This window comes from Peromyscus californicus, unplaced genomic scaffold (genome assembly GCF_007827085.1).
Source record: "Peromyscus californicus insignis strain IS unplaced genomic scaffold, ASM782708v3 Scaffold_7__1_contigs__length_154581171, whole genome shotgun sequence".
Taxonomy (NCBI): Eukaryota; Metazoa; Chordata; class Mammalia; order Rodentia; family Cricetidae; genus Peromyscus; species Peromyscus californicus.
Window position 1 is genome coordinate 132,231,072 of NW_026294595.1, and position 263,150 is coordinate 132,494,221.

Genomic DNA, 263,150 nt, shown 5'->3' on the forward strand with positions numbered 1-263,150 from the left:
CTGTGCTGGTTGGTGTTTTTAATCTATCTATCTATCTATCTATCTATCTATCTATCTATCTATCTATCTATCTATCTATGGGACAAGTTCTCTCTTTATAATCCTGGCTATCATGGAACTCGCTATGCAGACCAGGTCCTGCTTCTGCCTCCCAAGTGCTGGGATTAAAAGTGTGCACCACCATATCTGGCCCTGCTGGTAGGTTTTTGTCAATTTGACACAAACCTGTACATATCTGAGAAGAGGAACTCATCACTGAAAAAATGTCACCATAAGATTGATCTTTAGGGATGTGAGGGTAATCTGGCTGTGACATCTGTCACCCCATTGATCACCAGTGTAGATTAGGCTGATCTGGCTGGCTAGGTGAGGTGTCCCCTTCCTCCCTCACCATGCCACGTGCATCCCTCCTGAAGCCGCTCACTTGGTCAAAGAGGATGACCTTCCCCAAATAGAGGAGGACTGATCGTCAGTCAAGGGTACACAAGTAGCTGTGCTCCCCTGTTGGAACCTCCAAACAAGCTCTCAAGAATGACCTTTAGGCAAGTGTGTAGGGAATTTTCTTAATTAATAACAGATCTGCAAGGACCACGGCTCACTGTTGGCAGTTTCACTCCAGGGCTGGTGCTCCTGGGTTCTGTAAGAAAGCAGGCTGAGCCAGCCATGGGGAGCAAGCCAGTAGCAGCACTCCCTCATGGCCTCAGCATCAGCTCCTGCCTTCAGGTTCCTGCCTTGAGTTCCTGTTCTGACTTCCCTGGATTTATAAGCTGTAAGATGAAGTAAACTCTTTTTTCCCCAAGTTGCTTTTGATCATGGTGTTTTATCACAGCAACAGAAACCCAACCTAAGACAGGCATTAATCCTATTTGTGTGAGCTCTGCCCCATGATCCTCCTATAGGTATTGCCTAGCCATACTATCTGGGATTTCAAGGCAAGAGTCTGGGAGGACATGAGCATGTAGACCTGCAGAAGTTTCACCACTTTGGTCTGAGATCCAGTTGTACCTGGCTGTGTGATCATGGGCAGATGTCTTAACTATTCAGAGCCTTGGTAGGGGACCAAGGGCTAGAATCAAAAGATGGCTAAACACAGTGCTGGCCTGAATGAGGCCTTGAAACTACAAGTGAAGCTTGGGGTCTCTGAGCATTCGCCCAAGGTCACAGAATCCATCAGCACAGCAGACTCATGCTGTAAACCCGGGAGTGCCTGACTTCAAAGCTGTAAGTGAACACAGGTAGGTGTCTCCTCCCCCTGAATGAGCCCCGTAGAGCCACAGCCAAGGCCAGGGCCCAGAGCTTGGGGCTGGGTTTCTGAAGCTGAATCCTTGCTCTGCTCCTTGATGTTGGCTCAGCCAGCTGTGGCCAGGACTTTGCTGCTTTTCTCTCCTCCCCCGCCTCTTCCTGCCCCTCCTCTCCTGGACAGTATTTCCCTGGGGCTCCCGTTACCAATTTGCAGAGCAAAAGCATGCACAGGCAGTTCAGGGGTGGCATGAGCTCAGCGGCTCTGGTATTGTTTTTAATTCAATATTTTGTCCCTGTGCGCCAGCCTCCTTTATTGGATGAGAACACTGTTATTGGATCCTGCCCTACAGGAGAAAATGCTGGCTTCCCTGGGACATGGCAGCTGGGCTCTTCTAGAGGCTGATGTGTCAAGGCAGGGTGAAAAGACAGCAGAGAGTTCCAGAAAATCTGCTGGCTACAAGCTGTTCTGTGACATGCATAGACATATTAACATATGTATTCTTGGCCTTTCCCCTCGCCTCCCTGCCTGGGTGGATAGAAGCTTGGGCAATGCTTCCCACAGGCCCCTCCCTTTCTCAACATGGCCACTGCATCTCATAGTCCTGCTGATGAGATGTTCTGCCCAGTGGTGCCACCCCGGAGGTCTCTCCAACCTAGACAGCAGCTCTTCTTGCTCCCTGCTCCCTGTCAAGCTCATTGTCTTTATTGCAGACTGGCTTCTTTGGGGTTTCTCTAGGAAGTATAAGATAAAGGTTGGGTATATGGGGTTTGTCTGGAGGTGATCCCAGGAAACTCCTGGAAGTAGGGAGGTGGTAAGACAGGAAAAGGGCTTAATGAGCAGATTATACTTTGGGTACCTGGGGCTGAAGCCACCAGAGGTCTCAGGAGCCAGAGAGCACCTGGCTGTACTTCAGAGTGTCCTGCCTGAGGAAGGAGGGGCTGGGCATTCACATGCCAGGCTGCCAGAGATCCTTATCTGATGGGATGAGTATGCTAATTTTAATACTGAAATGCTAGGATACAGGGACATCAGTATCTCACCTAGCAGACACATCCATTGACTTAAAGCCCTCTGATGGGTTTGTCTCTGTTCTTGGGAATAAAGACTAAATATTTGTCTCCATTCCCCTGGGCCTTAGTGGGCCAGACCTTCCCACCTCTATCTACCTCCTCACTGCATCCCACTCTCCATCACACCCTTGACCTTAGCAGTTCTGGCCTCCTTTCTGCTCTTCAAAGATGCTTTCTCTCAACACAAAGCCTTTGTACATCTGGTCCTGGTCCCCCACCTAAATAATCCCTACATATCCTTTACATCACCAGGCAGCCTGGTGCTACCTCCTAGGCTGGCACAGATTCCCTTTGGTCCATACTCAGAGATCTGGTTTCTTCTTCTGAGTTAGTTGGTATGAATATTTGATTCCTGTCTGTTTTTGCCGCCAGACTCAACCCTAGGGCTTAGCACAAAATATTTTGTTAGGTGAATGAAGAAAGTACGGAGAGACAAGGATTCAGTGGGGTCTTTCTCAGACCCACTGGGACACAGAGTGCAGAGGTGAATTGAGAAATGCAGAGACCAGTGGATTTGTCCAGGAGGAACTCCAGTGAGGGAGAGAACTGAACTGAAATGCAAGAGGGATGGATGGGAGGAGAGGGACTGGGCCAGGGGACTGCAGACAGGTGAGGGAAATAGTTAGGAGTATGTTTAGCATTATGCTTAGTAAGTAGTTTCCTGCTCCTGTGTCACCAATAAGCTTTCAGGGTACAACCTGTGTATACCATCCTTTTTCTATACTCCTTTATCAAGAGTCACCAAAGCAGCCTGTTCCCTGAGGTCCAGACCTGTGTGTGTTCTTTGTGCCCAACGGGATCATGATTTGGTGGGAAGATCACAGGTTGTTGAGCTATATTCCCTTGGGTTTGAATCAGCTCCCCCTAGCTATGTGGCCTTGGGCCAGCCCCTCACCCTCTCTGGGTCTTGGATTCTTCATCTGTATAAAGAGGGTAATCTCCAGGCTTTGTATAGATGTTGGAAGGATCAGAGATCAAACAGAAGCCCAGTGCCTAGTTCATGGTTTAGCTACTGAAGAAATAACACTATTACTGCACAAACATAGCCTGTGGCCTCATATGTCCATGTTGACTGAGCATCTACTCTGTGCCAAGCACATAGACTTTGCTGAGTCTTCTGTGGTCCTGGGTAGGGGACGTGTGAGTAGCTTAGGCTAAGAACTCATGGAGTCCCACTCATTCTTCTTTGTGGCCCATGGAGGGACTACATTTCATAACTGTTCTTGTGCGTAAATGTAGCCATGAGGCTGTATTATAGAACTGGGATGAGAACAGGGGTGAAACACGGGTGAGGCAACTCTCAGTGACCCCTGCTCCACCTACCAACTGGCAGCAAAGGTCCTGGGTCCTCGGGTGACATTGAAGCCAGAAAGTAGAAAGAAACAGAAGCCTGAGTCAGCATATAGAAGACCATCTGTCTAAAACCCTCAAGGGACTGTGGTGAACAAGAAATAAATATCCAAGGGGGCTGGAAGATGGCTCAGTGGGTAAAGTGCCAGCCACACAAGCATGAGGACTCAAGTTATGACACCCAGCACACATCTATAACACTGATGCTAGCACGTAGAGACCAGCAGACCCCTGAAGCCATTGGCCAGCCAGCCTGGCTGAATCATCGAGCTCCAGATTCAGTGGAAGACCCTGTCTCAAAAAACAGTTAAGGAAGACACTGATGCCGACCACTAGCTTCCATGTGCTTGTGTATACACACCCATACAAACACACACACAGTGTACACCCACACAAACATATATACACAATGCACACCCCCACACAGAAATAAATAAATGAATACCAATGCTGTTGTTAATTGCAGCAATTGGACTACTCAGGACCAGCATTTCTCTCCAGGTTCTATAGACCAGGGCTTCTTAAATGTTTTCTACTGGTGACCCCTTTTTGCCTGAGAAATTTTTATGCAACCCCTGGTGCATAGGTATATAAATAAGTTCAAAGTCAAACATTTACTGATGAAAAAATCATAAAGAAATTTATTTGCTAACAATTCTTTGGTGTACATATAATTTTACTACTTATTAAAATGAAAGAAAATTTACATACTAATGAGATTATGTGCGTGTTTATTTTTACATAGAGTTAAATCTTTTCTGCGTACTTCCTACTGCAGGATGTTTTGAGCATCTTCAATATTATTCAGGGCTAATTTTATTTTTAGAAGAATGCAGATTTATTAAGGAAAACTGAGAAAGGGAGCCAGGAAGATGGCCCCACGGTGAAGGAGCTTGCCCCCCAAGTCTGATGATGTGAGTTTGACCCCTGGAACTTGAACATCGGAAGGAGAGAACCAACTCTCAGAGGTTGTCCTCTCACCTCCATGTGCAAGGCATGGCACATGCACGTACCCTCTCCCCCCATAAGGATAAATTAAAAAGTGTAAAAAAAAACCCTTGAAAATAGTGAGAATGAATTCTCGAGTGGGAGGGGCTCCAATAGAGGAATGCCCTTGATTGACAGACATCTTGACTTTATACTCACCAAAGCTGAGAACAGTGCCTCATGTAAATACACAGTACAACATGGCAGGTGAAGGTCTAGAACCACTTCAGAAATTATTGGAAATTCTGTCCTAGTCTCAAGCCAAAATTCATTTAATGGTTTCCTTGTATGAAACTCAAGTCAGGAACTCAAATAGTAATTTTTAAAAACCAAACATTCCAACACAATATAAGCCAAAGATAAACTGATTTGACACTTGTATGATGAGGGATAGTGGTAAGACTATGTAAAAAAAACTTTGTTTTCTGTAATTAAACCATCACATTTATTTTTTATAAAAGCAGACAGGTTTGTATGCATAGTACAAGCGCTGCACTTCACGACACACAGTAGTCTTGAATCTGAGCCAAGGTGTTTCAGGCCTTCAGTGACATGTGTGTGTTCAGAACCAAGGCTGCAGTGAAGTCACATGACACAACACAGATGTATGCTGCCAAAGATATCTGAAATCCATTATGAATTTGTGTTGGAACTAATTTTTGGTCATTGTGCATTCAAATAGTTTTTACTGATGCCAAGGTTTTCATGACTCCCACATCCGTACGGGGTCCTGAACTAGGGTTTACAAAGTTGTTCAGTATAGGTGGAAAAGAGGCTCAGAGAGGTGCAGTGACTCACCCAAGTTTCCACAGCCAGAATGTGGTAGAGCTGAGCATCTGCCTCCAGAGCAGGTGGACACAGGAATGTGGGATTCAGACACATACTTCAGTATGCATGTATGCAGTTATTAGCCTTGACTCTAAGCTTTATACCAAGTGCCCGAGAAAAGCTCAAAGACTACAAAGTTGCCAGGGACAGTGGCAACCCTCCCCAACCTCCTGAAATCAAGATGCACTGTTGTCCTGTACTAGAATGTAAGTTTCTAGAAGATGTATATTTTTAAATGTTCATTGAAAATGTGAGTGAGGTGGCTCAGTGGGTAAATGACACTGGCAGCTGAGGATGATGACTTGAGGTCAATCCCCAGGACTAAGGTGGAGGAAGGAAAAAACTGACTTCTGCAAGTTATCCTCTGACCTCCACATACGTCATGGTCTGTGTTCTTCCAAATAAACAAGCAAACAAGCAAACAAATGCAATGGAAACCTTTCTCTAAGAAGGTTAATATGATCGTATTTCATTGTTTATAAAAAAATAAGAGCATTAAACTCTTTCATTGTGATTGCCCCTGGGCTTGGTGTACTGTGATGTGCCGACCAGGCTACCTCACAGTCCACAGGTCGAGTAGTGGCACTGTTCCCAACTTTCCAGTTGGTGATCAAGAACTCTAAAATTGTCCTGCTTGCAGAACGCAGTGAAACACTGACAGAATAACTCTAAAATGAATAAAACTATGACTTTTATGAACCAAATACTATCTCGTACTAGGTTTTATCATAAAAACTGCCCACAATAGCTGGGTGTGGCAGCACACACCTTTAATCCCAGCACTTGGGAGACAGATGCACATAGATTTCTGTGAGTTCAAAACCAGCTTGGTCGACAAAAGTAAGTTCTAGGCCAGCCAAGGCTAGAGGGTGTCCAAAAGAGAGAAAAAGAAAATACGACTCCAATGTGGGGTGGAGAGAAGGCGCAGCAGTTAAGAGCATTTGTTTCTCTTGCAGAGGGCCTGGGTATGGTTTCCCAGCACCCAAATGGTGGCTCACAATCACCTGTAACTCCCGTCCCAGGAGATCTGAAGCCGTTTTATGACTTTTGAGAATAATACACATGCACACAATGCACATAGATGCATTTAAGCGAAACACTCATGCACATAAAATAAATCTAAAAAAGTAGAAAACGAAAGAAAACAAATGAAGGTAGTACCATCTGCCCATTCTCTCTGCCCACTAACTGGTCCACACCCACCAGTCCTCCACAGCTGGGGTCAGTTTCCAAAACTATTCCACAGATACATTCATTTGAGGTACAGCCAGGTGAGCTGGTTGGCATTAGAGGGAAAAATTCTGGCCGAGTATTTGCTAGTGAGTAGCTGAAATCCAACACGTGGCCTCACAGAGCATGCCAGCAGGACACTAAGCATTTGTTTGTATTATCTTCATTTGTCTTTCCTTTATTCTCCTCCCCACAATTCCCTTTCTCTCATGCTTTCTTTTTAACTTGTGCTCCCTGGCTGTGCTTCAAGTATCTTTGTAAGCCACCTGAAATCCTTTCTGTAACACTGTGGTGGTAGAAATAAAAGCATACAACATAAATATACATATAAAATGTAATAAGTGCTATAAAAACCTATTCCTGAAACACCAACAGTGGTTGTTCATCGTGGAGAGAAATTGATGGTTAGCTGTGTGTTGGGGAGATATAGGCACCCAAAAGGGGACAGATGCATGCAACTTGACAAAGCTCCAGGTCCTGGCTTTCAAGTAGCTTTATGAATATTATGATGGTAAGAATGACTTTTTTATTATTCAGTTAATGATATTTAATATTGGCTCAAGGTAGAAATTGAGAAAGTAAAGCAAGAGGAAGAAAAAAATAAAAGCTGTCTTTACTCCACTACTCAGAGAGACTGCTGTGAACCTTCTCTGTGTAGGACTGGGAGATCTGGGCCTGATCTCAGGACTTGGAGTGTGACAACCTAACGCTATGCCTACTGGGTAACGAGAGAGTGATGATAAAGTGGAGGTTTGCAGGAGAAGAAGAAAAAGAAAGTAGTGAGGAGGAGGAGAGGGAGGGAGGGAAGGAATAAGGGAGCTACAGGAAAGGGAAGAATCTCAGAGGCTTTGTGTGACACTTGGGGGTAGGTGGTAAATGCAGTATCAAGACAGTGTCTGGTGCCTGGTCTGACTCAGGGATACTATATGACTTTCATATGGTGAGATGCTGTGGAGGGAAGAGAGGAGATGTGGGAGTCAAGTGTGCCACCCAGAGAATGACAACCTATACTTCATGCTTCTGCAAGGTGCAGTATGACATTGCTATTGTGAGGATCCAAGCAGATGCCACAGCCCCTCTGGGGACCTGTAGTTATTGGAGTACCTGGGAATAGTGCCCTGGTGACACAATAGAGCAATAGTGATGGTGACAGGGGCCAGCCTTCCCTTCAAGTGCTTTAGCAGGTGACAATAAAGAATTGGAGCAGAGAGTCCCTGGAGGGGACTAAGCAGGTATATACAGGACAGGTGCACACATGGAAACAGTTCAGGTCTCCAGGAGCGCTGTGCTGAGGTTATCGTGCTGGTGCAGGCAAAAGCTTTGAGCCAGGAAATGTTAATTGACATCTGTGCAGCACAATGCACATGCCCAGGATGTCAGCCCTCGACAATATTTTTTCTTTTTTGTACAAGATCCTCCCCCTCAACTACAATATATGTTCCTAGAAGGAAGAGACCTTGTTTTTATACAGAGCTCTATGCTGGAGCTGGAGAGATGGCTCAGTGTGTAAAGCACTTGCCTCGAAAGCATGATGACCTGAATTTGAATCCCCAAAGCCATGTAAAGCCAGGCACGACAGCATACATCTGTAATCCTCGTGCTCTGTGCTGAGATGGGAGGTGGAGACAATAGAATCTCCAGAAGCTCATGGAGCAGCTAGCCTTGTCTGCACAGTAGCAAACAACCAAGAGACTGTGTCAAAGTGGAAGCTGAGCTTGTCCTCTGACCTCCACATGTGAGCCATGGCGTATGCCCGCCCACACTTGCGTGTACGTACATCTCTCCCCAACACAAGCACGCGTGAGCTGCATTCTGAGAGCCACGAGCTGTATCTAGCATTGAGTGGGTTCTTACTAATTACTTGTTGATTATATTATTGATTACTTGTCCTGTTATAGATGAGGAAACTGCAATTTAGGGAGATGGGAAGTAATGTGGCCAGTCTAGCTGTGGGGGAACATTGGCTAGCCCGAGAGCTAAGAGTGTATTGGAAGATGTTTAACAACTGACTCTCTGGAAGAATGAGAGACAGCTGTGATTTGTAGCATGGGTTGATCTTCATGACACAAGTACTCCAGGGTGGGTGTTTCCAGGCTGATGCAAACCTGCTGGAAAATTCTCTGAAAACCAACTCTGGGTTTTTGCGAGGCTGTCTATGGAAACCGACTGAAGCAAGGCATGGCCTAGAACACAATCCTGTTCATGGCCCAAAGGATTTGCTCTCACTGTTACTCTGCCCTACCTCCCTTGAGGTCACAGTCTACACTTGTACGAATGGGAGGGGAAAGACATGCAAATGAACTCTACTGAAAGCAGTTTGCACAGGTCGCCCTTTAAAAAGAGAAACCCAATCAGAAAACATCCCTGTTTAAACCATCTCAACAGCTTCCCAATGTAGACAGCATAAAATCCATTCTGAAATGAAATCAGGTCCATTGTGAAACCTTCTCTACCATGCACTGTTCCAGGCTTTAGGATACGAAGGTGAAGGTGCCATACTCAACCCCAACTTTCAGAGAGTCTGCAGTCCAATTAGTGAGACTGCCAGTAAGTAAAACATCAACCATGCAGCACAAAATGACAGACTGAGATCTGTGAGCAGTAGAGGAAGTGTGAGCAGACAGGAGAGGATTTGGCAGTTTGAGGAACAACAATTTCCCTGTAGTTGGAGGCAGTTATGTGGGTTTGTGTGACACTTGGGGGATAGAGTCTCATGTAATCCCAGAAGACAACCTCCTTAACTCTTCAATAATGGGCAAATTCTTCCCCAGAAACCTTTTTTTTCTTCTTTTGTCTTTTTGTTTTGTTTTGTTTGTTTGTTTTTTGAGGCAGGGTTTCCTCTGTGTAACAGTCCTGGCTGGCTGTCCCGGAACTTGCTTTGTAGACCAGGCTGGCCTTGAACTCATAGAGATCCACCTGCCTCTGCCTCCCAAGTGTTGCGATTAAAGGTGGGTGCTACCACCACCCAGCTCTTTTTCTTTTTTCTTTTAATTAAATTTTTTCATTTATTTTACTTACCAACCAGTTTCCTGTCTCCCCTCTCTTCCCATCCCCCCACACCTCCCGTCTATCCCCCCCATCCATTCCTCCTCCACAGAACCCTCTTCTATAAGAATGTGTGTGTGTGTGTGTGTGTGTGTGTGTGTGTGTGTGTGTGTGTGTGCGTGCACGTGCTTCTGGGTGCTCACGGAGGCCAGAAGAGGGCATCAGATCCTCTAGAAATGGAGTTATAGGCAATTATGAGCTGTCCAGCATGGGTGCTGGGAACTAAACTAGGGTCCTCTGGAGAGCAGTAAATGCTCCTAACCACTGAGTCATCTTTCCAGACCCCTATTAGCTCCTTTAATACCACTTGGGTAGATAGGAGATCATCCAATTGCCATTGGGTCTTATGTAGACAAATACACAGAAGTTCAGAGGAAAATATGATATCAACGGTTTCTCAGCCAACAATAATCTATGGCCATGTGCCATTATGTGAGCCAACACTGTCCAGTGGAAGCATAATGGGAAGCCAAAATGAAAGAGAGAGAGAGAGAGAGAGAGAGAGAGAGAGAGAGAGAGAGAGAGAGGGAGGGAGGGAGGGAGGGAGGGAAGGAGGGAGGGAGGGAGGGAGGGAGGGAGGGAGGGAGGGAGGGGAAAGAAAGAAAGAAAGAAAGAAAGAAAGAACGAAAGAAAGAAAGAAAGAAAGAAAGAAAGAACGAACGAACGAACGAAAGAAAGAAAGAAAGAAAGAAAGAAAGAAAGAAAGAAAGAAAGAAAGAAAGAAAGAAAGAAAGAAAGAAAGAAAAGAAAGAAAAAGAAAAGGTAACTAGTGCAAGTTTTGAAAATCTAGCGTGCATTTGATTCACACTTAACATCTCAGTTAGGACTAGCCACACTTCAGCGCCCAGTAGCCACATGTGACTATCTTATGGGTCAGTGCATTTCTTTATCATATTTCTTTATCTGGAAGCCTTGTAAGGGTAGGTACCATCGGCCCTGCATTTGCCCTATACTTAGAGAACTGCCGCAGCTTTAAGTTCCTTCCCCTAAGAATCCGCCCCCTTTCCCGCCCCTTCAGGATCCAGGCGGAAGCAGCCGTCAAAACGCGGCTCACTTTACGGCCCTACTTCCTTTTACGGCAGTGTGGCGGGCCCGCCGGCCTCGCGCTCTTTTACTCTATTGGTTCTGAGGCCCCTCTCCTGGCGCTTTACGGCAGTGTGGCAGGAAAAGCCTCTGAGCGGCCCGTGGTTCGGGAGTGAGTGGAGGTAACCAAGGGACCCTGTGCTGATTGGGTCTGAAACCATGGACGTGGGCGAACTTTTAAGTTACCAGGTAGGTGAAGTTGTCAGGGCCGGAGGGCCCCTCATCCCCGCCGAGGTCTCAGGGCCGGAGTCCCGTCATCTCCCTTCCTCTCGGTCTTTGGCCCTCACTTCACATGCTACCCAGGGTTCTAGCCCGTCATTGCACTTCATTCCCCGAAGCCCTCGTGGACCCTTCCTGTTCCTTCCTTCTCCAGGCTTGAGCCCTTTGATCTCCCTTTCCCACCTGGCAGCCCGGTTCCCTTCCGCACAGTTTTGGTCTCGTTTCTACCAGTTCATAGGGCTTGAGGCAGTTGTGGAGAGCACTGTTTTTTCCTCGGGGTTGAGCCTCAGTTTCTTTATCAACTGCCGATGTAGCTTTGGATAAGTCTTTCCTCCGTCGCTGAGCCTCAGTTTGTTCATTTATTTATTTAAATCTATAAAATGGATATATGTGAAAGGTCATTTGAAAGCGCAGAAACCTGTGCCCATGTTCCCGCAATTGTTAAAATGTTTGGAAAACGGAGCATGGGATAGGTCGGTAAGAGACGTCTTGACCTCCTTGCTCAGGATACTTGTGGTGAACGGGTGAAGTCACTCAACAGTTACAAGCTGGGATTAATTGAAACTCAAATGTCCAGGCTCCCAACCCAAAGTTTCTACCCTCTTTTGACTGTCTAACGAGGCTCCTTGTGCCCAGCTGGTATTCAGTAGTCTTAGTAGTGTTGGAACCTGTGAACCGTAATTAGTCTGAATTAGAAAGTACTATAATTGTAAATCACACTGGATTTTAAAGACAGTATGAACAAAGTAGTATTTTATATTGATTATATGAGCTTTGATCATTGTTCATATTGATTGAATGATCTTATTTTGGGTAATGGATGAAATAAAATACAATTTAAGCCAACCATACCCACTTGTGTTGACTTTTAAATGTGTAGTTACTAGTGATAGCTCTGCAGTTAAGAGTAGACAATGACATGCTGAGCCTGAGCTGCTGCTGCTGCACACCTTTAATCTCAGTGCCTGAAAGTTGGGAGGCAGAGGCAGGGGAATCACTGTGAGTTCCAGACTAGCCAGGGCTACATAGTGAGACCCTACTCCCCCCAAAATAAGACCTGAATTTGCAGTCTCTTTTTTATTGCTGATTGTTGTAACCTTGGACAAAATACCTCATGGTACCTACCTCATGGTCTGTGAAGCTGTTAAGAAATTGTTAGACCAGTGTTTGTTGTAGGGTAAAGCAGTCCATAAATAGTAATATTGATGGTTATTTCCCTTAGCCAATATATAAAAGACTGGCCCTAGAGATGGAGACTCCAGTAATGAGAAAGAATTTGTAAGCAACCAGGAGATGTGAGGCCATAATATTCTTCTCTCTAAGACAGTATAGCCGGAAGGTGGTGGTGCATGCCTTTAATCCCAGAACTCAGGAGGCAGAGGCAGGAGGATCTCTGAATTCGAGACAGAGTGAGTTCCAGGATAGCCAAGGCTACACAGAGAAAGAAAACCCTGTCTTGTAAAACCAAAAAAGAAAAGACAAGACAGTGTAGTTAATGATGGAACAAGAACAGTTGTGGGCAAGTCTCTGATGAGTGTTTATTTGGGAGTTAGGGGCTAGCTAGTCCAGTCCGTTGACTCAGATCTGGAGTGGTACTGTCAGAAAAGGACCATTCTTTGGTTACAGCGATTTATTGAACATCTACTGTATACAAGGTACTGAGTCCACTGAGCATGTAATGTGGCGTAAATAGGACAAGACTTTTACTTTTTTTTTTTTTTTGGTTTTTTGAGACAGGGTTTCTCTGTGTAGCTTTGCGCCTTTCCTGGAACTCTGTAGACCAGGCTGGCCTCGAACTCACAGAGATCCACCTGGCTCTGCCTCCCAAGTGCTGGGATTAAAGGCGTGCGCCACCACCGCCCGGCGACTTTTACTTTTGTATGAAAGGCAGATCTGGTGGGGAGTCACCAGAGAAAAATTGAGAAAGTAAGCAAGAAGTTCAGATTGCTGGTAGTGGTGTGAAGGGAGTATAGCAGACTCTGCAGTGGAAATGTGAGTATGGTTTGGGGGCGGCCGGACGTACGACTGCTGGACACAGAAAGTGTGGTCCAGATGCATCAAGCTCTTTCATATGTGTAAAGGACACACTGGGTTTCAAAGCTTTATCATGGAAAAATGAAAATGAAGTATCTTAATTTTTATGTAGATTACATTTAATGTATTGGATTAAGGAAAATAGGTTATTAAATTTTGTGCCTACTTCAAAACTTAAACTTATATGTCAAGTTTTGTGTGTGTGTGTGTGTGACTTTTCATTCTATTTCTATTGGACAGCACTGTTGTAAATAACCCCTTCCAGGGCCTCCATAGACTGAGTGGTCAGGGAAGGGGTCCGAGGAACCAGCGTTAGTGCTCTGAAGGTTGAGAAGGAGCCAGTCATATGATAGGGCAGAATGATGAAGGCAGGAGCAGGAGCTATGGGCACAGGCTGCAGGCCCATCAGGTGAGCAGAGAGAAGAGCCATGTGGCCAGAACTTGGTGAGTGAGCAGACAGCAGACGGTGATAAAGCTGGAGGTGGAGGTAGATGACAGCCTTTGTAGGACTTCCTGTGGGCCAGGAGAAAGCCTTTGTGTCTTGAGAGGTGATCCAGATGTCTTCATTCAACCCACTTGTTTTGAATAAGAACTCTGGTCTGATAGACTTAGCTGAAGTCACGGGCCAAGGTGGTGACTGACAGGCCAAGGCAGTGGCCGATGTGTCAACAGAATCTTGGTCTTGTATTTGCTGCTCTGTTCCTGAAGTCACAGGCCAAGGTGGTGACTGACAGGCCAAGGCAGTGGCTAACGTGTCAACAGAATCTTGGTCTTGTATTTGCAGCTCTGTTCCTTTTTAGCAGGTCTACCTCCATTCCTGTCTGTGAAGACAGTGGTGCTTAGAGTCTAGTTTATAATCAATCAAACACTCCCATCCTCCTATAGGAAATCTTGAGGACCAGATGAGCTTGTGGAAGTGAAAGGGCTTAGAAGACAGTGATAGCCTAACATGAAATAATTATTTACCTGCATCCTCACTAAATGCACACAACAGCCCTATGAGGAATTTTCTTTTTTCCTTCTTTTTTTTTTTTTTTTTAAGTCAGGGTCTTATGTAGACCGAGTTGTCCTCAAACTCACTATGTTGTCAGGGATGACCTTGAATTTCTGACCCTCCTGTCCTACCTCCCAAATGCTGGGACTATAGGTGTGCACCACACACCTGGTTTATGGTATGCTGTGGACAGAACCAGGGTTTCTCGAATGCTTGGCAAGCACTCTACTCAACTGAGTGAAGCGCAGTCCTAATTAGTCTTAACAATAAAAACCTAGAGTCAGATATCGAGGGCGAAAGTTGAAAGATCAGAGAAGAGGAGCAGCAGCCACTAGAAACTTCTTACCTCTACAAATCCTCAGACCAAATTGTGGGGGAGGGTCCTCTCTTCACCTACCTTATGGATTAAAGGTGTGAGCCTCCCAAGTGCTGGGATTAAAGGTGTGTGCCACCACTGCCTGGCCTCTATGGTTAACTAGTGGCTAGCTTCACCCTCTGATCTCTAGGCAAGCTTTATTTGTCAGAACATAAACAAAATATCATACAACAACTGAGTTTTCTATCCCTAGCCAAGGAGGAAATCCCCCTCACCCCCACAGAGACTTACTATGTAACCCTGGCTGGCTTGTAGACCAGGCTACCCTCAAACTTACAAAGATCTACCTGCTGCTTGCCTTTGCCTCTGCCTCCGGAGTGCTGTGATTAGAGGCTTGCATGATCACACTCAGCATGAGGAACTGTTTTAATCCCCATGTTATAGTGGAGGAAACTGAGACCTAACTGAAGGTGTCTAGCTAGGCAGTACTCAGGCTGTTCTGTTTCGTAGCCAGAGCTCCTGACCACTGTGCTGGTCTATCTGTCTGTCTGTGTGCCAGAGACAGAACTAAAGTGCTTGCAGACGTGTTGTCAGGTATAATTCTCAGCACATCCTCCAAATGTAGATGGTGTGACTACTTCACGGAATGGGAGACTGAAGTTAGGGAGGTAGGTTCCCAGTCTGTTCAACTCAAATAGCCAGTAAGCAGCAGAGCCAGCACTGAATGCCCAAGCATGTTTTCCATTTTGTTTTAGGTTAGAAAGCTTTCAGTTGGTGTCTTATGCACATGTAGAAGAAAGCATAAATCATAAGCATTGTTGCTCATAGTCAACAGTGGCAAAGCCAACTTCAGCTGAGCACTGGAGCTCCTGTGTGGGAACAGAAGGGAACCAAGCTGTCTGATTGGCACATTCCGTGTTCTGAGACTTGAGGTTTTGTGTTTCTAGCCAGATAGCAGTTGATGCTAAAGCTGGTGCTCAGGGACTGCACATGAAGGCACCCTGGTCTAGAATTCCAAGTTCGGTGCTCAGGGACTGCACATGAAGGCACCCTGGTCTAGAATTCCGTCCCTCACTTCTCATGGGCACTGGTTTGCAGAGTTCTCAGCTCTGCCACTCAAAATTGAGAGCAAATCACTTAATCTCTCTGAGCCTCAGTTTCCTTCTATGCGTAATGAGGGGATTAAGTATGACTCTCTCTGAGGTCCCTAGTAGCTTTAAAATTCAGTGATACTAATTCTTTAGGCCGAGGGCTCCAGAGAGTCCAGTGGATAAGAAAGCCTGGTGTAGTGGAAGAAGTTGGGGCTGGAGACCTGGGAGATCTGGCTGTTAATCCAGCCTTTATCAGCACTTATCTGGGTGACTCAGGACAAGTCACCTTCCCTCTTTGCACATCATTTTTCTTGTCAGTTGTCAAATGAGGAGGTCAGGCTGTACAGCTTCTGGTTCTTTCCATTCCTAAAACTCAGGGTCTAAGGTGAGCAAGAAAAAGTATCATACGGTGGCAAGAAATGTTTATTAAAACTTTAACATTTTTTGCATGCTTATTAAATTTCATATTTGGGGCAAGTCAGTGGGAAGGTTGCAATTTTCTGCTGAGATTGGTTCTTCTAGTAATAGGCAGGAGAGCGCCTCAGTGTATGCCTTATATCCTTGACAGATGTTAACAATTCATTTGAGAAGACAGGAGAATTACAATGTGGACAGGAGGTGGTGGAAAAAGTCTTAAGGAGGGAACCAGTTATGTTCCCAATATGGAAATGTACTTTTTTGATGCCTTCAGGCTTAGACATCTCATCAAGAAGTGTGCCCAGCAGTTGCTCTGCTGAGAAGTTTCTGCCGCATAGGAGCAGATCTGAACTCCAGGGCACTCTCATTAATACTCATTCCACAGATGTCTGGAAAAAGTTCTTACCTCTGAAGTTTTGCAATAAAGAATTCTCATTTAGTTCAGATTGGCTTGGTGGGAATGGCTGGCTTTGCACCACGAGAGAATTCTCTTTGAGGCAGATTGGGGTCAGGGACCCTTGGCTTGGGGGATGTTGCAGACACCCACTCCTCCTTTCATATGCAGGTAATAGCAGCGTTTTCTTGGATTGGAGGGGCTTCTGGCAATCTCTTATTTTGCCCCTCTCCAATTTCTTACTCTTGAAATAAAATTTAATGATAATAAGCTGTCAGTATGAAAGAATTTGAGAAGAAAATATTCATAATCTAATGAATATTTTTTGTTTCCACAGTCATACATATTTTGCATGACTGTAACTATTGTGTATGTACTGTTTCATGTTCTTTTTTAAATTAAACATGTATTTTTTAATATAATTTTCATGTTACTCTTTAACATATGTGGGCTTTTTGTTTGAGTTATAGACCATTTTCCCTTAAGTTATTTCTCTACAATTGGATATTTAGGTAGCATCCAGGTTTTTGTTCTTGGAGGTAATATTATGAGGAGCTTCTTTGTTCATGTGACATTTCCCCCTTCCCACTTGTATTTATAATTACTTCGTGCTATCTCCTGAGCTAAGGGTTGCATGTGTTAAAATCACTGAGACCTGATCCTGGTTCCTGAAGAATTGATAATGTGAGGGGTAAAGTGGGCATTTAAACACCTCACTGTGTGAATATAAGTATCCCAGGACCATAGTTCAAGGAATACTCAGATAACCTTGGAGTGGGGCTGGGTTGGAGGGTGTGGGTTCGGTTTGGTCACTGAAAAAAGGGTGATGTTGGAATCCCAACCCTTGATGGAGGAGTTCTGTGGATGACAGAGGAAGCTGGGAAGAGTCACTTGCCAACTGTTAGGAGCAGGGTTGTGCGATGGGTGTTCAGGGGTTCGGGGAGTGGCCAGAGGAGACAGTACATGTGGAGCCACTCCCTCATTCAGCACTGTGCACTCAAGTTGTACAACTTGTGATTTACGTTTCTGCCATTTATCTAGTAGGCACATAACATGCTAGTTCAAGGTTACTTGAGTGAGTATATTTTTCTGGTACACGTTTGTCATTTGTAGTTCTTGCTACCTGCTTTTCCCCTTCTAAGATAGGAATTGGAGTGTGTAGTTGAGCCTTTTCAGTTGGTTGTTGTTGTTATTGTTGTTGTATGTGTAAGATACATTATTGGCAGCCTGGACACTTATGTTCAGAATGCCTCCTTCATCTTTGTGGCAGCTTGTGTTATGTTCTAACCCTGGGAATATTATTCTGATCATACTGAAGGAGGCTGCATTTTGCATGACAGCTTCGTGCGTTTCCAAGTTAATCTTGTTAGCAAGGTGCCTATAAATAACAGGAAAAGAGCTAGTTCCATTGATGTTCTCGTTTGTTTTATCTCTTGATGTTTTTCTCCCCATCCGTTCATTTCTTCCCACCATAGCTTCCTCATCTGTCTTTCCTCCAGCTCATTCTTCTCACAGACTATCTAGTATGTTCCTGTGCCTCCTGTAAACTCAGGGGACGGGAGCCAGCATCTAGCAGCATGTCTTGACCGTCCTCAGTGCCAAGTAATGGTTGTTCAGGAATGGCATATGTATTGGTTTCCTTATTGCTGAGACCAAATACCTGACAAGGAGCAACCAAAGGGTGGGAAGGTTTGTTTGGGCTCACAGCTTTAGGGATACAATGTGTTACTTTTCTGTTGCTGTGATCGAATACCCTGACAAAAAGCAACTTGGGGAAGAAATGACTTATTTAGGCTCACAGTTCCAGAGGGATGGAGTCCTTCATCGCGGGGAGGGAGGGATGGGAGTGGAAGCATGAGGCTGCCCCTGCAGTCAGGAAGCAGAGAGATCACATTTCATGTGCACATAGGCACACAGGAAGCAGAGAGATTGAACAGGAAGTGAGGACAGGCTATAAACCCTCAATGCCCACCCTCAGTGATGCACTTCCTCCAGCAAGGCTCTACCTTCTAAAGATTTCATAACCTTCCCAAACAGTAGTACCAGCTGGGGATCCAATGTTCAGATCCATGAGCTATGGGGGACATAGCACATCACTGTCATTCCATTGTGGTGTGGGAAAGGCATGGCAGCAGGAATGTGAGGTGGCTGGTCACATTATACCCACAGTCAGAAAGTGGAGAGATGAATGCTGGGGCTTAGCTTGAATTTTCTTTTTCACCCAGTTCTGGACCCCAGCTAGTGGGCTGGTCTTGCTCATATCTGGGTGCGTCTTCCCTCTGGATTAAAATTTTCGGGAAACTCCCTCATAGACACACCTGGAGGTGTGTTTCCATGTTGGTTCTAAAGATTTGTTTATTTGTATTTTGTATGTATGAGTGTTTGCATGCATGTGTGTCTGTGCACTATATGCATGCTTTGTGCAGCCTCAGAGACCAGAAGAGGGCATTAGATTGCCTGGAACCCAGAGTTACAGGTGCTTGTGAACTGCCAAGTGGGTGCTGGAAAGCCTAGGTCCTCTGGAAGAACAAGCACTGAGCCATCTTTCTAGCCCCTCCAGGAAGGCTAGTCAAGGTGTCAATGCAAATGAACCGTCATGGACCTGGACTGAAGGACCCAGCACTGCCCTGAAGTACGTTGTGGGGTTGCCTTCTTTTTGGAAGCTTGGACTCTACCGCCTTGTTTGCTGGCTGGCCTGTGTGCTCTTGTTTTCAGCTTTGAGGCAAACTTGCTACTTCACCTTCTCAATAGTTTTTCTTTTAAATTTTTTTTTAATTAGTTATTTTGTGTATGGCTGTTTTCCCTGCATGTAGGTGCACCCTGTGGGTGCAGTGCCCCCTGTGACCAGAAGAGGGCATCAGATTCCCTGGGATTAGAATTACATACAGTTGTGAGCCTCCATGTGGGTGCTGGGAATCAGATCTGCCGGAAGAGCAACAGTCTTTCACTCCAGTCTCTAATTTACCTCTTAAAAATTAAAAAAAAAAAAAAAAGTGTGTTTGAGTGAGTGTGTGTGTGTGTGTGTGTGTGTGTGTGTGTGTGTGTGTGTGTACTAGTAACTCAAATGTCAGACTTAATTCAGGCGCTGCCAGCTCTCTCACTAATGTTACATGTTTTAGTCCAGTGTTTTGTGTGGGCTCCTGCATTTCATTTAATTGTCATAGTTTCTTAGTTTTCCTGTGTCATTTTGAAGAGTACTGGTTTTGTTTTACTTACTTATTTATTTAGGTTTTTTTGAGACAGGGTTTCTCTGTGTAGCCCTGGCTGTCCTGGAACTCACTCTGTAGACCAGGCTGGCCTCGATCTCAGAGACCCACCTGCCTCTGCCTCCCGAGAGCTGGGATTAAAGGGGTACGCTACCACTGCCTAGAGAAGAGTACTGGTTTTAAAAACCTACACTGTTGAAGAATGCCTATGCCCTCTTCTGCCAGCTATTTCTTGGGCCTCACTGTTGGTATCTTTATTTTTACTAGAGTGTGACTGTAACCCCATTCTTGTCCTTTCAGAAGAACTTATCCATTTTTTTCCTTCAGCTCCTTTATGTGTAGCTACCTGTCAGCCCAGGAGCCCTGATTGACATTTCTTGTGTCTACCGAGCTTCTGGCCAGATGTTCGGCTATCACACAATTCTCTGCTTTCTCCTCTGCCCTCCCATGCCCAACTTTGCATTTTAGTCAGGGCTGCCAACTGTTCAGCTGACTTGAAAGAAGCCTTGGGGCCCTTTCTCAAAGATGAAAGGGCTGGGAGATGAAAGATTCTTTCCCCCGGACCATGCAATCTTGTGAGCCAACTCCCTTCAGTAGCCAATAAAGCATAAGCACGTGAGAGCGACTGACTCACAGGCTGGGTAGGAAGAGGCCCTGTCCCAGTTAAAGAAAGCTGGAGGAGTTTGCTCTCTAGTGGGAGCTCCAAGGGCTTGAGCTCCCAGTGCTGAGTGTCAGTGCTGCCACACAGGTATCAGCAGGATGTGGTGGCCTGCTGAGCCAGACACGCCCACTGATGGGAAAGAGAAGGCCTCCCAGAGGAGGAGGGCCGTGTCTTCAAGAGCCTTCTTTCTAGCCTTCCTGCTCCAACTACTGCTTCCTAGCTATGGCCTTGCATGGCCTTACCACACAGGGGGATTCCTAGCAGGCTTGCTTTGATCATATGGTGCTATTGCCATGTAGATGAGGGTCCATTTCCTCTGTATGCTGACAGAGAATGCTCTTCTCCAGGCATAGAGGTCATACAGCGATGGACCCAGGCCCCCCTACTTAAGAAAGATCTGTTGATGTAGGTCATATTGAACAGCCTTCTTAATTTGGGGGTGAAATCGGGGAACACAGTATCTTCCTGTACTCTCAGTAGGTGTCATTGCTTCAGGTGGAGGACTGAATGTATAAGGTTGAACACAATAGAGACGTTTTCCTACATAAAAATGACTGCATCAGAGAATGCGATAGTTCAAAATAGCTTGTCAGCACTGTGGGAGGAAGAACTGGAAGCCTGTGAAGTGTCTTTAATGTTTAGCATGGCAGATGAATGCAGACTGTGGGTCAGATGGCCTGCATTTGAACCCCAGTCCTGCTGAGTGCTAGCTGTGTGACCTTGGGCCAGTTAATTAACCTCTGTAAGCCTTGGTTTTTATCTTTCACATGGAGATCATCTAACAGTGTCTATCTGGAGCTCACCATCCTTAGAAATATTCTCATGCTACCATTATAATCTTTTTTTTCTTTTTCTTTTTTTTTAAATCCCAGGTCTCAACACATAGCCCTGACTGGCTTGAAACTTTCTATGTAGACCAGGCTGTCCTGGAATTCAGAGATCCCCTGCCTCTGCTTACTGGGTGCTGGGATTAAAGGCATGTGCCACCATGCCTGGCTATCATCTATATATTTTGTAAATTACAGGATTAAATGAGGCAGTGTGGGTGGTATAGTTCCCAGTGAATGGCAGCTGTTGGTTTTTCTTATTGACATTCCAAACAAACATGCTACAGGGAATCAAAAGTTTGTCTTGAATTTTGCAGAGCTGCCTCAATATTCCCAAGATCTTTGGTCCCTTGGAGATTAAGGTTTAGAATTAAATGAAGTGAAATGAGAACAGTTTGTCACCCACACATGCCACACTGCAGCATATTCTCAGTAGGTTAGAGCACAGTCCTATTCTTCCACAGTTAGCAGTCACTGATAGCAAGAATTATGCCTCCAACACGGCCATTTGTTCCCCAGGTCTCCTTCAAGGCACTGAGAAATCACAGTTTCTGCTTAGCAGGTAGCAGGAATCTCACAAATTACCCTTTTCCCTACCCCAGTCATCCCGAGGGAAGTGGGTGGTTTTGATCTGAGTCTGTGTAGCTGGAGAAAACTGGAATTAGGAGATGGAGCCTGGATTCTGAGTCTTCTTTTACTGTCTTCTGAATCAGCCATTGGCTCTGTAGTCTTTTCATCTGAATTGTTCAGAGCCGTTTTCTTTTCCAGAGTGCCTGCTCTGAAGGTGTAAATCTTAGGATCTCAACTCCATTGCAGGTTGGCAAATAAAAACAACTGGTCAACCTTGTCCTGAGGTTAGTGAATGAGCTAGGGAGACTTCCATTTTTGTTGTTATTTGTTTGTTTGTTTTCCCAGACAGTTTCTCTGTGAAGCAGTCCTCCTGGCTGTCCTGTAACTCACTCTGTAGACCAGGCTGGCCTCAAACTCACAGAGATCCTCCTGCCTCTACCTCCCGAGTGCTGGGAATAAAGGCATGCGCCGCCACCACCACCACCCGGCCCCATTTTTGTTTTTTGATGTGTGTATAGCTGGGTGCAGATGTGTGTGCTTTGGTGTATGTGTGGTGGAGCACAGGAGTCAGTGTTGGGTGCCTTCTTCAATCACTCTCCACTTTTTGAGACAAGATCTCACACTGAAGCTTGCCGATTTGGCTTACTGACTGACCAGTGAGCTCCAGAGATCTGTGTCCACCCCCCCAGTGTTGAGATTGTAAGCCACTGTGCCTGGAACTCAGGCTCTCGTGTTTTGTTTTGTTTTGTTGTTGTTTGTTTGTTTGTTTTTTTAGACAGTCTGGCTATGTAGCTCATGTTGGCTGGGAACTCATGATCCTCCTGCTTCAGCTTCCCATATGCTAGGATTACAGGTGTTACTACCATACCCAGCAAAGTATTAGCCTTGTGTGAGGACATCATCTACCTCAGTCCTTGGATTTCTCTTTAGCCTTGCAATGTACAGAGTCACTAGCTGCCCCCAAAAGGATCTGAAACTGAGCAAGATGCCTTGCATTCTAAAAGCAGATATGATTGATTACTCAACAAGTCACTTGATGTCATTCACGTGCTTATTATGTTAATGTCCAGAATTGGGAGGTGATTAGAGTTCTTCCCAGTGGGGATTTTTGTTAGACTTAAACTAACCGTTCCTTTGTATCTGTGCTCTGAGATGTATGTTTGCTCTGGGCTGTTTTCTTTGCAGCTCTGGGTTTACTAGTCTCTCTGTACATGGAGCGTCAGTGGAATCTCAGATTAACAATGAGAGAAACTTTTGAGCATTTTGAGGTCACATAATGGCTCAGTTAGCTGAAACAGGGGTGCAGCTGTTGGTCAGGGGAAAATAGACCTACCAAAGATCCAGCAGAACACTGGAGCTCAGCGATAAAAGGGCGAGAAACAACATTACTATTGATTATGTGGGGTGGCTGCTGAAAGAAGCCCGTAATGAGGTTTAGAAGGTGGAGCAGGTTGTATTGAATTGTACCGACTCCCACTTGCCTGCTGTCTTTGAAGAGTTTGCTGCAGGTTCTTCATAAAGAGATTTCCCAGATTTCAGAGGCCTTAAGTGAGGTGGGAGTGCTGAACAAGGAGAAGCCCAGAGCTTCTCTATTGCATCTGCCTCCTCTTACAAGGCTGGAGCCCTGATGGGAAGTGCCTTGCCTCAGGACCCAACTACTGACTGACAGGATGAGGTCGGAGCAGAGCTTTGTCCATGATCATGCCTCCTGTCCTTTTCCGTCATTTTAATGGAGCTCTCTCTAAACACTCAAAGCATATATGTTCTCACCGTTTCCAGGAGGCTGCACTGTGCACTCAGGGCCATCGTTATAAGTGCATGCTAACTGTGCAGGTTTTCTCCTGGCCTGTGCAGATCTTTGACTGCTGCGTGGTGGCATGGAGGGGGTTTGGGAACTGGTGCCCACTTTTCACAGCCGTTCACCCTTCTCCTTGATGTCTGCTGTCATTCCTTAGTGTTAGTATATAATAGATTTCTATCTAACCTCTGAGGCCTTTTGCTTCTTTCTCTTAATGGTGTCACGGAAAACTGTGCTTGTTGGATGAAGTTTATTATTCGTGGTAGAACTCTTCTACAAGACATTGGGGTCTGTAAGATTCTGGAACTCATTCATGACATGTTTTTGGTTCTTTAGGGCATTTTCTTTTTGCCCACCACTGACATCTTGGGCACTAGAGAATGTCTGATCAATAGGGCTTCCTCTGGCTGCTGGCCTTTTGGAGGGAGTTATTCATTTAGCTCTCTGACTGTTGTGGTTATCTTTTCTTATAAATTATTATTATTTTTTTATGTGTATGAGTGTTTTGCGTACATGTATGTCTGTGTACTCCATGTGTGCCTGGTGTTCCTGGAGGTCAGAAGAGGGCATCAGATCCCCTAGAATTGGAGTTGTGGATAGTTTTGAGCTTCTGTGTGACTGCTAGGAACTGAACCTGGGTCCTCCCTAAATGCTCTTAACCTCTGAGCCATTGCTTAGCCCCAATTGCCTTTTAGTCAGTGCACACATCCAGATTCACACACCCAGAACCCCATGAAAGCTAGATGGAAGCAGACGTCAGAGACCCAGATGCCTGTTCCTGGCTTCTTTGTGCCTTTCTTGTACTGTGGCTGTCTGGTATCCCTCCTCCTCCCCTTTACACTCCTGGGTGCACAGTGCCTTTTTCAGACATGGTCTGCATGTGTGCTCTCTGGTTCCCAGCATCAAGAACTATATATGAGTGGGCCACCTCAGATGTTATATTCTTCTCTGTCTGGACCTTCAAGACCCATGTTTTGGCCACAGCCCATTGGTGGTCACCATGTCCAGGCTACCTTCTGTGAGAGGATGGTTTGGGTAAATCCCACCCTCAGTTCTTCTAGTTCTTAGACAGTCTGCAAGTTCTCCATCTTGGCTCTGTCTCCCTTTGTTATTGTTTCCTAGCCATTTACTAGGGGTTGGCAAGGAGAGAGGGTGCTGTTTCCTGTTGTTCCAGGGCACCATGGCATATGCTCAGAGTCGGGCTGAGAGCCAATCCAGATTTTCAGGGGTTAGGAAGTTTTATGTGGATTAGTGGTCCATATTGAACCTTTGTTCTTTAATTGTTCTACACATTTATTAAATGCCAACTACATGCAAAGTATTACACTAGGCTCTGGTCAAATCCCCTGTCTGTATGGTGCTTACATCCAGTGGGGCGAGACAGAAGAAGTAAATAAGAGTATGCAAACAGACTACTGGACAGAAGATGATTCAAATGTGCTGTGAAGAGAAAACATGGCCAATGTAACTGTAGCACTGATTGTTATTTACTTGAGAAGGTTCTAGAGGGCCTCTTGAGGAGATGGGGTTTCATTTGAGATCTAAATGATGAGAAAGTCAGCCATCTGAAGAACTGTGAGTAGCAGTGTAGGCTGAGGGAGCAACCGACACAGAGGCCTCAAGGTGGGAGCAAGCTTGTCTCGTTTGGTGTGTGTGTGAAATGAGGAGGTCAGCCTGCAGGAGAGAGAAACTCAACACTGTGATTTTCTTCTCAGTGTAGTGGGAAGTCATTAGGGCTCTGAAGCTGTGGAGTGGCACAGTCAGGCTTGGTCGTGGGGCCCTGGAGGGTCTGTCTGGCCAGCGTGACTGTTGAAGGGGTACAGACTTCACCTTTGTGCTGTGAGGCCACAGCTGACGCCATGTTCTCCCTTGGATAATTGCTTTCCCGCCTCTGTTATTTCCCGCACATTTCATCTGTGCTGTGACCTAATCAAGAAGCAGCTCTCTCCTAGTGCCAGGGTTGGCACAGAGAGTGTGGGCAGAGGGCCCTTTATTGAGGAGTAGCCTGGCCTGAGAGAATTGAGGAAGCAGCCCTGGCAGGCCCCAGGACCGTACAGCTGCCCCACAGCACCTGTGCTTTGCAGGAAGCTTTGGAACCGTGAACCCTGCGCTCCTGCAGAACAGCTGCAGATGGCCGGGGCTGCTGATTAAATGTCGCTGCTGATCTGCCCAGATCTGCGGCCCTCCCCTCCAAGCCTGCTTTCACGCTGCAGTGGGTAATTAGGGGCACGGCCATTCCTAGGACTCCCAGCACATCATTTGCAGCTAGCTTAGGGGGAACATTTCAGTTTCTACCAGTTGTGTGACTGCAGTGGGCAGTGTCCACAGATGGCTACTTCTTGTTTTCAAATAAAAAAAACCAAAAACAAACAAACAAAAACCCCAAAGGACCTGTCCCTAAGGAAAGGGAATAACTGCCTGCCTCTGCTGCCTCTGCTGTTCTCCTGTGGGAATTCCGCCATCAGACTTGGCAGGGTTGTTTGGCGGGGACTTCCCTGAGTTAGCACAGAGATCTGAATGGGCAGAGATAATGCAAATTAGGGAAGATATAAGCCTATCTGCAGAGGAGCAGACTTCCTTCTGACCAGAGGTGCTCTTGCTGGCCACCACCCCCGATTCTCCATGCTTCTCAGTCCTGATGACAAGAAGTGAAAAGAGCCAACTTGGTGCTGCCTGAGGTGGGCAGCTCGGCAAGGCGGTGGAGTTTGAGAGGGCCTCAGGCTGCTCGGTTTGCCTGGTGAATGAAGTACGGGAATCTTACCTGGCCAGCTTCTCACTGGGCCTCTCTGCCTCACCCAGCGTAATGAACTGGAGAGCCACAGTTCATGGTTCACCTACATTTTTCTTCTGTTAGATTTCTTCCATCCTCTCAGATCTGGCAAGGACACAGAAGACTCAGAGGGGAAGGAGAGATGGCATCTGCCTCTGGCTGACATGACTTGTGCCATGGTCGCATGGGGATTCCATAATGAAGATTGCAAATCACTTGCCTTCCTCTTGGAGCCTGCCCCATAATTAGAAGATTAAACATTTTGTTTAAATTAGTAATTTCCCCTCCCTCCTCCCAGGGCTTCAAGCTACCCTTCCAGCAGCGTGGAGACCGGTTAGCTGCCTGGCACTGGGCTTTGTGTTGCAGCTCTGATTGTCAGCAGAAGGTTGAGGAAGTCTTATTTTAATTAAAAAAGCGATTTTTTTTTCCTTGCTTCACCTTGTGTGGAGCAGAGGCCCTTCTCCCTGTGTGAACTTGGTGATGGCTGAGTGCAGTGAATGTGACTCTTCTCAGGAGTGTGACACTGAGCCCAGCTGGGATTATAACAGGGCCGGGGTATGTGCAGCTGGGCCTCAGGTCTCGCCTCTGCTGCTGCAGCAGCAGCAGCAGCAGCAGCAGCAGCAGCAGCAGCAGCTTGCCCTTCAGCTGGCAGGTTATCTTTGTGTTTATGGAAGAAGAGGGTCACTTACAAGGATGATGTTTCTAAATTGCAGCAGATGACAAGCAGCTTAAAGAGGAGCACTGATGTCCCCCACCCCAAAACAAAACAGAAGCCTGTGACTTCCATGTTGAAGCCCACTGAGAGCCAGGCTCCGGGCTGTTTGATGTGTGCATGCATCTTATCTCTACTCGAAGATGAGGGAGGAAGGCTCACAGAGCTTCTGCATGAGACACCCAGTGATTAGATGGTCGGACGCTTCCTAGAAGGCGGCTCCCATGAATAAAGGCAGCTTAGAATGAAAGCTTATGTAGAATGGAGAGGCATAGTACCACCGCTTGGCCTGTATTCACTTTCCCTCTGTCACAGGTATCGTTTTTTGCATAGGAATTGCCTGGTTACATATAAATGTCCTTCTCATTGCCTTGAGTTCCTCAAGGGCTGTGGGCAGATCAGAGCCTGCTGTAGGGTAACTGCTCAGTAGATGCCCTTAACTAAAGAAGGGTCGAGTGAGGGTGGGCGGGTAAATGAAGTAGCCATCCATAATTAGTGACTAAATTGGGGGGTCTCTTACGAGTCTTTTCCTCTTGTGGTTTACCATCTCTCCAGTTGCCTTTTTACAGTTCTGCCTCGGTCTCCTTACTGCTGGGATTATAGGTATGCGGTACCATAGGGAGGTGCTAATATCTATGTGTGCCCATGTAGAGGCCAGAGAAAGACATTGGGCATCCTGTGCAATCACTCCCTCTTACTCCTTTGAGATAGTGTCTCCCACTGAATCTGGAGCTAGGCAGATGGCCAGCAAACCCCAGTGATCCTCCTGCCTCTGTCCCTCACAACATTGGTGCTAAAGTACACATGTGACCATAGCTGGCGTTTTCTGTGAGTGCTGACTATTTGAACTCAGGTCGTTACCCACTGAGTTTTTGTTCTGAAATGTTTATTTCACTTATTTATGTGGTGCTAGGGATTGAAGCCAGGGCCTCATATATGCTAGGTAGTCCCTTCACTGTTCTTGCTTCTTCTTTCTTGATGAAGTGTAGATTAAGTTGTGTTTGTGACTGATCTTGGCCTTACTCATAGGAAACTTGCCTTAAATAATAGCAGATGGTCTTCACAAAAGCCCAATTTTGTTCCTCTAGTAACGGGAGAGTTGATTGACATTTCTCTTAAAGACTAGGGCTGCCTCTGACCCTAAAGCAAGAGATCGATTGATTCATTTATTTGCCAGAGATTTACTGTAAGTCCACTGTGGGCCATAATTGCTGTTTTCTCTGCACCCAGCCTTATAGGCAAGAAATGAGACTGCACAAAACAACAAGATTAGTTTTTATTTTGTGTTGATTGGCTCGAGAATATCTATTTCAATTATATATGTATATGTATACATACACATTGTGTGTGTGTGTGTGTGTGTGTGTGTGTGTGTGTGTGTGTGTGTGTGTGTGTTTAATGTTTTGGGTTTGGCTTTTTCACATATTATCTCACAACACTAGGGGGACTTTTTCCCAAGATTTGTGGTGATTTGTCCAAGGTCACCAAAATCTGTTCTCTTCTCCTTGTGTGTCTCCCTATTCATGGACTAGTTTAACATCAATTTCTTGGGAGTTTTGTGTTTCGTACAGGTGTAGGATGCACATGTCTAAATCATTGCTGTCAGCTCATTTTAAGTATAAGGAGCTCCAGGAACAGACGTACAGTAAGCACAGAAGCCAGGTGAGGCAAGTCACTCCTCACTTGGTGTGTCACGATGCCATCAGGTTTTGCCTACTTGACCTGATTGAATCCATCACCACCATTTTCTAGCTCTGGCTTTGGGCAGTTTGCTGAGGTGTCTCCTACAGCCTCACCTCCTTCATTTGGGAGTATTACCTCTAGGAATATTACCTCTCCAGAAGGCGTGTTTGGGATTGGAAAGAAAGTGACCCATTTATGACCCAGAGCAGGCTTGCAGTTAGTGGTTACTGTGAAGTTTGAGTGGTTTGGAAAAAAGCTGTAGGTAGAATTTTCTGGGTTCTTTGGTTCTTGGGATCTCCGTGCCTCTGTTTATTGTTTTTGTTTTTGTGAAATTTAAGACTCAGTGTGGCTCACAATGTAGCTTTGTTTTAAGAGGTGGCTAGCTTCTGTCTTTTCAGACTGTTTGAGGCAGCACGTCTCTGGTGGTGGATGTTTGCTGGAACCCTTGAGTTTCTGAGTAATTCCAGTCTGAGACAAGTGAGTAGAATTGATGTCGGGCTGCCTTAACACAGGTGTTATAAACAAGATTAAGAGGTTGTTGAAAAGATATCAGCGGAGCTCTGGGGCTGGTTTTCTGAAGTCATTCTAAAGTGACAGCTAATGGGTAGTTTGCCTGATGGCTCTCTCTGAGCTGGCTGTAACTGACTGGAGATTCACCCACAGAGGAAACCTGCTTATGAACATTTGCTGTCCTTTATCATGAAGCCAAGCCCCGGAACAGAACCGCTGTCTTTGCGCCGTGCATGTTGCCTTTGTGCTGTTGGATTCCATTTTTTTCTCTTGTTGTTTGCATTTTTTTGTGGGTTTTTTTTTTTTTGAGGCAGTTTTAAATTGGATGTCCTAAACCTGCTAAGGTGGTTCAAAACAGTTGTTTTACTTCACTGTGTATTTTTGGAAGACATTTATGTATCTGTTCCTCAGCCCCAGTGGAATCCTGTCTGTGAGGAATGTGTTGTGCCTATCTTGTCTGCAGGTGCTCCTGTCAGAGGCCGAGGACCTTCAAATGCTCCTGAAGTCAGTAGCTGCTAGGCTCAGGTCACTTTGAAATCTGTTATATAACCTCCCCAAGACAGTGTGGTGGGGGACGAGGCTTGCACAGAGAATTTGCCAGTAGCCAAGGCCACAGGCCCCTCCCACTTGTCTTCCAAGTGGCCAGGTAGCCAGTGCGCTCTTCTTTTCTAGAGAAATGATTTCAGACATTGGATGCCCATCTCTAATCACTCCTTCACCAGCCTTGTCTTTGGTGGGAGTGGAGATACTTCGTTAACTTGAGTAGTTTGTCGACCATCTCTAAAACAGTAAAGCCTCTGAGTTAAGGAGAACAAAGTGCATCTTAGACCACAGCAGACACGAAGCCATCCTTTTTCATTGTGCATGATGGACTCATCAACAGGCATGCATGCAGGCCAGAGCAGTGATCTTTCAGTCAAGCCGAGAGGTAAGCCAGCAGCAGGTGCTGGAGAGCCTGGTGGCAGTCACACTGTGCCTTCAGAGGCTGCCCTCCCTCCCAGCTGCAGTGTGAACCCTGAGGTCAACGGCTGTCAGACTCATGCTTCCTTGAAAGAGTTGGGCTGCCAGTGTGAGAAAGCTAATGGAGAAGTGTTAGCAAAAAAAAAAAAAAAAAAAAAAAAGTGCTTAGATTCTCACTCCTAATCCGCTCTGGAGCATTCATTCTCCCTTCTCATCTGCTGTCCAAGCGTCCTTCCTTCTGCTGTCCTTCTGGAAGGGTGTACACTTTCCCCACAACAGCCCCTTGTGTTTGAAGGAGGAATGCAGCTCTTAGTCTCAGCAGTGATCTTAGAGGCAACTTGAAGATCTCTTTGCCCTACTTTAGTTAATGAATCATCTGTTGCTGGAGGCAATGGTCTGGTGACTGGAGACGTCTGTCAGCTCAATTGCCTGTGACAGGTGTGCCATATACCATTCAGAACCACCGCATGGGCCCGCTCTTGCCAAATGTAGTGTGCCCCCAACCCCTCATCCTCATAAGCATTTGTGTATCTGAGCTGTGGTTTAAAACAGTTAATGGTTTCATGAGTCAAGGTCTTGTTATGTAGCCCAGGCTGGCCGCAGACTTGTGGTCTTCCTGCCTTTGCCTCCCAGGTGCTGAACTTAGAGACGTGCCGTCACACCTCTCTCATAATTTTTCGTAGTTTTCTCATGTCAGTTTGTTAATGTTTAAAACTTCAAGATGGTCTGCTGTAGGAGGTAACCGGAGGCTCAGCATGAGTTCCCCTCCAAGTGATCCCCAAAGAGACAGTTGACACTCCATAGACAGTGTACTCCTAGCTAAGAGGGTGGCAGAAAAACAGCAGAAGGAGCTTTAATTTCGACTAAAACATGATGGCATGGGGCAGACATGATGCAAGTGTGGAGTTGAGGGTCATTTCTGGGGCGGTGACACAGAAGGCACTCTGGAGGCTGTCGGGCTCAAGTCCTTTTTCTGTGCTGTGTCTGAATTTACTCATCTGTAAGTGATAGGGCAGAGCTAATTGTCTGAGTCTTCCTGTGCATGCTCTCTATCACTTGGTACTAAGTGATAAATGTACTAAGTTTGTACACAGTGCAGTTTAGGGTGGTGCCGTGTGACTAAATACAGGAGTATGAAGAAATGGGATCTCTGCTGCAGTCTCCTGAAGGCCAAGGAACTCGGAGGATTTGCATATTTGTATTAATAGTTAGTTAGCAGTCTTGGCAGCCTGGCTGGTTCCTCAGTGCCTCTGCCCTCTCCCATTTAATTATGACATGGCTCTTGGTCTCTGGTCTGATATAGATGTCCACATATAGATAGTACTGTTGTCTCCTATGTCCACATTAGCCACAGAACCAACCAGAAGACTCACTGTCCTCTTTTACTTGTGTTTCTCACAAGATCTCAGGCATCTGGAAGACAGTGCCTTTCTGGGTTTCCTTTGTGTTTTAAACCTTGTGTTTCTAGCATGGGGCTGTGTGCGTGTGTGCAAGTCCTGTGAGTTTGGTGAGGTGGATGTTGGTGTGTGTGTCCTTTCTCTGTCTGTCCATCATGTTCATGACAACCTATGTACTTAACACTCACTTATTTGTTAAATGTAACAATCTTAAAAATATTAGGGGGAAAAAAGCCAGGAGGTGGTGATGCATGCTTTTAATCCCAGCACTCAGAAGGCAGGAGCAGGTGGATCTCTGAGTTCAAGGCCAGCCTGGTTTACAGAGTGAGTTCCAGGACAGCCAAGGCTACACAAAGAAACTCCATCTTGAAAAAAAAGCAAAAAAACAAAACAAAAAGTTAGAAAATAAATCTGAAACAAATTTAAAATATGATCTGTAGAAGTATTCTGATTCCATCCTGTAATCATTGCTGGTATTTGTGCCACTTTTCAAATTTCATCAGCAGGATGGATAAAACTTTTTTTTTTTTTGGTTTCTCTGTGTAGCTTTGCACCTTTCCTGGAACTCACTCTGTAGCCCAGGCTGGCCTCGAACTCACAGACATCTACCTGCCTCTGCCTCCCGAGTGCTGGGATTAAAGACGTGCACCAGCATAAAACATTTTTTTTTTTTAATTTAAAAGAATTGTGGCAAATTGTCATTTTGAAAAGCAGCCAGAGAAGGATGGTTTTCATTTAACTTGTGTAAGGCTCAGATACTGAATGCCAGAATCTCAGAACATAGAGGGCCTGCTGGGGTAGTGGATGGGTGGGGAGCGGGGCTGTTGACAGAATATGGTATTAGGCTCCTTGGACTCTGATGGTGCTTGGACACCTTATCTGTTGTCTTCACCTTAGCGGTATATGTGTGCTAAAGCCAAAACCTGTCTCTAACGAAGATTGTTGGGGTCCAGCTCTTCTATAGTCTCCTCCCAGACCTCCAGAAGATACGCTACCAGCAGCGGATTAATTAATCTGTATACACGAAACTCTTTAGTCCATTCACTTTATTCTTCTAAGTCAAAATCTCTCTACACAGCTTCAATTCTGTTCTCATACTTAGCTCCTCTCTGTCCCTTCCTCTTGTCCTCTCATTGTTCTATCTAAGTTCCTTCCATCTTTGTCCTCCTCCTCTCTCCCCAGTCCAGTTTAAATCCACATACAATTCACAATTCTTTCACCTCGCTGCTTTCTGCTTGGGCAGGGCAAGTCTTCTCGGTAGCTAGGAGGCCTTTGTCATAGCCTGATGCACCTGGTATGTGAAAAAGCCCTTTTGTTCTATTAATTGTTAAAGGGGAAGTCTAGAGATACTATTAAGGCTATGAGAGAAAGGAGGGTTAAGCTTGTATCTAACATCCACCTGACCTTGGCAATTGTCTCCATATGAGTATTTATCTTATATCAGGAGACTAGCAGATGGTCTGGAATGTTTATCTGTCTGCAGTCTGTCCTTGGAATTGAGAAATATCTCAGATAAAATGCTTTTGTCCAGAGATGGCCCTGGCCCTGGATATTTGCTAATGGAAATAATTACAGAATGCAGACATCTGAGTCTAATGCTAATAAGGGAAACAAAAGCCTGGAGAAAAGAAGTCTTGCCTGTGTCATAGTTGGGGGAAGTATCTAAATCCCTCAACTGTATAGGGGAAATAGTGCCCAAAGAATGATCAAATACACTGCTCTAGGAATGGAAAAGCTACAATAGCATACGAGAAATTCATAGCAGGAAACAGCTAATATTCAAAAGCCAGTATCATCCAGACTCATTAAGACTTGGCTTTATCCTCTGGAAAGGCCCTTGGCTTCTTCCAGGTACTAGCTTTTGCTATAGTCAGCTGAATTCCTACTTCATATTTCTGTGACTGCAGCAGGTCTCACTGATTGGGCAGCATGGATCACGTACCTACTTGGAGCAAGTACTGTTGGGTGCTGAGCAGGAGTCAGATCCCAGGGTTCCTACTCTTTAGTTTTGTTGTTGGTTGTTTTTTTCTCATTTGTTTTGGTTTTTGAGCCAGGGTCTTTACTCTCACAGCCCAGGCTGGCCTGAAACTTAAGGTGACCCATCCTCCTGTTCAGTCTCCCAAGTGCTGGTATTACAGATATGTGCTATGTGATGTCTTTCTGTATGCTGTGAATATGTGTTGCTCCATTGGCTGCATTGGAGCCTATGGCAGGGCAGGATGGAGCCAGGCGGGAAAATCCAAGAGAGATAGTGAGAGGAGAAAGGAGAGTGGGGAGAAATGTCAAACTGCCGTCCAAGGAGCAACATGTAATGGGACACAGGTAAAGTCACAGAACACGTGGTGATACATAGATTAATAGTTAATGGGTTGAGTTCAGTTATAAGAGCTAGCAAGAAGCCTGAGCCAATAGGCCATAGAATTTGCAATTAATATTAAGCCTCTGAGTGATTATTTTATAAATGGCTGCGGGACCATGGGGCTGGGTGGGACTGGAGAAACTTCCGGCTACAGACACGTGCCACCATGCTCAGCTGGTTCAATGCTGTTTTTAAAAGTCTGCCCTTCACATGCATCTGCTTAGCTAAAGCACTAAAGTTGGTCATGAAGTTGACTTGTTGAGCTTGAGGCTTCCTAGGTCCCTCAGCTCTTTTCTGAGTGAAGTATTTTGACTCATTTCCCCTGGAAGCCGCTTTATGTGTATTTGCCATTTTGAGCTTAAGCAGATCACTACGTTTGGATCTGCCATTGTAGATCTACCTGCTGTGCTGCACACACACACACACACACACACACACACACACACACACACCCACCTACCTGTCTCCCTCTGTGCTCTTGAGTAAGTTAATGAAAGAGCTTGTTGATCCTAGCTCCACAAATGTTTATTGTAAACCCTTGATCTTATTCAGCAGTAACAGTACCAAAGGACCACACAGCAAGTGCCAGCCTCTCCTGCTAGCTTTTAATGGTCTTCCCTTATCCCCTAAATTACGTGTATAACTATACCATTTTGTCAAATTCAGTTCAGATGTTTCTAAAAATAAATACCATAAGTTCTAGGTTTTCCACATTTCCTTCCCCGGTTTCATTTCATGTTCTGCCCTCCTTAATGATGTCCCCTGGCCCTGCCTAGCAGTTTCCTGCATGAACTTCTTTTATTCCCGTGCACTTTTTTTGCTACCACTACTGCATTAAACAAAGAACTGTTTCCTTATTGTGCGTGTGCTCCAGTGAGCATTGTATAGCCATCTCTGTGGATGTGAGAAGTTCCACAGTGTGTGTGCATGCACTGGAATAGTTGTGGAGAATAGTCTCTTCAGTGTTCTTCGGCATCATTATTTAGCTCTGCCCTCACGATACCCCATGAGCGAGTGCCAGCAGTGTTCCTCTGCATTCTCATCAGCACTTTCACTGCCAGATTTGAGTGTTGTCAATCTCATGTGCCATAGTTAAAGTACGTTTCCTAGTCTCTCATGAAGTTGGGCCACTTTTACATGCAGATTGGCTACTCAGTATTTTTCCTTCTGTGATCATCTGCTTATATTCTGTCTTACTTTATATAATCTTACCATTCTATATCTTCCTAAAGGCAACTCTGAGGTTGCAGAGCAAAGGCAGAATATTTTTATAATGTAGGATTAATATGTCAGGTGATTCACCAGAGCCACGTGACTCTAAGATGATTCACTAGAACCCAGAATGCTCTGATCATTGGTCCTCTGCTGTTTGTACAGTACCGCATTAGGTCTTGCAGATAGTTCTGTTCTGTTGTTATTGCTGAGGGTTGCTGGTGAATATTCCCTGCAGCTCCTAATAGAGTGATGTTGAAGTTCTATTAGCTCAGTAAATACTTGTGGAGTGAATGAATGAGTGATGATGGTTCTGGTGTAGCTGACAAAATATATTCATAATAAGTCTGCTAAAATGGAGATGTTTTACCTTGCAGTGGCTCTACAAGGATCTGCCAATGTTAGTGTTGATAAAGAAACCAAATCAGTATTCAGCTTTCTGATGTAGCTGCAGAATTAATCAGAGAAGATGTCAAAGTAAATCATGGACATTAAAGTGTACTTTGTGTTTCTAGAAAGAAACCTACATAGCTTTTGGAGGGAAGAGGAATATATATTCAGGCTTTAACAAGGAATAAAAGTTTTTTGGGGGGAGGAAAATTAGATTAAGTACAGTCTTCACGACTAGTGATCTGAATCATAAATCATATCTGCCTTGCCTGTCAGCCAATCAGATTGCAGATCATATGGGGAATGTTGGTAACTTTGATTTTTGGCCTTTTTTATTGAAGACTTTACTTTTAATTTTTGAAGTTGGCATACAATGTAATGGATTTCATTATGGCACTTTGTACACATTTGTCACTGTACTGTCCTCTCCCATCCTGTGGCTCCCTCTTGCTTATTGCTTTCCTTCCTTCACACAGTCCGTCCCTCATGCTTTCATGTCACAAGTGTTCTATTACTCTCCCATTGTGTTCTTCCTGTCTGCTTTCCTTCCTTCCTTCCTTCCTTCCTTCCTTCCTTCCTTCCTTCCTTCCTTCCTTCCTCTCTCTCTCTCTCTCTCTCTCTCTCTCTCTCTCTCTCTCTCTCTCTCTCTCTAAGCTAGACTGCATGTGAGAGAAAATGGGGTGTCTAAGTCTGACTAATTTTGTGTAACATAATGATCTCCAATTGCATCCATTGTAGCAAAGGATGTAATTTCATTTTTCTTTATGGTTGAATAAAAGCTCCATTGTGCATATGCGGAACATTTTCTTTATGCAGTCTGTGTTGATAGACATCTAGATTGCTTCCATTTCCTGGCTATTGAGAACAGAGCAGCAGGAAGCATGGGTGTGCAAGTATCTCTGGTAGGATATAGGGACTTCTGGGTAAATACCAGGAGTGGTCTGGCTGGGTCATATGGTAGTTCTAGCTTTAATGTTTCGGGGAGCACTTCCACACTTATCTCCATAATGGCTAAACCAGTTCACATTTTTACTAGCAGTGAATAAGTGTTCTTCTTTTTCCACTTTGTTGCCAACTATTATTGTCATTTGTATGTGACAGCCATTCTGATTGAGGAGGGACGGGATCTCAAAGCAGTTTGATTTCCATTGTTCCTGGTGACTAAGGAAGTTGGATACTTTTCAGGTATTTTCTTGGCCATTTGTAGTTGTTCTTTTGAGACTGGCTGTTCAGTTGATTAGCGTATTCACTGACTGGATAATTTTTTGGTGTCTAGTTTTTGTAGTTCATTATATATTCCATGTAATAACCCCCTGTACCACACGTAGTTAGCAAGCATGTCCTCCATACTGTAAGCTGTCTCTCGCTATGGTGTTTGTTTCCTTGGCCGCACAGAAGCTTTGTAGCTTCTTGTTGTCTCAGTCTTAGTTGTATCCCAAAGGTCAAAACTGAGTCAGTGAGCTCCAGGTGAGCTCCAAGTTCGATGACAGACCCTATCTCAGAAAATAAAGTAGAAAGACACCTGACATTGGCCCCTAGTCTCTAGACATATTCTCACACACACACACACACACACACACACACACACACACACACACACACACACACAATTTGTAGCATCAAATAAAAACAAAACCTGACTCAGTTTTGACTGGCTGGCCGTGTGCTTCAGGAATACATCTTTCTCTGCCCCCAGCACTGGAGTACAGGTGCACACTGACCTTTTTTTTTAAACATGGGTGCTAGGGATCTGAACTTGGATCCTCATGCTTATGTGGCAGGTACTTTACTGACTGAACCATTGCTCAGGCTCCACCTTGCTGTGGGATGGTCTGTATGGCAAATGTGTTGCTCTGATTGGTCAATAATAAATAAATCACTGATTGGCCAGTGGCCAGGCAGGAAGTATAGACGGGACAAGGAGAATAAAGCTGGGAAGTGGAATGCTGAGTGAGAGACACTGCCAGCCGCCACGATGACAAACAGCATGTGAAGATGCCGGTAAGCCACGAGCCACGTGGCAAGGTATAGATTAATGGAAATGGATTAATTTAAGCTGTAAGAACAGTTAGCAAGAAGCCTGCCACGGCCATACAGTTTGTAACCAATATAAGTCTCTGTGTTTACTTGGTCAGGTCTGAGCGGCTGTGGGACTGGCAGGTGACAAAGATTTGTCCTCGATTAATTTATTCCCTTTACTAATGTGTAGTTGCATTACAAATAAAATCTCTCCTGTCCAGTTTTAAGTCTGTCAGTTAGCAAAATAACTACATCAACTTGTCTGCACCTTCTCACTGACAGATTGACCTCTAGCCGCCGACTCTCAGTTGCCGGGCATCTTCACAGTGTAGTGTGTTTCTTGGACCTAGTTTTTAATACAGTCAGTCAGTCTGAGTCTCTTTGTTTATAATTTAAGCTGTTCATATTTAAGGTTGTTATTGAGACATGTTTGTAATTCCTGGGATTTTGTTTGCTTTTCTGGTTGGTATTGGATCCGTGTTCTTTTCTTTCCCCCCATTAGTATTAGGAGTTTGGTGGGTTACTGTCTTGGGCATGTGGATTCCTTCCTAGCTTGTCTGTTCATTTATTCTTATGAAATTCATTCTTCCCTGTGCTTCTGTGATCCAGACTCTGTGATTAGTGTTCTGTTAAGTTTTTTTTTTTTTTTTTTTTTTTTCTACAGTGCTGACTGTTTTCATGAACTACCCTTCATTTGGGTTCTCTTGAAATGTCCTCCCTTTTCTGTCAGGTTTGAAAGAGGCTTGCTGGCTAAAGCATCTTCTTTGGGAGCTGTTTACTTCAGGGCTTGGAATGCATTGCTTCATGCTTTCCTGGCTTTGGGAGTTGCTGATGGGAGATCTGAAGCTATTCTGATGTGTTTTCCTTTGTAGGTAAGTTGGAGTTTTTCTCTTATCACTTTAATGTTTCTTTGTGTTATATTTCTGATAACTTGGTTATGATATGTTAGAGAGATTTTTCTGTGGTTGTGTCCATTTGGAGTTCTAATGCTTCTTTTGGGTGTCCAGTTTTTCCTCTAGATGTGGAATTTTCACTTTAATTTCATATATAGATTCTCCGTATCTGCAGTCTTTGATCTTGCCTCCTTTTTCAGTCACATGGATTGGGTCATGGTTTGATCTCTTGATCATATTTCAAAGCTTTTGGGTGTTGTGCACGTGACTGCTTTTTTCTTTTCCTTGTAGGGGTTTAAATATCGTGTTTCCTTGACCTTGGTGATGCCTCAGATTCTTTCCTCTGCCTGGTCAAGTCTACTGATGTCGTCTTCCACTGTGCTGTTTTAATTTGGTTCATTAGAGGTTTTTATTTTCAACATTTCTGGTTTTTTTCCACTTCAAAATTTCAATTTCTTTACTGAATTTTCCTTCCGTGTTGCTGGCTTTTTCATGCTTATTGCTTATTTTCTCATCCATTTTGCTGACTTTTTCCTGTATACTACCAACTTTCTTCATCAAGACCTGGATTGAATCCATCTGTTTGCTTGTATCCTCTTTGCTTGTATAATTTTGTTAGTAAACTCAACCTTTTGAAATCATCAGCCATCAGCACTGTACCTATTTTAGGGCCTTTGAATTTAATAATTGAAGAGTCATCATTTGGAGGGATCATATTGCCTTGCTGTGTGTGTGTGTGTGTGTGTGTGTGTGTGTGTGTGTGTGTGTGTTTCTGTGGTGCTGATTGCATTTCTGTTGGTTTGGGTCTCTTCTGGTTTTATTTGGGAAGCCTTATTGAGCAGCCTACATTTGAGGGCCCAATCCTGAGTGCCACTCAGTAGGGAGAAAACAGACTGTGACAACAGCAACATCATCAAACCATGCAAGATATGGAAATACACATAAAATGAAGTAGTCTACTACTATGTCACCAATTACCATAAATCACAAAATGAGAAAAGAGACTGTGTCATGAGTTTTAAAATTACTTAGGGTAAATGTGAAATGAATGGGATGAAGCACACAGGGAAGGGGAAAGTAAGGCTGAGTAAATGAAAAGAAAGAGGAAGAGGGATGAAGAGCGTTTTGAAAGGAAAAAGAGTGAGAGATTAGAAAAGGGTCTGGAACAGTGGCTCAGGGCTTAAGAGCACTGACTACTCTTGCAGAAGACCTAGGTTTGGTTCCCAGCACCCACGTGGTGGCTCCCAACCATCTGTAAGTCTAGTTCCAGGGGATCCAGTGCCCTGATCTGTCCTCCTTTGCACATAGTACATATACAGGCAGTTACATTTGAGCATTAAAAAGATGTGAGAGGGGTGGGGATTAAAAATGATAAAAATAGAAAAGTTTCTCAATAATGAGAAAGTTGGAAAGTCAAAATGATAAATGTAGGAAATGAAATAGAAAATAATACACACGTGTATTTTTGTTTGCTTGTTCTAAAGAAAAACCGCAAACCCCAATGTGGTGATTTGAATGAGAACAACCCTCATAGGCTCACATGTTTGAATACTTTGTTCCCAGTTGGTGGAACTGTTTGGGAAGGATTCAGAGATGTGACCTGTAGAAGGAGATGTGTCACTAGGAACAGGCTTTTGGTTTCATGCCATTCCCCGTCTCTCTGTCTGTCTCTTGAGATGTAAACTCTCAGTTGTTCCTGGTGACATGCCTTTGGACTCTCACTCTCTGGAACCATAAGCCCAATTGAACTACTTTCTTTTATAAGTCATGGTGACTTATAGCAATAAAAAAGTAACTAAGACACCCTACAGATAAAATTAAAGTGCTACTATATGTATAGGAGGAATGGAGGGAGGGAGGGAGGTTTGGGGAGTAAAAGCTGAGTATGGGGACAGGAATAGAAAAAAATAACTGCTCAATAGTCAAAGATGTAGAAACAAAGATAAAAGTGTGAAGGGGGAATAAGAAGCATTTTAAAATATGATTAAAAAAAACTGTTCAAAGAGTAACAGGAAAGGGTAGGGAGCATGGGGGTGAGGAAAGAAGGTCTTTCTAGACCTTTAGTGCACAGATTCTCTGGTAATGCATGTGGGGAAGTCTGTTGGACTTTTGGGCACTTGTCTTCCTGGTGACTTATGCTGGTGTTGATCCAGTACTGGACAAGTGTCTGTCCTCTAGAAATGTCTTCACTTGAGTTGCTTCCCTTCTCTGGGTACCAGGGACTACTGCTGACTGTACTTTAGCTGCGTGTGTGCGTCTCCCAAGGCACTGGGGATATTGGAAGCAATCCTGGCCCTGAGATCTGCACAAGCAGAGGCAATCTTCATGCTTTCAAGACCTCCAAAGTATTAATCACTTTGCTGCAAGGATGCAGCTATGTGTGGCCTGCTGGTCGAGTCTTCAGGATCTATCTAGGGCAGTGATGACAGCAGCTCGGTGGCCCCGCCTGCTGAGGTGAGGTTTGTTCTGGCAACCGTGGGTGGGTTAGCCTTCCCTGTGCACTTCACTGCCCGAGCCAGGTGTCCTGTAGCCTGCACTTTTGGCTTGTCAGCGTCTGCCTCCCCCCAGCCCCCCCAATAAGCTCGAAGGCTGTCTCTCATGGAGGGCTGTGGCAAATTAACTTCAGGCTCTCACACTCCTGGGTTGTTCCTTTGTTCTCAGGCTTCCAGGGTAGTACAGTTTCAAACAATAGGTTCTCTTTTAAGATGGTGCCAGGTCCCTGCCCATGAAGTCAGTCAGTCACACAGGGAGGCAGAATGGAATTCCTCTTCACTGTCTGCTAGGGGAACACTGTCTCACTAATCCAGAAATTGGTTTTGAGGCTTGTGAGTTCTGTGTGCTTTTCCCAGAGGTAGTGGGTTTGCCAGGGTCTCCTCAGCAGAGCCACCTGCCTGATCGTAAAGTCTTCTGCTGCCCTCCCCCACCAGAAGCTTCGGTCTGCTCTTTAGTGTGTCGCCTGTCCCTTTCTCCACGCTTTGCAGGTATCCTGCAGCTCCCTTTGCGAATTTCTGAAATGTGTCCTCTTTTCCTCTGCTTGGCGGAGATTCTATTTTTCCTTCTGCTGACCCTTCTCTTTTATCAGGTCACAGGAAGGGGACTTCTAGTCCACCATCTTACCCTGGGTTTTGATGTTTCAGTATTTCCCCGCATTGTGGACATTGGTAAAAACCAGATTGCCCAGTAGTTACTGTTTACTCTGTGCTTTTAGTTATTTATTTTTGATCGAGAATAGCAAGAGGTTCTATTTTATATTTTGGGGTGACCTTCCTGTAGGGCTTGGAGTACCTGTTTCTTCTTTCAGAAATACAGGTAGATGTCCACATCAGTGGTATTGTGGTTAGCATAGCTGCCTTCCAAAAATACAGGTTAGTAGATTGCCACTATTCATTGACAGTTTTTAAGTTTCAACTCTTGTGAATTTACAAAGACAAATTATATATGCACTTAGCTATTTCCTAAAAGTATGGCCTGCCGGCTTGTCTCGCTGGTTTGGCCCTTGGTTTACAGAGGACTGTTTGGAAAGTGGTCTGTTTAGTCATCCCCACAGCCCTTTGGTGGGTGGGATTGTCTGTCTCTGATTGCTTTGATCTCTCATTATGAATTTTGGCTGATGGTAGTTGCAGTGGAAGAGACTGTGAGCCTTTTCAGTTGTGCCTTAAGCAAATTTGCAAGGGAGCCCTGGTGTTAACTTTGGCAGGTTTCATGCCTGCAAATATTGATTGAGCCAGAAGTCCTCACTGTAAAATGTCACCAATGAATGTGCAGCCAGTGCAGGTGGGGGGACTCATTACTGCAGCTCGTCTGCAGCTTCTGGGTCAGGCCACTCACTACCATCTGGTAAGAACGAATGTTTGAAAACTACCTTTTATTCTGACAAAAGGTAATCAGGAGAGGTTAACAGCCGATGATTTCCGAACAGTTCAGATTGGTTAGATCAATCCGTCCCCAGGCTTGGGCTGTGACATCCAAATGTCTAATTATCTCACGGGGTATTAGAACATTTTAAAATGATGAAATCCCAAAGTCTTGGTAGGAGGAATTTAATTATGTGTATGTTCCCCTTTCTCCTCTGTGCTACACACCCGCCTTCCTATTGGAAGCATTTACTCCGAGGAAGAAAAGGCAGCGGGGAAGGACGAGGCAAGCAAATAGGGTTCCTGTCTTCAACTAATGCTTATTTTTAAAGCCCCATATGTGAGAGTCAGGCTAGACTTGTCCTTCAAGGGCAAGGACTGGAGATCAGAGAAGGAGACTGTAAGTCGGAAGGGTTTTCTTCAGGGTGGTAAACTCTGAAGGAGGATCCGAAGATGGGGAAGGTCGGTTAGGTCGGATGGTATGTGGTAAACAGGGGTGTTAGGAAAGTCCTAGCCCGTGTCTGCCCAGAGACATTTTTAAAGAGGATTCAGACTGCAAATAGATTCCTGTTGGGCGACATGGAGGTGCCTAAAGCTCAGACTGACTCTAGTGCCTTGGAAGAACCATGGCAAGGTGTGGACAGGCATTTCCAATAGAGTAGCTATGGAGTAACTATGGAGTCGACTCTTCATTAACAGTTCTCAAAACAGACCAAAGGAAAAATACCGCCGGAGAGATAGTCATTTGCTTGTTCTTATATGTCCTTCCTCTGTCATTGACACCAAAAAGTGCAGCTGGGGGAAGGTTACCTGTCAAATATTTTGGTATTTAAAGGCAATCCTTTTTTCTTCTTTTTTTTGGCTATTTTCCCCCAGTGATAGTGGGGATTGAACTCTACCACTGAGCTACACCTCCCACCCAGTAATCCACATTTTAAAGCCCACTAGTGTTCAGAGTCTCCGTCTACTTCAGCCTTGCTGATTTCGAATCAGGTGTCACAAAGATAAGGAACTCTGTGTGTCTTCTGTGGGCCACACCATGCCCTGTACTGTAGAAACATCACCTTTATGAAGTACATAAACATCAGAAATGTCCGTGAGAGAAGTTATGAATCTCTGTTTATAGTTAAGTTACTATCCAGGACTGTTATATAGAGGGATCAGGGTTTGGGTTTAGGAAAACCTAACTCCAGACCCATTCTCCATTTAGCACTATTAAAACAGGGCTGGGATCACTAGCTCTGGCCATCATTTATTAGAAACCTTTTGTTGATGGCTGCTAGCTACAGCTCTTCTCTCACATGGGGACCAGTCCATGTTCTAGATTCTAATAGCAGCTTTGCCTCCCGTCCAGTGACATCCTCAACATTCTCTTGTCTTATTTCCTATTAGTCTTGGGTGAGAGTGGAAGAGGGAGCCCACTGTGTTGGGAATTAGCCTTGCACTCTTGTTCACCATAGACAAGTTGCTTAAACCCACTGGACTGGAATTCCTGATTAGATATTTCTGTCTTCACTTCTTCTGAGTTCTTCCTGTTGTTTAATACTGCAGAACTTTAATGCTTGGGAAGTTTAAGAACTTCTGAGTTCTTCCTGTCATTTACGACTTGAGCAACAGCATACACACCTTACTGGGTAGATCCTTCTCTGAGTTATCTTTAATACTTGAGCAACAGCATGCACACCTCACTGGGTAGATCCTTCTTTGAGTTATCTTTTGGTTTTTTTTTTTTTTTTTTTTTTTTTTGGTTTTTTGAGACAGGGTTTCTCTGTGTAGCTTTGCACCTTTTCCTGGATCTCGCTCTGTAGACCAGGCTGGCCTCGAACTCACAAAGATCCACCTGCCTCTGCCTCCCGAGTGCTGGGATTAAAGGCGTGTACCACCACCGCCCGGCTTTGAGTTATCTTTAAGACTTGAGCAGTAGCGTGCACACCTCACTGGGTAGATCCTTCTCTGAGTTATCTTTAATATTCGAGCAGTAGCGTGCACACCTCACTGGGTAGATCCTTCTCTGGGTTATCTTTAATACTCGAGCAATAGTGTGCATACCTCACTGGGTAGATCCTTCTCTGGGGTTATCTGAGCTCCTTGTTGCTAGGTGAAGAATTCCTGGTCTATTTCAAGGTCACAGAGGGCTTCTATTTGATATTTTCTAGTTCCCTTATGGAATTAGGTGTGCTTTTCCCCTTTGTCATCGTGAAAGTGTCTTTCATGAATTATCTCCTTAGCCAGGTAACTTGGAATGCTATACTATCTTTAGATACATGCACATACATTTCCACTGTTGTATCCCAGTGCACATGTGCTGTGCATTAATAATTGCACTGTTATGTTTTCATAATTTATCATAATGATACCATTATTGCTTACTATAGAAATTCTTTCCCCACCCCCAACCCCTAAGTCTAATTGAGGTCGAGACAGACTATAAATGTGATAATACAGATTGCATGCTCAGAGGAAATGGAGTGGGTTTCGTAGTGGAGTTTTAATTTAGGCTTCGTTCTGGAGATGTAGCCTCTTCCTATGGTACATTACTTTGAGTCCAATATAACTGCATGTTCCCACAGCCCCTCATTATAGCTGCAGCTTCTCACTGCTTTTTAATTAAAAAAAAAATAGAGAGGGGGAAATGAAACCTAAAGCTTAGGTTGGATATTGTCTGGGTACACAGGGAGTATTGCAGGCAGTTTGCTTACTTAATTTTTTAACTCCTTCAAAGCCTTCGTGATGATGTTTTGATTTCCATTTTCGAGGGTTGGAGTGAAAGAAGATGGAGAAGTACCACTTGTGTGCTTACACATACAGCGAGGTTACTGAAAGGTTAGGCATATGAAGCCTCCGGTAAGCTTTGAGAGAGTTGAGTCCTTTCTGGGTCCTTGGAAGGCCATACTGCCCATGTAGTGGGATGGTGCCAAGTGCTCAGAGAGCCTTTTATGTGACTGGGAGTGAGGCTGGGATCTACATAGAAGGCTGGAGACGCACTTCAAGGCTGGTATTCTGGAACATTAGAAGTCAAGAGTTAATCATTGTCTCCAGGTCTGTGGGCAGCAGAAGCAGAGAAATGACTTTATTAAGAACGGTTGCTTTTGACATTCCTTCATCTTGCGGGATGCCACATGCCTTTCAGAGACCAGAGCAGATTAATCTCAGAGGTGACTGGTAAGAATGGCTAAGCCTCTTGAGATTGGCCGTGTGACATGAGAAGGGTGTTGGTGGCCTGAGCTCTGACCCCTAGCAGGATACTCTCCTTTGGATCAATAGTCCCTGACTCCCTGCAGTGAAATCAGCCTGGCAGCCCTGAGCTTCTTCCCAGGCACAGCTGTGTTTGTGGGTAATCACTTGCTCTCCCAGGGGTGCAGACTGGAGAAATGGAATCAAGAAGTCTACTTCTAGGTGAGGATATGGAGTCTTCCTCATGATTGTTGTGGTTTTCCAGAGCTTTTTAAAAGCCCCTGCTGCATTCATTGTTGCTGGAAATTGGTTCCAGTTAGGCTTCATCAGGGAGCAGTGTGATGGCAGCCTACACATGAAATTGGGCTGGTCTGTATTGAGCTGAGTGTGAGTGTAAGTGTGAACCACATGCCGAGGGCTCAGTATTTTTAAAGAAAGGGTAAACGAGCACTAAAAAAATATTGACTACATATTAAATTGCTGTTTTAGGTATATTATACTAAATAAAATATCTACTAAAATTAATTTTACCTGTTTCTTTTTTTTTTTTTTTTTTTTTTTTTTTTTTTGGTTTTTCGAGACAGGGTTTCTCTGTGTAGCTTTGCGCCTTTCCTGGAACTCACTTGGTAGTCCAGGCTGGCCTCGAACTCACAGAGATCCTCCTGGCTCTGCCTCCCGAGTGCTGGGATTAAAGGTGTGCGCCACCACCGCCCGGCTTTACCTGTTTCTTTTTACTTTAAAAAATGTGGCTATTAAAAAATATTTATGCCAGTGGCTTGCACTGTATTTGATTGTACCCCATCCTGGACAGTGGAATGCTAGCAAGGCAGTGTCTTTCTTGGGTGCGCTCATCTGCCCTTTCCTAGCACAGAGCCACAGACACAGTTGGCACTTAGGAAATAGTTGGTAAGGGGCCAACCCCAGCTCGTAACTTAGAGCACTGAAGTCTTAGGAATGAGTGGAACCTCTATTGAGAATGCTGGCTTTTGAAAAAGAGACAACCAAGGAGTAAAGGGCAAAATTCTTGCCTCTGAGGGAAAATGCTGAAATCAAGCAGCTCAGGATCGCTGTTGCACAGCTTACCTACCCTCAGGAGAGGGAGGTGGCCATGGCTCTTGAGCCAGGCCCAAGAGGAACCGATCCTGTATGTGTGATGTTGAGATAGAGCGGTCAGAAAGGTTCTGGAAGCTTATTTGTACTGGCTGTGCCTCTCCTCATGACCCAGTTTAGGCGGCACCCAGCTGGAAGCCTGAGGCTGCTACTGGGCCACCTGATTATATACAGTGTTTCATGCCTTAGAAGTCTTTTTACCAAGTTTTTGTTGTTATTGTTGTTAATGACTTAGCAAATACCACTTTAATTTAACCAAGGTCTTATGTGACTTCTATCTGTGGGTACATTTAAGTCCCTCAGAACTGTGTCACTGAGAGTTGCATAATCAAGGTAGATGGGCACACTCTCCAGTGTGCCACTTCAGAAGGGATCAGCTTGTCTCTGCAAGTGTTTATTGAGAGCTAGCTGGCACCCTAGGCATCCTGTTCCCTGCTAATGCAACAGAACTGTTAACTACTTCTGGTCCCCAGAGATGTGGTGGATTAAAGTGCTGCCCAAGGAAAGTGCTTTTTCAGTGGATTATTAGAGGTGAGGATGAAACTCCTCCCCTGACCTTTAAAGAAGTAGGTCCTAAAGGGACAAGACCACTGTTGTTTCTAGTCTGCTGCTCTTGATGGTGGCAGCACTTAGCTTCGTCCTGTTAATTGTGGCCCCACCACCTTTTCTCTCCATCCCCAAATCCCCTCTTGTGGAGAACTCTGGAGCTCATGCTTTGACTTGGCTGCGGCAGGCTTGCACTAATCACAATCGCAGCGGGGCTTGTTTTATGAGCCTGAAAGATTTCTGTTCCCAGGAGGCTGAAGTTCCTCACCTGCTGGGGAGCCACAGAGTTCTGTTTGAAGCCTGGTTCCTTGAGGATGAAGCTACCTCCCTCTCCCTTCCCACATAAAAGCATCTTGAGGTCTCTCGCTACTGGCCTGTGGGGACTCCCTCCCCCGTTTAAGGGTAAGAACAATAATGACGATACTGAGTTTTTATACTTAAGGAAATTGGGTGTGTCCCAGTGAAGAATAGCAGGTGGTACTCTACAAACGGAACTGTCGAATTTTTCTGAGCACCATCATCTGCTCAGCTCACGGAATCACCTGGTGTGTAGAACCAGCACAATTCACATGGACAGAGAATGACTCTGCACTCCTGTCGCGGTGCAGCTCAGTGGCAGTCACACGGCAAGATGTGTGATGTGCATGATGAAAGTGTGTCTGTTATTACCAGACACCTTAGCAGGGTGTCGGTGAGCACAGCGTCTTCTTGTGTGGTAGTAACAACCCACATTGCACTATTACGCTATCAGTAGGTGCAGGTGTCATCGGAGAAGAAAAATTCACGAAGGAGCCGATCTCAGTGTCTTGTTGGGGAAGGCAGAATCAAGAGGATTGCCTCAGTGGCCATTTTCTTTGCTTGGCACTGTTGTCCTTTAGAGTGTTTTCCCTTCTAAAGCAGCTTTTTAAAGTGCACCAGGAAAAGGGTTTTAACCCTCATTTGCATTTTAGGAAGCGAAGGCTTAGGGAGGCAGACCATATGCCCAAAGTTGCACTAGTGGCAGGCTGAGCTCGGTGGTGGGAGAGGGCCATTTGGTGTCTGCCATGTTGTTTCTCTTCAGTTTGGAAGCTCCTTTTGGTAGTGTCTGCTTTATTCTAACTTAGAAGGACACAACAGCGAGGGTGGGGGGGCTTCTGTGCCCTGTGTTAGCGAAGGAGTCCGTTAGGAATCAGGAAGCACCAGTTCTGTGGGGTTAAAGGCTCTACTACCTTTTATAGTACTGTACTTCTGGTACACAAAATACAAATAAAATGTTTATTGTTGAAAACTATTTGGGGCTGGAGAGAGGGGAGGCTTAGCTGTTACAAGCATATACTGCTCTTGGAGACGACCTAGTTCAGTCCCTAGCACCCGCTCAGGCAGCTCACAACCTCCTTCAGCTCCAGCTTCTGGGGCTCCTACTCTCTTCCAACCTGTGGGCACTTGCACTCATGTGCACAAACATACATTCAAACACGTAATTAAAAACTAATGAAATATTAAAATGTACGGGTGTGTGTGAGTGTGCTTAGAGGAGTCCTGTTCTGTCACTCTTCCTATTTCTCTGGGTCAAGGACTCTCACTGGTCCTGGAGTTAGGCTGGCAGTGATCCTCTTGTCTGCTCGGTTACAGGTGCCTATACAGCAATGCCCAGCTGTTTCTCATGTGTGCTGGGATCTGAACTCAGATCTCCATGCGTGTACAGCAAGTGAGTCATCTCTTCGGCCCTAAATTTTCTTTTGAATTGACAACTCTGTTTATAGGGCATAATGTATTTTGGTATATTGAAGGGAGCAGGCAAAAGCACCTTGGCCTAAGTACTGCCATTTTGACTTCAGACTTCACTCCGTAGGGTGAAATAAAGTTCAAGTTCTCAAGGCCTAGGGGAGCTGAGAACTCTCCAATGGCTGAGCAACCTCCTCCCTAAACCATAGAAATAGTCGTTATGTATCTTTAGTTCTTTAGAAGCATCGTGGCTATTCCCAACAACAGAAGGAACAAATTAATCTGATTGGTTGGATTGAAAGGCTTGCATTGTATATTGATTGACAATGATGGGACATTCAGGGAAGCCTCTAATCTCTAAATCCTGATTGGTGAAAATTGTAACTATAACTTGGCAGCAAATGTTTGTGAATTTTGTGTTTATAAACCCACTTCTGCTCCTGCTTGGGGCTGTCAGGAGAAACAAGGCTCCCAAGTCCTTGTCCTGCAGCCCTGATCCATCAGTGACCCGCTTATGTGGTGAATTATTAAAATCTTTGGAACCCATAAGTGTTGTCTTTCTCCTTCCTTATGGCATAAAGGGCTAGGTGCAACAATGTTTGCGATATAGAATGCACAGATCTATCTATCACTGTGTACTTTTTGTGGAGAAAATTTAAAGTATTTGAAGGATGCAGGATGTTAGTGTGTGTTGCATGTGCCATTCTGCTTGCCAAATGACTAAAGCTAATTCTTCCAACCATTCCTAACCATTCTTACAGTCACCACTTCTGAGTTCTTTCCTATAAATGAAATCATGTGGCATTTGATGCAGCAGAGATGTCTTTCCGGTTGACCAGTTGTGGTACATGCCCACAGTCATATTGCTAGTGATAGCCTTTCTTCCCCTGGCTGAGTGGTACTCCGGAGAGCACACCCCACATTTCTCCCATCTGCTGCCGGGCACCTTGCTCCTGTCTCGTTGTGAGTAGTGCTACGCTGAGCATCTCAGTGCAGGAACCTCTCTGCAGTACTGCCTTCAGTTCCTTTGGAGACTGCTGGGTCATATGGTGGCCGGTCTAGTCTCAGTTTTCTGAGGAGACTCCACACTCTTTTCCATAATGGCCATGTTAACTCACATGCCCACCAGCAGGGCACTCTCAGGGTTTCCTGTTCTCCACACCTCCTTAGCTGTCCTAACAGACTATACCCCATGGTTTCATTTGTGTTTCCTGATTAATAACTTTGAGACTTTTCCTGCTCCTTTATCTCTTAGCCACTTCTGTATGTTCTCTTGAGTGGCCAACCCTTACCAGGCCTATGGCCATCTGTTCTCCTGTGTAGTAGAATCTGAAGTACAGTAGACTTGGAAGTTATTGATATATCATTCTCTTTCTGAACTTGATAGAAGATGTGTGCTGAGGGGTGGAAGTTGGGGATTGTATCTTGCAAGGCATGTGAGCCTGACTCAGTATCCCCATGTCAAGGTGGCCTTTCCCCTTGTGATTTCTATATACACCGCGAATCTTGTGAAGTGGTACAACCTCATTTAAAAAAAAAAAAAAGCCCATTGGTCATAGTGTATTTGTAAAACCATTAAGGATCTGAAACTTCATAGAGCTAGCCTCACTGTTCTGTGGAAAAGGTAAGCCATGGCACTTTGCTATCAGAATCCTTGGATGCTTCTAGAATGCTTGATGTCTATTCCCCACTCCCCCCACACTTCTGAGACAGGGTTTCTCTGTGTAGCCTTGGCTGACCTGGAACTCATTCTGTACACCAAGCTGGCCTCGAACTCAGAGATCTGCCTGCCTCTGCCTCCTGAATGCTATGATTTAATTTGTGTGCCACCATGCCTGGCTGCCTGATTCTTCTTCTGTTCTAATGTCCTATGTTTCTTTTCTTTTTCTCAGCCCAACAGGGGCACAAAACGACCCCGGGATGATGAAGAGGAGGAACTGAAGACACGTCGCAAGCAGACTGGTCCTCGAGAACGTGGCCGTTATCGTGAGGAGGAGGCTACAGCAGCTGAAGAAACAGATGATGATAAAAAAAGGCTGCTGCAGATTATTGACAGGGATGGCGAGGAAGAAGAGGAAGAGGTAGTGAGCCAGAGCTGGGCAGGAGCCAGCAGAGTGACCCTGACACACCATCTGTGGCTTAACTGGGGACAGGATATTACCCTGAATCTTCTCTGTAAAATGGGGTTAAGAAAAACTGCGTTAGAGTGTTGAGGCAAAGGTTGGGTGGGATAGTAGAGTCTGGAAAAGGATTTACAGAATAAGGAACGTCGTGGGAACAAAGAGGAAGGATGGCTGGTGTTGACAGGAGGAAGCTGGCGAGAGCTTCCTGACCTGTCATTCTGAGGACATGTAGAAGACCCATCATTTTAAAATATAGTCCATAATCCAAAAGAAGTGTCAAATCCTGTCAATCACACAGGTAGAGTAGGGCTTTTAAGAATGAAGTTCAAAGTACTACTAGATTAGCTATTTGGGTCTTGTTGAGGCATGGTGGCTCATGCCTGTAGTCCTAGCTCTCAGAAGCTGAGGTAAGAGGATCACTTGAGCCCAAGAGTTCAAGACCAGCCCTGGCAACATATATAGCAAGACCTTTCTCAGAAAAACAAAGCAACAGTCAATCCTACAACAGTCGAAGGAAGGCTGTTGTACTCAGTCTTGCCCTGTGCCTTTGAATAATCTCCTTTATGCCTCATGTGCCTGGGTTCTTCCCATTAGGTCTAGGTCAGGTGTTTTCTCCTCCAAGAAGCCTGTCCCATCTCCAAGGTGGCCCTGCAGGCCATTTTCAAATTCTCTTCTCACTTGATTCTGTATATAGTCTTCACAGCATGAGTCGTGGTTTGCAATCCTTATTTATCTTACATTTACTTTCCTCCCTTGGCCTCCCATGAAAATGGCCTGGCTCTGTTTTGTTCACAGCTATGTCTCTGGCACTTGGAGCAACATCTAGCTCTTCATAGGCCCTAATAAGTATTTATTGAATGAGTAAATGAATGGAGCAGAGAAGCACAGAAGTAAAATATCAGCGATTAAAACACAATGACCTGACCTTGTGTCTTTTTAAATCCTTAAGTGGTAACGTATATGTGCTTTCACGCTGGCATTTTGTTCAATGTGAATTATGGAAATGGATTCTGAAGAGCCAGCTGTTTTCTAGTTCCCTCAAAGATGGGATGCTAAGTTTGGCTTTTAAAAATGAGGCAGGAGCATGAATCTGAGAAGAAGAAAAAACTTAATTTGTATTCCAAACGGGTCTTTTCTATGTTACGACAATAGCCCCTTCTTCCCCAGGGTGTAGACCAGTGTTGTCTGAGGTTCTGCCCCTAAAATATAGTGGCGTTTGAGGAGTCGATGGGGGAGAGTCATGAGTTCTCAATTGCCTCTCAGAAGGCAGCAGCCTCGAAGGGCTCACACGGTGTGTGGAGCTGACGCTCCCTCTTCCCCCTCTGGCTTCTGCTCAGTCTGTTCACCCTGTAGTTAATTGGAAGGTAGGATTCCTGTGTAGACGATTTGGGGGGACTGGGACAGTGGCTGTCATAGGTAAGTAGTTTCTAGTCTGGGAGACAGAAATGTAATGGGGGAACAGCCTTTCTGTTAAGGGACAGGGACAAAGAGACCACTTTGTAAAACTGACACACAAAAGGCTGAAAATCCAGGAGTTATTTTCTCGCTGCTACCAAAGTCCCGTCTGATGGAAAACAAGTGGTGCTTGCCCTGTGGTCACGTGGCCTTGTAAAATATTATTGTCCTTTTTGTGCTACATCACCAGCATTCATCTTTCTGAAATCTCCCGCTGGTTTCTGACGTTGAGCTATTGGAGATACTGCTGAGGCTGATGACTAAGACTGATAATTCGGTTCCCTGGTATTGGAGAGGAATTGGAGGACGGAGGCCAAACCCTGGAGAGGCTGGGATGCTGGAAATCCCACAAGAACTGCGCTCCCATGAATATAGTTCCCCCAGAGTGGTCAAAATGTTAGTGAGGGGAAAAAAAGCAGCGCCTGTGAGGGAGGCTGGAAAGTGAATTAGCCGTTCCCTAGACAGGGTTCCATTGCGTAAACCCTCTTGGTATGCGGGGTATGTTATGTCTCTTGCTATTAAGAACAGCATCATTATTCATTACTGGAGTTCACCAAACAACTTTATGTACACAGTTTGTTCAGGTCATCTCTGTGACCTTGAAAGATCCAGCAAACATTTTCATTCCAGTCCGCCCTCCCTCTACTCCGCAGATCTTCACTGGGTGCCTGTGATGAGCTAAAGAATCAGGTACTAAAGAATCAGCAGCAAGCAAGGAGGCATGGGCCATCTCCAGGGTGCTGTCTGCCCTGTTGTTGCTTTTTAATTAAAACAAATCTATTTTCTTCATACAGGTGTTTTGTCTCTAGTATAGGTACATATATGGTGCCCTCAGAGGCCAGAAGAGGGCGTTGCATCCCCTGGAACTGGAGTTACAGACAGTTGTGAGCTGCCATGTAGGTGCTGGGAATCAAACCTGGGTCCTCTGGAAGAGCAGCCTGTGATCTGAACTGTGGAGCAGCCTCTCCAGCCACAGTGTCTGCCCTGATTTGAAGTTGGAGCAATTAGCTGGGCCACATCCTTCCAGACTTTCCTTCTGTAGGCCACGTGAAGGGTTAGGGATCTTTTTTTTTTTTTTTTTTTTTTTTTTTTTTTTTTTTTGGTTTTTCGAGACAGGGTTTCTCTGTGTAGCTTTGCGCCTTTCCTGGAACTCGCTTTGGAGACCAGGCTGGCCTCGAACTCACAGAGATCCGCCTGGCTCTGCCTCCCGAGTGCTGGGATTAAAGGCGTGAGCCACCACCGCCCGGCTTTTTTTTTTTTTTTTTTTTTTTTTTTTTTTTTTGGTTTTTCGATACAGGGTTTCTCTGTGTAGCTTTGCGTCTTTTCCTGGAACTCGCTTGGTAGCCCAGGCTGGCCTCGAACTCACAGAGATCCGCCTGGCTCTGCCTCCCGAGTGCTGGGATTAAAGGCGTGCGCCACCACCGCCCGGCCGGGATCTTATTCTAGACACCAAGGGGATGAATTTAGGAAAGACTAATGAGGAGGTGTGAGGTAGACCTGCCAAGGCCTTGAGGAAGTTCTTAGTGAATTTTTGTCGCTATGCAGTTGGTATGGAGGGAGTCGAGGCTCTGAGTCCTAACCAAGCCAGACACTGACTTTGGTTTTTACCATGTTGGGAAAGCCTTCTTGAACTGTAGACCTGGGAGGGGTGGGAGCCCAGCAGAGTGCTTCCAGATCCTGAGGTTGATAAAATCTAAGAAATGTATCATGCTCAAAATGAATGTATAGGTTTCTCCCACTTAAAACCCAATATAGGAAGAACATTGAGATTTCATAATAAAATAATAGCTAGTATTTCTGAGTCCTTACAGAATTATAGGATGATTCAGTGCTTTCCAAAAGGATCTATTTCAAGTTCTCCTAAAAGCAGTTTCTTTATTGCTTTTAGGTGTGAGTTATGACCATTACTATAGAGCGGAGAAGCTGGAAGTTGGGAAAGTGTTAGAGAGGCAGGGTGCCTTGCTACATTAATTTAAACTGGAACGTGAACTGAAGAGACAACATTTCTGAAATTTCTGCATAGGTTGTATGTGTGGGGAAGATAAGTGATTCAGAAGTTAAAAAAAGATTTATGTGTGTGTGCTTGCGTGTGTGTAGGTATAGGTGTTGGTGGAGGCCAGTAAATGGTATCAGATGCCCTGAAGCTAAAATTGCAGGTGGTTGTGTGCCACATGGTGTGGGTGCTGGGAACTGAACTCAGGATCTCTGAAGAATAGGAACTCTTAACCTCTGAGCCTTTACTCATACCCCTCAATATATAATACTCAATTCATTTACTTTTTAAGGTATCTCTGCGGCGTAAGAAGCAAGAGAACTCTGTGGTTCTAGTTTTCTAATGCTTCCTCTGAGCAAGGTTACTAAAAATGCTTTATTGTTTATATTTAATATTTATTCATTTATTTTGAGGCAGGGTCTCCCTAGGTAGCTCTGACCTAGAACTGATTATGTAGACCAGGGCTGGCCTTAGACTTGTGGCAATTCCACTGCCTTTACCTGAGTGTTGGGATTATAGGCATGTGATATCATGTCCAATTATTAACTGGCTGGCCTGTCTGCCTGTCTCTCTCCCTCCCTCCCTCCCTCTTTTATCTTACCATGTCCATGTAGCCAGGGCACCCTCAAACTCATGAGCCTCTTGCCTTAGTGCCACATCTGGCTCAAAGTTAACTAATCCTTGATGCCACACTAGCATTCCAAAGTACCTGTCTGACCGTCCCTCAGTAGCTAAGGAGGACCAGGCACAGAAACGTGAGAATGGGAAGCGGTGTGTGTAGCTCCCCAACTGCCATCCGCCCCTTATGGGCTGTGCAGAAACAGGCACTAGAGCAGCCTTGGCCTATAGACAGGTTTGTGACCTCTGGTGTGAGGAAGAGACTAGAGGTCCCTGGCACTAACTTGGGTTTGATCTTAAGCAAATTCTTCTTAGTTTCTGATTCTTTCTTGCCTGTGCATCAAAGGGACAAGATAAATGGTGACTAAAAGTACCCAGCATCATGGCTTACTCTACATCCACGGTGTGCCTGAGAAACCTTTGCTGGATGAGTTTGTAACTGCCTGAGACAGAGCTTCCTGGTGTAGAGGCAGGATATAGATGTGACATCCAGGATGATTCCCCTCACCACCATTCTGGTTGGGGAGGAAAAGCATGTACCCATGGCAGCAGGTGGACAGAAGAGCCATAGTGAGAGTGATTGGGACTGTGACATCCATGAACACTGAAGCTGTTGTCCTTGTTCCAGGAGGAGCCACTGGATGAAAGCTCAGTGAAGAAGATGATCCTCACATTTGAAAAGCGATCATACAAAAACCAGGAGCTGAGGATCAAGTTTCCTGACAATCCGGAGAAGTAAGGCCCCACTTTGCTGACACCTCTTCTCCTCCGTGGTGGCCTGTTTTCACATTTTTGAATTTGTTGTTTGCTTTGTTAGCTTTTTGTGACTTGATCAGGATCCCAGTGTGGCCCACATGTTTGGGAAGTCCCTGGAAGGACACACAGGACTTGAGTCACTGATGCTAAGGGCTGTGGTTTGTGATGGCGGGAGTCCACAAAGGTATTGGCTAGGAGAAATGTGTATCTACAGTCTAGAGAGATCTGTGTCCAGGCTTCCTGTTGCCCTCCACTGGGGGAGGGCAGACAGACAGCGCTGCATCTTCCGGCAGTGGACTGCACTGGTGTGTTTATATCCTGGGAGGCTGCCTTGAGGACTGGGCAGGTCTGTATTCTCTGACAGCCAGAACCACCACAATTCCAGACTTCCAGAAAACAAGCAGCTGTGGGGTGTTATAGCCTGGTCGAGGAGCACCCTTAGTACTCAGGACCGGCTGCCGGCTCTGAGTCAGCCTTGTAAGCAGGCTTCCTAAAGAGCAGCCCTACTTTGCTAACTTTCTTACATCGTTCTTTCAGTGCCCCCAGGATGCCACCCACAGCTGCCAGGTGAAAGCTTTAGTGTAGAGAAAATGTCCCAACTCTTCTGTGTGAGACAACTAACTGGGTTGTTGGGGGGTTTGAGAACAATGGCCAGCTTGCATCTCCGCACCTGCTTAGATGCTCCTGTTTTTTTTAACTGTGAGATGCCATAGTATGAGATCTGGGAACTTTCAATCTTGAATCCCAATTACAAAGGATTAAAGATTTGTATAGATTTTAGAGTTCTAAATCTGTTTTCTTCCCTGTCTTTCTCCCTTCCCAGATAAATGGTTTAATGAATTTTAATAGGCCCAAAGCCCTGAGGCAATTAAGAGTTGGATGGTAGGATCTTTGCATTCGAGTTTGTAGGTTACTAGGGAGACTGACTATTAATGTGAGGTAGAAGGAAATACACAGGTAGAGATGTAAGCAGAATGCTGTGGGAGCATAGGAAGAGAAGGAGCAAATGCTTTGTTGAGGACCTCACAGGAAAGGTAGTGTTGGGGCTGGGCCTTGAGTTACGCATGCAGCTAGCATAGAGTGAAAAGCAGTACTGTGGAGATGGCTCAGAAGGTAAAGTACTTGCCACATGAATGTGAGGACTTAAGTTTGGAACCTGCGAACTCATGTAAAGCTGGGTGGGTAGCTCCTACATCGAGATGGGGGCAGAGATGGGAGAATCCCTTGACGCTCATGGGCCAGCTAGCCTGGTGTGTACAACAGGGTATAAGAGACCGTCTCAAACAAGAGAGAAGGTAAGGACAGCACTTAAGGTTGTGTTTTGATCTCTGTGTGTGCATCATGGCATGTGTGCCTGCGCACACAGACTCACTTACAGACACACTTAGAGACACATGCACACACACACATGTTCCAGAAGATGAGAAGCAGGGGAGGGAGTGAGAAAACACAAAACCCAGTATGTAGAGGGTAGAGAGTCTTCAAGCAAGCCTGGGAGACGTTGTGACTCAGTATTCTCCTTTCCTGTAGGTGAAGGGACAGGGCAGGGAAAACTCAGCCCTCTCTAACAGCAGCTAGATCACAGCCCAGCTTCTCGGCATTATCTCTGGTGTTGTGCTGACCTCCACCGCACAGAAGTAGTTCACACTGGTGTGTGTGTATGTGTGCATTTGATTACACAATTATCACATAGATGGATGCTGTTGTAAAAAGTAGTTTCAATGCATAAGTAGAATAAGAAATGGAAGTCACTTCACTGTACTAACCCTCCTACTACCCCAGTACCTACAGCTGACCTGGTGACCAGTTCTGTGAAGATCCCTTTAGACTGTTTTCTGTACCCTGTTTTCTACTATACAAAGATTCAGCCAATACAAATTTGAGTTTATATAACAGGAAATGTTTTCCTGTTAGTGTCTGTCTGCCTTTTGTTTTTGGCTGGTATACAGTATTTCATGGTTAGGAAATCCTACAATGTACTTAGTTATTTTTGTATTGATGGACTTTAGGTTATTTTAAGTTTTTACAATTTTATTTTATTTCATGTATATGAGTGTTTTGCCTGCATGTTTGTCTGTGTATCACATGTGTGCCTGGTACCCACGGAGGTTAGAAGAGGGTGTTAGATCCCCTGGGACTGGAATTACAGGTGGTTGTGAACTACCATGTTGGAGCTGGGAATTGAACCTGGGTCCTCTGGAAGAGCAGTCAGTGCTCTTAACTGCTGAACCATCTCTAGCAGTTTAGATCATTTTAAACATTGACTTTTATAAGCAGTGCTGGATAGATTTCCTTGTGTATATATATACCTTTGTGCTTGCATATTTCTATAGGAATTCCTAGACATTGAATGCCCAGACTGAAGGGCATGCAACTGGAATCCTTGAAAACTACTCTGAGCTACTTGTTCTGACCCTTCCTTTTCCCTTCAGCTGCTTCTCCTTCCCCAGTTCTCACGGTAGACATGGCCACTCTTTAAGACCTGTGCTGTTTGCTTTCTTGTTTCTCCATGTTGGGCTCTCGCAGTTGGGTGTAGATTGTGTCTTGTTTGTTCCTGTGGCATTGCTGGGGCGTCTGCTGGGCTGCAGGTGCTCAGTAAACACGAGAGCTCCTGTGCAGTCCTTGGCATCTTACTGTATCCCTATGGTCTGAAAGCCAAGGACCCCTCAGGAGGAAGCTGTGCTGCAGGTTGATAACACTGAAAATGTGAGATCTGATTTGTGCCCTGGAATGGCGGCATTGCCTTTGTGCCCTAGGCAGCCACTGGGCTGCATTGGAGAGTGGTGAAGTCATGGCATCTGTGGCTGCTGGCCTCTCATTAGGTACCACTGCTCTCTTGTGGGGCCATTGATAAGCTGCTTTTCAGAAAGAGGTTTATGTTCTTTAAACAGTGTTTGCCATTCGGGGAAAAAAAGTTTATGTGCTATTTTAGTTTAAATTTTGAACATATAAAAATGGAAATTACCATAAAGAACTTTTTGTTGTGTCAAAAAGCAGTTAGGAAACTCTCTTGTGCTTTAATCCCGAGTTCCTGAATTCTTGCTGGCATGATGTCTTCCATAATTCTCCAGATCAGCGAGGGGCAATTAAGATGGAAATTGCTCCTGTGTATGTGAATGAGACTTTGCAGTTGAGATTTATCTTCCTGTACGTGTGAGTGTCGTTTTGATCACAGCCTCCCCAGGGCTGTTCTTATTTGTCTGGGGTTCAGAGTCAGCCGGCAGACCGCCTTCCACCTGCAGCCGCCTCTTGGTGCTGTCACCTCTGTTCCAAACATCACACTGAGTGTGCCGCTTCTGTAGTAGGCCTTTAGCTCTTTACATTTTCACAGGGACGGAATCGTTTAGTGTAGTGATTCACAGCCTTTTCTTAAGAAATTGTAGCGACCACCAGGACATGCAAGTGTGTAACTTGCCATCAAGATAATGATCTAGGCGTTGGGGAGACAGCTCACTGGGTAAGAGCACTTGTGTGCCAGCACAGGGGCCTGAGTGCTGATTGCTAGCACCCCTGTGAAAGGCCTGCACATGTGCCTGTAGCACCAGCACTTCCGGAGGTGGATCCAGGAGGATCACTGGAGATTGAGGCCCCCAGCCTAGCTCTACAGTTTGTGAGACCGTCAAGGGAATTAGATGGAGAACGACAGATCAGGACACCTGATATGCTCCTCTGGCCTCTGTGTATGCACACAGGTATGAGGTGTGCACAGTAGCACACACACTTGCATACGCCATAGACATCACACACACACACACAACACACACACACACACCCCGGATGATATCCCTTGTTGTGTGGACCTTGGGAAAACTCCATGGTGTGAACTCTGGTGAAAGAAGTGTGAAAAGGGCTGATAGTACCTTAGAGTGAGGAAAATTTTCATCTCTTTCCCCCAGGGAGCTCCCACTGTTTCAGCCACATCAGGGGACCACCCCTTGAGAACAGCTGTTTTAATTGGGTTGGAAGTATCATCTGCAGTGATGGCTGCTAGTATGACTGCATCTAAGACTCGCTCGGTTTTGTAGTCCTGTGTTTTTGAACACTGGGGTCATTGGTTAATATTCACTCTCGTGGTTGAGGGAGAACATCTTGCTTGTCTGAAGCAAATGAGCAAGGGCAGACTAGGAGAACATTTTCTGTCCTGTCAGATGGAGTCCATGACCCCATCTCTGCCTGGTTACTGTTTTAATATGTTGCTCTATTGCTTTCCCATCGCCTCTCACCCGACCCTTCCCCTGGCTGTGAGTCATGTGTTGCTGAAGCTGTGCTGGCTCCCTGAAGACAGCCTTCTGCAAATAGTAGTGTGTGCTTTAAGTGAGTGGGCTGTACATGGTCAGCAGAAACAGAAGAGAATTGTCTTTTTGATAACATAACAGACTCAAGGCAGCTGCTGTGAGCCAGCAATATTATTAGGCACTTTATATGTATTGTTTCTTTAAATCCTCACTATCCTTCAACCAGGAAGATAAGGAAATCAAGATTTAGAAATTAGTAGTTAACGTTCTGTCTTTGACCACACTGGGTGTTCCAGTGGTGCCTCTTGGGCAGCATTGGACATCCGTACACTTACTAGTGTGTAATGGGTGGCTTACATTCATGGTAGGCTGAGAGCTCTGAGACACTGGGCTGATACTTTGTCTGTTACAGTCTTCTCTGTACCTAGGCCAATGACTGGCACCTGTATAGGTTTGGTGAATGCTTGTTGGCACACAGCTCATGGTCACACCCACGTAGTCCTTCCTGAGTCCAAGTATTTCTCATTATGTCTCATTACCCATGTAGCACTGCGCCTAGTAGGACTTTTGTGATGTACTTACAGTTTGCTTTTCTGCTGTTTGTTTTCCTTGAATCATGTTCTGACCTTCTAAATCTTACATTTCAAAGAATTGCGAAGTTGGACAGAGGAACAATCTGCTACTCCTGTTGTCTAAGCCTTGGCTGTTCTGTCTCCTTGTTGGTTTCTGTATTCAGTACTAAGGTTGGGCCCTGGGACGCTGTACCCAGTTGGCAAGCTGTCCACTACTGGGTTATGCCCCAGCTTTTGGTTTTTCAGACAAGGCCTCCAAGTGTGGCTGAGGCTGCTCTTGAACTCTCTATGTAGCCACGGTGGTCTTGAACTTGTGATCATCCTGGGCTGGGATTGCAGGTACCTACCAACACATCTAGTGGGGTATTTTATTTTATTTTTGAGGCAAAGTCTAACTATGCAGCCCTGGCTGACCTGGAACTCACTATGTACATCAAACTGGTCTTGAACTCCCCAAGATCCATCTGCCTCTTCTCTCAAGTGTTGAGATTAACAGGTCTGTGTCATCGTACTGGATTGGTGTTTATTCTTTAATCTTTCCCAGTGACAAAGATCTAACTTGGCAAAGAAATCTATTCCATCTCTTGGTAATTCTGATTCTTAAGATTCCTAAGAATAAAAAAGAATTTCATTAGATTCTCTCATGTGGAAGGGTATATGTCTTCTTGAAGTCTTGGTTACTTCCCAGAATCAGTTTCTCTGTCCCCCGAAGTACAGCTCTGAAACAGATGTCACAAAGCTCTAGGGTCATCCAGTCAGCATGAGGACTTTACCCTGTCTTCTTTTAAGCAGACTCAAGTCACAGTCATACTTGTAGCGGGCAGCGCCTGTCTTTGTTCTTCCCTCTGACGGGCACTGTGGTAGTTTCTGTGGTCACAGTGAGTGAGGCAGGTGCTGGAGAGCAGAGGTGAGCAGGAAGTAGTTTGCCCTGGAGGAGCCTTCTCATGATCTGCATTGGGTCATCAAGCCCCCTCTGCACTTCTTGCTCTTTTGAGACTACCTGGCCTACCCCACACATTGATACCTGACGTCAGTGCAATTTTCGTTTCCTTTTGCGGTGCTGGGTATTGAATCTAGGGCCTTCTGTATGCCAGGCAAGTGATCTGCCCCAGATTTACCCTCCCAGCCTTGCACAAGCCCTCCAGATCCATAATTCTGAATGGTCTAAAAACATGATCTATTTACAAGCACAGAAGAAGGATCCTTTAAAAGGTGATATTGGAAAATCTTGATTAAAAATAATTATAGAACTTGCTTTGAATATTAAGCAGGTAAGAGAAGGCAAGAAAACTTAACTGGAAAAGAATGACAAGGTATGTTTTATAACAGCAGATGAAAGCAGCAGCAGTGTGGGAATGTGGAGGCTCCAGAGTTTGTAAACAGATCAGTGAGACAGAGTGGAAAGCTGGAAACAGATAGCAGTGTGCATCATAGGTTAGTGTGTCGTAGATAACACTTCTTCAGATGGGAGGGGAAGGGTAGGTGATGGAGTTGTGGCAGCCGACCTGGCCCTGTAGCATGTGAAAACAGATTTCATAAGACATAACGCATCTGATCTTCCCATAGAAAAACTTCACTCATATACATGTGAAATAGAGTTGGCAAAGACAAAGGTGTGACTACCTGAGGTTTTGAAACTTTTATTTTGATAAATAATTAAAAATAATGACCACTATGTCCAAAAAGTATAGCATATAAATTAAGAGATATAGAGGGCATTTTATAAATTAGGAGATAGGATGAGACCCTGGTTTAAACATGGGTAAAGGATAAATGGAAATAGTAAACAGAAAAATGTTAGTCGTTTTTAAAATCAGAAATGCAGAATGTTTGAAGAACCTTCTTTGCTGTCTTGCACTGGAGCCAGTTTTAAGTAGCTACTACTGCTTGGGAAGGGGGAGAGAAAACAGCCCTTGAAACATGGTTGTTAGCTTTCTGACAGACTTTATCAGAATCTGTGAAGTCATGCACGCTCCTGGACTTGGCGCTTTCTTTCCTGGGAATTTACCCCACACAGTGATTGTGAATGCACACAGACAGCTACATGCCATTTGTTACAGGGGGAAACTGGAAACTATCTGAGTGTCTAAGAGAGGGGAATTCTTTAAATAAATTACAGTACACCAACACGAGCGAGTTTACTATGCAGCTGTTTAAAATTGATGATTTTCCACGGGAATTTCAGATAAACAGTCTCCCACGCACTCTGATTGATTGGCAGTCTTTTCTTGGAGCACTATCTCAAGAAGGACTTGGAAGCCAGGGCCAGGCTCGGCACCAGGGAGAGTGGTGCAGTCAGTGAGGGCCTTCTTGGGAGAAGGAGAGCGAGCAACCAGTAGCAGCACTTTGTCAGGAATTGGTTCTTCCTGTTGTAAAGAATGTTTAGCTGATATTAACAGCAGCAGTGAAATTGAGCAAAGACCACAGAGATTTGCTTTGTGGGTGAAAGGCTAAGAATTGAGAAAAATGACCAAACATACTGGAATATCATCAGTGGTTATTTCTGGCTCAGAGGATTATGGATGACTTTTGTATACTTTTAAATAGCTTGCCTTTCTTTTCTCAGTTCTCTGTGAAAAGTAATATTTTATAATTATAAAATATATATGTAAGTGTTTAAAAATAATGGCAGGAAAAATAATGGCAAGGGGTATTAAATATGAGTATTTTAATAAATATATTCTCTAGATTTTGCTCTTTATGGATTCTTGATTCCAATATCTGCTTAGCCTTCAGCTTCTAGAAGATGAGAATCCTTTGTGACTTCCACAGGCCCTGCTTATGTCCCCCCTCCCTCCTTCCCTTTCTTTCCTTCCTTCCCCCGCCCCTTTTTTGTGGACCCCACTTAGTGAGATGGGCATCTGTGGATATAAGAGACAACAGCTAGAGGTCCTGTCTGATCAAAGCATACATTCCAGAAGAGAACCTGGACTCAGAGTCATGATAGTGGCCCAGCATAGAAGCAGCAAGCTTCCTAGGAGTTGGACTCTGTGCTAAGTGTCCTGTGTGTTTTGACTCTTACTTGACAGCACCCTGTAGGATAGGTACCATTATTATCCCACTTACAGATGAAGAAAGCGACACATAGAGACACCAAGAAAGTGGCTGAGCCAGGTTCAAGCCCAGCCGTTGTGTTCTCTCAGTCACTTTGGTTCGGGAATTGTTCAGTTGCTGCACTTGCATTAGCTCATCTGCTTCTGAGAGCAGACATTCCTGTCTTGTACATCCAGGCACTCCTTAGTCATCAGGCACTGCGGAGGGCGTGCAGAGGGAATGCAAAGTAGCCCTGTTCCCTGTATGTGGACAGAGGTTTGTGAGGAGGTTCAGGGTAGACATGTGAGTGACAGGGGGCAGTGATTGCAGAATGTCAGAGACCAGAGCCGCCTGACCTGTGGCCTGTCTCCTCTCACCAGACGTGGCGTAAAGGAAGAGGGTGGCTGTTGGGGAAGCTGCAGTGTCTCGTTCCCTTCCTTTGTGTGGGTGAGGAGAATAATTGCCTCTTGATCTGAAGGGGAGTAAGAAACCCTCTCTGGATTAGGACATAGTCAGTCCAGGGCCTCCGAGTGAAAGGCACCCCAAGAGGTAATGGTAGCTAATCCATAGGACTGGAGGGCAGATCATTTATTGCTGCAGAATGCTTCGAGGGCCTTAAAAGGCAGCTGTGGCTGTAGGAGTAAGGGGACCCCTGTAATGAGATCTGAATCCAGGATTGATTTTTGTAATGAGGAAATCGATTTCCCGAGGAAATTGTGTGACAGTGTGATGTCTGGATGAGTGTACTTCTTGGTTGGTCTGTTGTAGACATTTTGACAGATTGCGTCAGTCTAGATGTGCTTCTATTTGCTCTCACATGCAAGAGTCCCCCTTGCCTTTCAGTGACCCTGTCCTGTTCTCCCTCCTAGGTTCATGGAATCTGAGCTGGACCTCAATGACATCATTCAGGAGATGCACGTGGTGGCCACTATGCCGGACCTGTACCACCTTCTCGTGGAGCTGAGTGCTGTGCAGTCACTGCTCGGCTTGCTGGGACATGATAATACAGATATCCTTCAGATCTGTGCGGGCGGAAGGCTGACACGGGAAGAGCTGTTTCTCTCCGCCTGCCTGTCTGCTGAGGGGTGCTGTCACGTCTGCTAGTCTGTTTCCATTCCGATTCTCTCCCATCCTGAAATACACACTGCTCTTTACTCATCTCAAAATCTGAACTTTATCTCTTAACATGCCTTGAGTAGGTCCCTAATTGACCTGGTCTCTGTTAGTACTAGAATATACCATTCTTACACCAACAGCATTAATTTCCCAGATCAGAATTTGGAAGCTCCTTATTGAGGCAAGACCAGACAGATTTGAATGTGTTGATGTAGACATCATTCTACTAGCAGATGGCTCTGTGGATTGAGGCTGGAGGAGGCAGTGAACCATGGCAGAATGCTTGTCAGGATGTCCAGAGGATAGGGAAGCTTGTCTGTTTTGTCCACTACTATTTTCTAGTTCCTTAAAAAAGACTGGGTATTGATGCCCAGTAAATAGTATTTCCTATTTGTTGAATGAGCAGTAGACCTAAACAGACAAGGTGAGCCTTGATTCCTGGCCTCATTTTCTGTAAAATTGGGTATGTTCACCTGCAGTGCTAGAGTTGACAACCTTGTCCCTTAGTGTTATTGAGGAAATCAGAGACCCTAACTTGTCACACATAGCTCCTGGCGCCCAGTAGGCACTTCATAATGTTCTGTGTCACGAAATCTGTGTCCTGACTTCCAAACCATGTCATGCTTGGTCTCCGCTGTCATGTGCAGTCACTGCAATGTAGGTGTCTATGTGCTGTGCATGGGGTTGTATTCGTTATACAGATTCCAGCTCTGTTTGAATCCTTCAGGTTTCTGAAGGTAAGAGACAATGGAGTGAGTCTGCCTGAGTGCCGGTCACAGGAAATCTGCCTCTGCGCGTGTTATTTTCATCTTTCTGGTAATCTCTCTCCTGAGAGCATGTCTGACTAGGCTCTTTCCTGACTGATAATTCTCACAGAAATAAATCAGTGAATAATTTTAATGTGGCTTCTTGAAGGGCAAACTTAAGCTATTTCTGTTGCTCTGTAGACTGTTATTGTTAAGAATGGCTCAGCCCAGTCCTGGATTGATGACTGCTAAGGTTTGCTGTGGGGTTCTGGGTCAGCTGGTTTCTGAGTGAGCTTTCCCCCAAGTTCGTTCAGAGGCACATCTGAGTGCCTGTTAGGTGTTGAGCTCAGGGTTGGGCCCTCAGCACCGTCTGCCATGCAGGTGCTTAGGTAGCGTTAGCCCACAAACATGCCACGGGCATGGTCGTAGGCAACTTGGGCTGTGCTTACAAAGTACCATAAACCAAGTGGCTCACAAATGACTGAAAAAATGGTTTCCTAGAGTTCTGGTGTTGGACAGTCCAACAAGGCTCTGGCAATTTTGGTGTCTGGTAATTTGGGTTCCTGGTTCCAGGTAGCCATTTCTTGCTGTGTCCTCTTGTGGTAAGAGGGTAAAAAGCTTGCTGAGTCTCTTTATGAGGACACTGATCTTCCCTAGGAGGCCTCTGGCCTCTTTACTTCTCAAAGTCCCTGCCTCCAAGTGTCATCACACTGGAAATTAGGTTTCAATGTAGAACTTTGCGGGGCAGGGATATAAGCATTTGTTCTGTCTGTAACAGGTTACCTGATCCAAGACTGGCCTACTCAAGGGGAGACTCAGTGACTGACGTTCTAGCTGTAATTTCACCTCGTGGTTTACATATTGAAGAATAAATTTCAGAGTCCCACCAGACTTAGCCTCCTGCTCTGTCTGATTCATTTGTCATTTGTTATTGTTTTTACTTGTGTGTGTGTGGTGGGGACAGGGCATGGGCATGTGTGGAGGTCAGAAGACAACCTCAGGGGGAGTCCTCAGGAACCTTCCACCATTAGTTTGAGAAAGGGTCTCTCATTGGCCTAACTTCACCTTACAGGCCAGGCTAGGTAGCCTGCAAGCTTTCAGGGCTCTGCTCCCTTCACCTTCACATTGTTAGGATTGCAGGTGTACCCCACTGCACCCAGTTTTTTAGTGTGGGTTCTGGAGATTGAACTCTGGTGTTGATGCTCGCAAGGCAGCTGACGAGCCAGCTGTTGGACAGCTGACTGGTGGTCAAGGCTGGCACTGCCTGTCCCTGGCCCCTGCATTCCCTGTAGCATGCCTACCTGCTGTCTCCGCAGTGGGATTCACTGTGCCTGTAACGGAGTTGCTTAGTCATCTGTCACTCTGTGTGTGAAGGCAGACATTGCCTGTTTGGTTTCTGGAACCGGTGGCCCTCCTTCTTTCTTCTCTTCCTGCTAATTCAAACAATAGCAGCAGCGCTGCAAGCCGCTGACATTTCTGACTCACTGGCCCGTCCTGCTGGGGAGAAGACTGACATGAGCCGTGCTGCTCAACATCCACGTTCTTGGGAAAGGCAAGGGCACAGATGTTCACGTTGGTGCGTTCTGGTCTTTAAAAGGGAAAAACCATATCTCCCTGTAATGTCTTTGACAGACTGCCATTTCCCTCCTGTTTCCCCAGAGCCGAGCCATTCCCCCCGCCTCCTTTCTGCCAGCCCTCACCCAACTGCCCTAATGATATTTTTTAAAATCTGATTTTTAATTATGCCCTACATCACATTTAAAGTGCATTTGAAATATTTTTAATTACCTTAATTTTAATTAGATGCAGCAATTAGGGTAAATGTCATCCTCTTCAAAGTACAAGTTTTCTTGAAAGTGATTTTGGGAAAGGGGAGCCCTCCCAACTTGCAGCTAACATACCAGCTGCATCAGAGGGTGATCTCCCCCAATGCCACACCCGATTCTTGTCTTATCTGATCTGTGATCTATAATGGAAATTCCTCAGGAAACGGTTGTTAACAATTTACTGTTGTACAGCTGTAACTGCCCGCAACACCTTACCATGAATAAACAATTTCATGGCTGTCATGACTTCAATTTTTAATCTTTTTTTAACTCTTCATTTATCACCCAGGACCATACATGGCTGGTTGTGTTCCCAGCAAGCACAGGTCATCTTTGCTTTGTCCTTCTCAGAGGAAACATAAATGATGGGGATTTTAATTGGATCTGAGTCTGGTTTGTTGTAACCTTAAGAGGCAGCGGATGTGAGGCAACAGCTTGTGCCTCGTCCTTCAGTCCTTTCAAGCGTGAGAAGCCGCTGCAGAGTTGATCCCGGCTTTCTGCACCACTGCCGCTGGTGAGGACTTGTCAGCTGTCTGCGCTGTCCCCCCAGAGGCTGGAGCCCTGCCTCGGAGGGGGACTGGCTGCAGTGTGGGACTCCGGTCTGTGAGGAGAGAGGGCAGGGACCCACCTTATAGGGCATGAAGGGTTTCTTTAAATGTGTTTAGAGGAAGCATGAAGTGGAACCAAACAGCTGCTGCCCTCTCAAAATATTGCATTTTAAAATAATTTCTTGTAACATAAATTATTTGAACATGTTCAGAGTACTGACACCCCCCCCCCCCATCCTGTCCCCGAACCTCATTTGGAGACTTACTACAGAAAATAAAGCCAAAAGTGTGAAAGATAGTCTTCGCTGGTATTGCCAAACAACAGTTTGGTTATGACCTAGTGTAAGCCAGGTTTAAGAGAAAAAAAACAAGGAAAAAGTAAAATAGTAAAATCATAGATGGTAGCTGGTCATCCCCTTTTGCTACAATTAAAAAAAAAATCACCGTAGCATCAGATTAGTAAGCCTCCTGTTCTTGTGCCGTTTGCCACGTTCTCGATTGAGTGGCCAGTCAGTGTGGCCTCGCCGAAATAGATTTGGCTCCTCCCGGTTCTGCGATGTGTGATAAGCACATTGTATTCACTAGGAAGCAAGAGACAGTGTGGCAAAGCACCCAGATTACTGCCTGGTGAAGGTGGGGAGGTGCCCTTGGTGCCATATGCTTGGAAAATGCCCTCGGAACTCTGGAGGGGAGCGTGATCCCTGGCTTGGGGCTGGTCGGGAACTGGGGCTTACAGACTGGACGCCTCGGATGGGATGAGGGCGTTTCCGGTATGTTTCAGTGGTTCCTATCTGGACAGTGGAAGCTGCTGTTCTTCCCATGCTGCAGGCCTGTGGTCACCACAGATGTGTCGGGATAGCAGGGCCATAGATTTCCTTATTTAGGAAGAAGGAAGGGAGGTAACTGCCTGCTGCTCTGCAGTGAAGTGCCCTGTCCTTTAATAAAAAGGCTCAGGCCATCTAAACTGAATTCATTTCTTCTGCCACCTCCCCTGCTCCTATGATTCAGGAAAAAAGAAATCTCATTGTGACGGTAACTGGATGTGCAGGAAGGGAAAAACTTGTTAGTGGTTCCCTGGTGGCAATGGGGCAGCTCCTTTTTGTGTGGCCAGCTTTAGGGAAGGACACCTAACGTTTGTTTTCTAAATTAGTGTTTGCTCAGACTTTAGCAAGCCAGAGAACTTGTGGGGTTGTCCTTGCTGTTTATGAAGAGTTACTGTGGGAATTTGGAAAAGGAGCAGACATGTTTCTTTTTCTTAGACCAACAGGGATCAATTGAACTTGAGCAGTTCGGTCTGGGAATGCTAAAGTGGAACCAACTGACTGAGACACCATATTATCCCAGAGGGTGTGCACTGTAGTCTAGGGGGCCTTGTGTTATAGACCCAGCATTAATGAGCAAGAATGGGGCTGGGAAGGTTTGAGCTGCCAAGGGGCTCTTTTCTAATTGGACTGGGAGGGAGCTGGTTCCTGCTCCGCTGCTCTCCTGCAAGCCCTGTCTAACAAGATGTGCGCGTCCTGAACTGCTGTTTTCCCAGGAGCTAGTCTCATTCTGATATTTCCAGACTCAAAACTGCAACAGGAAGAACTGACTTATTTTCTGCGTGTGTCATCTGACTTCCAAGATAATGCCTACTGATAAGTCACTCTTGTTTCTGGAGTCAGTTAGTATGTTCTGAAGAACATGTTTAGATTAGGCTTAAAAATAAAGAGCTAGAATGGCAATTTAGGTAAATAGAGCCCTCTTAATTAAACTTTTGATCTTGTTTCTAGCTATGAGGATGCCTGTGTCTTCAGAAGGTTGTTAGGGTCATTGTGGCCTGCTTTGGATACTGTAGCAGGAATCCTAATTGTGGTGTGCTGGTGCTTACTGGCATTAGTAGGCATTCAGTGTTAACTGTGTATGCTTTCTCTATATAGTTTGATTTAGGGTCAATATAAATTTAAGAATCCAGATCCAGTCTGGGGGACTTTGTGCTGCTATTTTCAAAGGGGAGAACCATGTTGTCTGGGTTTGAAATCCATCTGCATTAATCTAGCTATATCTAATCACTACCCGACCCACAAAGTAAACAAACATTTTTATTAAAGAAAACCGCATTTGCTGCATTAAATCACTTATATCCTCTGAATTTATACTGGTTTGTCTTTTTTAAATGACTTTTAAAAAGCCATCTGTTCAATGCATCTCATTCTTCTTCCTCTTTTTTAATAACTTTGTTCCTTGTGGACACATCTCTGTGGATATTAATAAGATTAACAGTTTCTGTACCAATACTAAGGAGGATCAGGCCCCAAACCAAATATTTAGAGCCAAAACACACAACAGGAGTAAACACCACTCTTGTCTAAAAGCCTCTGTATTAGAAGCTATTCAAGCCCAGCTGGTCTTTTCCATTTTGCTGTTATACAAACATGTTGCCCTGGAAGTGGGCAGATACAGGGGGAGCAAGTGGGGTTGTCTTTTTACTCAACATGACAAAATAGGCTATGAAGACAAAGCAGGCAAACTGTTTTAGTCATCCTCAGAGAAACTGTCCATTTTCCTGTTATACTTAGATGGGAGAACTCTTACCTTGTGCTATTGGTGAAATTAAGGCCACTCCACGTAGTTAAAAGGGAGGTTTATTTTGTGGGGTAACTTACAAGTGAAGGGATAGGTTACAGGGTCTGGGAAAGGTGTAGCACAGTCCAGCGGTGTTCTCTAGGGAACTCTGCTCGGTCTACCTCCAGCATCCAGGGTCCAGGAACCAAGAGAGCCGGCGCATCTGGATCTCGGGTCTTCAGGGTCCTCTCCTCGGCGTGACAGTTACCGAAGCCTCAATGGGGGTTGGAACTTCCAGATCAAAGCTGGGATGGCTACCCATTACATCTCCTCCTTTTGTCTAAATAAGAAGGTTCTAACCTAATACAAGACTATATACAAAGGAATGGTTATCAAATATTGTCCAGGAGTAATGAGGTATAATGACCTAGATAAGATGGAACTACAACCAACGCGAACAATATCAAGCAAGAAACACATACTAAAATCCAGAGAAGTCTAGAGTGTAGGTAAATGGTATGTTACAAAGATCATTCCAAAAGGTGTCCTATCCTAAAGAACCTGAATCTAATACTTAATATGTTCTATCTAAGTGTGTGTGTGTGTGTGTGTGTGTGTATATATATATATATATATACACACACACACACACACACTAAGTTGTAACTATAACTGCTAGTCTTCAATCCCATCAAAGACCTGGAATCCCATCAAAGAAGGAATATAATGGTACATGAGAAATGGAAGATGGATGCAAGCAACTTTCAGGAATCTTGCAAGAGTAGACAGAGACAGCTGGCAGCCTGGACAGTCACCTAATGTTTCTCAGCATTGTTGGTGCATTCGAATTGGCTACAGGCCTAGGGTATCTGACAGACCATTTTCAGAAGCAGGAATTCTGAAAGACCATCTTATCCTTCTTGGCAGAGTTCAGAAGTCACTTTTCCTTGTGTCCCGCTTGTCCAGAAGGACAGCACTCGTATTGTCAGCAGTTGAGGCAAGGGTAGTTCTTTGCCCAGTAGGCCATTTTGTACCAAGAAGACAAACTTCCAAATGGAAATGTCTTAGAAGCCCCACGTTCTCTCGGGATCAGATTGGTGCTGCCAGGAGCAATTGTGTTTCACGTCAACAGAATTCTAAGTTATTTAAATGCCATATTCTTTAGGTTTATGAAGTGTTTGAAGATTACCTGTCCATCCAACCTATGTATCTGTAAATCTGGATAACCTAGCTAACATAACTATAGAGATGACAAGCATAGGTGACTATAAATCTGTAAGTCTTATCTACCGAAATAACCTAAGGACTAAGGCTTCATGTAAACAAGGTAAACAGTCTATAAAATGTACGGTAAAGGACGATGACTTCAAAATTGTGACAATACACAAGATATTTATAACAGAAGTAGGAATGTATAGTGCAATATGCAATATGACAATAATCTTAAATATATATCAATATACAGAATATCCTAAACAGAAGTAGAACATACATGCAGAATGAAAGATATAAATTTACATTTGTATCAATATATAAATATTTAAAATAAGAGTAGAAATATATGTACATTATAACAAACATAGTTCTGTATTTGTATCAATATACAAATTATCTTAAACAGGAATATAAAAATAGTTTACATTTGTATCAACATATAAGAATCCATAACAGTGCAAATTACAGTGCAAATTATCTAAGGCTGCTATTTTACTAAATTTGTTTACTAGTATATACAATAATATACCATAATATCTTATACCTATCCATTCCATTTCTTCTCCCCCCCCCCTTTTTTTGAGACAGTTTTTCTTTTAAGGAGAATACTGAGTTTAATATTTTCTTACACCCCCAACCCTATAACCATCATCCATAACCCTGAGAAATATGAAACCTTAGGGAGAAGGGGTGTTGTTTTCTTAGAATTGCTTCCTGCTGTTTTGGGGGGTGACGGTATCTCTGTTGGGTATTGTGAGAGAGCTCAGATAGTTGAATCTCAGTTAGACTAACTGTAGATTCCGCAGCAAGTCTCAGAGTAATGGGTAAGATTGTCTGAAATTCTGGCAAGAAGTGTAGTATGATGATGATTACCATGGCATCATTCTGGATTGGGTAGAGTTGTTGTTGTTGGGGCCCCATCTTCCTTCTGGAGACTTCAGAGATTGCTATTGGAAAAACTTATTTTTTATGATAATGGAAAGTTTGGATTTAAAGATGACATGACATGTAAGAAAGGATTCCGAGAAATCAAGAGTAAGCATAGAGAGAATTAGAATCTTGAAGACAATGGTCCCTTTTTATTGGTTTGTGCAGTTGAGATTGTAACTGCAGTGGAGAAGCCTATCATCCATGCCCAGTGTGTGCCTGTGGTAGAACACTGTACCCAGTGTGTGCTGTGGTAGAACACTGTACCCAGTGTCTGCCTGTGGCAGAAGACTGTCCCAGTGTGTGCACTGTACCCAGTGTGTGCCTGTGGTAGAACACTGTACCCAGTGTGTGCTGTGGTAGAGCATTGTCCCTGGTGTCTGCCTGTGGTAGAGTGCTCCTTGTCTGTCCATCTTGAGTTCTGGTCTTTGTTCCTATTTCTGGTCTCCAAATGACCTTCCCTCTCGTGGTCATATTGCTTTCCCTAGGAGTTAATGGTCACAATATGGTCTCTTTACTGGCCTTCTGAAATGCTATTTTGGGAAAGTTGAAGATTTATATAAAGTCAGTTAGTAGTAGGTGGGATACGATGTTTGTTAGACCTGGTGACCTTATTCTCAAATGAAGCAGGAAAACAAGCCAGGAAAAGAATCTACTAGAACATTATATGAAATGACTTTTCTTGGTAAAATGTTAAAAAGTCATTGGATTCCCATTTAAAATTATCTCTGTTACAGATTTTTTCTGCTAAGGTCCTAGGTTTTATGTAATACATTGGCACATAGTGTGAGACTAAGCAAAGATTAGTAAGATCTGACCCCAAAGCCCTTAGAAGCGAAACAGAAGTTAGTCTTCCAACCCAGTGTGACCCAGAAAGCAGACCGTACTGTGTTAGTTTTAGTTTTAGACTGTGGAGACTGTCAGAAGAATGAAGTCCACAGTGATGGCTCTAGGTTCTAGAGGGACACTTGACTGTCCACCTGTGTTTAGTACTTTCTTATTTCCTGAATTTTAACTTACATGACTTTTGGTAGATCTGGCCTCTTTTGTTTCATATAGCTATGCAGGGACATTAGCTGGGCAGAGACGATCACCCACATTTTACAGATAAGGAAGCCAAGCCATAAAGAAATAGAGGGACTTGTGCAAGGTTGTATGGCTAGTGTTAATTATCAGACCATCCAATTCATAAAAGCAAAGAAGACTATGTAATGACCATGACCTCAGGCTTTTGCTGACTCATCTGTCACCCGCCAGATATATTAATGCTTCTTGACTTGCAGTAGGGTTGTGTTCCAATAAACCCATCACTAAGTTGAAATATATTAAGACAAAAATGTCTGTAGTACTCCTAGGCTATCACATATAGCCAAGCAAGAGAATATGTGTGGTGTATGGGCCATTCACTCTCATGATCAGATGGTTGACCACGAGCTACAGCTTATAGTTGCTGCCCAGCATCAGGCAGAATATTGTACTGCCTGGTAATAGTGTGGAGAAGATAAAATTCCAAAGTCTCAGTGTAGTTTCCACTGAGTGCATATCCGTTCACACCTCAGTAGAGTCAACAAATCGAAAGTTAAACCATTGTAAGTTGGTGACCACCTATATTCTACCTTGTCTTGACGCTGTTTTATGAATAATTAATTATACATAATAGTTATAATTATTCATGCTGCTGTTCAAAGGGTGGGATGATGAAACTTACTGCACACCTGATTCAGATCCTAATCCTGTAGACAGGTGACTGGTAGATGAGTGACGGTGTCAGTGGGTGGGTGGAGAGATCATCTGGTAGATAGAGCAGTCGGTGGATGGAGGTAGGGGTTGGTGGGTGGATAGAAAGCTCTGTAGGGGCTGGAGGAGTGGGTAGGGATGGGAATGGACAGGGGATGGATGGATAGAGGGATGGATCAATAAAGGTGAGTGGAGGAAGGGAGGGAAGGATGGATTGTGGTTGGATAGAGGGATGGGGGAATGGGTGCTTGGGTAGATGCTAGCCAGATAGGATATTGTTGTGCGTTTTAAGTAAGCATGAGGATGGGCTGTCATACATAACAGCTTTTCGAGAGATTTTAAATGTTGGAGTTATTAACATTTTTTCCTGTTTTCCTAAGACTTTTAAAAATTCATAGTGGAAATAAACACCAGGTCTTTATTTCTTGTGATTACAGTAATACCAGTAAACCAGGATTTGCCTGAATCCAGTCATGTTTGAACCATGCCTTAATGTGAAAGGCATGGCTTGCTGTTATGACTGGGATCAGGGATTATGACCCTGGATGCTCCCTTAGTGCTTGTGCCTATGGGTGTAAAAAGCTCTCTACACTTTATCTTTGTCTGTGAAATGAGGACCAAACTTGATTGTGTAACACTGTTGTGAGAACTCAGTACTTGGTCCCTGGTCCAATGATGATATTTAAAATGCTAATTTTATGATGACTGGGCCTTCACTGAAAACAAACTACTAATTCCTGCTCGCAGGACAGCACTGGGGTTTCTAGGCATTTATTTGTTAGCTTTTTAAAAATTTAATTGAAATGACTTGTATATTTGGATTTACTGTATGTCAAGTGTGACCCATGGTCTTTTGTGTCAACAGCTTTCTGGTTACTTCATTTATAAAACGTGAAAGATTTTTGTCCGAAGACCTTTAAGCTCATTATACTGTCTGTAGCACTTTTGTGGTTTGGGTAAATATCACCTTTAAGAGTAAAAGAGACATAAAAAGTTTAATTACTTATTCATGACGGTCATCTAGTCAGTAAACCTCCAATTTTTTTTCTTTCAGCAAAAGATACTCATAGAGTCCCTAGACCATCCGTCAGCAGTCAGCACTTGGCCGTTCTTGCCCGTGTCCTGCCTCTTCTGTTTTTCTTCCTGTTGCTAGTGAAACTGTCCTGGCTGGACTGGCTTACCCTTGTCTCGGATTCTGCACTCTGTGTCGCAGCTTTGGGGCGGGTCCTCCCCCTTCGGGCTTGGCTCCCTGCCCTTCCCCACCGTCTGTGCATCCTGACCCCAGCTCTCACAGCATGCATTGTACCTCCCCCACCCAGGCCCAAGCTTGCCTCTTTACTGCGTTTTCTTTCTCTTTCTAAAAGTGAAAAAAAAAAAAAGTCTTTTATGTTATTTATTATATGTATGTGCGTGTGCTGTGGATACCTGTGCACATGTTCATAGAGGCCACAGGAGGATATTGTGTGTCCTGCTCTATCCCTCTCCCCTTGTTCCTAAGATACAGGGTCTTTTGCTGAAGCTGGAGCTAAGCTGATGGCCAGCAAGCTCTGTGATCCTCCTGTCTCCCACCCCAATGCCTGACTTTTTATTTGGGTGCTGGGATCTGAACTCAGATCCTTACAATTGTATAACAAGTGCTCTTACCCATTGAGCCACTTGTCCAGCCCACTTACACAGCCTTTTCTTCACCTAGTTAGAACTTTCTCCCTAGTTCTCTGTTCTCTCCTCTTCCATGACTTTGTGAATTCCAGCAGCTATGCTCTTGGTCCTGTGGTTTTGCTTCCTAGCCTGCATGGCCCATCTTTGTGGTTGCCTGGTTTCTGACCAGTGTCTTTTTAGCAGTGTCCTAATCTCCCAGTGTCAGGGTGTGTACAGCTCACCGTCTGTGTCCTCCTCTGATGCATGTTACTTACTGTCCGAGGTATGTGATTTAAAATGTCTCTGATTATCATTCACAGATGAGGGGACTGAGGACTAGAATGGTGAATGGATTTGTCTTTACCCCTTTGCGGTACTTTGTTAATTGTGGACATTCAGTAAATTCAGGTTATGTGGACAAGATGAGAGAGACAGAGAATGATAGTTTTTCTAGGGAAAGAAAGCTTAGTTCTGCCTTTTAGTTTCAAAACTCATTCCTTACTTCCCTCCTTCATGTTTCCTTTTGCTTATACTTCATTCTCTTTCTCCTGTTTTCCCATGTCTAGATTCCATTGCACACATTTTTACAAAGTTAATTATGTCTTTGGGGAGGGGGCATATGTGTGCAGGTGCCTGTGGAGGCCAGAAGAATGCATTGGATCCCTGGAGCTGGAGTCCGAGGCATTGTGAGCCACTCGATGTGGGTTCTGGGAACCACACTGGGTCCTGTCAAGAACAGCGTGCACTGCTAAGCAAGTACCCACTTTCCAGTCCCATTGCTCACCACCTTTGTGTGGATTGAGGGGCGTGCAGCTGGGACCCAGTGCTGCCCCCAGAAACCCTTTCCTCTCCGTTTCCCAGCAGTTTTGTCTTGCCCTGGTCTCTGAAGCCCCCCTGCTAGACAGCTGTGCCACGCAGATCCAATCATGCTGCATCCCAGAAACTGAAGTTAAGAGATAAAGATGCTGGAAATGCAGCTTCTCCATATGATCTATTTAAAGCTTGGAAATTTATGAAAATGCAGTAGACCTACAAACTAGGTTGTCAAGGGATCAGCTGCATTTCACTGAGACCACTTGAAGGTGGAAGGATGATAGTAAAACCTGAGTATGTTAAAAATATGCAGTGATAGCTGGGCAGTGGTGGCACATGGCTTTAATCCCAGCACTCAGGAGGCAGAGGCAGGTGGATCTCTGAGTTCAAGGTCAACCTGGTCTACAGAGTGAGTTCTAGGACAGCCAGGGCAACACAGAGAAACCCTGTCTAGAAACAAACAAACAAAAAGATATGCTGTGATGAAGTGGCTGGTGAACCAAAGGGAGCCAAAAAAATCTGCACAAGATGACAGTAGGGCTTCAATGTGCCTGGGATGTCCTTAACAGTCATCACATGTGTCCATAGCCGTGGTCGATCTGCTTCAGGAGCTGACAGACATAGACACCCTCCACGAGAGTGAAGAAGGGGCAGAAGTCCTCATCGACGCTCTGGTAAGTGGCTCATACCTCTGGGGTTCTTGGGATTGTGAAGGTGTTGGCCTTAATCTTGCCACTGTGCACAAGTGGTATCCATAGAATTCTGGGTTTTGGCTGGATGGAGCGAGTAGAAATGCAGCTGGTGGGGTGCTTTCTCCAGTGGGACTGAGGGGAGAGCCTGGAGAAGCTCTGCGTCTCTTAACTAAGTGCTTTAGGCAGACTTCTCTCGTTCCCTTAGCCCTGCTTAGCCCTTACCACATCCTCTTGGAATCCGAGGCACAGGAGAGGTGGAGCAGCATCTCTGTGGTCAGAGCTGGAATCTTAGCCTCTGCTTTCTGATTCTGTGTCCTGCCCTCTCTCACTGGGTTGCTGCTAATCTTTTGACAAAGAGATCTCACAGATGTTTGCTTTCTGTCTTGAGCTTTATAATTGCAGCAAAGATGCATAGTGTTCCTTATTTTACACAATTATCAGAGAGACTGGAGAAAGCACAAGAGCAAACCTGAGATCTCTTGTAGATAAGAACCACATCTGTGCCCATGTCTAGTTTAGTGTGTTTGTTTGTGATAAGGGTCTCACTATGTGGCCCTGGCTAGTCTGGAACTTGATATGTAGACTAGGCTCGCCTCAAACTCTCAGAGATCTGAGCTCACAGATCCCTGTCTGTCTTTGCTTCCTTTGTGTTTGAATTAAAGGTTTGCATCACCATGTGTGTGAGGCCAAGGCAAAGCCTCAGACTCCACTCACTTCCTCAGCCGTTATCCAAGCAGTGCCAGAGCAAGCCTGTCCACCAGGTCCCAGCTTGACACAGGAGGAAGCCCAGAGACATGTGGACTCCTCCTGCTGGGCCTCTCAGCCAGGCCTCTGTCCACTGAAACAAAAGCCTGTCTGTTCTCATCCTTACCCGTGATCAGGGAGGGCTCCAGGCTGAAAAGGCACCATAGCTAGCCAGTGGTGGAAGTGGATCTGGTCTAGCCTCTTACCCTGATGGGAGCTCCATCCACTCACTCCTTGGGACTCTGGTCCTCCCCTTTCTTCTTCTTTTCTCTCCTGTCTCTTCTCTCTCATGAGACTGGTGGCAAGTGCTGCGTTCTTATTTCCTAGAAACCACTGCAGCTACTCACGGTAGGTGTACACAGGTGCAGTTAAGCAGCCTTCTAGCCCCACCCACAGCCTGTGGACTCATGGTAGCTGGCCTGGGAAGCCTGGTGCTTAGGAGAGCCTTCTGCAGCACAGCCTACCCCTTCTCTTAGTATTCTCAACACCAGATCTTCCCCGCATCAAGCACACTGCTGATGTGGTAAGTGGAGGGGTTGTGAACCCACTGGAGCACTGGAGATGAAGGACTGTCTCGGAGCTCGGCTGGAGTCCAGCAGGGCCCCCCTATACAACTAACATGGAAATTTCTATGGCTGTTTTCCTTTCAAGCTCCTTCCTAGAGTGAGCTCCCACTTTGGTGGGCTTTGGGACCTTTATTTTGCCTTGGAACCACAATACAGAAAGGGAAGAAGGATTCTTCTGGGGTGGCCTTTTGTTTTGAGGAGCATCTGTAGGAAGGCTGTGGCACTTCCCTCCCGCACTGTGTCTCCACAGTGTCATTTGTGCAGTCTTACCTTCCAGAGGTTAATTGCAGTGGCCCCGTGTGCGCCTTCCTGCCTAGTCCCTGGGCCGGTTTTAATTACCGTCCTTTGCCTGTGTGAATGGAGAGGATGGGAGAGGAGCAGCTAGCCAGGCGGCGGCTGTGAACCTACACCGAAGCAGCAGTTCGCACAAAAGCCCCTTTGTGTCTCCGTGCTGCCAAGCCCACCAGCAAAGGCTGCGTCTCCAAGATTTGATTGTCTGTCTGGAAGGAGACAGTTCGTCCTCAGGCTTGGGAGCCATTAGGTAGCTGCTGTGCAGGATTTCCTGTTTGTGTAGGGTTTTTATGATGATATTATTTTAAGATTTTTGACTCTTACAGCTTTATCCTGGTGGAGCTTTTGTGAATCGCAAACACTGAGCATTCTGGAGTCCAATACATTATTTGCTTGTCTGCTACCACTCAGAAGCCGTCAGTAAATATCAGTGAGCAGAGCTGGCCAGTGGGCTTCCATTTGTCTCGCCCTTGTGCCACATTGAGGAAGAAGTTTGATAAGTATTCTCATATTACAAGCGTTGAGTTGTCTTCATAGTTTTAATTTGGGGCCAGTATTAGAAGCCTGGAATCACTGGAGCAGGGGCCAGAGGGCACGTGGCAGGATTTATTGTGGCGTGCAGTTTGCAGTTATTGCCTTGGTCTTTCTCCCAGTTGGAAGTCCCCAGCAATAGAGTAGCACATTTGTGAGCAAAGTGCTGTCCTGGCATGGTTGGGAATCTTTGGGGTTTTAAATTTCGGATCACATTCGTTGCTGTTCTGTATACACAAAGGGAGTATTTGTGCTTTGGAACAAATCAATTTAGGAGCCTGGAAGATGGACTTCTCTGGAGATCATAGATGTGAGGTTTATTGCATTGGTGAGAACTCCCTGGCTCAGCCCTCCACAGACATGTGTTTCCTGAGTGTAGTGACCAGACAGTGATGGCCTGCAGTGAGTGCCTCCCTGGGCTTTCTGGGACCCTTCACATCATCCCATCAAGCCTCCTCCAGCCTCAGCTCTTCTCTTCGGAGCCTTTCCATCTCATCTCCTCAGCAGAGTTTGGTCCCTGGGAACTTGCCACATTGGATTATAGTGTCTGTGGACCAGTTTCTTTTCCAAGTTGTGATCCCACTGGGAAACTGGTCAGGGCTGCAGCTCTACCACTCACTGTGTGCTCTGGGCAAATGGCCTAATCTTCCACTATGGTGATATATTGTGTACCCTAATAAAATTTGCCTGAAGATCAGAGAACAGAACAAGCCACTAGATTAAACATAGATGTCAGATAGTGGTGGCACACATCTTTAATCCTAGCACTTGCGAGGCAGAGATTCATCTGGATCTCTGAGTTCAAAGCTACCCTGGAATGAGATTGACTCAGTCTAGGAGAGAAAAAGAGCCAGGCAGTGGTGGCACACACCTTTAATTCCAACACTTGAGATTTCATGCCTTTGCTTGGGAAGCACACATACCTTTAATCCCAGTACTAAGAAGGAAGTGATGGCTGGGCGGAGAAAGGTATATTAGGCATGAGGAGACAGGAACTGAAGACTTTTCAGGCTGAGGTAAGTCGTGGCAGTGGCTTGTTCCTTTGTTTCTCTGATCTTCAGGCAAATTTTACTAGGGTACACAGTGTATCACCACATTCCATGCGATGTTTCGACTGCACTAAGTAGGGGTAACAGTTGTGTCTGTCACACAGTGTAGACATGAGGAGTTAGTGAGTTATTTAGAGATCTTTAGAGCATCCACTTCTTGCTGGCCATTTTCCAGGACTGGTGTAATGTTAGGACATTTGTAAATGTCAGGTGATGGTGATAAGCATCATCTGCCACACAGTGGCATGTTTGTGGATGTTTGTTGAACTTAAACATTTTTTAGTTCAAAAAATGTTGCAGAAAGCACTTTGAGTAATTGTTTTTAAATATTTGGATGGTGCAGGTCTAAATAAAACATCCAAAGATGGAGGTTTCATTTAAAAGAAACAAACCAGTAATGAGGGCCCAGGGCAGGATGTCGAGAAGGCAGGCTCTGCTCTTCATTCACTTGATGCTCTCTGTACGCTGACTTGCTCTTGACTCTAGAAACTGGATAGTTGTAGCTCTGAGGAAGATTGACAGGGTTGCTGCTTTCAGAGGGTGAGACAAGAAATAGAGAAATAGGCAAACCACCCACAGTGCATCACGGTCATTCAGGGAATTCAGATGGAATGGGGTGATGTTGAGTACCTGCAGGTCGGATTATATCTGGTTCTCCTGAGTTCTAGGTACAGAAAGAAGCCAGGCATTCAAAATGACCAAGAGCAGGGTAGGCCCTGGTGGAGACTTAGGCAAGAATGAGCTTGACACAGGGTGAGAATGAGAGGGACCACCTGACACAGTGCACCCAGGTGTGGGGAGGAGTTCTGGGTCCTGTAGGCCTCTGTGAGATTGCCTGCATGGACAGACTGTAGACTGGGAATTAGCAAGTGTCTGCCTGGATGTTTATAAGAACGGCACAGGCAGTAGGTAGGGCAGGAGTGGAGGCCCAGATCTCAAGAGTTGACAATAGACCTGCTTTAGCATTACAACATTCAAAACTTATTTGAGCAAGAGTCCACATGTTTGGGGGTTATTATTTTTTTTTTAAACATGACATTTTTGAAACTCGCAGTGGATGGAGAACTCCAGTCTGGCTCTTGAGTGTTGTAGAGTGGGCCTGGTAGAGAAGGAATCCTCTTCAGCCCCTCTCATCTCTCTGGTTCCTTATTTCCTCCTCTTTCTTATATCCTTCCCCTTTGGTCAAGTGGAAAAAGATGTCTGATCATGCCCTCGAACTTTGTCGGAGTGAGACCTGCTGTTGGGGGACCTGCTAACAAGCAGAAATAACCGGAGACTTATCAGAAAATGCCAGGCCTCAGACAGTCCTCATTTCCAAGGCCAGGGTTGCCCTGGCTGGTGCTTTAATCCCCAAGCAGGATTTGTTTTTAGTTTCAGACTTGGTCACAGGTCCAGAAAATTGAATGTAGGCCCCGGGGCTGGAGGAAGTAGGCAGAATGCTAATTTGCACTCCTTCCTAGACGACTCCAGAGCCATGCATAATACAAATACTCTTCTAAGGGTTTTCTGAGCTAAATGTATTTTGACTGCTTTCGGCCCTCCTGCAATCAGATAAAATTGCATCTAACCCAGCTAAACATCGAGTTTCACACTTTGCAAGCTTAAAAAGTCTGCCTGTTAGAAGTTAGATTTCCGTAACAAGAAAAAAGACTTTCCCCCAGCCAGACACACATCATCCATATCCATTCGGCTCTAGGAGCTAAGTGCGTTGCTCACTGCCACCATCTCCGCCAGTTTCCAGACAGCAGAGATGGGAAGCCTAACTAGGAGTCAAGGAAAGAGACAAATAATGCAGATAAAGTGGCCGGCGGCGGCGGCAGCAGCGGCGGCGGCAGCCGGCCTGCAGTGCGGTCGGGGCTGTGATGGGCATTGTGCTACCCAGAAGAGCTGTCATGTTCACCACGGTCGGATGGGGGAGATTATGTCCATCAGAGTGGTGCAGGAAAAAAACAAGTTGTGACATGGTCTGCCCCCAGATGTTTTATGTTTCTCTTCCCATGCACAGATTTTTCAGTTTATTAAAGGAAACACTTTAATGTTCTTGTTGGCTATGAGACTTGAGAGCAAGATTGTGTGTCTCTTGACAGAATGGGGAAGGCAGCTCTTTTTGTGCCTGCACCAGCTCCCCTCTAGTGGGCTCCCTTCCTATTCCTTCTTCCAGGGCACAGGGGAGAGCTTAGAAAGCTCCACTCACTTGTGTTGGGTGTGCAGACAGGTCAGTCATTGCAGATTTTCACCATGTCCACACGTTGCCGGAGTCTCACCCCGAAGGTACAAAGAGGCCTTACTTGGCACCTGTCCCTCTTGTCATTGCTGCCATCCGTAGGCTTTGTTGAACTAGCTCTGTAGAGAGCAGGGGACGGTGGACGGTGGGAGGAGACGGACGGACAGACAACGGACGGACAGGGGCAGTGTTTCTTGACAGGGTTTCTCTGTGTAGCCTGGCTGTCCTAGAACTCACTCTGTAGACCAGGCTGGTCTTGAACTCACAGAAATCCACCTGCCTTTGCCTCTTGAATGCTGGGATTAAAGATGTGTGCCGCTAGCCGGGCGGTGGTGGCGCACGCCTTTAATCCCAGCACTCGGGAGGCAGAGGCCGGTGGATCTCTGTGAGTTCGAGGCCAGCCTGGGCTACCAAGTGAGTTCCAGGAAAGGCGCAAAGCTACACAGAGAAACCCTGTCTCGAAAAACCAAAAAAAAAAACAAAACAAAAAAAAAAGATGTGTGCCGCCACCACCCGGCAAGCGCCAACTTTCTACACAAAGGCTCAGAAAGAGTTGGTGACATGTGCTCACTGTTTTCACCTTCCTTCTCACTGCCTTTCTGTTCTCACCAAAGGAATAGAGTTGGTCACTTCTGCCACCAGCTTTGTGACTCTGACCAGGCTACCTGATCTCTCTGAGCCTTTATTGTGTGCTCTGTGAGAGTTGTGAGCCTTATGCCTGGGTAGATGGAATACTGTCTGTGAGCCCATCATGGTGCACACAGTGAGTGTGCATACGTTTGTTTATTTTGATGAGGTAAGGTTTCTCAGGCATCTGCTATGTGCAGAGTTGTTCAAGACCTAGAAGTGTGCCAGGGTGCATGAGGTGAGGGACTTGCTGTCAAAGAACTTGGTTTTTTCTTTGCCGGTGGGGTGACTGGTGGATGATTAGGCAGGGAATGGGTGTAGAGCTAGATGCAAATTTGCCCCTGGAAATTTTGAGTCGTTCCTTCAACCAAGAGTAGTACCCCACATTTTCCTGTGATTGCTACAGAATGCCTCTTTATCTTTATTTCCTACATGAGGCAGGCAAGGCATTGGGAAGGGGGATAACTGTATATAGCAGGCATGCAACAGGCATGTCTTCCTGGGTGCCTGATTACAACTATCTTAGCTGAACAGTCACTTCTCAAGGAGAGAAAAGTAGGTCCTTCCTTCCTTCCTTCTTTCCTGCGTGCCCTGGGGTTACCCACAGGTAGTCACCCGGAACCCATGTTATGCAGATGGTCATATAAGGAAACCTGGCTTTGGCTGTCACTCCTTAGCAGCTGTGTGCTATTGGCTGTGTGATGTAGCTACTGTGGGTTTCCTACCTACCTGAAAAGGTGTGAATCAGGTAAGAGACACAATAGTTTAGGTATTACATGTAGTCTAGACATAAGACATTTGGTCATGTTACTATTACCTTTTTTAAGAGGGAACTAGAAATTCTTCAGAACTAATGATTTTGTAAAAGCTTAGCATGTAAAGTTAGAATGTTAGAGTTGACCACAGAATTTTGACGTCAGCCAAGATGTAAATAGCATCCCCTCCTACCCCAGAGCTCCAGTGGTCTAAAAGCATGCTTTGCCCAAATGCCTCACGCACTGTTTACACCATGTGTGGCTCCCACTGAGGCAGAGAGAGATTGGGGGAGGTGGAGTGGGAGAATGACCCTGAGAACTTGTGTTCACCAGCTTTGTCACCTTGAGTTTTCCTTTGCGTCCTTCAGTTCTGGTTTGCCCACCGTGAGTTAGGATAACAGTGTTGCCCCTTCCTTGCACAGGGTGCCTGGAAGAGAACACTGCAAACTGCCAGTTCTGCACAAGTTTGTTCATTCAAATCAGAGCTGGGACTGTGGGAACGGGAACATGTGGGGACTGGTTTGTGATGCATCCTTCTCTCCCTTTGCTTCTCTGTTCCTGCAGGTGGACGGGCAGGTGGTAGCGCTCTTGGTACAGAATCTGGAGCGTCTGGATGAGTCCGTGAGAGAGGAGGCTGATGGCGTCCACAACACCCTAGGTGAGGAGCAGGCGCCTAAGCTGGGGCATGCTGTTTGCTTCCCTTTTCTGTAAGCCTCAACAACCAAGTGCTTTTTGTTTTTCCTCCCTTGTGCTCCCAAACTACCCTTTCAGAAGTGAAGACCCATGTGCTCATTTCATCTAGCTACAGCTTTGGTTTATCATTAGGCAACCAAAGCTGAAATCCATTAAGGGGGTATCCTTCCAAGAGAAAACGTGCTGGCTCCTAAACTTTATTCCAAGATTCGACTCTGTTTTAATTATGTATGTATGTTGGGGAGTATTTGCACATCCTTGTACAAGGTAGCCTGAAGATCCTTCTTCGATCCCTGTGCTGGAGTTAGAAGAGGTTGTGAGCCATCTGATGTGGGTGCTGGGAACCAAACCCAGATCTTCTGCAAGAGTAATATGAGCTCTTAACCACTGAAGCATCTCTCCATCGAAGCCTTTGCCTCCACAAGTTAAGATGAAATCTTTGCAGGGCCCCACTCTTGCCCCAGGAAGCCTAGGTTTCAGATTTGCTAGTGATTTTGTGTTGGCTTCTCTTCTCACCTTTCTTCAGTGGAGCTGCAGTGTCTGTGGACTGTGGTCATTACAGGAAAGGCCTTTGTTCTGAGAAGAATCAGTGTTTCCTTGTCTTTTTCAGCCAGACCGCTTTGTTAAGTGAGTTCAAGTACTGCCCCTGTGTCCTGTTCACTTGAATGGATTCCTCCACAGTTCCTCCCCCCCCCCAAATCTTTCCAGTCTCCCCCTTTGCAGAGCTGCCGCGCTGGCGGCCTATGTAGAATTATGCCTTTGAGCAGGCCGCTTGCTCACTGGCCACTGTTGCTCAAAACCAGCTGTGGCAGCTCTGCCAGCAGAGCTCCAGAGATGAAGGAGGCCGAGTAGAAGCAGGACTTTCGATGAGATTGGTTTCCCTCCTGGCTCCTCTGTGTTTACTGCAGATTTCCCTTGTAGTTCGAGACTCTTCAGTGTGGATTATTGTAAAGAAGAGGGAAGATGGGCACCCAGGGAGTAAGAGAGGCGAACGCAACAGCCCGTGGTTGGGGGCTGGCTCGAGTGTAGAGGCAGAATTTGGCATTGCCATCTGTTAGCCTGATGCTGGATTTTGCAACATTGAAAGCTTATCAAAAGTCTTAACTGGCTTAAAAGGGCCTGGGGTGATGGGAAAAGCACCGGTCTGAAAGATCTGTCTGCTTTCTGCTTAGGCACCCACCACAGTCCTCATCCTCATCCCTGCCTCCCGTCCCGCCTTGGGTGCCCAGTGTCTGTCAGGCATGGTGCTGGGAGCTAGGACAGATCAGGATGAGTTAGGCATGGCTAATGCAAGTCTAGATCAGAGAGGAAAGCGTGCTGGTGACAAAATCTATAATTAGAGCCGGTGAAAAGCATTGTGGGAGCTGAGAGGAAGGACTTCAAGTTGTTGCAAGGGAGCTGACTGGGGTTGAATGAGGAGTTAGGTGCTCTTTGCCAGTGGAGGATGAGTGGTGCTGTCTCAGGCCAGGAGTATCTTTTGCTAAGTTGAGACTGCTTTTGGAAAATGAGAGCAGGATGTGGGCTTGTGGCATTTGGCTGGAAGAGTAAGTCTGTCCAGATTTGGAAGAGTCTGTGAACCAAAGCAGAAAGTGTGGCTTTGTTTCTGGTGGGCAGCAGGAGGCTGTGTAAAGTATAAGCAGAACAAGATAAAACCAGTGAGTTGATTGAGAATGTTTCATCTCTTGGGTCCTTGTGCCACTCACTCCCACAGCGTTGTGTCCCCTCCCTCGGGAACGCCCCTGTTCCTCACTGGCCCTTGAGCCTGACTTAGGTGAAGGAGCAAGGCCTGAGAGTGGTTTCTTTAGCTCTTTCTCCTCAGAATTCAGACCCAGCATGTTCTGGCCCTTGTGTGTAGGGGACACAGAACAGTCTCTGCCTTGTGAGAGTGACCTGTTCTAAGATAGGAAGCCGAGGGGCCCTGAGGGGAAGGAAAGCTTTTGATGTGGTAAGGACAATGGTAATTTTTAAGTGCCCTTCTTCTTGATGTCATATCATGTAATAGCTTTTTCCCTTTGCCTCCTAATTTTTAATTTTCCTATTAAGTCACACTTTGACTGTTGTAGAAGATACAGGACCAATTATTTGCTTCCAGGTACCTAGCAGCTACCTCTGCCGGCATGGCCTTTCCCCTTCCCACACATTATTTTGTTCAATTAAGAAGATCATGCTCGCCGCCCTGGCAGTGTCCTGGTCTCCACATGATTGAGAGAGAGAGAGAGAGAGAACTCGGATGGAGAAGTTGGAAAAGGCAGAGACTGCCTTGCCCCAGGGCCTTCTGCCCTGTCCATGACTAGCTGCGGACCTCTGGGACTAAGTAGGCCTTGCAAGGCAGCTTCATGCTCTGCTCTAGAGTTGCCTCTATGAGCATAAAAACCTGTCCCTTATCCCTTCTGTGAATTCCTTCATTTTCAGTTATGACTTTTACTTGTAACATAACTTGAAGAAAGAAGAAAAAACCCTAGCAACTCCCTGGTTAGTCTAAAAGTGACAACAGCATCTGGCTGGGAGGACTACGGCAAGTGGGAAGAAGAATACAGTGCCTGTCAGGGGGAGCAAGCTTGCCGCAGGTGGAAGCAGAGATGCCCTCCCCAGTGACTGGCGTCTGTCTCTTTCAGCTATCGTGGAAAACATGGCCGAGTTCCGTCCGGAGATGTGCACAGAGGCTGCCCAGCAGGGACTCCTGCAGTGGCTGTTGAAGAGGCTGAAGGTAAGGGGGGCAGTGGCCCTGCCACTCACGTCTCGGCTCTGGGTGTGGCTGGGGCCAGGGTGTTGATGGAGATTGTCAGCCCCTGGCCATATGGTCTAGTTTGGGAAGCTTCTGGTACTTCTTGCCCTCTTGTTAGTTACTTATCTTCCTCTCCCCTACTTTTTAAAAGATCTTTTTGAGTTCCACTCCTTAAAACTATCTATTGTTAACAATATTATTTATCATTCTTTCAGAAAATTTCTGTACATATGTAGGAGACAGTGTTGTTTGTGTGTGATATTAAAAGAATTATATAATGTTTCCTGATCCAGATTGTTTTTTCACTGAACTAAATAATGATTGCCTAGAGTTCTGTTGGACACATATACCGAAATTATTATTATTTTTTGAGATAGCGATTCATGAAGCCCAGGCTGGCCTGTAACCCAGGAGACCTTGAATTTCTGATCTTGTGTCTACTTTCCAAGTGCGGGATTCTAGGTGTGTGCCACCCTGCCCAATCTGCAGTGGTGGGGATTGAGTCCAGGGCCTTGTGCATGCTCAGCAGCATCCCATCAACTGAGCTTCATCCCATCCCTAGCTCTCAGTTGTAATTTAACTACTTCTATTTCCAACTTTTGCCTGTTGGAAGCAGTTTGCAGTGAGTATCACATCCAAACACTATTCTGATGCACTTATCTCAGCTTATCTGCATGATAAACCTTGGAAGTGAAATGATCAGGCCAAAGGGTATTTGCATCAGCATCTGAGGTAGGTGTTGCAAAGTTGTCACCTGCCAAGATTGTCCCACTGATGTGAGAAGGTTTCTTGCTGTTCCCTTACAACACCAGGCATTATTAAACTTAAGGTTTTCTTTTTACACTTACAAGTGAAAACTGATGCTATGGTATTTTAATTTAGATTTTAAAATCAAAGAACATATATTGGCTTCTGGCTGTTTAATAGCCATTCATGGGTTTGGGGAAATAGTTCAGTGGGTAGTGTGTCCGTATATGCCTATAATCTCAACACATAGGAGGTGGGAGAAGAAGGATCAGAAGTTCAAAGTCCTCCTCTACCTCCATAGCAAGTTGCAGGCCAGCGTGGGCTATATGAGCTTGTCTCAAACCAACAATAATATAGCTATTCCTATACATTTTTAAGCTTCATATTCGTATCCTTTGTTCCCATGTCTATTGGGCTCATTTTCTTTCTTGGCATGGTGTCACCATCTTTTTAACCCTGAGTGCTATCCCATAGAGTGTATGAGAAAAGGAGGGCAAAGCCATTAGCGTGACCAACTGTGTAACAGGAGGCAGTGGCCGGCCTGTGTGTTACTGCCGTGGTCCTCAGCTGACAAGGTAACAAGGAACGCTTTAAGGAGGAGTGATTCTTGAAGTGGTCATGGCTTGTCCTGAAAGTCTGGGATGTATCAGGTCAGGCTCATCCCTTTGTCTTGGCAGGCCTGAGGGTCAGGTTCTCCCTGACAGTCTAGGTCTTCTCCAGCCCTACTCACATAACCATTGGTTCCCATTAACCAGCAACGTAGACACGCATACACCTATCAGAGGATACTAAGCCCACCTGGTACTGTGTGGAGACAGGCGCATTTGCCAGGCAGGGCCCAATGCACTGAGCCCCCGCAAGCCCTCCCCTCCTACCACTTAGGCCTGTATCCAGCAGGTAGCTAATTCAACACTGCCATCTTTGCATCTTCCTTTGGACTTCTGAGTCTGGATGTTGGCTTTAAACCGTACACAATCTGCAGACAGTTCCTTTCCCACCTCCTGCCTCAGTATCCAGTATGTGTTCCCATCCTCAAGGCCTTTGAAACACTTTGGGAATGAGTGGTGGAGGAGAGGAGAGTCATAGCTGATGGGACGGGACGGGACGGGACGGGACGGGATGGATAGTAGGACCCTGGGTTGCTGATGGAATTTGTGGTTCCAACCTGAAAACACATAAAATAATAGTTTTTCTCTCTGTGAAGTCAGGACAAGTTTTTTTTCAGTTCCTTGGGACTTAATAATGAATTTAAGGATCATTCTTTAAAATTTCTCTATCGGAAGGAGGGAGGACAGGGGAATCTGTGGTTGGTATGTAAAATGAATAGAAAATCCCTTAATAATAAAAATAAATAAAAGTCTGTCCTTTGAAGTGTATTCAAATGTGCCATAACACCCTTCTTTCACTTGCTCTTCTCACTCTGTCTCTGTTTCTCTGTCTCTGTCTCTCTGCCTCTGTCTCTCTGCTTCTGTCTCTCTCTGTCTCTCTGCCTCTGTCTCTCTGCCTGTTTCTCTGTCTCTGTCTCTCTGCCTCTGTCTCTGTCTCTCTGTCTGTTTCTCTGTCTCTGTTTGGCTCTTGCTCATTCTTTCTTTTTTTGGAACTGGTTATATAGGGAGAGAAATTGAGAACTTTGGGTGTTTAGTCTGAACTCCATTTGCTATTTTAGCAAGCTATTATTGAGTTTTGCCTTAGGGCACAGAAATTTGTATAATCCCCTGGACAGGAATAGCCTCATTGCTATCTAAAACCATGTCCCGAGGTTTCCGGTATTTAAACAGGGAATCGCTATTTGGTTGTTTTACTGGGAAGCAAGTCCCCTTAGAAAAACCCAGTGCTGGGTGGAACGTTTGGAACATTCACAGAAGCAAGCCAGGCTGAAGGGTGAGGCCAGCAAGAAGCCATGACTTCTGAAGAGGCTTCGTTCTGGTGCCCCAGCCTAAGAGAGTGCATGTTGTATTCTTCACCAGCGTCAGCCTGGGAAACAGCCCTAGGTGGGTTCGACCCAGAGCCTGTCCTCCCCTGGGAGCTTGTGGCCACAGCCAGTCCTTCACTTGTCTAACTTGTTTTCTTTAGAAAACACAGATTCTCTTTCCCACCACTGAGGTCCCATGAGGTGACTGACGACTAATATGAGAGGGCTTTTCAGTTGTGACCATCCAGGCAGCCAGGGCTTTCAGCAGGGGTTGTGTTGAGATCACTAGTGCAATTTTCAAAACCAAGACTACTGTCCTAGTCAGGGTTTCTGTTGCTATGATGAAACACCATGACCAAAAGCAAGGTGGGGAGGAAAGGGTTAATTTAGATTATACTTCCACATTGTAGTCCAGTCATTGAAGGAAGTCAGGTTAGGACTCAAAACGGCAGGAACCCGGAGGCAGGAGCTGATGACAAGCTTGCTCTTCATGGCTTGCTCAGTCTGCTTTCTTATAGAACCCAGGACTACTAGCCCAGGGGTGGCCCCACCCACAGTGGGCTGGGCCCTCCCCACCAGTCACCAATGAAGACACCACCCTACAGACTTGCTTATAGCCTGCTGTTATGGAGGCTATTTCTCACCCAAGGCTCCCTCCTCTCAGATGACTCTACCTTGTATCAACCTGACACAGAGCTAGCCAGCACATGTACCATCTCAGGTTCTACTGTTAGTATATTCTAGAAACGTTCCTTGTGTAGTCTTAGTGTATATCCCTCCCTAAGATCTACTGGGCTCTAGAAGGGAAACCTCTTTTCCATCCTTATCCTATAGACTGATACAGTGGGAAAGCTACTTCATTTTCAGTGGCTATCCATCGACCTGCCGTGATGGACACACCTCTGCTTCAGAGCCCACCTTCCTGCCTGCTGTAAGGCCCCTTCTGGCTTAGTCTGGTCTTTTCATTCCTCAGTTCTGAAACTTTAGCCTTGTTACCTGTTGCATAGTTCCTTTGCTTAGCCTCTGTACTACAAAAATAAAAATGTCAGGCCTCTGTTTTGCTTATGTCCCTGTCTCTACCAGATACAGTACCTTTTTTCTTCTGTATTTTTAAATGTACAGAACCACTGTGAGACAGCTTGAGTCCCTCCTCTTCCAGAGCCTGCATTGTTCTTAGACTTGAAAGGAAGTGCGTAAGTTGTATTGTGGTTCAGTAACTAAAAGTCCAGACCTACAGATGATAACTAAGTGCCTTGCCCAAATCCACCTGGGTAGAGCTGGAGTGGGCACTTAACCCACACCTCCAGAAGTGTGTTCTCATGGGCCTTCCCATGAGACTGCTTTGCCTCCAGCCCATCTGCCATTCTGGTTCCTGAAAATCAGCCCCTTCAGGTTCTTCCTAATGGATTTCTCCTGGTTAGCAGGTCTGGATTCCAGTGTCCAACCACACTTGTGCCACACACTGGGACACCTTTTCTTCACCCGGAAAGTAAAGGTGATCTCATCACCCAGCTGACCTCCTTACCCAGGATATCCTGAGTGGAAGACCCAGGCCTGGCTCGCTCTCTCTTGCATCTCCCCCAGTCTTGTCTTTTGTGGTTCCTTACAGAGTCTTAGATCCTCCCAGCTGTACTTAATCTTCAAAACTAGGGTTGAGCCTCGTGTTTTAGCAAGCCCTCATGGTGAGTGATGGGAGGGAAAGTCTCAGAGCTGAAATTCTGGAATCCTTATGTGTCTAGCTTGTTGGATTAAACCCTCCATTTTGACTGACGATCCATACTTATTTAGGGATCCTTCAGCAATTCTCAGTGAGGGGCCAGTGGGTGGCAGGCACGTTAGATGCAGATCGTGCTGCTTCATGCTGGTAGCCTAGCAGCATGTGGCAATAGTCATGGGTTTTTTTTCATCCACCAAATGAAACCTCTGGAATTTGTCCTAAGGAGGATAAGACCCATTGCCGAGAATGGTATTAGATGGATTAGCAAGTGAACAGATAAGTGTCTCTGTCAGGAGAGACACTACATCAGTTTTTTACATGGGCACTGCAAATGTTAGGATGCCGTGTACTGTTGAAAATCCCACTAAAACCGGAAGTTTTCTAAAGAATGAAATTAGGATTCCCACTGAGTTTCCAGTTAAATCAACATTCTGGGAACCATTGCCACATTCAGCACGAGCTAATCAATTCACAACTGGTCAAGTTAAGCGGCCGGTATGGCTGGCTGATGCAGACTCCTCGGGCCCGGGTGACTGGAGGTTGCTTTGGCAGTTGTAAGGGACCGGCAATGTGTCTGACCCCTACCCCCACCTGTGTTCAGGTGAACTGCAGACATAACCTCCAGCCTCTAGCCGTGGGTGGGAGCATAATTGTTTTCTACTTTCCAAAAAAGCAGCAGCTCCCAAGAAGAAGTTTAATTTTATTCAAGGCTAGTCCATGTTGAGTACACACCTATGCTTGACACTGCAATTACTCTGACAGCTGGAAGATTTAGGATCACCATCCTTCTGGATGGAAGAACCCTGCAAGCTCCAAGTCCCCCTGGTTTACATTGTAATATCCAAGAGATGGTAGCTGCCCAGTGAACTCTCCTCCTTCCTCATTCTGATGAAATGTCTTTGTTATTTGGCAGTTTATATTGTGGAATCTCTGGCTGAGATTCAGTAGAAGTCATTTCCTTGATACATTTTCTCTTTGGCTAGACACAAAGGGTTAGTCTTCTTCATTCCCACCTGCCCAGCTTCAGGTGTCCATGCCTCCATAGTCTCTGCGTTTTCCCCAGCAGACACTGACTTTCGTGTATTAACTGCCCGCCACATGTGAAATGATCTTCTAGATTCGTGCATGTGTATTTCTAAGCCACATAAACGGCTCTGCCGAAAGCATTCAGCTGTCCCCAGTTTTCAGATGAGGAGAGAGCCTCACATTCCGATTCCAGTCCAGGAGCCTCAGTCCACACTGTGCCTTAGGTGCTTTCCTATTACTCTGCATGATTCAGTAGTAACCCTCCAAAGAAGGGCTAGTTTTAAAAAGAATGTATTGCCTATGATTGTTTATTTATTCAGTGTATGCATGTGTGTACCACGGTCTGCATGTAAAGGTCGGGGACAGCTTACTGGAGTCATTTCTCTCCCTCCATCATGTGGGTCCAGGGGTCAAAGTCAGGTTGTCAGGCTTCATGGCAAGTGCCCCTTGCCTAACTGCCCTACCAGAAGTACTGTTTTAATCTCCATTTTACAGATGGAGAAACAGACAAAGAACTTTATTTGGGTCATAGATCTTGTTACTGGCTCTTGGTGTTTTTGTTTTCTCAGTAATTTTGTTTTTACCATGATGATTTATTAGGTAGTTAGATACAGAGGGCTAGCTCTGTGTGTGTGTGTGTGTGTGTGTGTGTGTGTGTGTGTGTGTGTGTGTGTGTGTGTGAATCCTAGCAATTCAGTAGCTATTTGAAGGGGAAACACCTATACATTAGAAGAAAGCATCATTGATTTCATCTTAAATGCTCCAGTCACTACTAATGGAGTGTCCCTCCTCATCTACTCCTCACTGATTTTCATGTAGCAGCTACCAAACCCCGCTTCACAAAGGTGTGATGTCTTAGAAGAAAGGGACCTTGAGCTGGAGTGTGCCGCGTTCCACAGCTGTCAGGTGTCACCAGCTTTTCCCTGAAAATCTCAACATAGCCCGTGGGGAATTCAGTCCACCACCCCAGTTACTTCAGTCAATCTGGAAACACCAGACCTTGGGACACATAGGTCGTGGCAAGTTCTGTAGTGTGACAGGGTTCAGCTTTAATTCACCTGTTGGCTGTGATGCTTCATCTATCTCACATATAGCAAGTGCCCACTAATTGTTATTGGAAGGAGAGAAAGGCCCCCTCCTAACTTTGAGGCAGAAGTTTATGAAATCCACTAAAGGACAAGAGGCATGGAACCCAGAAAGACCATTGATATGGTGGCCTGGTGTCACCGGCCCTCCCTTCATTTAAGAGTGTCCTGTTTCAAAATACCTTGGCTTTTGAAAAGCTGCATGTAAGTTGATGTGACTAAAATTATTTAAAACCTAATCGCAACACTGGAAGCTTAAGTCATTTGAATAAGTGATTTTATTTTTTTAAAGAAGCCTTGATTCTGACAGAGACGCCCACTGCTCTCTACCCCATGTTTTGAGTTTATAAAAGCATCTTTCTTCAGGTGAGTGATACCGTGGACTGACTGTCCTTAAGCTCTGGCTGTTAGACAGATTTCCTGAAATAAGGCCTCCAGCTTGCCGGGGACCATCCAGTGCAGCCAGCATGTGTACGACCTTGCCCTTACAGATCTTTTAACCCGAGATGGGTCAGAGGTGGCCATCCTCCCGAAACCCTGTGGGGTGCACTTTGGCTTATGAGGAGGACGTGCACAGAAAACGGAAGCGGCGCTGGCTGTTGCGTGGTCAGACCCACCGTTCTTCCTCCTTAAGTACAAAATCAGTGTCCAAACAGATCTGGGAATGGCTTGAGGTGAGGATAGAAGGCCTAGCTTCAGTGTGGACACTTGCCCTGTCCTCCGCAGCTACAGAAATTATTTGTCATTTCAAAACCTTGAATACAAAGCAGGGATTGTGCTGATTAAAGTCATTCTCTGTGTGCCTGCATCTCAAGGAACTGGCTCCCACAGATAAAAACGCCAGTGAGGCTTGCTTGCACCACTATCCACGGGTGCCATAGATGGTGCCATGTTGAAGTCTTGCAGTTGAAGTAACTGGACAGCCATGAACGATGGTCTCTGCAGTGGACGTGTCCCCTCTGAGTCTTCAAGCTGCAGAGCACACAGCAGGGGAAGAATTGTGGGTAGTAATTTAGGTATTAAAATATTAACACATTTTTGCATATTTAATGTGGTTTCCTTTTTAAATAGTAGGCAGATTATGGCCTACAAGCAGATAGGTTTATGGTTTTAAATTAAATATTAAACATTGAAAAAAATTCCAAAAGGAGCTACTTGGTTATAAATATTTTTAGCTAATCTGAACAAGAGCTTGCTTTCTTTTCAACTTCTCTGATTATGCATCAGCTAATTTACAACCTCATTTTGTGGTTGTAACTTGTAATTTGGAGTTTCATGTGTTTTAATCTTATAAGTTCAAAACTTTCTCTTATTTGCCTTGGGCACACACAGTATTTGGACTTAAAATGTGGGCACAAGGTAGGCTCCGTGGAGGAGGGTGCATTCAACACACTGGGTAGGGCTACCGTGACCGTCCTCCACTTACTGTGGAATACCTGCGTCTAGTCTCTGAACTAAGTGATGTTCTCCCTTAACCTGCCTTTCCTTTAACTTCCTCGTCTCTGTGGGTGGACAGTTTGCCCAGAAAGGGATCGAGATGCCTTAATGGCTTTCTTATATCTGTTTCCTACAGGCCAAGATGCCCTTCGATGCCAACAAGCTGTACTGCAGTGAAGTGCTGGCCATCCTGCTCCAGGACAATGATGGTGAGCTCCCGCCTGTAGAGACAGGGCCAGGCTGGGAGCCACACTCAGATCCTCATAGCCGGTGAACTTGCCTTTGGCATCGCCGGGATCCTCCGCTCACTCTCTGCAGCTTTTGTGCGCTGTCGAGCTGTATTGATTTTGTTTGCTGATGGATCAGTGGTAGACGGCTGTAAAATCTGACAGTTGGCTTCATTTTGTTTTTTTCCTCTATTTTCCTCCTTTTAGAAAACAGGGAGTTGCTGGGGGAGCTGGATGGGATCGATGTGCTTCTTCAGCAGTTATCCGTGAGTAATCTTTCTGCTTCCTGTGAGCCATGAAGGTCCATGGCCTGCCGTAAGTGGGTGGAGCTGGAAAACATGAGAAGGAACAGCCACGGGGTGCACCAAAGCAGGCTGGAGGTCACCCTGGTGGCACACTGTTTGCCTCCTTTTCTTAGTCACTGGTTCTTTCTGACTAAGTGTCACTGTGAACCTGGTGAGTCCTTTCCTGACTGTCAGCCCAGAGGCAGCGAGCTTTCCTCTGTGTCCTTAGGCCAGAAAGAGCCAGCTACGCTCATTCGCCTGACCCCGACGTTGTTCCGTTCCTTCCTGTTGGTCCACCCCTAAAGGAGTCTGCTCATTCAGGCTCCAGATGAGCTCAGGGAGAGCCACTTCCGGCACAGCGGGCTTAAGGTCATGGGGACAGTAGGGACGGTTGTGGTACTGCAGGCAGGAGTGAGAAATTAGAAACTGCCATTTGCTTGATGGAAGAAATGTAAGTCCAGTTGAAACGCCAGCCTGCTGCCGTTGTGGAAATGCCGCCAAGATTTCTTCTAACAAACCTCATCGGTGTTATTCCAAAACAGCACTGGAAATAGATCATTTGGATACAGGCTGGAGAGTGTTGAGTGTCTGGGATGGCAGTTTGCACACAGCTTCCCTGTGGTGCCAGCCTAAAGTGACTCGGCCTCTACCCCAAAAATGGGGCTTTGTGGTGTGAAGCTGTTTCCCGTCCCCATGAGATGCAATCACTGATCCTGTGGGGCTGCCTACAGGGCTCAGAGGCGCTCTCCCAGCCTTTGCTCAGCTCTAGTATGCAGAACCGCACAGATCCCTTCCTGAGACTTTGAGCCCCTACTACTGAATGGGGGGGTTCAGCAGTCCCGTTGAGAAGCAGCACCTCTTCACATGCGATAGGATTGGCTCCTCTGGGTTTTGGCACATTAGAAGGAGAAGAGAGCTGGTGGGGTTGAACTGCAGGAGCAAGGGTGTAGGGGTCTCTGCCAGAGTTGGTTTTGGACCTGAACTGTGGTTTCAGAGGTGTCCCCTTTCTGTTTCACTGTGTCTGTCCCTTATGGACTTGTCTGTTTCTGTCATAGTTCGCAGTGGAAGAGGGTTGAGGGGTGCTGTTTTGTTTAGTTGATCTGCCCCCTTGAAGCTGTCAGTCACTCATGGACCCAGTGCTTGGCTAAGTGTTTAGTGTGTTTATATGAACTGGTATGTATGTGTTTAGTGCCCACAGGTCAGAAAACTGTTTCTTTAAACTGGAACCTGGCAAGAGCTTCCTTGGAGAGTTCTGTTTCCTTGGTGGGGTATTCATGACAGTCAGGCTTTGGAAATTGTAGGACGGTGGCTAATGTTGAAACAGCATTCCTTGATGGCTCCTTTCTACTCTTGTTGTTTGGCAGGTGTTTAAAAGACACAACCCCAGCACAGCGGAGGAGCAGGAGATGATGGAGAACCTGTTTGACGCCCTCTGCTCCTGCCTAATGCTCAGCTCCAATCGTGAGCGTTTCCTGAAGGGCGAGGGCCTTCAGCTCATGAACCTCATGCTCAGGTATGCTTCTGGGGCTGCCTGTCAGCTTGCCCCCCTCCTCACTGGTGCCTCTCTCTTTGCCCCTCACTGCTAGTCTGGATTTAGGATGTGTAGCTGTGGTCCGTTAGTCACTTGAGTTTCCCATTAATCCAGAGCAATGTTTATTTGGGGATGTGTTCTAATGTGTCTGATCTTTTCTGAAATGAGGATTGGTGAACAAGGGTGTATATTGTTTGTAATGTATTGGTGGTAGTGTGGCCACTACCTTGAAGGGCCATGTCTTTGTTCTTTTGTTCTGTTGGTTTTGGGAAAATCTAAGTATTACCTTCTAAACCAGTGGTTCTCAATCTTCCTAATGCTGCCGCCCTTTAATACAGTTCCTCATGTTGTGGTGACCCCAACCATGCTACTTCATAGCTATAATTTTGCTACTGTAGGAATCATAATGTAAATATCTGATATGCAAAACTTAACTCAGTTTTCTCTGTAGCCTCCATAGACCTCTCTATCTATATTTCTGCTGTTGACAGCCAAGTATTTATTTGTATTCATTCAGTAATAAATTCTGCATGCTGTGAGCCTAAGCATAGGGAATATGAAAATGTAAGGATGGTTAGAACTTTGGGTTTAGTGCTTTCTTTAATGTGTCTTTTTATTTTTGTTCTAGTCTCTAAAGATGACACTGCTCCAGTGTCTCAATTCCTCCATGGAGTCTGAAAGTTGGAAACAAATGCTTTGTTTTGATGATTGTTATTGAGAAATGTGGTGAGGGAAATACTTGACCCTGGGAAGGAAAATAGAGTTTCTGAGGAGGTGACCAGAGTGGAGGACCTCTAAGGGACAGCTTTTGAAATTGAGAGGCACTGGATGGTGTTCTAATCTTTATGGAATTCATAGAACTGAGCCAGGGTCTGCCATCTTGAAACCTCTAGTCACGTGCAGTGACAACTCTGAGCAAAGCTATGTCCATGAAAATGTCTTACTAATTTGGCATGCATTTATTAAGTGTAATTGAAACTGCAGACATCCAGTCTGTTTCCTATTAGAATGTTATTAGGCACTGTGCTTGTTAAGTCTCAGGGAGGCTCCTCCTTCCAGAAGCTAAGATGCCCGCTCTGTGACCCGAGCATAGCCTGTCTTTGGGTGGACACTGTCTTCTAGGTTTGTTGTTGTTTTGTTTAAACATTTTAGTCCTGTCACATTCTAATGTTCCATATTGTTTCTTTTTTTCTTCATGAGAATGCATTGATTACTTGAGGGACACAGGGGACATCCTACATAGCATTCTTCTGTTGTTGACATTGCAGCCATTTCCAATGTTTCGTTATCATGACAAACTCCACAATGACCAGTTTTGTGTTTTAAATGATTTGGGGATTATCAATGTCCATATCTCTAAAATTCCTTTTCTTTGAAAGGTTTGTGGAGGGCTGAGGTATATGTGTCATCCAGTGTATCCTAGACCTTGGATTGATTGAAAATCTTTTGAGAAATTGCTTTTAAAAGCAAATTGTTTTTTAAAGTGCAGAGAGAATTATGGAAAGCTGTTCAGCGGCCTGTACTGTTGAGCTGATTCTGGCCTTCCTTTCTTAAGATTGTTTGTCTCTGACCCTTCGAATTGCCTGTCCTCTCTTGACGTGACCCCCGTCTCTCAAGCAACAGCACTCAAAGCATTGACTTTCTGGGTGTTCTAACGTTAAAGCTACACTCTACAGGGACTTCCCAAGCTTCTTACAGCCCTGAACTGCCAGTGTCTGTGGATGGTTGAGTGCCGACATGAAGTGATGAATTCCTGCGGCATATGGCTCCGTAATGTGTAGCAGTGGGGAGCTGAATAAATAACCAGAAACAGGGATTATTCAAACAGGAATGCTGAGGTTCTGGGAGGCTAATTAAAGAGCTCCAAAGGACTGGAGCCAGAGCCTGTACCTCTTGGATCTACCTCTCAGTTTTCAGTGCTGAAGTTGCTGTGACTCCATCTTTTGAATTAATTAGCGGTATTCACAGACTCAGCATTTCCTTTTGTCTCTTGTCCATGCTCTTTATTTCTCATTGTTTTTCTCCTTCAGACTTCCAAATGGAAAGTTTGTCTGGGAAGGAAAATTTTCCCTATTATATTTAAGTTGTCCTCTGTCTAGAGAAAGCCCATTCAAAACTAGGTTGCCGGAACACTAGAAGGGCGGGAAGCTTTCTGGGGGTCTGTTGCTCCCGAATATGAATTTTCACTTGATTCCATCAGTCTCTGGACTCCTGGAGAGGCCAGCTTGCACAGAAGGCAGTCCATGGGGTCGGGTGGGAGGATGGGCTTTGGAGTTGAGGTGATTATGGACTTGGAACACGGGCCTCTCATCTACAAGCTCTGGATATTTGCTGAGTTGCTTTAAATTTCCTGCCTCTGACCTTAGTTACTTATTTTTATGAAAAGTAAGGGAAATAGTGCTAAATTTTCAAGGATTTTGAGGGAACCTATTTTATAAAGTTGGGCCACTCAGACCTACTAACACATTGATGAGGTACTATGTTAATTGTATGTTAAGTGCTAGGCCTATATGGCAAACAAGGCAAGATTCCTGCCCTTAAGAAAGTTAGAAGCACCGGGCGGTGGTGGCGCACGCCTTTAATCCCAGCACTTGGGAGGCAGAGCCAGGCGGATCTCTGTGAGTTCAAGGCCAGCCTGGGCTACCAAGTGAGTTCCAGGAAAGGCGCAAAGCTACAAGAAACCCTGTCTCGGAAAAAAAAAAAAAAAAAAAAAAGAAAGAAAGTTAGAGGCATCTGGATGGTGGTGGCAGTGTGCACCTTTAATCCCAGCACTCTGGAGACAGAGGCAGGTGGATCTCTGTGAGTTTGAGGCCAGCCTGGTCTACAGAGTGAGTTCCTGGACAGCCAGGGCTACACAGAGAAACCTTGTCTCGGGGGGAGAGAGAGAGAGAGAGAGAGAGATTGAGAGATTAGTGAGAAAGGCAGACACTGAGTAATTACTATACCCAGTACAGTGACTATTAAGAGGAGCAGTTTTCCCATATATACTTAGGAAAGATTTTAAATTTCTGATTATAGATAAGCAAGGAGCACCAGTAAGGTAGTTATTTATGCATATGAGCAGGCACATGTGCTCATATGCACACACATGAACACACACACACACACACACACACTCACTCACACCCTCCTGCTCTAACCCAGACCCTTGTGTCTTCTGATAGCACCCTTGGTGTGTGTGATTGACCCTCACGATGGCAGCCTTCTGCCCATGTCACTTCTCCAGCCTGATCTTCCGCCCTCTTAACTACTGGATGTGGAACCCTTTGTTTGCTGTGCCAGACACTACTGGATGGCCAGCATGTTTATCTGAGTCCCCAGCTAGACTATAGGCTTTTTTAAAAAAAACTGTGTAGTCCTGGCAAGTCTGGACTCACAGAGATCTGCCTGCCTCTGCCTCCCTAGTTCTGGGATTTAAGGCTTTGCACCATCACACCCAGCTTGGATTGTGAGCTTCTGAGAGCAGGGACCCAATCTTCTCGTGTACAGCAGATGTACATTGGCTTTCAGTCCATCTTCTCTGCGTGAGCCAGAAAATCTGAAAATGTTCTTACTGTTTAGAACCACTGATGCAGAATTCCTAACAAATCCCTGCAGAGAGGCCGCAGAGAGGAGAGAAACTTGTTTAAAGACCCTGGAGTGAGCCGGGCGGTGGTGGCGCATGCCTTTAATCCCAGTACTCGGGAGGCAGAGCCAGGCGGATCTCTGTGAGTTCGAGGCCAGCCTGGGCTACCAAGTGAGTTCCAGGAAAAGGCGCAAAGCTACACAGAGAAACCCTGTCTCGAAAAACCAAAAAAAAAAAAAAAAAAAGACCCTGGAGTGAATACTCCACCTCTTACCTGAAGTGGTTAGCCCAGGATTTCCCTGCCACCTTTGTAGAAGATGAAGAGCACAAAACGGCCTGTGGGTATTTGTGATACTGATCCTCGAGGTTCAGGAAGACCAAGATGCGAGGCAGCTCCAGGCTCCGCCTGTGCCCATAAAGCCGGCACAGGTTCTGGCTTTGTCCTCTTTGGGCCTTGAACTCTCAGCTGTCCTCCCTCATCTCCCGAGTCCTCCTGGGCTGTGGTTTGGATGGCATTTCCTGCCTCCTTTCTGCTCCAGGTTCAAGGCAGCCTTCAGCAGATGTTGATGGGACTGAGCTCTCGCTCCACCCAGTTTTCACCTCTCGGGCCTTTGTCTTCTTCCCCCCACCACCCAGGTGAGTGGTCTGGTGCCTTTTGCTCATTCGTATGCTGTCTGGGTTTCACAGTACTTGACGGAATCAATGTGTATGTGTGTGTGTGTGGGGGGGGGTATTTTGTGTGTTTTGTGCTTCTCTTACTGCCAAAGAACAAATGAAGACGTTTTGGAAAAGAAGAAACAATTGTGGTCATATTGAGAGTGAGTCTCGTGTGATAGAAGCAGCAAGCAGCCATCCTATCCTATAGGAGCCACAGTGAAAGAAAGAAAAACCGCATTTCCCATGTGGTGCCATCGCTGATAGCTGAGCACAGAATGGGGTGGGCAAAGGGTACAGAGGCCCTGGGCAGTGCCCAGCATGACATTGACAGGGAGAGAGAAGTGGCTCTGATACACAGGTGTGCCATGCCTGGCCTCCGTCTTGGTCCAGAATTGAGAACAATGGCAGAGGATGTAGGATAGCCTTTGGTGAGCAGAGAGGGTGTGGGGTGGCCTTTGGTGAGCAGAGAGGGTATGGGGTGGCCTTTGGTGAGCAGAGAGGGTGTGGGGTGGCCTTTGGTGAGCAGAGAGGGTGTGGGGTGGCCTTTGGTGAACAGGAGAAGAATTGTGGTAGGAACATGAGCCAGCTGATAATTTTACAGAGATGGTTGAGTGAAAAAATTCAAAGCTGGGTGTGGTGGCGAATGCCTTTAACCAGCGCTTGAGAGGCAGAGACCCTGAGTTTGAGGCCAGCTTGGTTTATAGAGCGAGTTCTGGGATAGCCAGGGCTACGCAGAGAAACCCTGTCTCAAAATACTTTTTTTTTTTTTTTTTTTTTGGTTTTTCGAGACAGGGTTTCTCTGTGTAGCTTTGCGCCTTTCCTGGTACTCGCTTTGGAGACCAGGCTGGCCTCGAACTCACAGAGATCCGCCTGGCTCTGCCTCCCAAGTGCTGGGATTAAAGGCGTGCGCCACCACCGCCCGGCCTCAAAATACTTTTTAAAAAGCCAGGGAGAGAGGAGCTAAACTTGAGAGGAGTTCAGTTTATTGTGCTGTTTAAGGATGTGACTGATCAGAGGGCAGGTTTGCAGACTTACAGACAGTTTGGAGTGGGACAGAAAAGGAAGGCGGTGCTGTCACTGCCCCAGATGCCCTGAATGAGCTGGGTCTGCCACTCACTTCGTCCCCACAGATGGCTCTTCTGATGAGATGCTAGCTACAAATAGAAGAATCCAATAGATCTGGGTTAATTTTAGCCTGCGCTCCAAACCGTCTTCTGGCACCACCAGCAGGCACTCTTCTCCAGTGTGTCCTTGTGTGTGAACAGTTCGGTGCTCTTTAAGAACTGCAGAGCCAGTGGGACAGGAAGAATTACAGTGTCAGTTTCCTTGAAAATGTTGACATGAGGCTTATTACTTCTGTTGTAAACCCTGTTCCAGTTAGAAAGAGAGGAGACCACCGTGCTCCCCAGAGATGTGTTCAGTGCAGCCTGGGTTGTGTAGCAGAAACACGGTGAGCCCATCTCGGTTACTAACCGTAAAGGTAAAAAGAGGACCAGAAGGACACAGTCACATCCATCCAGGAATCACCATCTTGTTTGGTTGCTCTCTGCTCTGAGAGATTTCAGTAAGGTTTTCCTGACTCAAGAATGTGACAGAGAGGGTGATGCCATTGTCTGCAGAGTGGAGCTCAGTGGGCCCATTGAACAGGGCTGTGGCCAGGTAGATGGGCAGAGAGGGCAGCCTGGGCCCTGGGTGTTTGCTCCCTACTCTCGTCCCTGCTCTTCTGTTGTTTTGTCTTAAAGAACGTGCACTTTCTTTCATTCTCGTCCTTCACCGTGTTTCAGGAGCTAGAGTCTTCTCTAGCCTCCTGTCTCTCAGGGTCAGGCAGAGGAAAGCACTCGCAGGCCTGGGGGGCAGCTGTGCTGCTGCGGGGCTGAAGATGGTCTGTGTTCGGAGCTATGCATCCACACAGTGGACCTGTTTGTCTTTTTCCCGCAAGCCAAATATCACTGTTCTGTCTTAGATGGATCCCGATAGTTTGCACCTGTTCTCTGGGAACCAGACAAATGCTTCACAGGCACAAAGCAATCTATCCCCCAGCCCTGCAGGCTGGACGGTACCACTTCATAAACAGAGAGTGCTATGGTAGAAGCAGATTAGCTGACAGGAAGTGGTGGCAGACCTATCTGAGCCTTTCTGTCTGACTTGATAGCTCTTCCTCAGTCGAAGGTAAATTGCGCATATTTGAAGTGTCTATTTGATGAGTATTGCTGTGTGTAGACCCACCCTTCACACCCTCGCCACCTGCGTAATGACAATTGTCTTCATCACACCACGTGTTTCCTTGTACCCTTTCACTCCATAAATCCTCCTCTCTGACGTATGGTTTCTAGGTAACGATCGATTTGCTTTCTAGCCATTATATATTAGATTTCATTTTATGGAATTCAGTTTAAATGGAGTAATGCAGTATGTGCTTTTGGTGGGGATTGGTGGGGCATATGACCAATTTCACCTAATATAATTTCTTTTGAGATTTATCCTTGCTATGTATCAGTAGTTTATTCCTTTTTCACCACCATGTAGTATTTTATCACGTGAGTAAACCAGTTTGTTGATTCACTTGTTGATGTACATTTGTATCTAGTTTTCAGCCCTTAGGAATAAAGCTAAAATGAACATTTCGTGTGCAAGGCTTCAGGCACACATATTTCTCATTGTTCTTGGGTCAATACTGGGGAGTTGAGTGGTTCAGTCATGTGATTGGTGTGTACTTTTTTAAGGTGCTGCCAGACTGCTTTCAAAATGATGCCATTTTGAATCCCATGGCAGCATGTGAGCTCCAGGAGTCTTGGTTTCTCATTGGCACTTGGTCAGCGCTCAGTGGAGCTGTGCTACTGTGTAAACATTGGGGAGGGGGTCTCATACAATTGGAGTTTGCATTTCTTTATGAGGAGCGGTGCATGTTGGGAGTCTGAGTGCACACTTTGACCTCCACATGTCTCTGTTGGTTGGTTCTCTTCAAATCCTTTGCCCTTTTGGTGATAGGAGGTTGTAACAATTATGACAGCTATAGAAGTCCTTCATACATCACCAATATGGTCTCCTGGCAGGTGTATGTTACAGGCATTGTGTTCTGCCCTTTGCTTTTCATTGCCACAGTAGTCTTTTGAAAACATTTTAATCTTGGTGGTGATTTATTTGTTCCAGTGACCCATTTCTCTCTGAGTAAATCGACTGCTTTGTGTCTCACTTTTTTCTGTTGACAAATGTACCTGCATGTGAGTCTTCCCTCACCCTTCCTTTAAGTCTGTAGACTGTAGTGATAGACTTGCTTGTTCCTCAGCTTAGTAATTTGTGGGGTTGATTTTCTGTTTTGGTTTTTCTTCTGATCAGCGTGCCTAGGGGTTATCCATTTTATTGATCTCAAAGAACCAGTATTTGTTTAACCATTTTCCTCTACCCCTTTTGTGGTTTTTGTTCTGGAGGTTTCTGCTCTGGTCCTGGTTCTTCTTTGCTTTTGTAACTTCTGGAGGGCTAATTTGCTCTTTTCCTGACTTTTCAAGGTAGAAATTTGAGATTATTCCTTTGAGGGCTCTGTTATTTTCTAATATGTGTACTGTCGTAAATCCCCTCCAACTGCAGCATCAGGGCAGCCGTACTCACTCGTGCTGAAATGTGTTTTCATTTGTATTTCATTCAAGATGCCATTTTGATTTCATTTTTCATGAAGTACTTAGAAGTGTCTTGTTAAGTTCTCAGATAGTCAGTGCTTTTCCAGCTACGTACCCTTACTCTCCTCTGCGTCAACTGCACTGTGGTCTGAGAAAACACTGTGTGTGATCTGAACCCTTCTTGATTTGTTGAGGGCCCAGATTAGTCCTGCTCCCAAGTCCTCCTTGTGTGTCTGAAGAGCCCTCTGCTGCCGGGGCAGGATGCTTGGCTGTGTGGGTAGGTAGAGTTGGTGTCCTGTTGCTTACAGCTCATGTTTTGGTTTGGTCGGTTACTCAGGGTGTTAGTGAAGCCGGGACTGCTCTCATGGATGTTGGCCTTTGTCCTTTCCTCCTGTGAGCTTTCACTGTGTGCATTCTGAAGTTATTTTAGATGTTTAAATAGTTCAGATTCCATCAGGTGTGGTGGCGCACACCTTTAATCCCAGCACTGGCAAGGCAGAGGTGGATGAATCTCTGAATTTGGATTCTGAGGCCAGCCTAGTCTATAGAGTGAGTTCCAGGACAACCAGGACTACACAGAGAAACCAAAAAAGTTAAAACCATTTCAGATCACATGTTCTTTTGAGTAACTGGCCCTTTTTTTTTTAAAGAGAAATTACTTTCTTCATCCCTAGGATTGCTCTTCGATCTGAAATTTGATTCCTAATACTAAAACCACCACAGCATCCCCTTAATTAGTGTTAGTATCAAGTGTCTTTCACCATCTGTTCTGAAATAAGTTATGTGCTGTCTGTTGCCTTGCCTCCTTCGCCCACCAAATTTGTGTGCTGAAGCCCTGGCACCTCTAGGTGACTGGACTTGGAGACAGAGCCTAAAAGAGGCAGTTAAGGTTAAATGAGGGTGTGGGGATGAAACTCTAAATCCAACAAGACAGTGTCCTACAGTAGTGTGTAACCCCAGGAGTACCCCTCCCAACTATGTTGTGACTCCCACAGGAATATTTCTCTCTCTGGCCTTCTTGCTGCTGCAGTAACATTTGATGTCAGAATATGGTGGAAATTCCACTGAAGAGTGTTTTATTGTTGTTTAAATGATCAGTTATCTTTTAAAATAGATTTTAATAGAAAAAATAAGTTTTTTCTATTATGTATGTGTTTTTTTAATTGAGAATAGATTCTTTTCTCATACAATACATCCCAACCTCAGTTTTCTCTCCCTCCACTCCTCCCACCTCCCCTCTCCCCCAAATCCACTCCCCCTCCATTTCCCTTCAGAAACACCCACTCCCACTGGAAATTCCATAAAAACACCAAGCTAACAGCTATAACCTACACATAGAACCTAGCACAGACCCATGCATGCCCATGCCTATCACTTCAGTCTCTGTGAGCCCATATGAGCCTTGCTTAATTGATTCAGTGGGCCAACATATGTTCTCTTGGTGTCTGTCCTCCATGCCCTCTGGCTCCTACAATCTTTCCTCCTCTTCTGCTGCAGTGGAGACCTCCAATTTAGACTCTCTCTCCGAATAATGTTTGGCTATGGGTCTTTGCATCTACTCCCATCACTGCACTAGGTTTCCACAAAGTCCCCCAAGTGCTCCCCAATTCCAGCTGTTTCTCCCTGCACTCTTTCCCTCCATCCCATACCCCCCTACACACACACCTGATCCCTCCTGCTCCTGTCCCCACTGGTCCCCAGCCCACCTGCGAAATCTATTCTATTTCCCCTTCTTGGGAGATCCATGCATCCCCCCCTAGAGCTCTCCTTGTTACTTAGCCTCTCTGGGTCTATGGATTGTTGCTTGATTTTCATTTACTCAACAGCTAATATCTACTTATAAGTGAATGCATACCGTATTTGTCTTTCTGGGTCTGAGTTACCTCACTAGTCTAGTAGGCATCCATTTGCCTACAGATTTCATGATGTCATTTTTTTAAACAGCTGAGTAATACTCCATTGTGTCAATGTACCACATTTTCTTTATCCATTATTTGATTATGGAACATCTGGTTGTTTCCAGTTTCTGGCTATTATGAATAAAACCACAATGGGCATAGTTGACCAAGTGTCCTTGGGGTAGGACGGAGAGTCCTTTGGGTGCATGCCCAAGAGTGGTATAGATGGATCATGAGGTGGGTCAATTCCCAGTTTTCTGAGAAAACACCATATTGATTTCCATAGTGGCTGTACAAGTATGCATTCCCATATGCAGTGGAGGAGTGTTCCCCTTGCTTCACATCCTCATCAGCATGAACTGTCATTTGTGTTTTTGATCTTAGCAATTCTAATTGGTATAAGATGGGATCTCAAAGTAGTTTTTATTTGTTTTTCCCTGATGGCTAAGGATGTTGAACATTTAAGAGTTTCTTAGCCATTTGAGATTCCTCTATTGAGAATTTCTGTTTAGATCTTTACCCCATTTTTAAATTAGATTATTTGTTTTTTGATATCTAGTTTCTTCAGTTCTTTATATATTTTGGATATTAAACCTGTATTGGATATGGAGTTGGTTAAAAAAAAAAAACTTTTCCCATTCTGTAGGCTAACCCTTTGTCCTATTGATGGCATCCTTTGCCATAGAGAAGCTTTTCAGTTTCATGAGGTCCCATTTATTAATTGTTGATCTTAGTGCCTGCGCTATCAGTGTTCTGGTCAGGAAGTAGTCTCCTGTGCCAGTGCATTTAAGGCTATTTCCCTACTTTCTCTTGTATCAGGTTCTGTGTGTCTGGTTTTATGTTGAGGTCTTTGATCCACTTGGATCTATGTGCATTTTTCTACTTGCAGACATATAGTTTGACCAGCTTTGTTGATGATGCTTTAGTTTTTCCATTGTATCTTTCTGTCGTCTTTATAAAAAACCAGGTTCCATAGGTGTGTGGATTTATGTCTGGATCTTCTATTCAGTTCCATTGATCAACATGTCTATTTTTATCCAATACCATGTAGTTTTTATGCCAATACCATGCGGTTTTTATTACTAAAAACTTGAAGTACAACTGTAGTACAACTTAAAGTCAGGAATGATGATACCCCCAACAGTTGTTTTATTGTTCAGGATTGTTTTACCTATCCTTGTTTTGGTTTTTTTGTTTGTGGGTTTTATGAAATTGAGAATTGTCCTTTCAAGGTCTGTAAAGAATTGTGTTGAAATTTTGATGGAGATTGTAATGAATCTGCAGATTGCTTTTGGTAGGATGGCTATTTTTACTATGTTAAATCCTACTGATCCATGAGCATGGGAGATCTTTCCATCTTCTGATATCTTCTTCAATTTCTTTTCTTCAAAGATTGAAGTTTTTAACCATATAAGTCTTTCACTTATTTGATTAGAGTTACCCCAAGATATATTACATTATTTGAGGCTATTGTGAAGGGTATTGTTCCCCTGATTTCTTTCTCAGTCCATTTGTCATTTGTATATAGGAAGGCTACTGTTTTTTTGTTTGTTTGTTTGTTTGTTTGTGAGTTAATATTGTATCCAGCCACTTCAATGAAGGTATTCATCAGCTGTAGGAATACCCTGGTGGAATTTTTAGGGTCACTATCTTATCATCTGCAAATAATGATACTTTGACTTCTTCCTTTCTAATTTGTATCCCCTTGATCTCCTTCAGTAGTCTTATTGTTCTAGCTAAAATTTCAGGTACTATATTGAATAGACATGGAGTGGACAAACTTGTCTTGTTCCTGATTTTAGTGGAATTGCTTTGAGTTTCTATTTAATTTGATGCTGGCTATAGGCTTGCTGTAAACTGCCTTTATTTGGTTTAGGTAAGTCCCTTGTATCCCTAATCTCTCCAGAACTTTTATCATGAAGAAGTGTTGTATTTTGTCAAAGGCCTTTTCTGCATCTAATAAGATGATCATGTGGCTTTTTCTTTCAGATTATTTATATGGTGGATTACACTGACTGATTTTCATATAACCCTGAATCTCTGGATGAAGTATACTTGATCTTGGTGGATGATCTTTTTGATGTGTTCTTGGATTCAGTTTGCGAGTCTTTTATTGAGTATTTTTGCATCTTTGTTCATAAGGAAAATTAGTCTGTAATTCTCTTTCTTTGAGTCTTTATGTGTTTTGGGTATCAGGATAGCTGTGGCTTCATAAAATGAGTTGGACAGTGTTCCTTCTGTTTCTCTGTTGTGGAATAATTTGACAAGTATTGGTATTAGCTTTTCTTTGACAGTTTGGTAGAATTCTGTGCTAAAACCGTCTGGCCCTGGGATTTTTTTGGTTGGGAGACTTTTTATAAGTAACTCTGTTGCAACTCTGTGGGTTTGGTCCTGGGTTTCTGCACTAAAATGTGAGTTTTGCAACTCTGGGGAAAGGTATACTACTACTTGGGGAGTCAGGCAACACCTTGAGCTGCTTAGGACAGCTCTGATGGCTGGAGCTGCAAAGAGAGAGCTCAGCCCTGGAAGGGAAGGAATTCTGATGCTCAGGAGAGTCAGACCTGGAGCTGCTAGGACAGCTCAGCAGGGAGGGGAAGGTATTCTGACTGCTCAGGAGAGTCAGTCTATACCTAGTGTGGTGGAGGATGTTCTCCCCACAGGATGTAGCCCTGCTCCTCTCCTGGAGAGCCACTACAGATGAGCTTTGCTCAGCCTCCACTTAAGGGGGCTTCCCAGCAGAGCTCTATTTCTCCAGCCTAAGATGTAGCTTCTTCGGCTTCACTCTGCAAAAGGGGAAACCCCTGCAGAAATGTAGCAGTCTCCTCCAGCTCCAGAGAAAAGTGTTATTTTTTCAGCTCTCCTTTGTTCTGTCCACTATGGAACTTCTCAGCAAGGATCTTCTGTTCAGCTCCTTCTTGCTCTGTCCACTATAGGATGTTTCAGCAAGATTCTTCTCTGTGCCAATGAATGGAGATCTTCACACCCAAAACTCTTTTGAGAGAGAGATTTATTTGGGAAGAAGGAATCCAGGAGAGTAGCTGCCTCTACCAGGGTGGAGAGAATAGCCCACAACTGACCAGGCAGGGCAGTTAATATAGGATGTCTTGGAGGAGGAGTCAACCAGGGATTGGCTAGTTTTTTTCTGCCCAGGAATTGATCAGTTTTGTGGGCTAGGGGCAGAGATGGCCCTGATTTCAGAGCCAAACTGTTTCTTTCACTGGCCTTTCTTGGCCTTTTGACACTAATTCTAAGGCCAGGGCATATTTCTTTCACTGACTCTGATTCTAGGGACCAAGAGTGTTTCTTTGGTACTGGTTTCAGAGTCAGGGCATGTTTCCTTGGTTCTGGGTTTGGGGATAAAGTGTTCCTTTCTCTGGCTCAGGTCCCAGACCCAGGCTGTGTTTCTTTTCCTGGTTCTGGACTCCAGGACCAGGGTGCTACTTTTCTGCTCTATGATTGGTTGGTTTCACAGGTCAGTTGGCCAGAGGCAGAGATGGCTCTGATCTCACTGAGTTTCTTTAGCCAGCCCTTTTTCCCCTGCACCTTTAATGACTTCTTCTATTTCTCTATGGGTTATAGGTCTACTTAAATTCTTTATCTGGTCTGGATTTAAATTTGGTAAGTGGTACCTATCAAGATAATTATGCATTTCTTTTAGATTTTCCTGTTTTGTGGAGTACATGTTTTTAAAGTATGTCCTAATGGTTCTTTGATTTTCCTCAGTGTCTGTTGTTATGTCTCCTTTTTTGTTTCTGATTTTATTAATTGACATATTTTGTCTCCATCTTTTAATTCGTTTGGATAAGGGCTTGTCTATCTTGTTGATTTTCTCAAAGAACCAACTGTTTAACTGATTCTTTGTATTTTTCTCTGTGTTTCTATTTTATTGATTTCAGCCCTCAATTTGATTATTTATTCCTGTCTACTCCTCTTAGTGTGCTTACTTTTTGTTCTAGAGCTTTCAGATGTGCTGGTAAGTTGCTAGTATGAGATCTCCCCAACTTTTTTAATGTAGGCAATTAGTGTCATGAACTTTCCTCTTAGCACTGCTTTCATTGTGTCCCATAAGTTTGGGTATTTTGTGTATTCATTTTCATTGAATTCTAGGAAGTCTATAATTTCTTTATTTCTGTCTTGACCCATTTTTCATTCAGTAGAGAGTTGTTCAGTTCCATGAGTTTGTAGACTTTCTGTTGTTTCTGTTGTTGTTGATATCCAACTTTAATCCATGATGGTCTGATAAGATACAGGGGCGTTATTTCAATTTTCTTAAGACTTGCTTTGTGTTCCAAGTATGTGGTCAGTTTTGGAGAAAGTTCCATGAAGTGTTGAGAAGAAGGTATATTCTTTTGTTTGGGGATGGAATGTTCTGTAATACCTGTTAGGTTTATTTGGCCTATAACATCTGTTAGCGCCAGCATTTCTCTACTTAATTTTTGTCTGGATGACCTGTCCATTGGTGAGAATGGAGCATTGAAGTCTCCCACTATCAGTGTGTGAGGGTCAATGATTTAAGCCGTAGTAGTGTTTCTTTTACAAAAATAGGTGCCCTTGTGTTTGGATCATAGATGTTAAGAATTAAAATGTCATCTTGGTGGATTTTTCTTTGATGCATATGTAGTGTCCTTTCCCTTAAAGTGGCTACCCCAGCTTGTTTCTTACATCCATTTGCTTGGAATATCTTTTTCCAACCCTTTACTTGAGATAATAACTATTCTTGATGTTAAGGTATGTTTCTTGTATTCAGCAGAAGGGTAGATCCTGTTTTTTGCTTCCATTCTGTTAGTTTATGTCCTTTTATTGGGGAATTGAGACCACTGATATTGAGAGATATCAGTGACCAATGACCTGTTATTTTTGTTGTTGTTGTTGTTGTTGGTGGTGGTGGTGTGTATTGTGTATGTGTTTCCTTTCTTTTGCTTTTGCTGGTGTAAGATTACTTCCTGTGTTTTCATGGGTGTAGTTAATTTCCTTGGTTTAGAGTTTTCCTTCTAGCACTGTCTGTAAGACTGGAGTTGTAGATAGATATTGTTTAAATTTGACTTTATTGTGGAATATCTTATTTTCTCCATTTATGGTGGTTGAAAGTTTTGCTGTGTATGGTAATCTAGGCTGGTAATCCGTGGTCTACTTAGAGTCTGCAGCACATCCATTCATGTAAGTGTTACAGCTCTGAAGGGAAAGGTATCCTGACTGTCTCCTTACTGTCGGGAGCCAGACTATATCTAGAGCTGTATTCCGGTGGGGGATGGTTTCCCCACAGGAATGTAGCAATCCTGCTCCTCTCTGAGAGAGCGGTTACAGTTCAGCTGTGCTCCACTCTGCTAAGGGAGTTTCCCAGCAGAGATGTCCCGGCTTCCCTGCTCTGATGAACGTTGTTACTTCTCTGCTTTACTCTGTTAAGGGAGAAACACCCCCGTACCCCACCCCCACACCTGCAGAAATGTAGCAGTTTGCTCCTGCTCTAGCAAAAGTTGTTACTTCTCTGCTCTGCTCCACTGTGGGGAATGAAGGTCTTCACCCAAAACTCATTCAAGAGATTTACTAGAAGGGAGGAATCCAGGAGAGTGGCTGCCCCTGACAGGGTGGGAAAGGGCAGCAGCAAACTGAACAGGCACAGGGCTTATATAGGGCTTCTTAGGGCTGGAGTTTTTCCAGGGTGAAGATTTTCAGGGTGGGAATTGGTTGGATTTCAAGCTCAGAGATTGACTGGATTTCCTGCTCAGGGATTGGTTGGGTTTTGTGCTGAGTTTGTCAGGGGCATAGTGTGTTTCTTTGGTTGTTTTCAGGGCCAAAGTGTGTTTCTTTCACTGACCCTTTTTAACATTTTGGCTCTGGTTTCAGGGACAGGGTGTGTTTCTTTCACTACCTCTGGTTTCAGGGTCAGGGTATGTTTCTTTGGCTCTGGTTTCAGGGCCAAAGTGTGTTTCTTTCACTGGCCCTGGTTTCAGGATCAAGGTGTGTTTCTTTCACTTGCACTGGTTTCAGGGTCAAGGTGTGTTTCTTTGGCTAGCTCTTTTATCCTACAGTCCAAGCCTTTATGGCTTTTATAGTCTTCATTAAGAAGTCAGATGTAATTCTAATAGGTCTGCCTTTATGTGTTACTTAGTTTTTTTTCCCCTTGCAGATTTTAATATTCTTGCTTTGTTCTGTATATATAGTGCTTTGTGTTCTATCAGCTTGTACCTTGATAGGCATCTTCTTTTTTTTTTTTTCTTAAGATTTATTTATTATGTATACAGCATGAATGACTGCAGGCCAGAAGAGGGCACCAGATCTCATTACAGATGGTTGTGAGCCACCATGTGGTTGCTGGGAATTTAACTCAGGGCTTCTGGAAGAGCAGTCAGTGTTCTTAACCTCTGAGCCTTCTCTCCAGCCTGGCATCTTCTTCTTTAGGTTAGGAAAATTTTCTTCTATGATTTTGTTGAAAATATTTTCTGGGCCTTTAAGCTGGGATTCTTCTCCTTCTTCTATTCCTGTTACTCTTAGGTTTGCTCTTTTCGTTGTGTCCCAGATTTTCTGGATGTTTCATGTCAGGAATTTTTTAGATTTAACATTTTCTTTGACTACAAAAAAAAGAAGATGCCTATCAAGGTACAAGCTTATAGAACACAAAACACTATATATACAGAACAAAGCAAGAATATATATCCATTTCTTCTCTCGTATCTTCAATGTCTGAGATTCTCTCTTCCATCTCTTGTATTTTGTTGGTGAAGCTTGCCTATGTAGTTCCTGTTCACTTACCTAGATTTTTCATTTCCAGAATTCTCTCAGTTTGTGTTTTCTTTATTGTTTCTATTTCCAGTTTCAGGTCTTGAACAGTTTTGTTTCCTTCAACTGTTTGGTTGTTTGTTTCTTGGCTTTCTTTAAGGGATTTATTCATTTCCTCTAATTGTTTGTGTTTTCCTGAATTTCTTGATTTACTCATTTCCTCTTTTAGGACCTCTATCATCTTCATATAATTAGTTTAAGGTCTTTTTCTTATGCTTCAGCTATGCTGGAATTTCCAGGGCTTGCTGTGGTAGGATAGCTGGGCTCTGGTGGTGACATACTACCTTGGCTGCTGTTGATTATGTTCTTACACTGGCATCTAGGCATCTGGGTTTGGGGTGATTATAGGTCTAGGTGCCAATTGCTGGGTTTGTCTTTGTTGGGTGGCTGTTTTGTTCCTTGGTTTCTGTTACCTCTCTGAACTTTCAGAGAGTGTTGATTCTGTGTGACCTGTTTTACTTGTCTGCTTGGCTGGTGTGTTTATGGAGAATGCTTACTGGTGTTGGAGGCTGGGGAGATGGTCTGTTGCAGCACTAGGGATGACTGAGGATTGGTTCTAAGGGAACAGACAGAGTGGAGAAGGTCCGCAGGCAGCCTACCTGGTCATCTGGCAGGCATGGCCTGCGGCATCCACAGGCAGCATGGACAGGGGAGAGGGGAGGCTGCAGCTGGTGTTCTGTTGCAGAGCTAGTGGTGACCCTGAGGATCTAGGGGAACAGAGAGAGTGAAAAGGTCCACAGGCAACCTACCTGATCTTCTGGCAGGCATGGCCTGTGGTTGAGCAGGGGGTTTCCGCTCGATCGATATGGGGACTGGGACACAGCATGGGGAGGGGAGGCCATGGGGGCATGGTCTGAGGTCCACAGAGGTGTGGATGGGGGCAGGGGACCGAGGCTACAGCTGGTGTTCTATCGCAGCACTAGGGATGACCTTGAGGATTGGGTCTGGGGGAGCAGAGGTGTATCTACGTATTTGCCTGCCCTTGCTTGTGCTCTTTATGAACAGGTGTAGTTAGAGTTTTCCTGCCTGGCCCACAGTCAGGACAAATCTCTCTCACCCGCCAGTCCCAAGCCGCTCAAACCCGATCAAGTAAACACAGAGACTTATATTGGTTACAAACTGTATGGCCGTGGCAGGCTTCTTGCTAACTGTTCTTACAGCTTAAATTAATCCATTTCTATTAATCTATACCTTGCCACGTGGCTTGTGGCTTACCGGTACGTTACATCTTCCTTATCCTGATGGTGGCTGGTAGTGTCTCTCCCACCCAGCTTCCTGTTCTCTCAATTCTCCTCTCTGTTAGTCCACTGCCAATCAGTGATTTATTCATTGACCAATCAACAACACATTTGACACACAGACCATCCCACAGCAAACAGGCAAGGAGGATCTCGACTTTGAGATTACATAGTGAATAGTGATACCTGTAGCATGAATCTTAAAAGGTCTTATTAATCGAAACAAATGCTGAAAGATCAGAGAGACAGAACAAGCCACAGCTAACCTCACCTTGCCAACTTCTCAGCCGAACCTGTTTCCGCAAACTGGAAGCCTCTGAGTCCTCATCCAGAATGAATCTCAGCTGAACTGCTGCTAAAAGCCTAAAAGCTTAACCAACCCTAGTTCCTGGTTTTCACCCCTTCTATACCTTTCTGCTTCCTGCCATCACTTCCTGGGATTGGAGGCGTGTGTCACCATACCTGACTGTTTCCAGTGTGGCTTTGAACTCACAGAGATCCATTTGGCCTCCAGAATGCTAGGATTAAAGGTATATGTGCCACCATTTTCTGGCCTCTATGTCTATCTAGTAGCTGTTCTGTTCTCTGACCCCAGATAAGTTTATTAAGGTGCACAATACATTGGGGGACACAATATATCACCACAGAGACCCAGTCTCCAAAACAAAGTATAGAATTATTTTGGCTGTGAGAGTTAAAAAAAAAAATTGTCACACATCCCCCATCTGCCTTTCAGGGTCTATAATTCTATGTACATGATTATGATTATATTCTATAATCACATGTAATAATAAAGTATCATACAATTAAGTATTTAAAACATAATTGCACGTGCACTCTGCTGTTCACGGTTGTCCACTCCAGTTCCTTGGTGGTGGTCTCATCTGTGTTTTTCTTCCATGTTGTTCTTGGAGTCCTCCAGCTGTTCTGTTCAGCTTTTTCTACAGTGTGCGTTCTGCAGTCATCACCTCCCTTTTATCCGACACAACATTTCCCTCTGGTTAGTCAGTTCAGTTTGGGTTAGTGCAATACACTAATGCTTCTCTCCCTTTACATTGTCAGATGTCATGATAGTAGCTGTTTTAATATCCTCATCTCCCAATTCTGTCATGTGGTATTTTAGGTGATATTTTATGGTGGTATTTATTGAATTTCAATTATTGTGAATTTTACTTTGTTGTCTGGATTTCTTCGTTAGTTTTGATTTGTTTGTTTAATTACTTATTTGTGGTGCTGAGGCTGAGCTCAAGACCCCGTGCCTGCTGGGCCAGCTGTCTACCACTGTCTACCATACCTCATAATATAATACTCTTTAAACAGCTCTTGTCTTCTCTTTTTTATATGTATGTGATATGGTGTATGTTCTTGTTGGTGTAGGTATTAACATGTGTGAGACAGATTCTCATGCATGAAGGGGCCAGAGATTGATGTCAGACATCATTTTTCTGTTGCACTTCACCTTTTTTTGTTGTTGTTTTGTTTTCTTCGAGACAGGGTTTCTCTGTGGAATAGCCCTGGAACTCACTTTGTAGACCAGGCTGGACTTGAACTCACAGAGATCCACCAGCCTCTGTCTCTTGACTCCTGGGGTTAAAGGCGTGCGCTATCACCACCTGGCTTGTTTTTGGGGTTTTTAATTCTTCATATCTATTATTAGTGTGTATATAGGATGGTGGGTGGCAGTTTATACATGCCAGGGCATGCGTGTAGAGGTCGGAGGACAACTTTGTGGAACTGGTTCTCTCCTTCCACCCAGTGAGTACAGGGGATTGAACTCAGGTTCAGTAGAGGTGCACAGCAAACACTTCCCAGTGAGTACAGGGGATGGAACTCAGGTTCAGTAGAGGTGCACAGCAAACACTTCCCCGTGAGTACAGGGGTGGAACTCAGGTTCAGTAGAGGTGCACAGCAAACACTTCCCAGTGAGTACAGGGGTGGAACTCAGGTTCAGTAGAGGTGCACAGCAAACACTTCCCAGTGAGTACAGGGGTGGAACTCAGGTTCAGTAGAGGTGCACAGCAAACACTTCCCCGTGAGTACAGGGATGGAACTCAGGTTCAGTAGAGGTGCACAGCAGACACTTCCCCGTGAGTACAGGGGATGGAACTCAGGTTCAGTAGAGGTGCACAGCAAACACTTCCCCGTGAGTACAGGGGTGGAACTCAGGTTCAGTAGAGGTGCACAGCAAACACTTCCCCGTGAGTACAGGGGTGGAACTCAGGTTCAGCAGAGGTGCACAGCAAACACTTCCACCCTGAGCCGTCTCACCACCATCCCTCGACCTTCAGTTTTGAGACAGGGTCTCTCAGCTTCTGCTGATGCTCATGGGATTGGCTAGACTGGCTGGCCAGTGAGCTTCAGAGAGCCGCCTGTTTCTGTCCTCACTTCACTCACCAGCACTGGGGGTTTCAGGAGGCACCAGAGTGTCTCACTTCTTCTGTGAGTTCTTGGGATCCGAACTTAGGTCCTCATGACTGTGCAGCAGGCATGTTACCAACTAGCCATCTCTTCAGCCTCTTCAGGTCCTTTTAAGGGTTCTTTTTAAATCTCCTGGACAGGACTGACCAGCCTGGTAGACTGCAGTGGGTTTTGCTGTGTTCCTGGGGTGAGGCCTTCCTGGTACTCTACATGCTTTACTATGAGCTGCTGGCCTGCTGGCGTTTTGCTGCTGTGCCCTCTGAGCTCGAGGAATTGTTTACCCTACCCTTTCAGGCAACTCCTTTCTGCAGCCCTGGTTGGTGTCCTGAGGACCGGAGGGGCCCTCGGAGGTCCCTGCCCAGCCCCACATTCTGGTTCCCTGAGCTGTGGATTCCAGCCGCACCAGTTTCTACAGACTCAGAGCTCCGACTCCCACTGCTGTGGGTCCTGGAGTCTCCTGCAGACAGGCTCACTGTGTGCTGCCTTGTTTCAGGGTCTAGGAACTGTTCTGTTCACCACTGCTCTGTATATTTTCCCATTGCCCCACACTTGCTTTAGGAAGGGAGGGGACATAAAAATCCAGTTCTTGTTCTTCCATTTTAACTCATAATGCAAGCCCAGCATGTTATACTTTTAAGGTCCATTTTCTTACAATTTGTTGCTGGTAGATAGTAATACAATACAACTCCTAAAGTATGAGCAACTTTGCTGGGTCACCCACACCACCTGTCCTCCCAAGACAGTGTCATTCATCAGTCAGGTTTTGTGTAGTAGAAAGCCCGGATCTCAAGAACTTCCATCAGAGGCTTTTCACACCTAACACCTCTATAGCTGACTGCTGGAAGTTCTGCTGTCTGCCTTATGTATTTTGGATCTCGGGCTGAAGGGGCAGAACTTAATAGGACATGCCACTCACAAGGTGCTGTTCACAAGGTAAAGGAGAAAGCCTATGAGATACAGTACATCTTTTAGTTTCTCTTCTGAGGATGCATATGTTATACTCACATCTTATTGGCTATAGAGAGTCACATGGCCATACCTAGGCTCTGGTAAGAAGAAATGTGTTTTAGCAATTATATGTTGACTCATGGGTTCATGTGAATTGACTATGGACAGTGTTGAAGAACATTGTGCTGATAGCCTGAAACCACTGGCCATTGATAATGGTCTGGATGAGTGTCCCCCAAAGGTTCACATGTGATAGATTTGGCCTTCAGGGTGCTGTTGCTATGAGATAGTGGAGTCTAGCAGGAAGTTGTTAGGTCATTAGAGGTGTGCCTTTGACAGTGATTATTGCTTTCTAGCTTCTTCCTCCTGCTTCCTGCCTCAGGGACTCAGGCAGTTTTACTCTGCTATGTGTTAGCTATTGCCATCTGGTACCCCCCACCAGAAGCCCAAAGCAATGATGTGGAACCTCCAAAACCATGAACTGAAATAAATAAACCTTTTTTCTAGAAGTTAATTACTGCTTCAGGTATTTTGTTATAGTGGTGGGAAGCTGATTATAAAGACATCTTGAGCAGGCTGTCAAATTCATGCAAAGACCGTGTCTGATAAAATGGTCTTAGGTTTGGGGAGCTCCAAGGGAAACACACTTTGTCATGCGTATTCAAAGCAAACAGAAATGATCTTGCTGAGGATTAGCCAGATTTCTTGCCAGGGTGGGCTCATAGTTACCAGTATCTTTTAAAGATACTGATTACCTCTTTGATTAATCCCAGTTAGCCAGAGTTCTGGAAAAAGGACTTCACCTGTTTGGCTTGTCCTTAAACACATTTCCTCCTGGGTTCTGCTGTTCTTCTCTATCTTTAAAAAGACTATGTCAGGGTCTTGTCACACAGGAGATTCCGTTACAGCGTGCAGATGTAATGATTCTCTCAAATTTCCCCTCACTCCTGAATTTTAAGACCCGTTAAGTCCTAGCCGAACATCACAGCCCTGTCCCAGAGGCACCCCAGGTTTAACCAGAACTCTCGGTTAAAAATCTTTTACCTCTGTCTTCTTTCTGCTCTTTTGCCCTGTGTCTTAGTCACTGTTCTGTTCCTGTCAAGAGACACCGTGACTAAGGCAACTTTTTTTTTTTTAATATTTATTTAGTTAGTTAATGTACACTGGTGTTTTGCCTGTATGTATTCTGTGTGAGGGCATTGGATCCCCTGGAACTGGAGTTACAGACAGTTGTGAGCTGCCATGTGGGTGCTGGGAATTGACCTGGGTCCCCCGAGCCATCTTTCCAGCCCCCAAGGTGACACTTAAAAATAAATCAATTGGGGGCTTGCTTACAGCTTTAGAGGTTTAGTCCTTTATCATAATGGCAGGGACCATGGCAGCACTCGTGGTCCTGGAGCAGTAGCATTGTGATCCTCAAGCTAAGAGACAGCGAGCCTGGTCACCTCTAGTGACACGCTTCCTCCAACAAGGCCACACCTCCTAATCCTTTCAAGTAGTGCCACTCCCTGGTGACTAAGCGTTCAAGTATCTGAGTCTGTGGGGACAATTCATATTCAAGCCACCACTCCCTGGTGACTAAGCATTCAAGTATCTGAGTCTGTGGGGACAATTCATATTCAGGCCACCACTCCCTGCCCCCTGCCTCTGCTATTGTTTGCTCTTTTCTCCTGCCCCACCCACCATCTCTCTGTGGCTGAGCAATCCTGCCTCCTAAGGCACCCAGGCAGCTGGCTTCTGCTGTGATGCAGCCCCCTCACCCTTCCCCTGGTGTGCACCTGCTCTAGCCCCTGAATGTGCTTTGTTTCCTCCTGCTGCCTCTTTACCTGTCGGGAAACACAGTTCCAGCATCTGCTCCCTGGGCGGACCTCCTCGCTGCACTCCCAGTCCTTTGTCTACACCTCTGCTGCAGGACCCAGCCTTCCTCAGGCTGCCCTCATCCCTCATCTGCTTGTTTCTGTTCCACATGGACCAACCTCCTCAGAAGCCACGAGCTGAGCTTTGTCTCTGCATTCTTGACTAGATGTCTGGCACCTGTTAGGTGTTTCATAAATATTTGAGTAAAGAAAAAAAAAGAGCAAAGAAAATTATACTCGGAATCCGTGTTCACTCCAGAAGTGTTTGGGTGTGATAAAGAACAAGCTAATTAAAACTACACCAGGAGACACTGCTTCAGCGTCTGAGGCACACATGAGCAGATAGGCAGCAGACGACCCAGCCACTGACCATAGGCACCCAGGTGGTGGACGCTGGTGTTCACATTGGTCCTGGCATGATCGACAACCCGATGAACCCAGACAAGACTAAGATAAACTACTTGTCCTCCAGTAGAATAAATATTTCAAATAAAGTCAACCCAAGAAAGTCAGGCCAAACAGCTATTGATTGCTAAAAGCCTGAACTTGAGCCCAATGAATATTCCAAAGTTCACCTCCATGCAGCTTGCCTAAATGGTGATCAATACGCAATTACTGCCCCCTTTAAACATGTCCTGCACTGCCTACCCAAAGAAGGGCTTTTGCTTTTAAAGTCTTTTGTTTCATAAATTTGCTTAGGCAGGGAAAAAGCCTTTAGTATCTCAGGCAGTCCTGTGTCATTTGTGAAATGCTTTCAATGTATGCTCAACAGAAGCTGAAGGTGCCCTGGTCTGCAACCGTCCTTCACTTCAGGATGCCTTTTCCTGAGTGGCTAAACAATGAGCATTGGTAGCCCAGTTTCCTAATCTCTGCCTGCATGATTATCTGCCCTAGCCATAACCTCTGCAAATTCCAGCTTGTAAAGCAGGGTGCACAAGTCTAACCGCAGCGAGAACAAGTGTGTTATTTGTGTAGCCTCCTGCTAGGATTTCATCCTGAGACAGAAAGTCCTTCCCAGTGGATTTCAAACCTTGTTTGCCTCCTCCTGATGTTTAAAATTTCATATTTCTCTTCAATAGGCCTTTTCACCCCCCTGCCGAAGTCAGTAATCTTTTTGTTTGTCATTTACACTATTGCCATAGTCTCTGAATTGTCTGCCCTCCCTGCCAACAAGGTCTGCCCCTTCCTCTCTCTGTGGATGGAGCTGGGCTTCCCTGGCAGCACAGCAGGGGCCTGGTGTGACTACATTTGTGCATACTGTCATCTTCATCCCCACCTGTGTTCCCCAGCTCTGACACCAGTGCCTCCGCTCACCCCTCTGCTGACAGGCACCCCGCCATTTGATGCCTTCACCGGCTTCTCGCAGATGAGCTGCTGTTTCCTTCCTCTTGCCATCTTGAACATAATCCCCATTACTATCCTTTCCTCAAATTTGTTAAAAGCAGGAAACCTCCAGTTTCCAAAAGCAGTGTCTGAACAGGCCTGAGTTCGCGGTGGCCTTCTTTCTGTCTTCAAACTCAGTAGCTGCAGATTGTTGGATCGTCTGTGGTGAGGAGAAGAGAGGTGGGAATATTGGTTGCGCACCCTGGTTTTTCTTGTTGCTTTTCTCAGAACACCTTCGTGTTCCCCGGCTTTCTACAATTACAATGTAAGCTGCGGGGCACAGTGACATCTTTCATCTTTGATAGGAAAGGTGTCCAGCGGTATTGTAGAGGACCTAACACAAGGACACTTTCCTGGTTACTTCACATTAGTTTGGTCTCCCCAAGTGGATGCCACTTTTTGGAGCAAAAGCCATGTCTTTGTGTCTACTACAGTGCTGAGTAAGTGCTCAGTAAACACTGTGTGTTTGTGTGGTTGATTGGCCATCTGTACCCAGTTAGAAAACAAGTGATTTGCTTCCCTCTGCCTCTTAGAGTGTTAAAGAAAACCATGTACGATTGTAGGAAAGTGTTCTCTGTTACTTTTAGATCTGAAAGCTCTCCAGAGGCCCGTATACCGATAGATAGACTGAAGGGTCTGGTGGCTAGCCTGCAGCACTGCTGGGAGAGGGTAGAGCCATGATGAGGGAGGGTCTATAGGAAGGAGGAAGGTCACTGAGGGTCTGTGCTTGAAGAACACAGAGGGACTTCCGGCACCATCCTCACCTGCTTTCTGACCACCGTGGTGTGAGCAGCCCCACTGCCACACAATCCCATTGTTAGGTACTGTTTTCTGTGGATCCAAGTGGCCACAGAGGAAAAGCTCTGAAACAGTAAATCAGCTAGCAGGTCCCTGCAGACTACCCACAGCTAACACCATGCCTCATGGTCCTGCCAAGGTCAGCAGCAGGTAAAGTGTCTTCTTAGGCATTGGACAGTTAGGCAATGCTATAAAATAAAAGACATCCAAACTAGACAGGAAAAGGAAGAGTTATTGCAAATAACATGATCTTACTCTATGGATTCTATTATTACAGCTATTAGAACTAATAAAGAAGTTTCTTATAAGATCAGTGTAGAAAAATTAATTGTATTTCTTGTAATGAACAGTCAAAAATAAAGCTAAGGAATCCATTTATAACAATAGTAAGAATAAAATATCTAAATAAATTTAACAGAAGAAATACATTGTTTTATTTTATCGGAGATTTCTTGACACGAGGATCTTCCTATGTCACTGTAGCTAGCTTGGAGCTCACTGTGTAGACAAGGCTGGCTTTGACCTAATAGAGATCTGCCTGCCTCTGCATCCTAAGTGGTGGCATTAAAGGAATGAGTCACACTGCTCCCTGCAAGAAGCACAAATTGAAAGTCAACTCACTGTGGTGGTGTGTGCCTATAATCTTAGTCCTTGAGAAGCGGAGGCAGGAATATCAGGAGTTTGAGGCCAGTGGACTGCAGAGCACCAGCTTTAAACTCCCATGCAGATGGCACTGGGACAATTGTGCATTTTTATGTGAAAGAAGGAAGCTGAGCCCTCACCTCACATTCAAAATTAATGCAAAAAGATCAGAGGCCTAACTGTAAGAACTCTAAGAAGAAAATGCAGGGTAAACATTTATGACATTGGATGTGGTAGTGGTTCCTCACATATGATAGCAAAAGACAATATTAAATACATTGAACTCTATGAAAATTTGAAGGTTTTATTCTTCAAATGATGCCATTAAGAAAGAAGGGAGAGGGCCCAAGAGATAGCTCAGCTATTAAAGGCTATGGTTCACAACCAAAACATCAAGAAAGTAAGGAGAATAATTGATAGAATAAGAGGAAATGATTTGATCATGGATCTGTTGAGGGACTTCAGAAGTCCTAAGTTCTTAAGAACTCTTAGACCAGAATAATGAGGAGTGCTTACCCTGTTTAAAATGAGCAAAGCATGCCAGGCTTGGTGGCACACGCCTTTAATCCCAGAGAGGAGGCAGAGGCAGGTGGATCTCTGTGAGTTTAAGGCAAGCCCGGTCTACATAGTGAGTTCCAGGATAGCCAGAGTGACACAGTGGGACCCTCTCTCTGTCAAAAAAAAAAAAAAAAAAAAAAAAAAAGAACAAATGGATAAACAACAACAACAAAATGAGCAAAGCGTCTAAGAGGGCGTTTCCTAAAGACAACCTACAAGTGTCCAGGCACACTAAGCATACTCTGTTAGTATCAGAAATGTAAATCAGAACCACAAAGACGGGCTGCAGTGGGAACAGGTGCTTTCTGCCAAGCTTCACGACCTGAGTCTGATCTCTAGAACCCATGGAATGGAAGCGGAGGACTGACTCCCACACATACCGTGGCATGTGTGCCCCCAACAGACACACACTGAGATGGCATTGTATACCAACTAGGATAACTAGAACCCAAAATTCAACAGTTTTTAAGGTGTCACTGCCCATGGGTATGTGAAATGATGTGTCCACTATGGAGACCACATGTAATAGCATTTGCTTAAAATGTCTAGAGTAGGCAAATCTATAGAGACAACATAGATCTGTGGCTGTTTGGAGCTCAGGAGCCAGGGAATGGAGACAGGAAACAGTCAAAGGGTAGGTGGTTTTCTTGCAGGGTAGTGGAAATGCTCTGCAGTTTGTTGTGGGATGGTTACATGTATGTGAGCACACTAATACCATTGCGTTGTACACTTTAAGTGTGCAAATTAAATGATGTGGATTATATCTAGTAAAGCTGTTAAGGAAGAAAGAAATGTTAAACCTTCTGAAGCCCCTCAGTTTGATCTGCTTCTCTAGTCTTCTGATGCATTTCCCACAGAATTGTCATAAGACTTCATGTTGAAATTTGAACATTATTATCCTGTGGAACCAGAAGATTTTATTCTTTAGCGGGCATAGTGGCGCATACCTTTAATCCCAGCACTTGGGAGGCAGAGGCAGGCAGATCTCTGTGAGTTCAAGCCCAGCCTAGTCTATGTAGAGAGTTCCAGGACAACCAGCGCTGCATAGAAAGACCCTACCTCAGAGAGAGAGAGAGAGAGAGAGAGAGAGAGAGAGAGAGAGAGAGAGAGAGAGAGAGAGAGAATTTATTCTTCCTATTCCATATTCCCCTATTATATGTGTGATAACTGCTTAGACATATCATAATGTAAACGTTTTCTTCCTATGGGGCATATTAACTGCTGTGTTTTTATTGGGGGATGTTTGTCTTTTTTCCCAGTAGAATGAGTACACATTAAAAAACTAGTGCTTCTTCTGAAATGCCTTTTGCTTATAGGGAGAAGAAGATCTCCCGGAGCAGTGCCCTGAAGGTACTGGACCATGCCATGATTGGGCCTGAGGGCACAGACAACTGCCACAAGTTTGTGGACATACTCGGCTTACGGACCATCTTTCCACTCTTTATGAAGTCTCCCCGGAAGATTAAGAAAGTGGGAACCACAGAGAAGGAACATGAAGGTAGGCAAGGGCTGCTGGGAGAGGTGGGTGAGTCACACTGAGCAAGAGTACTTGTCTGTTTCTCTGTCTCCTGTTGCCTTCATGGCCAAGCAGCCCAGAGCCCAAGGGTGACCTTGGGCCTTGGTGGGCCTGTCTGTGTTTGTCTGAGTCCTGGAGGGTCCACTCCCTCTGGCCTGTGTGTGTGTGAGAGGTTTTGTGTTCTTGGCTGTAATTTGTGGTGAGGTGTCTCTCTGATGGAAGACCCTTTTGAAAAGAGTAATGAGGTGGCAACACATGTCACCTCCGGAGTGGTGCTTTCATGTATTTCTGTATTAAAGTATGATTCAGCCAACATCAGGAATTGCTGGAATAAACTATTTACAGCCCAGGTTCCCCTTTTTATGTTTCTCCTCCTTGATGGAGCCTACTCCGAGCAGAATGCCGCTGTGAATTGTGAGGCTGTAACCAGAGTAGTTACCGCCAGGCCAGCGTCTTCCTGGTATTGTCTGGTGGCCTGCTGCGCCCCTCCCCCAGTAAATAGCTGCAGTGCAATCTGGAAGGCCAGCGATTTATGGGCATTGACAGCTCCGCTGGAGGCCAGCAGACACTTGCTCCCGAGAATTTACATGGTTGGATAGCTATTTTAAAGTGCAGGAGGGTGCGGAGAGACAGGAGACAGTGTGTGTAAGAAAGAGGAGGGAGGCCTGGGCTGCTAGGAGAACTCACTGGGTCTTGTCAAGAGGAACGTAGGTCCCATGGTTTGGGTGACTTTTCCTCAGTGATTGGTAGAGTTGGCCTAGGCACCTGCATATCTGTTGTGTCCCTCACCCTCCTGCGTCTCAAAGTGAGCTGTCTTCAGAGATCACCCCAGTGATGAGATCAACTCCCCAGAGGCAGTAGAAAGCCAAGAGGCAGCACTCGGAGACTGAGAACAAGTCTGAAGCTCATCTGATTCTGGTCAGATATTGACCAAGCTAGCTGTAAACGAGTTAACCCTGCTGCCAGCCCTTTTCCTATCCCTGGTGGGACTCAGCTGAAGGAGGCCCTGGGAGAAGAGACGAGGGGCCCTGGAAATCCAGAGTTCTGTAGCAGTCACTGTTCCGTCCCCTGCCGGTTCTGGTTGCTCTGTGTTTGCATTTTCGTTTAGTCCTCACAACCGTGGAGAAGATGGTAGTGTCCTTGTTCATTCCTACGAGAAAATCAGCTCACACAGGGACCAGGGTGTGAGTTTTTGTGTGTTTATGTACATATATGTGTGTGCAGCTGTGTGCGCATGTGTGTGCATGCATGTAGAGGCCAGAGAACAACTTCACATGTTGTTCCTCAGCAGCTGTCCACCTTGTTTTTTGACCTGGGGCTCACTTGTTTGGCTAAGCCACTGTGGCCAGCAGGCTCCAAAGATCCTATCGCTGTTGCTCCAGTACAAGTACCACCCTGACTAAATTCTTTTATTTATTTGTTTGTTTGTTTGTTTGTTTGATTGTTTAAATTTTCTATTCATTTTACATACCAACCATAGATCCCCCTCTTCTCCCTCCTCCTGCCTCCCAGCCTTCCCCCCCAACACACCTCCCATTCCTACCTCCTCTGAGGCAAGGTCTCCCATGGGGAGTCAGCAGAGCCTGGTACATTCAGTTGAGGCAGGTCCAAGCCCCTCCCGCTGCACCAAGGCTGTGCAAGGTGTCGAACCATAGGCACTGGGCTCCAAAAAGCCGGCTCATGCATCAGGGACGGATTCCGATCCCACTGCCTGGGGTCCCCTAAACAGGTCAAGCTAAACAACTGTCTCACCTATCCAGAGGACCTAGTCCAATACCATGGAAGCTCCACAGCTATTGGTCCACAGTTCATGTGTTTCCACTAGTTTGGCTGGCCTTCTCTGTATGTTTTCCCATCATGATCTCTATGTCCCTTGCTCATAGAATCCCTCCTCTCTCTCATCAATTGGACTCCTGAAGCTTGGCCTGGCCCCCCGCCATGGATCTTTGCATCTGCTTACATCAGTCACTGGATGAAGGCTCTATGATGACAGGGTATTCACCCATCTGATCACCAGAGTAGGCCTGTTCAGGCACCCTCTCGACTATTGCCAGTAGTCTAAGGTGGGGTCATCCTTGTGGATTCCTGGGAACCTCCCTAGCACTCTGCTTCTCCCTGTTCTCATGATGTCTTCATTTATCATGGTATCGCTTTCCTTGCTCTACCACTCTGTTCCCTGTTCCAGCTCTAAACTCCGTTTCCCTATGTTCTCATTCCCTATCCCTTGCCCTCCATTACCCCACCCCGAACCCCAGTTTGCTCATGTAAGATCTCATCTATTTCTCCTTTGATGGGAGATCCATGCATCCCTCCTAGAGTCCTCCTTGCTAGCTAATTTCCCTAGAGCTGTAGGTTGCAGTCTGGTTATCCTTTGCTTTACATCTAGTATCCACTTATGAGTTAGTACATACCGTGTTTGTCCTTCTGAGTCTGGGTTACCTCACTCAGGATGATGTTTTTTAGTTCCATCCATTTGCCTGCAAATTTCATGATATTGTTTTTCTCTGCTGAGTAGTACTCCATTGTGTATATGTACCACATTTTCTTTATCCATTCTTCAGTTGAGGGGCATCTAGATTGTTTCCACGTTCTGGCTATTACGAATAATGCTGCTATGAACATAGTTGAGCATGTGTCCTTGTGGTATGATTGAGCATTCCTTGGGTATATGCCCAAGAGTGGTATAGCTGGGTCTTGAGGTAGATTGATTACCACTTTTCTAAGAAACCACCATACTGATTTCCAAAGTGGCTGTACAAGTTTGCACTCCCACCAACAGTGGAGGAGTGTCCCCTTGCTCCGCATCCTCTCCAACATAAACTGTCATCAGTGTTTTTAATCATAGCCTGACTAAATTCTTACATGGGTTCTGGGGATCAAACTCAGGTCCTCATGCTTGCAAGGCAAGCATTTCACCAACTGAACCATCTCTTCCCGCCCCTACCCCACTGGGATCCCTAGCCTAAAAGATACAGGAGTGAGACTAGTGAACTAAAAGCTGTGATGGCTGTGCCTTTAGCTTCTGAGGGCTAGGTCCTACTTGTCAAAGCTGCTTCATAAGCCAGCCACCTCCTCACACTGCTATGGCCAATCTGCTGGCTTCTGCTGAGAGACTTGACACTGCTTTGAGCATGCATGGAGAGAAGGTGCAGGAAAACAGCCCTGAGCCAGCTCTTGTTCATGTGCAGGGTTCTGAGAAGAGGAAGAAGTGACAGATTCAGTGAGCAGCTGTTTTCCTGCTGAAAAATGTGCCCGGTGGCATGCTGGTGACAGTACATTGCCTTTAGAGTGCCCACATTAAGAATTTGATAACTTTATATTAGAGGGGGCAATGGCTTGGCAAGACAGCTCCTAGAAGGCATGTTGGGTTGTAATGGCTGGTGAGGATGAGCTGTGCATCCTACACACAGTGGTACCCAGAAGGAAAAGGGAGGCCCAAGAAGAAAGCACCGCTCTGTGCCTTCTGCCACCCTCCAGCTGCTGTGTCCTGTCACACTGGCCCATAAGCTTTGCATGGTAGGGGGTGGGCTGATAGGGCACCAGGCCAGGTTTCTTTGCCCTGCCTTGTCCCCTGGGTCAGCCCTGTGCTCTTGTTGCTATCCATGCCTGTCTGATGCAAGTGCACCAGGATTGTGTGCTACCAGAGCACAGTAGCCTCTTGCCATTAGGAATGTTTGTGACTAGGTCCTTCTCAGGCTTCCACCATGCCCCTTCCTCCACAGCAGCACTTCACTCTCAACGATTGTCCTGGCTACCAGTATCATCCTTTCTGTCCTTAGTTGGATGTCTCTCACAGGAAGAATAGGCACCCCTGCACTCAGACAGAGCCTCCTACTTAATGGATCTTGGCTCTGGACTTGGTCCTCTGACACCTGACATTAAAGAATCAGTGGGCTTGTCATCTCTGGGTCCCACTGCCTGGTGCTTGGTGTGTAACAAATGCACAATAACTGTTTGGTGGCTGTTAAATTAGCGACTCCCCTGGAAGACTTCACTGAAGTCAGGCAGAGGCTTGAGCCCCTCCCCAGGACTGTGCAAAGCTGAAGTCATACAGCTGACTGCAGTTCGCATTGATGGTTGTCAAGTGATAGATGCCTGGAATAAGGGGGTCTTTCATCCAGCTTCGTCTGAAGTAGAAGTAAGGGCTTTTCTAGGCACATTGGATTTTGTCTCACTGACTTGGAGATGATAGTAGAGGTCTCGCTCTGTAGCTGTACTCTCAAGGGCCCTGTATGCACAGAACTTCATCATAGGTAAGGCCCGACCAGGACAAGCTTCTTGCTGTGATCAGACTCCTAATTAAGCATCGTGGGCAGGGAGTTAATCCCTAGTCTGGAAGCTGTCTGGAGCTCTCCCTTTTCTTTCTTAGCAAGCTTTGGGCTTGTCACACATCCTGGTTGGCTTGAGTCCCTTCTGGTGCAGTCTCAGGCCTGTCACCTCAGGACCTGTCCCAAGCAAATACAGTGACAGTGTAGCCTGGGGTGATACAGGTGGTTTACTGCTAATCCTGTGTAATCCTGGGCACGCTCCTAAATTCTCTCTGTCAGCCTCAGTTGCCCGTCTATAAAATGATGAGGCTAGAATCTCCCACTCCGGTTATCTATAAGGACCAAGTGAAATGCCACACATAGTGAGATTGCCATTCTGATGGGCTCGACATCTGTGGGCTAGTTCACCAGCTGTGGACTGAGAACATAACAAGAATGGTCAGTTCTGAGCATGTGCACACTCTTCAGGGTGTGGTCATTGTTCCTCAAGCAATGTAGTGTAACACTGTCTTATACTGCATTTACATTGCAGTAGGTGTTATAGTGATCTAGAGATAACTGATTGATTGATTGATTGATTGATTGATTGATTGATTGATTTGAGACAAGCACCCTTGGCTAGGCTTGAACTCTTTCCTCAGTGCTGTGTAGTATCATACCTGGCTTGATGATTTAAAGAATATGAGAGACTGTTCTGGATTATATGCAAATATTGTGCCATTTTATTTAAGGGACTTCATCGGCTGCAGATTTTGGTATCTTTAGCAGCCCTGGGCCTAATCCCTTCAAGATACTAGGGATGGCTTTCTATGCCATACATAGACCCTACAATTAAATTAAGTCGGCTTTGAAAAGTGTTAACTCTGTTCCACAACAGAATTGCCAGCAGTTTTATTCACCCTTGCTTTGGCCACAGAACCCAGCCTTTCTAGAAGTCATGAGGAGAGCTTGACACTAGAAGGGCTATGTGGTATGTATGCATACGTGTTTGGTTGTGTGCAGGTATATGTGGAGGCCAGAGGTCAATGTCTCCATTGCTTTCCACCTAAATTTTGAGACCAGGTCTTTCACTGAACCAAGAGTTTGCCTATTCAGCAAGATTTCCTGGCTCCAGGGATCCTCCTGTCTCTGCCTTCCATCACTGGGATTACAGGCCAGCGCCACATGCTTGGCTTTTTACATGAGTGTTGGGGATTCAAACTCAGATCCTTGTGCATGGTAAGCACTTTACCAAATGAGCCATCTCTCTGGCCCCTAGGAAAGCTCCTTCTTGGTGGAGAGGTCATGCTGCCTATCATGGTGTCATAAACCAGCTATGGCCCCTCAGGCGACAGGAGGGGGTGAGAAAGGAGAACTTGTAGACTGCCATGACTCCAGAGAGGAGGGGAAACAAAACTGCCCTTATAACCTCAAATTGCTGGTAATTGAGTTTCTCTTTCAGGAGTCAGGGTGGAGAAGGAAAAGAATTATTGTAATTTAAATCCATTCAGGTTTGCATAATAAAACCTTCAGAAATAGATCTGGGGAGGCACTTAGTGTGGGGGATGGGTCAGAAAGAATCGCTTGCCCTTGAGTGCAGTGATATGACTGGCTGCCTCCTTGGATTTATAAAGAATTGCAGTGTGTATTATCTCCTTGGTATTAACTACTTCAGCATAGGCAGGGAGGAGAAAAGAGCTGGGATCCAGAAATGGCATCTGACCTTTACTTCCCGTCTCTCTTTTAAATTCTTATTAAAATAGGCCCAATTTTCCTTGTATTGCCTCATTAGGTAGGTGAGTTATTGAGTTTGTAGCCGTTCTAGTTAATTGCGCTGTTTTAACATGGTTCCCCTGGAGGCTGTTAAGAGCTTTGAGGGGGTGAGCTCCCAAGCAGTGTAGGTGTGTAGCATGCTTGCTGGGCATGTGCATGCATTTCCACTTTATCCACAGTGACAGTGCTTGATAACAGGTCAGCGATTTGAAGACGACTTTCCTGTTGTCAGGGAAGGGTTTTAAGTGATTCCGATCAACTAACTCCACATGTCAGGAACATGTTGATGCCCGAGGCCTCCTGGACTTGTAACACAACAAAAGAGCAGGCCAGGCTCCCATGACACTCATCAGATCCTGCCAGGGTCAGATGAGAAAGGGCATGGCTTCCCTGCAGTCAGACAAGAGGGGACTTTGGCCAGCCCTGAGGAAAGGAAGCATTGTTAAGACTCCTGGTAAAGCAAGATGACATGCCATCCTTTGGTGCCAACTTTGGATGGAATTAACGCTGTGGTTAAAATAGGGCAGAGACCAAGGCTATGGCAGGTCCTGTGTGCACAGGAAAGATAGTGGAGCGCCAGTCTTGTAGAATGTGCTCTTCCTGGGCTCCCTCTCCACATTCCCTGCTTCTGCCTTCCCTTACTCAGCCTTCCTGCTCACTTTGATCAGAGGTGTCAGACCCTCCTAACACTGGCCTGGGTGTTCTCAAGGCTTTGACCTCCATTTGTCCTTGGCTCCCAGGTCTTCAACTCTTCTGTCTCCCAAGCCCTGGTTGGCACAGCTAATCACTCACAGATACTCTCACATATTCAGCAGGCCTGTTCTTCCCTGACTCAATTCTTCTTGTAGCCCACAAGTAGCCCCACACTCTACCTGCCAGCCACCACAGAAGCCAACCCCTCACGCTTACCTCTACAATGCTCCATGTGCAATTAATCCTAAACTGTGAATTCTGCCTCACAAAAGTCTCCACCGAGCCCTCTCCGTGGTACCATCCTGGCCCCGTCACCTCCCTGAACTTCTGCAGCACTAATAACCAGTTCTTGATTCCTCTCAGAGTCTCAAAAGCAGTAAATAAGCCAGACACTCCCAGCTTTTAACAAACTTCTAGTTTTAGGAAAGGAGGGCATAGGTATGGGGGTAAAGATGGTTGTGCAGATATCAGCCACAGAATTCCATCAGCAATTACAAAGATCCACCTGACAAGAGGATTCATTATTGAAGATAACAGAGTAAGGGCCTTAGAGAAGAGGACACTCCAGTGGGAGGGAGATGGTGACATGGGCAAGCCCCTTAGTCATGACAGTGTGTAACCTCTACAGGAAGGCTTCTACACAGCTGATTGATTTGGAGCCTTCCAATAGCCCCTCAGGGTAATTTCCCATTCTAAAGGGCAGAGACTTTGAGCCTCAGTGAAATCATGACCAGATCATACAGTGGGTGGGTGACTGAATGAGGACTCAGACTCCCTCCACTTCTGATCACAAACTTCATTTCCCAAAGTCATTGCTGTTGGTATTTGCTCTCATGAGCCCAAACAGCCTGCACATTTGTTTTGCTGGGGTAGTTACAAGAGTTCTTAATCAGAAAACCTTGATTCATTGTAACTTCAGTGCTTTGACAGGTCATCATGTGGTGGGACTCTTATTTAGCTCTTTTCATTTTGAATGTGAAATGTTTCCCCACCTGCTTATGTGTTGAAAGCTTGGTCCCTAGCTGGTGACACTCTTTTGGAAATGTGAGGATGTGGGGCCTGACTAGAGAAGTCACTGGAGCTATGTTCTGTGGGGCTAAACTTGGTTCCTGTCTCTCCCCCTGGCTCTTTCTACTTCTCTGCTGCTGTGACGTGAGCAGCCTTGCTCCACTACACCCTTCACCCTGATGTACATCCTCAGCATAGTCCTAGAAGTGATGGAGCCCACCAGTGTGGACCAAAATCTGAAACCATGACCCAAAATACATACTTCCCTCCTTAAATTGCTTGTCGCAGGTATTTCGTCATAGCCATGACGTTTATGAAGAATAAGTGGTAGTGATTTGGTGAAAGTGTTGTTAGGCATTTCTAGTTCCTGTCATAGTGCTTGGTGCTTGATAGGTGTTCAGTACATACTAGGTGAGTCATAAATTAATTTATGCAGCACCCACATAGTGTATGCTGCGGTGTCAAGCTTGGCCAGTATTTCAAAGCATCATTGAGTCTGTATTTCTTCTTTCTTCTTTCTTATTTTTTTTCTTTTTCTCTTTTTTTCTTTTTTGTTTTTGGTTTTGTTTGTTTGTTTTGGGGTTTGGGGGGTGTTTTGTTTTGTTTTTTGGGCTTTTTTGTTGTTGTTGGTTTGTTTTTCCTGAGACGAGGTTTCTTTGTGTAACAGCTTTGGCTGTCCTAGAACTCCATTTGTAGACCAGGCTGGCCTCAAGAATCCATAGTTCTTACCATGTGATCTAACGGTGTTTCTGCTAAAGAAACTGCTCAGTAATATTCCATACAGACTTATTCCTTAGTCTCTAAGAACGAGTACACTACTCACTTTCCTGAGTTATTGGAAGGACTGAGCTGACTTCCACAGTGAGCATGTCTTATTAATAAATGCTATTTTATGGTGGTTATTACATAGCACTGACCCCAGGCATCACACTTTGCTAAGTGTGCTAGAGCAGAGCTGCTTAAATGTTTTCACTCAAAAACATTTTATGTAATCCTGGATATTATAAAATATAAAATGGCATGGCAGCTAAGATCACTTACCTCTGTTGGGGAGGACCAGAGTTTGGTTCCCAGCACCCACTTCAGGTAGCTTACAACTGCCCGTAACTCAGGCTCCAAAGCATCTGACACCTCCACAGGGTCTGCATACACACACACACACACACACACACACACACACACACACACACCGCAGATGCTGCATGCCTGTGCTTATACACACATATACACACACATACATACACACACCCTCCACAGGGACTGTATGCCCATGCATATAAATACATATACACACACCCTTCACAGGGACTACATGTTCACGCACATATACACATATATACACAAATACACGCACCCTCCACAGGGACTGCATACCTATGCATACATATACACATAAATAAATAGATAAATGTCAGTATTTACTGATAATAAATCATAGTTATTTTAAAACAATTTTGGTATACATATAATTTTATCATTTATTAAAGATGAAAACAAATTTGTATACTAATAAGATGGATGCTAATAAGATATCAGCATGACGTGTAAGGTGACCTGCAGACATCCCACGCAACCTAAGTCAGAAACTCGTTTATTAGTAAAAGGGGGACCTGTAGGGCCCTGGCCCCTGGTTTGGGTAACTGTTGCCTTGCTTGCTGACCTTGACCTTGATATCCTCCCTATGCTAATTCCCTCCTGGGTTTCAACCTCCTGAATGCTTAAGGGAAGTTCCTGTGTCCTACATAATGGGTGTTAACAGCTTAGATGCAAGATTGCAAAACATCAATAGCGAACTTCTGCCCTCTGGGTTTCTCCCATTGTGCTGTAAGCCTGTATTTAAGACCTCCTCCCAGCTGGGTGGTGGTGGCGCATGCCTTTAATCCCAGCACTCAGGAGGCAGAGGCAGGTGGATCTCTGAGTTCGAGGCCAGCCTGGGCTACAGAGTGAGTTCCAGGAAAGGCGCAAAGCTACACAGCGAAACCCTGTCTCGAAAAATCCAAAAAAATAAAATAAAATAAATTAATTAAAATAAATAAATAAATAAATAAATAAATAAATAAATAAATAAATAAATAAATAAATAAATCCCTGCCTCAATTAAGCTCAGAGCTCTCCCTGATCCAACCATTGTGTCTGAATGGAAGGGAACCCCAAGCTTGAGCTTGCAATAAAGGCTCTTAGCTTTTGCATATGAAAAAAAAAAGATATACTAATATCTTGTCTGAATATTCAGTATAGAGCATCTTCAGTATTTTTCAGAGTTTAGGTTTTATAATCACCAATGTTGAAAATACCACTTCACATAAACACTTAGCATACAATACAGAAGAATGTTTAGGATCATTTCAGAAATTCTTGGGAATTTCTCTCCTAATCCCAAGCCAAAATTCACTTAATGACTTTTTATGAAGCTCAAGTCAGCAATTCAAACAGCAGTTTTTAATATCAAACATTCTAAAACAACACAATCAAAAGATACACTAAATCAATACTTAGATGCTGAGGAATAACGGTAGGAAAATATTGACAGTCTTTGTTTTCCACAATTAAACCATTATGTTTCCCTAAGAGCAAAAAACTGTGTGTGTGCAGTAAAACACCAGCTCATAGCACATGGTAGTTTCAGATCTGCACCAAGGTCTTTCAGGCAGCGTTCTCTGGTATGAGGATGCTCATACAAAGTGCTCATCGGTGTTCATATCTGAGGCTACAGTGAACACACACACACACACACACACACACACACACACACACACACACACACACACACGATGCCACCTGGGCAAGTCATGCCAGAAACACCTTGGACTCATTCCTTGTTTGATTTTGATATTGACTTGTTGGCCATTCTGAAACACACACGATACTAAATATGCTCTTGGTTTCATTAGTAGTAGTGCTAGTATGCGGATGGTTTCTCATTTATGTTCTTCTATCTTGTTAGTTTAAGAAGTATGTGCCTGACAAAGACTTTTTGGTTTCTTGAACCTGCTAGTCTTAGAGCTGGGCAGTATGTGTGTCAGTCATGTGTAGGACATCAGACAAAACCCTTCTCAGAGAGGCTTTATTACCAGGAAGCCCCAGGTCCCACTTTTCCATATAACCTGTGCCAGAGCTTGCAAACTCAACTCATGTTCTCCCCAAGCTTAAAAATGACAAGTTAGTTATTTATAATAGAACGAGGAGAAGGAAAGTGTGATGACATTAAGCATGTACTGATGGACCCTTTGTGCTGAACAAAGGATAAAACACCTGCTGTTTTGTTTGTATTGGGTTTGAAAACCTTGTAACTGAACACTTTCTGGATCAATTCGCTTTCTCCCTCCAGCTGCTTGTCTCAACCCACCCCCCAACCCCCCACCCCCCCCCCCCTTACCCCCCAACTCCCCACCCCCCTACCCCCCCCCACCCCGCCCCATGGATGGTAGCCCTAGGGATGCTGAAACAAACCATGTGCTTGGTTGGGCTGGGACTCCTCCCATCAGGCCTGCAGGCTGATTGGGAATGTTGTGATCTGGCTTGCTAATTGGCTCAAGTCCTTCAGGATTTACACACAAGACTCTCCCAAACAGATCTCAGCACTCTTTTGTTTGCCCCTAGGAAGACTGAGAGAGAGGGTGTGCTTGCCTTTGAGAGGGGAGAAAACAAGCTATCCACTAATGGCCTTTACAGCTTTAGCAATTAGACATTTCTCTCTTCTCTTTGCCATGACTCTTAGAGTTTGTCAGTCACCAAACACCTTTTAGCAAGTAAGTGCCAGATGCAGAATTGAACTGAGATCAGCTTCAAACCCTCTCCCAAAAGCTGGGACTGCAGGGTCTCCTGTTGTCTGTGCTGAAGCAGCCCAGGGCGGCGGCTGCGGCAGCGGCAGCGGCGGCGGTGGCGGCAGAGGTGGAGGAGGAGGAGGAGGAGGAGGAGGAGGAGGAGGAGGAGGAGGAGGAGGAGTGCTTTTACAGGCAGACCAACCAGCTTCAGCCCCAAACTCTACTCACAGGCTGCCTGGTTTTCTTGGGCAAGTTATTCCTTTTGTTTGAACTTGAATCTCACTTCAGTAAAGCAGGACTGGTAAAATCTTCACCCTAGGTTGTACAAAGTAATGATTGTGAATGCCCTATAGTCAGTTCCCAGTGGTTGGGATATAGTTACCAATGTTAACTTCCTTCAAAGATAGTCATCCCTACCTCTTCCAGGTTTTGTGCTTACCTGTCGGGTACAAACTCTTGCTTTTGTGGACATAGAGCCCAGTTTTGAACCAATCTGTGGAAAGAAAGACTGGGTTATAATAATGGCCTATAAGCCTGGCCTTCAGGATACTGGCTGTTGTGACCCTGTGAAATCCATCACTGCCTGGAGGACATGCCAGTCTGCTCTGTTCCAGTTTCAAGCTCCTGTTCCAGCCTGCCTTCACTTGGGGTGGAGGGTTGAGGGGTTGGCTTGATTCCTACAGAAAGATGCCCCAAGATAGGTTACTATGGCTTCGCATGCTCTTTCATTAGGCATACCATTTGGCCCTCTTTGTGCCAGGCTGGTGTTTTAGGTGAAAGGAGAACAAACCCACAGCCCAGCTGGCAAGACAGAAAACTGCATTTATGTTACAAGTAAACATGGCAGATGAATGTGGCCACAGCCTACCGAGACAACAGACAGAAAGCCTGCATTTCTGTGCCACGGTGAGGGGCGGAAGGATGTTTGAGGCCCTGTGGACACAAAGGGGAGAGCTCCACATCACACCTGAGTAGTGAAAAAACGGTGAGATTGGTAACAGACTTATTGAAGAAGTGTGGCCTCCTGGGTCACACTTTGGTAGAAGTTGAGTAGTAATGTCAGGGGAAAGCACATTTACAAAAAGACATAAGGGACAGATGACAACCTTAAACATTGCTGCCATCAGCATCTTGTAGAAACCTGTATGTAAGCCCCTCAAGCCAGGGGCCAGGCCCCTCCCCCAGGACCTCTAACTGCCAGGTTCCACCCACAGAATCCTCTTATTAACTGCTGGACCCTGCCCCTACCCTGCAGAGCAAAAAGCCCAATCTCTGGACATGAAATCCCACCAATCTCCACCCTGGAAAGCTCCATTCTGAAAAGTTCCACCCCCTTCCCAAGAAACTCTGTGTAAGCCCTCTATCCTGTTCAGTTTGCTGCTGTTTCTTGCTTGAGCAGAGGCAGCCACCTTCCTGGTTTTTTCCCTCCCAATAAATCTCTTGTGTGAGGTTTGTTGTATAGTGTGACTTTGTGGTATTCCTTGGCTTCTGACTGCCAGGATACCTTTCCATCCAAGCTGCAATGCTTACACTGTATACCCCTTAACTGTCTGCACACCTCCCCTGGGCCCCCTGGAGTATGCCCTGAGGCCATGCTGGTCCCAGTTGTGGGCAAGTAGCATGTGGAGAGGAAGTTAGGGTGTCATTCAGAAGCCAGAGCTCTGTGGGGCCTGAGTTTATCAGGGACAGGGCGCGAGACCTTCCCGGCCAAAGAAAGTGTTCATAAGAGTTAGCTCTTGTTGCTGTTATGGTAGTAATTTTATTATTCCATACCAAAAAGGACCTCCCAAATTTTCACAGGTCACAAGTATAGCATTAATTTCCATTATCTTGGCCATTTAAGCTAATTTATCGCAAATTCAGTGTTGAGTCCAGAGGGAGGGTCGAGAACAGTTCGTTTTCCTGTGTTCCCTTTGCATTTTTCATTGTGCCCACTAGCAGCTTAGCTCTTTTGTGGCATGAAGAGAATTCTCATTCTAGAACAGAATTGCTTTTGATGCATTTGTAGTGTTATCAATAGGGATATGATAGTGTTTGTTTATGATCTTGCTTAAATTTTACAGAAATGGTTTGGTATGTAATTACGTCCTTCATAGAAATCAAATACCAGCATCAACTGAAGAATAGCCAGGCAATTTTAGGTTAACTTCTATAGTATTTCAAGTGGTCCCAAAATGAATAACAGGCACTAGGCAGTTATTAACTGTGAACTATGGTTTATTAAAGTTCAACACATAATCTCTGCTGGGATACTGTCCCTGACATCACTGTTTGAGGGCTACTTTTATTCTTAGTACTCTAATGTACATCCCACTTGGCCGTGTTCTTATTACCCACACTTCACAGGTGAGAACACAGATATGAGGCCCTGTCAGTTTAGAAGGTCACAGAACTACACATGGCCTACCAGAACTGAACCTGGCATTCTCCTGTGGTTTCAAAATTGTCTCACCACTTTTTGTTTAGCCTTGGTGTTTTGTTTTGTTTCAGACAATATATTGTGATCATATTCCTTCCCCTTCCCCAGCTCCTCCTAGCTCCTCTCAATCTCCCTACCCACCCAACTTCATGTTTTCTCTCTCTCTTCTCTAGTTCTCTCTGCGTGTCTTTCTAAGAAAAAAAGAATGAAAGAAAGAAACCAAAAAAGTTACAGAAAATCAATAAGACAAAATAGAACAAAAGAGTGCGCGCGTACGTGTACACACACACACACACACACACACACACACACACACACACACACACGCATGCACGCACTCACTCACTCACTCACTCACGCAAGTACACACTCAAACACATACCCCATGGAGTCTGTTTTGTGTTGGCCAACTACTCCTGGATGTGAGTCCTGCCCTAGAGTGTGGTTGATATACCCAGTGAGATTTTTCCTTTCCCAGCAGGTATCAGTTGCAAATAGCTTCTTGGATATGGGTGGGGGGTTTTATGTCCTGATACACATATGAGCTTACAGAGACTGTGGTGGCTTTGATTTTTATCGTAAACAAAGGCTCCTCACCTACAGAGAGCTTGATTTAAACAGATGGTATCATTTCCTACTCTACCACTTTCTCCATAGTCATGCATAAATAGTCTCTATTTCTCAGTGCTAACCCTTTTGGCCTGTCTCAGTTTGTCTACCTCTTGGCTCCAGACCCAAGATACATCTGCCTACCATATCTTCTCTACATGGGGCTTTCCAGAGCTGATGCTCAGTGCTGTTCAGCCTTCAGTCTTTGCTCCTTGGCATGCTCTGTACCTTGATCTGTCCCACTGTTGACCGTCACCTCCTGAAAAATGGCATCAACTTTAGAGCTTTCAACCCCAATTGGCTGATGTCACTGGAAGAGCTTTGACAAAATGCTTGGGTCCGGGTCCCATCTCCAGAAGTCCTGAGGCTTGTGCATTGGAGCATGAGTATTTCTTAAGATGTTCATTATGTCTGTGTCTCTGTTGAGTATATGTTCAGGTTTGTGGGTGGATCCCTGTGCTTGTGCTCATGCACAGAGGCCCGAAGAAGGCATTGAGTGTCCTCCATCATGCTCCACATGGTCCTTTGAAGCAGGGTCTCTCTCTCCTTGAACCTGGGGCTTGTCACATGGGTGTTAGAATCTGAACTCTGACCCTGATGGTTGGGAAGCAAGCAGTCTTAACCACTAAGGCATCTTTAGCCCCAAGCGTCTGTATTTTAAAAGCTCAAGTTCCTGTTAGTTAGTGTTGAGGACATTGGCCATGTTGAGGATCCTTTTCATATGCCTGACATGCCAGGTGCTTTTTAAAAAGAACTATTGCCATTTCTGAATAGGATAAAAAAATTTTTTTGGAGAAAAGGTTAAAATCATCCCCAAACCTCCACTCAAAGTTAGTTATAGTTAATGGATGGAATCCACTCAAACATACATATTGGGATGGGGTCGTGTATATGTAATTTTATAGAGATGAGAATCTGCTCTACATTCTGTTTTGTCTACTGCTTTTACCAATGTTTTGGGTTTGATTGGCAGGAATGGGCCTTTCAGTGTTACTATGAAGCTCCACTGTCTTTTTTAGAAGGCAAGAAAAGAATTCAGGTTGAGTAGCAGGTTTGGAGATGATTTAGTTTGGAGAGGAACTTGGGTGGCAAGGTGTCTCTTCCATACATAGTGGAAGTATTGGAACTACAAAGTCAAGGAATGAGCTGGAGACCTAAGGCCAGTGTGTCCAAGTTCATTCACTTAGAGCATGAAATAGGAAGGTGCCTTTCTGCTGGCTTCTTTTAAAGTGTAAATATTTGGGCATGTTGGACATATTGGTACCTAACAGAAGCTATGATATGGGAGGGAAGCACAGAAAATAAACTTGTATACATCTCACTGCTCATAAAGAATACCCTTGCAGGTGTGAGGTGTTTGTTAGTGTCCTTCCTCCTGGACTCTTGTAAAATCAGATGTGATTTTTATGTGCACCAGCCTGCAGGTTACTGGGGAAATGCTCAGTGTGTTAAATCATGTTGCAGCCTTGTTTGTTTGTTTTTTTTTATAGTAGGAAAATGTCTTTGGCTGGCTTCTGGTGCCAGATTGATTTTGCTTGTGGGTGTCCAGATGCTGATGAGCTGTAATTAGCATAAGAAGGAGGCTGGAAAGATGTTGAACATTCTTTCTTGGTAGCCAAGCAATGGATCCCCAAACAGGTTATCCTCAGGAATCTGACACACCTGAGGCAACATTTGCTCTTAGTTTTGTGAGCACTGGGGTGGTTTTGGAGACTCCTGGACCTGGCAAAGGGTGATTTTCTGCAGTGAAGTGCTTCTTTGTGAGGAGTCGCTTTAAATCCCAGAGTGGCCCAGACAGGGGCCCTGGCCACTAGGTTCAGGAGACTGGGGTATGTTTCTGCCCTGACTCCTCTGTTTAGCTTGTGACTTGAACAAGTCATTTGTTCTCCCAGAACCTCAATTTCCACAGCTTAAAGATGGAGACAGCAGTACTTCACAGCTTAAGACACTGCATAAGATAATGTGCCGGGCGGTGGTGGCGCACGCCTTTAATCCCAGCACTCGGGAGGCAGAGCCAGGCGGATCTCTGTGAGTTCGAGGCCAGCCTGGACTACCAAGTGAGTCCCAGGAAAGGCGCAAAGCTACACAGAGAAACCCTGTCTCGAAAAACCAAAAAAAAAAAAAAAAAAAAAAAAAAAAGATAATGTGTAGGACAGTGATGGCTACAGCATGCAGCTGGTGGGTATTGTTTGTAGTGTTTCTTCTACTTCTATATTCCTTACACATCTTTATAATACTTTTTCTTTGTCCCTGATTCCAAAGTAAAAAGAAAATGATTGTTAATTTGTTCCTTATTTGCTGCAAGGTACAATAAAATAAATTAAGCGTATGATTTTGATAATCACTAAAAGTATGCTTACAACTTTCTTAAATGTATTGATTAGTAATAAATAATGTTGCAGTAAGTATGCCTGCTGGCTGGCTAACTTTGGGAATGACAGTGTTCTAGCTGGTTAGCGGGCTGACTGGACCGAGGTGTCAGCCACTGCTGACAGTGGATGGTGACTTAGGTTTATTGAGTTTGCCGTGTTCTGGTATATGTGAGATGCTATACCTACCACCAGCTTTGCATGGGGTGTCCTTAGTTTGCTTTATTATTGAGAAAAGAGCCTCCAAAAAGCTAAGCACGTCCTCATTTGTGCACACAGTTTAAATTAACAGCAAGAACCTAAAGGCACAGTTCTTAACACTGTGTCCCAACCTCTCAAGGAGATATCCCAAGACCAGAAAGTTAAATGACTTTTAATCACCAAGGCAACAGTGCAGTAACTAGCTATTTCTGGAAATGGCAGAGGGAAACTGAATGATATTGGCATGGCAGGGCAAGAAAATACTACCAAGTTTTGTGGTATTGGACAATGTGGGATGTAAAATCTTTTTATAACTGCATTTTAATTTTTAGAATAGTGAGCCATGTTCTGATAAGGTTCTTTCTGTATATTTCACATTAAGTTAGGTAGAACCTAAGTTCTACACTTGGTGGGATCTCAGCAGCAGTCTAGTAAGAAAAACATAGCCTTTCATTAGAACCTGGAGACCCAAGTTGAAGTCCCAGCTTGTGCCAGCTTTAAGCACTGAAGGAAGAACTGGCTATCTGGTCTACCTGCGAAGAGAACCATAAATCATTCCCAAGAAAACTTATAAGATTGAAAGGGAGTAGGAACTTCTCACAGGGACAAGAGCTGGAAGAGCTTTTGAGCAGAAGGATTAGCATGTACAAAGGCACAGAGATCACCATGGGACTCTAGAAAGGCTAGGAGTGACTGCCAGTACAATGAACCATCCTGCCTTCCACAAGATCAGACTGGTGACCAGGAAGGCAGGGGCCAGACATGTCTGGTCAGTATGTGACTCTTTGGGAAAGGAAGGCACCACAAATTATTATCCTGGCTGTCACCTGCAGTGCTACTAAATTCATTTTTTTTTCAAGATCTCTTGTAGATTTGCTATGTTGGTCTCCCTAAGGCAGACCCTTGGTTTGCCTTCCGTTCTGGAATCCACTTGTGATGTCAGTTATGAGTGACATAGTACAGGTACCTCGAGTGCAGTCTTGGTTCTTACTGTGCACTGTCCCTGTGCCCCTCAGTTTCTTTCCTGAATGATGGCAACTCTCTCTGTTACTGGCTCACTCTGGGAATCCCTGCCTTTTTCCAGACTATCCTTTGTTCCTTCCAGGTTCCAGAGAAGACAAGTGAAGAGGTACTGCCTCCAGTACCTCTAAAACAGGAATCTGGTCACACTTGTGTTAATCCTTTAAAGCCTTCTCACTATAGATCTAGAATAAAACTAGACCCTGGTGTAGTATAAGAGACCAGCCCCTGTTGCCTTCTCCAGCAGCATCTTGCCCTCCCTAGAATCCTGTTTCCGGTGGTCTGAGCTGCACAGTTCCTCCCAGCATGCCCTTTTCTACCCTCATGCTTCCACATGCCTTTCCACGGATTACTTGTGCTTTGGGCCTTCCCTGTTCTGTTGCCTCCTTGAAACCTGTCCTGCTTTTCCAGTGACTTCTCTTCCTAGACAGTCTCCCCTCAGCCCACAGTACCCTCACTTACACCCAGCAGCACCCCAGGGGTTGGCTGGCTGGTTTCCAGTCAACTGTGAGCTCTGTCAGGCAAGGGCCAGGATAGGGGTCGGGTAAGTAGAAACCCTTTCATTTGTTATATCTCTTTGTGTAGACACAGCAAGAAGAAAGAAAATCATCTTTGGTAGGAATTTTGAAGACATACAGAGGTATATAAAGCATGTCTACTGAGCTCTTAGCTCACCCATCACCCAGCTCTGATGAGTAGCATTTGCCAGTCTGCTTTCGTCCCCCTGCTCCCTACTCCTTTTTCTTGTAATGTTTCAAAGCATTCTTAGACACGATGGAGTTTTATCTCATATGAAATGTTTATAAAATCAGTAACAAGTATGAATGAGAACCCTGAATTTAGCCATTTTTCTAGCTGGAGTGTGTTTGTTAACATTGAGATCCACTAATAGTTCAGCAGTTAGATGTCAGCAATAGCTTAGCTCAGGGTGTCTCAGCCCTGTTGCTAGTGCACTTTAAAGCAGGCCATACTTTGGTGTAAGAGGCTGTCCTGTGTGTGTAAGGCATTTAGCAACATGTCTGTCCTCCACCTGCCAGAGCCCGTAACACCTCCAATCATCACAGACAAACACAGCAAAATTGCCAAGTATCCCCCACTGTGGGCTCCTCCCCCTCACCCCCCACTTTAAGAACTACCCACACAGAGAAAGGGAATGAAAGGAATGGGTGAATTGTTCTATAATCTGGGAAACTGAGTCCTAAAGGAAGCATACTCTTCTGATTATGATTGTGCCTGTTGATATACTGGAGAATAAAGTCTGTCTTCTTTTCCCTGTGCCATATCCCACCATGCCCACTCAGAGCTACCGGGGTGAGCATACAGGCTTCCTAGAAGTGGGCAGAAGTCTTGTACTCCCTGTGGGTGTGACTCACTGAACAGGACAACCCCTTGGCCAGCTTAGGGGAACTCTGGAAGAGCACCAGCAGTGGGGTTTGTTGTCCAGATCTGCTCCCATGCACTCATCTGCCAAGCTGGTCAGCATGCCCTTCACCAGTTACTTATGCTGGTGCTGGCTGGGGAAGTCTCTCCAGGGAATGCATCTTGGATTCCAGAGCAGTCCAAGGAGCATTTGTTTCACAGAAATTACTTTGAAGTCCATTTTTGCCAGACGCCATCTGTTTTGTATGAAACAAAGGGACACTAATGATTCGTTGTATTGTTTTCTTCAAAATGGGCTGTTTAATTCCTACAATTCAGCTCACTAACTAGTACCTAGAAAGTTGAATACTAGGAAACTTAATTCCCTGGAATGGCAGATTTGGAGACATGGGGAAAAACTGGCCTTTAAAGTCAGATCCACCGATGTTCAGCTTGTCCTGGCTCTGCCATCTTGGTAAGGCACAGAGCCTTTCTGCGCCTCATTGTGTAGGAAGAATAATTCGCACAAAAGTGCCCACAAATACTAAGAGGTGGAGGGAGCACAGAACACTTTCTTGGTCAGTGTAAGGCCTGGATTCTACCCCAAGCAGGGGGGGGGAGGGGAGAGAGGAGAACTGACTCACATGCTCTGTCACAAGATGACTTCCCCTCTTTAGAAAGACCCACTGGAGAAGGCAGGAATCCCCACCCCCACCCCACCCCCAGGTCATTCTTTTTTTTTTTTTTTTTTTTTTTTTACATTTTTTTTGTTGTTTTGTTTTGGGGTTTTTTGGTTTTTTGTTTTTGTTTTTTTGGCAGGGTCTCACTGTGTAGCCCCTGCCTAGCCTGGGACTCACTGAGTCCTTTCTTCCTGAGGCGGGATCCAACACCAGTTAGAGTGTGACCCCAAAGCATTTTCACAGCAGAGGTGATTGCATGTTTCTCCAGACAGTTTCCTATGTGATGATCAAAGAACACAGTTAAAGAGTTGTGTTCCGCCGGGCGGTGGTGGCGCACGCCTTTAATCCAGCACTGGGAAGGCAGAGGCAGGCGGATCTCTGTGAGTTTGAGCTCAGCCTGGTCTACAGAGTGAGTTCTAGGACAGCTGGGACTGTTACACAGAGAAACCCTACTGTCTTGACATATTTAAAAGAACTGTATTCCAGCAGCACTGAAATGCTTCTGTCCTCTCGCTATGAAACTCCTCCGGCCTCCCGCCATACCACATCAAGCTTCAAGCAAATGAACATGAGCTGCCTTGTGTCTGAACAGAGTTTTCTGGTTTCTGAGGCAATTGGCAGATCCCTGAAGCTCAACAGTTGGCAAGGCCTCAGGCATCTGAAGATGACTATGATGTTTAGTGTTAGAGGAACAGACCAGGCTGTTGAGGGCTGAGGTGGAGCCTCCGAATAAGGTGAGAGTGGTAGGAGTGACTTTAATTCATTCCTAAAGGCCTTGACGCTGCTCTTGTATTCCCCTGCCTCCGCCCTTCCCCACCCCCCACTCCCGTGCGCATGCGCGCGCATGTATGTACGAACGCACTTCTTTCCAAAGCAGGTGTGAGGGGGTGGTTCAGGAGTATGGAAACAGCTCCGTGTCTTGAGGCTGTGATGGTCAGCATCAGGCACCACCCCCACATATTTGGAATGTATAGGTAGGGAAGAGCAGATCTGTTGACAGAGTGTGGGAGTATGCCGATATCCTTGACTGGCCTCTGGCTATGAGTCGAGGCCAAGCATGGTATGCCAAGCAGGTATGCTCTGCTTCACCAGCCCTATAGAGCTGTTTGACAATGCATTGAGCTGGCCATCGAGGACACTTTACAAAAGAAAAATGTCACAGTACAAATATCCTAGCTGTTTGTCTCATTTTAGGATCTAAAGATGTTTTTATGTGCTTCATTGCAAAGGAGTGACAGTAACTAGATAATACACTTCCCAAACCCTGAAAGAGCTCATAGGCCACAACGTGCTTTCATTTAGATTAAGTACTCTGAAAGTGAAAGGCAGGGAACTGAGCTGACCTCTGGCTGATGCAGGACTGTCCTCATCAGAGGCCTCACCCAAGCCTCCATGTGGCCAGAGGAACTATGTCTGTCTGTCTGTCTATACCACAGTACTGACACATGGGCATCTGCTATAAAATGAGGGTATTGAACTCTAGGCAAAAGCTTCTTGGTCCTTCCTACCAGTGTCTGTAGTCTGTATATAGTCATGGGAAGTGTCCTGAGGAGAAAGAGTCTGCCTTTTCATCAGCAGTGGACCTGCTCCTGAGGCTTCCCCTGTTGGGATGTGGGGCTGCTTCTGAGAATAGGTGTGGCTGTGTGTACATCCCTTTGCTTAGGGCCACCCTCAGGATGCTCATGACCTCTCTTTTGCTTTGGGAGTCCTGGGAAAGAACTTAGGGATAAGGATGTCAGTTAGAAGATGCAGGACTACTGCTGGGAACTAGAATCACAAACACTAACAGAAAGAGTGCAGAGATATGTATGCTTCTCCAGGTAAGACAAGCCCGGAGGCCAGCTGGACCATTCTGACAGCTTCCTGGTGTCCTGCCACTCTTATCTTGAGGCCAGCAGTGTTTGTTGTCTCTCAGTGTGCCCCAAGCACCTATAAAAGGGCCTGACTACTCTTTCAAGCTTGCTTTATGGTCCCAGATGGCTACTAGTGCCCTGGTTACAACTCCTATATTCCAAAGAGCAGGAAAGAAAGAGGGGGAAGGGCAGAAGGAGACACGTTCCTTCTTAAAGGTTCCAAACGCTGGTCAAGCCTAAACCACTGTTGTAAAGTTAGTCATGGGGTCCTGTAGGGTTTGTTTGTTTTGTTTTTATGCTGGTCAAAATAGCTCTCTGATTGAAATGGGCTCGAGTACTAAGAGATCTGAGGTGGACCAGTGTGTGGGCACTGACAGTTTCAGCCCTTCTGCTTGCTGTCCTGGCTCCCTGTGGCAGTTTGGCCAAGCCTGTGCTGGGTTTCAGAAGTCAAGTGGTGCTAGAGCCATTGTCATGAGGTCGCACTGCTGCTGCTGAGACAATAGGGTTTGCGTCCCAGACAGATCACGTTGCAGGAGCCAGAGAAAACTGCAGGTGAAGAGTCCCCGCTTTCCAGCACATCATGGTGTACACATGGCAGGCCTTGCATGCAGCTCCTCCATCCCTCCTTAAGTCTGGACCATCCTGCTCCAGGAACATTTCTCCGAGGGAGCCTTGGGCCTATGAGAAGCCGTGCACTCAGCACTTCCTCCCTGGACTCTGGGAGCCAGACAGTGCAGCACACAGAAGCATTTCCCTACATTCCAGGTTACAGTTTTATCAAGATAGCGCTTGAATACTTCTCTACTCCACGTGCTGCTGGGCTATTGAAGGGAATCCCAGGGGAACAGCAGTGATGGGAGTCAGCCCAGCAGTGCCTGCACCTGCTCTGCACCCATGGGTGCTCCATGTTTGTGGAGTCTCATCACAACCCAGAAGTGAGAATATTCAGCTAATTTTAGTTATGTTTCAGGTAAAATGGGCTTCAGTGGGAAAGAGAGTCACAGCTTCAGATAACACATATGAAAACTCCTTTTCGGAAAATCACCTTTGGAAGTCTCTTCATTTGTATCCCAGGTTCACGCCGCTCTCAGTTTTCTTGCCTCCTTCTCAGCATTTTCTTTAGAAAAATTTCAAACAGAAAAGGTGAAAGAAAGGTGAGGCGGATCCTGTGGAACCTGCCACCGGGGATGCAGTTAGCGCTCTGCTCTGTTTCCTTGCCGCTCTGCTTTACCGGTTCCCTTCTCGAATCCGTCTGATTTATTTTTGATACAGAAAGTAAGTTGCAGACAACAGCATACGTTACACTCCAGCGTGTTTATCATTAACCTCACGTTGTTATTGCTTAGTTACGATTGGGATGCACAGATCCTGAGAGGCTCGTGTGATGAATTTGGGCATGTGCACTGTCAAGATATCAAACATTCTAGTATCCCAGAAAATTCACTTTCCCTAACAGACCCTTTGTCCCCACCCCCACAGAGGTAACCACAGTGTTACCTAGCTCCTCAGTTGGGGCTCACACAGCGCCTTCTTGTCTGGGTAAGGCGTTCACTCTGCGTGCCCTTTGTGAGATTTGTTCATAGTTAAGGTGAGCGTCAGGGGCCTCTCTTTTGTTGCCAAGTGAAATTCTGTTATGTGGATGAACTTTTCTATTCTTCCTGTTAATAGGCTGTTTCAGAATTGGACCATGGGGAATAGAGCTGTCAGGAACATTTGTGTCCAAGTCTCTGTGGTCATATGTTTCATGAGCTCTTGCTGGGTCAGTTATTAGTTTGCATCTTTTTGATAACTACAATCTCAAGCTATCTATGTCATTCTCATCCCATGGTCAAGGATAAGGTTCCCAAGCTGTAGGATGGAATAAAAGACCTGGAGAGAGTTTTCCTTCAGGTGTGGACTAGAAGTCTATTCTTCTAGCTCCATCCCTCTCCCTCCCTAAGAAAGAAGGCAGGGCCTGAGACTCTTTCTGGAAGGCCATTGACTGTTTTAGATTTTGCTTAGGATCATTAGAATTCAGTGAATTGTGTTTGTTGCCTGTGTTTCTGTAAGTTGCCCATCTGACCTGACTTCTCCTCGTGTGCATCCCTGCCTGCCCCTTTTCCAGGATGACCTTTCTGGAACACAGAGCTGAGAGTGCTGCCTTTTCCTGCTGTCTGCCCAATGTCCCATGGGTCACAGTCCAGATTCTACTCAAAGGTGCAGGATTCTTGCATCTCCTATACTTAACTATTTGCTCCACGTCCATCCCTTGTCCAACCCCGTGAGTGACCTGCCCTTCACGTCTCTGTGCCCAGTCTCTTGTGCATGTCCTTACCCCTGTGCCACTGATACATTGCTGTGAAGTTGCAGGATTTTGTTTGTCCTGACCCTCTTGGAGAGTCAGCTCCTCTTCTCAGTCCCTTCTCGGGGATTCAGTTATTCCGTGTGTGTGTGTGTGTGTGTGTGTGTGTGTGTGTGTGTGTGTGTGTGTGTGTGTGTGTGTGTGTGTGTGGTGTGTGTGGTGTGTGTGGTGTGTGTGTGTGTGTGTGTGTGTGTGTGTGTGTGTGTGTGTAGCAGGCTCTTACCATGAGTCTTGTTATGACATTGATTCAGCATAAGTTAATCGATGCAGAACTAGGGACAGACAGGACTGAAACTCACCCGGCCTTTCAGGGGCTTACTCTCTGTCCCAGAGGACCTGCAGGTTAGACTGACAAGGGCTCTGATGGACAGCAGGGTGTGAGAGCACTCCCACACATCTTCTCCGACACTCCACTTGGAAAGCTTCCTCAAGTGGAAGTAGCCCATGGTTCTTATTTGCCTCACTAGTGGGGCTGGGTGCTCTTTTAATGTTTAAGGGGGTGGAGTTTGACTGTAGAACTGACTAGGTCACTTCCTAGCTGTGATGCAAATTCCTTTTCCTGACTGAACCTCTAATTCCTTGTCTGGAAATGGGGAGATTGGTCAAAGTGACCTGTAGAATGTTGTGAGAGTGAAATGGCATGAGACATGCAGTGTGCACACAGGTGCATGGTAGGTTTGCATGTGTGTTACCATTTTAAGGACCCACATATGCCTGCCAGGTATTGAATATTCAGGAGACGTTTGGGAAGAATAGGAATATACGTATTTTATGTGTGTGTTAAAGAGGCTATATATAGATGCTCGCACAGACCCATCTGTCTCTGGAAGAGTGATCTGACTGGCATCAGTATTCAGCTGAAGGGGCTTGAGCACACACGTGTGAGTCTGTATGGCTTGCCACATCCCTGACTAGGCAGATGTCCATTATCCTGCAATGTAAGAAGAGAACAAAAATAATAGTAAAGGCGGAAGAGTGTAACCCTGTGGCTTGATTTGACAGGGCCTCCTGCTACTTCAGCTGCCGGTGCTGGCCGTGCAGCATCTTAATCTGTATTCCAGCACACTACTGCTGAGGCTGGGATCGATCTAATTAGGGTATTTTGAACATCCTGTTTGCATCTAGAATCTTACCAGAAACCAGGATGTCTGTCCATCTGGATAGCTGAAGGGAGGTGGGCAGTGGGTTCGGTACTAAAACTGGATGGCTGTAATTTTAGAGTATGAACACAGCACTGTGTTTGGTTTCCTTAAAACAAAGGCGCCAGTGCCGGCGGCGGCCTTGGGTGTTGAGTGGAAACAAAGGCAGTGCTGCAGCATGGCCTTGAATTTGAAAGTAGCCCCTTGCCATCTGACCAGAGTATGGGCCTGATGTGTGAAATAGGGGAATGGCTTCCAGCCTGTTAGAACCCTGGCTGACCCTTGTGTGTCTGTCTTTAGCCAGCTCTTTGGGCTGGTGGAAGGCAGGCGGAGGTTCTGAGGCTGCATGGCCAGCCAAGCCTGCCTAGATGGATGCTCAGCAGGTAAAGGCACTTGCTGCCAACCTGAGTTTGATCCCCGGGACGCACATGGTGGAAGGAGAGAGCCAACTCCTCCTACACATGCGCATGTGCATGTGCCTTCAGGACACAGGTAGTTTTCTAAGCGTAGTCCCGCATTAGGTTGATTACTGCCCTGCACCTGCCTTCTCAGGCTCCCCTCCTCCCTCTAGCCCCCACTCACTCACCACACGGATCTCTCCCTTCCTGTTTGGGTCCTTGGCTTCGGTTAGCTTCTTGGACACCTTCAGTCCTGTCATGCTCCTGCCTGCACCTGGCTTCGCTGCAGCCCTTGGCAGGATTTGCTCCATTGCTTTCTGCCTGTGTTCTGCCTACTCTCACTCTAATTGTGATTCTACCTAATTTTGTTTTTCTTTTTCTTTTCAATTAATTTATTTTTATTTTATGTGCTTTGCTCGCATGTATGTCTGTGTAAGGGTGTCAGATCTTGGAGTTAGAGACAGTTGTGAGCTGCCATGTGGATGCTGGGAATTGAACTCAGGTCCTCTGTAAGAGCAGCCAGTGCCCTTTCACCACTGAGCAATCTCTCCAGCCCCCTATTTTGTTTTTCAATGGCTTTATCAAAGACATATTGTACCTTGGGGTGGAGTAGGGCTTGGTGTTTTGGTATATATAGATTCTGGGTATGGTGTCACATTGTTACCAATATGCCCAGTGCCCATTGGTTGCCATCATTTCTGTAGTATGGCATGTCATTCAGAGGCATCTGGAGGGCAGGATCAGTGTATATCTCCTCTGTCCCCAGACACTATCTTGTGCGTGGTGGGATCCTTGTGCCTGTGGCCAGCTCTGTTGCCGGAGCCTCCTCTCCCTATCTGGTGAGTGTAGGCCTGCCCTGCCATTCACACTGAAACTTACCAGAGATTCTAGCAGCACTGTCCTGGGGTCTGGAGGCACAGGAGTATGAGGACATTGAATTTAGGAACCGCTGTGTACCTCATCAGCACCACCACCCCCACTTCCTCATCTCCTTCCTCTCATTGTGGGAGACTTGTTACTATGAGGAATAGCCCACTCATCACTGACTTCAGGAGTGTGCCCAGGTCTGTGCTTTGGAAACTAGATGTACCCGTAAAACTCAGACTCCTGGCTTCTGTCAACCTACCAACATTACCTCAAATGACAATGGGCTCAAGCTGTCCTTTGCCGTAGAACACATCCGACCCTGCTCTCTCCCAGGCATCAGAAGAGATCTCCTCCTCCAATCCTAATTCTAACCTTCTCCTCTTCTTACCCTCTCGCTCCTGCCCCAGCTGAACTAAGGGCTCCTCCTCATGTCCCCTGTGTCCCCTGCATGCCACTTAATGACATTCTCTGCTGTTATTCCCCAGCCTTGTTCATAGTACAGCAAGCTGCCCCAGAGTCAACTTCTTCATCTCCGTGGTGCCTGGCACAAGGAAGGTGTCAGAATGTTTTATGCCCTATCATTGACCTGAAGTTGTACAACTCAAGAACAAGAAGCTATTTTTTTATAGTTCTTCAAATTAGGTATTCTCTTTTCCATAAATGGTTGTTATGGCTAAATATGCTCATTTTTATTGAAAGGTTAGCCTGTCTCTGCTTAGATGTGCTGTGTCCTTCAGCTCCTGTAAACAGCTACTGCCTGCCTCAGGGATGTCTGCGGGTCTCCAGATTTGTGTATTATTTGGCTTTGTAGACACTCACACCCAGCACTTTATTTTAATTTGTTGTAGGATTAAAGGACAAGAGTGAAGTTGGCCTTGCTCCATTTTAGTGTTAGGAAGATATTTTCTCACCAGGACCCAGGCTGGCAAACACACTGCAGGGATCATGGGACCAGAACAGTGTTCAGGGAGAGAGCCGAGCTCTCGGAGGTGCACAGGTGAGAGAATCCACGATGCTGTTTGTGGTGTGGCACATCTCAGATTGCCATCTGGAGTGGGTACTGTGTACACATTTCCCTTGAGACAGCAGCTTTAATATGTGGGTGCATCAGCCTCATTTTACAAACAAGAAAACCAAGGCAGATAAAGCACCGTTCTGAGGTGTATTAGCTAGGGAATGCCGAGGACAGGATTTGAACCCAAGTCTTAACGATCCTCAAACAGCACATAAAACTGATGAATTCACTTGTCCTCATCTGGAGCTTACCCCAGGAGTGAGTTCTCAGCGCTGTGTCTTTTTCTGCAGGGGATCTAACATCCTTCCTTATAATCAGGCCTACCTAGAGGTAAAATGGCTCTTCTCACAGAGTGGGTGCTGCTAACCAAAGGCATGCTGGGGTTTGGACCTCACTTATTAAGAGACACTGATCCATTCAATTCTTTGCAAAGCAATGTACACTAGAAACCTACCTGAAGTGACTCCTGCCGCCTGTGCTGTTCTAGAAAGACCTGGTTGGGGTAAGAAGCAAGGATTCTTAACTAAGGGGCCATCGCTAAGAGATGGGAACACCCAGGATGTCCATGCAGAAGTATTCCTCCGATTCTCCAATGTACTGATTTGGGGGGAGGGAGGGTTGTAGATTTTAGATTCCTGTGCCCCTTTCCAAATGTGCTTTTTACCTGAGGCAAGTCATACCCTTCCCTAGGCCATCGTTTCTATATGCAGAACCCCAAAGGAGGTGGACTAGAGATCTCTAGCTCCTCCAGCTCTGAAAAATCCTACAACTTTAACTGCCCTCTGCATAGATACCGTTTAGTTCATTGCTAATCACCCTGGAGAGGCCCTGAGGAGAGTAAAACTGGGGGAAGGGTGGACCAGAGCCACCCCTCCAGGCAGTTTCAGTAATTAGTATAGGAAGCAGCCATTTGTCTAACTGTTGAGCAGGGTGCCCAGCAGGCAGGGAGTTACACAGGCACAGTGTCAGTGCTGACTTTGACATTCCACCAGGCTGCCAAGATGCCCACCTCTCTCGCTAGTGAATTGAAAACTAGATTTATCTGACCTTCCCCTTTGTGGATTCCAGGTGTAGGATGTGGGATGTATAGATGTGGTGTAGTGTGGTGTGTGGCACATGTATGTGGTGTGTATATGTGCACAGTGTGTGTGCATGGCAGGGGAATATGACAGGTATGTCTGTGTGGTTTTTCCTCTACAGTGGAGCTACCACATCTGCACGTCCACATTGACAGCTCCATAGCCATCCTTCACCTCCATTTTATCCTGTCGAAATGACAGAGCAGCTGAGCGGTGCTGGCCAGCAGATAAACCTGTTATCTCCTCTGCTCTCTGTGCCAGCAGCCCTCCCCATCTCCTTGGTGTATGAAAAATTGACACCACCTTGGGCTGAAATCTGTTCTTAGGGAAGCTACATTTATTAGTAGCTAATGAAACCTGTGTACTAAAACTTGGGGTGGCTGGAGCGTTTCCTTGTGACATATGACAGGCAGAGCTTACAGAGGTAGAAGGAGCATGGAGCTTCGAGTTTGCTTGGCTTAAAGCCCTATCAATCAGGCAGATGACAGCTTGCTCAGTGCACTGTGCCGATAGTCAAGGTTTCTCCTGCCTAGACGGAGCGAGCTGTGGGCATGCATGCTAAGAGGGTTCGGTGCCAGAAATGATCCTCTCAGAGACCACATTTCCCTCCTTGAAACGTACTGCTCCGGATGCCCTCTCCAGCCACCAGGAACCCCTGCCCTCTTGGTAAGGTATATAAAGAACACTCCCTTGGAACTTTCTCCTCCACCAGAATCCTCAGGATTCTAAGGGAAAATGACTGCAGCGTGAATTGAAGTTCTGGTTCGGTATTTGTGGGACAGTGTAAAACCCGAAGTCTCTTCTTAATTTAGACTCTGAAAGAAATTGCTTCTGGAAAGACTAATTCAGTAAAGGCGGGAAGGCGGGCTGTTATTCATGTCTTCCTCCATATGGCCTTTTGCTTCATGTTAGCCTCATTAAAACTGTGGACTTTTGTAAGACCACGTTTACATGGTGCCTGTCTTATGGGCACAGTGAGCCCCTGTGGGGCCTGTTCTCAGGCTGGTTTCCTTTCTGGTCCCCTCTCTTCCTTCTTTAACAGCCAGAGGATTGGTTTTTATTTATGGGAAACATAGCAGCTAGGAAAAGCTTGCAGTTTGGAGTCAGATAACATGGATTCTACTTTTTCAAGCGTGGGATCGCAAGTTAACCTCTCTGAGCCTTCAATTCCAGATTAATAAGGCTAAGATAAAAATGGTGAGCTTGGCTGTAAGGTATGTAGACAAAATAGTGTGCTGTCATACGTGCATGATAAATGATGACGAGGTACTGTACCTACTTTCAAATAGGACTGGAGAGAAGGGTCCTAGGAGCCAGACCCATGGCCTCATGCATGTTACATAAGCGTTCTGCCAACTGAGCTGCGCATCTAGCCTTCAGATAGGCATCTGAAGCAGCTTTAGAGCCAAACAGTAGGCTGGTGCTAAATTTGATTTTGAGTAATAACTTCCACAAGGCAGATGGCAAACTAAGGAAAATATTTGAAACATACACAAAGAAGGTAGTTTCCTTAACTTACAAGGATCCCTTAGAAATCAAAATTAAGAAAACTGTAAGTTCACAGGAGAAGCAGCACAAGCATTAGTAAACATAGCATGGTGAGTAAGTCATGTGTTACCATGACTATGGTAAAAGAAGCCCTGGTAGCTGATGAAACGTTATCTCAGTGTGTCTAGGAGGGTATTTCTGGAACAGATTAGCATTTGAATCAGATAGCTGAGTAAAGATCATCCTCACAGTGTGGGTAGACATTACCCCCATCTATTGAGAACCCCAAATATAGTAAGAAGGAGGAAGGGCCAGACAGCCCTCAGACATGGTTCTCAGCTCTCCAAACAAAGACTGGGGCTAAGTAGTGCGTTTGGCCTGAGCCTCAGGCCTTTGGGCTTGCAGTGGGACTGCTCCTCTCGCTTTCCCAGGTCTTCAGCTTGCAGGTGCGTCTCCACAGGCACCCAAGCCAACCCCTCACGACAGATCTCCATATTGTAGGGTATCCTGTGGTACCCTGTGTCTGGGGACCCAGTTCATACACATAGGAAAAGAACGTGGAAGAAGCACATGCTAACCAAGGGGAGAGGCTGGTTCTACCTGCCCCGGCGTTGCCGTTTCTCTTGGGTGGTTCGCTGTGAGGAAGGGTGTAGGGAGACGCATACTTAACTACCCGTGTGTCTACTGAAGCAGTACATACTTAGTGTGTTCCTTTGGAAAGACAATCTCTTTTAGAAATTTTTATTTTTTTGTGGGGAAGGGGGGCGCATGTGCCACAGCCAGCACGCATATGGAGGTCAGGACAACTTTGTGAATCAGTTCTGTCTTCCCACCTTTATGTGGGTTCCAGAGATTGAACTCGACTCTCCAGGCTTGCATGGCTAGTGTTGTCTTTACCATCTCTCTGGCCCAAATGGCGTTTAGCATTTTATATGTGATTTTCATGAGTCACATATCCCATTATTAAGAATATACTATAAGGAAAAAACATGGAAAAATATGCCAGAACATGTGAGTATCGTTACCCTTAATAATGGGGGGGTGGGGATCTCAAACTGGAAGCTACCAAAAATACACAGGAATGGCTCACTCGTTAAATTCAGTGGCATTCTTGATAGCCATTTAAAAAAGGAAGTCTGTGCTGATAAGCGCAGTTATGTTTGGGGATATATATGTGTATAATATAAATTTTCTCGAGAATGCGCACAAGGTACTTTGTAGTTTTTTTTTTCCCCTTGGGAGGGCAAGATAGTGGGAAGAGAATGGGAAAAGAAAAATATTAGTAGAGACACTCATAAATATTAAGTACATTTATGCCTTGTGTAGTTTCATTTTTACCACATGCATCCATTGCTTTCTGTTGGGACCAGCAATAAAGCAATAAGGAAGCTGCTTCCTTTGGGTATCATGAATTCATCCTTCAGCTTCCTAATAGCCAAGACAGAGGGAGCATTGGTAAGGAGAAAAAACAAATTCATCAGGAAAGAGACGTGTTCCCAGGGTTAGTCTGTAGAAGGAATGTGGCTGCTGAGATCATATCATTAAACCTCGGTGTGATCCTGTCTCTGCAGCCAGCTCTAAAGTCACTAGTGGCCGTGGTTGGTCACTTTTCCCACAGCTGGTCCCTTCCCCCACATGCACATGACACTCCATCCAGTGGCTTTTATACATTTGGTTCCCTGGCTTAGAGTGTTCCTTCTTCTTCTCTACATGGCTACCAGGATTTAGGATTTTCAATTGTGTTTCTTCCAGTGGGAAGCATTAGGCAGATGTCCTCTGCTCCCAAGTGTCCCATACCTACCAAGTTACTGAACCTGTCACATGGCACTATAATAGTTGATTTGTTCTCTCTAGCCTTAAGGAGCTCCTTCAGGTTAGGGTACTGTGTTGTTTGGAGCCCTGAGCACTCACTTCTTGCACTGCAGAGCTAAGTGGTGAATGGTATGTCTGTCATCTGAAGTTAGGACCATACATACCCCTTGCACCATGTGGGGATGAGCTGCTTTGCTCTGGGCCTGGGTTTTTCCATCCGTGCAGAGAGAGGGTTGTCTCAGACATTGTATGAGAGAGAACTGGCTGATGTTCTCCTTCTGTGGTTGTCAGATGCCTTAAATGTATACACAGAGGTTGTTCCCAGCTGCTGTGCTAAGGAATTTCAAAGTTTCAGAGCTGAGTATGTGAGATTCGCTGCATTCCTTATGGCTTGTCTCACACCTGTTCACCAGCTGAAGGGATCCGAGCCCTAGCTGCTCCTTCAGCCTTGAATAGCAGAATCCTGGGGGTCCCATTCTCCACCTTCTGGTCGTTTCTTCTTGGCTCACCCAGAGGCCTTGCTTTTCCTGACTGTACCTTCAAAGCTGTCCCTGCTTATGCTGCTGCTCTCTCCAGAGCAGAGCCTTCTGGTTCTTCTGGTCAGCATGCAAGGCAGCATTCCTCTGAACCTGGGCTGGATGCTTTACCCAGAGGTATAAAGGTATTAAAAAGGCATCCAGAAGTCAGTAATGGTCTGAGGCCCATCTCCAGCTCTGGCTGTTCATACAGAGAGCCTGCTTCCTTCCCGTTCATCCACCAGGGTTTCCCAAAACACCTGCTGTAGATGCCAGACTGGAATGGAGGTGGGGATGAGGGGTAAGCAGTGGCCAAAGCAGATTGAAGTCCTTGTCTTCAGGCAACGTACATTCTAACTGAAGGGAGATGGTGACCAAAATCAGTAAACATGCAGCACTTGATGTAGAGAGAAGGAAGGCTTAATGAGACTCTATAACTGCCAGTGTTGGAGCTTTGCATTTTCAAAGAGTGGACAAGGGAGTCTACTGGTGAAGGCTGGGGCCCCCTAAATCTAAAGAGAGAGTAAGCACCAGGGTGACTGGTAGGGAGCATTTCTGGCAGAGGCCTTGAGGCAGGAGCACCGGGCATCAGAGTCAGCAGTCAGGCGAAGGTCAGGAGCCATTGCTGAAGGAACGTCCTTGTGCTCTGTGAAGACTATGCCCAGGGGCAAGGATGGAAGCAAGGAGCCTTCTCGCCCGCAGGCTGTGGCATGTTGTGGGCGGGGATGATGGTGTTTCAAATTAGAGTCGGGAGACAGTGATGATGGTGAAGAGCTGGAGTCACATCAGAAGGGAGAACTTGCATGGTGTCTTCATGAAGGATCTGCTGTGGGGCTTGAGCACCTGGTTACCTTGAAGTAAATGGAGCAGGCTGGAGAGGGAGGGTAAGCTCTTGCTGTTAAGCTGAACAGACCTGTTGGATAAGTGTGTGGGAGAAGCCGTAGACAGTGGACATTCAAAGGACAGGTCTGGCTACAGGTTCAAGTTTGTGAGACTCAGCGTGTAAAGACATGAGACCTAAGACAGGATGAACACAGCCCTGCAGATATCTGAGAACAAAGGAGTCTGGCTTTAGGTTGGGGACATGAAGAGGGGTAAGTCGAGAAGGACACACCCAAGCACAGGATGTCACAGTCAGATGTGGGATGCTTCCCTGTGGCTCTTTGAAGTTCACAGTCACAGAACTCAGAACTCTGGGTAGCACCTACATGTGAAGGTACTCTTCAGTTGCCAGACATCTATCATCTATGCTGAGCTATTTTTTCATTTTTTTAAATTATTTTATCTTATTTGTATGGGTGTTTTGCCTCCATGTATATCTGTGTGCCATGTATGTACCTGGTGCCTGCAGAAGCCAGAAAAGGATGTCAGATATCCTAAACTGGAATTACAGACATTTGTGAGCTACCATGTTGGTGCTGAGCATCGAACCCAGGTCCTCTGGAAGAGCAGCCAGTGCCCTTAACCACTGACTCATCCCTCCAAACTGCCCCCCCTTTTTAGTGTGTATATGTACATGTCTACATGAGTATATGCCAAGTTTGTGTGGATGCCTGGTGAGGCCACAAGAAGGTGCTGGATTCCATGGAGCTGGAGTTACAGACAGTTGATTGTTAGCCACCCAATTTGACTGGGAACCGAACCCTGGTCTTCTGAAAGAGCAGTGAGCACTCTTAATCTCTGAGCCATCTCCCTAGCAGCAGCAATTTATTTCAAAATAAACTTTGTCATTTCCTTATGAGTAGGTATCTGTGACCTCCTATTCAAGGTCATTATTGAAGGATTTTAAAATCTGTGTGTGTGTGTGTGTGTGTGTGTGTGTGTGTGTGTGTGTGTGCGCGCGCGCGCGTGCATGTAGAACTGGAAGACAGCCTTGGGTGTCAGTCCTCACATTCTACTTTGTTTGAGACAGGGTCTCTTGTTTGCTGTGTATCTGCCAGGCGGCCCTCCCGGGAGCCTCGGGATTCTCTTGTTCCTTCCTCCTACGTCACTGTGGAAGCTCCGGGGTTACAGACTTGCACTACCATGCCTGGCTTTTATGTGGATTCTGGGGATGTGAACTCAGGTCCTTATGCTTGCACAGCCATCCTTTGTAATGTTAAAGGAAAAACTGTCTTCAGAACTGAAGCCTGTATCATACCCTGCGTTCATCCTCTGCACGGGTGGGACAGCGGTTTCTGAGGGAAGCCACTGGGCTGAGAGCTAAGGAGGCTGGCACAGTGTGCGTGCCTACCTTCCAGCCCCTTCAACATCAAGTGAGCTTAGCTCAGCAGAGTTTGGGCACTATCACACTTGGTATTTCATTCCAGGGCAGTTGCCAAGGAAAGTTACAAGGCAATTTGAGAAGTGACAGAACATTTCTTATTCATCATTCACTCATGTCCTGGCTGGTGTTCGTATTCTGTTCACGGGGCATTTCTGTAAGTGGGGGATTAGTCTGAGGTTCTGTTGTGGACAATACAAGTCAATTAATTCCAGGCAAGATAGAAATTCTCACCTCCCTTTGGTCTCCTTGCTCACTCTGTCCTTGAGGATGTCATCCCTTCTGACTGTATATTTGTGTGGCGTGCCCAGATCAGTTTAGTTTTCTGATGACACCAGTGAGGTTCTTGTCTTATTAATCAATAGTCTCAGTCAGTGACGCCTCCTTTCTCCTCCTCTGACAGACCAGACTGGCCTGAAGAGGTAATAATTACTGCTGTGATCTCAGCATGTTCTCTTCTCTCCTTCCCACCCCAGAGCATGTCTGTTCGATCCTGGCTTCCCTCCTACGAAACCTGAGAGGGCAGCAGCGAACCCGGCTTCTGAATAAATTTACCGAGAACGACAGCGAGAAGGTGGGTACCTGTGACCCTGAGGATAGGGGCAGGACCAGAGTGATGGGGAGACGACAGCTCCCTGCTGAGGGGTGCTGCCGCCAGCGTTTCACCCTAAATTAAAGTACCTTCGCCAGCATCGTTCTTGTGTGCAGATGAACCTTCCCCTGGGAATGCAGGACCTCCTGGGGTGGCAGCGGTGGACACTTGGGGGTTTTCAGACCTGGTGAGAGGAGATTGTAAGAGAGTTTCAGTTAGGGTGTGGTGGGGGGCACAGCACAGCCAGGTGATTGAGAACACACTTTGTAGTCAGAGGCCTATAGCTAAAGCTATTTTTGCTACTTTCAAGTATATGTGGGCTGCAGACATGGCTCAGGGGATAAAAGCACTTGGCATGCAAGCACAGAGACCAGAGTTTAGATACCCAGAGCCCATGTAAAGCTGGACAGGTGTGGCAGCCACCTGTGATCCCAGCACTCAGAAGGGCAAAGGCAAGGGGTCCCCAGGGCAAGCTGGCCGAGTCGTAACTAGGTTAACTGGGGTCCAGAGGCTTTGCTCCAGTAAGCAAAGTGGAGAGCAAGCCAGCAAGACACCTGCCTCAACCTCAGACCTCCACATGCACACACGTGTGCAAGAAAGAAATGGTGTGTGCCACTCTGAGCCTCTCTTTCCCCCAGCTTTAAATTGGAGACCTTAGTGCTCCTCTGGGAGACTCAGTGGCGGGGTGTGGGTGGGGGGATTAGATGAGCTCTCTAGGGGTGGTGAAGAGAGAAAGGTCTTGATAAGGAAGTGCTGAGCAGCCCCAGGGGGGTGATCACTCCATGAGATTGGACAGCGTTTCAGGTTGTCATCTCACATCTCAAACCAAAAGAAGTGAACAGTAACAGTAGCTACCATTTGTGGAGTGACTGCTGTGGAGTGGGGAACGAGGAGCTGCCTTCACTGTGCTATGCGGAAAGTCATATCCTAGGGTCCGAGCCACCCAGTTTTCAGTAGGAACCTGAAGGTTGGGTTTGCAGGCATCATGGGAATTGCCCAAGATCACTAATGCTACCAGATCTGGGGCTTGAACCCAGGCTGCTGAGTACAGAAGCCTGTGTATCTGTCCACACTGTGTATAATAGGCAGTTCTAGAGGAGTAGAAGGAAGACTCAGAGTCCCCTTTTTAACACATGATCATTACATTCCTGCTTGTACCCAAGGTAGTTAGGGCTGGGGCACAGCCTTCAGAGGCATCTTGCTCTGCCTCTTTGAGCCCACCTTCAGCTGTCTGTGCTGCCCAGTAGCAATGTACCACAGCACAGAGCATCTCAGCAGTCACGGTCTGTGCTCCAGTTTCCACAACTTTGTAGGAGGACTGACACCACTTCCCTGTTACCTGATACACTTTTTCATGGTTTAAGGAAATCATGGACATAGAAACATGCGGAGGGAAGTGCATAAAGTCACCAAGTCACCATTAGCTGCCAAGGGTTGGGGCTTGGGTGCCATCTGCCTGGAATGTCTGTGGCTCTGTTAGAGCAACACAGTATCGGCTCCAGTACAGAAAAGTACCGCTTGCCAAGAGCCGTGGTGGTGCCAGCCTGGCGGGTAGGTCAGAAGTCTGGCCGGCATCAAGGCGGCACTCTCTGCCCTTTGAAGGTCTTGGGGAAAGTGAACCTTTCCAAACCCATTTGGTGTCCCCAGGCCATGTTCCAAGATGGCTTTGCTAAGTTGAAAACTGACTCAAGTTATTTCTGAACAGAAGTCAGTCTTTTTTTCAAGTTGCTGAAGGAGGTTTTCTGGCACTCTCTTCTGACTCAAAAGCAACTAAAAAGATTTTACTCTGGCTTTTTTTTTTTTTTTTTTTTAGATCAGCTCTGGGGCAGAATCTGAACATGAAAGGTTTCGGTTGGAAAAAAGAAACCTAAGTTCTAAGTGAATATCAAGTATATAACTTCAAGTGCCTTCTCTTTGCAAGAAGGACCTCGAATGTTTATTTATTCATTTATTTGTTGTTAACAACTTGAATTCTCAGGAGTCCTAGAGGGCTGGCACTCTTCCTTTGTGCAGTGGGCATGTGTTCAAGCTGGTGCATGCTGGATGGATGCTGGTATATGCTATTCTTACAGGCACCCCATTCTGTTTTGGATGTGTCCCTGCTGTTCATCCCCCATGTCAGAGGTAGAAGTGTGGGTCTCCCTTTGCAAGCAGCGACAGTGAAGTGGGGAGTGTCTTCTTCCTGTCTCACCCCTGCTGGCACTCTCTTTCAGGTTGACAGGCTAATGGAGCTGCATTTTAAGTATCTGGGTGCAATGCAGGTGGCCGACAAGAAGATAGAAGGAGAGAAACATGTATGTATCCCGCCCACTTCTTGCGAATTCCTGACACACTCCATTTGGTCCCCTAGGTGCCTCCTCTTTCGACACAGGACAGGTAGAGCAAAGGTGCATCTCCAGCCAAGGGCCACCTACCATGCCACAAGGGCAGAGCCAAAGGCTCTGTGTGTGTGTATGTTTTAGTTACTCTTATTGATGCTTTGATCAAATACCTGACAAGGGAAGAGGAGTTGATTTTGACTCACAGTTTGAGGCTCTACAGTTTGTCTGTCTGTCTGTAGGCAGGGCAACAGAAGCATGAGGCAGCCGGTCACTTTGCATCTGCAGTCACAAAGCAGGAAGAGGTGAATGCTGGTGCTTAGCTTGCTCTCTTCTCTCTTCATCTGGGACCCCAGCCCATGGGATGATGCTGGGTAGGTCTTCCTTCTGGAAGCACCCCTCATAGTCATACCCAGGGGGCATTTCCACAGCGGCCTAAATCCAGCTGCTGGTGAAGAGTAACAGTCACAGCATGAGAACTTCAGTGGTGAGCTTTTAGGAGGAAGGATGTAGGACTAACTCAGGTCACCCTAGGAGTTTGGGACAAGACCCTAGACAAGCACAGCTCTCAAAAGTGCCCAAGTACAGTGCCAGGATTTGGTACCATGGTGACCAAGTTGTCTTGGTCAGTTGTTGGCTGCCATTGTCCTGAGGAATTGGGGGTTGGATTCTAAGGAAAGGGATGCCAGGGTAGGAGAGCAGGAGAAAGCCGAGAAGTCAGTAGATCCAGCTTCCCATATGCAGAAAGGAGGCCCAGGGAATAAAGGCTCTGTCTCTGTGACCAGGCCAAGCCCTAGGCTGCCATGGCTAGCCCTGTCTTCTGGTCCTGCAGCTTGCGGGCCATGGGCCTGGCTGGGTTTCATTCTTGAGGGGCCACACCTAGTCTTCTGTTAGGTGGCCCCCCATGCCTCTCCCCTGCCTCCATGGCATTCCGTCTCCATCCCTGTGGCTTACTCAGCACACATCTTAATCAAGGAAGGTTTTCACACTTGCCAGTTGTCCAGTTTGTGCTCTGACCTACAGACACTCCCAGTGTGCAGCCACAGTACAGAGTGATCCCTTTCCTGCTTTTTGCAGGCTACAGGAGCCCTGAGTTCCTGTGATCTGGACTTTCTGGATCTCCCAGTTCTCACTTGAAGAGACACCTGAGGCTTGGGAGCCTCTAGCCCGAGTGTTTCGCACCCACCCCAGCAGTAGACAGAGCTCTGTTCATCTGCTCTGCACAGCTGGACTGGAGCTGGGGCGAATGTGAGACCCTGAGACCTGTTTCTTTGCCACTTCCTGCCCAGCACTCCCACACTCCCACAAAACACACCTCCACCTAGGCAGACCAGTAGATTGTAACTTTCTCACTCTGTGATTTCCCTATGATCTCTAAGCCTAGTAAGTGCTCAGATGTTTCCTGATTGATTGAATTGATTGATAGGGACTTTCTTCTTTCACACAGAGATCCAGCTGCAAGATAAAAGGCAGAGACTCTAAATGCTGAGCTGGGCTTAGACACCTAGGCATACTCCTCGCCCCGCTCCTTCATTCCGTCTGGTACATGAGGAACACTGAGTGACTGATAGAGTACTCTCACAGTGGGAGCCTTTCTTTGTGTGGATGACAACTAGACACAATGAAGGTTCTCTAGCTCTGTGTGAGAATAGCCATGACACCAGTGGAGCTCTAGCCCTGCCGCAGCCCCTGAGAGAACCTGCTGGAGCAGATTTTAAGTGGCAGAAGAAAGCCTGGGAGGCAGATTCATGACTTTGAAGTTGCCGCCAGTCATGGCTTATCACTGTTCCTCGTGCGGCTCCTAGGTCCCTTCTAGCTTAACGTTTCACTCTAGTTCAGTGGGCCATCCTTTGGTAACTGCCATCTTTTGACAGTGGGATGGATTAAAAGCCTAAGGAGAAGACCTGGGGATGCAGCGCAGTTGGTGGGGTGCTTGCATGCACAAACCCCAGCGCTGGGGTCAGTCCTCAGTACCACATAGACTGAGTATGATGACACTTTCATTTATTCCCAGCACTTGTGTAGTGGATGCAAAAGGACAAGAAGTTCAGAGTTATCCTCAGCTACATAAGGAGTTTGAGGCTAGCCTGAGCTACAGGAGACCCTGTCTCAAACAAAACAAAACAAAGCAAAAACAAAAACAAAAAACTACCTAAGAGTAAGGAGTTGTCCCCTGGGGAAGGGAGAAGAGAGGAGAGGCCAGCCAGGCCTAGTAGAAAGTGACAGAAATACATGTGGGATCAGAGAGGCCTAGGTTCCATACCAGCGCTGGTGTTTCTGGCTCTGAGCCCCTGGGCAGCTAACTTACCCTCTCTATGGTTTTGTCTCCACATCTGTAAACGGGAGTGGCTGCTCCTCTCAGTGACTGAAAACCGAGTGTTAGCATGTGAAGTATCTGAGTCACTGAGGGGAAGCCACTGCCGTGTGGCCCATCTTCTGCTGGGTTTCTGTGTCACCTCAGCAAACCAGCAGTCCTTTCCCTGAACACCCTTCCTGTCTGCTGTCCCAGAGGAGCCACCTCAGCAGAATGGCATGCTGGCACAACCAGGTGCTTTGTGTAAGGTGGGGTGTAGACTCCAAGGAAAACCAGGAGGCAGTCGGGCATTGGGAGCAGCTTGCATGTTGTGTTAGGGTCCTTGGCGTGCTTCCCAAGATTATCTATTATCTGCATTGAAGAGGGTGTGAAATTGATTAGCACTGATGGAGAGTGACGGCTGCAGCCGCTCTCTCAGCCTCCAGCAGGCTGCTGTGTGCCACAAACTCAGGCCCTGCCATTCACTGACAAACATCTGTCTCCTTGGTGCCAAGGCCGTTTTGCTGGGCACTGGCAAACATTCCAAGGCCATTAGTGCTCAGCAGCCTCGTGCTGCTGCAAGAGCCAAGGCGGGCGGGCGGGCGGGGCACACTCGTGAGTGGTGTTTGCTGCCAGCACTTGGGCTCTGTCTTGGCAGATGAAGCCGCCTCATGGGTGTCATGTCACAGAGCAGCACAACCTCCTCCTCACCCCTTCCTCCTGCTGTCCTCTCTCTTAGGCCGTAAACAGTTGGCCTCCCTACAGATGTTACAGATGTCCTACCACCAAGTGGGAACTCTGCAGACACTGCTGATGTGAACACTATTTCTAAAGCATTTGGATGACAGTGACCCTCAGAGTAGTAAGGAATGAATGTCTCTCATACTTCACCAAGCCTGCAAAGATACCCACTCTAGATGACAGAATCAGATGTTGGCTATTCAGTGTCTCTTAGCCACCTTTCCCTGTAAACCTCCATCTCTCCGAGTGCAGTGTGCTTGTGTATGGTTTGCACTTGACCAAGATTCAATGGAGAGAATCCAGTCATTGGCAAATATTGATTAGACTCTCGTTTTGGGCCAGGTGCTGGACCAGGCACTGGCCAAGGGCAAGAGGCCCAAATGCCAGTTAAAGACCCAAGAGTGGTGTGCTGCTGGGGAGGGCTAGGGACCCAGGGCGGGCAGCTGGAGCCACTTTGCAACTCTATAATACTTCCACATGCACACCAAGTAGGGATGGGGTATTTCCAGTCTGCTAGCAGACCCTGGGAAAGGAGGGTGAGAGCCAGGGAGCTGGGCTCAGTGCCAGGCCTTTCCCTGGCTCCTTGACTTTGGACACAACGTCACTGCCCCAGCCGATTTTTCTCTCTTGGTGAAGAAATTGGGTAAGTAGCTAGTAAAAGTAGTGCCAAATAGGGAAGTCATAGCCTCGGCCCAGCACCTGAGGGACAGACAGACAGACAGACAGCCTTTTGTTTCCTTTTCTTGAGGAGGTCCCTCTTAACTTGCAGAGTTTGGTAAGACACTAATCCCCTTTCTCTGCCTTCCCCACCTCCAGCCCTGCCCTCCAATCTTGGGTCTTAGAGCTAGTGCCTCCTGCAAGGTCAGATCTCATTATATGCACCCTCCTCGGAGAGCGTTCAGTCCCTGGCATAGAGCACCACCCTCCCCCATAGCTTGTAGGTAGTGTGCTTGTGTGCTTCCTCTCTGCCTGTGATCTGGTCTTAAGATTTGCACCCTGATACTGGGCCTGAATAAAGGACCACTGCCCCTTAAGGGAGTTCGCTGTCTGCCCTTGGGTGTTAAGGAGGATGGCGGGATCTCCTACCTCTACATTGTTCCGTGGCTTTCATTTTTGCCCCTGATGTTTAGTTTAAAAAAAAAAACATCCAGCCAGGCCTGGTGGCGCACGCCTTTAGTCCCAGCACTTTGGAAGCAGAGGCAGGCGGATCTCTGAGTTTAAGGCCAGCCTGGTCTATAGAGTGAGTTGCAGGACAGATAAGGATAGATAGGTAGATAGATAGGTAGGTAGGTAGGTAGATAGATAGATAGATAGATAGATAGATAGATAGATAGATAGATAGATAGATAGACAGATACAAAATAAATTTTTAAAGAATTCACCCCATCATTGAAAATACTGAAGTCTACACAGTAGGTTCTGATGTAAGTGCAGCAGTATCATCAGGTTTGGTTGGTGGTAGCATTTGTATTGATTTGTTGCTCACAGTGCTAGAAATGGAAGCCAGGGCCTTGCACATGCTGGCAAATGCTCTCCTGTGGAGCAACATCCCAGCCCTTCAGCTGTATGCACTAAGGAAATACACGTGTGCTTGGAAGCATGTACTGGCCTCTTCCAGCACTCGGTCACTTTATGCATTTTCAGTTCACATTATATTACTACAACGGTGTATAACTAGGAGAGAGCACCATCCGTGGCTTAGGCTGGTGCCCAGTGTGTTCAGGCTGTAGTCAGTGTCCTTGAGATCCAGAGTGAAGTTGGACATACCCCAGGGGCTCCTGGTTAACAAGATCTGAACTTTTAAAGGCCATGTAATGCTTCCAACTCTCCCAGCAAGCAGCAGCCCTCGTGATCAGTAAATATCCAGGGCGCTTGTCTCAGCAGATTTCACTGGGCTCCCCAAACAGGCTGAAGCCCAGAAAAGACCAAGATCCCTGTGGGTTCAATGTGCAGAAGCCGCCGTCAGAGCAAGACGTAATTAGATAGGTGCTGGCAGGGATTTCGGAAAGAGGGAGGAGAGTCTTAGAGAGAGGCTTTTCTCTCTTAGTTCCTGGGAAAATTATACTCAGCAGGTTTATTCAATAAAGTGTTCTCACCACATACTTTGCACCATAATGACTTACAAATTGCATGCTAATTTTGCCACAGTTAAATCATTCCAGGCTTTATCCTGCAAAGAAAAAGATGGACTCTCTAATGAAACAGTATCCACAGGACTTGATATCTTAAGCAGACCAACTGTTTCCTCGGCATCCAGAACTCACTTGAAGATGTGGGTGACGGGGTGGGGTGGGGTGCGTGACCCCGAGCTGCAAGTGCAGGTGCGGACAGTGAGAGCCTGGCTGCCGCTGCTCTACTAACTATGCTGGAAGCTTCGAAAAGCAAGGTTTAAAAACGAGAGCACATCCTGCCGAGAGTCCTCTCAGCTCTTTAAACCAGTGCCTCTCAGCCAGTAAATTTGCCAGTAGAAGCTAGCAAGTAGCTGCTGCTTGCTGGGAGAGGGGAGGGCTTCGTGGTATCTTTCCTCACCCTCCTCCTCTGTTGGATGCCCACAGTTTCAGGCATGTCCCCTGTTTCTCTGCCACTCCCTTCTAGTCACTGGATCTGAGTTCTGCCACTCTGCCACTTGCCTTACAGTGTGGCCTTGAGCACTGTTTTGCCTTTCTGACCCTGGATCTTCACTCAGTGAAGCTAATCCCTCACCTCCCTGCCACCTCCCAGGCCTTGTAGGGTTTGCTAGGATCAGGGCTGTGCCTCTCACCCCTCTGCAGGCTCACAGCCAGCTACACCTGAGTGTCACCCATAGGCTCTTCTGACTCATTAAGTCGTACCTAGAGTGCGAACACTCTAGGGCCATTCACCAGTGTCACAAATTAAACCCTGGAAGCCATCTGCTTACTCTCGCCACACATCCATCAGGCAAGCTCTCCCTGTAGTAGCATCCCTCAACCCCCTTCTCACTGCCAAGAGCTTCATCGCAGGTGATGGTCATCACTTCCTTTTGAGTTTACACAGCACCCACCTGACTAGTCTCCCTAGCTCTAGGAGTGTGCCCTGTGGTTCTCTCTCACCCTTACCCAGAGAACGTCTAAGTGGATTTTCACTTAGACCATCCCCCCAATCACACACACACACACACACACACACACCGATGAACCAGTGTTGTGATACCATCTTCTTGTAGGTGAATCTATACCAGACCCTGCCATATCCCTCACCCATCACTATATGAAGAAAACACTTGTACCTCCCTGAACTTGTGCTTCCTCAAATCCGCAAGAACCAGGCATGGTGGTGTGCACCAGAATCCCAGCACTTAGGAGCCTAAGGCAGGAGAATCTCAAATCCAAGGCTAAAACAAACCCCTGCCAGACATTTGCCCATTATGCCTTGTCTGCCTAAGAACACTTCGGTGTCTGCACCGTGTCTTCTGCACCCTCCTCTGCCGCAGCTGACTAGCCCCTCGGTAGCCTTCAGTGCTTGGGTGTGCAGACAGTCATCGGATGGGTGTAGAGGGCCTGTCACATACCAAGCAGCTACAGTAGGATTCTCTCGCAGTTCTTAGAAAAACCCATCCCTGGGAATGCCTGGAGCTTCTTGGTGCCTAAGCACACCTGCACAGCAGCCTCAGTGGAGATTGGAGACTTGCTTTCCACCCAGGGATCACAGTGCCTCCCTTGAGCTCACTGCTACAGTACACTCATTGGTGAGAGAGAGCATGCGTGTAAGAGCACTCATCTTGTGCTGTGGGACCTAAGCACGAATAGCCCTTGGCTTAAGAGGAGGCTGTTTGTCAGAACTATTGTCACAAGTGGTTCTGACCTGCATGCTGGTCCGTCTTTCTCTAAACCAATGGAGTCTTCACTAGATCGTGCTTTCTCCTCCAGTAGAATCATCATTTTCTGATAACACCTGCTGTGGTGCACACTCCGCTTCTCAGTACTGGTTGGTTGGTTCTCCGTTGTCAAAGGAGCAGTGGGATGCTTGAGGTTTTGTTTGTTTGTTTGTTTGTTTGTTTGTTTTTAGGGAAAAGAAGGCACCATGGTACTGGGGAGCCTAGTATAACCCAGGTTAAGCACCAGCTCTGCCACAGAGTGGGAAGTGCTCTGTGTTGTAGGGTGAGTGAGGCTGCTTGTGCGACCCTGGCACAAGCAAGTGTGCTGTGTGTGTAGTCAGCCTCTTCCTCATGAGCAGGGCCCTGGCCTGAGAGCCTTGGGTTCTTCTGGAGCTGCCGTCCGTCCGTTGGCTATGAACTCTCCCCCGCCCCCCCCACTATTTCCCAGCCTCAGCTTTCCCCAGCTGAGAAGACACAGCTTCTAGGATCCTTCTCGAGCTGCGTGCCGTTTTAGAAGCTTTTGGAGGAAGGGCTTGTTTGGGGGTGTTCACACCTCCCTTGTCTCCATTTACCACTTCCATCTTCCAGCTGGCCTTGGACTTGTTGAAGAAGCTGGCGTCACTGGATGCTGGGGTGTCCTTGCCTGTGCCTACAGAGCAGGCACTGCTGGTCAGGGCTGCATGTTGAGGTTCAGAGGGATCTGTGCTGGCTTCACAGCAGCCTCTTTATGACTGTCTCCTTCCATTAGCCAGGGACAACTCACTGCCTGTCAAGGGCAGATTCGAAATGGCATCCTCAGAGCACTTGGAGGGCTTGTGACCAGAGACAGGCATGTGGGAAGCTGGTGGTTCAGTTGTGTTTCCAAAGACAGATTAACATTTAAAGCGGAGCTGCAGCTGAAGGAGAGAACACACCAGCCTGCGGTAATAGCACCTTGACGCTCCACATTCCACCTCCGTGGTATCTTTGGCGATGAATCTGTTTATTTTAGCAACCCTCCGACAGGCTTATGCTGCTGGGAACTGCAATCTGTTCCACTTACAATGCACCATTCACTCAATTACCATCTAAGATTTTATCCCAGCCCCCTTGTACAGAATCAACAAAACAAAACCTATCAGAGTGTCTTCTCACTCTGTCTCTCAAATTGCATATGGAATTTTCTAGTCTAGCTATATTTTCCCCAGCCCCAACCCACCTCGCTTTCACAGGGTCTCGTATATGCCAGGCTTGCATTAAAATCTGCTGTGTAGCCAAAGATGTCCCTCGGTTTCTGGTCTCCCTGCCTGCACCTCCCAAGTTCTGGGATTACAGGTGTATGCTACCACAGTGGGGTTGCTGAGGATCAAAGCCAGGGCTTCACGAGCATGAGGTGGGAGGCACACACTCTCCAGATGGACTACATCCTTGCCCTCCTCTCATTTTTAAGTTTCTTTACTGGGAGAGAAAGACAGGCCAAGACGCCCTATGTTTAATGCTCCTGATTTACGTTAATTCCCACATAACTTAAACACGGTGGTCTGGTGCTCACCGATTGATGCTGGAGCCGGTCCATGCTAAGACTTTCTGTTCTTTTGCATTATGAAAGGAAACACAGGCTTGGAGGCAGCTTGTGAGCCTCTGCTCTGCCTCCACCACTCATGCAGCTGAGCTTTGTGGCATAGGGAGACCAGAGGTTCTAGTATGGAACGTGGACATAGTCATAGTTCTTACCTCTTAGGGTTCAGAAGAAGAAACGTGACTTACTCAGGACAGTGCCTGGCATTCAGGAAATTGTGCCACTTTAGCTCAACGAGAAAAGACTAAAAGAAAGAAAGGCCTTGCACCAGGGAAGCATGCCGCACTGTCTCCCACTGGAGGTCTGCAATAGTCACATGACATGTCTCAGCTTTTCCATCTGGAATTTGAAGGTGCCACCTGCTGCATATGCCCAGCAAGGAAGGCTTTGCTTAGAGAACACTTCCTGCTGCAGCTGACGGCAGTCACTTTCACTTCCTTTGTGGAATGACATATAAACTCCTGCTTCTTTTGCTTCCCCTAAGCAGTGAGGACATGAGTGTGTTCTATGTCCCCAAGCCCATATCCCAGTATTATAAAGGGCTAGATAGGGTACCATCCCAACAAGTCAGCCTCACTGCACACCACTTTCTGTGGCACTTCTGAAATTGCTAGGGTGGCCACCTGGCCTTCAGAAGTCAACCTCAGTCTCAGCTCCGCATGGTCAGTGCAGCGATGGGCATGCCTTTCTTACAGGTGAGCTATCCTCTTCTCTGAGATCTGCATTTGAAAATTTCACTTTCCAGTCCGAAAGGCTGTATATTTGGAGTTAAACATTGAATGGACTGATGTTGGGGGTGCTCTAAGGAAAGGGGAAGAAGAACAGATAGAGCTTGGTGTCTCTCTCTCTTGCATCTGTGCTTTCTAGAAAGCAGCGTGGAGAAGCCCTTGGGCATAGTGTCCTGTCCAGTGAAAAGGTCAGGTTATAGGGAAAGTGTGGCAGGAAGCACTGCCGGGCGCTGGGCCATGAGAGGAACACAAGCAGATGGCCCCGCCTCGTTCCCGAGCCCTGTCCTCTTTATCATCTTCATCTGTTCTTCTGAAATGAGTGCCTGCTGGTCGCTGATGTGCCTGTGTGGAGATCACAGTTGCAGGTCTGTGTCCCAGTGCTGCTGGCCTGGCCCGGGGAGGTGGCCCTGCTTGAGCCAGTGTGTCTTCTACCATGGGGAGTAAGGAATGACTGTGCCTGACACCAGAGGCCACCTGCAGGGGCTCAGCTGCTCCCTTCAGTGGGTGGGTGATGTAGCAGTGGTCATTATTCATACTGCCTTCTGTGTTCCTATCACATAGTAATCCATCAGAACTAAGTGAGCGGCTGAGCACCGGAGCTCAGCATCGAAAGCTACTCCCCTGTCCCTTCCCATGGTCTGTCCTTGCCTGACCTCCACCACTGCTCTCCAGGCCAGCAAGGCTGATGCCTCTTCACCATTATTTCTGTCTGTTTGTTTTGTAGTGTTTTGTTTGTTTTTGAGAAGAGGCCTCATGATGTAGACCAGGCTGGCCTCATCAAAATCATAGAGATCCACCTTTTTGTTTATCTAGAATGTCCCATGAGACTCAGTCATAGGACTGAGGCAGTCAGAGGCTCTGCCTATCTGTCTCCCTCAGGCCTTGTCTAGACAGGATTCATGCTGTCTTCAGAGATGGTTTGCTCCTGTGTGTCAAGTTCCTTACACTGTAAGTGCCTCAGAAATGTGTAGTATTGCTGGGCAGTGACGGTGCACATCTTTAATCACATCACTCAGGAGGCAGAGGTGGGTGGAACTCTGTGAGTTCGAGGCCAGCCAGGGCTACATCATTTCTGTCTCAGAAAACCAAAGGAAAAAAGAGAAAGAAAGAAATGTGTCCACCTTTGTGATCCCAGCTTAGCACACAGTACCCAGCACAGTTAGGTGTGGGGTAGAGGAATACCAGGATTCCAGTCCCTCCAGAAGCTTCCTTCCTTCCCTTTCTTTTTCTCTCTTAACTTTGAATTTTTCTTTCTTTTTTTCCCTGCCTTAGGGTAATAATCTTGCTACTAGATACCTAGAAAGGCCAGGTTCTGAATTCTACTGGAATCCTTTCCACACAGAGGTGGATCAGACAAGTGTCCCATCCTTAGGGAGTCTGTATTCTGTTAACGGGCAATTATGTAATAATGAGCAATTTCACCTCCATGTGCCTTGGTTTCTGATTTGTACAGTGGGATTAATAATCCCTTCCCTCTCCCCTTTAATTTCGCTCATAAGGACATGTGTGTAATAAGACTTTAAACTCTATAGCCATGCAGAAATGCATGGTACGGGCACCGAATGCTTTTGTGAGTGGAAGTCAGGAGTTGATTTTCTGCCTGTTCCCATCCCGCCTCCCTCCCCCAGACAGGAAGTTAGGATCTGATTGAGAAGATAAGAAATAAGGCTCTTTATAAACTGTGACATCAGTGGTGCTTGTGACTACCAGGTCAACATTAACAATTACCAGATTGCTAAGGAGTTGGCTACTAAATGAGGCTGCGGATTGGTGGTGGTGATCCCAGACAGCCTGCAGCCCTCTGTGCCTTGTAGACAGGCCTTTAGGGGCGAGATGAAAAGTAGCCTTGTGTTGCTGCAGGCTGGCCCCCCGGGTAAATAAAGAAGTGCATTATCTGCAACTAAGTGGTCTCTGAAGGGCTCCTGCTGGAGATTGACGGCCATGTGCTAAGCCTTCCCATTCCACTGTCCCCAGGGCTCTGTCAGTGACAAGAGCCTCTGTTGTCAGAAAGAACCATGGCCATAAAAACAGCCAGGGAATTAGGAAATGGGCCATCAGACTCGGGCTCACAGGGAGAAGTCCTTTTATTATATTCGCTCTGGGCCCCACCCAGCTTCCTAGAGCCCACAGTCCACTCTGATGTCCACTGCCTCACAGATGATGACAGAGTCCGCGGCAGAGGTGTCCAGGAAGAGGTCATGTTGTCTCGGGTGCTTGAGGGGTTTGGGGGAAAGAACAAGTGGTAAACTTCAATCATCAGGGAAGGTTTTCTGGAACAGGTTGCTTAAAACCAGTACAGGCTTGAGAGACACTCAGGTCCATGTTGGGAAACATGAGGCCAAGCTGGGGGAGAGACTTCTCCCGGCAGTCCTTGCTGCTTGTCCACAGATGGTGAGAGTGGGGGGTGATATTCTAGAAGTGATGCTGTGATGATCACATGAGTGATCATTAAAAGCTGTTGAGTCGCATGCTGTACATGGGAGAATGGTATGGTTTGTGTATGGTGTCTCTGTAAGCCTGTTTTGTTGGGGATTTGTTTTTTTAAGTAAGAATTGGCTGCGAAGGGAGAGAGGTGCAGACAGTCTGGCAGGTCTGGGAGAGAGCCTGGCATCACTGAGGAGGTGTAGAGAGGGTGATGGACTTGTGGGAAACAATGGGAACATGGATCTTGCCCAGGACATAATGGAAGCAAGGGGTGCATGTGCAGTGCTGTTCTCTGGACCCTGAGGCGGGATGGGGAGAAAAGGGCCAGGCTCTTGGGATTCAGAATGGAGGAGGGTGTGTCTTACAGAGAAGTCATGTGGGAAGGCCCAATTGGGAGAGTAAAGAGTGGGTAGGCTGAGGCAGCTGTTTCCTGAAGTCAAGGGGGCAGGCACAGGAGAGGGGAGGGGAGGGGAGGGGGTGGAAGTGGACCAGAGGATTTTATAAAGAACTGACAGATGAGTTGAAAGCCCCCTGACACACAGAAATGATGGCTTTGTGAGAAGAGAACCACTAATTCCCTTCATGTGGTCATTACACTTTGTCACTGTGGCCCATACCCATGTTCAAGTATGGAATGTAAAACATGTGTGTGTGTGTGCAAATGCATGTGTGTATACATGTACGGGGTAGGGAGGTCAGGGGTCGACATGTCTCCCATAATCACTCTCCTTTTTTTTCTGAGACAAGGTCTCTCTCTCAACCTGGAGCTCACCAATCAGCTTAGACTGGCTGGCTCGTGGGCTCCAGGGATCCTGTCTGTACCTCCACCTCCCAGCACTGATTACATGTGTACACAACATGCTAGATCTTCCCTTGAGTACTAGAAGTCTGAGCTCAGGTCCTCGTGTTTGTGTGGCAATCACACCTTTAATCCTAGGACTTGGGGGCAGAGACAGATGGAACTCTGTGAGCGTGAGGATAGCCTGGTCTACATAGCAAGATCCAGGATACAGAGAGATCATTTCTCAAACAAAAAAATGAACTAAATTTTAAAAAAGAAAAAAGCTGACACTAGCTTGGATGATGTCCCTTCAGCTTTTCTGGGGTAGAATATGCAGGTAGATGAGATCAGAAAGGAAAGTGATCTTTGAACTGGCCTTCTGTGGCCTCCATGGTCTATGCAGAGTGAGGAATACCAGAAAGATGCTTCAGGACCGAGGGAGAAGGGCCGGTGGGGACAAGGGCTTTCCCTGCTGTGTGGTGACTTTGTCGTGTGCCCAGGCTGGAGGCTGTCCTTTGCCTGTCCCAGCGCTGTCCAGCGTTTATCCCGTGCTTGTCTGTTGTCAGGACATAGTGCGACGAGGGGAGATCATAGACAATGACATGGAGGATGAGTTCTACCTGCGGCGCCTGGATGCAGGGCTCTTCATTCTCCAGCACATCTGCTACATCATGGCCGAGATCTGCAACGCCAACGTCCCCCAGGTAGGAGGACTCCTGCCGCCTTCCTGGCTGGCCACCTGCACAGAGAGAAGCACAGCGCTCTCCGGAGTCCCCTGCCTGTTTCAGATGGGGTGAGGATGACACTGTACCCTGGTGATTGCTTCCCCATCCCCTTCTTTCCTTCCTTATTAGATTCGCCAGCGGGTTCACCAGATCCTAAACATGCGTGGCAGCTCCATCAAGATTGTCAGGCACATTATCAAGGGTGAGTTGGGTGCTGCTGGGTTGCATCTCTGGGGCCTACTCGGGGGCTTGCTGGACCCCATCCCTGGATGTTCTGGACTGAGAGCAGCAAGCTCTTCTCCACTTCACCATGCCAGGTCATCTGTGTCAAGTTCAGACGATTATCTGTTCTGTTTCTCTCCCATTCCAGCTCCACAACCTAAACACATAGGTACGCAGCACTGAGGCTCAGGACCGTCTGCTTTGAAAGCACACAGAGGGTAGGGAGGTGGCTCAGCTACCCAGTGCTTGCCTCATATAGCGTGAGGACTTGGGTTCAGATGCCCACCACCCATGATCAAGGCCTGGCACACGTTGGGAGGTGGAGACAGGAGGATCCCTGGAGCTTGCTGGCCAGACGGTCTCCCTGAGTCAGTCAGTTCAGGTTCACTGAGAAAGGTGTCCAGCTTCAACCTCTGGCCTCTACATGTACTCACACACAAACGAGTATTCACACGTTACACCCACACACTAAAGCCAAAACAGCAGAAAGCAGGGACGTGGGTCTTAACTGCACAGTCGTCGGGCAGAGAACAGGGACGTGGGTCTTAACTGCACAGTCGTCGGGCAGAGAACAGGGACGTGGGTCTTAACTGCACAGTCGTCGGGCAGAGAACAGGGACGTGGGTCTTAACTGCACAGTCGTCGGGCAGAGAACAGGGACGTGGGTCTTAACTGCACAGTCGTCGGGCAGAGAACAGGGACATGGTTTTAACTGCATAGTCGTTGGGCAGAGAACAGGGACGTGGTTCTTAACTGCATAGTCGTCGGGCAGAGAACAAGGACATGGTTTTAACTGCATAGTCGTTGGGCAGAGAACAGGGACGTGGTTCTTAACTGCATAGTCGTCGGGCAGAGAACAGGGACATGGGTCTTAACTGCATAGTCGTCGGGCAGAGAACAGGGACGTGGTTCTTAACTGCATAGTCGTCGGGCAGAGAACAGGGACATGGGTCTTAACTGCATAGTCGTCGGGCAGAGAACAGGGACGTGGGTCTTAACTGCATAGTCGTTGGGCAGAGAACAGGGACGTGGTTCTTAACTGCACAGTCGTCGGGCAGAGAACAGGGACGTGGTTTTAACTGCACAGTCGTCGGGCAGAGAACAGGGACGTGGTTCTTAACTGCATAGTTGGGCAGAGAACAGGGACGTGACAAGAGGCGACTGGAGCGATCCAGGCTGTGCTCTGGGGGGCGTCATCTTAGCAGGGCTTGCCTCCCGCCCTGTGCCACCATCATCCTCCCCTTTTTCACACTGAAGAACGTGGGAAGATTGAGCAGGGTGCTGCTGGCTTTTTAGTGAGTGCTCAGGGAGAGCGTCCCTCCTTCCCCGATTCTCTGTGGCATCTCCCAAGTGCCCTTGGGTCTTGGTCTGGAGCTGACCAGCTAGAGTAGCTCTGGAGAGGCCTGTGGTCACCAGTGAGCCTCAGTCACAGGCAGAGCTGTCTATACTGAGCTCAGGCTGCAGCAGCAACATGGGCCACTTAGACACTGAGACATGGTGGGTTTAGATGGTCAGGATGGTGACTCCACAGTTCAGGATCGTGCTGGCGTGGTCGAGTAGACCGCCGCTCTCCTCTCTGGACCTTGATCTGCCCACTGCTAAGGACTTGAAGCCTTTGCCTTTCAGTTGTTCATAGCCCCCTTGCAGGCGAGAGATGGAAGCTGTCCACACAGAGAAGAGGGGAGGCCGCGGGGCCAGCTCCAGGTCTGCCTCCTGCCCAGGTCTGCCTCCTGCCCAGACTCTATGCATCGTGGAGTTGAAGGAGGTGGCTGTGGTGGTTGATGGGAGCTATTTGAGTCTCAATAAGCTCAATAAATGATGGTCATAAAACATTAGTTAATTATGCTCATCATTGCCATCAGTGAGGCTCAGCTGAAGGCCTGTGGGAGGCCTCACAAGAGACGTGGCATGAAGCTGGTCTGTGGGGCTGAGACAGCGACATTCCAGGAGGAAGGAGCAGTGTGAGTGAACGCATGGGGCTGGAAGCCAAATGCTTGGCACAGCCTTGTGGGGCTGCAGGCATGGTACCTATTGTGTCCATTCTGCTGATGGGCAATTGCAAGGCCTTGGCATCTGCTCTTTTCTCCAAAGAGGAAGGGGTAAGGTGGCCATGGCCCTATGGGGGGACCCTGGGTGTTCCTTTCAGCATCAGAGCCTATGATAGGCTAGTGTCAGCCAGCCTCCTCCGAGGGCGGGGCTGTGGTAACTGCACCTTCAGCCTTTAAATGGCATTTACTGCCAACACCCACGGATGCAATTAGAGCTTTGGATTACCCTCAGCCCTGCTGTCTTGCTTTCAGGCTTCTCCCTGCACCTCCATCTCTCTAGTCAAAACAGCGAGCTCCCAAGAAGGAAAAAGTGTTGGTAGCAGCTTGAAACGTAGTAGGTGGATGTTTTCCTCTCCGAACTGTTGTGTGTATACCTTAGGTCATTCAAAACATCCCACGTAAGCCCGCTTCCGCCACCCTCTGTGCTGGCTCACCCTAGGTGCTGATAGGTAGTCACTGAGGGTCGGGCAGGGGGAGGCCTGCACAACGGCTCTCTGCTGTGGCTTCTGACCAGCTGCTACCCTCCTTCCATGCCCAGTTCTCTCAGCATGTACCCCAGCCAGCACTGCAGGGAGTCCGCCCATCCTGCCTCCAGACTCTGTCTTGAATCCATCCCCTCCTCTCCATCTGTATGCCTTCCAAGCCCTTTATCACAGTCAGTATTGTTTTTATTTATGTGTTGTTTACTCATTTGATCTGTCTCGTGCATGAAAATGGAAGGTCCATGATGTAAGGCATTGTTGCTGCTGTTCACATGTCCCTGCCTCCTGGGGCAGTGGGGCTCATAATGGGAACCCAGCAGGGTTTTCAATACTGCTCATCGAAGCCTTCCTCTGAGAGGGATTAATGGAGCAGAGGCCAGAGATTAGGCAGGCTTGGCGGTGATCTGGACTAGATCCCAGCAGGTGGGGCAGTGGTGTGATGGCAGGTTATTAATTCTTTGGGGACATGGTGAGTTTGGGATACATGTGGTAAGCGCATCACCTTGTTTGCCAGCAGCCAGTAGACCTCTCACTAGAGCTCACAATTAGTGTGCAGGTGAGTTACAGGCAGGAGCTGGACACGACTACTTGGTTGAGAAGGCCTGCAACATGAGGCTGACCATTATAGTAAACGGGTCTCAGCCCAGTCCTGCAGGCTTGCTCTGCCTCCTGCATGCCAGGGGGAGCGTCTCCCTGTTCCCTGCGATCCAAAGCCTGCCCCACACATATGAACAGGCTGCAGTAGGACCTGCAGGGCTCGTCCTCGGCAGTGTGCGGTCAGCGTTGAGATCAGAGGGACATTTCAGGGAGTTGGGGCTGGCTGTGTGCAGGCCACCCCATGAAGCCTGCCCTGCTCTCCTTTCTACCCCTGCCTCTCCCCACCTCACCCTCAAAGTGAGTAAAGAAACAAAGCCTCATAAAGGAGGCCAGCTCATCACTCTGTCTGCTTTGATTTTCATTTTGTTTTTCAGTTTGGGTTGCTTCCTTTTTTTTTTTTTAACATACTAATTAGATGAGAGCTTTTTTCTTTGATTTTATGGCCTACATATTTCCTAAGTTTTGCTGGCAGGATGACAGCTGATGTATCCCTTGAGGTCTCAGGAAACCGCTGATGAGGCAAGCCCGGCAGGGGACTTTTCCCAGGGTTTTCAGTCCCCTTTTCATGGTTTTCCTCCCTCCTTTTCTGTTGGGGGTGCCAAGAGCACGGGAATAATTGATGGCTCATTAAAGCCCTGCTTTCTGCAGACTGCTTACTCGGCGCTCCCGGGTCCAGCCATCCCCACACAGGCAGACAGGCCTGAAGACCACAGGCCCTTGAAGGAAGTGAGAAGGGCAGTCCCCACTGTGGGCTCCTTCCTGCCTCCATCTTTGATAGCTGGCACAGAGCAGAGCATGTTGTTCACTGCTGTGTACCAAGGTGGGCCTCCAGGCTCCTCTGGGACAGGCCAGAAATCCAACTCCAAAGGAAGGGTCCCCCACTGACCTGCTCTTAGCCACACTTCTTGGACTTGGTTGTTTTGGTTTTAGGGATTTGTTTTGCTTTATTCTTGTTTTAATTTTTGAGACAGGGTCTCCCTCTGTAGCCCAGAAAGATCTTCAACTTGTAATCCTCCTGCCTCCCGAGCAGCTGTGATTTCAGACCCCTGACAGCAGGCCAGGCTTACCCACACTTTTGCCATGTGTTACGTCTGGTCCACCAGAAGCCCTGGAGTCAGGATGCTCACTGAGCACAGGACACCAAGACTGCTCGTGTGAAGGTCGTCACCATGTCACATGTCACTCGTGCCTGTTGTGAGGCCGAAGTACTTTGGTTGTCTAGGTGCGAGGACGCGTTCATTGCATGGAGGCCTTGCTTCCTCGGCCTGGAGCTGGCAGCAGCCTAGACTGAGGGACCAGCAGGAAGCCATGGCCGTCACAGCCTCTGTACAGTGACGAGTGGTCATCTTACCAACCAGCTAAAGTGGCCAGCCGTGAGGCCCATCAGTACCAGCAACAGTTTCCTTTCTCAGAGGGTATACTCAATAAGTTCTCCTGGCCCAGCAAAATGTCCTGCTAAAGCACGTCACCCACCCCAGTGTTGTCAAGCAAGCACGGTGGACCTGAGGAACCTGCCTTGGCAGCTTCTGCTCCTGCTTGGTTGTGCGTCACTGAGGTCTTCAGTATGGAGATGCTGGCCTGCCACCCTTCCCACCTCCCTCAATCCTGAATCTGTGGCTGAGCTGTGTGCACTGGCCCAGGCCCCTGCCTGGAAAACCGCTTTCCCTCTGCCCTCCCTGCCCTCGCTCTCCCTCTCAACATAAACAGAACAGCTTGTATTCCATGTCTGTGTGGTAAACCCGCTGTCCAAAGTTTGCTTTAATATTTATGCGTTCGGCACCGCTGCCTGGGTTTGAGCTCCATCAAAGCCCGTGTCCTAAGAGCATTTCAGATGCTGTGGAAGTAGGGAAGGGAGTTGATGTCTGCTGGCTCCCTCTCTCTAGCCCACCCCTCTTCCCCTTCCCTTCCTCACCCCAGAGTGCTCCCTTCAGCTAGCATCTCTCCTCTTCACACACAGCAAAGAGAATGCTCCCCAAGACCTCTGGGAGGAATCTGTTCAATATTTATCAACTGCTGCAGCAGCTGAAGTAACAGGCAGTAGCCAGCACCAAGATCTGCTCCAACCAGAGCTCCAGAAACAAAGATGGAGGCTGGGAGCCCAGACGATGGCCCAGCTGTACTGTGAGACGTAGGGACAGTGGAGGAGCCTGGCCTGGGGCCTTGTACCTGCTTCCAGGTATGGCCAGCTCCCTGGGGACTCTGTCCAGTCCCTGCCCCTTGGCTCACATGTGTTTCTGAGAGCTACTCTGTGACCTGACAGAGGAGGGGACCCAGCCAGTCCACCCCACACACATCCTGGCCACTGGGGCCCTTTGCCACAGTGGTGCCTCCAGAGCTGCCCTTGTGGAGCAGCTTTGGGAAGTTCCAGGAGCAGTTTTCCCCGAGGTTAGGAGCAGGCAGGCAGGATATTGCTTAGGTCAGCAAATGCCACTTTGGGGACAAGCCTCCCCCCTACTTCTTTCCACTGTTTGTATTGACTCTGGGTAAATTCCAGCTCCTCATGCAGCCCATACTTAGGCAGGCCACCTCAGATCCTTCAAACCCTTGGTTGCTGCTTCTGAGCAGGACTGTTGGCCTGCCTGTGTCTGTGGTTGCAGGGTTAAATCAGCCATGTCTGTAAAACCTGCTCCCCAGTAAGTGTGACCGCTCCCAGACTGGGGCCCACGAGCCTCGCCTCGCCCTGCCACAGTCTCACTGAGAGACCTGCTAAGGTGGCTGTGGGGACAGGACATTCACCGCGTTGGCAGAGAGAGCTCAGCAAGACACAGACTTGCTTTCTGTCCTGTGCATCTGGGATGACTTGGAGAACCCATTGAAACAGTAGAGTGGTCACGCTGGGACAGCAGTGGGGGGGGGTAGTACCACCCAGAGTGCTTTGCTGATCCACAGACGACCAAGCAGGATCTGCCGCTCGCTGACCGAACCCTGAGCAGTCCTCCCCCAGTCTCTTCTGAGGTCTTCAGCAAGCCTCCCTTCCCCTCACAGCTTCTGGCAGCCACCATGTATATCCCTTCATTGGGAAGTAGGCATTGCAAAAGCAAATTCCCATCTCTGTCTTTCTGTCTTTCTGTCTCTCTGTCTGTCTGTCTGTGTGTCTCTCTCTCCTTGCTATACTAGGAATTGAATGCAGGGCCTTGCCTATGCCAGCCAAGCATTCTAACACACACACACACACACACACACACACACACACACACACACACACACACACCCCGAGTTTAAGGCAGCTGAGTGAGACCCAAACCCTGCATTTCTAGGATGCTCTCACATGTTGTCATACATACTGCTGATCTCACATATGTTTTCACACTGCAAAGCACAAACCAGAGCACAGCTTGCATACCAGCATCGCTTGCCTGTTTGTACTCCTATAACAAAATGCTTGAGACTGGATTCTTTATTATAAAGAAAGAAATCTATTCCCTTGAAGTTCTGGGGGCTGGGAAGTCCAAGACCAAAACTGGCCTTTGGCATCTCATGAGAGACAGGCCAAAAACATTCTCTGTCCCCACATGGCAGAACAGAGGGGCCTTACATGTTCCCCAGGGCCCTTGTATAAGAGTCGCATCCCATTCGTATGGGGGTTGAGAGCCACAGCATGAACTGATGAGGGGCACAGATGTTCAAGCACATTAGTGCCTGCTAGGCTTGTGTTGAGTGAAGGGTGAGGAGAGATGTACTCAGAGAAGACATGAGCCTGGAAAGGTAAGACAGCCTCAAGGACTCACGACTACAGCTGCCACAAAGAGCTGGCCCCCGGTGGCTCCTTGTTGCACACTGAGATTTGGGAGCAGTGTGGAAAGACACCGCTCGGGGAACCACACACATGGTCCAACTAACTCACCCTGTCCTTTTTCCCCAGAGTACGCAGAGAACATTGGGGACGGCCGGAGCCCTGAATTCCGAGAGACTGAGCAGAAGCGCATCCTGGGCTTGTTGGAAAACTTCTAGAACGCTGGGCAGAGTGTGTCTCGGACCCCTGGATCCCTCCTGGAAGCCGTTTTTAGACTTGTGTGGCTTGAACAAATTAAAGCTAGTTTTGGTATTCTCGGGCTGACATTCAGTGTGAAAGCCTCCCCATCAACTCTGTCCCGCTCCTCCACAGCAGGCACGGGCACACCTAAGGAAGGCCAGAGCTGGCCTCACCCTGACTCCCCTGTCATAGGGAGTGGGGAGGGTGTAGAGGATAGGGCAGCCGAATCTGGCTTGACACTAAGAGGCTGGTGGTGACAGGAGGCCCCTGGTGTCATGCATGTGGAGGAGCTGTTCGTTCATGCACAGCACCCTGAGTAGTACTCTGAGCCCAGCACTGCAGGCTCTGGGGGCTGCAGGGTACAGAGAATTGCCCTCATAGCAAGCAGTCCACCACAGCTCAGTCTACAGTGCTTCTGGCGTACTGTGAGAGGGCCAGCACTGACCTAAAACACTACAGTCAGCATTGTCTACACTTAATCTCATGTCCTGTGAGGGCATGTGGCACAGTGAGGCATTCTGAGAGAGGCCACAATCACAGCCTTTATCACATCAGAAGTCTGTTAAAATTTGCTATATAATGATTTGTTGTTGATTACTATGTTAGACTTCGTTTTAAGTGTTTAATGGTAAACAGTGCACCACACACACCCACCACACACACACACACACACACACACACACACACACACACACATATTCAGTACTAAGCACAGCCTGAGACATGTATTGGGGGTGCTGAATGTCTCCACGGGTTAGGAGGCCATGTAGTATCAGATGGCTGGGCAGTGGTGGTTCATGCCTTTAATCCCAGCACTCGGGAGGCAGAGGCAGAAGGATCTCTGATTTGAGGACAGCCTGGTCTACAGAACAAGTTCCAGGACAGCCAGGGCTACACAGAGAAACGCTATCTCAAGAAACGACCCCCCCCCCCAAGAAAAAAAAAAAATCTGGGAATGGCCCTGGTGCTGGTGTTTTAAGCTCATGAAAGGTTCTGAGCCTGAGGGGCAAGGGAGTGACAGAGGATGACCCCAACCTTACCCAATTGGATGTGTGGTTTTGACCTCTTGTGACAGACATCTCCAGAGCAGGCTGACAGTGCCCCAGTGCTCATGGGAATGAAGAGCCCATGATGACAGATGTGGTGGGCACGTTCGATGCTGACTTCCTTCCATCTTGTGTGACTGTGACTTTGGAAGTGTGGTCTCGCCTCCTGGCTGAGGTGAAACTCCTCCTCTCCTACAAACATCGCAGTTGGCCTCAGAGGAGAGTCCTCCAGTGCCGGGGTGTGTGGAGCAGCAGTGTGGAAACAGGATTTCCTTACAGCAAAGCACGAGCCCTTGGTCACCAAAGAAGCTGCAAGGAATGCCACACCCTCACACAGGCCCATGCTCCTCACTGAACCCCAGGGAGCCAGGCATCGTGTAGCCACCAAGCACACTTGATGTCAGGTAGTGTCCCCGGGGTGCCGGGTACTGGATGTATAAGCAGAGGCAGCCCTTGTGTGCCGGCCTCTGGAGGGCTGTGTGAAGATGGAGAGGGTGTGTCCCACCATGAACTGAACATCCCAGCAATGTGGGATGCAGAAGCGATTTACATGCCAGTTACTGCTTACATCACTTCTGTGGCCATCGTAGCTACACACAATACCTGCTTCCTGCTCCTATACTTTCTCACGGCAGCCCTGTTGGCCTGGCCATCCCCAGCTGTGGGAAGCCAATACTGAGGTCTGGTGGTCACACAGGGCTCGGGTCCTTTGGCCAGTGAACCACAACCCACATTCAAGCCGAGGTCTGTGATCTTGCTGCACTCCCCCAGTCTCAGAGCAGTGGCGGACTCGAGTTTGATCTGTCAGTGTGCTGTGTCTCTGTCGATGCAAGCTTTAATGAGTGCACAGAACAGAGCATGTGCATGGATGACCTGTGGAATCACCGGCTTTTCCAGCTAACGCTGAGTCTCCTCTGATCATTGCTCGTTCAATACTTCTTGTATTTTTTTTAACTTTATTGGTTTTTAACCAGAGAATACTTACACATGGTATCAGAGTTCAAAACTTAATTTTAAAACATTGCATGAAGAGCCTCCTCATTCCTGGAGCTGCTCCTGCCTCCCAGCCATCTTCCCAGCATGTGGACAGCATTGTCCATCCATTTGAGGTTCCAAAGGCCAGGCCTCTCGCCCACACGCAGGTCAGCCAACGCAGGAAGCCAGGCTCCATGCATCTCCACACACCAGCCCTCTGTCAATGGCTCTTTCTACCTGCCTGCCTGTTTATCATAAGCTGCTGAAGGTCCTGTTTGCCCCAAAGCCCCTCTGCCAAAACAAATCCAAACTTATCCCTTAGTCTCCCAAATGAACACACTTGCCTGGGCTGTGTGAGGCCCTGGGTTCAGTCCCCAGCACCCCACCCCTACACATGCACACCATGTTTCACAGGTGAGGAGTGGGCCCTTTCTGTCAGGTACCAGGGGAGAGGGAGCACAAAGCCTAATCCTCACAGAGGCAGAAGAGTGCACAGTCCCAGACACTGCCAGACCAGGGGACACACCTAACAAAGTAACTTCCGCTCCAGTCATACACCTCACTCCATAAAGCTGAGAACTATCAATGCAACACGGACCCATGTCTTTCTGCTAACTAGGAACCCCAGACTCCTGAGTCTGCTCACAGCCAACTAAGATGCTGTCTGCTTCACAGAGCAGTTTGTGCCCACCCCCTGCCCTGGAAGGTTTCCCTGGGCTCCAGTGAAAGCCACCTCTCTTGTCCTGGGGTCTGAGCTCTGCATTCTTGAGGTTCAGAGCTCTCCCTTCTTGCCCATCCTGTGTCCACAGCTGAGTGGTCCCAGAGCAGAGCACTGCAGAGAGGCAGCATTCCTTTTCCCATCCAGGTATGATCTAAGAAACCTTAGCTAGCGCCTCCTAAGGAGAAGGTCATGTCTGCCTCCTTCACCTGCTGCTTGATGGTGGGGGTCCACATGCCTGAATCTAGTGGCAGCAAGATGGGCGAGCCTAATTAAGAGAGATTTGCATACAGGCTGCATTCTTTTCCATGGGGGACCGTGGGGGAGCTGGAAGGCATCCCTCAGTCAACCAGAGTATTACCAGTGCCCAGGTGGCACCGTCTGCCATTACCACAAGCGTCAATTTAGTGTCAGCAGGGAGACGAGACTCGCTTTCCTAGAGGCAAGACTTCTTGATGAGATTTCTTACCCAGCAGCAGAGGTAAAGGCAGGCCCACATTTTCAATCTGCTCTGTTCTTTGGTGCACGTGGAAAGTGGTTGGAAGCACAGCAGTGGGCCTTAGTTATCGGTGCTGGGGAAAATGGCAAGCTTCCTCCACTCACCTTCATCTTGATTAGCTAGCACATGCCCTTGGTAGAGGCTCGTGACGGTGTATAAGGGTGCACTGTGCAGATCTCCCTGCCAGATCTGTCTCCTGGCCACACAGCCCCCTCCCTGGAAGCAGCCCCTGCTGACTAGACCAGGCACCCCCTCCAGGCCCATCCAGGTGGGCTCATCTTGTTCTGCCCCTTGCTTTCCATTTGATACCTGCCACGTGGCACACTTTGCCCACTCTAAAGGCCAAGCTTCATTGCAGAGCTGGCCCTGATGGAGCTGCCGAGTTTTAATGGGCACATTGCTTGTTGCTGATCTTTGGCTAATGTGCCAGTGTGTGAACATGCCGTGTAGGCCATCACTTCACACTTGTGTTTAAATCTAAAGGAGAGTTGCAAAGTCAAAGAGGAGAAGGCATTGTCCTTGTTACTATGTGGACATGTCCATCCACAGCATGTACTGTGTCCTCCTGCATGGGAAACAGGTGGTTCTGGGTCAATGGGGCTCTGGTGGCATTTGGCCTACAACTCTCTTGTGAGTCTCTCCATTCAGGATTTTAGAATGTCTTTGCAGGGTGTGTGGTGTATTAGCTGGTAACCTCGGTGTCTCTGGTTTCCACAAGCCACAGGCCTTCCTTAGGGAGTTCAGCTACATTCCTCCCCTAGGCCAGTGTGTTATCAGTATCCACATGTCAACCTGATCTAAAGCAGCATTGGTCTATAGGGCAGAGCTGAGAATGGAATCTAGTCAACCATGCTCCAGATCCCAGAGCCACACAATCCCTCTCCCCAATCCCCACTCCCTCCCCTGCCCTCCCAAGGAAGGGATCTGGAAAAAGAAGAAGAAAGCACTGGACACACTGGAAGCAGAGCCTTTGCTAGGGGTTCAGGAGGCCCCAGGACAGCCTCTCCCCCACCTGGCAGCTGTGGATCCCCAAGACCATGAGTGGAGGTCACTTAAGCCTTCCCATGGCCAAGCCCCATGGAAGCTGGGGGTCATGCCTAGTCTCCCAGCCAGCTCCAGGTCAAGCCTTGTCTCCACTGCCTGTGGCCCTTTCAATCCTTACAGAAAGAGAGGAACAGCCCACTGCAGCCCAGGGAGCTGAATTCTGACCCCCAGGCAAGAGCCAACCTCACAAAGTCACCGAGGCCAGGGGCTAAGAGAGAGCAGCTCCAGTCCCTGTCAGCCCAGGCTATCCCTAGCCGTCTTGGACCTGGGCAGGTGGGTAGAAGTCACTGGAACAGACTGGATAGAAGCCAGACCATGTGCCTGACCAGAGCCTCCAACCAGCCATCCAGGAGCTCAGCCCAGCAGCCTGAGCTGTGAGATACCTACCCACTATTACGGTCTCACTAAGGAACTAGTTTTGGGAATCCCCTACAGACTACTCCTCTACCCCCACATGGTACCCAGGTATCTTCACCCATCCCTCCACCTTTTGCTGAACAGCCACCAGATGCCACATGGGAACAATGCAGCTATTATACCTACCTGAGGGAGCCTTGACCTTGTAAGACAAACTGGAAGTCAGTAAACATGTGAACGATGCATAGGACAATTTCTGAGAGTCAAAAAAGCAATCAAGGTGTGCAGTGGAGGAACTGAGGAGCAGGGGGGTGATCAGGCTTAGTGGCCTGGGAAGGACTCTGTGTGATCTCGTCCCTTTAGAACCTGAGCTGAGTTCCAAATGGTGTCGAAGAGGCAGGAAGTAGAAAAACTGGAGCATAGGAGTCCAGTAGACACCAGTGCAAATGTCCTGAGGCAGAGAGAAGACAAACCACTCTCCCGAAAGCACCAGAGCCCACAGCGACTGGACTCAGGGAGAGGCAGGGGCCAATCGGGGGTCAGTCCAAAGCAGCAGGCACAGGAGGTGAGGGGTCCTGAGCTTGGAAGGGGTGAGCACTGACTTGAAAAGGATGACTCCGGGGGCTCGATGGAGGCTGCACTGTGGAGGTTGACAGGGCAAGAAGGAGCTCCAAGGGCTTGGGCCAATGAGGAGCCTCAGTATTGTGAGCCACGGGGGCCTCTGAAGATTGGGATGGGGAGGTGGAGGTAGAGCCAGCCAGGCTTTACACTCCAGGCCCTGCCCAGAGGCATCCCCAGCAATGAGGCCTGGGAGCCATTTCCTGGGCTAACAGGAGCCAGGTGGGGCTGTGGAGAGCCTGGCTCAGTGTATAAATATCTTTAATGAATAAATAGAAATGCTTTTAAGGCTGCCAAGTCCCGTCATTTCCACATGCCGTAACATTTTATTAGAAGCAGGCTCCTTCGGGGACAGCCCGGCCGTCATAAATCCACCCACCCTCCCACCCACCCACCCCCAGCCCTGCCTGGCTCCCAGGTGACGATTCTGAACCCAGGGTTCCACACATGCATACACTGCCCTGGGCCCAGGGGCGTTGGTCCTTCCCACACCTGGACAACATGATGCCACAGTAGGCAGGGACGTGTGTCTTGTTGCTGACAATCCCCCCCCACTCCCCAAACCAGAGCCCTGCAGACTTCCTCTCTGATGTACTTAAGCTGAGTTCAGGGACAGCTGCTTTTAGACAACGGCGTCCCTGGAACCCCGGAGCTAAGGAAGCCCCACCTTGGGGCGTCTAGCTTTCCAAGTGAGGAAATAGAGCCCCATAAGAACAGGTGGCTATGCTAAGGTCATGCCAGATAAGCAGACCCAGCACTCAAGCTACCATACGATTGCTGCACTCTAATACCAGCTAAATGTTCTCTGGGCCAAGCCGAGCACCATTTCCCTGATTCATGACTAACCCATTTTGCAGATGCAAACACTGAGGCCCAGCAGTGGTGAGCTAGCTGCACACCTGGGTCTCTAGGTAGCCTTTTTCCTCGTTCTCAGGTGTTGGAGTTGGGGCGGGGGGGGAGTGTTCTTTGGCCCAGCTGTGGAACTGGGAGGCTGAGACAATCTGACACCCTGTAGCCCAGGCTAGCCTCCAAGTCACAGCAGATCTCCTGCCTCAGCCTCTCCAGTGCTGGTATTACAAGTGTGAGTCACCATGCCCAGCTTTAAACTGGGAGACTCTGAAAAGACTGGGGTGGAAGAATTCCCTGAGTGACAGCAAGCACCAGCTGAAAGTCTGTGAACTGCAGGCCACCGACCAAAGCACATCTTGGAACCCAGCGATGCCTTCCAAGGATTCCCTCCCCAGCTTTACTGAACAGAGAAGTCAAGGATTCACACAAGGTCACACAGCTCTCCTTGTAATACAGGCTGGGAACCCTATGGGCTCTCTGTTGACCCCACTGCCAGAGGCTGTAGGGTCAGAAAGCCTAGCCAAGTGAGCAGGCCCCACTGGCTGGCAGCCTGCCTGGACATCCAGTCATCAGTGAAGCCCATTAAGGGGCCATCCACAGCCCAGCCAGCTGTCTTCCTCCGTGCCTCACCTCAGCCCTCCGGGAGCCAGAGGACAGGCTCCTGGCCTAGCACTGCGGGAGACAGTCTGTCAGGAACTGCAGGAGACTGAAAGATGTCCGGAGCAGGTGTCACCCAAAGGACTCAACACAGGGTCTGTACGTGGCCACCTGGGCAGTGACCACACACAGCACAGAGCCTACGCTGGCCAGCCCTGCCGCTCCCCAGCTGAGTGAGTCCTTTTGCCTCCTGAGCCTCAGTTTCCTCCTCGGTGTTCTGCAGAAATGTCTGCTCAGTGTGCTCACTGAGGCAGTGAACTGCCATGCTTGGAACAGACAGAGCCACGCACAGTGCTGAGCCGTCCGCCTCACCAATTCCCGTGTGCTGTTTCCTGGTCACCTTCCTCTCCAGACGGAGCCAGCACCTCTCTTTATACTGTCTAGAAGGACTGACCACACCCACAATGTCTGTCTGTCCACCCATCAATCAACCCCCAGTCAGGGTCCTGCAAAAGCAGTGTTTAAGCCTGCACATACCCAAGCTCAGTACCCAGGATCGCAGGCCTCCGTCCACACCTCTGACCTGTCCCGCACCACTGCCCCCAGCTTGTTCTGGACTCTCTACAGCCTCTCCACCCCCTTAGCAGAGGCGTAGCCAGAAGCTAGCACACCTACCCTAGGGCAGTAAGCTCGGACTCCCAACCCTCCACACTGCCCTCAGGAGAGGCCATCAGCCAACTTTACTGGGCCAGTGGGCTGTGGAAGGCAGGGTGGCCTGGCAGGGTCTTCAGCAAAGCATGTCTGGGCCTCGCTGTAAGAGGCTGTGGGAGAAAGGCTCCACCAGGCACATGGGCATGCTCCTGCTGCCTCCCTAGAAAGGGGTGCTTAAGAATAAGCAAGCAAGGCGGCTGGGGTGCTACGGAGAAGGAAGAAGAGTAACTCAAGGGAAGGGCATTACAGCTGTGAATTATCAGAGAAGGCCCAGGGGAGGGTGTCAGAGCTGAGACTGAAATAATGGGAATAACGGGAGGATGGGAGGATGGGAGTATCCTGGCCAAGGAAGCAGTAAGCGCAAAGGCCCTGTGGCAGCGTGCACTTCACACACTCAATAGACCAATGTAGTGTGATTGAGAATGAGAGGTGGATGCAGAGGTGAGGGGCCAGGCTGGAGGGACTTTGCTGGCCAGGAAGGAGCTGGATCACCTCCAGCCTGCAAAGGGAGCTCATTGGAGACTATTAAATGAGGGCGAAATGACCACAGAGGGTTAGTGTGGGGGGCAAGCACAAGCCAGGGAGGAAGAAGAGAGACTGAATGCCACTGTGGTTAGGGCAGGGCCACTGTGCCACACTCATCCTCTGTGTCCCTCTGGCTTTGTCTCTAATGACCCCTAAAGTAGTCAGAGCAATAAACACAAAAACACCTGAACTTGGGACACAGAGGTTCTTGGAACAGCCAGTTATGGTGGGGCAGTCCCTGCTCTTCCCTGAACTGGGGCTGAAGGGCAGGCATAGTGTCTCGGATTTGAGGACAGCATGGGCTTATTGAGGGATGCGGGGGCTGGGGGTGGTACCCAGGGCAGGGTTCGGAGAGGGCCCTCTCTGAGCTGTGCCCTTTTAGACCTAGTTGTCTGTCTTTCTAGATGAGAAGTTAAGGCTCAGGGAAGAGGCTAGCTGGTACTCCCCTGCTCCAAGTGAGGCCCAAGACTAGAACTCTGAGCCTGAGCAGCTAACAGAATATGTCCTGGCATTCTGTTTCCTGGGAGATTATAACAGTGAGTACAGAAATGCGGGTGGTGGGCAGTGGTCCTTCCTTCCCGGGCATCAGGATGGGCTTCTTGGAGGAGGAAACACTGACTCAGCCATGAAGGGCTGTAATAGCTGATTGGAGACCATTCAGAACCAGGCTGATTGGCACAAAGGAAGCCATGAGAAGGCCAGACAGCAGGGCCCACTCCAGAGCACAGAGCCCAGGGCAGTGGACAGGAAGGATAAGAGGATGAAAAGACACCTAGGAGGGGGGTGGAAGCTGGCTGCCACTCAGGAAAGCCAGTATGAAAGTCCCTCCATGGTGGTGACTTGCAAAGGGGCGGTGACCTCAGGACAAACAGGCCACACTGAGGGCTGCGTAGAGCCAGAGGGCTGCATGCAATCAGAACATCTGTGAATGTGGCCCAGCACATCTGTAGATCACACCATGTCACAGTGTCCATCCAGTCCTCCCTCTGAAAGGAGTACACGAAACCTACCCCAAATCTCAGGGTTCCTCCTCTTCAAAGCCCCAGACTTCACTGGGTCCTGGAGCTAGCACCTTCTTTGTGACTCCCCAGGGTCAAATTCCACCTGTGTTCCGGAGAACAGAGGCACCATGATCCTTCCCACATGCCCCTGAAAGACTGAGTGACTGATGTGTCCCTGGAGACATAAGCTGGCCTTCATCTGTGTCTCCTGCCGTCCATCCGTCTATCTACTCATCCTTCCCCTCAACACTGTTTCTCCCAGGCCAACCCCTTGCTGTGTGGAGACCCAGGAATGACTGGACTGTCCCTGAGCTGATAATAGGGGAGGCCATTGCGACAAAGGTGATTATGAGTCAGGGCAACAAGAACACGTGTTGGAAAGATGAAGTTGGGGGGGAGGGAGAAGAGGGGAGGACCCACTGCTGCCCAGCTCCTCAGGATAGTCACCCTCCAATGTCATCATCCCAAACAAAGGACAGTAGTACACTATTAGTGTTATTAATTAGCATTAATCTAATTAAATGGCAATTACAATTTAGAACATGGTGATAAAAATGCCACCTTGGATTTAAGCGCCTCTGCCTCCAGCACCAGAGTGAGTGATGCCCTAGCTCACTGCATCGTGCTGCACACAGTAGGTGCTCAGCCCACTGGGTATCCAAAGCCACAGCTCTGAGATAGTGAAGTGCAGCCTCTTGTTCTGCAGATGGGCACACAGGGGCCTGGGAGGGGAAATGGTGGGGCTCCAGGTCACCTGAGAGTCTGACAGATTGAAACCAAGATTCCCAATCCCAGACGCCTCCAAGCTCCCTTCATCCCTAATGACTTCTATTTCTTTTCTGGGGAAAAAAAGCAGCCATCAGGAAGAGCCATGCTGTCCCCGATTAAACACAGCAAACGATCAGAACCGAGGTGGTGTGGCCCGGACGCCTGGTTACACAGGTCGACGGAATGAGAACAGAGCAGGAAGACAGAAATATGATCAAACAGTGTTGAGACAGTATCAGCTCCTCCCAGCACTAATCCCCTCCAGAGATGTGGTCTGGAGACCTCTGGGAAGAAGGGCCTTCTGGTCCCCAAATAAGACCCTGCTCTCCCTAACATAGGGACCCTCAGCAGCCAGCCAGGCTCCAAGAACCCATGGAGAAGTCACAGACCTGACTGTGGCCATCTGGGGGAGCACAAGGTTGGCCTTGCAAAGCTTTCCAAGACCCCCATGGTAGACAGGTGTCATTGAGGATGGCAGCTAGGTGGTCAGAGCTGGGCAGGAGTGGACACAGCTGGCCACATGCTCTGGGGCGACTCAGTGTGGGCAGGCTCTCTCTGGCCTGGCACTCAGGGCTCTTCCGGGAAGTTCGGTTCTTCTTAACGGTGCCCTGGCCAGAGGCTGGCTCTGCTGGCGTGTCCACCATGAGGTTCTGTGGTCACACGTGGGCAGGCAGCAAGCAGGGAAGGGCAGAGCCCCTGCTGATCATGTTCCCCTGTCCCCACAGTGGCTGTACCAAGGTGGACACAGCTGGATAAGTGACTTAAGGTTTAAATGACCACAAGTGTGAGGTGCAAACCTGGACTCTGGGAGACAGTGTCTAGCGTAACAAGTGGCACTGTCTATCTCAAGGAACTCACGAAAAGGAAGACACTACCACATAATCCAAAAATTACCCCAAAGGTGAGAGAGGGGTCCCTGATGCATTGATAAAAGAAAATAAGCAAGATAATGAGACAAAAAACAAATGTATATGTGTTAGAGCGAGTGTGTATGAGAGTGCATGTATGTGTGTGAGTGTGCATGTATATGTATGTGTGCGTGTGTGATTAGAGGACTTCTAGATGGTTCTAAAGGAAGAGATAGTTGAGCTAAGTCTTGTAAGAGCAACCACAGGAAGAACTGGAGGAATGTTCCAGAAAGGGAAGAGTGAATGCAAAACCAGCCTCTGGTTCCTCCCTTCACTCCTGCACCCCCGCCCGGTGGCCCCTTCCAGGTGACCGAGCGCTCTCCATTGATGGAATTATTGCTGTGCCATTAATAATCATTATCCTCCCACTCGTTTGTCCCTTGACACTGGCTACAGGCCCAAGAAAATGTCTCCAGGCCTTCTGGGTCCTCCATCGAATGGAGCGTGTGAAGTCCCCCCAAAATCTCAGGGTTCCTCCTGCTCAAGGCCACAGATGTCACTGTGTCCTAGCACCTCTTCTGTGGGTCCCGGTGACACCATGCACCTTCCCACACCCTGACGTATGAGACTGCAGGGGCAACCTGAGGATCCCGACTCAGAAACAGCACGGAAGGGTGGTGAGCTCCAGGAGCTGATGCAGGGAACGGAAACAGCTCAGGGCTGGGGCAGTGTGTCGGCCAGCAGAGGGCTGTGCAAGCATGAAGATGTGGCTTTGCATTCCCCAGCACTCACACAGAGAACCTGAGCCTGGTTATGGCAGTGGGAGGGGAAGACAGGCCCTGGGGGGCGGGGCACTGCCAGCCAGCAGAGCCAAATTCAATTCATTCTTGAATTCCAGGTTCAGTGAGAGACTCTGTCTCAAAAAAAACAAAGTGTAATGCTGGGCAGTGGTGGCGCACACCTTTAATCCCAGTCCTGGGGAGGCAGAGACAGGTGTGAGTTTGAGGCCAGCCTGGTCAACAGACAGAGATCCAAGACAGGCTCCAAATCCACACGAAGGAACCCTGTCTCTAAAAATCTAAAATAAATAAATAAATAAAATGTAGTTCAAGCAAGGGTGACACCTGACATCTGCTCCTGGCCTCTACATGCCACACATGTGCACATATGAGCACGCACACAGAGACACACAACCTTGGGCCCTCACCAAGATGGCGCAGATGTGACTTCAAACCGAGAAGTCCCAATTCTGGCCGCTGTGTTTTAGAAAACACCGTGTGCATTTGGCTGGCCACACACTGAGACTTTCCCTGGAGTTTGAAATCAGTTCAAACTTCCAGAACGGTTGAAATATCCAAACTATAAAAACAAAGGAGGCCTCTATCTCTCCTCACTGAACCCAGGGTCCCAGGCTGGGCCGGGTAGTGGTGAGGCCTCAGTTGACTCCACAGCCCTGTGAGGTGGCTGGTACTTTCCCTCACACTGCAGGTGGGAAGCGGAAGTTCAGGGCCACACAGCTTTCGAGGGGCAGGAGGACTGCAACAGTAGGCCCCTCCATGGAGAGGTGGGAGACCAGCACGGGGAGCCGGGGTTGGAGAGGCCGGGCAGATGGGACTCTGGATGCCCGCTGTGGGGATCAAGGGCACTGAGCAGAGATCCCACCTCTGCCCTCAGAGGGAGGGGGAGCCTCAGGGCTGCTGCCTGGTCAAGGGCTGATTGATCCTTCACGGTCCCTGGAGTCGGTCCCCTCATCTGTACCACAGGCTGCTGCGTGTTTTCTTGTCTCTGATTGTAAACAGATTTGACTAAAGAGGTAAATTAGAAGTTAATTAGAGAGAACATGATTGATGAGGTCGTTTGCCGTGATTGGGAGGCGTGGAAAGGATGGGGCTCCCTGTGTGGAGGCAAGGGATGAGGGAGAGGGGATGAGGGGGAGGGGATGAGGGAGAGCGAGGGGAAAGGTCAGAGGAGATTCTGCAGAGGCAGGGGCAGTGGGGGTCAACTTAAGTTCCCTGTCTTCCAGGCCTCAGGGTTCAAGGCAGGACCCCAGAGTGTGAGCCCCCAGGCGAGCACTCCGTGACACTTGGTAACCTGGGCCAGGGCTTTCCGGCCTCAGGATGCTGCAGCCATCCTAGGGGTGGCAGAACTGTCATTCTGGTGCGCACCCTGGCTAGAAGACACAGTGACAGAAAACATGAGCACCACCCCAGACTCTGAGCACCATGGCTAGGTTGACGCTGCACCCCCATTTTCCAGACTGGGTTGTGAGTATTTGGAGCTGAGCCAACTCAGAGTCATAGGGCCAGGAAAACAGCACTATGGTGGCCTCTGGACTGTGCTTTTTGGCTCCATCTGTGGCTGGTCTTAGGTCTGACCTCTAGGATCTTGCCTACTGCATCCTGCTTGCATACCTCCAACCACAGGGAGCTCACGTCTTCATATGGAGGCTGCTCACCCTTCCTATGGGAACCTTGGTCCTTGTCCTAGCCTAAGCTCCTGAGGCCACCTCTGGGTCCCTGGCCACTGGCCCTCCTCTTCACATCCCAGGGTGAGAAAGAGGCCATCCTACCAACTCCTTTGCTCTCCCAGGGAAAATGCGGTCCAGAAATCAGCGTGATGTGGGGAAGAACTTCCCTGAAGTCAAATCCAAGTCCAGGACCAGGCCCACCATGCCTAGCCCCTGAGGGCAGACCTAATATTCCATTTCCTTATTCAGCAGGATTTACAGGGGCCCAACTGTGTGCTGAGCTCTGAGCGAGAGTGTGAGCCTCTGGGGCTCAGCCCAGGACCTGGAAGGCAGGATCCTGAAGTCCAGGGCTGCTGAGGAAAGAGAAGGGAGTTAGAAGACTTTGCAGGAGAGCCTGCCCTCCAGGGAGTGGGGCTGTAGGGAGAAGGAACTGAGCTAGAAGGGGCATGGAACAGTCTAGAAGCCACCAGAAGGCCAAGGAACTGGGAAAATAGGGTGGGAGATGAGTGGTGAGCTCCCAGGTAGAGGCTCAGGGCATGGCGGGAGGCCTTGCGGATTTCATTCTAAGCGTTAGGACCTGTCCCGGGTTATAGGCAAGGGAGAATGCACTTGAACTTGCAGCTGGGTGGGGGCAGGGTTCCTCGGCAAAATGGAGGAGTATGGCAAAGGGGAGTGAGGCCAAGATCCAGGCCAGATGAAATGTGACCTCAGAAGGCCCTGCCTTCCCTGGGCCCGGTTTCCCCCTTGTCCAATGGGGTACCGTGTTCACCATCAGAGTCCCCACAGCTGGGGCATGACCTAGTGGGAGCAAGGAAAAGTGAATCAGCAGCTGATGGTCTTGGCCTCTCAGGTGCTGAGGCTGAACCACATTTCCCATGTGCATCTCAATTCTCACAAAGCATAAGTTGTCTCTGCTCAGAAAGGTGAGTAGCGGTCTCAGCATCACACACCGGGGCTGGACTGAGACTGGATTCTGCTACGTGCATGGGGGAATGTGCACCCCACTGGAGTTGCACCCCTCAAGGGTGGGCAAGCTGATGATATTTTGAGGATGAGGTGCACAGGGGGACAGCGGGAAGCATGCAGTGAATGTGGGTACACACTGCAAGAACCAGGTGTATGGGTCCAGCTGATTTTCTACCCTCTCCAGCCTCAGTTTGTCTATCAGGGAGATGGAGATAATCACAGCCCCCTCAGGAGGTGCTAATGGGGTGCATCTGCTTGTTCACGGGGGACCTCCAATCAATCACATCTGCTCCTCTAAATGGCTCTGGGGGGAGAGAGGTACATCTCCCAGCCTAGGAAACTGAGGCAGCGGAGGAGCTGTGCCAGTGGTGATGGCAGCCTTGGACCCATGGATAGAAGGAAAATGAAAATATGAGTGCAGACCTGAAGACCGTCCTCCAAGCTGCCTTGGGGTTCTTGGCATCTTAAAGGGTCTCTTGGGGGTGAGAGGTTCAGAAAAGTCTCCGTGCTTTGCAGTCTCCATGATTGGAGCCGGTGACAGAGGAAGGGACTGCAGAGTGCAGGATTACAGGAAACAGGGCTAGAGATGTCTCAGGTTACAAAAACGGAGGGCTGAGATGCCAGGACTAGAGGACAGCTTGTCCCCCCTGCGTCGGCCGTGGCTTGGTTTAATGGTGAGTGCTGGCAAAGCCCGAAGGCTGCTCCAGCCATCTTCTCACTGGACAGCCATGTCTGCATCTCTAAAATGTAAGGGGATTCTTGCTGGGGAGGGGGGGTGAGGGCCCTTTCCAGCCTTGAGACACAAGAAAAAATGAGGGGACTCTGGCTTGGACCAATGCTTCTGCCTGGACCTTCAGCGTCCAGAGGGGACACCTACAGGAGGAGACTTGGAACTCAGCAGAAGTGGAGACGAGGCCTGGGCCTGCTGGATCCCAGGGTCACCTAGAAGTGAGGGCTGAATCTCAGCACTGGAGGAAGCCAGCCTGGCCTCCTTCGTCACCAAGCTGAAGTCTTGATCTCAAACTTGCCCTCAGAATAGGAAGGATCCCTCTGCTTCAGTGAAAAGACCCACAGATCAGCAAGTTTGTCGTCTATGCATGCACAACTCTGTGCCTTGAGGTACCAGGGTCGTTATGTGCAAGAAGGGGTGAAGCAGAGTCCTGTGGCGGCCCCTGGCACCATGTGGGGTGGGATTTGCCAAGTGCTCTCCTCAGAGCAGTACACAGCCACCAAGGCACGCTGTTCATTGTTTGCTTCGGGAAGATCCACCATGGACCCAGGATCTGCCACCAGCCAGGTTTTGGGCACCTCCCTGGGCCTCAGTTTCCCTCATCTGCAAGATGAGTTTGAATACCAAATGCTGGGAGGAATAAATGGAATACCACACTATCCATGTGGCACATAGCCTGGGGCATTTTGATGAGCAACAGCTGTGGCCATGGTGATCCAAAAATAACCACATGGCCAGCATGCACCAGAGTTTACTGTGCACCAGGCCTGAGAGTAAAACGGCAAGCTGGGTCCCAAGCCCAGGTCAAACGGAAGAAACTATTTTGGAGATGTTCTGTTCCTTTACTGGAGAGTGTGGCTGACTAAGCAGGGGCTAAATCTGGCCTTGAGGACCCCACGGGGGATGAGAGAGGCCTCGTTTTGCCGTTACAAAGCCTACAGTCTGGCTCCTCCGGGAGCGGGTCACACTTCAGCTAACTACAACCCATGACTTCATTGGAATAGTGACAGAGGTTATCCTGGCTTTTGTGGCTGCTCTGGCTGGGACCCTGATGTCTGCACTAAGGCCCTTTGCTCTGCAGTAGAAAGTCACCGAAATAAACGGTCCCCAGAACGGGGAGCGATCCTCAGTGTGAGCAACCCTTCTTGACCGCCACTCACAAGGTCATCTGTTCCTCTCCATCACCCGAGACCAAGACCCTGTTTCCTGCTGGCCTCCACCTGAGGGTTCTGGTCACAGGAACCTGGGGCAGTGGGCCTTGGTCAACTCTCTGAACATCAGTAGACATGGGCCAGGAGATGAGGTGAACAGCCACATCCGTGTTGTGAGGACTGAACGTGGTAAGTCCTGTGCCTGGCACACAGTAGGAGCTCAAATGATGCTCCTTCTCTTCCTATGTGAGTACCATGTGAGTATGCGGAGACCTTGGCCTTCCAGTCCCTTCTAGACTCTGGTTCACCTTGCATTGTCCATTAGGAAAAATCAGGAGTCACACAAGGCTATTGTGTCCAAGTTGAGATGTTCTGAGTGTGAGACATGCTCATGTTAGTCAGCTGGTGTGACATACCTCACTAGGGATGGTTTATATGATATTATGTGTTGAAATTATAACATTTTGAAAATCTTTGTGTATTTTAAGATTTACGTTTATTTTTAAGTGTGTGTGTGTGTGTGTGTGTGTGTGTGTGTGTGTACACATGCAAGGAGGCCAGAAGAGGATGGTGGATCCCCTCGAGCTGAGCTGGAGTCCCCCTCCTCCCTCTTTCCCACCCCCTCCCCCCCTCTTTCCCACCCCCTCTCTTCATGCTCTGCACACACAACAAGAAGGACACCACCAACAAGCCAAGAGAACCGGCCAGCAAAGAAACCTACCTTGCCAGCACCCCGTGTGTGTTCATGGCTTGTGGAACGGTATTGTGTAAGCCACCCTGTCTGTGGTATTTTGTTACGGAATTCTCTAAAGCAAAGGGTTCCAGGAGCTTTGTAGATGTCTCTTGGGAAGTCTTAGAGTTGCGTGTCTTTGGATGAGCTGCCTAGCTGCAAAGGAGACAATGGACTGTCTCCCTCGTCAGGCAGTGAAGTGACATGTAGGAAAGAGCCTGGCATGCAGCTGAGAGACCTAGACTTCCATCCTGGCTCTGGTCCTGTCCTGTGGGGTGTTAGAGGGCTTATGTCACCTCCCCTCTCTGGGCCTCAGTTTCCCAGTCTATACAATGTTCAAGTGGAGATCTATTTGATTTCAGTTTTAGTGACTGTCCCTGCCAGCTAGAAGCTGGAGTCTGCATGGGGCTTCCGGCTTGGCAAGGCAGGAACTGTATTGGACAATCTCTCTCCACCCCTGCCTGGCCCTGGCCTCAAGCCCAGGAATGAGCAGCGCCTTGAGGGCTGGATCTACCCCAGGGTGCCGTGGAAGCAGAAGACTTCCAACCTGGATGCTCATGTGACGGGTGTGTGGACTATCTTTGAGGTTTCCAGGGCTCGTGCCCAGCTTCTGATGGATCGTAAAGGAAAGCGTCAGAGAGGGGCTGGTGACAGTGTCACCTCTGAGCTGCTCTCCAGGAGAGCAAGAGCAGATAGCACCATCATCACAAATCAGGGCAGGAGATGAGGGCCCTCTACCCTAGCTGTGCTGGAGGATACATAGCAGGCACACTGGGGTACCCAGTAAGTTGGCAGATTGCCAAATATCTCCCCCATCCCAACATCTAGGTCAAACAAGAATCCCCCCAAGGTGAGGCCCTGACTTCAGTGGGCACAGCCAGCCTTCCCACAGATCCTAAAGCCACAAATGTCTTAAAACTTCGTCTAAGGGCTGGAGAGATGGTTCCACATTAAGAGCAGTGAAAAGGACCCACGTTCAGTTCTCAGCACCCACATAGGGCAACTCGTAACTGCCTGTAACTCCAGAATCATAAGGGATTCTCCTATGTCCCTCTTCTAGTCACCATGGATACTGTATGCAGGCACACACAGACACAATTTAAAAATTAAAATTAAATCCTTTAAAAAAAAAAAAGCTGACCAGGTGTGATGGTGATTGCCTTTAATCACAGCACTAGGAAGGCAGAGACAGGTGGATCTCTGTGAGTTCCAGACCAGACAGGACTACACAGTGAGACTTTGTCTCAAAAAAAAAATCTGTCTAAACCAGTGATACTTAGCCTTGGCTGTGCACTGGAGTCATCTGGGACACTAATGTCAACATACTCGGTTGTGGCTTGGGCACTAACAGTTTACGTGATATGTACCTGAGGGTTGCTCTAGCCCCTGATCAATTATCAGAGACTTCAGATGGATGCATATGTGTATAATGGCATTTGCATGGTGGAGGAGGAGCTATGAAGCTCAGAGAGGGCCAGTCATTTACCCAAGCTCACACAGGGAGATGCTAACTAAGGCAGACCTGGGCCTGGGCCAGCCTCTCATAAGACAGTGTATCTCCTTCTACAAACCAGAGCCCAGGAAGGCAAGGCTTACTATATTTCACTTTAATAAGGATGGAACCCGGTACGATCGGGGCCACTTCAGTGATGGGCCAGGAGCCTCAATGGCCATTACTGGAGCTGTAAGTCATCCTCTTTATCCAAATCCTAGGCAGCAATTTAGGAAATTTAATTAAAGGGGGAGAAAAGGGGACACCTCAAGTTCCCTGCCTCCTCTTAGAATGAGTGAAATACACAGGCTATAAATGGAGGTGCTGTCGGAGACGCAGCTCTGATGTTTTATTGCCAAGTTTTATTCGCTGATGTAAACCTAATCGCTGGCAACTGGAGTTCTATTAATGTACATATTTCCACACACCCAGGGCCCTGTCTGCCCCGCCCCCACCTCTGGGCAGCTTCACCTACCTCCCAGGTCAGCCCTGGTGCTGTCTTAGGCATGTTGGTGCCAAGACTGGATTTCCCTGCCGGTTTCATGCCCTCCCGTGGCAGATAAGGCTTTAATAGAATTCCATTGCTCCTCTGAGCTCAGTAATGCATTCTAGAAATTAGGCAGCTATATCCTCAAGCCATTGTTCCCCCTTACAAATGCGCTCCCTCAAAGCCAGTGACCATGGGGTCTCGATAAGCTCCCATGAAGCCTCGCTCCCATGTTATTGGTGTGTGCAAGGTGCGGCTCTGGCTTACATTGCTCATTGTTAGGTCCTGATACATTTAAGTCGTTTCCCCATGAATCAGGCAGCTCAGGTATTTCCCCCCTCGTGACATTGATAGATGAGCGAGAGGAAGCCATTTAGACGGTGCTCTATAGGGCCCTGGCCCGCACGGTGAATGATTTCCAATGCCTGGTTTAATTTATTTTTAAATGAAATTTGTTATTGATTCTGGATTAAAAGGACAAATCTTACGGCTGTTACCACTGACAGAGCCACAGTGCTCAAGTGACACCTTTCAAGGAAGGGAGGGAGGGTGGCCTCTCAGAGTCAAGGGGAGGGTGGAGACTCTCCAGTGAGCTCTGCTGACTTGGCATTGAGAGCACAAGATCCCCTGCTTGGAGCAACTTTGAGATGGGCACCTCTTCCAGCCAAAGAACGTGCTCACCTTCCAAGCCTCATTTGCGTATGGGAAATGGCCGTGATATTTGCCTCACACCATCCATATGACTGCTGGATGCTTGCTTAGTTGCCTCCAGGGACAGGAGACTTCCTCTCTCCTGGAGCATACCAGAGCCCAGTGAGTGGTTAGAATGCCCTGCTCTGATGGATTCCCAGAGACTTTCTTGGGATGGTGTGGTTATACTCTGCCTCCCCCCACTCAGTTGTTACAGGGTCTGCAATTTGCATTTGGATCAGGGATGCAGACAAGAGACAATTACACAAGGAAGGCATGTAGCCTGGGGATTTGTTCACATCTGGCTCTGCCAGCCACACGTGCACCTGGCACAAGTGACTTCATCTCCCTGAGCTTCAGTCCCCTCGACTGTGAAAGAAGAACATTGGCCTCAGGAGTCAGGAATGTGAATGATGGAACCTGGTACAGTCCAAGCCACTCCTGAGTTGGGCCAGGAGCTTTGATGGCCATTACTGGAGCTGTAAGTCACTCTCTTTCTCCAAATCTTAGGCAGCAATTTAGGAAATGCAATTAAAAGGAGAGAAATGGGGAACACCTCAGGCCTTGTGGATGTGAATAGGGTCTGTAAACTGTAAAGTGCTCTTTAAGTAGGTGTTGTAGGGAATGCCAGTGGAACAACAGGACACAATGGGGGAGGCCTGAGATGGGAGACAGAGGACTTGGACCTTGTTCTGGAAAGTGTGTGACTCTGAGGAAGCCACGGGTACTTCCTGATTCTTCCTCACCAAAGCTGCAAGGAGGGTGGGTTAAGTTAAAACTGCTCACACGTTCCTGAGAGCATGGTCTCTGCAGCCTGGACCAACACACTTCTAGCATGGCCTTGCTTTGAGCAGCAAGTCCGCCCTTTCTGTGTCTCGGTTTCCTCATCTGTGGTTGATAAGGACAGGAATAATCATCATGCATTTCCTATGTGCAGCCACTGTTCTAAGTGCTGTCTGTGTGGCAACTGATTTAACGCTCAAAAGTATTATCCTTATATTACAGAGAAAGAAACTGAGGCAGAAAAATGAAATGACTTGTCTATGGTAGCAGAGCTAGCAAGTGGCAGCATTTGAAAAAGTTAGGGTGTGTCTCTAGGACCCAGTATTTTTTAAAAAAATCTCTCTCTCTCTCTCTCTCTCTCTCTCTCTCTCTCTCTCTCTCTCTCTCTCTCTCTCTCTCTGCCTGTAAGCATGTATATGCATACCACAGCTCATGTGTGGAGATCAGAGGGCAGCCCTCAGCGTCAGTCACCATCCACCTTATTTGAGACAGAGTCTCTTGCTGTTCAACACTGTGCACACCAGGCTAGCTGGCCCATAAGCTTCAAGGGATTCCCATGTCCCACCTCACTTCTAGCTGTCGGAATGCTGGGGTTGCAGATGCATGCTACTAAAGTTGGTTTTGCATGGGTTCCGGGGGATCTTAACTCTGGTCCTCCTGTGGAGTAAAGTGTTCTACCACTTAGTTATCTTCCCAGTTCCTGGAGTCCACTCTTACAACCAACGTCCTGCCTATGTGGCCTAATTTTCTTGGAGACAAGTGGGATGTCTACATTATTTTGCACAGTGTTGTGTCCACTGTGATGCTATAGAGGGTAGAGGCTGAGAGAAGGTAGAAGATTCCTTGGGAACTTAGGTTGGATTTTGGCCCATGAGGGACCCAGTGACATAGTGGACCTGGTGTGTACACATATGGGAGGCAATGGGAAGGGCCAGATTCAATGGAGAGAAGGCATGCTCAAGGAGGGAGCAGTTGTTGGACCACAGAGAGATGAATGCCAGCCAGACAAGTCAAGAATCTCAAATAAAAATGGATATGGGACATAGGCAGTCATGAGCCTTACAGAGTCAAATCTTTCCTAGAAGCTGGCCATGATGATGCATGCCACCTGTAATCCCAGGACTAGGTAGACAGGGGCAGAAGGACCGAGAGTTCAAGACCAACCTCAGCTACATAGTGAGTTCAAGGCCAGCTTGGGTTACATGAAACACTCTAACAAAACAAAACAAAACAAAAAACCAACCAGAAAATAAAGAAGAATTAAAAATGGCAACTAACTAGGTTCTGAGAGGCGATGGCTTCTTGTCCCTTTGTTTTATCCTCCTCCTCCTCTTCCTCCTCCTCCTCCTCCTCTCTCTCTCCCCCCCATCCCTCCCTCCCTCCCTCCCTCCCTCCCTCCCTCCCTCCCTTCCTCCCTCCCTCCCTCCCTCCCTCCGTGTGTGTGTGTGTGTGTGTGTGTGTGTGTGTGTGTGTGTGTTATTTTTAAATGTATTTATTTGTTTCCAGTCTGCATTTTAAGAGGAGGGGCCACTACAGTGTTCTGGAAAGTCCTCTGCGCTGCTGGTGGGGGGTGGGGAGCCCGAAGGAGATCTGTCCGTGGTGCTGAAAGAACTCTTGGCGGGGACGCGCGTGGCTCTGCAATGGTGTGCAACACCTGGCTTGAAGAAGGGGAATTGTTCCTGGTGACCACAGTGTGCTATCCACCGTAACCTCTGAAAGAGGGACGGGAAGATAGAATAAAGGCAGCGAGCACCGTGTGTCCCTCCGCTTCCTAGCTCTCTCAAACTTTGGGTACTGTGCGCCTTGCTGGCTGCTAGACCCTTGTGGTGCTGCGTGGGGAAGCAGGATGTCTGTCCACGGTGCTGAACCCTCGCATCTACGCGGCCCAGGCGCTGTCCGCGGTACTTAAAGGATGGAGAGAGAAGGATGCTGAAACCACGCCAGCGAAGGCGAAGGAGGAAGGAGGGCAGGAGAGACCCTTCCTGGGGTGCTGAGGCCTTACGCAGGACCTCGGAGAAATTAGTCTGATGAAAGGGGCTCCTCTTTAAAATGAGCCCAAACCCTTCTTTCCAGTCCCAACAGCCTCAGTAAAAGGGTCAGGGAAGGAATCGGAATTGGATTGCCGCGCTTGGGAATGGAAGAAGCTTCATGCTTCACACACACACACACACACACACACACCCCTCCATCTAGACTCTTCCATCTAGGGAGAACCTTACAGTCCAGAAGGGGGCGATCCAGTTCACTGTGAAGAGCCCCATCACCTTTATTTAAGCTAGGAGCCCCACTAACTGGCTAGCCTCACTCTCCTGTTGTGGAGTCCCAGAGAGGGGAACCACACGATAACCACAGAGGGGGTGTGTGGGGGCTGCGATGCTCCCCACTTTACACACTTAACTCTAAAGATCCTCACTACTGCTTCTGGAGGTGGCGTCTGTCCCCATTTCTCAGACGAAGACCTTGAGGTGCAGACAGCAGGGACGACGAGTGATCACGCGGGGAGCCTAAGGCTGCCAGAGCGTTGACCAGCTCACTCGTGTCTCGGCCCCGGTGCCCCCTCCACCCCGGTCCACCTGGCCTGCACCCCTCCTGGCCCTGGCCCCGGCACCGCCCAGCTGGCAAAGTTGAGCGGTCCCTCCAGCGCGCGGGTCTGGCGGCAGGTGGGAGGCTTTGCCCCTTATTCCCGACGATCAGATTTCTGCTCCCAACACCCTAGCGTTCCTCCCTGCGGGGGGCCGGGGCCCCAGGTGGCCCCCCTGCGCTCGGGCCCGCCCCACCCCCGCTCCCGCGCGGGAGGCCAGTTGCGAGTACCGCTTTAAAAATCCCAGCCTGGGCAAAACTTTGATGATAAATCAAGCTGCGGATCCCTCCGCCGCCGCCGGCTCAGGGCGGGGAGCGAGGGGGAGGGCGGGTGCGCGGCGGCACGGAGTGGCCTTCCGCGCAAGCGAAGAGTCCCGCAGTCGGAGGCGGCGGGCTGGGCGTGCGCTCGCTGCCTGCAGCCGGGGCCGGGCCGGGGCCAGCGGGAGAGGGCGGCGGCGGCGCCGGGCAGGACACGGCGGGAGCGGGTTCTGCAGGCTGCGGAGCCCCGATGTGAGGCGGCGGCGCCCCCCCGGCCGGAGCGCGTAGCATGGGGGCCCCGCTGGCCGCGGCGCTCGGCGCCCTCCACTATCTGGCACTTTTCCTGCAACTCGGCGGCGCCACGCGGCCCGCGGGCCATGCGCCCTGGGACAACCACGTCTCCGGACACGGTGAGTTCGCGTGCCGCCCCCACGGACTTCCCCACCGAACCCCACCCCGGCCGCAGACGCTCCAACTTGGCGGTTACCGGGCTCGAACCTGCGATCACAGAGGCCGCGGCCCGGAGTTCCCAGGCGCCCCCTGCTGGGGCTAGGGACCCACCCTGGTCCCTATCCTGGCCAGCGCTGCGAGGAGGGATCCCGAGCGCATCCCCGCTCTCGCCCCAGATCTTGGAGAAACCCCTCCACGCGCGCACACACTCACGCGGATACACACACCTCCGCGACCACACAGATGTCTCCAGCCGCGGACACACTCAGCCACGCTCACTGCATCCCACACTCACAACTCCGCACACCCCCTCCGAGCCTCTCCTCGCTGGTAAATACACTTGTGCCCACTGTGCACACGCATCAGACACTGGCTGGTGGCTCACCCTGCCAGCTGGCACCCAGGAACACACGCTTCGTTTTGCCACAACTCTTGCCTGTCTGCAGACACGGATACACATGCACGCACACACTTGTGCATACACTTTGCCCACCCACTCCTCTCTGCCCGAATGCCTTTCTCCTTTGTGGGTTTAACGCTGAAGCTCTTCATCTGGATCCATCCTTCCCATCGCTGGGAATGGTCCTGAGGAATGCCAGATGCTGTTACTTGAGACCTGCTAGCCTGGGTGGCAGCCTCCTTTGCCATGTGGGTGGCATCCTAGGAATGAGGGTGATGTGGGGATGAAGGAGTAGGGGTGGAGAGCTGGGATACACTGGAGTAGTTGAGGTCACTCCTTCCAGCCAGAGGCAGGGAGTGAAGAGGAATAGGGTGCTTTCTTGGTCCTGGGGGGGGGGCGGGCAGGAAACCCCTGCATCCTTCCTCAAGGTACTCCATCTCACCCTTGCCCCCAGAGGACTGAAATGTTGAACCTCAACTCCAGCACTGTGGGATTACAGAGCGAGCAAGTGTTCCCAGTCCTGCCTGCCCAAGTGTCTGAAGCTCCTTCCCTCCCCACAGGAGCCCAAGTTGGCAGCAGAGTTGGGTGATGTGAGACAGGCAGCTGTGGAGTCTCCCTGCCTCTGAGCCCCGCTGTGTTATGGGGCAGAGATGAATGAAAGCCGAGAGGACCCTGCCCCCTTCCCTGAGCAGAGGCTACAGCACCCATGCTGTGCTCTGTGTGCCCAGGCTGGAGGAGGTCTGAACAAAGGGCTGAGGACCGGATGATTTATTCCAGTGGGAATGAGTCCGAGGTGTGTGTGCAGGGGCCTAGAGACCCAGGGAAGGCCTTTCACAGGTGTGCTACATGAATGGGGTTGCTTCAGGGGGAGGGATTTTCAAAGCCATGCTCAGGATCCCTGCTTCTAGGGAAGCCGGGGATCCCTGCACCTACACCTCACTGTATTTGACAGTAACCTCTCTCAGCGCATCATTTACCTACCTTTGTGTCTGTCAAGATTTCTGCTGACCTGGCTGGACAGGCAGTAAATAGGGAAAGGACTACTTTGATGCTCTACTTACAGATGGGAAACCAAGGCTCAGAGAGGTGATGGGAGTTGCCCAAGGTCACACAGTGAGAGAGGGACTGAGCCAAGGCTGGCTCCAGGGTCTGTCAGGCGAAGCAGCACTTTGTCCAGGGCATTCGTCTCCCTGTCACTTCCTTCTCCTTCAGGGGGAACTGGGAATTCCTCCTTTTTCTCCCCTCCCCGCCTGCTTGCCCAGCTCAGTTCCTTGGCACCGTCAGAACTTATACTGGGAGGCTTCTCTGAGATGGGCTTCCCTTTCTGAGTTTGAGATTCCTTGAGGTATGAACACGGAACTCTGCGGCTTACAGCCATCCTATCTTTGGTGTCCCAGACCCCCAGGATTTGGGTCATTCTTGAGCAAGCAGGCTCTTTGTGTAAACGGTCTCCTCCTGCCCCCTGGTGCCAGCTATGCTGAGGGTCACAGCCCCTCTGTAGCCTTCCCATTTCCACTCTGGACCAATCCCTAAAGGCCCAAGGGATATTCTGGATGCAAAGGGGACAAGACCTGCTGCTGGGAATTTGACCCCCTCCTGACTGGGTCTCTGGGTAAATCAGTTACCCATTGGGACCTCCTGCTCTGTCCCTCAGGAAATGGCCTGGCTGCCTTCTCGACATTGCCAGGTTCAAAGTCACCAAGTAGTGACTGCTGAGGAGCCCCACAGCTGCCCCTCTGCCGGGCCCAGCACCCTGTCACCACAGGAAGGGTCTGGAGCCACTCACTTAATCACAAAAAGAAACAGTTATTAATGATAGTGAGACGCGGCGAATAAGTGGGTCATGTCTAATAAGCCATTTGTGTTCAGGAGGAGAATACCAATTTGATAAAAGCTGTGTGTGCTGAAAAAGCCCGAAATTGCTGTTTAGCAGATTGGAGCCTGATCGTTTCATTATTCCTGGGCTCCGCGTGTCCTCAGCTGATTCAGGGAATGTGGCCAGGTCAGGATGGTGTCTCTGGGTTTGGGCTAAAGGGTTGGGGGTAAAGCAGGGATTCCTGGGGACAAGCCCCTGAGCCCCAACTGCTTAGCTTGGTGACAGCTCGTGGCTCCAGCCCCATCTGAGCCCTACCCAGTCACCAGCTCTTGCTTTGCACCTGTCTGTCCCCAGGGTTGTGACAGGGAGTGCCTGTGACCAGGTCAGCAAGGATATCTGTTTACTCCTCAGCATCCTCCCACATCCATTCAACCTCCTTCAAAGAAAGCTTTGCAGAGGTTCACAGAATGGGTGGTGCCTGGCTCTGAGAAGGTACCTCGAACCCCAGCACTCAGAGGCTGTGTGGGGAGACCCATGCTTCCTACGTGGTAACAGCAGCTGCTTTGCCCTGCCTCGCAAGAAAGGGCCAGCTCCTTGCCATGTCCCCAGCAGGGGTGGGAGGAAAGTAACCACAGTGTATGGAATGCTGACTATGTGTTCTAGGTGCCCCAGACCTCTTGCCTCTCTCTGTGAACCCATGCAGGCTGGCGTCAGTTGTGTGAGACTGGCAGGCGTCAGATACTCAAGGAAGCTGAGTTCAGAGAGAGCCAACGACTTACCCAAGGTCACGGAGCCTGGACAGAGCCTGGAGGGCCAGACTCAGAATGAAGGCGTACAGGTGGCTTTGAACCTGTCATCTTGAGACCTGCCTTTGGGCAGACTCAGGCCAGTCCTGCAATGAACTTCTTTCTTTGCATGGCCCTAACTCCAATATGGGTCCCCTAGTTTCCCGGGGAACTGGTAAAGCAGTACATTTCACCGGGAGGGATCAGAAGCTTGAGAAGGCGGCAGATCTTGCTGGAGTCCACATCTGAGCTTCCTACGTTTTTTTTTGAGTGGGGGTAAGAAGGCAGGAGCTTTGTGAAGACATTTACAGGCCCTAGTCTGAGCACACCAGGGTATTTGTGATGATGTGTATGCCTCCAGACCACTGACCTCTTCCTTCCTTCCTCCCTTCCTTCCTCCCTTCCTCCCTTCTTCTCTTCTTCCCTCCCTCCCTCCTCCCTCCTTCCTCCCTCTCTTCCTTCCTCCCTTCTTTCTTTCCATTGTATATTTTGTGGGGTGTGCATGTGGAGGTCAGAGGAAAGACGCAGAAGTTGGTTCTCCCTCCACCATCTGAGAGTCCTGGGGTTTGAACTCAGGTACCAGTCAGATTTGGTGGCAACCCCTTTACCTGCCGAGCCATCTCATGCTCCCATTTTTTTTTTTTTTTTTTTTTTTTTTTTTAGTTATGCTGGGGATTAAGCCCAGGGCCTTGTACCAGCTTGGCATGAGCTCTCCCACTGACCCACACCTCAGTCCTCGACACCCCCATCTGCATTTTAATGAGCTCCTAGGTGATTCTTGGCATCTGGAGGTAGGAAGTCCTGCCACAAATAGTCACCCACACCTGCTGGGGGATATAGAGTGGGAATCACCAAGTGCTCTGGTTTCCTAAGGAGGCGTGAAATCCACAGCAAAATCTCAGAAGCCCCTTGCAGCATGTGGCCCCCAACCCAGCCCGGTACCGTTAATTATAATTGCCCCCGCCCCCAGTGCAGCAAAGGCCCCAGCTTGGCCTGGCCCTTAGTTCCGTGAGTGATTGCTGGTCGGAGTGCTCTGCACTGCCGGGAAGAAGCAGTGGGGTGCCCTGGAGGAGGGGCTCCGTTCCATTTGACGTGCAGCTTGTGCTCTGACAAACTGTCCGTGGCCTCTCAGGGTTCCTTCCCTAACTGCTGGTGTCTCACCATCCATAAGCCGGCTGGCTTGGTGGCTGGACGACTGAAGAAAATCGTCTTGTCTCCTGAAGGTTATGATGTTAAAAATGTGTGTTCTCCTTTGTCTCCCGCTCTGGTGATTATACCATCAATTACTCTCATAAATACTCAGCCTGGGCTGAGGGCCTCCCGGCCTGCTGTGGGAAATTGGCCCTCAGAAATGGTTTTCCTCAAGACCTTCACACCGGTTGCTTTGGACACCTTGCCCATCGGCAGACTCCTGGGGCCTTTTTGCCAAACGGGAGCTACGGGAGCTACAGGTGGCCTCTTGGACTCTGCTCCTTGCTACAAGGACAGCAAGGATGATGGGGTGTTTCCTTGTAGCCTGCAGGGCTACATAGCAAGACAACCTGAAAAAAAAACAAAAAGCAACCAAAATATCTTTTTTAAAAAATGGAAGGGAGGAGACAGGGAGGGAAAGCCAGGTGATCTGACTCAAGCCCATTTCCAGGTGCTCAGCCATTCTCTGAGGCTTTAGGGTCGAGCTGACAGCTAGCAGGATTATGGGAAGGACATCTCAAATCAGCTCAGGGAGGTGCAGGGAATGATGGCTGGTCCGAGGTTCAAATTCTCACACTTGCTCCATCCACATTAATATATTTAAAAAACACTGAAATAACTTAAATATCACAAGGAATCCATGCTTGCAGTAAAAACCTCACAAAACTGGAGTCTCCTCAAGGCTACTGGTCACAGCAAGGACAGGGTAGGGTGGGTAATTGATTTCACATTGCAGTGGATATCCTGGGCCCAGCCCCTGGGTGCCAAGGGAATGTGTTTGCCAGGTGGGTGTCAACAGGGTGCAAGTGAGCTTCCTCCCTGATCTGGTGGCACATCAGAAAAATGGGCAGCTAAACCAGAGAAGTTATTCACCCAGTGACCATCTGTGATAGAGGATCAGTACCCACTCACTGGCTCCCTGTGGTGCCCAGTATCCTGGAGAAGGGAGGTGGGAGGCTGAGCCTGCAGCTTTTCCTCAAGGCCCCTCCCACAGCTGAGTAACCCCCCTCATCCTCCTGGAAGCAATCAGTGGGATCTCTGGGGCCTCAGCTCAGTTCTACTTCACCCCTAACTCCAGTTTCAATCCCTCCCAAAGCCTCCCCAGGGTCTCAGCAAAACAGGGCCTTCCCTGAGAGATGGTCTTAGGCAGAGCCCAGACAAACCTCTTACATTTTAATAGTTATGCATTTATTTTAATGTGGGCTGGAAAATATAGCCAGCACATCAAAACTGTGATTTCACAGATATGATTGCTTAGGATGAGACTAACAGGGTATTAAAAATAGTGGGTTTGTTTATAGGAAACCATTAAGAACATCATAGTACAGGTGGTACCCAGGCCTGGCAGTGGGCATCCAGAATAGGAATGGGCAGCTTTGGGGGCATGCCAGGGCTATACCTTGGTGGGGGATGCTGCCAACTGTTAGGAGCTGGGCATTCATTTACTTGACAGATATCAATTGAGCACCTGCCTTATGCCGGGCCCTTCAGCTCCCGGAGACTATAAGCGAAGTGGGTAGGTAAGGTTCTTGCCATGGGGAGTTCTCAGGTCTGTGGGAGAGACAGACAATGGTACCCATAAAGAATATTTAAGTATAATCTGTGAGACTGTTTGAGGAGCATGGAATCAGGGTGTGACATTCAGTTTAGAGAAGAGCACTCACCTCTGGGCACTCTGCCTAGAGTGAGCTCCCCGTCACAGAAGGTGTACAAGCACAACCCAGCCCTGTCTTAGCTGGAGATGTCATGGAGGGGTTCTACTTTATTTCCCAAAGGGTCCAACCCCGAGTCAGTGGAGGGTGAACGAGCCAGAACACAGCAGGTGTTCATAAAGATCTGACACATTGCAGTGTAGCCACAGGGTGGGAGGGGAGACAGAAAGCTCCCAGTCGGGAGAGTCCTTGTCCCCACCTAGGGGCCATAGGAGTGGTGTTTCTTCCCAGCCATCTAGGGAACACAGTAAGTGGGTCAGTGGGGTGCAAACACCATCTCAGTGAAAATGCTAGGGTGGGAGGGGGCAGGCAGATACCAGTGTCTTTGCCGAGCTCCCCTTGCGTCTGCCTTGATGGTTTGCCTGCCTCTCTCCTGGTCTCAGTTTCCCCACTCAAACAATGCTGAGTTTGCTTCTGAATGCTAGGCTTCTAGAGTCCCTCTGGAGCCGTGCTTTAGCAGCAGATGTGGGTGGAGTTGGGGGCTGAGGTCCCTCACAGTCTGTAGTACTTGGCTTCGAGGTCTTGGAGTCTGAGGCTCGAGCATCCAATCTTCTCTCCACACACTTCTCCCGCCCTCCTCTCACCGTGTGGTCGTCACCACAAAAGCAAGGGCACCCCCATTTCTCAGCCCAGGATGCTGAAAGGAGAGCAGACACCACTTACCTGGAGACACGCAGATGTGGCGGGGCCCAGCCAGGCCCAGCCTGGGTGAGGACCACAGAGCCGAGTGCCTGCATTTTCCTGCGATTTCCGCTGCTGCCTGCCCGCCAGCAGAGCGTGTAGGCAGCCCTGGTCCTGAACCTGACAGTGCCCTGGCTCACTGCCCTGGCTTGTGAGGCTGTCATGGGGGAGGGACTGCCAGGATAGGGAGGGTGCTGCGGCGTTCTGCCTGAAGGAACCCGCGAGGCACTCTGCGGTCTCAGCCAGGCATTGTGAGGGAGAACGCTGGGGCCCTGTGAACATGTGTGCTGTTTGTGTGTCTCCACTCGGGCGTCCCAGCACAGGGATGGTGATTTTGCTCAAATGTGTGCCTGACGTGCATTTGGGTGACTGTAGTTGGAGAGTGGGCAGGCTAGGAGGGAGTGCAGAGGGGCCAGGCGGGGACCCTCTTTTCCGTGGCCTTCGCTTCAGGGTCAGACTCCACTGCCCTCCGTGGTACCCTTGGGAGGTCAGCTCAGCAGCTGAAAGGGGCCTTGGGGAACTACCAGCTTGGGGGCAGCAGTGCCACTGGCCAAGTGCTGTGCCTGCCATCTGCCTGCGTCCTTCTCCCTGGACTCACTTTCCCCTGGTATTCTCAGTCGCTTTTCCTGGGTCTCTGTCTCTCTAGATCTTTCTCTGTCTCTTCCCTATCCCTGCCGCTCAGTCCCTTTGTCCTTTTCTCTGGGTCTATTTCCATCTTCTTTCATGTCTCTGTCCCCCACCTCTCTCTTCTCTGTCTGTACATGCATGTGCACACACATAGACACACACATACACTTCATCAAATGACAACCAGAATCACACACATGCATCACCTATTTCAGAAGCACCCACGCAGAATGGAATAAATGTCGGCCAACTAGGGGCTGAGTGAATGAATGACAGATATAAATAATAAATAAGTGACAGAATGCTGAGGCTTGGAGCGCCTCAGCTTGCCCAGACCAGTGGCTTCCACTTTTCTCAGTGACCACAATCCTCTGAGTCTGATAGGACCACCCACTACTGCCTCTGAAACATGAACCTGCTTTGCTTAGCCTTCCAAAGGGCTGTGGGAGACCCCAAATTCCATCTCCGTCTCCCCGGGCAAGCAGCTTCATCACTCTAGTAAGGAAATTTAGAGTTGTGTGGACCTGTCTGGAAAAGCCAGCAGTGGCCAGAGCCTGAAGAGCATGTTAGGACCTAGGTTCTGGTCCCTGGAGTGAGCTGTATTTTTCTCTTTGTGTCACTGGGGATCTAACCCAGGGCCTCATACATGTATGTATGTATGGTTGTATGGCTGTATGTATGTGTGGTTGTATACATGTGTGCACATGTATGAGGAGGCCAGAGAACCACCGTAGATGTTCCTTCTCAGACGCATCCCACCTTGGCTTTGAGATAGGGTCTCTCATTGACCTGAGACTTACTGATTAGGACTGGATGGCCAGCAAGCCCCAAGGATCCACCTAGCTCTGCCTCCCCAGCACTGCAATTATAAACACACGCCACCACACCTAACCTTATGACATTGGGGACCAAACTCGAGTCCTTGGACTTGCGAGGCGTGCACTGAGCCACCTCTCCACACGGCCCCTGGGTCAGGCTGGTGCAGTGTGGGGAAACAGGAGTTCAGGTTGATGTGGGAGGCTGGAGGAGCCGCCACCTGCCAGGAAAGCATTGAGTATAGTTCGAGCCTCACTTGAGTGTGGGCTTGTGGGGTGCTGGCACTGGCTCAGCATCTGGGGAGGCTGGCAATGTCGGGGGTGGGAACTGGTGTGTATGCATGCATGCCTATGTGCATGGAGTGTGTGTCCTCTCCCAGTTCATGCCTGGGCCAGGCTCCTCAACCCTTGCAGACCTGTCCCTGTGCCCTTCCCTACCCGGCTCACTCCCGTCATTCTCCCCTGGCTCTCCTCTAGGTCCCCCGTGCACCCAGCCACAGGTACCCCTGACGTCACCCTACACGCGTAGCCTGTAGAGGAAGAAACTGAGGCTCTAAGAGGCACGGTGGGCCTGGGCCCCCCAGCCTGACTTCCTCGGCATACTCTTGGCCTCCAGGAGTCTCTGGTGGGCCCTGTGCTCAGACCTTCAGGCTTGCTTCCTGGCTAGGGTAAGAAGGTGGAAAGCATGCAGCCGGGTGTCTGTTTTGCTTTGTGAGGCTTTAAAAAAATCATTTCCGGCCTTGGAGACAGCAGCAATTACTGCCTGCTCGCTGGGGAGCTCTTTGCCGCCTGTCATCGGCCCCGGGAAAGGGTCCCTAATGGAGGCCCTGCGGCCAGAGCTCTCAGTAGTGGAAACAGCACTCAAAACAAAGCCACACTAATGGTCTCTGGGCATGCAGGCCCAGAGAGGAAGGGCCAGGCGGAAATCACCCATTGGTCCCTTTATGAGCCCAGACCCCCTGCAGGCAGGGGTCCCCGAAGTCCTGCACGTCCGTCCCTCCTTCCTCCCTCTCTTCGCTGTTTTCTGGTGCTGTGCCTCTGGCCCAGGCAGAGGTTAGTTCCTGGGGTGGGGCAGATCCTCTTTTGCTCGAATTTCTTGGTTCTAGAATTGATCTTGGTTTAAAGAGGCCGGGCTAGACCAGTCCTCTCTGAAAGAAAAGAAAATTAGAGCTGTGGAGTGGGAGGAGCCACAGCAAGCCCACCCTGTGAGGGGGTTGTGAACAGCAGCGGATCCATGACCAGTGTGTCAGTATTCCTCCGAGCTAGTGTGGGCCTCACAAGCCCATTTTGCAGATGGAGAAACAGAGGCACAGAGATTAGCCTAGGATCTAACTATGGTGAGAAAATGCGGTGGAAGTTCCAATCCTGGCCTGTCTGTCTTCAGAGGCCGCGTTGGATGCCACCTTGGGATTCCCAGGTGCAGCTGGGCAGGGTGAGCAGGGGCTGTGACCAGGCAGACACGAGGCTCTCGGTAAGGACCCGGGGTGGCCCCACACCACAGCTGCCCTTCCTCTGCCCCTGCCAGCGGAGTACCCAAGAGCCTCGCTCAAGCACCCTGGGTGTGGGGCTCTGCCAGTCACCTTTGCCTACCTCATCCCTGCCCCATCCCCCTTCTGCCCCGGCTCTCCCGGGGCCCTCCTGGTTTCCCTGCAGCAATTCTTTCTTCTCTTGGCTGCATCTCGGCAGTGGTTCTCAACATGTGGGTCACGACCCCCCATTGGGGTTGCATATCAGATATTTACATTACAATTCATAACAGTGGGAAAATTACAGTTATGAAGTAGCAATGAAAATAATTTTATGGTTGGGGTCACCACAACATGAGGAAATGTATTCAAGGGTCGCAGCGTTAGGAAGGTTGCGAACCACTGATCTAGGGTGCTCTTTCCTATGACCTAGGGCAGCCTCCATCCGTGCTCCCTATTTTTGCTCCTCTCTGCCTGTTTAGTAGCAGGTCGGTGTATGTCTGGGCTTTGGAGTCACACCATGGGGGCTCAAATCTTAGGCCTTGTTCACACCACTGAGCCCCCCAGCCATCAGGGCAAGGGGCCCCCACTGGCTCTGCAGGATGGTCAGGTGGGGAAGAGGAACAATGACTGTAGCCAGCAGGACTCTGGCCTGCTTGGCTCCCTCCTGCAGGCCCTGGCATTCCTCCCTGGGCCTCCCACACCTGCCTGCCTCTCCCTCCCTGTGGCCTGCGTGGGAGGAGGAGGCAGGAATTCCACTGGGGAAGCCTGATCAGCTCCCACAATCCTGCAAGTGCCAGAATATTTTTGCTCTCCTTAAATCTCCCTAGATTTGTAGTTCCACGCCCGTCTCCCTCGATGTGTGCTGGTGGCCTTGGGAAGCACCCTGCCCCAGCTGCTGGGTGTCAGCACTGCCTGCTCTGTGGGGACATGCATAGTGTCTTAGTGGCCTGGCAGAAAACACGAGCAGGCCCCTTCCCTCCCTGTGCCTCAGTTTCCCCATGTGTAAGGAGAGGAGTGTGAGAAGGGTGCTTTTCTGGTTGTAGTGAGAATTCTTATTGCATTAAAGAAACACTCGTAAGCTGGGTGTGGTGGCACATGCCTTTAGTCCTGGCACTTGGGAAGCAGAGGCAGATGAATCTTTGTGAGTTCAAGCCCAGCCTAGTCTACAGAGAAAGTTCCAGACCAACTAGGACTACAAAGTGAGAGACCCTGTTTCAAGCAAGCAAACAAGAAACACTTGTAGGGCTGGAGAGATGGCTCAGCAGTTAAGAGCACTGACTGCTCTTCCAGAGGACCCAGCACCCACAACACGGCAGCTCACAACTGTCTGTAACTCCAGTTCCAGGGGCCCGACACCCACGGCAAAACACCAATGCACATAAAAACGAACAAATGAACGAACAAAAGAAACACCTGTAGCTGGGGACATAGCCCAGTTGATAGAGTGCTTACCTAGCGTATGCAGAGCCCCAGGTTTTACTCCCAGTACCACATAACCAAGCATGGTGGCCTACATCTGTAATCTCAGTACTTGGGAGACAGAGGCAGGAGGATCAAAAGTTCAAGGTCGTCATCTATGGCTTCATAGTAAGTTGGAGGTCAGCCTGGGACACATGAATCCCCCTCTTGGGAAGGAGGGAGGAAGGAAAAGAGAACGGACGGACAGACATGTGAAAATGAGGGCCAATGAGATGGCTCAGTGGGTAAAGGCCTGACCACCTGAGCTCAATCCGCAAGACCCACACGGTGGAAGGAAGGAGCCAACTCCCAAAAGTGGTCTTCTGACCACACATGTGCCATGGCACACGCCTCATCCCAGCTCTCCTACAAATCCAAAATAAAATAAACAAACATGCAAAAAAGCACACAAACAAAAGGAACAAAATGTAACGAAACAGGGAATGAAACACGGCCACTCCCCCCAAAGCCACTGCGCTCAGTGGAAGAAGACAGCCGAGGAAGGAAGACCACATCTTAGCACGTAGGAACGTCTAGCACAGGCCATTCCACATGTGCGGCTGCCGGGGCTGCGGGAAGGCGGGGTGGGTGGGTTGTTACAGGTTCCGGGCTTCCTTGGCGTGGTGAGACTGTGGGGGCAGACAGCTGGGAGGGTCTTTCAGCCTCTCTTCTGCCTTCACTTTTGGGATGGTGAACTTTAAGTAAATTTCGCTTGAGTTGAAAATGACTAGGGCTGCTGCGCATGAGGTGCAAGGCTTTGATCCCGCACTGGGGAGGGAGAAGGAAAGAGCTCTCCCGGGTGGAAGCAGACACCCTATTAGACAGTGACAGTGTTATATCTCACAGCAGCTTTTGGGGGCAGCTGCTGTCATCGCTCCCATTTTATAGATGGAGATACAGAAAAACTGAGGCACAGCATCACTGGGCACCTAGCATGCAGTTAAGTATTCAAATCCGCTCTCTTTGTATTTGTATTGGTTGTGGCAACCTACACACACACACACACACACACACACACACACACACACACACACACACACACACACATACACACACCAGGGTGGGCAGAGACATCCCCCCTTCCCGTGAACACACTCATATCTAAACCCCATCAATGAGTGATTCTATCAGAGAGCAGTGGGTGTTGGAAACTCGCCACGCCCCACATCCCAACAGCTTCTTTGCCTTCATTAATCCATTCCCTCCTCAAAATAAGCCTTCAGCCAGTGAAGTGCGTAGGAACCAGACCTCAGGCTGTAGCTCACACTTGACCTGGGCGTCCTGGCTCCCCACCCTGGCCCCTCACCCTCCCTCCGGGTCCTCTTTCCACTGGGGCCAGTACAGCCACAGTTGTGAGGACAGGAGCTAAGGAGCCCAGGGCAGCTGAGACAAGCGTGGCCTTGGGTCGGATGGGATGAGAGACAGCCACTGGGGTATTTATTGTTCCTGTGCAGGAGGGAAGCCGGCTCCAGCAGGGGTAGACCCGCCTTGAGGTTCCCTATTTCATTCGAAATTCATGAATCCCGTGTTCTCCTCCCTCCTGAGTCTGTTACACTCACGCACCCCGTTCTTCTGTCTCTGGAGGGAAGCCAGCTCCTTCAGCAGTTGCCTCCCTGCTTGGAGAAGAACAGACCAAAGGGTGTCCTGCCTTGGCTTTTGACTCATTTGTTCCAAGCACCCCAAGTATCATAAAGTGGAGGGGACAGAGTGTCGGTGCCGTTCTGACGGCCGTGACAGGCAGAGGCCGGGGTCTGTGGCACAGCCCCGGCCAGGCCTCTGAGGGCTAAGTGTGACTTGTGATACTAGACCAGTGAAACGGAGGCAGGGGTGCCCATGGGCACCCACACTTCAGTGGGTGAGAAAGAATGTCTGTGTGTGGTGCCGCTCCGGATTCAGCCAAAAACCTCCTCTTGGCTCCTCTTCCCTTCACCCGCCTCCCTCTTAGTGGAGCAAACAGGAGGCAGAGGCAGGAGCCCGCAGCAGCCTTGCTGGCTGGGATTTACTGATGCCGGCTGCTTCTCAGTGTTGATTTTTACAGTTTCCCTCTATTGATGGCAAGCAATGCTGATTTTCCATTTATGGCAGTAATAAAAGTCTCCTTTTAAGCTGAATTTATTTAAGTAAAATGGGAAAGATGCTTTGAAAATAAATATTAAGTAAATAATAGCGCCGGTGGTACAGGCGCCCTGTGGAGAAGTGGAGGCCGCCCTCAAAAGCTGGGTGTAGGAACTTGCCTGTAGCAGGCCCTGGGCTGCTCTGAGTCCCCCTCACCATGCAGCCTCATCGGCTAGACGTCCCAGCTTGTCCCCTCTGCTAAGAGCCTCCTCTGACTGTCCATAATGATGCAGGCTACCTTTCCCCAGGATCCTCCAGACTCTGTGCCTCTTTCCAGAGTTCCCACATACAGTGTAACAAACCCGGAGGGCTGGGGGGATGCTCTACTTCACGGCCAGTGCAAATCACACATACCCGGAACAACTGTGCACAGCACCCACACTCAGCCTTAGCCTTTGTTCATACAGTGGTCCCTGGTGCGCGTGTGCGTGTGCGTGTGCGTGTGTGTGTGTGTGTGTGCTCTCCTGTCGGCTCCTTGAAGGCCAGAGCCTTTCTCCTGGGGGAGGGGGTCAGAGTTGGGTGTTTCTCATTCCTCCTGCATGGTGACTGCCAGCTCAGGCAGCCATCTTCCCATTAGGACACACAGCACATTCCTTCAGCGCTACGACATCTGCCTCTCACAAGGAGCACACAGCAAAGTTGTTCTGGCCTGTCCATTCCTTCTGAGTCAGTCCCCCCACTTTCCACTCCTTCCTCTTGGTGCAGGCAATCTATCAGGTTGGGAGCACCCCAGAAGAACCTCCTGAGACCAGCTCAAAGGCACTGCACTGTTTCCAGGAAGGAAGGGCTTGAGCTGGGGCTGTCTCTGTCGCCCCCCCCCCCCTCCATCTGCTTTTCCCTTTCAGGGAAGTTTACCTTTCCCTAAGCAGTGTGAAAGGATTAGGCAAACTGATCAGACCAAAAGAGCACCTATTCTCCGCCCCCTCCACCCCCTCCAACCTCCCACTCCCCCCACTCCCATCCCCCATCCTCCACCCCCCCCCACCCCCCCGGGTCAGGGATTGAGGGATACTGCTCTGGGCTAGGCATGGAGCAGGCTTCCTAGAATGGTCCCGAAAAAGTGTCACACTTCCTATGCTGAGAAAAGAGGGCCTAGATAAAATGTCACTTCTAGTGAGGGGATTTCCCAGCCAGCTCTGCAGCTGTGAGCTGACCTTGTGCCTTCCCGCTCTGTGACCTCAGGCTTAGCTGCCCCCTCTCTGAGGACCTGGACTCCATGGTGAAACAGGCTTATGATAGTCCACGTCACCAGGTCTGAAGGAAATCGGGTTTCCAGTACAAGAACTGGGGTGTAAAATGTGTCTCCTGCCTTCTACGCTGCAGCATAGGCTAGCCCTGTTGGCCCTGGGCCCTCTGAGCCTTGCTCAGAGTGGATTCATGCCAGGCTGCTGCAGTAGCTGTGGCCAGTGTACTCCCAAGCACAGTGGAGTTCACTGAGCACCTCCTGCGTCCCTGGCACCATCCTGGTGGCTGAGACGAAGCAAACAGCCTGGAATCTCTGCTTTTAGGAGCTTGTGCGTCAGTTGGATGGTGGAAACAGAGACAAGCCGGAAGCCAGCAAGCTAGAGAAGAGGTGTGGAAGCTATAAGCACTTGCCAGGAGACCTCACTGTGAGGTGGCGGGGACTGAAAGCCCAGGGAATAGGAAGTGCAGTTCCAGTGTGGGGGCATGGTCCAGATACCCAGATACGAGCTGTGAAATGTTCACTGAGGGGCAGCTGCTATGATTTAGGGAAGCCACCAGGGGCTTTTTAAAATGTAGTAAAATACTCAGAGCACACATTTGTCACATTGACTGTTTTTAAGTGTGTAACCGGACAGTCAAAGTGTGTTCAGTCTGCTGAACTGTTGTCAGAACCATCCAGAAATTTTCCCGGGGCAGACAGAGCCTCTGCCATGACAATAGCCCTTTCCCACTGAGTATAACACGCTGTGAATGCAGCTGCTCTGGGGCCTCTGTAAGGGGGCCTCTGTAACTGTTTATGGAGAATCAACTACATACACACACACCACGCATACCCACACACAGCACACACTCACACACACGCACACCCTACACTCACATGTACATATACATACACCAAATACACATATACATACACCACATACATACACATACACCACAAACCACTCACACTACAGACCACACACACCACACACACCCCCCACACTCACACATATATGTGCCACATACATATACATACACCACAGACCACACACACACCACACTCCCCCACACTCACACATACCACATACACACACACATACCCCACACCACACACACACACAAACATACCATATACACACAAACATACACACCACACACATACGTCCCCGACAGAGCTCAGGTAGAGCAGAGACCCAGCACATCACCACCACCCCTACTGCTGTCCCCACCCTGCCAGGTGACATCTCTTACTGAGCCACCTGCAACACTCCGCTCCAGATCTTCTAGGGACGGAGCAGATCCAGGCTCAGAACCATCACTGGGCTTGGAAAAGGAAGGAGCAGGCACCAGCCGTGCAAATGGAGCTAAAGGAAGTGTGTACGTGTGTGCATGTGTGTGTGCATGTGTGTGTGTGTGTGTGTGTGTGGTGAGTGTATGTGTGTGTGCATGTGTGGTGTGTATATGTGTGATCTGGGCTCAGAGCAGCAGGAAGTCAGGCTGGGCTGCCCATTTGTGGGTGGATGCGTTCCCCAGGTGTGAAATAGCCCAGGGGCTTCTGGAAGGCGGACCTTTGGGGCAAAGAGGCCAGGACTGGTGCGTGAGGGTCACAGGGCCCACCGTGCATGGATACAGCTGCTACATGGCCATGTGGCCTCATGAGGTGTTGAGGTTGCGTCTCTAGAGAGCGAGAGGTGGGGTTCCTGAGTGAGTACCTACTCCACACATGCTGCCTTGTGCCATTTTCTCAGCAGCCCCTGAATCCTCCCCTTTTGCAGATAAAGAAACAGGCTTAGAGAGGCGAAGGGCTGGCCCAGGTCTCACAGTGAGGGCCACGCTGACGGGACTGAAGGCAGAGTCAGAGCTGTCTGGGTGGACCAGGCCCAGGCTGGAAGGGCCTGATACTGAAGGTCAGGACCTGCCTCAGCTCACTCTTACCTGCCAGGAGCCAAAGCCCGGCTCAGCCAGGCCTCGGCACCAGTCCCTGCAGCTGATGCCCATAGGGCATGGGGTTAATGAGTGTATCGCTGCCCCAATTAACAGCAGAAAGGCAGCTGATGTCACGCTCAATCGAGCCCCTGTTCCTTCTACAGAATCCTAATTTGTGGACACTGGGTTTAATTGTCTTCCCTGAGTTTTCCTGAGAGTCAGACAGGCAGGCGTAGGCCCTGGGGCTGGAGAACACCAATACCCTTCCTCCAAAATCTATAATTACTCTGACTCTGGAGACGCACTGAGTCTTCAGGAGGGACCTGAGCTGGAAGGAACCTGGGGTGGTTAATGAAGAGAGGGCTCATGTCTGAGATGCCCCCAGGAGGCAGGGGCTGGTGGGAAGGAGAAGTCTGGGGGCTTGGAACGAGGTGTTCAGAGATGGTCTAGAGCAGGCTTCCATTCTAAGCCTTCTAAAACTGGGTTCAGTTTAACCAGTGACTCACTCTGTGACCTTGGGCAAGTTGCTTAACCTCTCTGAGCCCCAGCTTCACCTGAAAAGTGGGGACAGTTAGGATGATAGCTGCCCTGGAGGGGGAATGGGAGCGGCCATCTTGGGTACATGGGCTGGCCAGAGGTAGGTCAAGAGTGCAGTTCCACGTGGATGTGGGCAGCCACCTTATTTTCTCAGCCCCCTGTCTGTCTCTCCCAGGTGGGGCAGACGAGAGTGTTGGAGACAAGGTCTGTGTGGTGCTGGGCTCACGGTGGATGGCAGTATATGGCCTACAGTCATGTGGCACCCCCCCCACACACACACCTGACTCTGCAAAGCCCGGGGGGACCCCCATTCTGCCTTTGCTCCCACAGCTGGCTTGCTTTCCTAAGTTTCACCTGTGCCATCAGACTGCACCCATGTCGCCTCCTCTTTGGAGCTCTCCCAGATGGCCTCCTTCCTGAGGCCAGACACAGCCTTAGGACATGGGCCATATCCTTCTCCTTGGAGTGTGCCCGGGACTCACCCCATCTTGTAGAAAGACAAACTGGTGCTCAGGATGGGGAGGAATTCTTAGGTGAGAGCGGAACAGTGGGCAGAGGCAGGCTACGATTCCTGCCCAGTGTGCTGCTGGCTCCTGGACAGCCATGCTCACAGGATTCCCCCACACACACTGGACCCACGCAGCTGTTTGGAGGGACAGGACATGTGTTTAGGTGGCTGACTGTGGACAGGGCAACTTGGATGTCCTGTCACATGCACAGAGCCTCTTTGTCTTCTAATCACACTTCCCCCTTCACTGCGAGGCTAGATGAGGGGGTCCAGGGAGGCCTCACCGCACCCCACCTTGGAGGCCCTGATGAGTCTGAGGGGTCCAGAGGGCTTGTGGGGAGGGGAGCTGGCAGCGATGACCACAGCAATGGTCTAGCTAAAACCCCTGTCCACTCCGTGCTCAGAATGGTCTGTGCACTGGGGTTGAGGCCAGGGGACGCCACCTCAGAGAAGTCTTCCCGATTGCCTCAGACTGGGCAAGCTGTGTGTACTGATGAAACAGCACCCCACCTGCCCTCCAGGGCTGTACCAGCCAGCAGGGATCACTCCCACTTCTTTCTTTTTTGGGGATAGAGTCTCATGTATCCTAGGCTAGCTTTGAACTCACCACATATCTAAGAATGATCTTGAACTTCCAATCTTCCTGTCTCTACTTCCTGAGTGCTGGGATTACAGTCGCATGCCACTGTGCCCAGACTATGCCATGTGAGGGATCAAACCCCGGGGCCTCGTGCATGGTAGGTCAGCACTGAAATGATTTAGTCTCACTCCCAGCCCTGGGCCACCCATTTGTAGAAAGAGCTGTACAAGCAAAAGGCAACGGATCTCAGAGTGTGGTGGTGCAATCTTTAACCCCAGCACTCAGGAGGCAGAAGCAGGTGGATCTCTGTGAGCTCGAGGCCAGCCTGGGCTACAGAGTGAGTTCCAGGACAGCCAGGGCTACACAGTGAGACCTTCTGTTAAGCACAACAAAACAAAATCATCTCCTAAAGCAATCAAATCCCCTAAGAAGTCTGGGGTGGCGGGGAGTGGGAGCCTTGGGAGTCATGCTGGTCTGGGTTCAAATTATGACTACTGTAGTGTGGAGAAGGATTGCACTGGGGGCATCTTCCCCCTTTAAATCACAAGGACAGGCAAGGGAGCTCATTGCCTGCAAAACAAATGCTGGGACTGTGGCTGGCCCAAACTGAGACATGCTCAGAGCTCAGATTTCCACTACTTAGCACACATACCAAAAAAAAAAAAAAAAGGATGTAAAATGTCTCATTAGTAACTAACTTTATCACATGTTGAAATATTTTTTTGGTATTAGTTTAAGTAAAATATATTATTAAAATTAATTTTAGCCTTTTTTTAGACCTTTTTTCATGGGGAAACAAGAAAATGAAGTGTTCCTTGTGACTCATGATGTCATTCATTCTTTCATGCATGTTTCTATTGGAAAGAGCTGTCCTAAACCATCACCGGGAGTCCAGTGAAGAGGTGACCTGGGGTGGGCCCCATCCTGCACTCTGACTCACCCTAAACCACAGGACAGGGCTTTCTCAGGGACTCAAAGACTGGGACCTTCTCATGACCCTGGCTGCTGGACGGCCCAGACCACACTGCCTTCTCTGAGCCTAGTGAGAGGAACTGAGGGCCCCGACCGAGGTAGCTGCTGCTCTGGTGAGCAGGCAGGCCAGGGGCTGTGGCCAAGAGAGGCTAAATGGGGACAGACAGAGGCATGTCCCTTCCTTGGGACACGTCACCCTTCCCTTCCTTCCACTTGGAGCCACACAGAGGATCCTCATCCTCTTGTCTGCTGCATGTGGCTTCCTGAACCACACTTTGGAGAAGGAGAGGTTCCAAGGCTACATCCCAGGCCTGATGTAGCCTCCCCTTGCCTAGCTTCAGGATCTTAAGTGGAGCCCGCCCTGTGGGAGGGTAGGTGGTACCACTCTCTTCTCTGAGGCTTAGTAATGGCATGTGGTATAGGTCACGGGTGAGCACCCCTATTGTCTCACACCCAGCCAGTCTCACACCCAGCCAGTCTCGTACTCTGGCCACCCAGATCTAATGAAAGGGCCTGGATCCAGAGACACTTGTTCCAGGGCTCTACTGGCTTCTCCTGGTGGCAGGGTCTCCGTGACACCCTTGAATTCTGCTCTGTTTGGCAAACAAGACTGGGAAAGACTTGACCACAAAGGCTGGGGCAGGATCATCAGGTGTGGACCCTGGAGACCATTTTCTAGACACCGAGGAATACTACCAACCTCCTGCTGTGAACCAGGACCTTTTCCATTGCTGCTGCTGATACATAGATAGATAGATAGATAGATAGATAGATAGATAGATAGATAGATAGATAGATAGATAGATAGATAGACAGATACATACATACATACATAGGTGATACTTGATAAATAGATGATAGATAAATAGATAGATGATAGATAGTCACACAGATAGATAACACAGGAATTGCTGCACCTCCTGGAAGGACAGATAACACATTAGCTGTGCCACACAAGACAGTAACTATCCCTCTACACAAATGGCTCTATTTAAGTGAATTAAAATAAATTTAAAATCCAGGTGCCCGGTCCACTCAGCAAACCGTCACTAGTGGTCAATATGTTAGCTTACATACAGACCATCTTCCCCTCGTAAGGGCTTCAGCTCCTACCCTGGGTGAGAAGGGCAGGGATGGGGTGGTTTGTGCTGTGTTAAAATACCTCCAGCTGCTGTGTGAAAACAGGTTGTCTTCAGGGAAGCGTGAACAGCAGCGGGACTAGTGTGATAATGGCGGCTTGGCCCTGCGGGAAGGGGCTGGCGTCTGGAGGTCCTCTGGGCCAGAACCCATGGAGTTTTCTGAAGACCCAGGGTAGGTTGTGAGGGTTGAGACAGAGAGCCAAGGGTGGCTTGAGACTGTCACAGGCCCCGGGCTGTGACAAGGAGGACTAGTGTGATTGGCACCACCCCTGCAGGATTCTGGTTTCCTCCTTCCCACTAAGGACAGGGACAGCCCAGCTCTTGGAGTGGCCATGTGTAAAGGTAGCTCATAGCACCCCACAGCATCCCTGTGATTCAAGCCTTGTTCTTCATCATCAAACCAGCCTTATTTATACATCCAGGGCTAGCTAGCCCTTCTCCTCTGTCGAGAAACCAGAAAGCTTTTCTTTTCTTTTTTTTTTTTTTTTTTTTTTTTCCATAAGAAGCTTTATAAACCTTGGCCTGCTAGGCTTTCTCTCAGCCCAGAGATGTTGCTGAAGTAAAGCTCTACATGGGTACCTTGTGCAGAGGAAAGACAGTTGTCAAACCTGATCACACAAAACTCCCACTGTCCTGTGGAGGGGAGTGGGGGTCACTGCCCTTGATTCAGGATGCCACCCCTCCACCCAGGGCTCCCCCTTTATTGGGACAGGAGGCCCTCTGGGGCTAGGAATGTCTGTCCCTCTGAGCTGGGCCTGGGGGACTGCATAGTGCAGGGGTGGGGGCTGATGGACATCACATTCCTAGAGTGACCTGCAGTTGCTAGGCATCCACCATCTTCCTTCAGTGTGAGCAATCTCCTGAGAGGAGGAAGAGACACTAATTGCATCTCAGACAGTTTGGGGAGAAAGAGCCAGAGCACATGGAGGGGAGGGGTGCTGAGATTGTGAAGTGGGGGTGCAGCAGGGTAACCTGGGCAGGGGGACTGCTGCTGGCTCCTGGAACTGGCTGTTCTGAGATTTGGTGGGAGCTGGGCTCTGCAGGAATGCCAGGCAGGGTGACTTCCTCTCCCCTCTGCTCCCCACTCAGCACATCTGGAGCAGGCAAGCTGGTGACCATTGAATAAAGAGTTGCTGGGGGCCCACAAAGGGGTGACTTGGGGCTGAGCTTTGAAGGACCACAGGAGCCTGGTAAAAAGTGAGGAATATCCAGAGCAAAGGGAGCTGGGAGAAGAGGCAGGCACCCAGGCAGAGGGGAAGGAGCTTGACGGAGCCCCTCAGGAGGGTCAGAGTGGTGTTTGGGTGCACCCCAAGAGAAGTGGGGTCCTTAAAGCTGGGTTTGAGTTTAGAAGATGGTGAGGGTAAGGCTCACAGGGGTGGGCACTGGGTAGGGTGAATGGAAGAATCTGGAAGAATTAAAATTGCAGCCTCCCTGCCTTCTGGCTTCCCGGCTTGCTTTCAAGCCAGCCCTCCTCCATCACTTCTGCCCATGTCCTCTTCAGGCCCTAGGAGAGTGTCTTGCCACACATAGCTACCCTGGGGCCAGGTTTTTGAGTCCTCATCTGCCTGTTCCCCAAACAGCACTTTTCACAGAGACGCCCCATGACATGACAGCACGGACAGGCGAGGATGTGGAGATGGCCTGCTCCTTCCGAGGCAGTGGCTCCCCATCCTACTCACTGGAGATCCAGTGGTGGTACCTGCGCAGCCACCGGGACTGGACTGACAAGCAGACATGGGCTTCCAACCAGGTAAGATCTTGGGAGGTGCTTCCATGGGGGATGCTGCAGGGGACTTGGGGGACCTTGTGCCTAATGTCCCTGTCCTCAGCAACACCCTGCAGGCACTCCTTTCTTGCTGGGATTGGGCAGGTGATGGCCAGAACGATGCCTGTTCTAGGCCCTCCCCTAGTATCAGGGAGACTGAGGCCCAGAGGGATGGAACCTCCTTCAGGGTATGGGTGAAGTGGGTCTCAGGACACTTGTTGTCACTTCTCCATATCACACTGGCAGTGTTTTTGTGAAGGGCCCTGTGCTAGGGCCATGTTGTTACACAGTTCATTCCAAGCACTCATGCTTACCTGCAGACAGGCTCCCTGCCCTGGGTCACAGCAGACACACTCAGCCCTCCCTCCACACGCCATCTCCTGAGCTCACACAGCCACAGTCCCTGCCCCCGGCCTCTGCCACTCTAAGGGCTTTCTCTAGAAAGTCACACTTGCTGTCAGCAAAACACATAGGGGCAGCCTTGGCCCAGAGATAGGAGGGGGTGGCAGAGAAGTGACCAGCCCCCTCTCTTTGTGGCTGGGTCATTGATAAGGACCTGTGTTCCCAAGGTGCCTGGCAAGGTAAGGTTGGCGACTCAGGTGTACCTGGCTGGCTACGCCGTTGTCTGGCTCCCTAACTCCCCTTCAGTGTTTCCTAACCTTCTCTTCCAAATGAGCCAAGTCCGTGTCCGTCATACTCTTCAGGTCTGCTTCCAGGGACACCTTCTGAGACAGTGACATCCCACACATACGTCTGCACAGCTGCACAAAGATATATACATACCCACATGAACATGTGTGTATATACTTTCATGCACACACACCCACATGCACACACACGCACCCTTAATACAAGTCTCTGGCAAAATCTGTCTTGATTGTGGGAGTAACAAGTCCCTAATATCTCAGACTGCCACATGCAGGTGTGGAAGACGCCTGTGGCCAGAGGAAACCCTTAGGAAAGGAGTTTGGGGTACTGGGGGGCATTCAAGGTGTTCTTGGGTATCTGGGGGTGGAAGCCTCCAGGACTTAGCCAGGATCTAACCGTATCTGCTACAAACATACATTCAGGTTCAAACATACAACCTTAGCAGCACATTCCCAGATGGAGAGCAGGCACAGACTTCTGGGGAGATGCACCCACGCTCTTTCCCACTCATATATGTGCACAGACACATGGCCATTACAGCCAAACATCCGCATGAGCCAGACGCCTGGCTCTGTGACCAGTGTCACAACCACCCCCTTTATCTCCCTTTGGTTTCCTTCTCCTGCATTGCCAGTGGATATGGAGCTGAGAGACCCCAATTCCAGACCTCATGACCTCTAGCTAGAATCTTATTTTTTATACGATTTATTTGTTTATTATTTTAGGTACATGTGTGTGCCTGAGTGTGTGTATGTGTACCATGTGGGTGCAAGTACCTGTGGGGACCAGAAAGGGGCACTGGATCCCTTGGAGCTGGGTATTGGGCACTAAGCTTGGGGCCTCTGGAAGAGCAGCAAGTGTTCTTAACTGCTCAGTCATCTCTCCAGGCTTCATTTTTTTTTTTAAATTATCATTTTTAAATTTGACTAGAATGTATATAAGTGTCTTTATGAACAGGATTCAGGGTGACATTTCCACAGCTGTCCACACTGTGCACTGATGAAATCCAGCATCCCTGACCATGGTCCTAAGTGTCCTCTGTCTCCATGGTGTTTCTCCCCACCCTCACCCCTCCCTAACACCTTGTCTCTGCTCTCTGTTCTCCCTCTCTGGACAGCTAAAAGCTTCTCAGCAGGAGGACTCGGGGAAGGACGCCACCAAAATAAGTGTGAGTTTTGATAATGACTTTCTACAAATAGTCTAATAGAAGCTGCAGCTGTAACAAAAAAAAAAATTTTTTTTTTTTCGGTCCATTTCAGTAGGGAACTTGGGCAAGAAAATGGATGAAGGGGGAGGGAGTGGGAGGTGCCCCAGCTTGGTGGGGTCTTTTGCTTGTTTTTCTGGGTCTTTTGCCAGAGATTTTTCAAGTTCATTGAATGACAGGTAAGAAAAATGACGGGAGAGAGAAGACGAATTCTCCCCTGGCGGGCCAAGGCCAGGTATGCCTCCGTGGTGTTCCATGTCTGACTCAGCCCCATTTGTCACTGGGAAGCTACAAGGTCTCAGGAGGCTGAGTAGGCAATTTTTTGGCCCACCATGACTGACGCTGGAGCATCTCAGGGTCCCTGGGTGTGACTTCCAGGAGCAGGGACTCCAGGACTGGCAGGCTTAGGCATCCACTCATTTTTTTGTGTGTGGCCACAGTGGGCAGAGAGGGCCAAGCATTTGTCCATTTTACAGCCTGGGCGCTGAGGCTGGAGAGTACCTGAAGTGTGGCTACTCTGCTGAGCCTCTTGTCCTCTGCCAGGGAGGCCAGGGAGCTGGGACGTGACAGTTACTGCGGAGTTGGAGGGCCTAAAGCTCAGCCTGGAAGAGACCGGCACTGTGGAGAAAGAAGATAAAATGGGAAGAGCAGAGGGGACTATTCTGGGCATGCCTGTGGCCACAGGACGGGACTGGGTTACTGGAAGTTCACCAACAGCACACCCATGGTACAGGCACCCAGTACAGATATGAAAGTGTGTGGGCAGCCTTTCCAGCCCCCCCCCCCACTTTTGCCTGGGTCTCCTATAGCTTCTTAGGGACCACAGGGGGAACTCAGGGCCTCAGGGCCAATTAGACACAGTACAAGAGAAGCCGTGCTCCTGAACCAGGGGTTTCAGCAGAGTGGCCACCAAGGACAAGTAAGGGCACCGTGGCCAGGAGGCCAGGAAAGAGGCGTTTTCAGCCACTCAGGGGAGGGGCTAGAAAGTGAGGGACAGGATGGGATCACAGCATCCCTGATACCTTCTGGCAGGGCGTGGGAATTGCAGCTTCACAATTGAAGGCAGCCAACCCTGTTGTCCTGCCCTTAGTCAAGGCCATGCTCCTGTTTCACGGCCCATTTCTTGCCTCTACACCCATCAGCCTCTCAGGCAGAGGTCTCCAGATGTACCAACACACCCCCTCCGAAGACACACCCTCTGCCTTTATTGTGTCCCGTTTCGTGAGCCGCTCTGGGCTCTGGCAAAGAAAGAATTATCTAATTGATTGAGAGGATTATAATTCCAGGCTGCTAGCCTCATGAGAGGGGAATGCAATGCTAATTAGTTAAATAAAATAAATGTTCTCTGTGGGAGTGTGAAGTCACCCCCAGTCCATCCCCATAATCCTCATACCAGCTGGGGCTTCTGGGTCTGGTACCAGGCCCAGCCTTTTACACAGTCATGCAAGCCAGCGACCCTAACTACAAAGGCAGAGCAGACCACACCCAAAGGCAGACCCACGGCCTGGGTTCTTAATGTCTTAGGAGAGGGTACCAACTTTTCTTCTTAGACTTCAAAGCTCTGTGACTATTCTGTCATGCACAGGCTCATCTGTTTCCTACCACCCCTGGGCCTTTGCATAGGCTAGGGTCTCTGCCTAGAAATCGATTCCTATCTCTCCTTTCATTGCTCAGCTGAGGGGGGACCCCTGGGCCCAGTCACAACTGCACCCTTTCCCTTCCCTGATGGCTGTGTTTCACCTGTCATTGTCCACCCCTGGATTCCTTCATGTCAGTCTCCCCCAGAGACAGTAGGCCCAGGATGAGCCTGAATCCCTTGTTGTGTTTCCGTGGACCAACATAGAGCCTGGCACACATTAGGTGCCCAGTTAATATTGACTGATCACTGTCCCTCTTGCACACACTCAGACCGATGTGTACGCAAGCATGTCTGTATATATGGGTGGTAGCAGGGTATGACTTGGCTTCCTTTGTGTACTTGTGTGTCCAGGTGATAATAGCCAGTGGAGGAACTCATGTTCCTTGGACCACAGGGACCAAGAAGAGACTTCATGTTCCTACATCATCTAAAGGCCAAATTTGCTAGACTAGCTCCCAAGCTTTAGCTGTTGGGACATCACTGGGCCTTTGATAAACCACTACGTGAACTATAGGCCAGGCAGTGCCGGGGCCTGTGGGAGACTTGGCTTTGGTAGGTTGTGGGGGATACTTCGGAACCTGTGGAGTCTGCTGTGGAGCCCTACAGAGGTCCAGACTCGGGGCTGGCTGTACTGACGGTAGTTGGGGATCCTGAGGAGCTGAGCTCTGGCTCTGGCTTTGCCTCCTCTCCATCTCTGTTTCTGGAATAAGGAAACACTAGAAAGCAGAATTAGCTTGTGCCGAGGGAGCCAGTCCTTACCCGTGGCCTGCAGAGACCCATGGCACCATTCTGCAAAGTGTAGGGTACCTGGTTGCCAGCCATGGTCGAGTTCTGGGAAGGTTGCTGTGGTCTAGCCACTGCTCTCTGCATTAGGGCTTAAGTTGATCCCTCACTCGTCTCACAGGGGGAGATGGTGCTGAATTCCTGACTTAAGAAGTTCCCCCATGGGACAGGAAACATGGTTCAGTGGGTAAAGGTGCTTGCCCCCAACTAAGTACCCGAGTTTGATCCCTGGGACCCATACAGTAGGAGTGAACAGAACCCCATGTCACCCTCTGACCTTCACATACATGTCAGAACAAGCACATACCCATACATTCATGCACTCATAAAAATTAGTTTAAAAAAAAAAAAAGTTCCCCTTCCCTGGGCCTGTCAGGTGATAGCTGCAGTCACAGTGGGCAGGAAATGCTTCCAGAAGGCCACAGTCACTTATGCCCAAGCCCCAGACCCAAGTGGGAAACGGGCATGTATCCACTACTCCCAGGGGATAAAAGGGAACATGACAGCTGCCACCACCACAGGAGAATGGCTGATCTCTGAGAGCTTGTGCCAGGGGCCTGAGCTAACACAGGCCTGAGGGCTCCCTGGAGGGCAGGGCTAGTGCCTCCAGGGCCCCCTGTGCTGTGCCAGCTGTGGGGGGGCTTGCAGCCAATCAAGGAGGAGCAGGTGGGATGGGGTTGGGGGCCTTCGGGAAGACAGGCGGGTTCTGTTGCCGGCCTGGCTGGCAGAGTCAGGGGCTGCCCTGGTTCCTGCCGATGCGGGGGTTGGGGGTGGGTGGGTCTGGATAGAAGGGTGGCGTCTCACATGCTCAGGGCCAGGAGCAGTGGGAGTCTGGGCTGGAGATGCTTCATGGAGCAAGGTTACCACAGTAGGACCAACTAGAGGTACTCAGACCCACAGGTCCCAGAGCTGGGGCCTTCCCACCCTGGGCTTTGAATCTGCCCAGGGGGTGAAGTGGTAGAGTTGAGCAGAGCCTGGCCTAGGCTAGACCAACCCACCCCTCCCTACCTCCCCAGGCACCTCCCAAGTCTCTCCTTGGAGCCACACGGAGGCAAAGGTCACTCTATGGGCACAGATGGCCTGCCTGGCCTTTCCTCCTGGCCCAGCTGGGAGGACAGAGCCTGGGGTGTGTGGCTGTGGCCAGCAGGAGGCTGGCGGTCAGAGCCGGCCTGGCCAGGCTCTTTCGGCGTGATTAGGTGCTTAATGGCTGAGGCCTGTCGATGCTGGGCTGTGATTATGATTTACAGCCAAGCTGCCCTGCGGGTGTGTCTTTTGGCCTCTCCAGTCTCACGGATTCCTGAATGAGGAAGCTCAGCAGGCTCTTCTTCCATCACCCCAAACGACTGAGGTGGAATAGAGATCCCCTCTAAGGGAGCAGCAGCTGATGAGGCTTGGGGCAGGGCTCCCCAAGGACACAGAGTGCTGGGGAGTGAGGTGGGAGGGGTTTGTGCCCCTAGGCCACGTCCCGGGTGTGGCCATTGCATGCCTGATCTCGGGAGCCTCAGTTTTCTCCCTCAGGGACCCTGGGAGGTTCAGGGACATCGTGCTGTAACTAGGAAGCGCTCTGAGCACTGATGGCTGCTGTTTGGGTCTCTGCCTTTTGCACACTGTGCTAAGGGCAAAGCCGGGGCTGCAGCCTCGCCTCCGTCTGGATTCTGACTTGGATGCCCAGGGTACCCGTGAGTGGCTTGTGCTGTAGACCTTGTCCCACCAAGCCCTGGTGGAAGCGCCGCCCTTCTGAAGGCCACCGTTGTCTGTTGGCCTCCAGGAGGCTGCGGAGGGGGCTGACAGCCGGGGCCGAGGTTTCAGTGTGCCCCTCTGCCTGCGCCTGGAGGGCGGGGCGCAGGCCTCCCTCCCCAGGAGCGGCTGCTCCCAGCGCTGCGCATTATTACTCCATTAGCGCCTTGTAGGGTTGACAAATGAAGGATAATTAATATCCGTGAGGGAAACAGATGTTGAGGTAATTCGCTCCCGCTGCGCATTTGCAATGGCTTCTCCTAACTCACCGGAGAGTGTGGCGGGACCGCGGGGGTCTTTCTGTGCCCTTGGTCAGGGTGATGGAGTTAGCAGGCAGAGTGGACATCAGCTGAGCCCCACACGGGGAGGGAACATCCGATTCCTGACTCTCGTGTCCTGTTTTCTATGGGGACGTTCTGTCTGTGTCCCATCCCAGGTCCTCTGATATACCATAAGCCCATGTTTTCCTGCTTTCTGGGGGATGGGCTCCTCACCAGGGGGCTCTTAGCAAGCCTTGCTGCGGGTTCTGGAATCCTCGGTGGGTCTGTCGCACTGTTTCTAGGGCGAATGCACGGAGCCTCACCTGGGGTCAGTGCCCAGCCCTGCTGCATACTGGTTTGGGTTCCGGACCAGGCCAAGACTCCTTCACTCCTTTTGGAGTCTCAGTTTCCCCATCCGTAAAGTGGTTACCTTGTGTGTAGGCGCCCTAAGACAAGAGGATGGCATTCGGGCTCTACTCCAGTTGGAAAAAGGAGATGAGGCGAGTCCTTGCACTCAACAGACACTGGCTGCCGTTTGTGTGCCCAGCTAAATGTGTGTCTCCGTACAGGCCCTACCCGCCCTCTCAGGGGCCATCCTCTTCGCCCCGGGGTCCCTCACTTTGTGTGGGGGAGAACGGCAGGGAACCCACTAGGGTCCCAAAGCAGCACTTGGGACTTGGCAGGCACAGTGCAGCTGTTGCCATCTAGAAGAGGGACATTGGTGCTCGGGGACCAGGCTGGCGGGCACAGCCGCCTGGAAGGGTGGTGTTGCCAGATGGTGGCTGGGACTGAGCTCCTGTAGGGCCGGCCTTCCGGCTCTAAGAAAGGTCCTTACCTAAATAAAGCTCCAACTTCATTCCCTTTAACTTTGTTTTTTAGTTATAGAAATGTAGAAATTTACAAAAATAAGCCAGCGTCCCCATACCCACCCTCCAGTCACACTACGATGCGGTTTTCTCCAAATGCCTTTTCTCTTGTAATTGGGAAAAAAAAAGCTGCCAGCAGAGTTATATTCGCAGCAGATTTATTCATGAGAGTACTAATCTGGAAATTACCTGAATACCAGCCAACAGGAAACTGTTAGCAAGGCACAGGGTGGTCATCCAATGGAATACTACACAGCAATGCACAGAACCAGCTGATACTGCACTGTGTGAAAGTCAGACTTGGCAAAGAGCCCTCCCCAACATAGAGTGTTCTAGAAAGCGGCTAAACTGTGGTGACAGATATGGAAAGGTTGCCCCTCGTGGGGATTAAGTACTGGCACAGAAGGGACCCAGAGTTTTAGAAAGTCTCCATGGCAGACACACAGACACAAGCATGAACGGGCTGTCCACCCTGTTGGGTATACTTGACCCAAGACAGTGGGGCCCCAACTGTAAAATGAAAATTAGAAATTGGGTCAAGGGTTAGGTCTGGTGCAACAATCTAGTGTTCAGGGGGCTAAGACAGGAAGGTCCTGACTTGAAGACCAGCCTGGACAACATAGTGAGAGCCTATCTTTTTTTTTTTTCCCCAGAGCTGAGGACCGAACCCAGGGCCTTGTGCTTGCTAGGCAAGCATTCACTAGGCAAGCATTCTACCACTGAGCTAAATCCCCAACCCCGAGCCTATCTTTAAAAAAAATTCAAATCGCCGGGCATTGGTGGCACACACCTTTAATTCCAGCACTCGGGAGGCAGAGCCAGGCAGATCTCTGGGAGTTCTAGGCCAGCCTGGTCTACAGTGTGAGATCCAGGACAGGCACCAAAACTACACAGAGAAACCCTGTCTCGAAACCCTCTCCCTCCAAAAAAAAAAAATTCAAATGAATAAAAAGGCAAAACTTTACAAGTGTAACACTCACTCTACTGCCAGGGAGTGGACAGTTAAACTCTAGCAGCAACTGTAGTGCTCTGGATGTCAGCCTGAATCCTTTTTTTCCCCTTGGACTTTATTTAAGTCTGTGCATCACTCGTGTGCCTGGTGGCTGTGGACGCTAGAAGAGGGAATTGGATCCCCTGGAGCTGGAGTTACAGACAGTTGTGAGCTGTCATGTAGGTGCTGGGAATCGAACTCTGGTCCTCTACAAGAACAGCCAGTGCTCTTAAGTGCTGGGCCATCTTTCCAGTCCTCATTGTCTAGCCTTTATCTGGAAGAAACAGAGCCTTGGGCTGGTGAGGTGGCTCAGCCGGTAATGGCGCTGATGCTAAAGCCAGACACCTGAGTTTGAGCCGTGGCATCCAGATGGGGGAAGGAAGGAGAGGTGACTCCTGCAGATTTTCCTCTGACCACACATTCACGGTGGCACAAGCTCCCGACTCAAGTTTCTCCCAAGCTCTGCTGTGAGGCAGCTGGCTTCCCTCCTATGCAGGGCTTTTCCGTTTGTTCATGAACAGCAGCACAGCCCGGGAGCTTTGCCAGGAGGCTTCTTCCCCGCTTGCGTGTAGGAAGTCTCACAGGTTGGGTTCTGGCTCTCCCTTCTTCATAGCTGGGCAGTATTCCACCGGCTGCATGCACCACCCTGTGGTTAGGCATTAGCGCTGCTTCTGTTTGTCCGTCCGTCATTCAGCTGCTCGGATGCTGACCTTGGGTCCCCTCCCTGGCTCTATCTGGGGTGGGGGCAGCCTAGCGGCTTGGCTCGCGACCCCGGCCGGTCCTCACGGTGCCTCTGTCGCCCCCAGGTGGTCAAGGTGGTGGGCAGCAACATCTCCCACAAGCTGCGGCTGTCGCGGGTGAAGCCCACTGACGAAGGCACCTACGAGTGTCGCGTGATCGACTTCAGCGACGGCAAGGCCCGGCACCACAAGGTCAAGGCCTACCTGCGGGTGCAGCCCGGGGAGAACTCGGTGCTGCAGCTGCCTGATGCGCCCCCCGCCGCGCCCGCGCCGCCGCCCAAGCCGGGCCGGGAGCTGCGCAAGCGCTCTCTGCCCGAGGCCTGCAGCCTGTAGTCCGCCCGCCCCGCATGCAGTCCTCCGGGCCCTGCGGCGACGGCGGCAGAGGAGCCCCGCGTGTGCTTTGCTTGCTTGCCCCCCTCCCGGCTCCGCCTCGTGCACCCCGTCCTCGCGGCCAGCCCCCTGGTGAGGAGCCGGGCCGAGGGGGCCCCACGCTCCTGTTCCGTCTCTTTCTACTCGGAACCGGTTCTGGGTCTCCCCCCCCCCCCCCCCCCCCCCCGGGAAGCGGAGACCCACCAGCCCCACGCGGGAGGCTGCCCTGCCAGGCAGAGTTAGCACCAGCAGGCTCGCTCTGGGCCCTCGAGGCTCTCCCCGAGCCCCCCTCTGCCGGCACCCCCCCCCCCAAGCCCAGCCCTGTCTTGGGCCTGTGAAGTCCACCCAAGGGATCCCCTCCACCCATCCCCTCCCCACTCCTGATCAGGGGACACCCACCCTGGTGGTTTGTAAATATTTCTATTGGGCCCACCCTGCCCCGGAACTGGCTCAAACCTCTGGCCACCCTCGGTGATGGAGGGGAGGTGGGAGGCCCAGGGCTTTGCCTAGGGGTGAGCGGGCCCTGTGTATATGACCCAACCTGTGAGTACCAGCCAACTCCAATAAAGCGGTTTAAACCAACCCAGACAGTGTCTTGATGGGGCTGGCAGCTGAGCCACCGTGGGGAGGGAGGGCGGGAGGGAGGGCGGGAGGGCGGGCTTGGTGGGTCACAGCACTGGGCAAAGTGACCTGGTGCTGAGAGGAGCCTGAAAGGGCAGTCGCTGCTGCTGGCTGGGGAGAGGGGTCCCCAAAGGGAAAGAGAAGCAGCTTTTGTCGACCCTACTGTGAATACTGGCGCCTGACTCAGTCCTGGATCCTGCGATGATCACACTTTCAGAAGGATCTGTGAAGCATGCGTTCAGGAGCGGATAAACATCTTTGTAGCGGCCACCCAGAAAACCTGTCACTCTCAAGCAGACCCTACCTCAGCCCTCAGTCTCTTCCACCGTCCCCTCCCTCCCTCTTCGAGGGAATCCAGTGGTGACTCTTATGGTAATACCACCACCACCATCATCATCATCATCATCATCATCATCATCAATTTTGGAGTCTCATATAGCCCTGGTGGGCCTGGAACCCGTGGTCCTGTTGTTTCAATCTCCCAAGAGCTGGGATTGTAGAAGTGTGCCACCATTTAGTGGGTTTTTTGTTTGTTTTTTGGGTTTTAATACCTGTATGTGTATCACTTTATTTTTTATTACACGCATCTTTATGGGTGGAACAGGCATGCCACAGCGTGTGTGCAGAGGTCAGAGAACAACCTGAGAATATCAGTTCTCTCTTCCCACCATGTGGGTCCTGGGGATCAAACTCAGGTCATCAGGCTTGGTGGCAAGTGCCTTCACCCACGGGGCTCTCACACCAACTGTGTTTGTCACTTTAGACAAAATATTTTAATTCACTTTTTTTTGAGTGCTGGGAGTGAGGAATGCCAGGCAAGTGCTCTCCCGTGGAGTTATACCCCAGTCCCTACATATTTGAGTTTTGTGTTTCTGTTTTCGAAACATGGTCTTACATAGCTCATAATGGCTTCAAACTCTCTGTGTAGTCAAAGGTGACCCTGAGCTCCTGATCCTCCTGCCTCAACTTCTCCAGTACTGGGTTGACAAGGTGTATCTCGTGTTCCTTCTGAGTGCTATCTGGGGTTAGTGCTATGGGCACCTTCTCCATGTCTGCTGTGCATACAAGCCTGAGATCCTGGCAAGCTTTGCCAGGCTGGTGCTCCAGGCTGTCCACTTTAGGATCTCATGTTCTCCTTAGACCATCACCATCCCCCTATTACACAAGAGGAGTCAGGGTCAGAGAGGGTACATAGTTCAACCTAGCTCACCCAGTAGTTGGACCTTCCTTAGCCTAAAAGTGTGAGTGGTTGGCCCTGGCAAGACCTGATCCTTTCAGACCCCTTCTCCCTCACCATGTAAGCCTTGGACTGCCATGGTTCTGCGGAGAATTTACCTGAGGATGTGTTGACATGGACCTCCCAGACCAGTATGGCCAGCAGGTCCCTTTCTCTGCACCTTCAGAAACCAATAGCACTACTCAGGGACAGAGGTATGTTGACATGGTGAAACTGGGCCCCCAAGACAGGCCCTGTGTCCTCAATTTTCAAGTGAGGATACAAACTCAGGAGGGTAGCTGAAGGCAGGCAGGATGGGTGGATGGATGGATGGATGGATGGATGATAGGTGGATGAGTAGACAATGGATGGACTGGTAGGTAGATGGATGATGGATGGATGAATGGTTGGTGGATGGATGGATGGGTGGATGGGTGGATGGATGGATGGATGATAGGTGGATGGATGGATGGATGGATGATGGATAAGTAGATGGGTGATGGATGAATAATGGGTGAATGATGGATGAATGGATGTGCTGATCGATCAGTGAGTGGGTGGACTGATGTGGGTATGGATGGATGGAAGGACTGCTGGATGGACTGATGTATATAGGAAGGACTGCTGGATAGTAAGTAGATGGATGGCCAGATGATGGCTAACTGGTGGGTGAATGGGTAGGTATGTGGGTGGATGAATGGGTGGATTGAGACATAACTAGGCTGTGGAGCCAGCAAGGCCTGCACCTGTTTGCAGAATCTGGGTATCCAAGGGCCATCTTGCCTGCCCTGTGGTCATCTGGCCAGTGTCTACCATTGATTCAATGAATCTGATCCATCTCAGAAATGTGCAAAGGCAATGCTGGCCTTGAAAGGCCCAGGTCCTTCTGTGAGGGAGGAGGGCCTTGCTGATGTTAGTGATGATAGTGCCCACTAGCTCCAGCCAGGCACGGTGCTTTGTGCCAGGCACTGGTGCAGGGCTTATCACAGCAAAATCTGCACTTCTCAAAGCCCCCTCCTCCCACAGGGGAGTTTGGAGTGCTTGCTCTAGCCCCATTGAGAGAGCTCAGGGGGAAGCAAGTGCCTGGACTGGAGTCTTGCCCCTGTCCATCCTTGCTGCAAGGCCTCCAGCAGGACCCTTCACCTTCCTGAACCTCAGTTTCCCATTCTGTGTAACGGGGATGCTACTGGGGAAGTGACACCTGAACCACCATGAGCTGTCATCACACATACAAGGGGAGCAACATCAAAAGGACAGATGAGGAATGCTGGGGAGTGTGTAGAACCCAGACCACTCACACTGCTAGGGAGGATGGGAAATGAGGCAGCTTCTCAGTGTCAATCCACACACCTCTCAGCAGGCACACTCCCAAGAGAACTGGAAACATATGTCTGCTCAAAAGCCTGTCAATGAATATTCATGGAAGTCCCCAAACGGAAATGGCCCAAGTGTCCATCAGCCAATGCGTGGCTGATGAAGAAAATGTGGTCTATCCAGGCAATGAAATATTATTTGAGAGGGAAAAAGAATATTTTCATGCACAGTACAGCGTATAGGAACCCCGAGAACATTGTGATATGTAAGGTGATAAAAATATTCTAAAATTGGTTGTCACTGTGGTTGTACGACTGTGTGGGTTTGCTGAATCACTGAACAGATATTTTAAGTGGATGAATGTATGGTGTGTGGATATCTCAATAAAGCTGTTAAAAGAAACAGGCTACTCCTAACTGCAGCACTGTGCCCACATGCCAAAGCTGGGCACATGGCCGGCTCTTGGAAATTATGGCTCCTGTTTATTATCTCTGTGATGTTTAAGTGAAAGCTAGAGAGAGTTAGGGGCAGCCAGTGGTGGCAGCTGGGGGAAGTGTGGTAATATGGCTGGAGACACGTTCCCAAGGTAGTGCCCAGGCCTGTCCTGAAGGTTTAGAAGAACCCCAACATTCCCTGAGGGTAGTTACAAGCCGCTTTATCCTTTGTGCCCAACACAGGAATAGCCCGTGGGCCCAGTTGGCAGATTGCTTGCTGTACAAGCATGAAGACCTGCGTTTGATTCCCAGGACCAACATTTTAAAAAAATAGGCAAGACATGCTTAAAATCCCAAGGCTGGGGAGGTGGAGACAGACAGGATCCCAGAGCTCTGGCCAGTCAGCTTGGCTGACTCAATAGATTCTAGTCCAATGGACAGACGCTGCCAGCTGAGGAAGGGCACTGAGCTGTCTGGCTTCCACATGCAAACACTTATGCATATGCCCCAAAGAATAACCTGGAATAACTAGATATGGTGATATATGCCTGGATCCCCAGGCACTCTGACTGCTGAGGCAGGAGGATTGCTTGAACCCGGGGATTTTGTTTTGTTTTGTTTTGTTTTTGGGTTTTTCGAGACAGGGTTTCTCTGTGTAGCTTTGCGCCTTTCCTGGAACTCACTTGGTAGCCCAGGCTGGCCTTGAACTCACAGAGATCCGCCTGGCTCTGCCTCCCGAGTGCTGGGATTAAAGGCGTGCGCCACCACCGCCCGGCTTTGTTTTGTTTTTTTGAGACAAGGTTTCTCTGTGTAGCCCTGGCTGTCCTGAAACTCAGTCCGTAGACCAGGCTAGCCTTGAACTCAGAAATCTGCCTGCTTCTGCCTCCTGAGTGTTGGGATCAAAGGTGTGTGCCACCATTGCCTGGTAAACCTAGGAATTCAAGGCTGGAAAAACAAACAAACAAACAAAAAACACAAAAAGAACCCCAGTGTGGGGTTCATTCTAAATTCTTGGCTTTCAGACCCTATTAGCATCTATAGCTACTGCGCAGCCCCAAGATAACCATACCTCAGTGAAGTCTCCCTATGGAGTTCAAATGACTGTAGGCTATTCCATTGTTGGACAGAGGATGATTTATCCAGAGGATTCCAAGGGGTCTCCTGCCTCCAGAAAAAAAGTTGTGTGGAATGTTCTACCTGGCAAACACTTCTGTAAGACATCTCTATACCTTAAAATTGCAGGGTCAAATCACTGGCAGTGTTTTAATTCCTGTTAATTACTTTCCGCAGAAGTGGGAGCAATTTGCACTTCTATAAATGGTGTGTGAATGTGCACCTGGCCCCTTCTCCATCTCCACAACCTCAGAATCAAACGGACTGATCTTGGCGGTCTGTGGGTTAGCTGGTATCCCTTCCCTTCCCTGGCTCCTGTGAGCAGGACCCAGCAGCTCTTTGCTGGTCTGAGAATCCTCTGCTCTCCCTCCCCAGGGACTGACAGCTCCGTCTTGGCTGCCTAATTATTGGCTGGGGCTGTCATCCTGTTGATTTGTGACATCTCTGTGAAGTGCATTTCAATTTGGTTTTGTTTTCTTTTCCCTTCTGACTTTCTGTTTGACAAAATATTTTTTTGTTAAGTAGTTTCAGTCTTTCTATTACTTTATCATTTCTAAGTTAGCTTTCATTATATAAACATAAATTTGAGACTCTGGGAATTTAAATTGTCTTCAGGTATGAGCTAAAGTCTCTGATTCACTTTTTTTTTTTTAGCTGTTTAATTTTTCTAGACTGTCAGCAGCACCTTTATTTCCCCCACTGGTATGAGATGCCATCAGCGCTAAGCTCAGCCCCCTCATCCATGGCCTCTTCTCCCTCCTCCATGGCCTCTTCCCCCTCCTCCATGGACTCTTCCTTATCCATGGCCTCTTCTCCCTCCTCCATGGCCTCTTCTCCCTCCTCCATGGCCTCTTCCCCCTCCTCCATGGCCTCTTCCCCCTCCTCCATGGCCTCTCCTCCCTCATCCATGGCCTCTTCCCCCTCCTCCATGGCCTCTTCCCCCTCCTCCATGGCCTCTTCCCCCTCCTCCATGGCCTCTTCCCCCTCCTCCATGGCCTCTTCTCCCTCCTCCATGGCCTCTTCCTCTCCTCCATGGCTTCTTCCCCCACCTCCATGGCCTCTTCTCCCTCCTCCATGGCCTCTCCTCCCTCCTCCATGGCCTCTCCTCCCTCCTCCATGGCCTCTTCCCCCTCCTCCATGGCCTCTTCTCCCATCTTCTTCCTACTTCTTGGGCTCATCTATGACAGGTCAGCCTCACACTGTTTTATGACACATTCCAATGTGTTCTGCAGCTTTCTACTCCCCGCTCTGTATAATGTTTTCTTTTGATACAGGTTCTCTCTACATAGTCCTGACTGTCCTGGAACTTACTGTGTAGCCAAGGCTGGCCACAGACCCGCAGTGATCCTCTTGTCTCTACCTGCACTACACTGCCTGGCTCATGTGTAACATTTTGCCTCCAGAATTTATCGGCTTACTCATTTAGACCTAGAATCATTGAGTTAGAAAGTTCTCCCTCAGGGCTGGAGAGATGGCTCAGTGGTTAAGAGCACTGGCTATTCTTCCAGAGGACCTGGGTTCAGTTCCCAGCACCCACATGGCAGCTTACAACTGCCTGTAACTCTACCTCCAGGGGATCTAACACCCTCACACAGACATACATGCAGGTAAAATACCAATGCACATAAAATAAAAATAAATAAATCACTAAAAAAAAAAGTTCTCCCTCCAACATGCTCAAAGCCTGTGTTCTATCCTCACCTCAGACAAAATTCAATCGTTATTTTAAGTTGCTGTCTTAGTTACTGTTCTACTGCTGTGAAAAGACACCATGACCAATGCCATTTATTTAAAAAAAGAAAAACATTTAATTAGGGACTTGCTTCCAGTTCCAGAGGGTGAATCCACGACCATCATGGCAGGGAGCGTGGCAGCAGGCAGGCATGTTGCTGGAGCAGTAGCTGAGAGCTCACATCTGATCCATAAGCAGGAGAAAGGGGGAGGGGAGGGAGTCTTATGTCAACTTGATACAAACTAGAGTTATGTGAAAGGAGGAACCTCAAGCAAACGCCTCCATAAGATCCAGCTGAAAGAAAGGGATTTTCTTAATTAGTGATTGATGGGGGAGGGCCCAGCCCATTTCTGGTGGTTCCTTCCCTGGTGGTCCTGGATTCTGTAGAAAAGCAGGCTGAGCAAGCCTGGGGAAACAAGCCAGTAAGCAGCACCCCTCCAGGACTACACAGAAAAATCCTGCCTCAAAAACAAAAAACAAACAAACAAAAACCCTAAATAAATAAATGCATACTTACATACATACATAAGATAGAATCCTTCTCAAAAGAGATGCTGAGAGAAGAGAGCACACTTAGGTTTGCTTTTGAGCCTGGCACAGTGGCAAATGCCTGTCCTCCTGGCCACTCAGGAGCCTGAAGCAGGAGGATGGCTTGAGGCCAGGAGCTTGGGACCATCATAGGCAACCCCTTCACACACACCGTAAAGACGTCGTCTTTCTCTAGTCAGTGCATACTTTTGCTGAGTTAGTTCTCTCTTTTCTTTTTCTTTTTTTTTTAATTAATTAATTTATTTTTTTAGTTCTCACTTTTCTTGCTGTTACCATTGCAATAGAGTCTTCTAATTCGTTGCTGTTTGATACATGTGAAGCTACTGGCTTCTATATTTTGTATTTTTTGGTGCTGGGGCTGGAACCCAAAGTCTTGTGTCTGCAAACACTTGTTTCACCACTGAGCTCCAGCCCCAGCCTGGTTTCTGTATTTTTCACTTTTGTACCCAGCCATGTTATTGAATCTGTAATATTCGCAGCGGTTTTCCACTTGGTTGCCCCTTCCCCACCTCCAGCCATGTAAATGACAACTGCGTTTCTCTCCAACCTCTACCCTTTTATTGTTTTAGCTTATCTAATTGCACTGGCCAGTATCTGCTGTTAAATGAGAGTTCTGGTAGAGTTGGTTTTGTTTTCTGGTTTTGTTTGTTTGTTTGTTTTGTTTTTGAGGTAGCCCTGGCTAGTGAGGAACACCTCTTCCTCCCATGTGCTGGGATTTAAAGTTTTTGTGCTTTTAATTTTAATGTGAATGCTTAATTTTTTTCCCTAGCACTGTCTAATGTCCCGTGACTGTCTAAACCAGTGTTCTATTGCTGTGAAGAGACGCCATGACCGCAGCAACTCTTATAAAAGAAAGCATTTAATTAGGTCTTGCTTACAGTTTCAGAGGCTTAGTCCATTATCATCATGGTGGGGAGCATGGCCACGAGCAGGCAGACACGGTGCTGGAGAAGTAGCGGAGAGCTACATCCTGATCCACAGGCAGCAGGAAAAGAAGGGAGCCTGGGCCTGGTGTGGGCTTTTGACATCTCAAAGCCCACCCCCAGTGACACACCTCCTCTAACAAGGCCACACCTCCTAATCCTTTTAATTCTTTCAAACAGTTCCACTCCCTGGTGACTAAGCATTCAGATATATGAACCTATGGGGGCCATTCTTATTCAAACCTCCATAGACTGTTTTAAGAGCCTCAACCTTATTGATGAAGCTTAAGTGTCAGTGCTGTCTCAGCCAGGACCGACAGACAGGCATGGGATCAAATCCAAGCTCTGCCACCTTTGAGGTATGTGATGTTGGGTCCACCTCCTCTCCCTGAACTTCCAATTTTTGTTTTTGTTTTTTTTTTAGAAAATTTACGCAGGCACTAAAGGTGGCATCTGGTCCAGTGAGGCTATTCTCATTTACAAGCATAGGGTGGTGACAGGGTAGCGCCTGGGAATCTGCATTGCCAACCTGGCCCTCTGCCTGCCTGAGTAGGGGAGTTGTTGGGATATCCTTTGTGCAGAGTGAGGTGTTTGAACAGACAGGTGAGGTAAGAGCCACCGTCACTGCTGATAAGTGGCAGAGAAAAGATGGGGCTAGGAGGCTGGCTGTTTGCAAAGGGTAAGTATTACATCTGCACCTGAAACATAGATCAATATTTGAAGAAAATCAATCAGGACGCAAGAGTAAATAAAATGGGGGAGGGAGATGAAGGAATGCCGAGGCTGGCGAGCGTCCTAGGCCGGGCACCATCTGGTGTCTGAGTCCCCTTGACAACATCTCTTCCCCAGTGCCAAGCCTTGCTCTGCTGATGAAGAAGCCCTTGCTGTCACCACTGAGGCAGACCCTGGAGCCATGTCCACCCATGCCTCCTCCAGCTGCTCCCACCCTCTCCCTAATCTCTCCCTAATCCTACAGTTTTTTCTTTTCTTGATTTAGTCCAGATTTGGTTTCGTTCTCGACGCTCCTTTTAGACCACTTGTCTCAGAGAAGACTTGTCTTGGCTTGGCTTGTACGTCTTGATCAGGCTCCCAAGGGGTGTCTTCCCCGACCCTTGGCACTAGGGATTGTACCTACAACCTTGCATGTGCTAGACAAGAGCTCTACCTCTGAGCTCCATTCCCAGCCTTCTCTCCTTTTCACTTGGAGACATGGTCTTACTAAGTTGGTCCACTTGGACTTGAACTTAATTCAAGACCCGGCAGGTTGGACCTGTGGCTGCTCTGACTCAGCCTCCCCACTAGCTGGGAGCACCAGGCCTGGCTCAGTCAGTTCATATTATGAAGTCCAAGTGCTCTGTGGATAGAACATGAGGTTCACACATGGGAGTGGGAAATCCCCACATCGGGTGGGAAAGCCTTACCCCTTTCTTCTCACTAACGTTGTGTAAAACTCAGCATCCCCTTCTCCCAGAACAAAAGGAACCATGTTATCTGTCACTGTGGCATCAACAGCTAGTGACTTTGTCACTATGGGAACTGCAGAGAGTCCTCATATCATCCTAAAGTGCTTTCTGCAGGTGGCCCGGAACACTGCACACACTTGCTGCGGCTTTAAAACTGGCTGTTATCAGGCCAGCGGCTGGATTCTGTTGTTTATTGGCCTAGTAAAGAAGCAGGCCCTGTGGTTTGGACGGGAACTGTCCCCCACAGGCTCACGTGTTTGGACAGTTGGCCTCCAGCTGGTGGCGCTGTTTTGGAAGGCTGTGGAACTTATAGGAAATCAGTCTTGCTGGATGTGATGGTTAGTTTTCTGTCAATTTGATACAAGCTAGAGTCACTGGAGAGGAGGGAGCCTCACTTGAGAAGATATCTCTATAAGACTAGGTTGTAGACAAGTCTGCAGGGCATTTTTTCAATTAGTGATAGATGTAGGAGGGCCCAGCCCTTTGTGGGTGGTGCCACCCCAGGCAGGTGGTCCTGGGTTCTATAAAAAGCAGGCTGAGCAAGCCATGGGGAGTGACCCAGTAAGCAGCACCCCTCCATGGCCTCTGCATCAGCTCCTACCTCCAGGTTCCTTGCCTGTTTGGGTTCCTGTCCTGACTTCCTTCAATGATGGACTAAGATGTGGAAGTGTAAGCCAGATAAACCCTTTCCTTCCCAAGTTTCTTTGGTCATGGTTTTTCATCATAGCAATAGAAACCCTATCGAGGACACTGGAGGAAGTGGGTCGCTGGGGGTGGGCCTTCCGGCTTTATTAGACCAATCCCACTTCCTGTTCCACCTCTCTGTTTCCTGAATGCAATGTGATCAGCCAGTCTCCTGCTCCTGTCCCCATGCCTTCCTGACTCCTGTCATTCATGCCATGAATGGGCTGTGGCCCTTGAAACTGTGAGCCATGATATACCTCTTCTCCTTAGATTGCTTGTCAGGGTGTCTTACCACATAACAGGAAAGACACACATGTCTTTGTGTCTTTGACATATCTTTCTGGAGGTGTGGCTCAGTGGTAGTGCACTCAACCTAGCAGGTATGAGGCCCTGGGTTCCATCCCTCAGCACCACAAAATGAAACAAAGCATATTTATTCCTATAGCATGCTTTAAAAAGATAGTTTTAGAAATTGTGTGAGACCAAAATGAGCCATCTTAGAAATAAGACCAAAATGCCTTCACCCAAAAACTAAGGCCTAAGATTTTCCCTTCTAGGAATAGGCCAATAGTTACTGAAACAAGACAGTTCAGATTCCAGAAACCAGGAAGTGTAAAAGTACAGAGTCACAAGGTAGTCACGAGGTAATGCCTACCAGACTATGGAATGTCCTCTCCCTGGTTTCCAGGGTAACTGACCATAAAAATGCCCCCACCTGAGGGCAGCCAATGAGAAATGGTGGCGGGCAACCACTCCCTTAGAAGTAATTTCTAGAAGCCCCTAGAAGCGAGCCAATCAGAATTGTACCCCCCCCAAAAAAAAACAAAAACAAAAACAGCCGGGCGGTGGTGGCGCACACCTTTAATCCTAGCACTCGGGAGGCAGAGCCAGGCGGATCTCTGTGAGTTCGAGGCCAGCCTGGTCTCCAAAGCGAGTTCCAGGAAAGGCGCAAAGCTACACAGAGAAACCCTGTCTCGAAAAAACCAAAAAACAAAAAAACAAAAAACAAAAAACAAAAAAACAGAATTGTACCCGTACTAGCACCCCTAAACGATGAAACCTTGTGACTTTTCCCTTTAAAAACTGAGCTTGCGGACAGGCGGGTGCTTCCTCCAGCCTCCACTGCGTTGGATGTATTGGATGAAGTCCCTGCCTAGGCGTGTATTGCTTTTGGATATCCAGAATTAAACCTTACTTTTGCATTCTGGCATGCTCGTCTTTGGTGGTCTCTCTGGGGGTCACGATCTGGGCACAACAATTGTATTTCACTAGAATGGATTTACTTTTGTCATTTAAAAAATAAATGTAATTGAAAACTATTCTGGTATGTCTGTAGCCTCACCATACTACCAGAGGGTCTGCAGCATGTGTGTGTGTGTGTGTGTGTGTGTGTGTGTGTGTGTGTGTGTGAGAGAGAGAGAGAGAGAGAGAGAGAGAGAGAGAGAGAGAGAGAGAGAGAGAGCACCTGGTCTTTGATGATCTTCACAGTCCATTATCCTTGCCAATGATTGGCTTACACTGTGTCCTGTGACCTCGTGAGATGAGAGAGAACATTGATTTCTCGTGGAAAAGTTTTGTATTTTTTTTTTAAACTCTTCAAAGGAGGCAGAAGAAAGCATTCTTCCTTTCTCTGTTTCTTGATGTCTAAGCACTGGAGGGCAGACTTTCTCCCCATTTTGGGTATCCCCTAGGAGGGCAGCTGAGCCAGCTGGCAGGCAGAGATGACTGATGGGGAACCCTGTGTCTTTGAGGGTTTCTGGAGCTTGTAGCTTAGCCAAAAGGAGAAGCAGCCCATCTCTGGACTCCTGCTACTACCAATAAATCCCTGATAATCAAGGCCATTTAGGTCAGCTGTATATTACTTGTAGCCAAGAGAACCTTCTGGAATCCATCCTAGGTAGGGACTTGGCTTGACTACCATCTTTTTGTGTGTGTGTTTACTTACTTTATGTATTTGAGTGTTTTTTCCTATGTATATGTATGTGTACCACAGGCATGCCTGGTGCCTGTGGAGATCAGAAGAGGGTGTCAAATCCTCTGGAACTGGAGTGTATTAGTCAGAACAGAACTTTAGAGTGAATATATATATATATTCATATGCATGTATGTATATATGGGACTTATTAGAATGGCTTACACCCTGGTCCAGCTAATCCAACAATGGCTGTCTACCAATGAAAGGTCCAGGAATTCAATAGTTGTTCAGTCCATGAGGCTGGATGCCTCAGCTGGTCTTCAGTATACAGCAGAATCCTGAAGAAGTAGGCTCTAATGCCAGTGAAGGAACGGACTTGCCAGGGAGAGTGAGAACAATCAGGCAAAGAGAACAGGCTTCCTTCTTCCATGTCCTTGCATAGGCTGCCAGCAGAAGGTGTGGCCCAGATTAAAGGTGGATCTTCCCACCTCAAAAGATCTGAATTAAAGTCATATCTTCCCATCCAAGAAGACCCAGATTAAAAGTGGGTCTCCCCACTTCAAACGATTTAATTAAGAAGAACACCCCTCACTGGTGTACCCAGCCCTTTGGATTTTAGTTAATTCCAGACATAGCCAAGCTGACAGCCAAGAGTAGCCATCACATGGGGTTATGGATGGTTGTGAACCATGTGGTGTTGACAGCCAAATCTGGATCCTCTAAAGAACAAGTGTCGTTAACCACTGAGCCATCTCTCCAGCCGTGGCCACCATCTTGATTGTGACTGCCACTTTGCCCAGTTGACCCTGGCACACATCCCAAACAGGGTAAACAAAGTCATTAAGATAGTCAGCTGAGGCTCTCAGCTTCCTATTTCTAGCTGCCATTTGACATATCCATGGTTTATAGGAAGCCCAGGAGCATTCTGATTGGCTAGGGCTCACCTTTGTCTACTTGAGCATACAAACCCCTTCCTCCCACTGTAGAGTGTGAGCTTTGAAGGGACACTAGCCCACTTGAACACGTGGCTCTGGCAGGCCTTGCCCTTCTTCCTGATTCCCTTTGCTTTGCTAAAACCTGTTAGATTACCTTCCTGAAGCTAGCCCCCAAGGTCCATTCCCTTATTTGGCCAAGCCCGCCCGCCCCCAGGCTGACTACCAAAGTCCAGCTAACAAAGTATTGAAATCCAGCCATCAAAAGCCCGCTTTGGCCTACCTGATTAACATTCCCAATTAACATTAAATACCTCATGCTAACATGGGGTTCCCTTGTACCTTTATAAACCGCCATTTTCCTATGTGCCACGTCTGTCTCCTCTCTATCCAAAGGCAGTCCTTTGTCCAGTCTCCTCCACCCCTGGGGACAAATACCCCTGACCCCTCCCTTGCTCCCTTCTCCTTCTCCCTCTCTCTCTCCTGTCTTTGTCTCTTACCCCTGCCCTCTGTCCCTCTGGGGCAAATAAATCTCCTTTGTGCTGAGAACTTGCTCTTGGGGGTCCTTAGCTGGTACTTTTCCTTTCAAGCTTGTTACGGTACCTTCAGTAGTTCACTGACACTCTGCCTGTAGTGCCGTCCTGGATTGTCTCCCCCCATCCTTGGTCTCTCAGCACCTTCTGCCTTGGCCACTCCACTGTTTCTAAGACAACCACCACACTGCTCTTCCCACATGGGATCCTCACTATTGCTGTGGGGACACAGAAACAAGCCAGCCCTTCTGTCATTTGGATTGGTCTGATCTCTCCTCCAGCGAACTCCATAGACCTGGTTGGAAACCTTGATCCTTCCTACTGTGTGTCAAGCTAGGTCACTGGTTCTCAAATTACAGCACGTGTCGGAATTATGCTAACACTGGTGAACAGTAGCTTGTTAAAATGCAAATGACTGGGCACCATCCAGCCGGATTGGAGCAGGTCATAAAAATTTGCATTTCTTTAAAAATTCCCTATCGCTGCCGCTGTTCCTGGTGCTGGCTGTGGCCACCACGACTTCAGAACTGGTGGTCTAGGGTCTAGGGTGGTCACACATGCAGGTACACACCCACAGCTTCTAAAACTGCAATCACAACTTGAGCTATCTCCTCCCTCAACACGGACAGCATGCTCCTCTTATCATAGCCCCAAATCGCAGACAGCTCTCATACTGTTGCTCTGTATCTCAACCAAAACTCTAAATCCTGTTTCCGCTCTGTGGCTCCCGAGCTCTCTTCCTGTGCTCTAAGTGGGAAGCAGAGCAGCTCTTGGTGCTTACGGCACGCTGAGTGCCTCTGAGATTGATGCCATTTAATCCGCACACTGCCTTGAAATAGGCAACCATCTCTTTTTGGACAGACTGATGGCCAGACGAATAAAGAATAGAAAGGCAGGAAAGGGCTGGGCGGATGGCTCAGTGGGTAAGGTACTGGCTGTGCAAGCAGGACGACCTGAATTTGGATCCCAGCACTGAGGTAAAGCTGGCTATGCTTCTGTGGGTAGACGGGAGGCAGACACAGGAAGCTTGGCATCCAGCTGGCTTGGTCACAGCAGCAGGCAGCAAACAAGGAGGAATGTGAGGACTCACACTCGAGGTTGTCCTCAGATTTCCACACGTGTGCCATGGCACATGTGTGCCCACATTCATGTACATGGGTGGAGCACACACATGCATCCATCCATCCATCACATGCATCCATGTATCACACATGCATGTGCATACACACACACACACACACACACACACACACACACACACACACACACACATATAAGATATGTTTTTTTAGGGCCAGTGAGATGGCTCCGGGGATAAGGGTACCTGCTGTCAAGCTTGATGATCTGAATTTGAGCCCTCAAACCCACACAATGGGAGAGACCTGACTTCTGCAAGTTGTCGCCTGACCGCCACATGCTTGTAGTAGTTTGTGTGTCCACATACATACACACACACAATAAATAGATTAACATAAAGGTAAAAACCAGTAATGACAGGGAAGACTTTATCAAGATCATGCAGTCAATGAATAAAAACAAACCTTGGATTTGGGTCTGGTTCACAGCCTAACAATGTCCGCTAAACAGCCGCCCTCAAGCCCAGGATGGCCTCCAGGCTCTTTCTTTTTTTATGTGGTTTTGTCCCACACCCCGGGTTTCTGAGCCGGGACTCTTTCCTGTCCTTCACCCTGCCTGCGAAGGAGGATCCGCTCCCTCAATTCCAGTGGTATCTGAAAGGGTTAACTGTGGGCATGTTTTAATAAAGGCCTTTTTCTAGATTACGTCTATATAAATGTTCCAATTTAACATGCAAATTTGCTGCTGGTGATTTGGGGTGCAGTGGGCCTGTGTTGTTCAAATTGCAGTTATGTTGATTTAGCCCATAGCTGGATGGTTAATAATTTAGTAAGCAACCTTGTTTTTTAATATCCTTGGTCCTTGAGTCTCATCCTTTTCCACATTAAGGGACTTGGGCCTGCGTGAAGTTTTGCTTTAATGAACAAACAATTCTTGGACAAGAATTCCATCCAAATGCTGGGGAGCTGCTCCGTTCTGGGTCTGCTGCCATCCTAGTGAGATTGTTGCTTTCATTGTGAATGTATTGACCTACGTTAACCCAAGTTCTGCTTTCTGTTATATAGTCTATTTTGCCTGATATTATTATTATTGGCAGATCAGATTGTTTTTTAACATTAGTATTTGCCTGGGGTGTATTTGTTTTTGAAACAAAATCTCTCTATATAGCCTTGGTTGTCTTGAAACTCTCCACGAAGACCATTGCCTAGGACATCTTTTATACCTGTTTTCAGCTTTGGCTTTACCAGTATGTTGGGTATACCTTATATCCAACTTTTAGCTAGATTTTGAGTTCTTTTTTCTTTGTGGTTTTGGTTTTTCAAGATGGGTTTCTTTGTGTAACAGCTCTGGCTGTTTTGAAACTCACTTTGTAGACCAGGCTGGTCTCGAACTCACAGAGATTTGCCTGCCTCTGCCTCCCAAGGGCAATTTTGAGGTTTTTAGAAAATTTGTTGGATGTGGTGGCACACAACTCCAAATCTCTAATTCCTGAACTTGGGAGGCAGGAGCAGGTGGATCTCTGTGAGTTATAGGCCAGCCTGGTCAGCAGAGCAAATTCCAGGACAGCCAGGGCTACACAGTGAATCCCTGTTTTGAAAAAAAAAATTCATATTATGTATGTGTGTGTGTGTGTGTATGTCAGCATGTTAGTATGTGCATTCACATACCTTTGGAGGCCATAAGGGGGCACTGGATTCTCTGGAGTTGGAGTTATATTATGAGCCACCCAGTGGGGGCTCTAGAAACCAAACTCCAGGCCTGTGCAAGAACAGCAAGAGCTCTTATTCACTAAGCCATCTCTCCAGACACTTGAAAAATTATTATTATTATTATTTTATTATTATTATTATTATCATTATTATTATTTTCTGTGCACGGCTATTTTGTCTGCATGTGTGTCTGAATACCACTTTTGTGGCCTGCTCCCTATGGAGGGTAGAATAGGATGTTGGATCTCCTGAAACTGGAGTTATAAATTATTGTGAGCCACCATGTAGATAATCCTCTGAAAGAACAGCTAGTGCTCTTAACCACTGAGCCATCTCTCCAGCTTACTCATTCTAATTTTTAACATAGTTGTTTAAGTATAAAGTGTCCTAACAGCTAATTACTCCTCCCGTGGAGACAATCTCTTGCACACACGGAACCAAGTGTGAAGTCTCACCCTTCCCAGCCCCATCTTCATTATTATCTAGAACTTTAGTTCTAACATTTATCATTAAAATATTTTAATGAGTTGTTGGCTGTGGTGGCACATGTTTTTAATCCCAGCACAGATGTCTTTAATCCCAGGCAGACAGATCTCTGTGAGTTCAAAGCTAGCCTGGTCTACAGGGAGAGTTCCAGGACAGACAGGGCTCCACAGAGAAATTCTGTCTCAAAAAAAAAATTTTTTTTTTAAATGTGTGTGGTTTCCTGCAGCCCAAACTGGTCTTACTGTATAACTGGGGATGACTTTGAACTCTTGTTTTTTTGTTTTAGATTTTTGAAACAGGTTTTCTCTGTGTAGCCCTGGTTGTCCTGCAACTCTTTGTAGGCCAGACTATGCTCGAACTCACAGAGATCCTCCTGCCTCCTCCTCTGGAATGCTGGGATTAAAGGTGAAAGTTGTGTGCCACCATACCTGGGGACTTTGAACTCTTGATCTTCTTGCTTCCGGCTCCCAAGGGTGAGCCAGCACACGTGAGTTCCACTGAACTGGAGATTAAGCCCAGGGTTTTGTGAGTGCTCGGCAAATACTCTACCAACTGAGCTACAGCCACACTCCGAGAAGAAATATTGGTCCGAAATATAGGTCTGTGTGGGGGAGTGTGTATCTATAATGCACAAGAGCCTGGATTTAATCCCCAGCCTTACATAAATAAATAAAAAACAATTGATCATGTGATTTACCAGTGTGTTTGGCTAACTTCTATAGTCTTTTCAGGAAAGCTGTGGGTGATGAACTAGTCTACAGTCTCTGAAAATGCCCATGACATGTTCTCCCTTTTAAAAGTTCACTTAGTGTATACTGAGGTAGATTGATAGACTCTCTTCACTGGGCATACTCAGAATATTACTTTTCTCTAGGCCATCCAGTGCTGCTAAGTAAAAAATCTACTGAGCCATGTGTGGTGGTGCACACCTTTAATCCCAGCACTTGGGAAAGGAAGCATAAGGGACTTTGTGACATCAAGACAAGTCAAGGCTACCTAGTGAGACCCTGTTTCAAAAACTACATTAACAACAGGAACAAAACTCCATCATCTTACTTGGTACTGCTTTATAGACATTGTGTCTATTCTCTTACTTGGTACTGCTTTACAGACATTGTGTCTATTCTCTTACTTGGTACTGCTTTATAGACATTGTGTCTATTCTCTTACTTGGTACTGCTTTATAGACATTGTGTCTATTCTCTTACTTGGTACTGCTTTATAGACATTGTGTCTATTCTCTTATAGTCTTTGAGACTTATCTTTAAATATTTGTGTATATGTGTGTGTGTGTGTGTGTGTGTGTGTCTGTCTGTCTGACTGTTAATCCCACAGAATGAGAGTAAAGACCATTACCCAAATTCTTTGGTCTAGTTATTTTCTGTCAAACAGGGCTATCTCTCTAAAGTGAGATTTACAAAATTAGCATGGAACACAGGAGAAGGTAGGGTTTATATAGCCCCAAAAACCAAAAGACTAGGGATTTTCAAGGGTTGGATGATTTCCAGAGGAAGTTTGGTTACATAGAAACTTGGCCAAACATTTCAAGATTATTTGGCAGAATATTTTATCTTATCAGGGCACATTCAAGGTATGAATCAAACTTCATAGGGTGGGGAGCATGTCAAATTCCAAAAACAAGAAAAACTTATTCTGACTTATAATCAAGTGGCTTCCATCCGTAAGATGGAGTCAGGCTGGTCCATCACTGTCCATCTGTCCTTTATGTTTGTCTCTCTGAAACACTTTCCAGATGCATTCCTTAGGATGTTCAGTTTACCAATTGTTCCTTCAAGTGTGTCTTATCTTTTAGAGTTTGCTCATCTGAATTCACTTCAACAATTCTTCTTTTTTGTCTTTTCGTTTCTCATTCTTTTTCACATCAACAGGTGATTACAGTTGGTTTTGCTTCATAACTTTTCTTCTTCTGAGTCAGTTCTTTTACTTTTGTTAGGATCTTAAATCTGTTTAAAAATGACTTTCAGAATTCTTATTACATATATTTACCACAAGTAGATTTATTTGTTGTATTGAGTTTGTTGGCTTTCCTCTTTTTAGAGTATATATGTATGTATGATGTATGTATGTATGATGTATGTATGTATGTATGTATGTATGTATTTTTTTATTTATTTGTGTGTGTAGCATATGGAGGTCAGAGGACACCCTGCAGGGATCTTTTCTCTCTTTCCACCATGGGAGTCTCAGGGACTAACTGGTCATTAGACTTAGTTGCAGGCACCTTCACCCACAGAGCCATCTTGCTCACCTGGATTCCCCTTAATGTTGGTTTTCTTCATGGCCTTTAGAATCCTGTTTGAAGCCTGATTCTGAAGAAGAATAGTTCTGTCCATGTTGTTTTTCTGCACGTGGATAAAGCCAGTCCCTGACCTCAGCTCCAAGTGAGGCTTCCTACCAACAGCTCAGGGTTCTTAGCCTTTGGTGAGAACAGACACGGCACAGGCCTGATGACTGAGTTTAGATGACTTGCCTGAGGTTGCTATTTTCCCTCTGGTTTGGTTTCCAGCCCCGAGGCCAATTTTATCCCCATGTGTTCTGTAGGACTTTGACCACTGCAGAGTCACAGTCTGGCCTGAGCTTACAAGCTCCATATATCTTTGAGTTTCAGTTTCTTCTTATTTCAAAGAAAAGTTTGTTGTGTTTATGAGTGTGATTTTTTTTAACTTTAAAAGATAAAAATTGTCTGTTATTACAGTATTACATAAGTGGAGGACATTTTCCCCATTAGTTCATGAACAGCTTCTTTTTAAATATCATAACTACTGAAGTATAACTTACATTCAATAAAACCACCAACTGGAGTGCACAACCCAGTGGATGTTGATGAACCTACAGTGGTATAACCACAGCTACAATGAAAGGATTTCCTTTACCCCTTAAAGCTGAGCTTGTTCCTCTGCAGTCCCCTTCTCCAGCTCTGTTCCAGACTGCACTGGCCCCTCCCAACATCAGTGTGCATTTGCCAGAATTCCGTCAGTGGAATGAGACCGGATGGGCTCTGTGTGACATCTTCCCTGAGCTCCTGGTGAGGACTCCCACACTTCGTGGCTTTTGGAATGGTATTTGGTTGCATGAGGACATGGTTACCCATTTTTCTCTTGATGGACATTTAAACTGTGTCCAATTTGGGACTGGTGGACATCTATGTGCAAGTCCTTGCATGGATATGTTTTCATTCCCCTTGGGTTCCTAAAGAGTAGGGTTCCTAGGCAGTGTGGTAAGTATATGCTTAACTTCATAGAACTTCTAGGTTAGCTGGTGTGGTATAACTCATCTGTAATCCTAGCACTTGGGAGGTAGCAGCAGGAGGATCAGGAGCTCAAGGCCAGCCTTGACTGTGTAGGAGTTTGAGGCTAGCCTGAGCTACATGAGACTCGGCAGAAACAAAATAGCAACAACAAAAAGAAAGGAAAAGAAAAAGGAAGGAAGGAAGGAAGGAAGGAAGGAAGGAAGGAAGGAAGGAAGGAAGAAAGAGAGAGAGAAAGGAAGAAAGAAAGAGAAAGGAAGAAAGAAAAACAACCTTGCACCCTCTTTCCAAAGCAGCTGCTCCTTTGCACCCTGGCATTCCAGGTGAGGAGCAGAGGTATTTTTAAAGCATGAACTCAGTGCCATCGTCACTGCAGGTGACTTTAGAAACATTTTAGAATGAAATGTCAGGAATGGCAATGAAGGTATTGAGGACATTCTCCAAGCATCCAGCTTCCAGTTGCAAACCTAGTGTTCCCCCACCTCACCCCGACCCCTCAGTGCTCGGCTCCTGGTCCCCACTCAATTAAGAAGTCCATGATGGGCTGGAGAGATGGCTCAGAGGTTAAGAGCACCGACTGCTCTTCCAGAGGTCCTGAGTTCAATTCCCAGCAACCACATGGTGGCTCACAACCATCTGTAATGAGATCTGGCGCCCTCTTCTGTATACATAATAAATAAATAAATCTTAAAAAAAAAAAAAAAAAAAAAAAGAAGTCCATGAATAAAAGATGTGCCACTCACAGACATGGAAAGCTGAGAGCTGTTTCAAGCTTTGGATTTCCTGCATTTCATCCAATCAAAGGAAGTTCAGGGTTCCTGTTTGCTCCTTCCCAAATGTCACAGATGCTTTGTTGGGAGTGAATTTATTCCTGATAATACAGAATTAACTTCACTATTTATACAATTACAGGAAATCATCAGAAATAGGAAACGTCCTATATATATATAACACACACACACATCAGATCTCATACGTGTCTGCCAGGTCCTCTAGCACAACGTAACAATGAGATTAATCAGTTATTAATAGGTACTATGCCAGAAGCCTCAGAATTTCATAAGAAACACCATGTAAATAGCAAAGGTTTGAAAAAGGACTTTTCCATCACTTGGCAACAAGCCAAGGAAATTGTAAAAAAAATGTCCTACTTATTCCTTCTATAACCAAACTCTTTTACCTGCAGGAAATAATCCTGAAGGTATACAAAGAAATGAAATTTGGCAGATGGATGTGTTTCATTTTGCAGAATTTGGAAGATTAAAATATGTACACCATACCATTGACACCTATTCAGGATTTCAATGGGCAACTCCTATGAGTTCTGAAAAGACTGATTCTGTAATTACACACCTATTTGAAGTGATGGCCATCATGGGAATACCTGTACAAATTAAGACAGACTATGCCCCAGAATATGTCTCCAATAAAATGAGACAGTTCTTTGCTTATTAGAATATAAAGCATGTTACAGGTTACCACACAATCCCACAGGCCAAGCGGTCATAGAAAGATCCAATCGAACTTTAAAGGATATGCTAGATAAACAGAAACAGGTAATAATGACTCCTAGAAATAGATTACATAATGCTTTATTAACCTTGAATTTTCTCAATGCTGATGAGAAAGGAACAACAGCTGCAGAGAGTCATTGGACAACAGAAAAAACTCCTGAACTAAACCAACAGGTTTACTTCAAAGATATGTTGACTTTGGAATGGAAACCAGGATATGTCCCACATTGGGGAAGAGGTTTTGCTTTTGTTTCTGCAGGAGAGGAAAAGTTATGGATACCAACAAAATTAATAAAAATTTGCTTCGAACAGGAAAAACCCCTTGATGAGGAGACGTGGCAGCTTATCCACTGATGTAACAATTCTACAAGTTGTAAGAAAAACTCAACAAACAAGGGTTGAGGCAGGTGTGGTGATATATTGTGTCCCCCAATATATTGTGCACCCTAATAAAGCTTATCTGAGGATCAGAGGAAAAAGCCAGCCACTATATTAAACATAGAAGTCAGGCAATGGTAGCAGATGCCTTTAATCCTAGCCTTCGGGAGGTAGAAATCCATCCAGATACCTGTGAGTTCAAGGCCACGCTGGGAACAGAGCCAAGTGTGGTGGCACACACCTTTAATTCTAACACTAGTTAACCATAAAGGTCTGGAGGTCTGTACAGACAGGAAGTGACAGAGCTGGGCAGAATGAGGAAGTGATGTAGCTGGGCAGAGAGAGGAAGTGAGATGGCAGAACAGAAAGGCATATAGGTGTGGGTATACAGGAAGTAGCTCTCTTTGGAAGCTGAGGAGTTGGTGAGGTGAGGTTGGCTGGATTGTCCAGATTTACAGAAACATATGTCAGATGGACAGGTAATCTTCAAACACTTCATAGACCTAGAGAATATGGCATTTAAATGTTTTGATAACTTAGAATTCTGTTGACGTGAGACATGATTGCTCCTGGCAGCACTAATCTTATCCCAAGAGAATGCTGGGCTTCTGAGACATTTCTGTTTGGAAGTTTGTCTTCTTCTTGGCACAAAATAGCCTGCTGGGCAAAGAACTGCCCTTGCCTTGACGGCTGACAGTATGAACACTTTTCTTTCCAGACAATCAGGACACAAGGAAAGGTGACTACTGAACTCTGCCAAGACAGGGTATGATGGTCTCTCAAAATTCCTGCTTCTGAAAATGGTCTGTCAGATATTCTAGGCCTGTAGCCAAATCAGATGCCCCAACAATGCTGAGAAACTTTAGGTGACTGTCCAGGCTGCCAACTGTCTATGTCTATTCTCACAAGAATTTCGGAAATTGCTTGCTTGCATTTTCCGTTTTCTCAGGTATTATTATGTTCTTTCTCAGGTCTTTGATAAAGTTGAAGACTAGATAGTTACAGTTACAATCTTCTTGTAGCTTAGCTAGAACATATTAGTACTAGAGTTAGAATCTTCAAGATAGGCTAGCTATTGGAGTAATCTTGGTAATTTGCCATTCACCTATGTTCTGGACATTTCTGGACATTTAGCATGTCTTTCTTGTTTGATGTTATTCTTGTTGGTTGTAGTTCCATTTTTGTTTATGTTATTACCCTTTGTTTTCCCTGGACAATACTTGATAATCATTCTTATTGTATATAGTTTGTGTTAAGTTTAGAATCTTCTTATTTAGACAAAAAGGGGTAATGTAGTGGTATTTGTTCTGCCCATGACCTTGGGAGATAGGGCCCGAAGGAGGCAGTAGTTCCTGCTGTTGTACATGACCTCTTAAAGGAAAGGGAGGTCTCCCTGCTGCCTGTGAAGTGAATTTATTCCTGGTCAGATTAGAGGACTTCAGCTGTCTACTCCACTCTGTATTCATGAGTGTATTTCCTCAATTTATATCTTAATAAATCCCTATTACCCATTAAATAGACTCATGTGGATTGATCTTAATATGGGAGCTAGTTGGCATTTCCATCCTGTTACCCTGACTCTTGCCAAGGATGGCTGCTCTGCTCTCCATGGAGGCCTGTTTCAGCCAGCAGGAAAGAGGAAAGGGGAGAAAGAAGCCCACACTCTCCCTTTAAGTATACTGCCTGGGGCTAGAGGCCATTTCTTCTTACTCATTGTGGGTCAGAATTTACTTCCACGGCCACACCTAGCCGCATGGGAAGCTGAGTGATGAGGCCATCATTCTGACCAGTTGAACATCTGAATGTATACCAGGACTCTTTTGTTTAAATGAGGTTAAGGATAGATTCCTGACAGTGCCTCAAGCCTGATTCTGACCTGAACGCTTCAGTGCCTACTGAGAAAGCCAGGCTGATGCCTGGGGAGGTGTTTGCCAGTACCTCCTGCCCCTGACCACTCGGGCCCTCCTAGGGGACGCCGTCTGGAGGTTGTCTGCTACAGAGGGGACAGAACAACTGAAGGACTGAATTCAGAGGGGATTGGTGATGGAATCAGTGGGTGGGTCTGCTAGTTGGGGTGGGGTGGGGCACAGAGACCTGGGTCCCCTGGCTTTCCCATAGTTCATCAGGCTTGATCTCTGTGAAACTTTGCAGCCTCAAGGGGTAGGGTGTATCCCACCGTTGTGCCCAAAATGTTGCTACAACCCATGCATATCAATTTAGGTTCAAATCAATAAAATAGAACATTCAGTCCCCACACTACAAGTGAGAGAGCGAAGTGAGATGAAGGTGTCCAGGTGAGGAGGATGAGAATCAGAACGGGAGGCCAGAGGCACATTTGTGTCTTGTTTCAAGGGTGTCTCAGTGTGCATCCCTCCAGAAGCAGATATGGGGCAAAGACTGGAGGGCAAGCACCTTACTGGAAGGTGGCCCCAGGCAGGGAGCAGCCGCTTCCTCGGCAGTGGGAAGCCAGGGAAAGGGCAGTAGGCAGATAGTTTAAACACAGTGCACAAGTCAGGTTCATTCCTTCCAGGAACACTGGGGAGTGGTACAGAACTTGAAACTCAAAGCCATTCTGTCCAAGGAGGTGGAGGATGGAGCTTAGAGATCTGAGCATCCTTTGTTATCTGTTCCCAATTCCTGTTTATTTCACCAAGCAGTCTGGCCTGCCCAGGGTGCAAATGGAAGGCCTCCCCCACTTCAGGATGTCCTCAGGCAAACAAACCAAACAGAAGGCGGTTGGAAAGTGTCTGGTACACCTGAAGGTAAGGCCTGAAGGCTGTGAGCAGGCACCTTGTGCTGTGTGTTCTGAAGGATGAAGAGCAATACCCTTGACACAGCTTTTACACACACACACACACACACACACACACACACACACACACACACACCACCTCATCTTCAGACTCACCGTGTTCCCTCTTACTGCAAGACCTTGACATAGACTATTCTGGAAGTCTGGGACAATCTTCCCACTCATGAACCAGCCTGCCTCCATCTTAAGCTTAAAAGCCACCCTATAGTAAAGATAAACTAGGTTCATTCCTGTTTATGATTAAACCTCTGTTTCTCAAGGGTTGGGCTACGAGCCACTTGTAAACCCTGCCTGTTCCAGGAAACTGCAACCATGTCCTTATTTCAAAAAGTTGTTTATAACCATCTTGCAATCTACTTTTGTTTCAAAAGGTTATGTGACCACCTATGACTCCCTTGTTCTGACTACCTGTTTTCTGACTACTTGTTATACCCACCTTGCCACCATGTCTTTGTTTCAGGAGTGTGTTAGGAATAATGGGTATGCTTATGTCCTGCTCCTGGAACCCCGCCTATTTTGCCTGCCAAATTCTCCATTTGGAAACTCCCTACCCCTGAGCTGTAAAAACTTTGTCTTCCTCACACAGCCAGTGCTGACCTCTCAAACCCCGCCTTAGGGGGAGGCAGCCTGTGTACATGAATAAAAAAGCTTGATTTAATTAACTGCTTGCTTCAATTAATTTGGCCATAATGATTTGGGTCTGAGGTCTCTCTGCCCCCATCATCA

General features: G+C 47.8%; 2 protein-coding genes across 5 annotated transcripts; both read left to right on the forward strand.

Moving 5' to 3' along the window:
• Window positions 1–10,899: 10,899 nt before the first annotated feature.
• Window positions 10,900–189,059, forward strand: Ctnnbl1 (catenin beta like 1). 4 transcript variants are annotated; one of them, XM_052726474.1, is made up of 16 exons: window positions 10,900–11,025; window positions 50,549–50,737; window positions 55,474–55,580; window positions 64,311–64,450; window positions 77,128–77,225; window positions 84,595–84,688; window positions 87,339–87,430; window positions 95,509–95,581; window positions 95,807–95,865; window positions 97,248–97,396; window positions 125,083–125,264; window positions 160,671–160,768; window positions 163,000–163,080; window positions 176,031–176,168; window positions 176,319–176,391; window positions 183,401–183,583. In XM_052726474.1, the coding sequence occupies exons 1-16, from the start codon at window positions 10,996–10,998 to the stop codon at window positions 183,487–183,489; spliced, it is 1,692 nt and encodes a 563-aa protein (XP_052582434.1). In that variant the 5' UTR covers window positions 10,900–10,995; the 3' UTR covers window positions 183,490–183,583. The 4 variants fall into 4 exon arrangements, with proteins under 4 accessions (XP_052582434.1, XP_052582435.1, XP_052582436.1 ...); XM_052726477.1 differs by lacking the exon at window positions 10,900–11,025 and adding an exon at window positions 38,117–38,247; XM_052726475.1 differs by lacking the exon at window positions 176,319–176,391 and having other exon boundaries at window positions 176,031–176,257.
• Window positions 189,060–206,528: 17,469 nt separating this feature from the next.
• On the forward strand, window positions 206,529–238,333 carry Vstm2l (V-set and transmembrane domain containing 2 like). Its single transcript, XM_052724179.1, has 4 exons — window positions 206,529–206,811; window positions 228,330–228,499; window positions 230,280–230,330; window positions 237,449–238,333. Exons 1-4 carry the CDS (start codon window positions 206,691–206,693, stop codon window positions 237,713–237,715), a joined length of 609 nt encoding a protein of 202 aa, XP_052580139.1. The 5' UTR covers window positions 206,529–206,690; the 3' UTR covers window positions 237,716–238,333.
• The last annotated feature ends 24,817 nt before the right edge of the window (window positions 238,334–263,150 follow it).

Excerpts from the sequence above, each read along its gene's own strand:
- Vstm2l (XM_052724179.1), top strand. The coding sequence starts at position 206,691 with ATGGGGGCCCCGCTGGCCGCGGCGCTCGGCGCCCTCCACTATCTGGCA. Across the intron at positions 206,812-228,329 it reads CAACCACGTCTCCGGACACG|CACTTTTCACAGAGACGCCC; the intron begins GTGAGTTCGCGT and ends TTCCCCAAACAG. Across the intron at positions 228,500-230,279 it reads AGACATGGGCTTCCAACCAG|CTAAAAGCTTCTCAGCAGGA; the intron begins GTAAGATCTTGG and ends CTCTCTGGACAG.
- Ctnnbl1 (XM_052726474.1), top strand. The coding sequence starts at position 10,996 with ATGGACGTGGGCGAACTTTTAAGTTACCAG. Across the intron at positions 11,026-50,548 it reads GCGAACTTTTAAGTTACCAG|CCCAACAGGGGCACAAAACG; the intron begins GTAGGTGAAGTT and ends TCTTTTTCTCAG. Across the intron at positions 176,392-183,400 it reads TGTCAGGCACATTATCAAGG|AGTACGCAGAGAACATTGGG; the intron begins GTGAGTTGGGTG and ends CTTTTTCCCCAG.